Raw genomic sequence first — 288358 nt, 5'->3', positions numbered from 1 at the left:
CAATTGTAATGTGCTCTAGGCAATCAGAAACAATGACAAAGCTCATACGCTCAGTTTTTCTTCCTGTTTGTAATGTATAATAAAGCTATGTACAGTAATCTCTGAGTTTCATCCTGCAGAATTATGCTATAATTTTGTTAAAAATCACATGCAACTACAAATTCCGATTCGTTAAGGTTTTCTTTTGTGGAGTTAAGGAATGCTCTTTGTTGCTTGGCATTGAAGTCAAGCAGAACCATGGAGGAAATCTTACTGCAGAATTAATCTGTAAAATCTTTGGAAGTTTTCTGTCCGATTTGCAGATTACAGCGGTCAACTGACACCCACCGGCCGAACTGAACGCGTTCGATTACATTTTCATCAAGAGAGTCTTGCAAAAATTTACATATTACGGTTTCTTTTGGGCAATATTCTCAGTTTCCCATGTTGCAATCAATTGATGATGGGTTGCAAATCATTTTTGTAATGCATTTTTTGTGAATGTTTGTTGCCACTTGTTACTGTATTTAGTTTGGCATTTTCAATATTAATTTTTCGTTTTGGTGACTTGTGCACACACTAACGGAGTCTGTGCCACTCTATTCAGCTAATATACAATCTTTCGTTCTCAACCCAGCAAATTTAGAAACCTATTTTTATGTTAGAAAATTTGTCTTTGAAATTTTTTAAGCTTCTTTAAGGTTACACAAAATAAGCCTTTTTGATTTTTTTTTACTTCCATTTGGGTTTGTAACCGCCAAGCAATCTTTAATGCTTGGCACTGTCCGGCTACCTTCATAGTTTTCCTGAAATGATTGTACAATTTTGACAGTTTCTAATGGTAAATATTTCCTTGATTTTGGGTTTCGACCTTCCATAAAACCTTTCCCTTCAAAAATTTTTGAATTACCAGGAAATGCAATTAGGAGCATTAAATTCTCTCATTATCTTCCTGATACTCTATTTTTCAGGTGAACCTGTAAGACTCAGTAGTTTTTTGAGTCCCACTTACAGAATTTTAAAAGTTAGCTTTGAGGGTTTGGAGAACAACTTCGTCAGTATAGGTATCATTATCTCACGAAGAAGTTTCAGGAGCAACAAAACGTTTACTTTTAATTGATGAGGGCATATTTTCACTTTTGATTTGCATAGAGCTTCGACGTTACTTCTTTCTTTTCAATTGGGGATGCGCCTAGTTCTTGAAATGACGTGTTAAGTGTTTGAGCAACCATTGAAGTTGTAGTGAAGCCTGGGTGTTTGCCTGGGATGATTGCCTCCGATCTCTATCTACATCTACATGATTATTACTCTGAAATTCACAATTCAGTGCCTTTCAGAGTGTTGATCGAACTACCTTCAAGCTACTTCTCTACCGTACCCCTCTCAAAGAGCGCGTGGGAGAAACGAACACTTAAATATTTCCGTGTGAGCTCTGATTTCTCTTATTTTATTATGATGGTCATTTCTCCCTATGTAGGTGGGCACCAACAAAATACTTTCACACTCTAAGGAGAAGGTTGGCGATTGAAATTTCATGAGAAGGTCCTGCCGCAGCGAAAAACGCATTTCTTTTCATGACTACAACTGAGGATCAAGAATGCAATTTGATTAGTAGTCGCTTGTGAGGAACGGCATCTAAAGCCTTCTAAAAAACTAAAAATATGGAACCAATTTGACGTCCCCTGTCGATAGCATTGTCGTGAGAATAAAGAGCTAGTTTTAATTCAGAAGAACGTTATTTTCTGAATCCATGTTGACTATTTGTCAACAAATCATTTTCTTAAATGTAATTCATAATGCTCGAGCACAGTAGATGTTCCAAAATCCTTCTACAATCAATGTTAGTGACACAGGTCTATAATTTAGCGGATTACTCCTATTTCCTTTCTTGGGTACTGGCGCGACGAGTGAAACTTTCCAATCTTTGGGTACGGATCTTCCAACGAGCGAGCAGCTTTATATGGAGCTATCGTATCAGCACACTGTGAAAGGAACGTGAATGGTACACAGTATTGACCAGAAGGCTTACCCTTTTTAAGCTACTTCGCTACACCAAGGATATCTACTTCCAAGTTTCTCATGTTGGTTCAAATTCTGGAATATTTACTTCGTCTTATTTTGTGAAGGATTTTCGGAAAATCGTGTTTAGTAACTCTGCTTTAGTGACACTATCATCAATAACATCACCATTGTTATCGCGCAGGTACTGATTGTGTCTTGAAACTAGTATACTTTACATACGACCAGTATCTCCTTGGGTTTTCTGCCAGATTTCGAGACAGAGTTTTTAAAAGCATCTCGCATTGAAGTCGCACTAAATTTCGAGCTTCAGTAAAACTACGCCAATCTTGGAGATTTTGCGTTTTCTTTAATTTGGCATGTTTTTCTTGGTGCTTCTGCAACAATGTTCTGCCCTGTTTTGTGTACCATGTGGGATCAGTACCATGTCTTATTAATTTATTTCATATGTATCTCTATCTATTTCTTTGAATTAAACCGCATCTCGTCTACGCATTCATAGTCACATTGGAAGGAATGAAGACTATCTCTTCGGAAGGAGTCATGCAAATTTTTATGTGCTTTTTAAATTGATTTATTTTCCGTTTATTTTTGGTGTGTTTGGTTATTACGGTATCCAGCCTAGCTATAACAACATTGTGGTCACCAATCCCTGTCTCCATCATGATGCTCCCTATTTCCAAAGGATTATTTGTTGCTGTCAAGTATGTTTTCGCAACCACTTACACTTCGACTTGGTTCCAGAACTAACTGTTCTAAATCATTTTTTTTTTCTAGCACAGCTACGATAATTTACAACTACGATATCCTGTGTTCCTATGTCTACCCTCTTCCTGTGTTCGTCTTGCACCCTTTGGAACTGAAGCCCTTTCTGCACTTTCCCGAGACCCTCTAACCCAAAAAGCCGCCCTGCCCCTCCACACAGCCTCCGCTACCCGTGTAGCCGCTTCCTGTGTGTAGAGGACTCTTGACCTATTCAATGGAACCCGGAAATCCACCATACTACAACACAAGTCGAGGACTCTGCAACTGCAAGGTCGCAAGCCTGGCTGAGTCTTTGATTCAGACCCTGCACTGGGCTCTGTACCAAAGAACCACAGTCGTTTCTGTCGACAGTGCTGAAGATGTAGAGCTCCGCCTTCACCTTGCAAGCAAGACTGGCCGTCTGTGCTACTTCAGCAAGCCACCCAAAACGAGAGAGAGAATCTCCTCCAATCCAAAGCGACACACATCATTAGTACCAATTGGGCCACCACCTGCAGCTGGCTGCAACCTGTGCTCTTCATGGCATCCCTGTGCTCTTCATGGCATACGGAAGCACCCGTTTCACATCTGGAATGACTCCTCCCAGAATGCACACAGAGTGAAACTGGATTCCTTCCCCTTCTTCGCAGCGACCTCCCTAAGGGGCCCCATTAGGCGGAAAAGTTGAAGCTCCCAAATACCATTAATTTCACCCTCTGTAAATGCCTAAACATTGTGGTCCAAAAGGCTTTCTATAAAACAGAGCATGCGACTCCATCTCGCTCAGGGACTTCGTCAGCCACAGCCAGCGTGTGGGGCGGCGGGTGGAATAATTGTATTATATGTTTTGTTTTTCCCGGCCGATTAGCAACATATGTGGGGCGGCGGGTGGAATAATTGTTATAATATGTTCCTACTATTTATTTAATCCTGTTGTTTGCCGTTCTCAACACTGGCTCTCTAACTACAATATTGGCAACCAGAAAGTGATTAGCAAAACGTGAAGCCTGTAATTAGAATTCCTAGTGCCCACTTCATCTGAGAAATATATTTATAGCTACAGCTTATAGCTCTGAGGAATTAGGAGATTGTCTGGGATTTATAACCAAAAACCATTTTCTCTAAAATGTTCACTATATTCTGAAAGTCACAGACCAAAAAGAATCCACATAATCCAACAACCAGAGCAGTTCAGAGCCTAAGGCACTGATGCAATTATAACTGTTCAAATTAAATGTTTAAGTGAATGCTCGCCATAATTTGATGATAATGTTGATCAAACGCCACACTAAATCATGGTAGAATGTATGTCCCGCGGCGACACGTGAAAATACGACATATGCAAACTGAAGATAGATCATTAAAGTCATCCCAGAATTAACACTTTACTCGAAAACGATTTCATGGTTATGCGTATCCCGAGTAACTTATTACGGAATCCGAGGCTGTTTATACCAATGATACCGACGCGACACGACTCCCGGCACAGGTGGTGCGCTAATCAGCGTCTGGAGAGAACTGGGGCCTTTCTTCCTCATGCAGAGTTCTTACATATAAAGCCACGGTGCGGATGGCTAAGGGAACGCCTGATCAAATCCGCTTTCCCGACTAGCCGCTGGGCTAGTAATGCACCACTTTAAGTTATTGAATAAATCATTGCTTCCTTTTCTGATGGCCGATGAAGCTCTCAATTTAAATGTGCAATCAACACACAGGTAAGTAATCATAATAAAAGTCTGACGTGGCTAAGTCAAATATTTTGGGCGAGAGAATTAATTTAATTACTCTACACGCAGTAGACGAGCTGTGAACTTGCCCTTTAGAGATACGCTATCGCTATAGTTTTATAGTTATTCAGTTGAAACTTCTCACATCTTTATGATTATAGCGGATCTCCCTTCTACTTAAATTTAAACATCCTAGCTTTATTTATTCGCTTACTTAATCTATCTTGCTTCCTTAACTTTTAAGACAAAAACCAGAAAATCATGAATTTCAACTAAAATTTTAATTTGTGAGATCCAGAATACTGTTTCTACTAAATTATTATGCAAAAGGAATCTAAATATAAATTTTTAAGTTCCAAGCTCTTTTCTGTTGCGCTAATGATTTTTACAGAAAAACGTCCAAATTTCGAAAATGGTTAAAGTTATTGAACTGATATTCAACACATATTGATTTAGTATTACTCCTGACATGCTAGAAACGTTTCAGGTTATTTACTTGATTTTTAAAGTATTGCGCAACATTTATGACGTCAGAGCTAGTTACAGCGGACTAGGCTGGCACACAATGGAAAGACTGATGTGAATTTTATACGGCGAGAGTAGGCTGCTTCCCTACAAGCGCTCGAAACCTGTTCGTCAGTCTAACAGGGGAGGCCCTCCAGTTGGTCCGTCGGGAAGTGTCTCATTCCCGACCACACCTTGGAATGACCTCCCACTGAACAACAGGTGAGGTATCAACCTACATGCGAGCAGTACCCAGGGCAGCCACAGTAGTGGACCGATCGGGGGACACGTGGGGCGTGCTGGACGTCCCTCAGATCGCACCGTCCGATCCCCTGACCCCCCCCCCCCATACCCTCACCACCACCATCACTGAGTACCGATAGGCAACAGCCTCAAGCTGCGTGATTGAAGCCAAAACCACCTCGAGCTGCGAGTGGAGGGCCACCAACTCGACACACGTCAGAACACAGAAACCACAATTCCTTTACATATTAAAGATGGCCTGATAAATACACCAAAATCCACGAAATACAGGAGTTGAAGCTAAACAACACTGAAGAAATTTAAAACAAGTCACTTTTTATGAGAAACTGTTAACTCACAGTACGCTGATGGGCTGTTGCTACAACTCGACTCAATCCAGAAGAATCTTCATCTTCAGCATTTTTATCACTGATTAACTCGGCGTTCTTCAACTTGGCTATATTTTCCTACGTTTATCTAAAATCATGGAGCTGTTAGGTATTTGTAGAAATAAAGCAGGCACGCTCGCTGAGACGTCTCTGTTTCTTCCTTTTTTCTTTGTATCTAACAAATGATATGATTTTTTTAATGAATTACAACACTACACCCTTATAGCACTGGACTTTTTACTAGGTTCTACGTTGATACAAAAATTACTTGAAAACATTCCATCACTTTATAGTTTTATTTGCAAATGAAGTATAAAAAGATTGTTTAATGTAAGGGTAATAACTGCTTTACGCTAATACCATGGTGCACTATAATGGCTTAGGAACACCAATACAAACAAATTTAACTATCCACCTTACAGGGAAACGATACAGAACACATCCTCTCAGCAAAGGCACTAGTCACTGAATGACTGTACCGACAGCAAGTGCATGGTTTGAAGCAGACTGTGCTTGTTTCACCTTGTTCATAGCCAGTGAACGTAGACAGGAACCAACTTCTTCACCCGGCAAACACTCACCCAAGTCACTGGAAATGGCATCTACATTTTGATTAATCCTTTTAGACCATAACAATGCATCAATACTTATATTTTTTATACCTTATTTACCAATCAATAGCATATTTAAATTGTATAAAATTAAAGTAAGCAATCAACTAAATCTAATTACAGAATATGCAGATTGGTTTTGTTTTAAGGTGATCATATTTTGATATTTCTGACCCTTAACAGTTACCTTTCTGTACATTTTAATTAAGTTCCTATTTCTTAAAGATTGGTTTGGTCAAAATGGGCTATTAGTAAAAAATAAGAACCAGAAATATTTTTTTGTCAGTGAACTCATCATCGTCCCATATTTATATTTTAGCATGTGATTTACAACAGTACTAAATATTTATGGGAATATTTTGAAAATTTTAAATATATACTTTTTGGAGAAGAATTAAATCCAAATTTCAGTTTGTATTCTGAAAGAAATCTGCACTAAAACATGTGTTGTGTTTTATGTCAGTGGAAAGAACATAAACATGATGCAAAATTACACATTTCCCAGCTCTGTAACTCTATTAGGGCAGCTCCTAGAGCGATTTAAAAAAAGTCTTTCGGCCAGTTTTTGAAAATTTTACGTAACCATACCTCAGACCGTTTGGAACAAAAAATTGAAATTCTTTATTTTTCTTAGTCTCAACACTCACTATGAGCATACCAAATTTTAGCAAAATCTGCTCTCATATGCAGATCATTTTATTTCCTACATATCATTCTAATGTCGTCATCATTCATCATAAAGACCGTGTCTTTTTCTTTTAATACTGAGATACTCCCCCACCACCACCACCTCCACCACCCATGCACCATGTACCTTGCCGTTGGTGGGCAGGCTTGCCTGCCTCAGCGATACAGATAGCCGTACCGTAGGTGCAACCACAACGGAGGGGTATCTGTTGAGAGGCCAGACAAACGTGTCGTTCATGAAGAAGGGCAGCAGCCTTTTCAGTAGTTGCGGGGGCAACGGTCTGGATGATTGACTGATCTGGCCTTGTAACACTATGTAACACTAACCAAAACGGCCTTGCTCTGCTGGTACTGCGAACGGCTGAAAGCAAGGGGAAACTACAGCCGTAATTTTTCCCTAGGGCATGCAGTTTTACTGTATGGTTAAATGATGATAGCGTCATCTTGGGTAAAATATTCTGGAGGTAAAATAGTCCCCCAATCCGATCTCCGGGCGGGGACTGCTAGAGAGGACGTCGTTATCAGGAGAATAAAAACTGCCGTTCTACGGATCGGAACGTGGAATGTCAGATCCCTTAATCGGGCATGTAGGTTAGAAAATTTAAAAAGGGAAATGGATAGGTTAAAGTTAGATACAGTGGGAAATAGTGAAGTTGGGTGGTAGGAGGAACAAGACTTTTGGTCAGGTGAATACAGGGTTATAAATACAAAATCACATAGGGGTAATGCAGGAGTAGGTTTAATAATGAATAAAAAAAATAGGGGTGCGGGTAAGCTACTACAAACAGCATAGTGAATGCATTAGTGTGGCCAAGATAGACACGAAGCCCACGCCTACTACAGTAGTACGAGTTTATATGCCAACTAGCTCTGCAGATGACGAAGAAATTGATGAAATGTGTGATGAGATAAAAGAAGTTATTCAGATAGTGAACGGAGACAAAAATTTAATAGTCATGGGTGGCTGGAATTCGACAGTAGGAAAAGGGGGAGAAGGAAACGTAGTGGGGTGAATATGGATTGGGGCTAAGAAATGAAAGAGGAAGCCGCCTGCTAGACTATTGCACAGAGCATAACTTAATCATAGCTAACACCTGGTTCAAGAATCATGAAAGAAGGTTGTATAAATGGAAGAAGCCTGGAGATACTAGAAGGTATCAGATAGATTATATAATGGTAAGACAGAGATTTAGTAACCAGGTTTTAAATTGTAAGACATTTCCAGGGGCTGATGTGGACTCTGACCACTATCTATTGGTTATGAGCTGTAGATTAAAACTGAAGAAACTGCAAAAAGGTGGGAATTTAAGGAGATGGGACCTGGATAAACTGACTAAACCAGAAGTTGTACAGAGTTTCAGGGAGAGCATAAGGGAACAATTGATAGGAATGGAGAAAAGAATTGCAGTAGAAGAAGAATGGGTAGCTTTCAGGGATGACGTAGTGAAGATAGCTGACGATCAGGTATGTAAAAAGACGAGGGCTAGTAGAAATCCTTGGGTAACAGAAGAAATATTGAATTTCATTGATGAAAGGAGAAAATATAAAAATGAAGTAAATGAAGCAGGCAAAAACGAATACAAACGTCTCAAAAATGAGATCGACAGGAATTGCAAAATGGCTAAACAGGGATGGCTAGAGGTCATATGTAAGGATGTAGAGGCTTATCTCACTAGGGGTAAGATTGATACTGCCTACAGGAAAATTAAAGAGACCATTAGAGAAAAGAGAACCACTTGTATGAATATCAAGAGTTCAGATGGAAACCCAGTTCTAAGCAAAGAAGGGAAAGCGGAAAGGTGTAAGGTATATACACTCCTGGAAATGGAAAAGAGAACACATTGACACCCGTGTGTCAGACCCGCCATACTTGCTCCGGACACTGCGAGAGGGCTGTACAAGCAATGATCACACGCACGGCACAGCGGACACACCAGGAACCGCGGTGTTGGCCGTCGAATGGCGCTAGCTGCGCAGCATTTGTGCACCGCCGCCGTCAGTGTCAGCCGGTTTGCCGTGGCATACGGAGCTCCATCGCAGTCTTTAACACTGGTAGCATGCCGCGACAGCGTGGACGTGAACCGTATGTGCAGTTGACGGACTTTGAGCGAGGGCGTATAGTGGGCATGCGGGAGGCCGGGTGGACGTACCGCCGAATTGCTCAACACGTGGGGCGTGAGGTCTCCACAGTACATCGATGTTGTCGCCAGTGGTCGGCGGAAGGTGCACGTGCCCGTCGACCTGGGACCGGACCGCAGCGACGCACGGATGCACGCCAAGACCGTAGGATCCTACGCAGTGCCGTAGGGGACCGCACCGCCACTTCCCAGCAAATTAGGGACACTGTTGCTCCTGGGGTATCGGCGAGGACCATTCGCAACCGTCTCCATGAAGCTGGGCTACGGTCCCGTACACCGTTAGGCCGTCTTCCGCTCACGCCCCAACATCGTGCAGCCCGCCTCCAGTGGTGTCGCGACAGGCGTGAATGGAGGGACGAATGGAGACGTGTCGTCTTCAGCGATGAGAGTCGCTTCTGCCTTGGTGCCAATGATGGTCGTATGCGTGTTTGGCGCCGTGCAGGTGAGCTCCACAATCAGGACTGCATACGACCGAGGCACACAGGGCCAACACCCGGCATCATGGTGTGGGGAGCGATCTCCTACACTGGCCGTACACCACTGGTGATCGTCGAGGGGACACTGAATAGTGCACGGTACATCCAAACCGTCATCGAACCCATCGTTCTACCATTCCTAGACCGGCAAGGGAACTTGCTGTTCCAACAGGACAATGCACGTCCGCATGTATCCCGTGCCACCCAACGTGCTCTAGAAGGTGTAAGTCAACTACCCTGGCCAGCAAGATCTCCGGATCTGTCCCCCATTGAGCATGTTTGGGACTGGATGAAGCGTCGTCTCACGCGGTCTGCACGTCCAGCACGAACGCTGGTCCAACTGAGGCGCCAGGTGGAAATGGCATGGCCGTCGCCATGGGAGAATAGCAGCCTGCATTGCTGCGGAAGGTGGATATACACTGTACTAGTGCCGACATTGTGCATGCTCTGTTGCCTGTGTCTATGTGCCTGTGGTTCTGTCAGTGTGATCATGTGATGTATCTGACCCCAGGAATGTGTCAATAAAGTTTCCCCTTCCTGGGACAATGAATTCACGGTGTTCTTATTTCAATTTCCAGGAGTGTATAAAGAGTCTATACAAGGGCGATGTACTTGAGGACAATATTATGGAAATGGAGGAGGATGTAGATGAAGATGAAATGGGAGATATGATACTGCGTGAAGAGTTTGACAGAGCAGTGAAAGACCTGAGTCGAAACAAGGCCCTGGGAGTAGACAACATTCCATTAGAACTACTGACGGCCTTGGGAGAGCCAGTCCTGACAAAACTCTACCATCTGGTGAGCAAGATGTATGAGACAGGCGAAATACCCTCAGACTTCAAGAAGAATATAATAATTCCTATCCCAAAGAAAGCAGGTGTTGACAGATGTGAAAATTACCGAACTATCAGTTTAATAAGTCACGGCTGCAAAATACTAACACGAATTCTTTACAGACGAATGGAAAAACTAGTAGTAGCCGACCTCGGGGAAGATCAGTTTGGATTCCGTAGAAATATTGGAACGCGTGAGGCAATACTGACCCTACGACTTATCTTAGAAAATAGATTAAGGAAAGACGAACCTACATTTCTAGCATTTGTAGACTTAGAGAAAGCTTTTCACAATGTTGACTGGAATACTCTCTTTCAAATTGTAAAGGTGGTAGGGGTAAAATACAGGGAGCGAAAGGCTATTTACAATTTGTACAGAAAGCAGATGGCAGTTATAAGAGTCGAGGGGCATGAAAGGGAAGCAGCGGTTGGGAAGGGAGTGAGACAGGATTGTGGCCTCTCCCCGATGTTATTCAATCTGTATATTGAGCAAGCAGTAACGGAGACAAAAGAAAAATTTGGAGTAGGTATTAAAATCCATGGAGAAGAAGTAAAAACGTTGAGGTTCGCCGATAACATTGTAATTCTGTCAGAGACAGCAAAGGACTTGGAAGAGCAGTTGAACGGAATGGACAGTGTCTTGAAAGGAGGATATAAGATGAACATCAACAAAAGCAAAACGAGCATAATGGAATGTAGTCGAATTAAACCAGATGATGCTGAGGGAATTAGGTTAGGAAATGAGACACTTAAAGTAGTAGATGAGTTTTGCTATTTGGGGAGCAAAATAACTGATGATGGTCGAAGTAGAGAGGATATAAAATGTAGACTGGCAAAGGCAAGGAACGCGTTTCTGAAGAAGCGAAATTTGTTAATATCGAATATAGATTTAAGTTTCAGGAAGTCATTTCTGAAAGTATTTGTATGGAGTGTAGCCATGTGTGGAAGTGAAACATGGACGATAAATAGTTTGGACAAGAAGAGAATAGAAGCTTTCGAAATGTGGTGCTACAGAAGAATGCTGAAGATTAGATGGGTAGATCACATAACTAATGAGGAGGTATTGAATAGGATTGGGGAGAAGAGGAGTTTGTGGCACAACTTGACTAGAAGAAGGGATCGGTTGGTAGGACATGTTCTGAGGCATCAAAGGATCACCAATTTAGTATTGGAGGGCAGCGTGGGAGGGGGTAAAAATCGTAGAGGGAGACCAAGAGATGAATACACTAAGCAGATTCAGAAGGATGTAGGTTGCAGTAGGTACTGGGAGATGAAGAAGCTTGCACAGGATAGAGTAGCATGAAGAGCTGCATCAAACCAGTCTCAGGACTGAAGACCACAATAACAACATCAACTGTGATACTATTCAGCTGTCCGCCTACTTCGCTAAGTAGTAACGTGTTTGTCTAACATGCAGCGGGCCCGTGTTCGATTCACGGCCGGATTGGAGATTTTCTCCACTCGTAGGTGTTATGCTGTCCTCATCATCACCGGTACCAAGTCGCCCAACGCAGCGTCTCCTGAGATAAGACTTGCATCCTGGTTGGCGAACTTCCCCGGATGGGACCTCCTGGTCATTAATGCCACGCAATCATTTGATTTTACCGTTCAGCTGTACCTCTGTTCAAATGGTTCAAATGGCTCTGAGCACGATGGGACTTAACTTCTGAGGTCATCAGTCCCCTAGAACTACTTAAACCTAACTAACCCAAGGACACCACACACATCCATGCCCGCGGCAGGATTCGAACCTGTGATCGTAGCGGTCGCGCGGTTCCAGACTGTAGCGCCTAGAACCGCTCGGCCACCCCGGACGGCTGTACCTCTGTGATTTCCTTAAAACCTCATCTGCAGATTATATGCACAGTGTAGATGCTAATTAGGATAGTAGGTAAATATGAATTGCTGATATCATAATACTTCATTATACTATAGTTCTTGTCTAAAAACTTTGTAGAAGACTTTCTCAAAATTTATAAATAAGTTTATTTCGCAAAAACGATGTTTCACGCTACGACACTGTTGAATAAAACACTCTCGTGTTTCTTACCACGTCAGTAAAATCTCAAGCTTTAGATGATTACAAATTGTAAAAATTGGAAGATGGTTACCATCATCTTGACGTGGCAATAAGCCCGAGAGTGCTTAATCCATCAGGAACTCCTACTCCCGACGATGACGGCTGTAGTCAGCGAAAACTTGAGGGTTTAGTCAGAGCTAACGTGACGAGAAGTCGGAGAATGTTTCATTCAGGTTTGTGTAACGGCTGTATTTTGTGCCTCTTATATCTCAATTGAAAAAATCGTAGAAAAGTGTTAATTCCTGAGGAAGTATCTGTTTTACTAATTACTCCAGTTACTAAGGCTGTCCACAGAAAATAACGTAGCACGTCATTGCACATACGGACATCTGGAGAGACCATGCCTTCATCCTCTACCTGGATCACAGTTAGTGATCAGAGACAGTTTTCTGGACATCCAGTGCAGGAACGGGTTTTGTTGTTGCACAGCGTTAGACCACCTGTCTCAGCTGCCTTCTTCAGATCTTGTGGGCAATACTGTTGGCTAGAAGCCAGTCGGCGAGCGCAAGCTACCTTACTTCAAGTGTCTAAAGGAGACGGCTTGTGCAGTTACCGAGATTTTGCGCAGAAATGAAATCAATGATCGTACAGGGTGCCAGAATTTTTTTCTCTTTTTTGTTGGGAAACTACATCAGTATTGCATGAAGAACCAAACAGTATTCTGCAGTGACTATCGTAAACGCCTCTGCTCAACAATAGAAACCCCCATTTAATTGTGCGCTCTCGATTGAGTGGTTCAAGAACGGACACCACGTATATACAGGGTGAACCGAAATTCGCGCACTCCGGATTCGCAGCGCAACACCTCGCATGCCAGCGATAAAAAAATGTGTCTCCCAAAATTTTTCCGGCGAGTAGATCCGGCAGAAAAAGGACGTTAAAGAGTGATAATCTGACAACATTGTAACCACATGTACGGTGACTACCTCTGTCAACACATATTGCTTCTACTGTGTAGTTTGTGCAGTGTATGAAGTGTTGGGTTAGCATGCAGGAGGCCGAGGGTTCGATCCAGGGTTCAGGCAAACTTTTTTATTTGATGTATTCAAGGCGGTACAGTATCTGGCATCATAATAGTCAACAACGATTGCAGCGGGTCCTCTATAAAACATTTTCACTTACAACAATCGTAGAAATGGAAGACTGGTCAGCTTTGGAAGAAGCCCTTTCCACATCGTGGCCGTGAATTTATTTGCACCGCATCATCTACTAGATGCGAAACCTGTTTTCTTTGTACCTTCCTCCAATGGTCCCATAAATTAGTGCCAACAGATATTCTTGCCTCGTTCAGGTCCATTATACTTCGTTTGGGTCTTACGTCAACAGGAAGACTATCAACGTGCTTTGTAAATAATGTCCAAATTCGGTTACTATTTTTATGTGTTATCACCATGGTCCCACTAATTATGCCTTTCAACATTGAGTCTGGTAACCGCATGCTGTTTAGTACTTATCTCAATGCATTATTATCATTATTATTATTACTATTCTATCAAAAGGACTGTGGAAACATCACGTCTATTACCGTTAGGGAAACAGTGTAATTAGAAACCGAACATTTCACAATTAGCAGTGTCGGGATGAATCATGCAGAACAATATCTGTCAGAAGGGTAATGTGCATTAGGTGGAACAGCGCACAGGACTGACGGCGTGTTTATACTGCATGCGCTGTCCACCAGACAGGGACTAGTTGAGAGCGGAGTAACGCGCTCGTGACAGACTCCAAAGTACATGCGTTCACGTATCGAATTTTCTCATTGCAAATCTCTAAATCAGTGTGGCAGACATCTGACGTAGACAAACGATGTGTATGTAGATATGCTTCTGGTCCTTGGTGCATCTGATAACCGGGCTGGCTGTGATGCTCGTGAATATGCTGCTAGATATCCTTGTAGACGCCATCCAGAAAAAATGTGTTTGGTTATCTGGAGCTGCGCCTTCGGGAGTCAGGTTGTCTCTTTCCACCATCGTGTGACAGAGGTCGTCCATGGATTCGCTGTACGCCAGCTACTAAGGACACAATTCTGGAGGTCGTACACCAAGAACCTCAGCAAAGTAAACCTATCGTAGCAAGGCAGCTGCGTGTCTTGCAAAGCACGGTCGTTCACGAGCATGGGCTGCACCCCTATCACTATGCTTTCACGCAACACCTACATCCTGCACATCGCCATCAGAGAATGCAGTTCTGTGAATGGTTCCAACAGCAGGAAGCCAACGATGACTTTGTGAACACCGTAATTTGGTCAGATGAACCAGCATTCACTAGTGAAGGTGTCTTCGATATGCACAATGCCCACAATTGGTGTGAGGTTAACCCACACATCACCCATGACCCTGGATACCGAGTTCGCTTTGGTATCAACGTCTGGGCTGGGATATTGGGCGACAGGTGGTTGGGCCCTACATGTTGCCTGACCAGTTGACTGCACGAAGTATCATGCATTCCTCTCGAATTACCTGCCTGATGAACTGGAAGATTTTCCACTACATCTTCGGCAGAGGATATGGTTCCAACGTGATGGTGCAACTCCACACTCTCGAATTAACGTGCGACAGTATTTGGACAGAATATTTCCAGAGAAATGGCTCAGACGTGGAGGTATGGCCACCGCTTTCATCTGACCTAAATCCCCTGGATTTCTTCCTGTGTGGACACCTGAAGGAGAACATGTACTCTACTTCGCCGACGAATGTGGAAGAATTGGTAGCGCGTGTTCATGCTGTTCTTGTTAACTGTAGATGCAGTTTTGGTGCGAAGGGACCAGAGCTGTATGATCCAGCGAGCTGTGCAATGTCTGGACGTGGAGGGAGGTCGCTTTGAGCATCTGTTGTTCTGAGGACGATGTATTCTGTTGTGAAGGTCATGTGGTCATTAGTATGGACATTATTATTGTCACTGGTTGCTAATGTGCGACGTCTGAGCGCTCATATTACATGTAGTATAAATGCAAGTAGATGTTGTGTTATTGTACTGTGCTGTTATCTTTAGCATTTGGAAACTGATATTGTTTTTGTAGTTATTCTGTCCTATGACAGCCCATTTGTTTCAACTGTCTATTTCTTAATTGTCTAACCACGTATTTGTTATATGTTCAGTGTTACAAAATGTTGTAAATTTAGGATGCACGTGACCTAAGAAATGGTGTATATTACAGAATAAAATGTCAGAATGAAATTAGCAAATAAAAAAAAATGTGCCCCAACTTAGGCTCTAAACCTCGACCTCCTGCCTGCTAACCCAAAACTTTATACACTGCACAACGCAGGGCATCTGTGTTGACAGAGGTAGTCACCACACATGTGGTTACAGTGTTGCCAGATTGCGACTCTTTAACGTACTTTTCCTGCTAGATGTACTCGCCAGACGAAATTTTGGTAAAGACATTTTCTTATCGCTGACATGTGAGGAGTCGCGCTGCAAAGCCCGAGTGCGCGAATTTCGCCTCACCCTGTATATACAGAGTGTTTCAGAAGTGATGGTCAATATTCAAGGATATGACAGGAATAATCATTCGAAACAAAAAAGTCAAGTAAACATGGGGTCATGCTTGTTCATCTTCGCTATTTTTAAACACAACTCTTCTTATGAACATAACTTTTAAGGTATGCATTTTCGAGCACAAGTTTACTTGACATTTTTTTCTTGTTTTGGTCCCTACTACCCTTTCCCAAAACATGGAAAGCAAAGAGCTTGCAGTAGAAGAGATTTGTTTCGCAGTATCGAAGATCAAGAATTGCTCATAGCTCTTAAAGTATGCGTTTTAGACTCCATGCTTACCTGACATTTTTTTTCGAATGATCAATCTTGTTATATCCCTGAATATTGACCACCACTTCTGAAACAGCCTGTATATAAAGGCTGAGTCAGGAGGAAAGGTACATGCTTTGAGGGGTGATAGTGTTAGTGATTCTGAACGAAAAACATCATATGGACGTATGCCCTATTCCGAATGGTTTCCGAGGTAGAAAACATTTAACATAACTTTTGTACGTTTTTCTTGAATAGCTCGAAAACAATTTGAGGTTTACAATGTACCGCAGTATTATAGAGCCAGTTGAGACGAACAGTTTTATATAGGACACTTGTGGTTTATCAAGTCGGCAAACTACCTCAAATTGGCCTACAAAAACTACGTAAGCTACAACGCATGCGCGTCGAGCGAGTTTTTCACCATTCTCGCGCTCTCTGCGCACAAACCATTAGTTCTCGAGAAAAGAATAGGACCTTTTTTGTAGGAAATGTAATATAGTTTAATTTTGTACTGCGACACATTTTCGCTGTATGGTGCGGTTTTCGAGTTATTCAAGAAAAACGTACAATAGTTATATTAAATGTTTTCTTCCTGGGAAGCCATTCGGAATAGGGCATGCGTCCATATGAAGTTTTTTGTTCAGAATCAATAATACTATCACCCATCAAAGCATGTACCTTTCCTCCTGACTCACCCAGTTCCACACACACACACATGTACAGTATATTACAGATGTACATCAGGCTCGAACGCCTATGGGCATGTGGCACCACATCAGTAATGTGAGAATATGGGTTGCGTGCACTTGCGATAACCACTGTGTCCGGATGGTATAGTGGTCAGCACCTCTACCTTAGTAAGCAGGAGACTTGAGTTCGCATCCTGCTCCGGCATAAATTTTCAACTTTCCCCATTGATTTAAATTAATGCCTGCTAGTAGCTAATGTAATTAATTTTTGTGTGTCTCAGATACTATTGCTCGACTTCAGAACTGTAACGCTTCTGCTGTCTGTTTGGAAGTTAGTCCAGAAACTCCTTTTTTTCTGATGAAGCAGAGATCGCGAACTTGCAAAACAGTCTACACTATAATTCTGAAGATCCCCATCACTTACATCAAGAGCACCTGCGCTATTTGTTAACAGGAGTTTGGTGTACAACAAACACGAATTACGGTACCCATCTTTTCCACCAAACACTAACTTCTACTAGGTATGTGAACAGTGTAATGCAAACTATTTCTTTTTAACACAGAGGAATAACAACGAATGAAGATATGTACGGTTATTTTATATAGGACAGTGCCAGAGCACATGACGCATGACTATGACAGTTTTTTTTATATGAAAATTTTTGTCTTAATCAAATGTTCGAGCGGAGCGAAAACGAGATTCCATATAAATCATGAAATGTATCTTTGTCTGGATTTTTATAGCCAAACGAAGAGTGAGAAATCGACAAATGGGATGTCAGATTGAACACCTTAAGGTCATGTTCTGCAAAAAAATGTTTTAATTGCTTTAAAGTAATCAGGGAAATTAAGAAAAGGCTAATTAGTTATCAAAGGAAAACTGAAATATTTCACCGAAAGTTGATGCTAGCTATGAAACTTCCTGGCAGATTAAAACAGTGTGCCCGAACCGAGACTCAAACTCGGGACCTTTGCCTTCGCGGGCAAGTCTCAGTTTGTTCGCTTTTGTTCGTTGAATCTGATCGGGGCGGACGTCGTAAGACATCCTTTTGAGTTCGTTGTTGATCTATTAACTCAGTTTTTTTTATTACAGAGGGCAGCTAACCCTCTGACCGAACACGCTGAGCTACCGTACCGACTGTAAATTTTTCACCCAAGGGAAGACTTGAACCAAGGACCTCTCGTTCCGCAGTTGCTCACGCTAACCACCGGACCACGGCAGTCCTAAAAATTAAACTTTTCACACGATGGAAGATTTGAACCAAGGACCTTTCGTTCCGCAGCTGCTCACGTTACCACGAGACCATAGCGCTCCCTATCCATCTGAGCTACCGAAGCACGACTCACGCCCGGTCCTCACAGCTGTACTTCTGCCAGTATCTCGTCTCCTACCTTCCAAACTTTACAGAAGCTCAGATGGTAGAGCACTTGCACGCGAAAGGCAAAGGTCCCGAGTTCGAGTCTCGGTTCGGGCACACAGTTTTAATCTGCCAGGAAGTTTCATATCAGCGCACACTCCGCTGCAGAGTGAAAATCTCATTCTGGAAACATCCCCCAGGCTGTGGCTAAGCCATGTCTCCGCAATATACTTTCTTTCAGGAGTGCTAGTTCTGCAAGGTTCGCAGGAGAGCTTCTGTAAAGTTTGGAAGGTAGGAGACGAGATACTGGCAGAAGTAAAGCTGTGAGTAGCGGCCGTGAGTCGTGCTTCGGTAGCTCAGATGGTAGAGCACTTGCCCGCGAAAGGCAAAGGTCCCGAGTTCGAGTCTCGGATCGGGCACACAGTTTTAATCTGCCAGGAAGTTTCATATCAGCGCACACTCCGCTGCAGAGTGAAAATCTCATTCTGGATGCTAGCTATGTTTACAAAGTGTCAAAAAATCACAGCACACATTGAAAGTTCTCTGCTTTCTCTTGATCTATATAATCTAAATAATAACATAATACCGATAGATATGTAAATAAATTAAGTTTCACTGTTTTATTATTGTATTTCAAGTGCAGCAGCCAGCCACTTTTTTTTGTAGTTTCACTTATGCCTTTATGTGTCTCGCTCTTTCTCTTATTTTCAGTTGCCGTAACACATATCCAATCTTCAGTTATTCATCCTTTAAACAACGCTAACAGTTCGGACACTGCAGCTAGATTGCGCAAATTAACAGTCTTGTTTAGTTGCTATACTACGCGAGTTGTATGTTTACTACATATTACTGGTTACAAGTACTTACTATCTTCTCTGATTATTGTTATTCCGATTTTAACTTTTATAACACACACACTTTTTCACTTGTATTCTGCACAAAAATAGCGCAGTATCCGACATGTTGCAGACCGACATATTTGCTTACAGCGGAAAATGACATCTATTGTCAAAGTTATATTTTACTTACACGTTCTCAAAGCATTGTTTCTAGTTTGGATTCCTGTAGGACTAAAAAACTCCGACTGCTTAACATGAATGAGCTGTGTACTTATAAGGTTATTTAATAAGTGTAGTAGTGAGTGGTAAATTAAACTTCGTTGATTATTGTGAAAACAAAATCTTACATTTTACATAAAAGAATTAATATTACATACTTTACTCTCTTCTGAAGAGGCATTTGACAAACAATAAAGACAGAACAACTGACGTACTTGATGTGGGATTACTATATGCACTTGATGGTCTCACACTGCATTACCTTTTTGCGCAACTGTACTTAGTGTGTGGCTGTATAAGTAAACCATGGAAATTGCTTAGAAAAGATTTGATGCGTAGTTCAGTTTGGTCATTTATGATGTCTTTTGAGAATCTGAATTTGTGAGAATAAATTTCAGTTTCTTCTAGTAAGTTCATTCTTTTTCAATTTTTAGCCAGCTGGAGTATGTGTTTCTTGTCATCTACGTTTGACACTAGATGTAGTCTTCAGCCTCTTGTAAGGCAAATGTGGTATTACTTATGTTTTTAAACGAAGAGTAAAACATTATATTTTATGATAATCAACACAATTTAAATAACACACAGAAGCTTAAACTAGAAACAGTGCTTTCGGAACCTGTCGATGTAAAGAAAGGTGTCAGTCGGCAGGGTGGCGGATGCTGCTCTGTTTTTGTGCAAAATACAACTGAAAAAGTGTGTGTGTCACGATTGCAAAGACTAAAGTAAGAATAGCAGTAAAGTAAAAAGTGATGCATGATGCATCTAGCCGGTAATCTATCGTAAATACACAGCACGCGAAATAACAGTAGCGGTACAAAACTGTTAATTTGCAAAGGTCAGCTGCAGCATCCAAATTGCTGGAGATGTTTTAACGATGTTCAACAGAAGACTGAATATGTATTACACTAATCGAAGACGGGTGAAAGCCCGAAATGCGAGTTGACATAAACGAAAATACATAAAAAAGCGGTTGGTTCTGTATTTCTTAAAATAAAATGAAATAAAATAAAATAATAAAGTATCATAAACCACGAGCACGGAGCTCAACAACCATAAAATGGATAAATTATTATTATATTTCGTGCCTTTAGAACAAATCTCGAAAATAGAAATAATGGGTGGAAAACAGTCAAATGTTTGGCAAAATGTATTGTCCACAAGTAAGACATATTATAGGGCCTATATTACAGAAAAAATTGACACGGCTGTGAATGAGGCTCCAAATCATTTACAGCAAATGATGTGCATATTGTGAATTTAATGTTCAATACTTAGAAGTTGAGAATTTCAGAGTTCTGGAGGACATTTGTCTGGTGGAAATTCACTCAGTGGTCTCTTGACGTAGCCAGCCATGAGCACCTCAGATGCTGTACACGATTTCGAACATCATTAAAAGCCGCCTAGCTGATTCTCAGATCTCTTTCATTTCTTACTGTCAAACAAATCATTTCGTAGAACGTTAAACCATTTATTTTTCATTTTTTCAATTATTTTATTCTACGCACCTACGTGTTTCATAATTTGTGCCACAATCAAGAACAGAAATATTAGAAAATACTTGGACTAAGTATGTATAAAAATTCATAAACAATTTGTATAAATCAATCAAGACCTTTGAACACATAAAAGATTATGACTTTACTTTTGACGCGCATCTAGTGGCTAGAAAATGTGCACCGCAAACTGGCTCAATGGGAAACACTGATTAGTAATGCAGAATAAAATAAAAATACTTAATCCAAATGAACAGCCTTTACGAAACTTTGTTATCTTTCTTGTGAAGTTTCTCGCACTGCTGCTGTTTATTTTCCTTTTTCCCCTGAGCCGTAGCGGTTTCCTGTGGAATACTCGTATATGGTTGGTAATGTTATTTATCGTTGCCCAGGCATCAGGGTTCCTTAAAGCATAGTGAAGTACTATATCTGAAGGATTGGTGTCCCTAATAACACAGCGTGGAGGAGGCTGTAACACGGTACGATCTGCTGTAGCTACCTCGCCACATTCTTGTCCGCTTTCTTACCCAATACAGGGTGAAACAGAACGCCATCTAGAAAATTTCTGCGATTGTTCAGGGATTGATTATCTTGGAATAAGTTCGTGGTCTCCGGTGGCTCGTCTCAGAGTAGTAGTGTAATTACGATTTCTGCGATACAAAAAATAGCTTGTCAAAATCCCTTCACAACAGTGAAAGGGCTTGTAATATCTATCACCAGATGCAGAAATACTGGGAACAGTACAACATAGAATCGCTGAGCGCTCTTCCACTGCATTCAGCGAACCTATATACCTGGTGCTTATCAACCAATGCTTCATCAGTAAACATATCCATATCGCTGCATACCACTGTTAAAACACGACCAGCATTGGCGGGAAAAGAAACCCGGACCAGTCCCGAATGCAGCCTTCAGGACGAAGAGTAAGGTGGGGCCTTTCTCTTGTCAACAGCAAGTACCGTGAGTGAATGGGACTAGTTTGTTTCCCAAGAAGACACGTAGTTCCTTTCATCAACATTTGTACCAGGGCGCTGAGTGCTCTTATGTTCGACAGGTAACGATTCGTCCGCTGAAGGGTGGACCAAGCCGTTAGTGGCCGGTCCCACTTGACTCTGCTGGATCACTTAATCACCGCAGGCCTGTCTTCTGGATTACGGATACGCGGCTAACCGAGTGTGAACATTCTTCCTTGGCGCTTAACTCCGTCTAGAGTCGCCACACTACACAAATCCGGCGACGCCTCTCTCTCCACTCCCTTCTTGTCTCTCTCACCTCCCGCTCTCTTTCTTTCTTCCTGTCTTTCTCTCCTTTCTAACACAAAACTAACGTTTCCGATAACACTCACATCTAATATTTAACGTCATACAGATGTGAAAAATAATTTGATACTTCAGAAGAATCATGGAAGAGAGATAAGACTCATTTCAAACGGAATATTTATTCTGCCTGCCATGAATAGGTAACTACGGGCACATTAAATAAGTATTTCTTTGAAATGCAGGACACCATTGTCTTTGTAAACAAAACATATGAGGAACATTATGTATTTACAGCTGTAATTTTTCAGTTTTCTCTTATTTGCAAGAAAAGAAAATTTACAGTTGCTGTTGATGAGCAGTAGATCACTGACGCGTTTTGGATTTAATTGGCTGTGGCGATTTATTGATAACATTATTAAAACACTTGTCACTAGGTGCGCTTGTTACTTATATAAATAAAATACGTTTTGCAACTGCAGCCAGGCGTGGTAGATCCTTTTCATGTCTACTCCATCACTTTGACATCATTGCCGGCCGGAGTGGCCGAGCGGTTCTAGGCGCTACGGTCTTGCCTCGGGCATGGATGTGTGTGATGTCCTTAGGTTAGTTAGGTTTAAGAAGTTCTAAGTTCTAGGGGACTGATGACCTCAGAAGTTAAGTCCCACAGTGCTCAGAGCCATTTGAACCATTTTGACATCATTATCGACGGGCTACTTTAAGATATAAAGATCTACTCTGCCCGCTGCTTCCAGTCCTTGAAACGATATCTTTCTGAGTGCTGATCACACTACACACGCGGGCTCTCTGTGTGGAAATCATTATCGCATACATGGAAAATATGTTTTTCGCTTTGATGAAATATTGCACAAATTGCCGGCCGCTGTGGTCGAGCGGTTCTAGGCTCTTCGGACCGGAATCGCGCTGCTGCTACGGTCGAAGGTTCGAATCCTGCCTCGGGCATGGATGTGCCTCAGATGTTTAAGTCCCATAGTGCTCAGAGCCATTTTTTATTGCACAAATTATAATAGGCCCACTTACGTTTAGCTACAATACACTATGCATTAACCATACAAAACAATTACGTTAATGGTTTCATGTTTCAACTGCATAAAACAAGCGCATTTGTCGCATACTGCCAAGAATTCCTTCCTTTCATTTATATCAAGCATATAGAATCACGGAAAGACGGCCAAAGGAATGTATCAATTATATGCTTGTAAATAATTACAGCCTTCTCACGCAGAAAAGACGGGTTAGATTTTTTAAACCATTGTAACTCACGTTAAAAATACATATCTGTTAGCATACCTCAGCAACAGTATTTCACCACTATCATAATGTAAAAGTGGTTATGAGTGCGCTAATTAAACTCACCTTACTGACATTGTCACTGACATTGCAGATTTGTTTAAGTTTGTGAAACCAAAGATTAACTGTCTCTTCCGCCTTGTAATTCACCTGTCATCTCGTTAAACGGTTTCAAGAAATAAACAATTCTTCCTGCAACCTCATTATCATATCCCTGTAATCTGTAAGCGGAATCCTTGTCTGTCAGTAAAGCAACAGCCTCGTTGTACACAGTGTGTCAGAAATTCAGCTGTTCTGACGTCTGCTCATTTCTTGTTTCAAATAGGAGCAGAGGCCGCTCCATTTTGCTATATTCATTGTTGCTGCGATGTTCGGGTCATGGTTTAACAAGGTGCTGTCTTCATCTAAAGTGTGGCTAAATGTTATACAATGAGCAGCACAAGGAAGCCCTTCGCGACTTTCCATGGCTTTTATTACTCGTGTATTGGAACTGTCGCCGGAGACAAAAACAAAATCGTGCAATATGTCGGGCGAAACGTTCCACTGAGCCATCCATTCCTCTATTTCTTTCTAAGTGTTTACTCCCTTAACGTACGGGAATTTACTTATAAATAAAACGTTCATCAGAGACAAATCTATAAAGTAATCGTCAAATAATGCACCCAGCTGTGCGAGTCAGTCCACTATCAGCTGTAGTATTTCCGTTAGTAACAGTTGCATGATTACACACAAAGACAAACCACGATTGAGAAGCCTGTATTCGCTGTAAACGTACTCGGATAAAGACACATTACGTAGTATTACGTCTTGACTACTGCGCTCGGCCACAGTAACCGCTGCAGGCAACCTATCCAGTTAGTGCTCGCTTACTCGGTTGTGCAGGACATTTATTTGCACTATTCTCCATGATTTTTCATTACAATACAGATGAAAGAGGGTGAGAAATACAGTAAAACTAACTGCCGTTACTGTGTAATGAGTCACTGGAGACCACGAGTCCCGTATAGAGAAGTACTCAGAAAATACCCTGAACCGTCTCCGAAATTTTGTGTGTGGAGTTCGGCTTTACCCTGTGTAATGGCGAATATTTACAGTGAAACCATGGAGCTTCAGTTGTTCGATTGCAAGAAGGAAGTGAGCTTCTGAGCGTGATGCAGGGGGGCAGGCAACGCAGTCGCTTGCGTCGGAACAGAAGGAACTAGCGAGGAGGCGGCAGTCGGCGTCGGCGTCTGGGAGGCATTTGAATTTCAAATGGCGGCGGTCTGTCTGGGTCTGGCGGGCAGGCAGTGCGTTCTGCGGCAGCAGAGATTCGCCGCCGCGAAATATTGTTTCTTTCATTGCGCGCAAGTGGCTGCTCTTGCGCTGCCCCCTGCTGGGGTATGGGAGGGCGATGCACAGCCGGCTGAGGCGCTGTCGCCAGCCCTGCGCTACACGCTCGCGTACCAGATTAACGCAGAAAGCCGTCTGCACCGCACATCCTACACGTCATTTAGAGCTAGCTGTTTTTTACCCTGCTGTTCTTTCCAACTCATCTGTTCTTCTTCCTCGTCTCTTACAGACAATTACATCACAGATTTTAATCTGTTTCCCCACGAAAATTAAAAGAACTGTGGAGTACAGCATCTCGTTCAAGTGGAGATCGTTAGAGACGGGATGGAGCACTAGCTGGTGTTCTGGCTTGAGAGCTATACCATCGAGTGACTAAGGCGATTATTTCAAGACAACCACGAAGTGTATGAGAAAAGTAATAATACTGACAACACTGAGATCGATATAGAAACATTGTGTTGTTCTACTTCTGCAGGTAGGTGTGTTGACCCCTACCAGATGCTCAGTCCGAGTTTCGGCTCCGTGCAGCCATCACGCGATTTTTGAGAGAGCCATCAGTGAAATTACGTATTCGTTGTGTGTTACGAAAAGGGAAAGCGAAATGTAGAGCACCGTTATGCCACCAATTTTTGTGTCAAATTTGGGTAATCCGCGAGTGTGTCCTTTGAAACGTTGAAACAGACCTATGGGGAACATTCCTGATCCAGAACACAAGTTTTTCGCTAGCACATCATTTTTGGAAGGCCGAGAACACGTTGAAAATGAACCACGCTCAGGGCGACCAAAAACCGACGAATATGTCGAATGTGACCTTGCTCTTATGAGATCAAACCGACGTTTAACAATAAGGATGATGGGTGGCCTGTTAAGCGCTTTCACCGTACATCAAATTTTGACCGAATTTTTGTACTTACGAAAGGTTTGTGCCAAAATGCTGCCGACAAACCTCGCAACTGAGCAGAAGGACTATCGAAGAAACGTGTGTGTTGATCTTCTTGAAAGGACCGCCAATGACCGTGAATGGTTCAGTCGTGTGATCGCAGGTGATGAATCCTGGACTTTTGAGAACGATCCTGGGACAAAGCGGCAAAGTGAGCAGTGGAACACTGAGACATCTCCTCGACCGAAGAAAGCTGGCATGAGTTAATCAAAGATCAAAACAATGCTGATTTGCCTTTTTGACAGTATTGATATCGTGCATAAAGACAACCTATCAACCAAGTGTTTTACAAAGATGTGCTTGAAAGGCTCAGGAAAAGGGTGAATCGAGCGAGCCCGGACATCGCAGATAAGTGGATGCTGTATCATGACAACACCTCTTGTCACACGACCACTTCCATCACGGATTTTCTGACCTCAAAAGGCATTCCTATTCATTCCTATTGTTATACAATGAAGGCTTTCACGACCGGATGTTTCAGTTGCCGAAAATTCTTCCGGGTTGTATGGCCGTGGTCCATTGAACTTTTCTATCCCTGACGTTTCGTCCAAAGCTACGTTAGACATCTTCGCAGGTGCTCCTGGTTGTGCTGAGTCGAAGAACGGCCTTAATACCTAGGAAAGTGGGCGTGATCTGGAATTCACGTGATAGTAGAGATAACTCTTGTCAAGGATAAAATATAACTATCGATATAGTACGTCAAAAATAGAAACTTATCGATTCTGTAGCGTCACTGTCCATACATCGCTGACTTTCATACCTTCTTCTTTTCGGTTAAAATTATCCTCATGTTTATATATTTCGATGGCTTCTCTATATAGCCGTGGATAATAGTTCGTCCTAGTACATAAAACTTAGTTTCCGAAAATTTTACTACGTGATCACCCGACTGCAGAGCATGTTCCGCCACGGCTGAATTGTCTGTTTTCCCATGTCGGCAAAGACCTTTATGTTCCTTCAATCGTGTATTCACACTTCCCTTTGTAGTTCCAATGTAGACCTGGACGCCGAGTTAAAAGATCGAAAGCAGGCTTTTGAGAAGAATGGGTACTCTAGTAAGGAAATAAATAGTTTTGCGACCGAATAACAGGAGACCTGATGACAACGATAGGACACAGCGATGGAAGAACACGGTTTCTCTACCCATCATCAAAAAAGTAACGGATCAAATCGTCAAGATTTTAAGGAAACATAACGTTCGACCAATTTTCAGACCAACTAAGAAAATAGGCCAAGCACTTCGTTCCCTTAAGGATAAACGTCTGTCTGCAAGTGGTGTATACAAGATTCCGTGTACATGTGGTAGGGTCTACATTGAAACTACAAAGAGAAGTGTGAATACACGGTTGAAGGAACATAAAGGTCTTTGCCGACTAGGGAAAACAGACAATTCAGCCGTGGCGGAACAGGCTCTGTAGTCGGGTGATCACGTAGTGAAATTTTCGGAAACTGAAGTTTTATGTACTATGACGTAAACTGAAGTTTTATGTATTATGACGAACTATTATCCACGGCTATATAGAGAATCCATTCAAATATATGAACATGGGTATAATTTTAACAGAAAAGAAGCAGCTATGAAACTAAGCGATATATGGATAGTGGCGCTACAGAATCTATGAGAAGTTTTTATCTTTGACGTACTATGATCGATAGTTACATTTTATCCTTGACAAGGGTTATCTCTGCTATCACGTGATTTCCGGACCACAACCATTTTCCACTGTATTTAGGCCGTTCTTCGATGTCCGACTCGTCAGTCGGCAAGACTCAGCACAACCAGGAGCACCTCCGTAGATGTCCAACCTGGCTTTGGACGAATCTTCAGGGATAGAAGAGTTCCATGGACCACGGCCATACAACCTGGAAGAATTCTCGGCAGCATTCCTATTGTTCCACAGCCTCTCTGTTCATCTGATCTGTGTCTTCGTGGCTTTTATTTTCCCGAAATTGACAACTGTCCTAAAAAGACGTCATTTTGGGACTCTGGAAAACATTCAAAAGAAAGTGACCGACATGTTAAAATTCTACCAGTTGAACACTTTCAGCGCTGCTACCAAGACTGAGAACAACGACTCGGCTGCTGTAAACCTGCAGAAGGGAACTACTTAGAAGGGATAATATTGTTTGAAAAAAATTGAAACTTGGGTAGATAAAAGATCAGTCTCATTACTTTTCTCACATATCTCGTAAATGAAGACTGCCGAATGTTGGCTTATATCTATGTCAGTATCATCATTACTAGAACATTTCTTTGTCTAGTTTACTGATCTGCTTCAAATTAGCATTCTAGAACGCGTAGTGCAAATTACCTGCGCCATGTGGCGCTGCAGACGCCGGAATGACTGTCGCCTGTTAGCGAGAGATTATTGTAATTTTATAAACAAAGCAGAGATTTAGAAATTTTACTGCTATGACTGGTGTCGGCCGAATCAAGATGTCACCCTGCCTGGCTTGACCGCTTTAATATTTAACCTGTAAACCTTCGATTTTTTAAATAATCTATCTCCCATGTACAAATGAGTTAAGGTGTTAAATATTTTGCTTTAGGCATGTAAGCGAGGGAAAATTTAGGGACTGTTTAAAGCTGCGTTCGTTAGATCTCGGTACGTCCTCTCGTTACAAAATGCTGGATGAACAGAAATTGCGTAATTTGCACTGTATTTTAAGCAATATTTATGACATCATATCTCCTGAACGATGTCTCGTACATTGATATAATTTTACAGATACATACAGTAATATATGTAGATACTTTACGCAAAGTGTACTGGGAATACAGTTTGAGGTAAAGAAGTAATAAATTAAAACGTCAAGCTTGATGTTGAAATTTTACTACGAGCCATTTGGTTCAAATGGCTCTGAGCACTATGGGACTTAACATCTATGGTCATCAGTCCCCTAGAACTTAGAACTACTTAAACCTAACTAGCCTAAGGACATCACACAACACCCAGCCATCACGAGGCAGAGAAAATCCCTGACCCCGCCGGGAATCGAACCCGGGAATACGAGCCATTTCAAGCAACGGCTAGTTCATCAGGCATCTAGATGTTTATGACGTCATGTGTCCTGAAATATGTGTCTTTTAATTATATAATTTTTGAGATACAGTCAGTTGAACATATAGATACTGCCTGCAAAGTGTCTTATCAATAGAGTTTGTAGTAAAGAAGTAACAATTTAAAACATCGTGCGTGATGTTGAAGATTCACTACTCGAAATTTCAAGCAAACGCTATGAAACATCCCCTTTTAACAATTTATACAGGACTGTGCTTAAACTGACACACAATATTTTTTAGCGCAACGCAATCTGACTTTCAATAATCTCTACAAGAGAATGGCCCTGACTAACATTAACCTGTACTTTTCACAAATCACTTACCTCACAAAAATCTTGGTTACTCCCACTACTGCAATACAGCGGGCGCCATTACTGCCAGCTAAATAAAAGATCCAAACTATGGAAGGCGCTAACTACTGATAGGGATAGTTAGCAAATGAAAGATATTAATAGAGAACAAACGTTGTATTTACCTTAACAGTCATCATATATATATATATATATATATATATATATATATATATATATATATATATATATATAGCAGTTCATGACAAATTTCAAAACTCCGCCATCTCTCTCCCCACATCCACCACTGCTGGCGGCTCACCTCCAACTGCGCAACGCTACGCGCTGTTCACAGCCAGCTGCCTAACACTACAATGGCGAGTATTACAACAATGCAAAGCAGCCACAGACTGCACACAGCACAGCCAGTGATTTTCATACAGAGGTGGTGTTACCAATAAAGAAACCTCAACAGCCTACTTACAACTAGTTCTTCACGCATCTAAAAGTTTACGATTTCATATCTCCTGAACTATAAGTCGTCGTTGTTGTTGTTGTTGTTGTTGTCTTCAGTCCAGAGACTGGTTTGATGCATCTCTCCATGCTACTCTATCCTGTGCAAGCTTCTTCATCTCCATGTACCTATTGCAACCTACATCCTTCTGAATTGCTTATTGTATTCATCTCTTGGTCTTCCTCTACGATTTTTACCCTCCACGCTTCTCTCCTAAACTAAAATGGTGATCCCTTGATGCCTCAGAATATGTCCTACCAACCGATCCCTTCTTCTAGTCAAATTGTGCCACAGATTCCCCTTCTCCCCAATTCTATTCGGTGCCTCCTCATTAGTTCAGCCTTCATCTGTAGAACCACATTTCCAAAGCTTCTATTCTCTTATAGTCTAAACTATTTATCGTCCACGTTTCACTTCCATACATGGCTACACTCCATACAAATCCTTTCAGAAAAGATTTCCTGACACTTAAATCTGTACTAGTTGTTAACAAATTTCTCTTCCTCACAAATGCTTTCCTTGTCATAGCCAGTCTACATTTTATATCCTCTCTACTTGGACCATCATCAGTTATTTTGCTCCCCAAATAGCAAAACTCATCTACTACTTTAAGGGTCACATTTCCTAACCTAATTCCCTCAGCATCATCTGGTTTAATTCGACTACATTCCATTATGCTCGTTTTGCTTTTGTTGATGTTCATCTTATATCCTCCTTTCAAGACACTGTCCATTCCGTTCAACTGCTCTTCCAAGTCCTTTGCTGTCTCTGACAGAATTACAATGTCATCGGCGAACCTCAACGTTTTTATTTCTTCTCCATGGATTTTAATACCTACTCCAAATTTTTCTTTTGTCTCCTTTACTGCTTGCTCAATATACAGATTGAATAGCATCGGGGAGAGGCTACAATTCTGTCTCACTCCCTTCCCAACCGCTGCTTCCCTTTCATTCCCCTCAACTCTTATAACTGCCATCTGGTTTCTGTACAAATTCTAAATAGCCTTTCGCTCCACCTTTAGAATTTGAAAGAGAGTATTCCAGTCAACATTGTGAAAAGCTTTCTCTAAGTCTACAAATGCTAGAAATGTAGGTTCGTCTTTCCTTAATCTATTTTCTAAGATAAGTCGTAGGGTCAGTATTGCCTCAAGTGTTCCAATATTTCTACGGAATCCAAACTGATCTTCCCCGAGGTCGGCTACTACTAGATTTTCCATTCGTCTGTAAAGAATTCGTGTTAGTATTTTGCAGCCGTGACTTATTAAACTGATAGTTCGGTAATTTTCACATCTGTCAACACCTGCTTTCTTTGGGATTGGAATTATTATATTCTTCTTGAAGTCTGAGGGTATTTCGCCTGTCTCATACATCTTGCTCACCAGATGGTAGAGTTTTGTCAGGACTGGCTCTCCCAAGGTCGTCAGTAGTTCTAATGGAATGTTGTCTACTCCCGGGGCCTTGTTTCGACTCAGGTCTTTCAATGCTCTGTCAAACTCTTCACGCAGTATCATATCTCCCACTTCATCTTCATCTACATCCTCCTCCATTTCCATAATATTGTCCTCAAGTGCATCGCCTTTGTATAGACCCTCTATATACTCCTTCCACCTTTCTGCTTTCCCTTCTCTGCTTAGAACTGGGTTTCCATCTGAGCTCTTGATTTTCATACAAGTGGCTCTCTTTTCTCCAAAGGTCTCTTTAATTTTCCTGTAGGCAGTATCTATCTTACCCCTAGTGAGATAAGCCTCTACATCCTTACATTTGTCCTCTAGCCATCCCTGCTTAGCCATTTTGCACTTCCCGTCGATCTCATTTTTGAGACGTTTGCATTCCTTTTTGCCTGTTTCATTTACTTCATTTTTATATTTTCTCCTTTCATCAATTAAATTAAATATTTCTTCTGTTACCCAAGGATTTCTACTAGACCTCGTGTTTTTACCTACTTGATCCTCTGTTGCCTTCACTACTTCATCCCTCAGAGCTACCCATTCTTCTTCTACTGTATTTCATTTCCCCATTCCTGTCAATTGTTGCCTTATGCTCTCCTTGAAACTCTGTACAACCTCTGGTTTAGTCAGTTTATCCAGGTCCCATCTCCTTAAATTCCCACCTTTTTGCAGTTTCTTCAGTTTTAATCTACAGTTCATAACCAATAAATTGTGGTCAGAGTCCACATCTGCCCCTTGAAATGCCTTACAATTTAAAATCTGGTTCCTAAATCACTGTCTTACCATTATATAATCTATCTGATACCTTCTAGTATCTCCAGGATTCTTCCATGTATACAACATTCTTTTATGATTCTTGAACCAAGTGTTAGCTGTGATCAAGTTATGCTCTGTGCAAAATTCTAGCAGGCGGCTTCCTCTTTCATTTCTCTCCCCCAATACATATTCATCCACTGTGTTTCCTTCTCTCCCTTTTCCTAAATTCCAGTCACCCATGACTATTTTATTTTCGTCTCCCTTCACTACCTGAATAATTTCTTTCATCTCATCACTCGTCATACATTTCATCAATTTCTTCATCATCTGCAGAGCTAGTTGGCATATAAACTTGTACTACTGTAGTAGGCATGGGCTTCGTGTCTATCTTGGCCACGATAACGCGTTCACTATGCTGTTGGTAGTAGCTTACCCGCACGCCTATTTTTTTATTCATTATTAAACCTACTCCTGCATTACCCCTATGTGATTTTGTATTTATAACCCTGTATTCACCTGACCAAAAGTCTTGTTCCTCCTGCCACCGAACTTCACTAATTCCCACTATATCTAACTTCAACCTGTAGTTTCCTCTTGCTTTCAGCCGTTCGCAGTACCAGCACAGCAAGGTCGTTTTGGTTAGTGTTGCAAGGCCAGATCAGTCAATCATCCAGACTGTTGCCCCTGCAACTACTGAAAAGGCTGCTGCCCCTCTTCAGGAACCACACGTTTGTCTGGCCTCTCAACAGATACCCCTCCGTTGTGGTTGCACCTACGGAACGGCCATATGTATCGCTGAGGCACGCAAGCCTCCCCACCAACGGCAAGGTCCATGGTTCATGGGGGTTTCTGTACAAATTTTAAATAGCCTTACGCTCCCTATATTTTACCCCTGCCACCTTCAGAATTTGAAAGAGAGTATTCCAGTCAACATTGTCAAAAGCTTTCTCTAAGTCTACAAACGCTAGAAACGTACGTTTGCTTTTCCTTAATCTACCTTCTAAGATAAGTCGTAGGACCAGTATTGCCTCACGTATTTCCACATTTGTACGGAATCCAAACTGATCTTCCCCGAGGTCGGCTTCCACCAGTTTTTCCATTCGTCTGTAAAGAATTCGTGTAAGTATTTTGCAGCTGTGACTTATTAAACTGATAGTTCGGTAATTTTCACATCTGTCAACACCTGCTTTCTTTGGGATTGGAATTACCATATTCTTCTTGAAGTCTGAGGGTATTTCGCCTGTCATATACATCTTGCTCACCAGATGGTAGAGTTTTGTCATGACTGGCTCTCCCAAGGCTGTCATTAGTTCTACTGGGATGTTGTCTACTCCAGGGGTCTTGTTTCGATTTAGGTCTTTCAGTGCTCTGTCAAACTCTTCACGGAGTGTCATATCTCCCATTTCATCTTCATTTACGTCCTCTTCCATTTCCATAATCCCCATAATCATCCTTGTATAGACCCTCTATAAACTCCTTCCACCTTTCTGCTTTCCCTTCTTCGTTTAGAACTGATTTTCCATCTGAGCTCTTGATATTCATACAAGTGGTTCTCTTTTTTCCAAAGGTCTCTTTAATTTTCCTGTAGGCAGTATCTATCTTACCCCCAGTGGTATATGAATCTACATCCTTACATTTGTCCTCTAGCCATCCCTGCTTAGCCATTTTGCCTTCCTGTCGATCGCATTATTGAGACGTTTTCATTCCTTTTTGCCTGCTTCATTTACATCTTTGTTATATTTTCTCCTTTGATTAATTAAATTAAATATTTCTTCTGTTACCCAAGGATTTCTACTAGCCCTCGTCTTTTTGCCTACTTGGTCGTCTGCCATCTCTCAAAGTTACCCATTCTTCTTCTACTGTATTTCTTTCCCCCGTTCTTGTCTATCGTTCCCCAATGCTCTCCCTGAAACTCTCTACAACCGTTAGTTCTTCCAGTTTATCTAAGCCCCATCTCCTTAAATTCCTACTTTTTTGCAGTTTCTTCAGTTTTAATCTACCGTTCATAACCAGTAGATTGTGGTCAGAGTCCACATCTGCCCCTGAAAATGTATTACAATTTAAAACCTGGCTCCTAAATATCTGTCTTACCATTATATAATCTATCTGAAACCTTGGAGTGTGTCCAGTCCTCTCCCACTTACAAGTCGTACATTCATATAATTTTGCATGTACATTCAATGATATATACGTATAATGTCTGCTAACTATGATGCTAAGACAATTAGTGATAAAGAAGTAATAGACTAAAACGTCATGCCTGATGCTGCTATTTCACTGCACGAATAGCAGAAATGTAGTAAGCGACATACTTTTATTCTTTCGTCATTTTGTAGGTGGTGTCGCCGATAAAAGGTTTAAAAATGATTTGAAATTATGTATGAAGTTTGTTGGAAGTCGCTAAGTGCTCTCATTCTCAAATAAACTGAATGAATAAATTGCGGGTATTCGTGTGTCATTTGTTACTTTGCCTCGAGTCAAACACACTATTTTTATCTGTAATATTTTTCTTACTGTGTCAAATTTTTGATCTACGATTATATTTCTTAATGAGTAGATTATGACAGCAGCTTAAATTTTTAAATTCGGTCAATAATCACGCGAAATGCTGCAAATGAAATTTTTGTTTGGCACTGGAAGCTGTGGTGTAGGCAACCTGAAAGTAGTCTTGGTAACTCGCCCAACTTCCAGGATAGTCGTTTATTACGAAGAGCGTTCAATAAGTAATTCAACACTTTTTTCCCAGGACGATTTTGCTTGAAAAAAATGCAGAATTTATTGTAGGACATCGTGGTGGATCCCTGCTTCAGCCCCTAAAGTTTCATGAACTTCTGATAGTGGCGGCGCTACACGTAACCTTCAAAATGACGTCTGTAAGACAGGTGCGTCATTGAGTTTCTTTTGGCGGAAAACCAAAGCATCGCAAATATTCAAAGACTCTTGCAGAATTTTTACGGATACCTGGCAGTGAACAGAAAACATGGTGAATCGTTAGGCGAGGTGTCTTTCATCATAGCAACAAGGTCACGCAGACCTGTTAGATCTCCCGCGTGCTGGCTGGCCGTACACAGCTGAGACACCTGCAATGTTGGTACGTGCCACCACTCTCATTCGAGGTGATCCACGTATCACAATGAGACACCCGTTGCACAACTGGACGTGTCTAATGATACTGTTCACACACTTGTCCACCAGATGGGGCACTCAAAGGTATGTGCCGGCAGGGCTCCTTGTCGCCTAACGGAAGACCATAAAGAGCAACGAAGGACCATCTGGGCCAAACTGCTTGCGCTTTACGAGGTTGATCGTGACAAATTTATGTCGAACATCATCAGAGACGATGAAACATGGGTTTATTGCTTCGAACCGGAAACCTCCGCCAATCCATGGAATGGCGCCACACCACCTCTCCTCCGAAGAAAATGTTCAAAGCCCCACCCTCATACGGTAAAGTTGTGGCGTCATCTTTTGGGACTCTGAAGTAGTTCTGTTTGATGCCCTCCATCACGGCGCAACAATCAACTTTGAAGCGTATGTGCTACCTCCAGGAAACTGAACAAACGACTTCATTGTGTTCGTCGCCACAAAAATGCAAACGAACTCTTCATTCTTCACGACAACGCAAGGCCTCACACAAGTCTGCGCACACGAGAGGAGCTCACGGAACTTCATTGGACTGCTCTTCCTCATCCACCCTACAGCCCGCATCTCGCACCTTTCGACCTCAATGTGTTTAGCCTAATAAAGAATGCACTCCACTGGCAGCAGTGCGTGGATAATGGAGAGATTATTGATGTGTAAGTAGGCTGTTTAGGTTTTTTTGTTGGTAACGCCACGTAGCGCTCTGTATGAAAATCACTGACTGTGCTGTGTGCAGTCTGTGGCTGGTTGGCATTGTTGGAATATTCGCTATTGTAGTGTTGGGCAGTTGGATGTGAACAGCGCGTAGCGTTGGGCAGTTGGACGTGAGCCGCCAGCAGTAGTTAGAATCTTTTATTTATCTGGCAGTACTGGCGCCCACTGTATTGCAGTAGTTCGAGTAACGTAGATTTTTGTGAGGTAAGTGATTCATGAAAGGTATAGGTTATTGTTAATCAGGTCCATTCTTTTGTGGGGATTATTGAGAGTCAGATTGCGTTGCGCTAAAAATATTGTCTGTCAGTAATGATGATCATAATAAGTAAAGAGAGAAATGTCAGTACATTCAGTTTTTCTCAGCTCTTTGAAAATCAAATAACGTAGAAGTCATTTATAATTCCTCAAAGGGGACGTTTCAGATCCAGCAAGCCGTTGTCTTCGACGTCGACCAGTACACTGGCACCATGTGGGCACACAGGCCCTGCCAGTAAGGTGGCGTACGGCCGTCGCATTGAACGCAGGTTATGTTGAAAAATTGGAGTTCGTAGCCAAAATTGTGTTGAATAATATGGTGTACTGAACTCCTTAATAAAACCAACTCGATTTCAAGAAAAATTTGTTGCATTACTTACTGAACGACCCTCGTAGTAACATAGATTGTAGTTTTACCTAAGAGCAAGTCTTAACAATGCTTCATTCAAGTATATCAAGAGAAGCAGTGGAGCATAAGCAGCACATATACTCTGCATTGTTCTTTTACTAAATGTAAGTGTTCGAGCCAAAATATGGACAATTATTAACAATATTAATATAAGTAACTGTAACCAAATTATACGTACATCATTTAAGTTGACTGACAATAGGACTGAGGTATTAGCAAAAAGTTTTAGAGGATCAGAATATTTGGGAGACGTGCACAGTTTTGCAGTTGAAACGCTGTTATTAAACCTAAGATTCTAACCAGTCCAATCCAATTGCAGTGGTTTTATAAATGGTGATATAAACCTTTCTCTAAGATAAAAAATGTTTGAATGAAGACGCAAAATACTTGAACTATTAATTGCGGCGTAAACGCAGCAAAGTGTCTCCTAGTGGGAACTTCAAAGGCTCTCCCAGCGAATGGCTAAACATTACAACAAGTCGAAGAACAACATTCTGTAAAGGAATTCTTACAACATTTTGTAAAGGAATTTTCCTATCATTTACTGGTATTGCAAACTTTTCGGATCTTAGTTCCTTTTTACACTCCTGGAAATGGAAAAAAGAACACATTGACACCGGTGTGTCAGACCCACCATACTTGCTCCGGACACTGCGAGAGAGCTGTACAAGCAATGATCACACGCACGGCACAGCGGACACACCAGGAACCGCGGTGTTGGCCGTCGATTGGCGCTAGCTGCGCAGCATTTGTGCACCGCCGCCGTCAGTGTCAGCCAGTTTGCCGTGGCATACGGAGCTCCATCGCAGTCTTTAACACTGGTAGCATGCCGCGACAGCGTGGACGTGAACCGTATGTGCAGTTGACGGACTTTGAGCGAGGGCGTATAGTGGGCATGCGGGAGGCCGGGTGGACGTACCGCCGAATTGCTCAACACGTGGGGCGTGAGGTCTCCACAGTACATCGATGTTGTCGCCAGTGGTCGGCGGAAGGTGCACGTGCCCGTCGACCTGGGACCGGACCGCAGCGACGCACGGATGCACGCCAAGACCGTAGGATCCTACGCAGTGCCGTAGGGGACCGCACCGCCACTTCCCAGCAAATTAGGGACACTGTTGCTCCTGGGGTATCGGCGAGGACCATTCGCAACCGTCTCCATGAAGCTGGGCTACGGTCCCGCACACCGTTAGGCCGTCTTCCGCTCACGCCCCAACATCGTGCAGCCCGCCTCCAGTGGTGTCGCGACAGGCGTGAATGGAGGGACGAATGGAGACGTGTCGTCTTCAGCGATGAGAGTCGCTTCTGCCTTGGTGCCAATGATGGTCGTATGCGTGTTTGGCGCCGTGCAGGTGAGCGCCACAATCAGGACTGCATACGACCGAGGCACACAGGGCCAACACCCAGCATCATGGTGCGGGGAGCGATCTCCTACACTGGCCGTACACCACTGGTGATCGTCGAGGGGACACTGAATAGTGCACGGTACATCCAAACCGTCATCGAACCCATCGTTCTACCATTCCTAGACCGGCAAGGGAACTTGCTGTTCCAACAGGACAATGCACGTCCGCATGTATCCCGTGCCACCCAACGTGCTCTAGAAGGTGTAAGTCAACTACCCTGGCCAGCAAGATCTCCGGATCCGTCCCCCATTGAGCATGTTTGGGACTGGGTGAAGCGTCGTCTCACGCGGTCTGCACGTCCAGCACGAACGCTGGTCCAACTGAGGCGCCCGGTGGAAATGGCATGGCAAGCCGTTCCACAGGACTACATCCAGCATCTCTACGATCGTCTCCATGGGAGAATAGCAGCCTGCATTGCTGCGAAAGGTGGATATACACTGTACTAGTGCCGACATTGTGCATGCTCTGTTGCCTGTGTCTATGTGCCTGTGGTTCTGTCAGTGTGATCATGTGATGTATCTGACCCCAGGAATGTGTCAATAAAGTTTCCCCTTCCTGGGACAATGAATTCACGGTGTTCTTATTTCAATTTCCAGGAGTGTATATTAGAATATATCTCAAGATACTATCCGACAGCTATACGTACGCTGTGGAGTAATCCAGTAAACTTTTTGCCGATGTTGAAGTTATCTGTAATGAAGTACTGCTTGAAATGAGCTGCACAACTATTCTGTGAGATCGTGGTAAGGTTTCGAAGTGATGCAAATATTGAAAACTTGTTTGAACGGTTCATAAATGTTAAATTGTGCACTTCACAAAACGAAAAAGAATATAGTATCCTTCACCACAGAAAGAATACAGCTGGGTCCTGTCAACTCATTCAAACACATGGGTGTAAAAATTTGGAGTGATATGAAATGGAGTGCTCACGTAGGCTTAGTCATAGGTAAATCAGTTGGAAGAGTTCGATTGATTTTTCGGATACTAGAAAATATCACTCGTCGATCCACCTTAGAACAGTGTGTAGGACTCATATCAAATAGGACTAGCAGGGTATATTGAACATGTACAAAGAGAGGCAGCAAGAATGGTCACAGGTTTGTCTGCTCCGTGGGAGAGTGTCACGGAGATACTAAAGAAACGGAACTGGCGGGCGTTCAAAGGACACAAATTATCTGTGCAAGTCCACTTATAAAGTTTCAAGGATCAGCTTTAAATGGGTATTCTAGAAATATGCTTTCCCCTGTAGGATAATGTTAGACTAATTTTAGAGTGCACAAAGACTTCTTCCTGTACTTCATACACGAATGCCTTAATAAGTGATACAATGAGAAGTATTCTCTGCCATGTACTTATTTATAGATGTGCCTCACACGAGGCCTGTGTCTTGAGCCGACCCTATTTCTCGTTGCGGTGACGCCACAAGGATGTCTTTTCGAGGTTTTACATTTCGCCTCTGGTGTAGTACGTCATTCTGATACGGTTGACAGAGACTATCTCCAAGTGGATGCAAAAATTTCCATATAAATAAGCACATCTTTTTCGACGTACGGATGTGTGGTAAAGGTCGCAGTTTCACGACCAGGCATCTACAGCAAGGGATCTGCGGAACCGGAAACCGGGTCGCGAGCTGCACTGCGGACGCATCAGGTGGGTAACAATAGTTGTGTGGGCGCGCCGGCTGGCGAACGTCGGACCGCCGGTTGCTGCGAGGCCTCGCTGAGAGCTTTCGCTTGTGACGCTGCAGACCGACGGCGCAGATCGATCTCGCCACGACACGCTGCTTTGCTTTGCTTCTCGGCTCGTATCCGTGACTCGCTTACGGAAATCTGTCTGAATTCTGGAGCAGCTTGGCTGCGACTCTCTCTCCGAAAATGTGGAAGCAGCGCTATTTTCTTACCTTTCGTCTTTGCGGCAGCATCGTCAGCACAACGCCAAATTACGTACCTTTCCTTTATTTTCTTCATTCGCCTGCGTATTTTATATTTAGCTGAGCAAAGGTTTCTCCGAGAAATGCTAAATGTAACAGCGTTGACGTAAGAACGCGGGTGGTGGGGCGATAAGCAGCAGCAACAATGGGCTGTTTACCAAGTAGCACTCCAACAAGTAGCGTCTATTACCGAGAACTTTGATATTCATTTAGATAATAGTGTTTCTTATGAATGGCAACAAGCAAATACGTCAACAGTACATTAACAAGCAGCAGGCATAATTGTCCGACTATATTAATTTTTCCACGGAGAGTCAAAAGCAGAAACTGAGATATTGTGGCCTTAATCCCAGCGTGGTCGCTTATCAAGATAGGCATATACTGAGATGACAAACGTCGTGGGATAGTGACATGTACATTTACAGATGGCGGTATAAAAGGACAGTGCATTGGCGGAGATGTCATTTGTACTCAGGTGATACGTGTGAAAAGGTTTCCGACGTGATTATGGCCACACGACAGCAATTAACAGACTCTGAACGCGGAATGGCGGTTGGAGCTAGACGCTTTGTACATTCCATTTCGGAAATCGTTAGGGAATTCAATATTCCGAGATCCACAGTGTCAAGAGTGCGCCGAGAATTTTCAGGCATTGCCTCTCATAACGGACAATGCAGTCGCCGGCGGCTTCCACTCAATGACAGCAGCAGCATTTAAGTAGAGTTGTTAGTGAGAACGGACAGACAACACTGCATGAAATAACCGAAGAAACCAGTGTGGGACGTGCGACGAACGTATCCGTCAGGACAGTCCAGCGAAATTTGGTGTTAATGGGCTATGGCAGCAGACGACCGACGCGAGTACCTTTGCTAACAGCACGACATCGCCTGCAACGCCTCTCTTCGGTTCGTGACCATATCGGTTGGAGCTTAGACAACTAGAAAACCGTAGCCAGATCACATGAGTTCCTGTTTCGGTTGGTAAGAGCTGATGGCAGGTTTCGAATCTGGCGGAGACTCCACGAAGCCCTAGACCCAAGTTGTCAACAAGGTACTGTGCAGGATGGTGGTTGCTCCATAATGGTGTGGGCTGTGTCTACGTGGAACGGACTGAGTCCTCTGGTGCAACCGAACCGATCACTGACTGGAAATAGTTATGATCGGCTACTTAGAGATCATTTGCAGCCATTCATGGACTTCATGCTCCCAAACAACGATGGAATTGTAACTTCCTGGCAGATTAAAACTGTTTGCCCGACCGAGACTCGAACTCGGGACCTTTGCCTTTCGCGGGCAAGTGCTCTACCAACTGAGCTACCGAAGCACGACTCACGCCCGGTACTCACAGCTTTACTTCTGCCAGTACCTCGTCTCCTACCTTCCAAACTTTACAGAAGCTCTCCTGCGAGTTCGAGTCTCGGTCGGGCACACAGTTTTAATCTGCCAGGAAGTTTCATATCAGCGCACACTCCGCTGCAGAGTGAAAATCTCATTCTGGGAACGATGGAATTTTTATGACGACAATGCGCCACGTCACAGCGTCACAACTGTTCGCAACTGATTGGAAAAAACAATCTGGACAATTCGAGCGAGTGATTTGGACACGTCCGCAGCTCGTGGTCGGGAGGTAGCATTCTCGCTTCCCGCGCCCGGGTTCCCGGGCTCGATTCCCGGCGGGGTCAGGGATTTTCTCTGCCTCGTGATGACTGGGTCTTGTGTGATGTCCTTAGGTTAGTTGGGTTTAAGTATTTCTAAGTTCTAGGGGACTGATGACCATAGATGTTAAGTCCCATAGTGCTCAGAGCCATTTGAACCAATTGATTTGGACACACAGGTTCCCCGACATGAATCCCATCTTACGTTTATAGGACATAATCGAGAGGTCAGTTCGTGCACAATATCTTGCACCGGCAACACTTGCCCAATTATGGACGGCTATAGAGGCAGCATGGCTCAGTATTTCCGTTGAATCGATGCCATGTCGAGCTGCTGCACTACGCTGGGCAAAAGGAGGTCCAACACGATATTAAGAGGTAGCTGTCCGTCCCCGGTAGCTGAGTGATGCCGGCACGGTAACTCAGCGTGTTCGGTCAGAGGGTTAGCTGCCCTCTGTAATAAAAAAACTGAGTTCATGGATCAACAACGAACTGAAACGGGTGTCTTGCGACGTCCACCCCGAGCAGATGCAACGATCAAAAACGAACAAAATGAGATTAAAAAAAAAAAAAAAAAGAAGTGGTCAGCGCGACAGAATGTCAGTCTTAAGGGCCCGGGTTCGATTCCCGGCTGGGTCGAAGATTTTTTCCGCTCAGGGACTGGGCGTTGTGTTGTCCTAATCATCATCATTTCATCCCCATCGACGCGCAAGTCGCCGAAGTCAAATCGAATGACTTGCAGTTGGCGAACGGTCTACCCGACGGGAGGCCCTAGTGACAAGTAGGAGAAGGAGGTAGCTCGTAACTTTAGTCACCTTAGTGTACGCTGCAGCGTGTGGCGTGGGACACACACAGAGCACGCTGGCGTCGCTGTAAAGTATTCTCCGGCTCTCTCTCAATGCGGAACGCATCTTGCAGGCTCCTTCTTACTTGAACATCAGCACAGCAACCGCGTAATTTAGAATTACACTGGATTTGTTTCACCTATTTGTTTGTATTTCTCAAACAAGGACGACACAGACTAACTTTATAATAGCATAATCTTACAGAAAGAAAAGCTCCCGCTGACACTCGTCATAAACGTCCTGGAGGTCTATTAGACACTTACCTGTCGTGGGTGAGGTAGTTGATTCAAAGACCTTTGAATATACTTTCTTAAAGTGTTGCAAAATTCTTACTTATGGAGCAGAGGTTTGTCAATCTGAAGCTGCTGTTTGTACGAACTGGAGATAATTTAGAGAGACTTAGTGACAGGCCCTGCATCAGCAGGTACTGTATCAATTACTGGATTTCATTTCTTCGTTGTGGCCCCTGAGAGGAAACACCTAGGCCCTATTAACTTGAACAATTAAAGTGAGCAGACGCCGAGATTGTGTGTTCAGGATGAGTCGGAATACGTGTCAGTGGTCTACTAGAGGCAAGGTGGTTATAAGAATCCAGATTATTTATTAATTGAAGTGTAGGAGTAATAGTGCACTTTGGGGTTGAAAGGTGCAATATTTTTCAAACGCTGCAGGCCGATCAGAAACGGCCACGACCCTCAAATGGAACAAGGTATCTCGCAGAGAGGGGCCTCCTCCACGACAGCCAGCATGGCTTCCGAAAACATTGATCATCTGAAACCCAACTCGCTCTTTTTTCACATGACATCCTGAAAGCCATGGATCAAGTTGTAACCCCAACACGGCTCGTCACGTGTGTGAACGCTCACGTGTACGTTCACGAGAAGGCATTAATAAAGAGAGAAACCCCAGATAAGTGAAAATCAGTACATATCTTTGCATATTCCTGAATCATTTTTAATGATTGACTCACTAATGATAATGAACGTATCACGTTACCTATTTTATTTCGAGCTTCTCCAAACACTGAGTGCCAATTTGCCTCTTATTAAATATTCAGAGACAAGAGAGTCCATAACACTTAGGTTCTTGACATACTGAGATACAGTATGCCAAAATCTAAACTTGGGTCCGATAATTTTCAGAGGATTTCGTTATTTTCTCAAGATGGAGGCAACCTTTAAATTCAGACACAAACTCGTTCTCCAAGTCCCAGCAGGCTGTCCACTGTTCCTTCTTGCCCTTGGTAATCGCCCTATTTCTTGAGGTCGGAAGCTGACCGGTTTCAGAGAATTCTGAAGTCAAAAAACGTCAGGACGTAGCCGCTCCTACTCCGATTTACCAGCTTCTCTTCGGGCCACAGTTTTCAGCAAGACGACTTCCACGTGCTTACCGCCTTGAGTCAGATGAGTTAGCCAGCTAGTTATCTTGAGCAGATGACATAAATGTCGATCGTATACAGACGCTACTGTTTGGAATCGGCGAACACGACTACGTCGTGCTATTGCGTTGAGACGACCCCTCCACCACTTAGTAAGCTCTCATTGGAACCACAATAATTATCTATGCTCATTCGTACATACATTGATTACTATCTCTGTATGTCTGTACTTGATCTTGTCAGTGAAGACTGTCCTCGTCTGTAGTTTTATGAATTGCGAGAGAATACATCCATACTAACATTTTGAAAGCGAAAATAATCCTGTTAATTTTTTACTACTAAACCGCTGAACCAGTTTCGGTGAAATTTAGTATGGAGATAATCTGAACCATGAGGAAGAACATAGGCTACTTTATATTTCAAAAAAAGGAAAACAATGCCTAAGAGGGCGAAGTGTGGAATGGAACATCTTTTTTTACATCAGTGAACATAAACCGCGTTCAAAATTATTAAATTTGTTGCTTGATGTACACTTTGCGTAATATATAGCTACTTCAACAGCAGGAGGCATAGCTGCGCCGTCTGCATACACCACTCGGCAGTGATGCTGCGCATGCCGTGCCATCGCATCGTCGAGTGTTGAGGCAGTTGAAGAAGGGGAGAAAGCAATGAACCGCTGTTTTCTTGTCTTGAGTCTAATTCACCGTATAATCATACAAACTGTCAACAGATGTCTGCACAATCGTGTTCTGAACGCAAAATAGCATTCCGGTCAACGCACAACCACGTCAACGATGACGTCAGGGCACCTATTAAACGGGGTTGTGTTTGCTGGGTAGTCCCACATCCACAATCACTGTGTATACGGTTACCGACGGTGCAGTGTGCACAGATAAGACGCCTACCAGACTCCCTTCGATGGAAGGTCGTAAGAAGAATGGAAGCAGGACAGTCGCAAACTGATAAGAACCGGTGGCCAAATGTGAATCGTTCTGTTGTTTCTCAGATGTGGCAACATTTTATAGAGACCCTAACAGTACTCCAAAGGCCAGGGCAGGGCCGACTACGTGTGACTTCATAAGAGAGGCTAGTCATTTGGCTGAAAGTGCACGCCAGTGCCACCTTAGTATTGCACGGCAACTGGCAAGTGAGCTCGCAGCATCCACTGGACGTGTTGTATCGAGGCAAACGGTGTGCAGAAGGCTTCGGCAGAATGGCCTTTATTGTCGCAGACCTTACAGAAGGGAACCTCTAGAGTGGAGTGGTCAAGATGCCACCTGGGCGGTCAAACAGTGGGCCAGTGTTCTTTTCACAGATGAGTCCCGACTTGCCCTGGAGAGCGATTCTCAACGCATTCGCATCTGGAGGGTACGTGGTACGCGATTTTGGGACCCAAACATTATGGAAAGAGACCGAAATCGAGGAGGATCCCTAATGTTGCGAGCGGGGGTTATGCTGATCACATGAGCACCTCTTCATGAACTTGTGTGAATGGATCGGCAAGGTTTAACTACTGTCAGGTATGGTGACGACATATTGGGACTTCGTGTGAGGTTGTTGCGAGATGGTATGAGCCCAGACTTAAGTACTGATGGACGATAATGATTGACCTCATAGAGCAAGAGCGATGGAAACGGAAGATATTGCACGCATGGCCTGGCCTGCTCGCTCTCCCGATTCAAATCCCATGGAGTATGTCTGGGATGCACCAGGGAGACGGCTTACATCACGTCAGCATCCACCAACCACTCTCAAAGACTGCGAACAGCTCTCCAGGAAGAATAGCCATTATTGCCTCAACATGAGATTAATGATATCATTCATGGCATGCCCCGTCGTTGTCAGGTCTATATTACTGCCAGAGGTGGTAACACCCCACACTGAGCACATCAGCCAGTTGTCGGAATGTATGCAGATGCGTATTGCAGATGTTTACATTCTGTAGACCTTACTTTGTTTCTACTTTACTATCACCTGTTTAGACTGTTTTGTGGCAAAATAAACACAACTTTGTCAAATTTCCGTTTTTTGGTTTAATTTTGGCCACCTGTGTGTATAAACTGTAGTTTGTCTTAATAAGAGCTATATGCTCTGTGCAGTTAACCTCAGTCTCCTGATTAATCTGGACTCCCTGCAAGTAGCAGTCGCGACTGAGTTAGATCCCTATTGCAAATCTTCGCCTCAACAATCATAGCCAGTTGCTATTGTCAGAGAACTCTATGGCGAGCCGGTTACGACTTACGACAGACTGCGTGAAGGGGGGGGGGGGGGGGGGAAGGGGGTAGGAGGGGTTACAAAGACATTCACGTGGACAGATGGATGCAGTATATATTTATTTCCGATAAGGATTTGGTGGCTGGGTATCACATATACTCGTACGCTTATTATCGGAAGTACTATCGTGTGAGAGATCAAGCGATATTCTTTACTGGATAATTTATTGTTAAGGATGACGTGACACTTTATCTTAGTTGAAGAATCATCGACAGATGTGGAAGTAACTTCAGGTGTGCTCCAGGGCAGCGTGCTGGGGCCCATGCTGTTCATGTTATACATTAACGGTCCAGCAGAAAATGTTATGTCACACTTTTTGTAGATGTTGCGGTTATTTGTAGTGAATTACTATCTCAGAAACCTGTCCAAATATCCAGGCAGATCCTGTTAAGATTGGAAAGCGCGGCAAAGATTGGCAGCTTGCTTTAAATGCATAGAAATGTAAAATTGTACACTACGCACAACACAGGAAAGTAGTACCCTATAACTATTACACCAATAAATCGTAATTGAACTTACTCAAACAGTCAAACACATGTATGTAACAATATTCTTGGATGTGCAATAGAATGATCGCACAGGCTCAATCACAGGTAAAGCAGGTGGCGGATCTCGATTCAATGGAGGGATACTATGAACATTAAGTCAGTCTACAAAGGACACTGTTTACAGAACACTTGTGCAATCCATCTTTGAATGTACCTCAACTGTGTGGGACCCTTACCAAATAGGACCAACAGGAAAGGGTAGCACCAATGGTCACTGCTTTGCTTGACCCATAGGAGAGCGCCACAAAAGACGCTGAAAAACTTAATCCGCCGACGCCTGAAGAAAAAAGCCAGTAACTCCATGAAGGCCTACTTGTAAATTTTCAAGAACCAATATTAAGTGGAAAATCTACAAATATTCTTCAGTCACCTATGTAACTTTCGTATGGATCACAAGGACAAGATAACACTGCTGTAAAGCACGCACAGAAGCATTTAAGTGTTCTTTCCGTATGCGACTGGACCAGCAAGAAACTATAACATGTAATGAAATATATAAAAAAGGACCTTCACTGAAGCTGAGAAAATGATATTTTATAAATTTCTTGATACAGTCATATACCTCAACAACTCCTATGCGACAAAAACAGAATGTTTGGGTCCAGAAATCGTGTTCCACTTTCCCTCCAGATGCGAATCCGTTGAGATTCACTATGCAGACCAAATCGGGATTCATTTGTGGATAGAGCATTGGCCCACTGTTAGACCATCCAGGTTTCATATTGACGACTCCATTCTAGACGTATCCTTCTGTGAAGGCGCGTCAGAGGTTCAAAAACAGCAGGTCTCCGACAATAACTGCCACTCTGTCGAAGCCTTCTATACGCTGTTTGCCTCGATACAACACGTCCAGTGAATGCTGCGGGGTCAGATGCCAGTTGCCGTGCAGTACTACGGTGGTAATATCGTGACCTTACAGCCAAATAACGATTTTCTCTTTGTGACGCCGGAAATGCATATCCTCCTATTTACATCTATTGTACTGTAAATTTTTTTTCCTTATTTTGTTACCTGAAGATATGATACTTCTGTCTTTATATATTGTAATTGTTTTACTATTTATATATATATATATATATATATATATATATATATATATATATATATATATATATATATATATGCATTTATGTCGATGTATAATTGGTTTGTTTTGTAAATATTATTTGTATTTTTACGCTGGGTCTTGCCTAGGGAAAACTCCGCTATCGAACGATTACATCAATAGGTCGTGTGGAGAACCAAAGTGTTTAGGATCTTTGGTAGTGTTAACTCTGCCGCGTGGAGCGCGGGCGGAGCGGGGTATGGCTGCAGTAGGGCGGTGGAGCAGGTGTGTTGAGTGACGCTCCCGCGAGTTTCCGCGCGTTCGGGGTTTGGCAGGATGTAATTGCGCTCGACTTGCTATGATAGTTTCTGGCACGGTGTCGCGGACGGGAAACATTAGCTGGCACGCATCAAGAGCCCGTTTCGCCTGGTGACCTTGTCGAGAAGAAGGCGCGCCAACAACCAGCTTCTGCAACAGCGACGGCCGACAATGAGTGATTGTCGCCACCTCCTCGATCGACGACTTCAAACCTTCAATCAACCAACAAGGAAGACTGAAAGCACGTTAAGTTTTAGAACTGTATGGCAGACCTCAGCTTTTCAAACTATTCCATTAGCATCACTAAAATACAGCAACTTAGCATGAACCTTTGTTGCTCATTGTCCCAGTTGCATTACCAAGCAGGGTCCCTTCCTTTTTCGAACTGAACTCGAGTGTCGTTGTAATTCAAACGCCATAACATAATATCATTCGATTTCACTTCTTTAATTTCCAAGTTCAGTCAAGGTATTTATAGCTGGCTACAATATTTAGATTACGCAAGCACAAATTAAGAGTGCGAGTTTTGTTACCATATTTAGCTTACCTGTAACTGCAGCTCAGCTTGGTACATACTAAATTTTACTATTGTTAATTGTTCAGAATCATTTAATTCAAGTTCGAAGTTAAATCTCTTATTTCTAAATTGCGTAGATTCAAGTAGCTTTTGAAATGATTGTTGAGGTAGCCTAAGACTAACTGTATTTTACTGAATTTCAATATGCTTCAGAAACAAAGTTCACTATTAATTTCAGTCACTAAATTAACTTTCAATTTTCTGGTTTTATTAATTCTTTTGCTAAATTAAGTCAGAGTGTAGCGAAATTTATTACTTCTGACAAACTTTCAGTTTTCACACTACACGTGTCAACCTTCAGTTGCCACGCTTCTAGTGCTAATTATATGTGTAATAACCTTTCTTTTTCAGTTACTATAGTAATTGTCCTTAGGACTGGCGACCGTAATTTCCCCCAAATCTCAAATATCTAATTACTGCTGGTTAATTGTTGACGTAACGGCCGCACATTTACTTTCTTTATTAACTTTACCCTTTTTCAAAATTAATTTCCACCAGTTTCATTTGCATTTTTTTTTTCATTTAGATGTAACCCTTTCCTCCCTCTTTACCGACAGATTAACTTCGGTGACGATTGCTTTTCCCAAATTTCCATTAGGTACACGCGGTTTAATTTTTACTGTCATTAAGGTCGATAAGTGAGGGGGAGGTTACATCTTTCTGATTTTACACGTGGTTGGCTCCGCCCTGGTCTTCGGGATACAGTTTCGATCTCTATAAACTGACGCCACGTCCGAGAAACAACACAACGATTCACATTAGACCATCAGACCACATCAGTTTGCGACTTTCCTGCTTCCACTCTTCCCATGGCCCTCCGCCGCAGAGAACCTGGTAGGCGTCTTCTCTGTGCCATACTGCATCGTCTGTGACTGTGCACACGGCGATTGTAGACGTGGGACTACCCGGCAAACATTATGCCCTTGAAAGTTGCCCTGATGTCGTAGTTGGTGTGGTCGTCCGTTGACCAGATTGCTATCTTCCGTATGGACATCTGTTGACATTTTGTATGATTATATCGTGTCTTAGACTCAGGTCGAGGAAACAGTAGTTTGTTGCTTTAATTTTGGATACCAGTGTATGAAGATGTACTGGCATCTGTTACCTGAGGCATAAACTATCACTAAAAAAAATGGCTCTGAGCACTATGGGACTTAACTTCTGAGGCCATCAGTCCCCTATAACTTAGAACTACTTAAACCTAACTAACCTAACGACATCACACACATCCACGCCCGAGGTAGGATTCGAACCTGCGGCCGTAGCAGTCGTGCGGTTCCGGACTGAAGCGCCTAGAACCGCTCGGTCACCGCGGCTATACTATCACTACATGCTGGCCATTTACAGATTTATTTTTGTTCAATAGTTCTTCTCCAGTACAAAAGGAGTTGTTAAGGGGAAACTACTTTACATACTAAAACACTTCTGCTGTCTGTCGGACATTTATTTCGATGGGGAGATTATCAGGGAAGGCAGTTTTATAGCTGAATATTCCACTACTTTCTGTGCCAAAGTTAGATCACCAATAAGGGGGTGCAGATCATTTTCCTTCTAGTACTGTACAAGTAAATATCTCTCTTACTGTCAAACAGTAATGGATTGTTGACAACAACTTTCATGAGAGAATAACTGTACTGCGGGGCTGTGGTTAATAATACCAGTTGTTTAAAACGATGATTGTAAGATGTAGTCCGTGAACACCATACACAATTATAATTCAATACTTTCTTCGTAAAATGAATGGTCTCTCTCTTTGAGAAATTACCCCAGAGCATTATCCCGTAGGACATCATTGAATAAACATATGCAAAATATATTAACTTATGTGTCCCAAAAGTTAGCAATTATTCTTAGACGAAACTAGCGGAACTTCAATGTTTTAGCAGGTCTTAATTTTCTTTTTTTTTCAATTTATGTTTTACTCAATTTGCACACCTAAGAACTTAGAAGTTACTACCCTGTTTATTATTTTTTGTGCTAAACTACGTTCATAGCAGAGGCAGTATTTTTGAAATACAAAATTGAGTTTTTTGAAAGGCTAAAGCAAGTCCCTTTGTGTAAAACTTTAACGGCTATATCACGTACTATTTCTTTGAGGCTGCTACTTTGATCGGCTTGACAGTAACGTTTGTATCATCTGCAGAAAGAACTTATTTGGCCTCGTGCTTAAAATAAAATGATAATCTTTAACAGAGAACAAGAACAGTAAAGGGCGGAACGTCCAGGGCGAAAGAGCGTCCCTGGATTTATCACTCACACGTCCTAGTGTAACTTGCTGTATTCTGTGTCTTAAATACGAAGTAAACCAAGCACGTGCTAAACAATGTATGTCATAAAAAATTAATTTCTTTGATCGAACATTTTGACTGACACAATTACATGTTTTTGACAAGTAATAGAAGATCTCAAATGTTAATATTTCGTCATTGTTTCATTATTGAGCAATTTTATTATCCTCTCAGAGTAAGCATAAACTGCTTCCTCGCTAGAGCAACTCTTTCGAAATCCAAACTGGTGATTGACTAAGTATGCCATTACTACTCAGGAAGGTGGGAGCCCCTAAGTATACCACGTAGTCTCTAAAATTTTGGAAACTGGAGTAAGAAGTGAGAATGGCTGGCTGTTATAGATATCTGTGGAGTCACCTTTCTGATAGAGAGGCGTAACAAAGCCGTATTTCAATGTTTGTGAAAATATCCTGAATGTGCCACATTTTCATTTCACTAGCCCCCTCTGTGTTGAATCTTCATTGTGCTATTTTGATTTCACTCCTGTCATTCTTGAATCGATTTTCTCATGTGCTTTTGATAAGAAGTTATTTAAAATATTTGCTTCACATGAACTTCCTTTTGTAATGCTCCCAAGCTCTTCTACGGCTTCTTTCCTTATGACTCACTTAATAATATTTCGTATTCATTTGGTTTTACGGACTGATTCCCAATTTCTGGTAAGACGTGGGTACCTCTGGATTTCTTACAACTTCTCTTAAGGTATGCAGTGCTGTTTATGATATGAAAGTACTTCGAGATGCACACTTATTCTGGCTATTTTGTAGATTTCCTTTTTTCTTTCTGAAAGATCTTTAATACTTGCAGTGATTTAAGATTTTCTTGAAAACTTCCTAGTATTGCATTTAACTATTCTCTTAGAAAAATTACTTTCAAAAATGTTTACAAGCTCATTAAGAAATATGTTCAGCTTTCTTGGCGCACACTGCTTCGCTCGAGTAGACTGTATGGCCTGCAAAGACTTGTTTTTGCTTTTATTTAATCGAATTTTTATGTTGTTCACAATTTGCAACACTTTCTAAGCTATTCACGCTAATTAAGCCTATATAAGAATGGTGCTTTCCGAATCTTTTGACCAAAAAGCGATTCTGGTATTTGGAGTTCAGAGTTCTTGTTAATCATGCCTTATGGTTTTTTGTGGAGATATTTCCATAGCTGCTTTCACCCTCTAACAAACATTTCTTTATATCTAACCGCGAAGTGAGGTACCAGTTTTCATAAAGTTAGCTTTAAGATTTTTTTATGTAACGAAATACTTTCTCAAGAATTTTCATCCCCTAATGCACTCCCTTAGAAGTTGGATTTCTAGGAACACTGAGTCACGTATTTTTTATTTGTAACCGAGAAATCATACTCAAATTGTTGCAGATGTAGCCTTAAAATTCTTTAGTAATTACTTATTTTCAAATAATCTTTCATCCACCATTTTACCCCTTTAGTGGTTGAATTTAAAAAAATGATGAAACATGTGCCTTTCTCATTTTCTGACTGAGAAACCAAACACTAGTTTTCGTAATTGTAGCTTCAAAATTTCCCTAATTGCGACATACTTTCAAAAAGCCTTTCATCCCCTGTTTCACCCCCTCAGGAGTAGAATTTCGAAAACCCCCATCGTAAGCGACGCCTACAGTATAAGATACACACCTTCCCCAAATTTCAAGTTTGAGCTTGGCGAAAATGAGTCAGTCAGTCAGTCAGTCAGGACGTTGCTTTTTATACATACAGATTTAGAGCTAGCATTGGACTGTAAGTGGGCTGCTTCTGTGTTGGCAGCGCTGTGTAGCTCTTTGCATTGGATCTCTGACTGCGCTTTCTTTGTGAGAGACTCTGTGACTGGTTGGACTCGTTGGAAGTTAGTCGCCAGCAATGTTGGAAGCACTGTTGGGCAGTTGGAGGTGAACAGCCAGCAGTGATGGATGTTAGATGTGAGAAGTTAGCATTGATGGGGGGTAAATGTCTCAAGTGTTAGCGTAGGCTAACGATCTGTACATGTTCGACTTGCAGACTGAATATTATTCATGATTATATACCTTTTCACTAGATGTCAATGATGATTTATACTCGTGTTTGAAATGGATGTCACATTATTAAGGTAAAAAATACATTATTTGTGTGCAACAAAATCTTTCCATTGCTAACCACATGCCTATCAGTAGTTAGTGGCTTTAGTAATTAGAATCTTTTGTTTAGCTGGCAGTTTTGAAGGTCGCTGTATTGCAGTAGTTCGCATAATGAAGATTTTTGTGAGGTAAGTGCTTAATGAAATGTATAGGTTATTGTTAAGACTTCTTTTTAGTCAGGGCTATTCTCCTGAATTAATTATTTGAAGTCAGGTTGTAATATTTTTGAGTAGTCAGATTGCGTTGCGCTAGAATATTGTGGGTCAGTGTTGACATGATAAGAAAAAGTAAAGAGAAAGTAGGGTTAGTACATTCAGTTTTACTCAGCTGTTTCAGAATCAAATAACGTAGAGGTTAGAGTACTTGCCCGCGAATGGCAAAGGTCCCGAGTTCGAGTCTCGGTCCGGCAGACAGTTTTAATCTGTCAGGAAGTTCCATATGAGCGCACACTCCGCTGCAGAGTGAAAATCTCATTCTGGAAACATCCCCCAGGCTGTGGCTAAGCCAAGTCTCCGCAATATCCTTTCTTTCAGGAGTGCTAGTTCTGCAGGTTCGCAGGAGAGCTTCTGTAAAGTTTGGAAGGTAGGAGACGAGGTACTGGCAGAAGTAAAGCTGTGATGACGGGCCGTGAGTCGTGCTTGGGTAGCTCAGTTGGTAGAGCACTTGCCCGCGAAAGGCAAAGATCCCGAGTTCGAGTCTCGGTGCGACATACAGTTTTAATCTGTCAGGAAGTTTCAAATAACGTAGAGGTTTCATCCTCTCAGTCATTCTGCAATTTAAGTACAGACACACTCGTTATAATAAAAAAGTTTCAGTACTTACCCAGTCAATGATGTTTTAAAGTTTTCTTTAAAGGATTCCACTATTTTCTCATTAATCCCCCTCACTGTTTTCGTTGAGTTTTTTTGGACTGTAGCAGTTACGTAACGTAATGACACTCACCGGGCATCACGACCTGCCATTCCATTTACCACAGTGTAGGCAAATCAGTGTCATTTGTCGTCACTTCCGCCTGATGTCATTCACGAAACACAGATGTCAAGCTCTGTACTGTCAGTGCGAATAAATTAGGAATAAAAGCAAAGGGAATGGATTCCATTAAAGAGAATGTCCGATCTGACGCGTGGCAGAGAGCGCGTCCGTGGCGGATCAAAGGCGGGAACAGCGGCAATCTCGCAGGCGAGCAACACGTGTCGACGAGTGATCGGGTTCCACATTAGCTGATTGGCTGCCGCTGATCCGTCCGGACGCCTCGTCATTCGGGCAGCCAATCTGTCGGCGGTCGCGTCGCCTCGCGTCTCCCGCACCCACTTTGCATAGACGGCTCAGAGATTAGTTCCTCCTGTGGGGTAAGCCTCACGTTACCAGTAGGTTCACGTGCAGCCATATCGCAGAAATAGCGCGTCGCCTTATTACAGGAACTGCACTTTCACCAGAATCAACTAAATAGGACACACAACGACGCGTAATTTTCTGTATTGCAGGCGATTTACATTTGTATTACGCGAGCTCCATATGGCGCGTACTGGACACCTACGGGCACTGGACTGAAACGTGGAAACACTCCGAGAAAAACATACTTGAACATAAATGCAGATGCAAGCCAAACCTATAAGTCGCGCTGTTGTATTTTACCACAAACGACACATGTGCAGTGTCCTCAACACGTTGCAGGTGTTAATCGTGGCCAGAACAGTGTTCTGTGTAGTTGTGAGTATATTATGTAGGAGCTGAGTAACTTCGAACACAAGCAAATTATTGGTGCTCATGTGGTGGTCGCTTCCGTAACCGAGGTAGCCAAAGTGTTTGGCATTTCAAGAAGCACCGTAGCGAAGATATACAGGGTGATTCACGAGGATATGCAAATATTTTATTTTTTTATATTTTACAAGTAAAACTAAAGAAATATGTTCATATAAACATAGGTCCGCAAATGTTTAGTTACGGAGTTACGACTAATAAAAGATTCTGCATGAAATTTAGCAACTTCGCTAATATGAAGCCATCGCAAAACTGTACGACGTTAAAGTAAAGCGTGACTTGTAAGTTTGGCTTGCATCTGCATTTATGTTTAAGTATGTTTTTCTCGGAGTGTTTCCACGTTATTTTGTTGTTATTTATCTGGTCAATCTAATAAAACATGCCCCAGATGTGTATCTGCAGTACTTTTCCAGAACATCCAGAGAAGCAAAGAAGTAATTTCGTAAAAATTTTAATTTTTTAGTTGCTTGGCCCAATTTTTTTTTTTAATTCCAGACAATTGATATGGGCCTATGGGAGTGGGAGGGATATATATATATATATATATATATATATATATATATATATATATATATATATATATATAAACTACAACTATGTAATCAACCAAGTCACAAGCACAGAGTACAACTGCTAGTGGCTGTAAAACATTTAGTAATAATAGTGTTTTCAACTGTACGCTGATTGAACATTCAACGGCGCTCCGTCGAAAGGCTCTTCTTGTTGCTTGCCGTTAAACAAAGTGTCATTCAACAGTGTACGTTAACAACAACAGGAATATCAACGGCGCTCTGTCGAAAGGTAGTAATCTTGCCAACAGTCTTTAATAATCCCAGAGCAACGACGTATTTGGTAATAACATTAATTTCAACTGTACGCTCATTGCACACTCAAAATCGCACTGTCGAAAGGCTCCTCTTGTTGCTTGCCATTCAACAAATTGCCATTCAACGGTGCACGTCAACAACAGGAAAATTTGAGTAACACTACAAGAAAGCCCTGACATGAATTCGCAAGATGCGAACTTTCAGATGAAGTTGACAATATACCATTTAACGGTGAACACACACACGCGACCACAGGCAGATTCAAACTGTGAAACGGTGAGGCCGTCCACGCCGGTCTCCTGCCACCAACTGCCTGTACGCTAGCACGTCCTCTCTCTCCGAAAGCCGCCAGCGATCGCACGCTAAGCACCGTGACCCCCTCTGGCGATGCGCCAGAGGAAAGAGAGCACGGCTCAACAACTGCACAAAGTTTTCAACTGAAGTTGTAGAGAATTTAATTTTGGAAAAATGATGGTAATAACGTCAACTCAACTTGCATAAATGAGTTAGATAATCTGCTTGGACCGTGGAGCAATGGAAGAAAGTGATTTGGTCGGATTAGTCATGTTGTACACTGTTTACAATTTCTGGCGGAGTTTACATCTCAAGAGTGAAACATGGCGTGGGTCCGGTGATGATTTAGGCAGCCATAACGTGGTCCCCATGGTTACTCTGCAAGGTTGAATGACTGCCAAGGATTACGTGACCTTTCTGACCGATCAGGTCCATCCCATGGTACAATGTTCGTTCCCCATATGTGATGATGTGTTCTAGGACGACATGACTCCCCGCTCACGAAGCTCACTTCATTCAGGACTGATTTTTTGAACACGTTGATGAATTGTCGCGTTTTCACTGGTCACCAGACAATTGATCCCGATACTATTGAGCCTCTGTAGTTCTGGTCTACTTTGGAGAGAAAGGCGTCTGATCGCTATCCACATTTATCATCATTACCCGAACTTGCCACTGTTTTGCAGGAAGAACGGTATAAGTTTCCCTTGAAAACGATACGGGACCTTTTGTTGATCCACGACTGGAGGCTGTTTTGAATGCCAACGGTTTTTCTACACCGTATTAAGTGTGGTAATGTGTCGTGTTTTTGGTGTTTCCATATTTTTGTTCATCCCCTGTACATCCACATCTACATGTACACTCTGCAAGTTACCTTACAGTGTGTGCGGAGGGAACTTCTAGTACCACTACAGTTTGCCCCTTTCCCTGTTCCATTCGCGAATCGTGCGTGGACGAAAGACTGTCGATAGCCTCCGTATGTGTTATGATTTCTCTGATTCCCTCGCTTTGGTCGTTTTGCGAGTTTTATATGGGAGGAAGTAATAAGTTTCGCGACTGCTCTTGGAACGTACGGTCTCGGAATTTCAACAGTAAACCTCTCCTTGTTGCTCAATGCCTCTCTTGCAGCATCTACCACTGGAGTTTGTTGGGTATCTCCGTAACGTTCTCGCGGATGCGTGACGATCCCTGGAGGAAACGTTCCGTTCTGCGTTGACCTTTCTCCATCAGTTCTGTTAACCCAACATGATGTGTCCAAGACTAATGAACAGTACTCAAGAATCGGTCTTAGAAGCGTTTTATGATCCACTTCTTTCGTGGACGAATTACAGTTCCTTAAGATTCTTCCAATGAATCTCAGTCTGGTATCTGCTTTCCCTGCTGTTTGTTTTATGTGGTAATTCCGTTTTATGTTGGCCGGGTGCGTACTCCTTGGTATTTTATGGTAATTACTGGTCCCAGTGATTTGTCGTCACGAGCGTAATCACACAGTAATGGATCTCTTCGCCTGTCTATTCGCACACGTATGATATTTATTAACATTCAGAGTCAACTGTCATTCCCTACACCAGCCATTGAGCCTCTGCATGCCTGCCTGAGTTTCGCTACAGTTTTCTGGAACTGCAACTTTCCTATAGACAGCATTACCGTCTGCAAACAGCCTTATCAAGCTTCCGACGGTGTCCACTGAATCCGCTATGTACTGTTCAAAAACTAAAAAATAAAAGTCAGTAGGCTTAGATGAAGTATCAACGTGTGTACTGAAACAATGCATAGGGATTATACAAGGCCCCTTAACAAATATGATAAATGAATCCTTCACATCAGGGACATTTCCAGAGCAGTTAAAACAGGCAAGAGTTGTACCTTTGCTTAAGAAAGGTAATGCAGAAGACATAGAAAATTAACGGCCCATTTCCCTGCTGTCACCATTCTCAAAAATAATAGAAGCAATTATGAAAGACAGATTAATTAATTACCTGAATAAACATAATCTTTTAAGCGAATCACAGTTTGGTTTCCGAAGTGGCAAAAATGCGGAGTCAGCCATAATAGAATTCACAAAAGTTGTACTTGATGCTCTTGATAAAGATGAGTGTGTCACAGGCATATTTTTGGATCTTTCTAAGGCGTTTGATACAGTCGACCACAAGATTCTATTAAATAAATTAGAAGCATTAGGAGTAAGAGGGGTAGCTAATGATTGGTTTCGATCATGCCTAACAGATAGGGCACAAAGAGTAGAGATAACACATACTTCAAATAGATATAAACATTTAGTAAAACACTTATCAGAACCAAAATACATCAATATGGGGGTTCCGCAAGGTAGCAAATTAGGACCAGTACTGTTCCTGATGTACATCAATCACTTTCCCAGTTCTGTTACTCATGGTGAAAAAATTCTCTTTGCTGATAGCAATTTTATAATCAGTGAGAAAACAAGAGAACTCCTTGCGAGAAAGCAAATGAAACTCTCAAGGAAGCTTATGATTAGTCAATAAGTAATTAGGTAACATTGAACATAAAGAAAACTAATGCCTTGAATTTCAGTTTGAAGAGGAAAAATGACAATTTCACCTCTATAGACTGTGTAACAAATGCAAAATTTCTAGGAATGAATATGGATTCTCAGTTCAAAAAAAATGGTTCAAATGGCTCTGAGCACTATGGGACTTAACTGCTGAGGTCATTAGTCCCCTAGAACTTAGAACTACTTAAACCTAACTAACCTAAGGACATCACACACATCCATGCCCGAGGCAGGATTCGAACCTGCGACCGTAGCGGCCACGCGGTTCCAGACTGTAGCGCCTTAACCGCTTGGCCACTCCGGCCGGCGATTCTCAGTTGAAGTGGTGTGAACACATAAAGGTACTTGCAGACAGAATGACATCAGCATGTTTGCCCTTAGAATCCTATCATCAGTGTGTAACATTCAGTGTCTTTTAGTTACATATTATTCATATGTACACTCAGTTCTTAGCTATGGCATTATTTTTTGGGGAAAAAATGCACAAAATATGAACACTATTTTCAAACTCCAGAAAAGAGCCATAAGAATAATAACCAAAAATACTAGTCGAGCTCATTGCAAAGATCTGTTCAAAACACTGGAGATTTTAACTTCTCCATGTGAATATATTTACCAGTCAGTTGTACACATCAAAAATAACATTGGTAATTACTGCACAAACAGCTCTGTCCATGGCCATGCAACAAGAGATAGACTCAACTTACATAAAACTGAAAACAGCATTTTCTACCAAGGAATAAAACTGTACAATAAATTATCAAAAGATATTAAAGAAATTGCAAAAATACACTTATTTAAAAAGTCAGCTAAAAAGTACCTGTTATGCAATACATTTTATACATTGAAGGATTATTTAGCTAAAACTGAGTAGGGGTTTGATAAAAAAATGTTATACAAATAAATAGTAATAATAATGATTATAAAATATCCAACATTCCACATAACACCTTCACTTTATGCTTCTTTCCTTCTAATTTCCTTTCTAGAAATAGTTACCCCCAAGCTATGCATAGCACAATACTAACATCTCTTCCTCTTTCTGAGCTCAACATCTCTCTCATTATGGAGGGATGCTGACTCAGTTTTTCAGATTAGTAAATGGGAAGTTGCGGTACAGAAATGGCCCAGAGATCACCAGTGAGTGTGTGAGTGTGTGTGTGTGTGTGTGTGTGTGTGTGTGTGTGTGTGTGTGTGCGTGTAGTATTATGAAACAATGTGTGTATAGTGTGTGCAGTGACTGATAGTGAGATATGAGTGAACAGTGTGGCATTACATTATTTAATAAGTTATTTGTAAAAAAAGTATTGTATACCAGCAGTAAATCTAATGAAATGAGGTGATCGTATGGCTTTGTTGGCCGGGAGGCCCCATGCGGGGTAGTTCGGCCGCCATATTGCAACTCATTTTTAGTTGGCGCCACTTCGGCGACTTGGGAGTCAAAGATGACGAAGAACACACAACACCCAGTCATCACGAGGCAGAGAAAATCCCTGACCCCGCCGGGAATCGAACCTGGGACCCCGTGCGCGGAAAGCGAGAACGCTACCGCAAGGCCACGAGCTGCGGACAGCAAATCTAATGATGTCTCTAACTAGAATTCTGTAAATATATGTGTATACGATTAGTTTATTTTAAATTGATCTAAATTTGTAAATACTTTGACATGTTCTAGATCCTTGTAAAAAGAGATCTATGGATGAATAAAGCTACTACTACTACTTTGTAAACAGTAACGGTTCTATATCATTCTTTTGAGTTACTCCCAAAATTAGTTTTAAATTTGTCGAGTTCCTCAGGTTAAGAACGATTGCTTCTCTTCTGTCCGCTAGGACGCCCTGAATCCACTCAGAAATCTTGTCCGATACTCATATTTTGTTCACTGAACGACAGTGCTGAATTGCGTGGAATGCATTCCTTGAGTCGAGGTATAGGGCATCTAGGCTGACTCCGTCTACGATACACTAGATTTCATGAACGAACACAGTGAGTTGTGCTTCGCAAGATCTCTTTTGCGCAATCTATGTTGATTATAACCACAGTTTAATACAAACAGTCGCGACACTCTCTGATGCGAAAGTTGTTACAGTTTGACAGCTAGAGCGACACTAGCGCTCCAAGCAGTGAGAAGGTAGGCAGTCACTTGTATCGTAAGGGTAATGTTCGTTTTTAGTTATTTTCTATTTAATTAACGAAGCATTCCATGCGTTAGTAAATTACTCAGGGACATGAATTATCCTTAATCATATGCAAAAACAGTTGAATCGTACTGATTCAATGACAAAAGCTACAACTTATGCAACAAAGTAATACTTTCGAATATGTGTATATTTGCAGTTTTCTCCACTGAAAGCAAGAGAATGAAAACATTATTTCATGCCTGAGAACGAAGTACTTTTGTTATTTCTGTTATCATCATAAGCACTTTCCTTGCCACTTAAAAAGATTTATGGAGACTAATGATTCGCCTATTCTTGCACTTCACTCGACTCTCTAATTCACGAATAATTTCGTAAATGTAATGACCTTTACTTCAAAAGCAAGTGTGCTGAATATTCTGGTCGTTTGTGCCTTAGATTCAGCAAGAATTGTAGAGCTAGCTTCTTCTATGTTGTGAACCAGTTTTATTGCTTTTGACGATTTATTATCGCGTCTGTGTGGTTTTGCCTTGAGCTACAAGTGTAGTGGATTATTTGCCACTTTAAATAAAGTTGGTATTATATTCTATATAAGTTTCCTATGCTTCACATTCACTGATTTGACTTAAAGTGTAGCGAACATATCTTCGCTTTGTTAGGTAGACATGCAACGTCTTTCCGCAAGAGGTTACGTCTTCTGGTGTTTACTAGCAATTTTTTGTTATCAAAAGAAAACAAAATAATTCAGTAAATATGTGAACGTTACGAGCGAATCTTAAATAAACTGTCCTGTGATGTACCGTTTCGTACTTCCCAGGGTTCTTAGCAAACTAAAGAATGACAAATTTGTTAATATTTTATGGCCATTGGCGATTTTTATGGCACTATATACACTTACAATTGTGAAAACTGTTACAATATCGATGTAAACGTTGGTTTTCGCACTCATCAGTAGATATCGTATTCAGAAGTGTCGCTTGCTGGCCGCTTGGGGCGTTGTTATTGTTGTGGGTAACAGAAACGAGACGGAGTGTCGTGACTGTTATGGTAGATAGTGATTATAGCAGAAGATTTTCGTTCTCCAAAGATATCGTACTGCGTAAGCATAACACATCCTCCATAATTCTACAGCAAATTGACTTCAGCGAAATAGACCAACAAATTTGTGCATCTGTCGGACGACTTTTCTTGAAAACGAGAATTATCTGTGACATTTCCAGTTGCTTGATACCCTTCTTTACTCCAGCGACCTACAATAAACTGCCAGTAGATGGGGAGCAAATTTTTTCGCGTAATATTTGTAGAATCTGGCAGCCGTTTCAACTGGTCCGGACGCCACAAGGTATTACATCAAAATTTACTTCCATTCCTGTTCCATTCGCCGATGGTGCGCAACGAATTTCGTATGTCTCCACTCAGTCCAGAGATACTCATTCATTTTTACCCATGCGTTTATGCAGTATATCTTGACTCAGAAAATTCCCTATCTGAATTTTAAAAGATCTTCCGTCACACGGAACGCCTCTCTTGCAGTGTCTCCCATCGCAATTTTTTGAGGATTTCTTTGTAGTTCCCGTTCTCATTAAAGAAACCGTTGTGAAAGCATGTAACTTTTCGGTGAAGCTTCACTGCTTCTTCGGTTAGCTGTAATTTTCTCAGACTGGTGTATACTAAGTCTTCTGGAGTAGGATTTTGTACTATATTTGCTTCATAGGTACAATAAACTTCCACAAGTTACTTCCGATTATGCTCGTCCTAGAGTCTCCACTCCCCATAGCTCTTCTCAGCTGAGTAATTCCACTTAAATATATTAACGTTGTCACTAATTCCAGTGATTGGGTGTCGCAAGTGCAGTCAGAATATAGGATCTTTTTATTTATTACTAGTTGAGGAACTCGGCGTTGCCCGGATATTCATTTATTCCAGTCTTCTCTTAGTCCATCTCCTCCTACCCCGTCCTTCTGTCCATCTGTTCCTCCCCCCTTCTCTGTCCGTCACCATGGCATCACACCCTTCCTCACTACAATGGAAGGTTGGTGATTTTCACCCCCACAGTATTTCTTTCCAATTAGTAAGTATTTACGTACCAGGTCTGGTTGTAATGTTGAACGTATTGACAGATATCACTCACATATATATCTGATTTTCTGCTGTTTTACACCATACTACTTAAGAGCGAATGTGGTATTCACCCATGATTCTTGATATTAGATCCAGAAACACGTTGGAAAAGTTATTGGTTCGCTGCAGTGTTTATTCTGGAGACATTATTGGCACGCTGAACAGCACAAATAAGAGACAAATCATACTTTATACTTTTAAAAGTATTCCAAGCCAACAAAATAAAGGAAGCAATTCCCAGCAGATGTTTTCGAAGATTTCTACGTCATCCCTTCTCGTCCACAAACTCACTCCTAGAAGTAGCGTGAAATCTTACTTCTTCAGTGTTTTTATATCAATAACGATTTATGTGCCTAACAAATTTGGTTGAAATGTTCCAGGAGTTCCTGAGTTATGTTTCAGTGTCACCCCTTTTCGTTCCCACTCCTATGGAATGTAGACAGTTTTTAGCCGCACTGTGCTTCTTTCTAGATATTAAGTAACAAGTAAGTCCCCTACCCCGTAAAGAGTCTAGCTTCCATGTATAAAAAGCCTTCAAACTTCTGATTACTTTACAAATGATTTAACGTGTTAAGTATTATGACACTAAGCTTGTAATTAGAAAAAGTTTACAAAAGGTTTGAAATTATGTTTAAGGTTCGTTGGAGGATGCTAAGTGCTCTAATTTTCAAACACTGGATGAGTATACTCTGAGTAATTTCCTCTCCATTTTTGCGAAATCTAATTTTTCACCCATCCTAGTGTTTCTGGCGTCTTATTTACTGGGTTATGGGTCGAATAATGATACAGTTTTGTAGGGACATTCAGTATGCAAGGTGCCTCAGTCCTTTTGGGTGAGACTGAAACACGTGGTAGTGGGTCCACAACTGATTATAATGGGTGGTTCTGATAAAAGTAGGCAGTGCAAGTATAAAGGAAAATGCAGTGAAATTATGGAAACGAAGAGATGAAATTGACTTAACCAGTTAATTCTAATGAAAAATGCAGTGAAAAATACATTTATGGAAGATGTTGAAAGTGACTCGCTGCAACATCACTACACAGTTGTGCATGTCTAAGCATATTTAGATACAATCGACGTAAACTTCGGATAGCGATGGTGGCAACTTAACGGCTGTTTTTGTCTTCCAGTTCCTACACCGTGAGTGAATTTGTTTCGTGGACCTCGCTCTTTTCCCTGCAGGAAACATCAGTTGTTGTTAGACCCGGCAAACGAGGTGGTCATAAATGTTTGCTGACAGTTCGATTCTCAGTGAAGACATCATAGACTCGATCCAGGAATACCTTAGATGCATAACACGTTGCCCCTATCTTTCACTGACTGAACACCAAATGTATCAAAAATTTCCAGACATTCAACTGTGTTGTGGGTAGTGTCAAAAAATATCAATCCAATGATACACGTTTCTATTACGTCGCACCAAACGCCGATGTTTTCATTATGATGCGGTTGCTAACACACAATGTTTGGGTTCTCCGTTGCCCAGTACCTCGTGTCCTGTGACCTCACATGACCAGAGAGATGAAACCGTGCTTCGTCCCTCATGATTTAATGTAAGGGGTCTAACAAACCATCGTTGATGTTATTCAAAAGCAACGTGCACTAATCTACACGTTTCTGTCATCCCCACGCAATTGCTGCACAACCGTCACGGGGTATAGCTTCATATAAAGACTTTTTCAATATCTACTGACAACTCCTCCTACTTACGTGCGTCTGTTGGGCCAATTTACGGCGATTGTCTGCAACAACTTCTGGTTTGCGAGCTGAAGGATTTCTTTGTTGTTTTACATTTAGCACGGTCCATTGGTGCGCAAATTTTTGTACAGACTCTGTATTGCTCTCTTCGCTGGTAGTCCTCCATCCTAATACTTGACGCCGAAATTTTCACGAATTTCCTTAACTGAACCTATTTTGACATATCCTTCTAGAATTTCAGTTCTTTCTTCTATCGAGAAAGTCATTTTGGAGACGGCAAAGAGAAACGTCTAATTTCACTAGTGAAATAAAGTGAAATGCTGACAGAAGAATGCTAACAATTTTTTACTGCATAAAACTGCCCATTGTTGTAGCTGTTTACTCTTTCAGAAGTCGAAATATTGGATTCGCATTCAAAGGGGAGGCGGGCTACTTTTAACTGCGCTACCCCGTATTAAGATAGAGAACAGAAAGTCGTAAATACACAGTCTGTGTTATGGACATACACAGCGTACACCGCAAAACAACAACGTAGCTAATAGCAGCTGTTCAAAGTGATTCGTGATGGTGTTTTCAACAGTCGCAACAGACATGTCTGGAGTGAGGACAATCCTCACGCCACCCACATCGGTGGCCAGCAGCAACGAGTCTCTGTCAACGTATGGGTGGGCATTGCCGAAGTTACGTGCTGCCTCCCCGTTTGACTGATCCACGTTAGCCTATGATCCTGCGAGATGTGCTGCCACAGTTCTTGCAGACCGTACCTCTTGGACTGAAAGGGGAGGAGCTGTCCCATGGCTAGCGCGATCGCCGCATCTCACACATCTGGACTTTTTCCTCTGAGGTTACGTCAAGACCTCGGAGTATGAAACTCCCTTAGAAACGGATGAAGACCTGTTTGCTAGGGACGAAACTGCCTGTCTCGTGTTACAACAGACACCAGGGATCTTTGAGAGAGTGCAGCAGAGTTTCATGCGCCGTTCCAATGCATACATAGAGGCAGTAGTCACTTTGAACAATTACTAAGAGCTATGTTGTTGTTATACGTTTACGATGGGTACGTCCATAACACAATAAATCTGTTGTGGACCCACTTCACTTGTTACGATTTGATCCAAAAGATCTGAGCCATCCTGTTACATGGATATTGTTAGCAAACTGTGTTGCGACTGGAGTTAATAGTAAAGAAATAATAAATCAGACTGTCATGCATGATGTGGTAGATTTTCACGTATTCCAGTGTTCATGACGTGGTACCTCCTAAAGTATGTATCGTACAATGATACAACTTTGCAATCACATTTAGTGGTATATATGGATACTGTCTGAAAAAACGTTGCGAATGGAGCTAGTTGGATAGAAGGAATAAATGAAACGTCATGCATGATGCCGCAGTTCTACTGCATGAACATCGAAAATGTGGTAAGCAATAAACTTTTTTCCTTTCATCATTTTTCGGGGGTTCCCATTGAGAAAAAGGTTCTTATAGGCTTGAAATAATGTGTAAAGTTTATTGCAAGTCGCTAAGGTCTCACATTCTTAATTACTGGATGAATACAGTCTGGCTGTTCGCGACCAGTACGTCACGCTCCTTTTTGACTCCCATCCCCCCTCCCTCCCCCCACTCCCCCCCCCCCCCCCCCCCCCGCATGCCCCCTCTTTGAGAGATATGTTGTTTTTACCACCACAGCGCTTCTTTCCAGACAGCAAGTGATAAATGTACCTAGTTTTTAAGATTGTTTGAAATCGATCCAGTAGTTTAGGAGGAGATGTTGAACATAAAAACATCCGTACATACACACACGCGTATGTACATCCATTTCTGTAAGATATAAGGATTTACCATTCTCAGTTATTGTTGAAATTCTGCGGACGCTCTAGTAGATTCAAAAACTATATTACATTCTTCCACACACATCATGAAAAATGAACACGACAGTAAAAATTCAAATGGCTTGAAGCTCTATGAGACATACATCTGGACTTTTTCCTCTGGGGTTACGTTAAGACCTCGAGGTATGAAACCCCCATAGAAACGGACTTAGAACTATTTAAACCTAACTAACCTAAGGACATCACACACACATCCATGCCAGAGGCAGGATTCGAACCTGCGACCGTAGCAGCAGCGCGGTTCCGGACTGAAGCGCCTAAAGCCGCTCGTCCACAGCGGGTGGCTTGAACATGACAGTAAAATCTAGATTAAACAAACTGTAACGTTTATTTCTATATCTACATCTACGTATATACTCCTCAAGCATCTTCACAGTGTGTGACGCACGGTTTCAAATGCACAATTGTCACTTCACCCTTTTCCTGTTCCACTCCCATATGGTTGACGGGAAGAACAATTTTTGGCTCAGTGTGGACAAGAATCTCTCTAATTTTATCTTTATAGTCTTTTGGCGAGATGTATGTAGGATGAGGCAGTATATTGGTCGACTCTTCTAGGAACTTACGCTCTCGGAACTTTAGACTGTACTGTGATGCAGGAAGCCTCTCTTGCAGTGTCTGCCACTGGGGCTGGCTGATAGCATCACATACAGTATGGGTTCTTCGTTGCTGATAAAATAAGAAAATTGAACGATGTAAAATATAGACCAAATTTACGGTAGTTTCTTTTTACGTGTTAATTATAATATACAAGTTCATAGCTGTGTTAGTATAATGCATACCATGCACAAATACAGTCGTTTAGTGTAGTCTCATGAGCAAATGAACGCTACCTTGACGTCTGATTGATTTAATATTCTTGTAGGTATATATACTATACTATTCAATATGATATTACAAAACATGAAACGAGCATCAGGAAACTATGGTACACCATATAAGAGCTTAATGTTTTCACAGAGAAGGAGACGGACCTCTAAAGCAAACTTTTATCTGTATGTACATCTACATCTACATTTATACTCCGCAAGCCACCCAACGGTGTGTGGCAGAGGGCTCTTTACGTGCCACTGTCATTACCTCCCTTTCCTGTTCAAGTCGCGTACGGTTCGCGGGAAGAACGATTGCCGCAAAGCCTCCGTGCGCGCTCTAATCTCTCTAATTTTACATTCGTGATCTCCTCGGGAGGTATAAGTAGGGGGAAGCAATATATTCGATACCTCATCCAGAAACTCACCCTCTCGAAACCTGGACAGCAAGCTACACCGCGATGCAGAGCGCCTTTCTTGCAGAGTCTGCCACTTGAGTTTGCTAAACATCTCCGTACCGCTATCATGCTTACCAAATAACCCTGTGACAAAACGCGCCGCTCTTCTTTGGATCTTCTCTGTCTCCTCAGTCAACCCGACCTGGTACGGATCCCACACTGATGAGCAATACTCAAGTATAGGTCGAACAAGTGTTTTGTAAGCCACCTCCTTTGTTGATGGACTACATTTTCTAAGGACTCTCCCAATGAATCTCAACCTGGTACCCGCCTTACCAACAATTAATTTTATATGATCATTCCACTTCAAATCGTTCCGTACGCATACTCCCAGATATTTTACAAAAGTAACTGCTACCAGTGTTTGTTCCGCTATCATATAATCATACAATAAAGGATCCTTGTTTCTATGTATTCGCAATACATTACATTTGTCTGTGTTAAGGGTCAGTTGCCACTCCCTGCACCTAGTGCCTATCCGCTGCAGATCTTCCTGCATTTCGCTGCAATTTTCTAATGCATAAGGATAAAAGCTAATTACTCCGTTATTGATAGGACTCTTAACAAATTCCTACATATGTCACATTCATTCAGTCTGAGACCAAACATACATTTGTATGTTGATGGAAAAATTTATTCCATCAATAAAATGTTTTAAACGTCATAGTAGCAAAATTGAAGAAAGTAATGAAAATCTTAAAAATTGTGCTACAAAAACTGAAAGCCTTACAAGAACGCTTAACGTAAATTCTGAGAGAGCTGATAAGCATTCTAATGCAAATTACATGAAGACTGAGCAGCTGTTAAATTTAAGATTCAAGATCATTTGGAAGACAATCAATATGGTAGCTGCAAGGACTGTGGCACTCAAACAAGATGTGAAAAAACTTGGTCCTGAAAATGTTTGCAGAAGTATCACGAATATCAATGCTAGAGAATAAAGCACCTGCAAAAGTATCCAGGATATTCATGTCTGAGAAGCAACCATGAGCAGAAATATCAGGGATATAAATGCTCAAGAATAAAGCATCGGTAAAAGTATAAATTCTCAAGAAGAAAGCATTATCAAAAGAGTTAAGGATACAAATGCTCAAGAAAAAAAGCATTGAAAATATATCAGGGATATGAAAGCTGAGCACGCGGACAATATTACGCCCATTTTGATGTTCCTTGATAGGACAACTGTAAATGTTGGTGAGACTTGAAAAACATCCCCTACAACAAATCCAGGAGAATATAAGTTATGTACCATCTCAAAGCCTGTTCAGTAAGCAACAGCATGTTGATAAAACGTGAAGTTATCGAGACATGGAAGGCTACTGACAGAAATTGGTATTGCTAAAATTAGGACAGTTGCGACAAGATAATTCTCTTTCAGAAACGTTTAAACTTTAAAGTGATACTCCTAAATAACTCTTTCAAACAACGAAGCAGCCAGATGTAGGTGAAGAAGAAGGTATATCATTACCAGTTACATTAACCATCACAGAGGTACTGAGATCGATGGAAGATAAGGAATCAGCAGGGGAACAACTGTTTGTACTGACTATGCAACCTATAAATTTCACCAAGGCAGCAAATAGACAATCTGAAAGAATGCCAGGTTTAGTGAATATAATATTCTTAAAAACTTCAAACCTCAACAAGTATTTAGCAGAAGAGATACAAACATATGCTGAAATACTACATATGACTAACATACATGGAAAAAATAACGCCCAAAATGGACAAATAAAAGGCCTGCAGATTAGGAAGTACATAAATACTGTCAAAAGCCTTGTTAGCTGGTAAACATAACACTGCCACAGGTATTGATATTCGGCTTAAAAAAATAAACAAGCGGTTTCAGCAATATACATATCATGACAATCTCAGTGAAATAATGAAATGGTTACAACTGCTCACAGCATCAGCTGTTGACAGGAACACAGCTCAGATGAGTTAAATAACATAAATCATTTCAGAGCTTCTAGAGAGATCCATCATTCAACACCTATGGCGAGAGTACTTCAAGAACTTCACAAATGGGCACACAAAACATTACAGCATAGAAGTGTTATAATATGAGGTTTGCATGACTTTTGGCGTGGAGATCTTGTAGATATGAAGCAATATTCCAGATCAAATGAAGGTTTCACATATATTTTAATGATCATTGGCACATCTTTCAAATTTGCTTGGGTCCTACCTGTGAAAACAAAGACAGGACAGAAAGTTGTATGAATGATATAGAAATTGCTGTGGACAGGAATGAATTTGTGTCCTGTAAACCATCAAACTGACCATGGTGGCGATTTTTATTACAAATATTTCAAAACTGTACTGGAGTGGAATGTAGAACACCACTATTCGCCATCCACCCACATGAAAGCAAGTATCATGGAACATTTGAAAAGAATGATAAAGATCCATATTACTATCATCATCATCATCATCATCATCATCTATGAACAGTTTCCAGCCCAAGGCTGGAACACTAGCAGAACTGTGCATCGTGCTACATTTACCCACCCGAGCCCGGCTGTGGCCAACCCCTCGGTCCTGTTGCCCACACCGCAGGCAGTCGAGCCCAAGTGTACCAACAACGGAGTACACCATCCAGGGTGCCTATTCTGTATCTTTCCGCCATTGAGCCGATCGTTTCGGTACTCAAGAGCACCGAACGGTCTAGTACTCGAATTAGAGTCCCTGCGTTATTCAGTATGCATTTCGGTAGCGATACCATTCGGGTCTAGAGAACCGAAGTGCTGTTGTCGGTTCGTGTTGCGCAAGCTACTCAAAAGCAAGCGGCCACGGAACCGCGCATGCGCACTGCAGCGCGCACAGCGCCACGAACACAAAGCGGCTAGCAGACGACACAGGAGCGCTATTCTTCCAAGTACCGAAAACTGCGTTTACGTTGCCATAACGCATGACGCCGCATTCCATCGAGCTGACGTGCCCGTCTTCATCGCCCTTGCCTCCTCCTTAACAGTATCAGGCGCAGTATATCCATTTCCATGACTCTCAGCTGAAACGCAAAAAATTTTTACAGTTTCTCTGACCGCATGTGCCGGCCGGAGTGGCCGTGCGGTTCTAGGCGCTACAGTCTGGAACCGAGCGACCGCTACGGTCGCTGGTTCTAATCCTGCCTCGGGCATGGATGTGTGTGATGTCCTTAGGTTAGTTAGGTTTAATTAGTTCTAAGTTCTAGGCGACTGATGACCTCAGAAGTTAAGTCGCATAGTGCTCAGAGCCATATGAACCATTTTTTGACCGCATGTCAGAATAACACAGAGAAATCACGAAATCATTACTGAGGAAGTGCGCTCTTTCATGTAAGTAATAACGGATATTGCAGAAAAATCTTAACTTACACGGATAACAATGTCTCAGAGCGTGTTGCATAGATGAAAAGGAGAAAAAAATTATGCATGCACCCATGTGAGAATCCTTTCATATCACATTCCCGCACGCTAACCACTTGGCCACGCCAAACAACAGACATGCAATGCTCAATTCTTGTAGTATTGTGTACAGGACCGTAGGCTGACTTCGTTGCCAAACGGTGCTGTGTAAGTCATAAACGCGTGATAGTTTGAAAGGTTTCCAATATCAGGATTCACATAATTGCTTTCCATTGTTACTTGAAAGTTGTAAACACGCTTCGATGATTACTAACTAACCCATTTGTGGGAAAAAGTACACAAAGGCACTAGTAACGTCAGTTCACACTCATGTAATATACGTAAGCAGAGCCGATATCTTGATATTTAATGATCTTTAAACTCTTGTTTGCATAAAAATAACACGTATTTTGAGAGAATATTGACCGAAAACTTTTTTTTATGTAATCATTCACAGTAATAACCTAACCTAACCATATTTCTAACAAAGGAAAATAGTCTATTATGAACTCACTTTCCAACCGGATGCGTCCTCTGGTGATTCTTTAGTAACCCAATCGCTAAATCCAAAGCTAAAACCGCTAAATATGTTTAAAATAACAAATTACAGGTGTACATAAACCACAGCTCACCGATTGACAGGGCCATACCGAAATCCAAAAGCTCTCGGTACAATTGTCGTAAAATCGGTGGGAGGACCGTTGGGTAACAAGTCTCAGAAGCTTACTGATTAGGATATTTCGATAAAGAACCGAAAATGACGTCACTACCGAGACTAACCTACTACACCGGTCAGTATGAACGCTACAGAATAGGGCCCCAGGATGCGCCGTCAAGGCCCGAGGGTCGTTCGGGTACCCGGCCGGGCCCGGATGTCAAGACGGCTCGGTGCAACTGGGGAACAGACAGTGCGGGGAAGGCGGGATTGACCGGCCACACACGTGCGGAATTGCTCTCTGACTCATCTGCACTCCTTTGATAATCGTCAGGATTTGCTGTGCTAGGAACAGAGGTTCTTGATCCTTTATAGAGGAAAATAACACTTAATGTAAAATGATGGATGTGCCACAAAAAAGTACTTCCTGTAATGTGAAAGTAACTGAATTCAAAGCAAATGGTTTAATAGCCCTAATGTTTTTTTTATAATGCTCTACACTGCACCTGTACCACATCAAAAGCCGGCCAGCGTGGCCGAGCGGTTCTAGGCGCTTCAGTCTGGAACCACGCGACCGCTACGGTCGCAGGTTCGAATCCTGCCTCGGGCATGGATGTGTGTGATGTCCTTAGGTTAGTTAGGTTTAAGTAGTTCTAAGTTCTAGGGGACTGATGACCTCAGATGTTAAGTCCCATAGTGCTCAGAGCCATTTGAACCACATCAAAATGGCTAATGCAGCTTTCGCAGAATGGGTAGGTCTAGTATGCAACGTTGAAGTATTTTACACTTTTCTGTTAATCTAAAAGTTTTCATTACCGAACTGACTGGCTCAATCCTTCCTCGGAGTTCGTTGAGGATGATCCACCTGCTTTGAAATCAGGAAACACGGAAGGTAAAGTCAGTTTCAAATTGCTTTCACTGTGAAGCTTATTTCTGGATTTATTTTTAGATACGTGTAAAAAGTAAATATTGTATCAAACAGGCATTTTCACTGCCAAACACAACGCATTCACACCCCGCAAATGCCGGAAAAAACACCTTGGTATTGTCCCTCCCCCCCTCCCCCCCTCCCCCACTCCCCACCCCCCCCCACCCCCCTCTGTTCCGGGATATTTTCGACTCGAATGGCGGGTCGTATGCTTACCTTGCAGCAGCTGATGCTGGTAAATGATGGATAGTGCTGAATTTTGCGGAATGTAGACAAGCGTTGCTACGTGACAGTTGCTTATTATGACCCACTCTACCAGCCTTCTAGTTTTTATACCTTCATTTTAGAAACACCCTTTATAATACCTCTTTTCTTAATATTGTTTTGTAAAATTGAGGAAAATAACTGTATTAGTCAGATTTGATTCGCCAATACACAGGATTTAGTTTTATTCACTTTTCCTCCACACCACTGGAACTATATGCAAGGGTTGGAACTTAAAGAGTGGCAACTATTTATTCATAACCGATGCAAAAGAGTTACATGTTTGCACCTATTACTGTCCTTCAAAGCAGTCGCCAGCGTAGTGTAGAACCCGTTGCCAGCTATGTGGAAGGCGTAGTATACCGTTAGCAGAGCCTGTTCTGTTGATGGTGCGTCTACAAGACGCTAGGACGACCTGCCCGATGCATGTCTGCCACAGTTTGCCGACCTTCGTTGAAGGCTTTTACCCAACGTGCCACTGTCCTGAACGGCAAGGCCGACTCCCCGCACGCCTCTTGGAGACCTTGATGACACTGTCGTGCTGTACGACCTCTCTCACATTCAATCTTGGATCCAACTCCATTGTTCCTGTTTCGGAAACATGGTGATGCCGTTACGTTAGACCGCTCGCTCACAGGTGACTCAAGTGACAGTATTGCCCTCGATTGTGCGCACGCCGGTGACGTGGGACGAGCCCATTTGCTCGGAGGTAAGGCAGGTATGTCAACAACGTGTGCTATCAGCGACAATAGTAGATTCCATTGCGTAGTGTCTCCACGGCAGTCATAGTACTTATTACGTAATTTGTGACTTTAGTGAAAACTTTTTATTTAAGTTTGAATATAGAAAAATGGTTCAAATGGCTCTGAGCACTATGGGACTTAACATCTATGGTCATCAGTCCCCTAGAACTTAGAACTACTTAAACCTAACTAACCTAAGGACAGCACACAACACCCAGCCATCACGAGGCAGAGAAAATCCCTGACCCCGCCGGGAATCGAACCCGGGAACCCGGGCATGGGAAGCGAGAACGCTACCGCACGACCACGAGATGCGGGCTTTGAATATAGAAAAATACATAACAATACGACATTTCTTAAGCAATTTAGAATCTACTTTCCATTTATGAAGTTTGTAAATAATTCGTATTGGGGTACCGCTGAAATACTTGGCCTAAGATTGCCGTCATCTTGGTTTCTGTGTTGTGGTCTGATGTATTGTAGATGGTCTTGGTTGGAAGTACATCGCCATTCTGTCATGCAGTGAAACATCTTGTAGTAACATCGGTAGAACATTACGTAGGAAATCAGCATACATTTCACCATTTATATTGCCATCGATAAAATGGGGGCCAATTATCCTTCCTCCCATAATGCCGCACCATACGTTAACCCGCCAAGGTCGCTGATGTTCCACTTGTCGCAGCCATCGTGGATTTTCCGTTACCCAATAGTGCATATTATCCCGGTTTGCCGGCCGAAGTGGCCGTGCGGTTAAAGGCGCTGCAGTCTGGAACCGCAAGACCGCTACGGTCGCAGGTTCGAATCCTGCCTCGGGCATGGATGTTTGTGATGTCCTTAGGTTAGTTAGGTTTAACTAGTTCTAAGTTCTAGGGGACTAATGACCTCAGCAGTTGAGTCCCATAGTGCTCAGAGCCATTATCCCGGTTTACGTTACCACTGTTGGTGAATGACGCTTCGTCGCTAAATAGAACACGTGCAAAAAATCTGTCATGGTCCCGTAATTTCTCTTGTGCACAGTGGCAGAACTGTACACGACGTTCAAAGTCGTCGCCATGCAATTCCTGGTGCATAGAAATATGGTACGGGTGCAATCGATGTTGATGTAGCATTCTCAACACCGACGTTTTTGAGATTCCCGATTCTCGCGCAATTTGTCTGCTACTGATGTGCGGATTAGCCGCGACAGCAGCTAAAACACCTACTTGGTCATCATCATCTGTTGCAGGTCGTGGTTGACGTTTCAGATGTGGCTGGACACTTCCAGTTTCTTTAAATAACGTAACTATCCGGCGAACGGTCCGGACACTTGGATTATGTCATCCAGGATACCGAGCAGCATACATAGCACACGCCCGTTGGGCATTTTGATCACAATAGCCATACGTAACACGATATCGACCTTTTCCGCAATTGGTAAACGGTCCATTTTAACACGGGTAACGTGTCACGAAGCAAATACCGTCCGCACTGGCGGAATGTTACGTGATACCTCATACTTACACGTTTGTGACTATTACAGCGCCATCTATCACAAAGCGAAAAAAGTGATCCAACTACAACATTCATATTTCTTTACGTACTACAGGAATATGTAATAAAAATGGGGGTTCCTATTTTAAAAAACGCAGTTGATGTCCGTTTGACCTATGGCAACGCCATCTAACGGGCCAACCATAGCGCCATCTGGTTTCCCCCTTCAAGCTAGACGAGTTTCGTTCTTTGTAGCTTTTTCGTTTGATGCTTATTTCGTTTGATATTTGGCCCGGTCACTTTCAATGGACCACCCTATGTGTGTGTGTGTGTGTGTGTGTGTATGTGTTTGTGTTTGTACGGTTGATACCTATGTTTATTTTCCTAAGCTTTATGAACCCCCATGGTCCTGCAAAGGTGTGTATGAATGACTCCAGTCAGCTGACTGTAGATCAATGTAAGAAGCGTGATCCTCTACATACTCATGGATATATATTTGCAATTAATGAAAAAATGAAATGAGGGTATGGCCTCATTGCTCGGGAGGCCTCATCCGGGGAAGTTCGGTTGCCAAGTCTTATTTCAGTCGACACCACACTGGGCGACTTGTGCCCCACTGATGAGGATGAAATGATGATGAGGACAACACAACACCCAATCCCAGAGCGGAGAAAATCTCCAACTTGGCCGGGAATCGAACCCGGGCTCGCTTGCATGGGTGGCGAACACGTTACCACCGAACTAAGCAGGCAGACATTCGCAATCAATCCTTATATGCCATTATCGTCTTATGTTTTAGCTCAGGCAAAAGACGTCAATTTCAGGGACCTCAGCTGGAAGTATGAGTTAATTAATAAAACTGTGTCAATAATTTACACTTGCATTGAATGCTTATGAAATATTGTTTCTGTTTTCTAGGTGATTTGGATGAGAACGCTGAGAGGTCAGAATGCATTGAGGGTGCAGCTAACTATGTTAGACATGAAAACATCGTTTCAATACCATTCTTGACCCAGACCTCATGGGGAATAAATGCAATTGCCTATGGAAGAATTCGTAACCACTATTACCCGTAAAAAAGCGTTAATCATCAAAGTTTGCGTACAGTACTTATTATATGCTGTTTTGTTTTCTGGGGCTTTAGGATAACGACATTCAAATGAATGACATGGATACCAGAGTCGAGCTGAGGGATGTAGTTAGCACTATTTCGAAATTCAAAGCACTTGATGATGATATGAGATTGGAATGGATGTTGATGACGCTTTATGTAACTATCAGAAGGAATAATTTTCGCTTTCAAATACCTATCATGTCTTTTTGGAATCGTTACACACTAGATATTAATCTCTTTTGTTATTTTTTCACAGGAATTTGAGCTATTTGGATGGGGGACTGGGACTAGAGCAACACGTCCACTGTCGCAGTCACCATGGCCTATACCACTGTTCTCACCATGGCACTGGCCGTCACCTCAAAGCAGTAAGGCTATTGGCCTAATGTAAGATGGGGCGAGTGAGTGGCAGACTGTGTCCCTTATGTCAAAACTGTACACATATCGTACACAAAAGGTTGCCACCCAAGGACGGGTGACAGGAGCACGTCATGTGGTGTCAATGGCTCCCACAATTGATGTTTACAAAAAGTGCCTGCTTCGTGGTGCTGGCGATACTCCACCTCCTCGTCCACACTTGGTGCACCTAGAAACGATTCGATAGTGAGACCATGTGGTGCACATTGTACTGCAAGTGAAAAATGGTTCATTTGTGAGGATGGGATCGAGATCCACCCATGCTCACACTATTGACTGAGATGATGGAAAGAAAGAGTGGATGTACTTATTTGTGAGTAGTTGAAATGCAGGTGTGCATGCTAAATAGAATGAACTGTTTGTCATTGTGTAAACAGGTGTATATATGCTTTTGTGTATGCGCCAATTGCACACCATATGTGTGTCCTGTCATTTCCTGCTATAAGCATAGGACCTCAACCGCAGCGACAAGCGGAGAAAGTCTTTCGGAATGTAGAAGCTGGCGGAAGAGGCACCCTTTTTCTTTGGGTACAAAAAGAGTACGGGACAATGAAGGAAGGAAAGATTAGGATTGGAACATGGAATGCGACCACACTACTGCAAGCAGGAAAGCTAGAGAACGCAAAACAGGAGACGAAAAGGAACAGATTAAATGCCCTTGGTCTCTGTGAAATGAGATGGGGAAAGAATGGGCAAAAGCTGAAAAATAAGGTAATGAAAGTACAACATATTGATGGAAGAATGATGATTATACGACTGCAGGGTAGTTCAAAAGGTTTGCTGTTAATACATGTATGTATGCCAACCAGCCGGCATAGAGATGAGGAAGTGGGAGAATATTTTGAGAAAATACAAGAACGCATCGAGAAAGAAAATAGAAATACCTGCATCATCATCATGGGGGACTGGAATGCAGTGGTGAGTGAAGGAAGAGGTGAAGATACAGTAGGAAAATTTGGATTAGGAATGAGAAATGAGAGAGGTGAACGACTAATTAGTTTCTGTGAAGAAAATTCATTAGCAGTGGGTAAACCATTATTTGAACCCCACAAAAGGAGACATTACACATGGATATCAAATTTGAATAGGGAAAGATATCAGCTGGACTACATCTTGATACAAAAAGGTTTAGGAACTGTTTGAAGAATGCCAGAGCTTATCCAGGAGCGGATATAAATTCAGACCACAACATAGTAATGGGAAAAATAAAAGTGAAGTTGATAAAAGTCTGGAGAGGTGAAACAAAAGAAAGACTAAACGCAGAAAGACTCAAAGAGGTAGGAAAGGCATCATATTTGGAAAACAGATTTATAGAAAAATGGGAAACAGGTAGTGTTGGTGAAAGTGTTAATGACAAATGAATAAAAATGAGGGAAGGACTCATGGACTCTGTCAAAGAAGTACTAGGAATTAGGGTATCCCAAAGTATCAGGAAAGAATGGATAACAGAAAACATGTTGAAAAACATGGAAAGTGGAGAAGGTGGAAAAATGTAGAAACTGAAGAAGGCCAAAAGAGGTACAAGAAACTGAATAATGAATTAAGAAGAGAAACTGAAGAAGCAAGGGAAAAATGGATGAAACAGAAATGTGATGTAATAGAGAAAATGGAGAAAGAGGGGAAAGTATGGAATGATGTATAGACTGGCTAAGGAGCCAGTTTTTGAACGTAAAAGAGAGAGAAATAACATGGAAATAGAAAGAGCGGATGGTACTCTAGCAGAAGAACCACAGGATGTGTTGGACAGATGGCAAGAAAATACTGAATTAAGGTTGATGTGCCGGAAGATGGACAGGGATTCGCCATCATGGAAACATAAGTAGAAAATGCGCTGAAGGAGATGAAGAATAGGAAGGTATGTAGAATTGATCATTTGGCAGCAGAACTGTTGAAGAATCTGGGAGACAAGGCTAGAAAAGAAATAGCCTACCTCGTAATGAGATATATGACAAAGGGGAATGGCCTGAGGAGTTCCTTACAACGCCAGCCGGCGTGGCCGAGCGGTTCTAGGCGCTTCAGTCTGGAACCGCGCGACCGCTACGGTTGCAGGTTCGAATCCTGCCTCGGGCATGGATGTCCGTGATGTCCTTAGGTTAGGTAGGTTTAAGTAGTTCTAAGTTCTAGGGGACTGATGACCTCAGATGTTAAGTCCCATAGTGCTCAGAGCCATTTGAACCATTTTTCTTCCTTGCAACAGTTATGATACGAATAGAGAAAAAAAGAAACACTAAAAAATGTGAAAAGCATAGGACCATCAGTCTAATTTTTCCTGCAGCTAAAGTGTTGCTGAGAGTGTTCAATAAAAGGTTATATGGCAAGCTGGATAGAGGGATTGCAGAAGAGTAGTTTGGATTTAGAAGAGGAAAAGGAACAAGAGACGCTATTGGATTGTTAAGAACTATAGGGGAAAGATATATCGAACAAGGTAGAGAAATCGTTGCTGTTTTTTATAGATTTAAAAAAGGCTTTTGACAGAGTTCAGTGGAACAAGCTGATGGATATTTTGAAGAAGAAAGGAGTAGAATGGAAAGAGAGACGACTGATACAGAATCTATATTTACACCAGAAAGTAAGGATAAGGAATGGAAATGAAATGTCAGAAGGAAGCAGCACTGGACGAGGTGTTAGACAAGGTTGTTGCCTTTCCCCACTGTTGTTTAACGCATACCTTGAAGACATTATTGCGAAAGGCTTAGATGAGAAAAGAGGAATATGTGTTGGTGGAAAGAGAATAGAATGTATAAAATTTGCTGATGACATGGTATTAGTGGCAGAAAGTGAGCGGACAGTGAATAACATGCTGAAAGATCTGAATGAAACTTGTGTGGAATATGGGATGTAAATAAACACAGCAAAAACAACTAATATGGTCATCAGTACAAGAAGCAGGCTGTTCAATATTAAAATAGCACAAGCTACCATTAGCCAAGTAAGTGCATTTAAATATCTTGGGAGCACAATAACTGAAGACTTAAGATGTCACCAGAAGTTGAAAACTCGAATTGCCATAGCGAAGGAGGCACTCAACAGAAAGAGGAGACTGTTATGTGGCAAATTAGACGAAGGTCTAAGGAAAATACTTGGCAAATGTTTTGTCTGGAGTGTGGTACCGTATGGGACAAAAACATGGATGCTGAGGCGGATAAAAAAAGGTTAGAAGCATTTGAGATGTGGATGTGGAGGAGAATGGAGAGAGCAAGCTGGATGGAAAGAGTGAGTACTGAAAGAGTATTGGAAAGGGTGGTGAGAGAAGATATCTGCTGAAGGTTATAAGAGAAAGGAAAAAGTGCTGGTTGGGACATTCATTGAGAAGGGAGTGCTTGCTATCAGATGCTTTTGAAGGACTGGTTTGTGAGAGAGGACTGAGAGGAAGAAGGAGATACAAGATGATAGACAACATAAAGGGAACAGGTAATTATGCGAACCTGAAGAGGATGGCAGAAGACCGGACAGCCTGGAGAACTACCATCTGAAAACCTGCCTTTTGGCAGAACACTAATGATGATTATAATGTGCGTGTATACATTGAGGTGACAAAAGTCATGGGATAGCAATACACACATGTGCAGATGACAGTAATATCATGTACACAAGGTATAAAAGGGCAATTCATTGGCAGAGCAGTCATCTATATTCACGGGAATCACATGAAATTGTTTTCAACGGGATTATGCCCGCATAGCGGGGAATTAACGTTGAATGGCAGTTGGAGTTAGAGGCAGAGGACATTCCCTTTCGGTAATCATTAGTAAATACAATATTCCCTGATCCACAGCGTCAAGACTATGCCTAGAATACCTCTCACCGTGGACAACACAATGGCCAACGGCCTTCACTTAACAACCGTGAGCAGCGGCCTTGTAGTAGAGTTGTAAATGCTAACAGACAAGAAACATTGCGCGAAATAATTGCATAAATCAATGTTGACATACGCCGAACTTATCCGTTACGACAGTGGGCGAAATTTGGCGTTAAAGGGCAGCAGAGGCCTGCCATGAGTGTCTTTGCTAACTGCACGACATCGTCTGTTGCTCATCTGCTGGGCTTATGACCATATCGGTTGAATCCTAAACGACTGGAGAACTGTAGCCTGGTCAGATGAGTCCCGAGTTCAGTTGTTAACAGCTGATGGTAGAATTCGACTGTGGTGCAGACCCAATAAGTTTTCAACAAGGCACTGAGCAAACCAGTGGTGGCTTCATAATGATGTGGACCATGTTTAAATGGAATGGAGTAGGTCCTCTGATCCAGCTGACTCAATCACTGACTAGAAATGGTTATTCATGGACTTCATGCTCCCAAACAATTGTGGAATTTTTGTGGATGACAATGCGCTATATCACTAGAACACAATTGTTCGCGACTGGTTTGAAGAACATTCTGGGCAACTCGAGCGAATGACTTAGTCATCCAGATTGCCCGCAATGAATTCCATAGAACATTCACGGGACATAATCGCGAGGTCAGTTCGTGCACAAAACCCTGCACCGGTAACACTTCAGCAATTATGGACGGCTGTAGAAACAGCATGGCCCAATATTTCTACAGGGCAATTCCAACGCCTTGTTGATTCTATGCCACGTCGAGTTGCTGCACTATGGTGGGCAGAAGGAGGTCCAACACGATATTAGGAGGCTCTCATGACTTTTGTATGTATTGAATGTGTGTCTAAGTTGGTTGCAGACTGTGTGTGTGTGTGTGTGTGTCTCCCTCTCTCTGTCTCTCCCTCTCTCTGTCTCTCCCTCTCTCTGTCTCTCCCTCTCTCTGTCTCTCCCTCTCTCTGTCTCTCTCTGTCTCCCTCTCTGCCTTTCTCTCTCTCTCTCTCTCTCTCTCTCTCTCTCTCTCTCTCTATCTGTCTCTGTTGTTTCGACTTAGAACTGTAACATACCGCCATGAGAAATTTACTATATTTAGATTTCTTTTTAGTGTATGTATTAGTTTTATTCTAACGCTGCTAGTCTTTATTATTAGTATAAAAAAGGAAAATGTATCTCTGGACTATTACAAAAAATCTTGCTAGCAAAAAAAGAAAACGTGCACAGGGTGACTCAGGAGGAAAGGTACATGCTTTTAGGGGTGAATAGTAGTGATTTTAAACAAAAAAATTCATATCGACTACGCCCTATTCAGAATGGTTTCTGCGACAGAACACATTTAATATCAGATTTGTTCGTTAAATAACTCGAAAATCACACTCTCCAGCAAAAATGTGTTGTGGTACAGATTCAAATTACTGTAATACAAGAAAGATCCTCTTCACTTTTTCTATAGGTCCAACAGATTGCGCGAAGAGAGCGGCGGAGCGGGTGATATAAAAAATCTCGCGCGATGTGCATCCGCGTAGCTCAGGTAGTTTTCATAGGCCAGTTTGTGGTAGTTTCCAGATTTGATAGACCACAAGCGTCCTGTATCAAACTGTTTCTATTAAATTTCTGTACTCTTCTGTGGTACATTGTAAACAATAGGCCGGCCGGAGTGGCCGTGCGGTTCTAGGCGCTGCAGTCTGGAACCGAGCGACCGCTACGGTCGCAGGTTCGAATCCTGCCTCGGGCATGGATGTGTGTGATGTCCTTAGGGTAGTTAGGTTTAATTAGTTCTAAGCTCTAGGCGACTGAGGACCTCAGACGTTAAGTCGCATAGTGCTCAGAGCCATTTGAACCATTTTGTAAACAATAACGATGTTTGAAAATAAAGAAAACAAATAACAATGTACATTAAATGTATTGTAACTCGGAAACAATTCGGAACAGAACATACATCCACATGAAACTTTTTGCTCACACTCACTAATTTTATCACTCCTCAACGCATGTATTTTTTCTCCTGACTCGCCGTGTATGTACTGTACAAAAGAAATTGTCGCCAAAGAAAAATATATATTTTTGTTTTGAATAAAACAAAAATTATTTTGTTATCATATGTACATTCCTATGTTATGCATATTTACAAAGAAAAGTGCATACCTTCATTTCCCAAATCTAGTCACTGACTTTTGACAGATCGAAAGTCAGTTATTTTTCTTAATTACAGTTAACATGGTAGGGTACAGAAGTACGTGCAATTATGCACGTATTTCTTTAGCTGATAGATGCATCATATGTACCGCACACGTATATCGCTGGTACACTGCTGTGGAGCAGACTCAGCTTCGGACGATGAACCAGGTAAGGCTTTTCTTTGCATTATGTCTGGGGATGGCTGCTATCTCTGACGACGTTTCATGATGCTGGTCCTTCAACTACATCGAACGAAACACGGCTGACGAGACTTAGACAATTGTCCTAGAGAGAAAAGAGTCAGGAAGGGAGGTGAATAAATCTGGTTGACCTCATTTCCCCAGCCAATAGGAAGGATTTCCAGCTATTCTTAAGCCACACATTTTATCTAGAGATGTGGGAGAGGGGAAGTGGGGGAAGGAATGATCCTGACACATGTCATAGTGAGACCTTGACACATGTCATGACAGGTGACCTTGACAAGTATGATGATGTGCGACCTTGAGTTTATCACACACAGTTGCCCTAGAGGTGTGTGTGGGTTATCTGGTTACATTGTCACCTCGTCTTTGAACCGACACTAATTCACTACTTCTCGCTATGCTTTTAAAGTAATTTTCTTATTGAACCACAGCAGGTCTTTCCCCGGTTCTAGGCGCGCAGTCCGGAACCGCGCGACTGCTACGGTCGCAGGTTCGAATCCTGCCTCGGGCATGGATGTGTGTGATGTCCTTAGGTTAGTTAGGTTTAAGTAGTTCTCAGTTCTAGGAGACTGATGACCACAGATGTTAAGTCCCATAGTGCTCAGAGCCAGCCAGGTCTTTCCCTGTTATCAATGTCTTGTGCGACACACATCAAAGTACCATTTGTTCTACATTGCCCTTGACCTTTTGCCATGGATCAACGAGCATAAACACGTGCCTTCACTCTGTAACCAACTGACGTCAAATAGCCTGTAGATCTAAGCATCTGTCCAGCTACCATTCTTAAAAATTGGAACGACCTATGTAAAAGACCATTAGCGCTCTACGTCGGCGGTGTTTTTATTCGGAAACGTAGAGAATTTTGAATGCTCGAATTGCTAAGTAGCGCACAGGATAGCAGTATCTCCAGCCGCGACACGTAGCCGCATTGCGACGTGAATTACCATTGTTATCGAAAGATTGGGGTGATTCGGCAAATCATGAGGGTGACTGTACTTTGCAGTGAAGATAGTGATATTGTAGTAATGGCGTAGGTATTTATAGATGTACAAAGTACAGCTACTACAGTACAGTACTAGATACCTACAGTATCTGATCAAAAGTATCCGAACACCTCTGTGTAATGTGGAATTGACCACTAGGTGTCACGAGAAGCGAACCAGCCAATCCAAAACGACGCGGGGATAGTGTTTTGTCAACAAAAAATGGTTCAAATGGCTCTGAGCACTATGGGACTTAACATCTATGGTCATCAGTCCCCTAGAACTTAGAACTACTTAAACCTAACTAACCTAAGGACATCACACAACACCCAGTCATCACGAGGCAGAAAAAATCCCTGACCCCGCCGGGAATCGAACCCGGGAACACGGGCGCGAGAACGCTACCACACGACCACGAGCTGCGGACTATTATCAACAGAGAAAAATGGGTTGGTCAACAGAGTGCAGTGACTTCGAGCATAGACTGATCAGTGCATGTCACCCGAGTAACAAATCCATCAGAGACATTTCAGCCTTTCCTAAAGCTGATCAAGTCGGCTGTTGGTGATACGATTGTGAAGTGGAAATGTGAAGGAATAAATACAGCCAAACGTAAACCAGGCAGACCTCAAGTACGAGGGTCACTCCAAAAAGAAATGCACACTATTTTTGTAAAAATACAGTTTTCATTCTGCATGTGTGAAAGTCTTACAGTGTGTAGATACATCCTTCCCGCTTGTTTTCAAACTTAGTTCAACCTGTTCCCGTGAGTGGCGCCGTCACAGTATGTCTTCAAGATGGCTGCTACACTTGACGTTCGTCAGAAGCAACGTGCTGTGAAAACCAGACAATGGGAAACATTTACAAAAGGTTGAAAAAGGTGTATGGAGATGCTGCTGTCGATCGCAGTACAGTTAGTCGGTGGGCAAACAGGTTACGTGATGAAAGCGGGCACGGCAATATTGAGCATTGTCCTCGCAGCGGCAGGCCTCGTACTGCACACACTCCAGACAATGTGCATAGAGTTAACGAACTGGTGACTGCTGACAGACACATCACAGTGAACGAATTGTCACGCTACGTTGAGATAGGGGAAGGAAGTGTTTGCAGAATACTGAAAGTGTTGGCGTTAAAAAAGGTTTGTGCCAGGTGGGTTCCCAGGATGTTGACAGTGGCTCACAAAGAAACAAGAAAAACGGTATGCAGCGAACTTTTGGAATAGTACGAGAATGGTGGCGATGAAATTCTTTCAGGAATTGTGACAGGTGATGAAACACGGCTCCATCATTTTTCACCAGAGACGAAGAGGCAATCAGTGGACTGGCATCATGCAAATTCATCCAGGAAAAAAATAAATTCAAAACCACACCTTCTGCTGGAAAAGTTATGGCTACGGTGTTTTTCGATTCCGAAAGAATCTTGCTTGTGGACATAATGCCTAGTGGAATCACCATAAATTCTGATGCATATGTGATGACACTGAAGAAACTTCAAGCTCGACTGAGTCGTGTTCGACCACATCGGCAAAAGCAGGATGTTTTTCTCTTACACGACAATGCACGGCCACATGTCAGTCAAAAAACCATGGAAGCGATCACACAACTCGGATGGACTACACTGAAACACCCGCCTTACAGTCCTGACCTGGCTGCATGTGACTATCATCTCTCTGGGAAACTGAAAGACTCTCTTCTTGGAACAAGGTTTTAAGATGATGACTCCCTTGTGCACGCTGCCAAACAGCGAGTGGCTCCAGCAGGTTGGTCCAGAATTTTACCGTGTGGGTATACAGGCGCTGGTTCCAAGATGGTGTAAGGCAGTTGAGAGGAATGGAAATTACGTGGAGAAATGAAAATATTGTTCCTAAAGGATGTATCTAAGCACGATAAAACATTCAAACATAAAGAATAAAAGATGGATTTTAAAAAATCCTGTGCATTTCTTTTGGAGTGTCCCTCGTACTAACGCACAGGGACTGTCGCATGAAATCAGTGGGAGGAATCTCTCGTGAGTTCAATAGTGCTACCAGCAGTCCAGTCCGCAGCTCGTGGTCGTGCGGTAGCGTTCTCGCTTCCCACGCCCGGGTTTCCGGGTTCGATTCCCGGCGGGATCAGGGATTTTCTCTGCCTCGTGATGACTGGGTGTTGTGTGATGTCCTTAGGTTAGTTAGGCTTAAGTAGTTCTAAGTTCTAGGGGACTGATGACCATAGATGTCAAGTCCCATAGTGCTCAGAGCTATTTTTTGAACCAGCAGTCCAGCTAGCACATTGACTGTGCGTATGGAGTTGAGAAGAATGGGTTACAGTGACCTAAAAGCCCCTCGTAAGCCACACTTTTCTGCAGTCAATGCTAAGCGACGCTTGATGTGGTATTAAGAGGCGCCGCTAGATGACTGGAGACGTCTTATTTAGACTGATGTATCAAGCTATAACCTGTGGCAGCCATGTGTAGTGCCATCATGTGAATGGCCCCCAGTGAAGTGAGGAGAAAGTGGTGTTAAAGGTACGAGGTCGTTTCCCGTGGTTAGTGTGTGTTTCAATGACGTTTCGTAGAAAATCAGCTGAGGTGCAGTTCCAGATAATTTTTAGCCTTTGTTTTGAAATCGTGTAAAAGTGTAAAAACACGTAAAAAATAATTTATTCAGTTTCTTTAATCTTAAAACAACAAAATCATATATTGTTCACTTACTTTGACCTACGTTGTTACAGTCTACCTGTTCAGTTAGAAAAGAAAGCCATTCTTCTTCTTGCAATTTGCATAAAAATGTCGGTTATTTTCTACTTGATCTCCGGATGACACCTAAGGAAATTTTTCTCTGTTGAAACCACTGCCAGCAGCTTATGACTTCCCGAATTCATAGTGCATTTTAGAAAAGTTTTTATTCTTTTCTGTGTTGAAAAGCAGCTTTCTGCTCTAATGTAGTTATGCAAATTGTCAAGAAGATTTTTGACGGTTTGGTAATTTCACTAAGGAACTTGGCTAGATTTTTTTCCAAGATAAATTTCAGTAGTTCATTTAATTTGCAATTTTCAAGAATATCAGATTCTTCAACACACTTTTAGTTCAGTTTAAAGCTTTTCCTTGCCAGTCATGGGATACGCCCCAGCGATCAGTACTGTTTTGTATGTAGCGTATTCATTCTTAAAACTAGCGAATCATTTCTTCGTGAACAATTTAATAGCTACTTAAGCATTTAGTGAAAGAATGTCTGACCATTATATCGACAAATATACAGTCACACACTTCCTTAGGTTCTACCACGAGTGTCTTTGAAGGATTCTCACGGTACTTTGAGTTTCTTTATTTTAAAACAACAGTTCTGACTACTATTACATATTCATTAACTTTAAACACACAAAATTCTCGAGATGGCTTTGGTTGTAAATAATTTCAAAGTGAGGCATAATCTAATGAGGAAGTTCTACCCAAAACTTGGTCCTCATTCAGGTATTTTAAAATTTCTTTTGGTTCTGTGATGGTTTGATCTGCGTTTTATGTTCACTGAATTTTGGTAAGGCTATTTCTTGAAGGTTACAAATTTTATCGAATTTTGTTTATGTTCATTATGTTGAAAATTTATGTCTTATTATTCTAAAGCATGTTTTGATATGCGTTCTGCAGTTTGATTTTCTGGGAACAAAATCCCCAAAAATGCTTAAATATTTCTCCATTCAGTACTTACCATGGAACAAGAACCATGTAAATGTGTTCCAAAGTATCTGCTGTATCACAACCATGAGAGCTACGAAGGAAGCTTTTCTAATTTCCTTTATTGTCTCCTTTGTAGCCGGAGCACCTCATTTTCAATCGTCTTAGAACCAACTTTGAAGACTGGCGTGGTTTCTAAGTGATTCTTCAAAATGGAATGTAACTTAGATACAAAACTTAGTAATCCCATAAAAACTCCTGACTTTACGAATCATCTTCTTCATCATGTCCACGTAAAGGAGTTTCAAAGTTTCCCTACTAGAAAATGTAGTTTATTATTTTGGACAAATTTGCACAGTTCTTTTTAATCTTTATGCTTTACATTATACTCATTGATTGAAAGTCTGTATGCTTCACCAGTTTTCTCGTTAATACTAACTGTTCCTAAAAGAGATAGTGAACCTACATTATCAACGTACTGCTTTCACATCTCACGCTTTTCAGTTTTTCCGTTTTGCCTATATTTGCAAAACCATCTTTTGTCTACGTTCCATCCCGTCCTAACACCAAACACGGAAAGCAAAAATTGCAATTTTTCTTCTCAGCCACAAAGCCAACTTTTCCGTTCAAACCATTCAGAATTAAAGCTATGTTTGTATTTCTTGTTGTTGCCTATGTCTGACTGAGATATTAGAATATCAGGTGTTGGACCTCTGCTGTGTTGAAACTTTAGCTCTTGAAGCTATTTCTTCGGGATGCAAGGGAATAGTTAAGGTTATATGTAAGATAGAAAACATAAAAAGTCGATCAAATAGATTAGTTGGAGGCAGGATAATAGCCTAATTTCACAGTTTATGTCATTCAAGAAAATGGCAAAGCATAACACACACGGAGTAAAGAAAAGCCCTTCTTTTATCACTGCTAAAGCGGCTGTACTCCATCTCCCTTACAGCGTCGTGTGCAGGCCCGTATGTGTGCACACGCACAACAGCGAAATAACCACTGGAACTGAGAAGCGCACAATTCCATACAAAGATTTTTTTTTTGCTCATTGAACAAGGGTATTGCATATTGTATAAGTACAAAGAAACAATGTAAAAAAGGCTCGTTGTGTTAAATGTTATCGATAAATAGGGGGTGCTGCAGTTCCGCAGTGCATACACCCGAGCTGCCACTGTATGAGGTTCTTTATTGCGCTTAAATAGCTTTGCTATTTGGGCAGCAAAATAATTGATGATGGCCAAAGTAGAGACGACATAAAATGCAAGCTTGCTATGACAAGAAAATCGTTTCTGAATAAGATAAATTTATTGACCTCGAAAGTAAATTTTTGTGTTAGGAGTTGTTTTCTGAACGTATTTCTCTGGAGTGTGGTCTTGTACAGAAGTGAAACGTGGACGATAAACGAATTCAGACAAGAACAAAATATAAGGTTGTGTAATACAGTACTACAGTAAAATACTGAAGCTTAGTGGGGTAGATCGGATAACTAATTAGGAGTACTGAATTGAAATGCAAAGAAAAGAAATTTAAGGTATGACTTGACTAAAAGAAACGATAGGTTGAAAGGACAACTCCTGAGACATCAAGGAAGCGCGAGTTTGCTAAGTAGTGGAAGGACGTCTGCAGAGCAAAAACTGTAGAGGAAAACCAAGGCTTAACTACAGCAAGCGCGTTAAATGGTTGTAGTTCGTTAATACGTGGTTAAGCAGAGGTGAAAAGGCGTTCACAGAGTAGACTAGAATGTAAACACGCATCAAACAGTCTTCGGACTGAATACTACAGCAATAAACAGTAACCGATGCCTGTGTTCCATTACTCAACTTGTTGTGGGCATTTTCATTCTGTGTATCAAATACTTCAACTAATACCGGCCCTCTTTTAACCATGTAATGCAGTTTGCCTGCATAAACTCTTCCAGATTTACTCCTGGTGTTTTAGTGCCGGCATAATGATAAGGTTACAACACAGGTAGAAAGATTCTAGGACAACCTTCTTCTTATGCACTTAAATACGCTCAGATTAGTTGCAATATGTAAAAATATGAAAGTGCTGTACTTCGACGTAGTTTGTAGAACTGGTGTCTCAGTGGGCCAACAATCTCTCAGAAAAGCAAGATAATTTTATTACATAGCTATATATAGGGGCTATGATTAGTTCTCTTAGACTCACTCAGTCGATTGATGTGTTCTGATAGTTCACCGAATCGTGACTTGAATTTGGTACAGATAAACATTTACGTTACTTCACTGGTTATTGAAACAAAAGAATACCTCACAGAAATATTATCTCTGACATTTTGTGTCGATGCCTAAATTAAGTGATGTTGTAACATTACCAAGTACATGAAAATACGAGTTATTCGTTAAAATAAGTACAAAATTACACCAGTTCAATTCCTTCAGGAGACTAGACGTGGCAGCGCGAGAACATGGAGCAAGCTTCTGAGGTTCCAACAACTGTAAGTAAAACGAAATGTTTTTGACATTTATCACCCCTCTTACGTTTCAAATGGGGTAGAATTTTTTTCGATAACGTATTTAGAAATTTCAGTCCCTACGGAGAAATTATAGTATTATATGTAAAATACAGCAAAACTTTTGCATTAGCTATTGATCACATTATCTATGTATATAGAGAGCATTGTTGGTTACTATACACGGCAATTACGGTGCGTCAAGCAGCCAGATACTACAGGTCTCGCAAAAATACGAAATATTTCAAAATACGAAATATTTGCTAACGTGAAGACTTGTTTCTTACGCAGTTCTCACTAAATACAAATTTTATAACACAGTTTATGAGTTTCAAACAGAAGGATCATATTGTGTGCATTTACCTTGTACCAAAAAATAATTTCCACTTTGTTAATGTGCCAACTCCACAGTAAAATTTTTATAGATTATTTTATTGCACACTCGGCTGATTAATCTACATCAACGTATTGCTATACTTTACAGACAAAAGTTTACATGAAGCAAAGAGCACGCATCATTTGGCTATTTGTACGTATTAGTTATACGCGGCAAAATTCCGTCCCCTGCCCATTTATAACAGAAAGTACTCACGAAAAAAGATGGTTTCGCAGTACACTGAGACTCAGAACAAAATCTTTAACCTGCATATTTCTGCAGTAATAAAAGCAGCAGCAGCTGCTGCTATGCGGCACGTGCAAGTATTCATGTAAACAGTGTTCAGACAAAGGGCTTCAACAAAACAATATGAATAGATGTTTAGGCACCTTTTGGAATGAAAAAGTCTTAATTCTCATTAGGATAGATGCATATAAATTTAGAATGTTGGTCAATTTTATGCCAGAATTTGCTTAGAAACTATAAGAGATTCTTTGAGAAATACTTGAAGAGAATCTTTGACACTCAGTTTTTGTTTTCTGTAGAGTGCACAACGGTCGGATGATATTAGAACCTGGAAAATGTGAAGGCCAGAGAATATGGTATTTCTTTTTCACTCTCATCGTACCAATCTTTGTCATTTAGAATCACCTGGGTGGGGAAATAACGCTAGTAATTGTGACCACATATTTCAGTTAACGTATTTAAAACAGAGGTGAAAAATCTGGTAAAGATCAACATCGGCTGTCAAAACAGAATTGACTCTTATAGCACCACAAGCGATGACTGAGGCACTAATTGTAAGGTTTATTTTTTGCTTGCTTGTTTTCGAGTACGATACTATATGCTTTCCTGCTGGCTGACACTGGCAGGTTTTATTTATAAAGAATAATGAAAAAGGTTAGTATCAGGCAAGGCGGTTTTCTTTACCGGATTTCTATTTCAGTTTATGAACTGCTACGGCATCAGCAAATCTGAATAGATTTTTCATAACCAAAATTGCTTCATAGATTTTTCCTTTTGGTATTCTACGATCAACAGGCAACCGTGGTATAAGAACTCAAACCCTTATACAACTTACATAATTGTTCGTATTTGGAAGAAAGTAGAATGGCCTAGCTTCTCTTCGTGGTCACAAATAAAGACGTCCTCCGTTAGGAGAAAGCGCTAGAAGTAGACACGTCGGATAACATTACGGGTCCAGACGTCATGCTCATCATGACTCTCAGATGTCTTCATTCACGGATTTGGAACACATTCGAAAATGACAGTTCTACAGTGAATGTTTTGTTTCTAACTCACTGGTTCGTGTAGGCTGTGCTTTCTACGATTACACTTAGCCACCGCGCCTTTTCGTGTCAGTGCTAAACAGAAGTACACATCTCCTCCACTAGTGTTTTCCTTTTAACCATTAATATGTCAAGAATTTGAATTTTTCCACGAACTTTGTATACTGTCGTAAAACTATGAGTAGGCATAGTACTCAAGGTACCCTCAGAAGATATGGGACGGATCTTGCAGATACACAATATAAGATAGTACTGACAAATTTTCCGTCATTGCGCGTCTGTGGAGTGTGGCACGATGATAAAGCAACATAATAACTGGCGGCTCTGATGTCTTCGGAGATGTGTTAGTACAAAGCAAAAACAAAAGATGAAGACAGCTTACAACGTATGCTTTCACGTTGCATAACTCGACGACGACGCATCCTTATCTTCCGTCGAATTCGTGGTATTCACAATGCTGTCCTCGTCCCTCTCCTCCAACGACTTTATATTTTCCGTTTTTAGTACGGAACAATGGTGAATAGGACAGCGAGTACTACATTCACTTGGATACTACATTCAGTTGGATCGAAAATGTCTCATCACCTATATACATTTCATTTGATACGAATACAACAATTCTGTGGTGCGTAATGGTTAATCTTGGTTTGTTCTTAACGTAACAATCACAGGCCTACCTTCCTCTAAGCGTTTTAAAATGTAGGCTCATTGTTTCCAAAAGTTTCAATCAAATTCCTCAAACAGAATAACTCTATGCAAACGTGAATTATACTGCATAACACGATTAAAGCATCACTTTTCGAAAAGTGGGAATTTTTCTCCTACTCTCACGTAGAAATTTGAAATCTGGGTCAGAAGTGCTTACAACCTTCCTCTGTTCGAGTCCCAGTCAGGCTACACATTTTCAACTGTTCCCGTTGCTATTTATCAACGCCTGTAAGCAGCTGATGGTCTGGATTTCATCGTAAATTCATAGTACTTCTTTCGTCCAACTTAGTCAAAGTCACGAGTTTCCATACATGCTTTTGGTACGATTCAAAATACGTGTACTTCCCATCAAACTGTATACGATTCCAGTTGTTAGCAAGAAACAGATTGACAGAACTCTTTCTCTCACTTCTTATCCTCATCGACCGATATGAACTCGTTATCCGATATCCCACCTCTCTTAACCTATCCCTCCCCACTCGCAGAGCTGCGTCCAACATCAATACAATACCACCACTCTTCCAGCAACATACCGTTAAATTTACATTACTGGTGCTGTCGCTCCACGATAATTTGTTTCCAAAGCATTACCAGTCAAAGTCATCTCATTAATGGCAACCATCATAACATAAAGCAGCACAACATCAAAAATGAATCACCAATATTGTTGCCTCAGCCTGTGATACACTATATACCATAGCAATTATCTCCCAGGTGACAGGTATTTGGGAAAATACCGCTATCACCTGTACCGACCTACATGCGTGAAAGTCGGGCCATAAGCCTATTCACAAATGAAAGCATATGCAATCATATCTGTGACAACCCACAACTCTGTTACAGTCTACATGTGTTGTGTATTTCCTTCCTCTCTCTCTCTCTCTCTCTCTCTCTCTCTCTCTCTCTCTCCCTCCCACCCTTCCTTCCATCCTCCCCTTCCCCCGCTTTCACAGACACACACACACACACACACACACACACACACACACACAGAGAGAGAGGGAGACAAATGGCATGATGGTGGAATTACTATTTTACACGTTCTTCGCACATGTTTGCACATAACACGCCATATTTGCTTAAATAAGTTAACAGAATGTATATGTGATGCAGATTGACCTCAAAAGGAGCGTAAGATTACTGAAAGGTATTTACATTTAAATTAATGTTCTCTGATGCGATCGATGTATCCACATGAATTTGAACCTTGTAGCAAAATAGTTTTTATCTTCTGCTGCTAGATAGCGTCACAGTTTCGCTTTGTATATACGAATTTTTGTGAGCAGAGTGTTTTATTAGTGTATTAAATCCATGATGTTAATCCTCCGAAACGCATGGTGGGGAAAACAATAAATGTGACGTGTTAACAGTAATTAATATTTTCATACTGATACTCGTAACAGTCACTGTCGAGGTTAAACTAAAATGATTACATTTAAAGTTAGCAGTTTTTAATGGTTAGGCCTTTTGAGGATCAAATGAAATAACTGATGTCTTCTTTCTTTTCTCCTTCCTTTCTAGTAGTTTGTCATTCATTCACTATGTTATTCTCTTCTTTCTTATGTCGACATTACCCTCGTCTTTTACTTTGTTTTCACCTGGAAGCCCTTGAAACATTTCATTTTTGCTCTGAACTTTTTTCTTTTGAGTGTTTATTCCTCCATTATTTCCATTTCTCACAAGCGCGATTAAATATCTTTGATCCATGTCACAGTCCTTCTTGGTTCTTCGTCAAAAAAATCAAAAATTCTTTCTTTCTTATCTAGCTTTTTTAGATGTCCACAGAATACAACTCTTTCTTATTGTGTAAAATATTCGTTCTATTCTTCCATAAACTTCTTCATTTCTTCTAAATTTCCATTTCCCATTGTTATATTTTGCTCCAAGACTTTCCTTACTATTCCCCTTCCCTTATTTACTATTTCGCCTGATTGTCTGGCTGTATTTAACGAAAATCATTCTGAAACACAAGGGCGTTCTGGTGTGATTACAGTATTGTCGCGCCAGTGTTTTGCATTTATGGATAAGGATTCCATGTTATGCAGACTTTTCCACATAAAACCGGTACGCCTCACGTCCGAGATACAAGTAACAATGAACTAACTAAAAAGGAATAGATAATAGTAACGTTGAAAACATGTGGTTACCTGTTTATAAGAGATGCTGGAAGTGGTGGCCATGGGCGTCACAGCATTGCTGACTTCGTGTGATGATGTTACCAGCAACACGCTGTAATTCCGCAAGTGTGATATTCTTAATTTCTCTAGTAATGTTTCATTTAAGATTATCTATTGTGTGAGGATCTAAAGCATTGACTTTGCTTTTTAGCGTGCCCCGTAAATAAAAGTCACACGATGTTAAGTCTGGGGACCTTGGGGACGAGAGGGAACACGGTGATGTGGCTGGATGTGTGAGTCGTTACTGCATCTTGTTGGAATACTGCATACAGCTTCTCTGCATCTGTTAATTGTGCGTAGAAAGAGTCAAAGACATCTATCTGTAGTCGGAAAATGTGAGGCCAATAATGCACATGCCGGACAACGCACGCCAAACACCTATCTTCTCTGAGTGGAGAGGTTCTTCATGCAGAATATGTCGACCTTGCAGCAGAAGCCAACCCACAACAGACACCGATTCGAATCTCAGTTACGGTGACATCCTCAGCCGGCATAGACAGCAAGCTTTTATACACGGCAAGGCAAGTGTTGCTGTAGCTGAGGACATGTACGCAGTCTACCATGCGCCGCCATAATATCTCGAAACGCAAGTTTTTGCCCATTGCCCGGATTTGGACATTAGGCCCCAGCTTGAGAGTCTGGCTGACACACGGGAGCTGTTGCTTTTAAGGTTTACATTTTACAAACTCCCAATCAGAACACAAGCCCAGAGTACAAATTCCAAGTTAGCTGCTGTATGCCAACACTCTTCGTATTTATCTTGACACTATCTGCACCATTTCACATTCATGGACTAGGACAACGAGTCTTTGATTCTTAATTTCTGCAATACCTCACTTCAATACTCCAAGGCTCAGCCACTTCTACTCGTGTCGACACTATTAGCGTGGACCTGCAGATCAAAGGATGTGAGGGTGGGAGCTGGTAAACTCTACAAATTCTACACTTGTGGTAGCAATAAATAATGCTTACTATCACCAATATTGTGAAGCGACCAAAGTTTTAGCTCCAATTTTCGGTATGGTGTTTCTTCTTATGCCCTAGAAGCTACTCTGAGCAGCCAGAATCTAGTCCAGGCCAGCTGGAAGTCAGGGCTACGGTGCCATTTAGACAGGTTGTTTTCCTTAGATACAATTTGGATGGGAAGGTCTGGTAAGTATAATAGCGAGGAGATGATTCTCAGTGTTGTTCCGAATATGATGGTGGGGAAATCAGAAGGTGGGTTCAGAAATATTGCAGCTGGTACCACTGATCAGCAACCCTTGCCCTCGTAGTTCTAAACTCTGTATGTTACTGAGATGTCATCGGTCATAATAGGTACAGATGATGATTAAATGATCTGTTACTGGAAGGGACCAGTATGTCCCGACTTTTTGGAAGAACTCATTATCACTAGCAATTGCCTCACTAGGACACTCAAAAAGGTTTCCCGGCATGGAACAGTTTGAACTCGCATGAGCCTGGTACCGTATGTATTAGCTTTGTGGGGCAGATGGTAACTGGCGGATCATTAAGGCCCAGGAGCCATTTCAGTGGTGCATTATCTGTTAAAGCTTTCAAATGTCAACGCACAATTAGTAACGGAAACAAGCGATTCCATAGATCCAAGTGAGTATTTCTTTTTCAGCAATCAAATAACTTTTTTCCACTTTAGTAGCTGCCGAGAAGCATTCAATTTCCTGGCTCAGGGCAACCTCCAAGGCGTGACAGCTCTTTTCTGTGTGTGTGTGTGTGTGTGTGTGTGCAAGTATGTGTGCTTGTGGGAAAGAATGTGGTAAAATTGGCTAAAAATGTCGTCAAACAAAGAGGATTAAATCTACAGAATTGCATTGACGCTCTCCCAACCTCACTCACAGTCACCCACACAATCACACCATCTCACATACCTGAACATAAAGTAAAATCGTTTGAAATGCGATGAAAATGTAACTAAAACAAAAGTAACATAAGAGAAGAGCTAAAATAATTACACAAGGATATGTGACTGGCTGGACGCTTACAAAAAACGTGGATGAGCCAGCACCTTGACAACACATTAAAAACTTTTCTCTAAAATTTTAGGAGACATACGAGGTGCATTCTAGTTCTAAGGCCTCCGATTTTTTTTTTTTTTTTTTTTTTTTTTTTGTAATTAACTACTCACACGAAATCGATGAAACTGGCGTTACTTCTCGACGTAATCGCCCTGCAGACGTACACATTTTTCACAACGCTGACCCCATGATTCCATGGCAGCGGGGAAGGCTTCTAGGAGTCTGTTTTGACCACTGGAAAATCGCTGAGGCAATAGCAGCATGGCTGGTGAATGTGCGGCCACGGAGAGTGTCTTTCAATGTTGGAAAAAGCCAAAAGTCACTAGGAGACAGGTCAGGTGAGTAGGGAGCATGGGGAATCACTTCAAAGTTGTTATCACGAAGAAACTGTTGCGTAACGTTAGCTCGATGTGCGGGTGCGTTGTCTTGGTGAAACAGCACACGCGCAGCCCTTCCCGGACGTTTTTGTTGCCGTGCAGGAAGGAATTTGTTCTTCAAAACATTTTCGTAGGATGCACCTGTTAGCGTAGTGCCCTTTGGAACGCAATGGGTAAGGATTACGCCCTCGCTGTCCCAGAACATGGACACCATCATTTTTTCAGCACTGGCGGTTACCCGAAATTGTGCTGACTGGCGCTTTGTTTCTGGATTGAAAAATGGCATACACGTCTCATCCATTGTCACAACCGACGAAAAGAAAGTCCCATTCATGCTGTCGTTGCGCGTCAACATTTCTTGGCAACATGCCACACGGGAAGGCATGTGGTCGTCCGTCAGCATTCGTGGCACCCACCTGGATGACACTTTTCGCATTTTCAGGTCGTCATGCAGGATTGTGTGCACAGAACCCACAGAAATGCCAACTCTGGAGGCGATCTGTTCAACAGTCATTCGGCGATCCCCCAAAACAATTCTCTCCACTTTCTCGATCATGTCGTCAGACCGGCTTGTGGGAGCCCGAGGTTGTTTCGGTTTGTTGTCACACGATGTTCTGCCTTCATTAAACTGTCGCACCCACGAACGCACTTTCGACACATCCATAACTCCATCACCACATGTCTCCTTCAACTGTCGATGAATTTCAATTGGTTTCACACCACGCAAATTCAGAAAACGAATGATTGCACGCTGTTCAAGTAAGGAAAACGTCGCCATTTTAAGTATTTAAAACAGTTCTCATTCTCGCCGCTAGCGGTAAAATTCCATCTGCCGTACGGTGCTGCCATCTCTGGGACGTATTGACAATGAACGCGGCCTCATTTTAAAACAATGCGCATGTTTCTATCTCTTTCCAGTCCGGAGAAAAAAAATCGGAGGCCTTAGAACTTGAATGCGCCTCGTATCAGAACATTCAGAAAGCCTTGAAAGTCGTCCCTCATTCCTTTGATAGTCAAGTAAAGTAGAGGGCAAATCTGTCAGCAGATGATCTGCTGTGCTCTGATCTTAAAATAAAACACAGTCCAGTAAAATGTGGCGCTATGTGATCTGTGCGCCACAAACACCACACATTAGTGGATCCTCGTCGGAGGAAGAAGCCGTTTGCCTTATAGGGCTGTGTCCTATGCAGGACCTCAATCCGCCTGTGTAGCTGGAAGGACGTACGTCACAGCCATGTTGTGGACTTTATCGGACGCAGCTTATTGTCTGTCCCTTCCAACCTTCCTTCTTCCCATCGACGCATAACTCTTTGTACCTTAACAGCGATGTGACAGCATGTAGAGGGTTGGCTCATTGCTTATCTGATGATTGTGGCATGCCTCCTTGGCTGCTACAGCTGAAATTTCGTTCACCTTAGTACCCATTCCGGAGTTCTGCAGTGACTAGAGCGGCAGTCGGCTAAAGCACTGCCTTGGGGTTGTGCTTGCTCCATACAAGTTACTCCAGCACGCGCTTCATGCAGATCAAATGGCTCGAAGCACTATGGGACTTAACATCTGAGGTCATCAGGCCCCTAGACTTAGAACTACTCAAACCTAACTAACCTAAGGACATCACACACATCCATGCCCGATGCAGGATTCGAACCTGCGACCGTAGCAGCAGCGCGGTCACGCAGATCCCAGACGGCCTTAATGTTCGTGGACGACTGGAGGAAAAGCTTTCCGTAGATGTCTGGGCAACAGTATGTTATACGGTGGATTAGGAACAGTGAGAATCCTACATGTCTGATGTACTACGAGGACTTGCCGCAGATTGCGTGTGGCAGTTCCGCAGCATCAGCACAGAGACTGGGTATGGGGCTGGTCCTTTAACAAGCCGTAGCTAGCCTGATTCCCTCATGGTGGTCTTTTATGATTTCAACTGATTTGTTGTCAGCTCCATATTTTTGTAAGGTGTTGAATAATGTTTCTCTGTTAACACATTTTATTATTCTTATTTTTGTATGTTCGTATCAACAGACGAGAGAGTAGATGTACTTAAGTCTCACTGTAAGATTCTTATTTTGTATAACACTGTACTACGTGAAATTTCTGAATTAACAGTGCATGTGGACCGGAAAAAAAGCTTACGGCCTGAAAATATAGCTTGTGCCTGAACTAACTTGCACCAAAATTGTGAAGATGAACTTTAAGTGACAGACAACATAGTGTGTTATAACAAGCTGAGCAGCTTTTTTCCAGAAAGTGGAATTGGGCTGAGCATTTGTTTTCTACTTCGTACGACTGCAGCCAAAAGTTGAAAAGGCGATTAACAATTTTGATAGGCTCGTCCTAAGAGCAGGCCTTGCTATAATTTAATTCTATAACTCTTTGTACATTTCTGAGCTCATTTTTGTGCATATATATCCCATCGTAATTTTCTTTTCTTTATTTTTAATTGTTGTATTAGCTGACTATTCTCTGCAATTTATTGACCGACAAGCTTCCCACGTTATCAATTGAATAACATCTTTGTCCTCTTGCGATGTTACGACTAGTGTCCTACTCGTCTTTTAAGCCGTCAAAAGGCTGCATGTGGTCGAAGCTGTTACTTGGCTGACGACTTGGGAACTTTAGCGAAATGTAAGATACAGGCCTAACTAAATTCCCTTTATGAAGTTTGAGGACTTGTAGTGGGATCAAGAAGGTAAAGTTTGCCATACGAACTCAAGTTTCTCGCTTACTCCTGCTGCTTGTCGTCTGGATCCACTCACATGTAGCATTCGATCCGACGAACACCGACGTCCAAACATTTACGGTATCTCCGCACCATGTTCCGTCACACACGATCACCAATTCCTGATCCTCCAACATCAAAAGTGTCGGTTAGACCATCAGTGACAGAGCCGCTCGAGTTCCTGCTGCTAGTAAGGTGAGTACACCGTTTCGTTTATTACATACATTTACGAGCTTCAAACAGGAGCGGCCTATTTTCGGTTACCTGAGCAGTTACTAGTATATTTTTCTAATTTCTTGAGTGTTTGAGTGCTTACTAGGAACAACCGCTTATTTTAATAACAGTGTTGCGTAGAGCACCGCCGTTGCTATCAACCCTTGTATCGACCCTCGTATCGTAAAGGCTTTTGTTTGTTTTGCTTAGAACAGCTCAGCGTCGGTTAGACCGTAAGTGACAGAGCCGCTCGAGATCCTGCTGCTAATAAGGCGAGTATAGCGTTTCGTTTATTACATATTTTTACGAGTTTCAAACAGGAGTGGTTTCATAAATGGATAGGCACTGAGATTGCTATGTACAGATGCGAGCTGAGTTGGTGACCCTTCGCTCACAGCTCTAGGCAGTTTTTTGCTTCGGTCACACAGCTTGAGGCTGCTGCCAAGGGGCATCACTGTGTGAGGGTGGGGGAGGCGGGAGGGGGGGGGGAGGGGGGAGGGTCGGACGCAGGGATGCGAGAGACTTCGAGCACGACTCACGTGTCCCCCGATTGGTCGATTGCTGTGGCCGCCCCGGGTACTGCCTACACTGAGGTTGACCACTCACCCGTGGTCGAGTGAGAGATCATTCCAAAGTCTGGCAGACAGCGAAATACTTTCCGTGGGATCGATCGTAGGACTTCCCCAGTTCGTTTGACGAACAGGTTTCTGGCGTTATCTGCGGCTGACGAAGTCTCTCAGCCGGACGCAGTCGTCCACCCAGATGCAGTTGGAAGGATCGATTGGATGACTACAGGGTGGACAGAGTATCGTTAGCAATTTGAAGCAGGCGCACAGTAAGGGCTGGTTTAGGTAAGTCGGCTGTGTAAACGAGCAGTGACGTGTCGTATCCTTGCGTCACACCGACTGTTGTTAACGTGAGCCTGTCGTTTGGTTAAATAGAAGTGTTATGTTCGCTGCCCTTGGTTTCTCAACTCGGCGTTCACGATAAGAGAAATTGTTACCACTAACAGACTTATTCATTTATTTAGTTAATCGTATGGTGATCGTTTACAATATACAGTTGATATAAGACAAGTGATTTTATACGATATACATATGTTATAAGACAAGATTAAACCATAAAGTCTGTGCTTTTCAACCAATTAATTAAGCTGGGTGTGAGAGTGAACAAGTCGTCGGGAATTCCAGGATATGAATGAAGTGGACAGCGTTGGACTAGATGTTCAATTGTCTGCTCTTCTTAATTACATTCACACATTGGTGAACTGACCCAGCCCCATTTGTACCTGAAATAGTTACAATAACCATGTCGAGTCCTTAACCTGTTGAGGTGGCACCAGAGGTTCCTCGGTAGGTCAAAACTTTTTGGCTTCTTTGTGGGACCGAGGTGATGGGCTCTTGTTCCCAATGTTTTTGTTGACCATTCATGCTTCTAGCTTTCATTTAGATCAGAACCATCCGCGATGAGTTGTCCTGCAGTAACACTTGCTGGTCTTCTTGATCGCAATCGTTGCTGTGGCGGATGACAGAATTCCTGGTGCAGTGGTAGAGAGGGTGATGCAGAGATTTTCTTGGTCTCCCTCAGTAGAAATGAATATATGTAAGCAACTCAAGAATTGTTACCAAATTACAGTCATGAATTTCGATTTAGAATGTCGTCATACTATAGCGTTGAAGAACAGCGCGTCTCCTGCAAAACTGCTTCACTTTAACAGTGTCAGCTTTAAAACTCAAATCACGTACAGCAGCGATATGAATAATCAAATAGCACTACGTTACTTCTTTAATAATACACTCATTTGTTTCATTAATTTAAGTTGCATTTGTGAATCGCAGCGTAAAAACGTTCAAAACGTAATAACCCTGGCACCAGCCCCAAGTTAGAAACCTTGCTCTTTAATACAGTGGACAAACTATGTTACCAGTGTGAAAACAGTATTTCACAAGTCTCCTGGTCTCTCCAGTGCATCGTAATTCGCGCTGGGGTATTATGCGGCTGCAGTGGAGCGTAATTTCAGAACTACGGCCGAAATTTTCGCTCGGTATCGAGTGCTGGGGCTGATGTCTTGCAAGTGAGCTTTCTTCTCCTTAAAATATGAGGTCAAGTTGTTGATGGTTCCAGGTTAGAATAGCTCTTAGTTCTATGAGTAGGTTCGTTGCCAAATGTATTTGCAAATTCCACCCGCCATTATAAAAGGACACTTTAAAATTTGGTGATCTTTTCTTATGTTTCGTTATGTGTGTATGTACTGTCCAGCCACATTAACGTGACCACATGTCCAAAGCCTGAAAAACCACTTTTTTTCAGCAAGGAGCTCTGCGAGACCTACAAGAAGAGCGTCAGTGAGATTCTGGAAGGTACCGAAAGGGATGTAGAGCCATGCCGACTCCAGTGCCGTAGCCAGATGCGCTATGTTTCTCTGTTGAGGATCCAGGCGCGAATAGCCCGGTCGAGGTGGTCCCACAGATGCTCGATTGGGTTTTAATCTGGGAAAATTGGAAATTTATGGTAACGACTATGGGAACAAACTGCTGAGGTCATCGTTCCTAGGCTTACACACTACTTAACCTAATTTACACTATCTTACGCTAAGGACAACACACACACCCATTCCCGAGGGAGGACTCGACCCTCCGACGGGGAGAGCCGCGCGAACCGGTGCAAAGCTCCTGAGACCGGACGGCTACCCCATGCGGCTAAATCCGGGAAGTTTGGTGGCCAGAGGAGTACGGCAAACTCATCCTGGAGCTCTTCGAATCACACACATACATTGCTAGCTGTGTCACATGTTGTTTTGTCTTGCTGGTAGATGCCATAGTGTTGAGAAAAAACAAGCTGTGATTCTTGAAGTTTTCCCGGTGTACTGAATATTCGATGAGAATTCGGGATTGCAGCTGGATCACGTTGATTTCTTGCCACGGTATTTCGGCTGGCAATCGTCCAGCTATCTTCAGGTGAGTGTCCGTCACTGGAGACTGCAAGTTCCCGGAGTCAACTTTATAGCAAAACATTGGCGCGAAAACGCATGCGCATTGGCCTCCGTCACAGGAGTGTCCTCTATTGAAATCTGCGCCCTCTGGAGGTACTGCTCTATTTGTGGTGCGCAGGCGCATGCGTAAAGGTGAAAACTACATGTCCGACCTTTCTCGGAATGCGCGCCCACGTCGCTAGAAACAGACGTCAGATGTCGCCAGACGTGTCATTATGAATAAACTGTTTCTCTCAGAGGAAATTAGAGAGATCACCGGTTCCCAAGCCTTGTCCAGTTGAAAACCGCCATCACGATTTATAAGATTTTGCGCTAAGCGTATCTCCACAGATTCTTTAATTACGTGTCGTCTGACTGATGTGAGCTTTACCACATGTTGTTTCTGATGGAGACAGCCTTACAAAGGAGCTGGAACATTTAAGAGTCGGTGTCTGCGCTATAACGCACACCCAACAGCCGAATGCCACGAGGCACCCACCTGCCCGCATTGTAGGCAAGCGCACTTCCTCCGGCAGTGCCCTAACCTTCAATCCCCTCCCTCCTGTAATACCTGCAATCTCCCCCATCCCACCTACTCCCAAAAGTGTAAAACCCGACCCCCTCCGACCACTCCTGAACTCACTGTCCCTGTCCGTCCTCTGGACGCCCCCACCCCTCCTGGCAATTCCCTTTGTCCCCCCCCCCCCCACCGCTGAAGACATCATCAGGTTCCTCACCATTGTCCTACAAAACGTCCACCCTTTCCAGCGCCCTCACACCCTCCAACAGGTCTCCCTTGCTGCCCGTTCCATTTTCCACTTAAAAATGTATGCCACCTACTCCAACGACCAGGCCCAATTCACCTTCTCCCGTCTTGACACCCTTGTCTAAATCCCTGTCATGGCGCGACAGCACCGTATTCTTTTCAACAACATTCACTCCCTTCCCGCCAACAAAAACCCCTTCCTGCACACCCTTGCCACCCACCGCGTGGATGCCTTCCTCCTCAATGAAACCTACCTCCAACCCCACCACACCGTCCACACATCGCCCTACCTCCTTCACCGCTCCGATAATCCCCTCCCAATTGCGCGTGGCGGAGTTGCCATTGGTCACCACCACCAGATCCCAGTTCGGCTCCAACCTCTCCTTCCCGACCCCACCGAACACCTGATCCTTAGTCTCTTCTTCCCCAGCCTTACTGTCACCTGCGCCACCATCTACATCCGCCCTAACGCCCCTATTCCCTTCGACTTTCTCTCCCACATTGGCCGTACCTTCTCCTCCTACGTGATCGCCGCCGACCTCAACATCCATAGTCGTTCCGCCGCCCAGTTACGGCGGTGGCATCGGTTCCTCTCCTCCCTTCAAGGTGACATCATTCACATCCCCCAGCACACCCATCCCGAATCCAACTCCACTCCCGATGTTATCCTTTCCTCCCCTAACCTCCTTGGCCGCATAATGCTGGATGTCCTGGAGCCTATTGGTAGCGACCATCTCCCTGTCCTCCTCACCATTTCAGACGGTCGTCGCCCCCACCCCGACCCTCCTAATGACCCTCCCCCAAAGTACGTCCATGACTATTCCCGTGCCAACTGGAATGCCTACCGGGATACCCTCTCCACCCAGGTCTATAGCCACCCCTTCACCTACCGCCACCCTGACGATGTTACCCATGACGCCTCCTTTCTCCAGCAGACCTTGTATGAGGCCTTGGAGGCCCACCACCCTACTGTCGCCATCCAACCCCACCGTCCTACCTTACCCCCACAGGCCATCCTCCTCCTCCGTGAAACCCGCCGTCTCTACCGTGCCTTCCTCCACATGCGTGACCCGGGCACACTCCGACGCCACCGGCAACTCCAGCGACACATTCGAAATTTGCTCGCAGCTAAGAAACGCCGGGACTGGCGACAGACATGCACCCGTTTACACGCTACCCTACCTATAAACTCGTCCAAGTTCCGCTCAGCCTACCGTCGCCTTACCGGAACTAAACCCTCCCCCTACTATCCTCTTCTCCATGATGATCACCCCTTCCCTGATACCCTTAGTAAGGCCAATCACTTTGCCTCTTACCTCTCCGATGTCTTTTCCATTCCCGATGATCCCCAGTTCGATTACTCCCTCTTCCCAGATGTCCGCAATCAAACTTACACCTCTGTCCCTCCCCTCGCACCTGGTTTCCAGTACTTAGACAACATTGCACATACGGAACTCAATGCCCCTATCACTACACGGGATCTCATTGCTACACTCCGCACGAAACGCAACAGCGCTCCTGGTCACGATCGTGTCACCTACCGTCACCTTCGTGAAGCTCCTGTCTCTTTCCTCTCCACCCTGGCCAGGCTCTACAATGTCGTCCTGTCTACCGGTTACTAGCCCGACCTGTGGAAAACCTCCCGTATCCTGATGTTCCTTAAACTTGGTAAACCACCGTCCGCCATCTCCTCCTACCGTCCCATCAACCTTACCTCGGTCTTCAGCAAGGTCCTGGAATCTATCCTCACCCGCCGCATCCACCAGCTTCTCTGCCAGCACCGCCTCCTTCCCGTTACCCAGTGTGGCTTTCGGCCGTCCTTCTCTTCCGACGACCTTCTCCTTCACCGCACTCATCTCCTTTCCGAACAGCTTAATTCCCATCGCTCTGCAATCTTCCTCTCCCTGGACCTCGAACGTGCTTATGACCGCGTATGGCATTCCGGTCTCCTCTTCAAGCTCCAAACCTTCGCCCTTCCCATTAACTACGTCCGTCTGATCAGCTCCTTTCTCTCCCACCGTCCTTCCTACGTCACCATCCATAACACGGATTCCTACACCTTTTTTCCCTCAGCCGGTGTGCCGCAAGGCTCCATCCTCTCCCCCCTTCTGTACCTTTTGTATACAGCGGACATGCCGCTGCCGTCACCTTCTCCAGTTTGCTGATGACACCGCCTTCCTTGCCCTTGCCCCACCCTGCAGCGCTCCCAACACCTTCTCCAATCCCATTTTGACTGGTTCACCGCTTGGTGCAACCAGTGGTTGCTCAAGGTCAATCCCTCCAAGACCCAGGCGATCATTGTAGGCAAAACCACCCCTTCCTTCCGCCTTCTTGATTTCTATCTCACCATCTATGGCCGTCCTATCGCCCTCACCCCCACCCTTAAGTACCTTGGCGTCACCCTCGACCGTCGACTCTCCTGGACCCCCCATCTACGGACAATCCAAGCCAAGGCACGCTCCCAACTCCGTCTCCTCAAGCTCCTTTCCAGCCGTACGTGGGGTCTGGACCCCTCCACCATACTCCACACCTATAAATCCCTCATCCGCCCTATCCTTTGTTACGCCCATCCGGCCTGGATCTCCGCCCCCCTACCATTTATAAATCCCTTCACATCCTCGAACGCCATGCTCTCCGCCTCGGCTATCGCATCTGTCTCCCCTCCCCCACGTGGATCCTGTATGATCTCATTCTGTTCCCCCGCCTCCTCCTTTTCCTTGAAAGGATACAGATCCTGTACACCTCCTGCAAACTCAATCCTTCTCACCTGCTTGTCTCACCCATCCTGTCCCGCCCCTGCCTGCTGCTGCACCTATATTCCCACATCCCACCCGATCTCCACCTCTCCACCCTCCTTACCCTCTCCCAAGGTGGCTTCCGCCAGCTCCCTCTCCCTGATGATGCCCTCCTCCCCTCCATCTACCCCTCCTACCAACTTTGATCCTTCTTCCCTCTTCCTGTGTTTGCTCCTTTGGGCACCCTCCCACCCTTCTCTCCCTCTTCCCTCCCTCCTCCATTTCTCCCCACTCCTCCCCCAGGCTTCCCCTCCCCTGTCCCTCTCCTCCTCCCCCATCTCCTCAGCCATTGGCATCCTTTTTCTCCCCTCTCCCCCACCTCACCCTTCTTCCCCTCTTGGCAGGTCCCCGGACTCGCACACGCTAAGTGGACATTCACACGCCGGAGATCATCGCCATCAGTGTCTCGTGTGTGCTGTCATGTTTAGTGTTCAGTGTTCACCGTCACACTCCATCGTTCACCAGTGCCATCGACATCTTCAGTGTTTCTGCTTCGTGTCAACAGTTAGTAGTGTGTATTGTCATCAAGTGTGAACGGCTTCATGTTTTCTTTTGTTTTGTTCATGTGTCTACTGTTTTTTCCCCGCCGTTTTGTTCCAACCCATGTGTCTTCTCTGTTTTCTCATTGTACTATCTTTGGCTGAAGAGCGGCGTATTGTGCTGCTGCCAGCCTACCTGTTACACTGGTATTAAAATCACAATAAAGAAAAAAAAACAAAAAAAATTTAGAGTCAGTGTTCAGAGGTAATGGTTACTCTCTACATCAGATTAGAACAGCGCTAAGAAGGAAGAAACGTGACCACCTACAACACAAAAACATAAGGAGCTATTCAAGTCCAGAGCGTTCCTTCCATATGCCGGCAACCTTTCATCTAAAATAGGTAGGATCCTAAGGAGACACCAAGTTAAAGTAATCTTCCGGCCACCGGCGAAGATTAGTGCCCTTCTCGATTTAGTAAAGGACGATCTGGGTCTGCGGAAGGCCGGGATCTATTAAATTCCTTGCCAGTGTGGCAAAGCTTACATCGGTCAGACGACACGCACAGCACATGAAAGGTGCATTGAACATGAACGCCACACTCGCCTTTCGCAGCCCAGTAAGTCGGCCGTAGCTGGGCTCTTCAGCTTATAGAATTTTTAAAACATAAGAAGATAAGAAACAAGAAAAGCAGGCGATAAAACGGTGACGTAAATTGTAAAACGGCGGAAAATTGTGGAAAGTTAAATTATAAAACAAATGGTGGGTGATGATAATAAAATACACAGGAAGCAGACAGGGAAAATAGTAGACAGACAATTAAAAAACACAGCAACAGTCTGGTTTCTGTTCGCAAGAGATGTAAAAAATGACACCCAGCGACAGTATGATGTCCGTTCGCAACACTTCGGAAAAGACGCGCAACACTTAACAATCACTGGAAACACTGCACTAAAAAGTCGGCGTGAAGATGACACACCACAGGCAAGGGCTGATCGGGGGGGGGGGGGGGGTAGGGACCTGGACAGATGAGGGGGAAAAGGGGAGGAGGAGAGGAAAAACAATGGGGGGGGGCGAGGAGGGAGAGGACTCAGAAGGGGGGAGCAGGGCAGACGCGAGGGGGAATGGGGAAAGGCAGAGGAAGGAAATGCAAAAGGACTTGGGAGAGAAGGGAGGCAGAGTGAGGGTAGGTGGGGTAAAAACAGGATGGAAGGAGGAGGGAGAGGGAGCCTGGAAAAAAGACAGAGTAAAGGAGGTGGAGATGAGGATCAGAGTTGATAGGAGAGAAATGGAGAGAGTACATCACTCAGGAGGGGGAGTTGACGGAAGCCACCTTGGGAAAGGAGATGAAGGGTGTAGAGATAGAGGGTAGGGGGGACACAACAGTGAAGGCGCGGCAGAGGGCGTGGGTTGGAGAGGAGAGCATTGTATTGCCACAGGACGTGCTATGGATTTTTCTGCGACGAAAATTTTGGCCTCAGCGAAAACTTTTTGGGATTCAATAATTAAAGAATCTGTGGAGATACGCCTAGCGCAAAATCTTATAAATCGTTATGGCCGTTTTCAACTGGACAAGGCTTGGGAACCGGTGATCTCTCTAATTTCCTCTGAGAGAAGACAGTTTATTCATAATGACACGTCTGGCGATATCTGACGTCTGTTTTTAGCGACGCGGGCGCGCATTCCGACAGAGGGCAGACATGTAGTTTTCACCTTTACGAATGCACCTGCGCTCCACAGATAGAACAGTAAATTCAGAGGGCACGGATTTCAAAAGAGGACGCTCCTGTGACGGAGGCCAATGCGCATGCGTTTTCGCGCCAATTTTTGGCTATAAAGTTGACTCCAGGAACTTGCAATCTCCAGTGACGGACACTCGCCTGAAAATGGCTGGCCGATTGCCAGCCGATATACCGTGCCAAGAAATCAACGTGATCCAGCTGCAATCCCGAAATCTCATCGAACAAAAAACAAGCTGCTTGTAGAGGCAGAAATGATCCCCAAGGATATGTTCATACTGGTGTTGCACCTCTGTGCCTTCCAGAATGACAAGTTCACCCAGTGACTGCCCTCCTGCCTGCACCCAATTGACGATTGTTGCATGGCATTTGCTTTCAGACGTACGCACCCCAACGGGCGTCTGTCCGATGGAGCATGAAACGTGATACATCTGAACAGGCCTCCTGTCACCAGTCAGTGAACGTCCATTTGCGGTAATGGTGTGCAAATTCCAGCATTCGTTGCCAATGAACAGCAGTCAGCGCCGGCCGAAGTGGCCGTGCGGTTAAAGGCGCTGCAGTCTGGAACCGTGAGACCGCTACGGTCGCAGGTTCGAATCCTGCCTCGGGCATGGATGTTTGTGATATCCTTAGGTTAGTTAGGTTTAACTAGTTCTAAGTTCTAGGGGACTAATGACCTCAGCAGTTGAGTCCCATAGTGCTCAGAGCCATTTGAACCATTTTTTGAACAGCAGTCAGCATCGGTGCACGAATCATTCGCCTTCTGCGGCGGCCCATTCGTTGCAAATTTCGCTGAACTGTAATTGAGTAGCCCCTTCGTTTATATGGGCAGTCAATTACCCAACTGTAGATCGTCTATTCTCCTGACACATCTCCACATCCATCGCTCAACCCTGTCATTTATGACAAGCGGCGCATCACAGTTGCCTCGGCGCAGGTTTTGCATAACGCTATTTCGCCCTCCACAGTATACCGGGTGATCAAAAAGTCAGTATAAATTTGAAAACTTAATAAACCACGGAATAATGTAGATAGAGAGGTAAAAATTGACACACATGCTTGGAATGACATGGGGTTTTATTAGCACAAAAAAAGTTCACAAAATGTCCGACAGATGGCGCTGGACAGCAAAACTGCTACCGTGACGGTGAGAGGTACGCCGATATGTTACAGAATCGCATCATCCCCAGCCTGGCTGATAAACACCTGCTGGAAGGTACCATGTTTATGCAGAATGGCGCTCCACCCCATATTGCTAGACGCGTGAAAGATCTCTTGCGCGCGTCGATTGGTGATGATCGTGTGCTCAGCCGCTACTTTCGTCATGCTTGGCCTCCCAGGTCCCCAGACCTCAGTCCGTGCGATTATTGGCTTTGGGGTTACCTGAAGTCGCAAGTGTATCGTGATCGCCTGACATCTCTAGGGATGCTGAAAGACGACATCCGACGCCAATGCCTCACCATAACGCTGGACATGCTTTACAGTGCTGTTCATAACATTATTCCTCGACTACAGCTTTTGTTGAGGAATGATGGTGGACATATTGAGCTTTTCCTGTAAAGAACATCATCTTTGCTTTGTCTTACTTTGTTATGCTAATTATTGCTATTCTGATCGGATGAAGCGCCACCTGTCGGACATTTTTTGAACTTTTGTATTTTTTTGGTTCTAATAAAACCCCATGTCATTCCAAGCATGTGTGTCAATTTGTACCTCTCTATATACATTATTCCGTGATTTATTCAGTTTTCAAATTTATACTGACTTTTTGATCACCCGGTATATTAACCACGGCGGCACACGAACAGTTGATGAACTTAGCCGTTTCGGAAATGCTTCCACTCTTGGCTAGGAAGGCAATGATCATGCCCATTTGGACGTCAGATAAATCGCTCCGTTTCCGCATTACGACAGCGACTGCGCTGTTTTCTGTGCCCCCATGAAACGCTTTATATATCCACCACTGCTAGTGCTGCCACCCACTGTCTGTGACTGGTTATTGCACATTTATAATTCGATTTTATGTTAAAATTTCGTGGCTTTTCTTGCAGTTGTGCTGTCAGATTAACATACTTTATGGGTTACTTATCCATGTCAGTTATGTTTTATGTTCTGTAATGAACTCAAACATGTCCTGTTTATATTATTATGTAAAATAATTTGTATCTGGAGAAATGAGTTCTGCTTGAAGCCAAATAAAAGAAAATAATAAATCAATAAAAAAGAAAAGTTGAGTTTTGGTGACAGGAGCGTGGGCGCGTGTTGCAGTCGCTGGCGGAGACGTTCCGGTGCTTCATCTGCATGGAGCGGCTGCGCGACGCGCACCTGTGCCCGCACTGCTCCAAGCTGTGCTGCTACCCGTGCATGCGCCGCTGGCTGACGGAGCAGCGCGCACAGTGCCCGCACTGCCGCGCCGCGCTGCGCCCGCACGAGCTGGTCAACTGCCGCTGGGTCGAGGACGTGACGCGACACATCGACGCGCTCGCCGCCAACGCGGGCGCCGGCGACCCGGCACACGCCGACAGGTACAGACACCGACTCGAAACACCGCGGCCGGCCTGTCACTGGAATCCAGCTACTCCCGCATGCGGGTCCGTTGCCTCGAACGCTGTTTCACTTTTGACGGTCGTCCTATTCTGTTACGGGGTACATACACTTGTGTGTACAACTTGCAAATAAAAGTACACTACTGGCCATTAAAATTCCTACACCAAGAAGAAATGCAGACGATAAACGGTATTCATTGGACAAATATATTATACTAGAACTGATAAGTGATTACATTTTCACGCAATTTGGATGCATACATCCTGAGAAATCAGTACCCAGAACAACCAACTCTGGCCGTAATAACGGCCTTGATACGTCTGGGCATTGAGTCAAACAGAGCTCGGATGGAGTGTACAGGTACAGCTGCCCATGCAGCTTCAACACGATACCACAGTTCATCAAGAGTAGTGACTAGCGTATTGTGACGAGCCAGCTGCTCGGCCACTATTGACCAGACGTTTTCAATTGGTGAGAGCTCTGGAGAATGTGCTGGCCAGGGCAGCAGTCGAACGTTTTCTGTATCCAGAAAGGGCCGTACAGGACCAGCAACATGCGGTCGTGCATTATCCTGCTGAAATGTAGGTTTTCGCAGGGATCGTATAAAGGGTAGAGCGGCGGGTCGTAACACATCTGAAATGTAACGTCCACTGTTCAAAGTGCCATCAAAGAGAACAAGAGCTGACCGAGACGTATAACCAATGGCACCCCATACCATCACGCCGGGTGATACGCCAGTATGGCAATGACGAATACACGCTTCCAATGTGCGTTCACCGTGATGTCGCCAAACACGGATGCGACCATCATAATGCTGTAAACAGAATATGGATTCATACGAAACAATGACGTATTGCCATTCGTGCACCCAGGTTCGTCGTTGAGTACACCATCGCAGGCGCTCCTGTCTGTGATGTAGCGTCAAGGGTAACCGCAGCTACGGTCTCCGAGCTGATAGTCCATGCTGCTGCAAACGTCGCCGAACTGTTCGTGCAGATGGTTGTTGTCTTGCAAAGGCCTCCATTTGTTGACTCAGGGATCGAGACGTGGCTGCACGATCCGTTACAGCTATGCAGATAAGATGCCTGTCATCTCGACTGCTAGTGATACGAGGCCGTTGGGATACAGCACGGCGTTCCGTATTACCCTCCTGAACCCACCAATTCCATATTCCGCTAACAGTCATTGGATCTCGACCAAAGCGAGCAGCAAATTCGCGATACGATAAACCGCAATCGCGATAGGCTACAATCCGACCTTTATCAAAGTCGGAAACGTGATGGTACGCGTTTCTCTTCCTTACACGAGGCATCACAACAACGTTTCACCAGACAACGCCGGTCAACTGCTGTTTGTGTATGAGAAATCGGTTCGAAACTTTCCTCATGTCAGCACGTTGTAGGTGTCGCCACCGGCGCCAACCTTGTGTGAATGCTCTCAAAAGCTAATCATTTGCATATCACTGCATCTTCTTCCTGTCGGTTAAATTTCGCGTCTGTAGCACGTCATCTTCGTGGTGTAGCAATTTTAATGGCCAGTAGTGTAACTTTCGCATGATGTGTCACTGCCAAGTAACGCAGCACGATGAAACCTGGACCATACATATAACGAACTGCTACAGTATTGTACAGAAAGTAACTGAAACAAATACAATATGTTACGAACAAAAATGACACTTTTGTTCAAATACAATAATTACACTGAAGTCACTACGATTTATGATGGTCCCCTGTACATTACAGAAGGTGGGACGCAGTTCTTAACATGGTGTGTTATCACCACAGACGACTGAAATGTGTTCCCACGTTGGCCACAGAGTTGGTAAGGAGTTATTGTGGCAGGGAGTTCCATTTCTGCTGCTGGATGGTTGTTTTGCACATTGACGTGCAGCAGTACGCCTCCCCAACGTATCTCAAACATGGACGCTAGTATTTAAGATGGGGAAACGGGCTGGCCAGTTCATTCGCCGAATATCCCCTAGTTGCACGAGCCACTCCACCTACGCTATTCAATGCGGTCGTGCACTGTTATCCATAAAAATGAAGACAGGACCCTATGCACCCCTGAAAGGACGCACATTGGGAAGGAATAAACTGTCACAACGAGTGTGAACCGGTGGGTGTACTGTCTTCGAAGGTTTGGAGGGCATTACGCCTTCCTACATCATAGCATCTGGATCATAAAGCGACCATGTTCGGCAACCCTGGACCTATCCTCATTTGGCGAGAGGTGACAACATGTAATTCATCCAGGAACACTGATCGTTTTTGTGGTCCAAGTGTTATGATAGGGAGAGGCATTGTGTTGCCCATGTGTACTGCCCTCCAAATCTCTGATGACGGTACACTAAATGGTCAACGTTATTGTAACACTGTCCTTCCCCATGCGCGTCTTTTCAGTTCATTCGGCACTGACTTCATTTTTGTATATGACAATGTGAAACAGCATCGTACAGCACAGATGGAGGAACTTTTGGAATGGTATTCGGCGAATGGACTGGTCTGCCCGTCCCCCCTACTTAAATCCGATCAAGCATGTGTGAGATGCCTTGGGGATGTATACTGCAGCACGACCACATGCACCAGCCACAATCCAGCAGCTCTCAACAGCGCTGGTGGAGGAATGGAAAGCTCCACCTTAAGTTCTCCTTACTAACCTTGTGGCCAGCGTGGGAGCACGTTGCAGAGCATGCATTGCCGTCCGTGGTGATCACACACCCTGTTAAGAACCAGTATCATACATTTTGTTCAAAAAATATTCAAATGTGTGTGAAATCTTATGGGACTTAACTGCTAAGGTCATCAGTCCCTAAGCTTACACACTGCTAACCTAAATTATCCTAAGGACAAACACACACACCCATGCCCGAGGGAGGACTCGAACCTCCTCTGGGACCAGCCGCACAGTCCATGACTGCAGCGCCTTAGACCTCATTTTTTTAAAAAAAATCTCATTTTCTTCGTTTTATCTGCTCGTGGCGGATGTCGCTAGACATGCATTTCAGGTCGTCGTTGATCCATTAACTATTTTTTTTTTTTTATTACAGAGGGCAGCTAACTGTCTGACCGAACACGCTGAGTTACCGTACCGGCGTAATTATCCTAAGGACAAACACGTACACCCATGCCCAAGGGAGGACTCGAACCTCCGTACCGCTCGGCCAACCCAGCGCGGCATACATTTTGTAATGTCTGGGAGCCATCTTGAACCGCTGTGACAAGTGTAATTATTGTCTTTGAATAAAAGTGTCATTTTTGTTTTTCTTATTGTGTATTTCTTTCAGTTACTTTCTGCACTATAGTGTAGCAGTTTTATCTGTGTATGGTCCGAGTTTTATCGAGCTATGTTACCTAGCAGTGACACATCCTGCGAAAGCTGCTTTCATCTTTAAGTTTTGCATACGAGTCTATGAACACTCCAGCGGCTCGTGCCAAACAAAATCGGTCATGGAACGTCTCTGATGCGTACTTCTTGTTTCTGTTTGAATAAAACGAAATCGCAGTTTAAGTAGTCTTGGGCGGAATGAAACCACACGATAAACTTTGCCAATCTTCCTTAACCCTTCTATGTCTAGAGAAGACGTAGTAAAATGTATAGCATACAGCATACGACGTTGACAAAATTAGTAGTTATGCCACGATTTTTGAGTCCACAAGAAGTTCTAATTGCAGTGACGAAAGTAAGTGGTCGGGAACGTTACAAACTGAAGCGACAAAGAAACTGGTACAGGCACGCGTATTCAAATTCCGAGATATATAAACAGGCAGAATGCGGCGCTGCGGTCGGCAACGCCTATGCAGGGTGTAAATTTTTAATTCACAAACCAGAATAACTCGAAAAATAAGCTTCACACGAAAAAATGTGTAGAATCCAAAGCTGACTGTTTTCGAAGGAAACATCTACTGGTGCTAAAATTAGCCCGCCACCCCATCCCCGCTGGGGGTGGAGCGGGATGCAACTTAAAAATTTCAAATGGGAACCCCTATTTTTTATATCAGAATCAGATTCTACATAAAAAAATACGTACATTTTGTCTTAAACAGTTGTTTTGGTCCTTGGTTGTTGGCGCTGTAATTCAAGAAAATCCATGTTCTCATTTCTGCGTGGAAAATGGTTACACATAAATAAAATACACGTATTTACTTCGTAAATTTTGATTCGCTAAAATTAAAACTCTCTCTCTCTCTCTCTCTCTCTCTCTCTCTCTCTAACCATAGGGTGGGGTTTGAGAGAGAGGAATTAGAGTTTTACAAATGTTAACCCAAATATTTTTTCCGCAGATTCGGAAAAGTTTTGTTTGTTTCGTGGTCATGAGGCCACACAACTTTTAATTATCAAACAAATCATCTGACTATCTAACTAACTAACCAAACAGTCTACTAACTAACGAGTTAACTCATTAACTAAAAAACTATCTGACTCACGAACCTAATTTTTTATTAGATTCGGAGTAATCACTCTTGTTTGTCGAGAAGTCTCACAGCTGGGGTGCTTGCTTAATTTGAGTCTTTTAGTTTCGGGTGGAAAAACATAGGAAACTACATTCATAAATTTATTGACTTAAATCCATTGTTCACACCTTTATTTTATTTCGGAATATCGCGGCTGTTACGTCGTTTATATTTTTATAATTATGTACGATCGATAATCGATACTCTTATCCAGCCCTTGCTGATGAGCTGCGTAATGTTTCGAAGTGCCGCCGATAGGTAGCGCAGGGACGAGAAATTCGCCCTTTCTCGTCATAAGACTGGACTTTAGAGATTATAAGAATTAATGTAATAAACGCACTGCATCTTTTAGCGGTCTGAGCATTCAGACAGCAATACATCGTTCATAACGATTGTCTTTTGGGCGACTTATGTTTGATTACCGTGTGTGACTGCGTTCGCGGCTTTTGCTTGATACCAGTCGCGTTTGACGCGGAGTTAGTATTGCTAGGCGGAATTACGCCGAGCTAGCCGCTTCTAGCTCATAGAAATTCTAACCCTGCTTTTCTCCACGCCCCTTATCTTCCCTCTCATGAAATTAATAGGTGGCATATGTCATTATGAATTATCTTTCTATGGAAAACCAAATTGAGATGGTGTACATTTATGGAGAAAGTGGGAGAAATTTTGACGATGCAGTCGCGCTTTATGCGCAGCGTTTTCCTGGCCAAGTACGATCACTGTCCTCTTTTGTTCACGTTATTAAACAATTTACTGCGGAAGGTAGTGTGAACTAGAAAAAAGGAACCCGTGCAGCAACTGGAGAAAACAATCAAGTGGCAGTCCAGCTGTTGTGGCTCATAATCCACATGCGAAATATCAAGGCAATCAGGAATTTCACACATGAATATTTGGAAAATCCTGAAGCTCCACAAATGTCATCTATACCATGTATCCATGCATCAGGAACTACATGGCGATGACTTATAAAACCGTCTAACGTTTTGTCACTGGGCAGTTTAGCGGGTGAAAACAAACCAAAACTTTTTTGCCAGGGTACTTTTCTCCGATGAGGCAACGTTCACAAACCACGGCGAAGTTAATAGCCATAACATGCATTACTGGAGTGAACAGAACCCACACTCGATTCGAAAAGTCGACCATCAGCGACCTTGGTCAGTTAATGTTTGATGTGGTATAATTGCCGATAAACTGATTGGTCCATATTTTATCGACGGTAATTTGAAAGGCAACAAATATCGAAACCTACTTGAAAATGAACTGCCAGATCTGCTTGAAGACCTGAGCATCGAACTTCGACAAAGCATGTGGTTTCAACATGATGGTTGTCCAACGCATTATTCATTAGTAGCGCGATGTACTAGATCGACTTTACCATGGTGGTTGGATCGGCAGGGCAGGTCCTGTGAATTGGCCAGCCAGATCGCCTGATCTTACCTCGCCAGATTTTTTCTTATGGGGTTATCTAAAAGATATCGTTTATCATGAAACGCCTACCACTCGCGAAAACATGATGCAAAGAATAAGAGATGCTTGCGCTGCAATTACACCAGACTTGTCATCAAGATGTGTGCAGGGATTTACAGCACGAGTCAATAAATGCATCGAAGTTGGAGGTCATCACTTTGAACATTTGATTTCATAAAACGGTGAGATGCAAGGGATTTACGGATAACAAGCAGGCCGAAAGTGAGACGCGATGGGACTCACTGTAAACAAGCATCCCAAAATTGATTTACTTGCAAGTATTTGCAAATAATCAACAATAAAACGAAGGGGAATACTTTCATCTTTAGTTAGCGAGTGGGTTAGTCTTTTCCTCAGTTAGTCTTTTACATTCTTTACTCTGTTAGTTAATGAGTTCACTAGTTAGTAAGTAGGATGTTTGATTAGTTAGTTAGTTAGTCAGATGATATGTTTGATAATTAAAAGTTGTGTGGCCCCATGACCACGAAACAAACAAAATTTATCCGAACCTGCGGAAAAAATTAATATGGGGGTTCTAATTTGTAAAACTCTACTTCCTCTCTCTCAAACCCCACCCTATAAGGAGAGACAGAGAGAGAGTTTTAGTTTTAGCGAATCAAAATTTACGAAGTAAATAAGTATTTTTTATTTATCTGTAACCATTTTCAACGCAAAAATGAGAACATGGATTTCCTTGAATTACAGCGACAACTACCAAGAATCAAACAACTATTTAAGACAAAATGTACGTAGTGTTTATGTAGAATCTTATTCTGCAATAAAAAATGGGGGTTTTCACTTGAAATTTTAAAGTTGCCTCCCGTTCCACCCCCAGGGGGCTGGGGTGACCGGCTAATTTTAGCACCAGAAGATGTCTCCCTCGAAAATCATCAACTTTGGATTCTACACATTTTTTCGTGTGAAGCTTATTTTTCGAGTTATTCTGGTTTGTCAACTTAAAGTTTACACCCTGAGTGAGACAAGCGTCTGGCGCAGTTCTTAGACCGGTTACTGTTGTAAATGGCAGGTTATCAAGATTTAAGTGAGTTTGAGTTTATAGTCGGAAAAAGATCGGTGAGACACAGCATCTCCGAGGTAGCAATGAAGTGGGGATTTTCCCGTACGATCATTTCACGAGTGTGCCGTTAATATCACAAATCCGGTAAAACATCAAATCTCCGACTCCGCTGTGGCCGGAAAAAGATCCTGTAATATCGAGACCAACGACGGCTGGAGAGAATCGTTTAACGTGACAGATGTGCAACCCTTCCCCAAATTGCTGCAGATTTCAATCCTGGGCCATAAAGTGTCAGCGTGCGAACCATTCAAGGACACATAATCGATATGGGCTTTCGGAGCCGAAGGTCCACTCGTGTACTTTTGATGACTGCACGACACAAAGCTCCGTAATGGTGTTGGGTGTGTGCAGTTGGATTGATATGGGACCCCTAATACGTCTAGACACGACTCTGACAGGTGACACGTACGGAAACATCCTGTCTGATCACCTGCATCCATTCATGTCCATTTTGCATTCCGACGGACTTGGGAAATTCCGGCAGGTCAATGCGACAACCCACACGTCCAGAATTGTTGCGGAGTGGCTCTGAGATTAAACACACTTCCCAGACCTGAACATTATTGAGCATATCTGGAATGCCTTGCAACGTGCTGTTCAAATGAGATGTCCACCCCCCGTACTCTTACGGATTTATGAACAACCCTGCAGGATTCATGGCGTTAGTTCCCTCCAGCTTTACTTCAGACATTAGTCGAGTCCGTGCCATGTCGTGTTGCGGCACTTTTGCGTGCTTGCGGGGACCCTACACGATATTATGCAGGTGTACCAGTTTCTTTGGCCCTTCAATGTATGTTTCCATTGCTCTTTAGTCCAGTTTTTGTTCTCATTTTTGGTATTCGTCTAATTTACATGAGGCTTGTCAATAATAGCCCTAACATTTTTGTGACCTTGGCCACATTTTTTTCATTGTCAGTGTGTTTTCTAGACGTGTAGTTTCCTCGGTATTCATTTTTTTTCTTTTTTTACAGCTGTCTTCTTACAAGAGGCAACAGTTACGAGCAGTTCCCTCGTGTCTGTGATAACAACTTCAGCTTTTATTGTGATAAGAGGCAAAATTTATTAATTAATTTTGTATGTTTTTAATACGCTAGAAGGAGCAGCGCTACATGTCCGTAATAAAATTACCACTATTGTCACTGATGCGCCAACGAAGCAGTTACCGACAATTTGGCCGCTTTAGAAGTCTCTAACGGTCTGAGATGAACGTAGATGAGTACATCACCACAATTATTAAAGGTTTGTTGCTGGCTCAAACCAGTCCAGAGACATTATAGTAGAACAAGAAAGTTGTTACGGTATGACCGAAACATCAGTCTACCACGCGGGGAATGTTGCGTTAGCGCCACGATCTTTATACTTTCCCTCCAATCAAGTTCTCAAAGAGATCAAGCATTCGAAAATCGATTTGCATTCAACTGCTGGCGTTAGTCATGTACGTTCTTCTCCTTTTACCTTCTCAAGCCAGTCCTTGCGTTGCACAAATGAAGTACGATGGAAACGTTCAGTCATACATGTGGTTCCAAACACGTATAAGGCAAAGGCATCCAAGGAGCGGAATGAAAACCATATGACCAAACCAAAGAACATTTTTTCCTACTGTCAAGCGCCCGAACGGCATTTTCGTAGAATCAGGAATCTCGTTTTCGCTGATAAACTAGCGACTTGCTTTTGTTACCGGTTGTGAATCTGCTGCTGTTCTGCACAAATGACATTGCATCAAGCATGGGGGAGAAGTATAGTTGAATGGCGATGCGGAAGACCGCTACTGTTTGTCAAGAAGTCTGGCCGGACCGCCTATAGCTGTAAAGCTCCGTTTGTGAGGAACATTTAATTAATGAGCTTGGTTCTCCTCTTAGTTGGCCAAAACTGGCTTCAGACAAGTTTCCAGTATCCAGAAAGTTCTGTTGTAGGAGTTACAATTTTGGTCTGTTTCTCTGTGGTTTTTCCATTACGGCAGAGCAATTTTTCTGTGGACAGGGATGGTTAGATTACTAGTAGCTCGAGAGAGAGTGCAATGAGGCAACACCCTTTAGAGAGCTGTTGTTAGTAAAAGACGGATAGAACCAATGGGAATACCTATTACTGAAGCAAGAGGAAACAAAACTGTGGCTACTACATTGATTGTCTGAAAGGCCGACACGTTTAACAAATTCCTGCAGTCAATCTGTTCTGGACATTGTATAGCAGTCGAGTACAGGTACTCAAGTACAGTCGAGTACTCTGCAGAGTAAAGTGGTGAGTTTTTGTGACACCCAGCATGGCGTAGACGTGATAGATATCGTTTCGACAGTCTTGTAGTGTCTTCAGGTTATAGTCGTGGTCAAGAGATACCTGGAAACTTAGGGGTCGAAGAAGTTATAGTTGCCATTCTTACGACGACAGGCTAACGAGAAAGGGAGCATACAGAGGTACATGATTGCGGTTCGATTAAAAATTATTTTCCTGAGTTTTTTTTCAGACGTGGGACACCTTAAGAGGGCGAAGTGGAGACGCCACGTAGTTTTCTTCTGGTCCAGTCGTCGCACATGTAAAATTTACTGAGTACCAGAGTTTTTGTTAGTGGAACTGAATTTATAATTAGTTAACTTCGACTCACAGATGAAAAAGAGGCTAATCTTCTAAAAACATTTCATAACTTCGGAAATAAAGGACCTTCATCCCGTGAATTCCTCTCTATCTCTGCATAATTAGTACAACATACATCTATTCAAACCTGTTTACTGTGCTCAAGCCTTGGTCTCCCTCCACACTTCCTTCCATTGTCAAACTGATGCTTCATTATATCCCATGATATGTCCTGTCAACGTGACACGTCTTTTAGTCAAGTTCTGCCATAAAATTCTTTTCTCCATAATTTTATCCAGTGTCTCCAATCTTCAGCATTCTCCTGAAGCCCAAGTCTCACTTCCGTACATCGTTACACTCTGGACTTCTTAACATCTATGTTTATACAGGGTGTTACAAAAAGGTACGGCCAAACTTTCAGGAAACATTCCTCACACACAAAGAAAGAAAATATGTTATGTGGGCATATGTCCGGAAACGCTTACTTTCCATGTTAGAGCTCATTTTATTACTTCTCTTCAAATCACATTAATCATGGAATGGAAACACGCAGCAAACAGAACGTACCAGCGTGATTTCAAACACTTTGTTACAGGAAATGTTCAAAATGTCCTCCATTAGCGAGGATACATGTATCCACCCTCCGTTGCATGGAATCCCTGATGCGCTGATGTAGCCCTGGAGAATGGCGTATTGTATCACAGCCGTCCACAATACGAGCACGAATAGTCTCTACATTTGGTACCGAGGTTGCGTAGACAAGAGCTTTCAAATGCCCCCATAAATGAAAGTCAAGAGGGTTGAGGTCAGGAGAGCGTGGAGGCCATGGAATTTGTCCGCCTCTACCAATCCATCCGTTACCGAATCTGTTGTTGAGAAGAAGCGTACGAACACTTCGACTGAAATGTGCAGGAGCTCCATCGTGCATGAACCACATGTCGTGTCGTACTTGTAAAGGCACATGTTCTAGCAGCACAGGTAGAGTATCCCGTATGAAATCATGTTAACGTGCTCCAATGAGCGTAGGTGGAAGAACATGGGGCCCAAACAAGACATCACCAACAATGCCTGCCCAAACGTTCACAGAAAATCTGTGTTGATGACGTGATTGCACAATTGCGTGCGGATTCTCGTCAGCCCACACATGTTGATTGTGAAAATTTACAATTTGATCACGTTGGAATGAAGCCTCATCCGTAAAGAGAACATTTGCACTGAAATGAGGATTGACACATTGTTGGATGAACCATTCGCTGTACCCGTGGAGGCCAATCAGCTGCTGATAGTGCCTGCACACCCTGTACATGGTACGGAAACAACTGGTTCTCCCGTAGCACTCTCCATACAGTGACGTGGTCAACGTTACCTTGTACAGCAGCAACTTCTCTGACGCTGACATTAGGGTTATCGTCAACTGCACGAAGAATTGCCTCGTCCATTGCAGGTGTCCTCGTCGTTCTAGGTCTTCCCCAGTCGCGAGTCATAGGCTGGAATGTTCCGTGCTCCCTAAGACGCCGATCATTTGCTTCGAACGTCTTCCTGTCGGGACACCATCGTTCCGGAAATCTGTCTCGATACAAACGTACCGCGCCACGGCTATTGCCCCGTGCTAATTCATACATCAAATGGGCATCTGCCAACTCCGCATTTGTAAACATTGCACTGACTGCAAAACCACGTTCGTGATGAACACTAACCTGTTGATGCTACGTACTGATGTGCTTGATGCTAGTACTGTAGAGCAATGAGTCGCATGTCAACACAAGCACCGAAGTCAACATTATCTTCCTTCAATTGGGCCAACTGGCGGTGAATCGAGGAAGTACAGTACATACTGACGAAACTAAAATGAGCTCTAACATGGAAATTAAGCGTTTCCGGACACATGTCCACATAACATATTTTCTTTATTTGTGTGTGAGGAATGTTAACTGAAAGTTTGGCCGTCCCTTTTTGTAACACCCTGTATATTGAAGACAATATTGTGTCTCTGTACAGAAATGCTTTTCTTGCTGTTTGTCGTGTCTGCATGTTATATCCCCTGTACTTTAGTCGTTGTCACTTGTTTTGCGATTCAAATAGTAAAGTTTATCTACTGTTTTCAGTATCTCATTTCCTGATCTAATTCCGTCAGCCCCGTCTGACTTAATTCGACTACATTCCATTACCCTGTTTCTTTTGTTGGTATTCATTTTAAAATGTTTTCTCAACACGTTTTCCATTTCGTTCAACTGCTCTTCCAAGTCCTTCGCAATCTATTGTACAATTACAACGTCATGGAAAAACCTTTCAGTTTTTGTTTCTTCTCCATGAACTTTAATGCAATTTCCAAATTCCTCCTTTGTTTCCTTGACAGATTTCTCATTGTTAAAAAATTGAATAACATCTGAGGTATGCTACAGACATGTCTCACTTCTTTTTCAATTACTGCTTGTCTTTCATGTCTTGCAGTCTGGTTTTTGTACAGGCTGTAGATAATGTCCTGACCTCCAGATTTTATGCATGCTACCTTAGAATTTCAAAGATAGCATTCCATTCTCATTTCTCAAAAGTTTTCTCTAAATCTACAAATAGTATGAACGACGGTCTGCCTTTCTTTAATCTACCTTGAAACGTCCCCTTAGAAAAATTATACATGACTGTGCTTAAACTGACACACAGTATTTTTAGCGCAACGCAATCTGACTTTCAAAAATTCCTACAAAAGAATGGCCCTGACTAACATTAACCTACACCTTTCACAAATCACTTACCGCACCAAAAATCTTCGTTACTCGAACTACTGCAATACAGCGAGCGCCACTACTGCCAGCTAAATAAAAGATTCAAACTACGGAAGGCACTAACTACTGATAGGCATAGTTAGCAAATGAAAGATTTTAATAGAGAACAAACAATGCATTTACCTTAATAGTGTTCAAGCCATAATATATATAGTAGTTCATGACATCCAGTCTTACAAATTTCAAAACTCCGCCATTTCTCTCCCCACATCCACCACTGCTGGCGGCTCACCTTCAACTGCGCAACGCTACACGCTGTTGACAGCCAACTGCCCAACAGTACAATGGCCAACAACAATGCAAACCAGCCACAGACTGCACACAGCACAGCCAGTGATTTTCATACAGAGCGCTACGTGGCGTTACCAATATAAAAACCTGAACAGCCTACTTACATGCTCCCCGCAAAATATTTTACAAATTGTTTTGGGCAGTGGCCAATACAGATTTGAAACAAATTTTCATAATTACAATAACAAAGAAATCAAATGCACACACTTATTGATACAATGTTGGTCAAAAGCTAAAATTTTATCACAGTCCATAAAGACAGTCCTGATCATTCATCACAGTAAAATTGCAGTTTTATTTTTTTTCTCAACGTCTGAGCAGTAAAAGACAATGCACACAGAAGTAGTGGATTTCCATGCAGTCTTGAAGAAGTAGTGTTGTCCTTCCAACAGAAAGACAGTGCTGACTCTTGAAATGGAGACAGGTAATGGTCCACAACAGAGCAAACCCACAGCAGAGTCAGTCGAAGTTTTGAAGAATATTGGTAGGTAGGTCATCACAGAGCAGACCACTGTAGTCTTGTTAGAGATTCCGGTATTGGTGGGCCACCAGAGGTGCAGACCCACTGCAGTCCTTGTAGAAATAATGGTGTTGGTGAGTCATCAAAAGTGTAGACCCACCGTAGTCCTTGTAGAGATGGCTAGCAGCCATATGTTGCGACTGTACAGGTGCACAATCACCATCGAAGAGTCTTGTACTATATAGAAAGTCTATAAACCACCACTTGTGCACTCACAAGGTTTTTTTAATTGTCCTTAGAACCAGCAATGCTGTTATCCAATCCCTTGCTGAATTATTAACACATGTGCAAACACTATCAGTCCCGCCCGCAGCTCGTGGTCGTGCGGTAGCGTTCTTGCTTCCCATGCCCGGGTTCCCGGGTTCGATTCCCGGCGGGGTCAGGGATTTTCTCTGCCTCGTGATGGCTGGGTGTTGTGTGATGTCCTTAGGTTAGTTAGGTTTAAGTAGTTCTAAGTTCTAGGGGACTGATGACCATAGATGTTAAGTCCCATAGTGCTCAGAACCATTTTGAACTATCAGTCCCTACTTCTCACATATTGTCCATATACTATGACCAACAGAAACGTGTGCAGTGAAATGTAACTTACAAGTTACTTAATTTGATGAACTGGTGTCAATTACAATTTGATAACATAAGAATACAATAACAAAGGTACAAAATACATCATTAAAGAACATAACAATACAGATAACATTTGTAGTAAAACAGGCTTTACAAAAGAATAGAAATAAACAGATACATCAGTGTTACATACATCGTATTAGCTAAACACATAAAGACAGGAAAAACACAAATACACAAGAGTACACAAACACATAGCAGAATAATACAAAAGGAATGACAGGGTTCATTTTCAGTGTAACATTTGGTACTGCAGTCCAACCCAAAACTTCATTCCATTGATCTTTCCTCTTATTTCAACATTTGTTTCCACGAAAAAAATCCTATCCAAGCATGCTTTCTGTATTTATATGTTCACATATTTCTTACCTTATTATTTATTTTCCATTATCTTACCTCATCATTTATTTCCAAGAAAATCCTACCTAAACCTGTTGTCCTTAAACCCTACTTTTTTGTTCATGTCCTCTTTCAAAATTCTTTTTTGGCCAACCCATTTTCTTATAGCTTCTCAATTCATTTCTTCCAATTCATCACAACTCTTTCTCTCATATAACCTACCCCATCTTAAGCTAACTTAAATCTATTGAGCTCAGATGCTAAACTAAGGGACGAGGCAATGCAGCAGCACAAAACAATTAACGCAAACAGCAATGACAAAAAAATGCAAATTGGCAAAGCAAGCAGCAGTATTACAACTAATATAAGTCAATGAGCAGCAAACAAGAAAAATAAATCAGTAGTAAACTGGCTTAGCAGAGTAACACAAATTAAAATTCAGTAGCACTATGCCTGGCAAACAGCAGCAGCAAATGCAATAACTTATGCCTAAACATGACAAAGCTCAAGCACAAAAAATATTACAGTAAAAATGGACATGTTTAATACCTGTGTCACATCTTAACACTAGAGTGATGCATCACAACAACTTACTCTACCAAAAAAATTACCAAGTAGTTGAAAACAAAATTATGTATGCAGTTACTGTTATTAATCCCTTCTTATTGTTCTTTCCATTCCAAGTGCTCCTTTTTCGAAGAATGTGGATCATAAAATTATTATTTAATAGATCTGTTGGCAGAAAGTGTTCACTTTAGCAAATGCATTTAATTTTATTTTATAAAACAAATGTTGCAACACAGCTGGAAACCAGATATCAAATGAAATAAGCAACTATGTACAGAGTAAAGCATAAAAATATCATTCAATAGTCATGTGGCATTTCATAAGTTAGTAGAAATTCTCTCAACTCTCGTAGACAGACGCTTGTTGTAATCAGGTGTGCAGATGTAAGAATATTTCCCATCAATTCATAAGCATTTCAGTAAGTAGCACAAAGTACGAGTAATCATATGTTTTCAAGTAATGAGCATGTCATATTTGCGATGCTTTCTACAAAGGAACGTCAGTAGCGAGGTTAATGGTCTCTTTTTTCTTTCTCCACCTGTGCCTCTGAAAGGCACACACTAATGGCTTTTTTCCAGGCGACTGTCGCACAGCTGGGTGCCCACGATGCTTTACGTGAAGGTCACTTAACTTTCCTACCGAAATATTTGCAACACCAGTTTGCACTACAGTGACAGTCTCATATAAAAAATTTCACAGGTCGAGAATTTGCGTTGCAAATGTGTAGAAACAAAATCCTATGAATATAACAGTGTCCAAAAAATTTTCGCCGGCATTGTGATACATTCACGCATTTACACACATTTCAAAACTCTTAAAGTACGATTCTCAGTTTCCAACATCCTTTTTCACAAACCAGAGTCCCTAACCACTACTCATTATTCCTTGCTTTATTACACATATAAATATTCGTAGACACTTCTTCAATATTTCATCATGATAAATACGTAGCATAATCAAATTCCTCATATAGCATCAGCTTATTGATCATAAACATACCGCAACAGCATAATACACATCGTCATCATAACATCATAAAACCTCAGCCAAATCTCAAAATCGTCGTAGCTTCCTCCAATAATTTCAAAACCTAAAAAAAATTCTCTGCTCATGTCAAAAGTTTCATCTACCTCAAACGTACTTTAAAAATCATGATCCCATACCAAATACATCATTCAAAGCTCTCATAGTATCACAATGGTTCCGAAAAAATATGAACATTTCACAAAGTACAGACAAAACACAATTTCATAAGTGCGAAGTTATGCAACTGTGTAATTACGTAAACATCTGTCACTGATGTAGTAAAATAAATATTTGTCTCTCTCAGTTAAATGATAAGATAGCTGTGTAATTCTGTGTTAGAGAAATATGGTACCGATGTGTAAAGTTGTATAAGCAAATACCATATTAGCTAGGGCTCCTTGTGCTTGCCAAACACATGGTACACAAAATAGGCGTGTACCCCCTTGAGGATTAATGTAATTATACCCTCAGGTGTTACAGATTACAGCAATGGAATGAAATCTATCACGGAAAACCTTTGTATCATCGTACTTCAAATATCTTTAAAAATAAATGTTTTAAGTACAAAATTAATCACTCAAATACGTGTACTGTAGCGCTAAACTGTGCGTCTTGTTGTAAGATAATCTCTGTGGAAGTGTCGTAGTTATCGTCCACCGAAAGCTAAGTTCTGCAGAAGTCAATGTACTTACCTCATGATAAACAAAAGTGAAATGCTTTGCGTATAGATATCTTAGTTATTACGCTTATTGCCGTGATGAAGAAAGTACTGTGCTGTAACGTATTGTTGTGCTACGGAAAAGGCTGTCTCACTGTAGATATACCACAAAAGTTACTACTAAAACATGTTTTACTTTCCAGAATAATTTAGAAAAACTGTGCAGATATAAAACAGAGACACCGCAAAAGCAACATTGTAAATTGTCACTCATTAGTAGCGTCGTGATAAAATCGTGTAGCTGTCACATAATCTAACCACTGTGTCATCTGGTATCTCACAGAAAGTACTTTAAATCCAGAATGTATTTTCAAGTAAACCAAAATGTTGCATTAAAATCTCATTAGCAGTACTGGTAAATGTTCTAAGTATGTGAGCCTTATAGTCGTTACATAATCGTGCAACTAACAAGCAAGAATGTACAACTAACAACACTGTGTCGTCTGTTCACTAAACAATGCATTCGTAATTGAAATAAGTTCTCTTGGTTCTTGACTGGATATTTAACTTCAAACATTGTTGCATGTTAACAGATTCTACGTCTATCAAAGCATACTAGTAATGTAAAGTGAAAAGTTATAAAGCAAAGACAAAAATAAAAAGCAGATTATCTTTCAATAAGCGGTTTTACATGTGAAATGTGGTGCAAGCCTTTATTCTTAATACTATGCAGAGCTCCAGCTTCAACGGAATCATCGTGTGGTATATGTCGGTAAAGAATACTGGAATTTTTCTCAAGGTTAGCATCTATGTTATTTTTCTCTGAGCCAGCTGGCGCACGCAGCTGCCTGCTGTGCGAGTCATTGTCTGTCTCTTTGTTGGCGCGCGTCGTTATTATGATTAGGAGACCTAACTTCTACAAATTCACCTTGTCGAGAGTGCCCTGCTCTGTTTGAATCCCGCCAGTTCTGATAAATTTAAATTTATCGTTATGATTATATCGTCTGTCGTCATGTCGGTAGATTCCACAGTTTCTTTCTTGTCGGTCACGTGGTGGAGAATTTCTCCCTGAATCGTAACTGTGCGCTGAACTGTTGCGCCTGAAATTATTCTGTCTCCCTTTATAATAATAGTTCAGGTTACCATATTGTCTGTTTCTTTGATTGTCTCTGTCATATTCATTACTACGGAAATGCGAACTTTCTCTGTAACTATTACTCTGCCAGTGGTTGTCATACGGGTGGTGACTGTTTTGGTCACGATTTGTGTTGTGAGAATAGCCTCGTCGTGTCCATTATTTCTTTCATCGCGGAATTGCGACGAATGTGACCTGTAATTGTTGTGTTTCTGTTTTCGCGTTCCGCGATTGTCAGTGTCAATTTCTAATTCTTGTAAGAGTCCATGAAAAGCTTCAATGTCGTCTTTGCAACGTCCTGCCAAAATAATATGTCGTAAATGTTCAGGTAATTTGATTAAGCAAATGTGGATGAGTTCTGAGGGGCTGTATGGGTTTGACAGGTATTGATTCTTGTGCAACATGTCTTCAAAATATTTCAAAAGACTGGAAAATTCAGATTGTTCGAAATGTTTCATCATTATGATGCTATGTTTTACTCGGTCTTGTGTAGCTTGAGACCAATATGCTGAGAGGAAGGCATGATAAAATTCTCCTTCACTGTGACAATCGTGAATGACCGATCGCATTCTTTCAGCTGGTTCATTCTCTAAGTAGCCACACATAAATTCTAATCTGTGCTCTAATGACCAGTTGGGAGGAAAACAATGAGAGAATTGATGGAGGCACGCTTGTGGATGAATGTCGTTGCCAGAATTCTTAAATGTTTTGAATTTACGTGTAGTAATGAACAGCTTATAGTCAAAATCATCATGTCGGCGAGTAGTATATCGGTCATTGTTACGTCGTGTCGGCGGTTCCATCTCAAAATTCGGTGCACCTTGCCAATTTCTTTCATAATTTCCGAAATGCCCTGTGTTATTATTTTGTGGCTTTTCCGTATTTCTAAGTCCCTCTTCCCGTGTTTGAGCGCGAGTGTCCTCTGAAATATGTAATTTTTGTATTACTTGTGCCAACTGATCTTGTACTTCCCGGATTTCTCTTTTGTGTTGCGTATTAATTTGATTCTGATTTTGTTTGAATTTCTTAATTTGTTCATACTCTTCTGTGTCAGTGACGGCTACAGGTCTTGTGTCATTCAGATCATCATCTACCTTTGCAGATAAGTTAGTGAACTGATCCGAAAGTTCGGCTACTTTCTCCGATAGTGTACTTATTTCCCCAGTGTGTTTTTCTGAACCAAGTTTCAGAGTGTCCATTTGTGTTGAAATCGTATCTACTGTGTCCTTTAAGTTTTCCTAAGTTTTTGCAAGTAGTGTAACCGAATCGGTAGATGCAACTGAGTCAACTTTAGCCCACAAGGTCTCATGATTTTCATGAACAATGGTTTGCAGTTCTTTTATTGCTGCTACGTGATTCTGTAATGCATTTTCATGCCGCGAAAAAATAGGTTGAAAATGCTCACAAATTTGTGTTTTTACGTCATTACAGACTTTTTGACATTTCGATTCAATGTTATGTAACTCAGTAGTTAAATCTTCACATGTTTGTTCAAGTGTGGTGTCTAACTTTTGAAGCTTTTGCTGTGTTTGTCTCTGGTGTTGTTCCATTGTGTCTAACTTTTGAAGATTTTGTTCCATTGTGTCTAACTGTTGCTGTGTTTGTCTCTGGTGTTGTTCCCTTGTGTCTAAGTTTTGAAGATTTTGTTCCATTGTGTCTAACTTTTGAAGCTTTTGTCCCATTTGTTGCATTAACTGTAATAACAATGCACTGGTGTCTGAAACATGTTCCTCAGTGCTATTCAGCAATGCATTTGAACCGGCAATATTCGCATTTTGAAAAGCAGGAAATGTGTCTTGACTTATTTGAGAAAACGGCGAGGACGCAAAACCTGAATCTACAGTATTTGCAAGATTGTGTCCTGTCATTTCGGATTCCTGAGGCAAGCTGTTGCCGACCGATCGATCGATAATGCTTCCCTGTTCACAAATTGTTTCACTGCCTACACCATTATTTGCAGCCCGCTCCATTTCCCTATGCACAATTACCAAATTACTACTTTGAAGATTAGTTAATTCATTACACGGTGGCGCTAACACACTGCTTTCGTCTTCACTGTCATTTCTCAGTTTACTTTGGAGCCTAGTATTACGTTTTTCACACGCCATTATTGTCACAATATTTCACACGACAACACAGAAAAGCACAATTTGAAGAGCAAAATTAGAAAACACATTAACATAGCATTGAAAATAATATCTCGTTAATTGCAAGCGCAGCTGCGAAATACTTGGTGCAAATCTACATGCATGCCACAACTGTTTTACTGTACAAGAATGAAAAACTACAACTGCAAAGGAACTTCTCTCTACAATTACGCGCTAGCAATAAATAAAAGGCTGCACTAATTGCACAGACTACAAGAAAAAAATCAGAAGATTCCAGTGAGGTATCCTCGGCTAAGGGTCGACATATGAAACGTCCCCTTAGAAAAATTATACATGACTGTGCTTAAACTGACACACACTATTTTTAGCGCAACGCAATCTGACTTTCAAAAATCCTTACAAAAGAATGGCCCTGACTAACATTAACCTATACCTTTCACAAATCACTTACCTTACCAAAAATCTTCGTTACTCGAACTACTGCAATACAGCGAGCGCCACTACTGCCAGCTAAATAAAAGATTCAAACTACGGAAGGCACTAACTACTGATAGGCATAGTTAGCAAATGAAAGATTTTAATAGAGAACAAACAATGTATTTACCTTAATAGTGTTCAAGTCATAATATATATAGCAGTTCATGACATCCAGTCTTACAAATTTCAAAACTCCGCCATTTCTCTCCCCACATCCACCACTGCTGGCGGCTCACCTTCAACTGCGCAACGCTACGCGCTGTTAACAGCCAACTGCCCAACAGTACAATGGCCAACAACAATGCAAACCAGCCACAGACTGCACACAGCACAGCCAGTGATTTTCATACAGAGCGCTACGTGGCGTTACCAACATAAAAACCTAAACAGCCTACTTACAACCTTCCAGGTTAAGTCGTAGTGTCAGTATTGCCCTGCGTGTCCCTACATTTCTCCATAACCCAAGCTGATCCTACTCAAGCCAGTTCCAAACAGTTTTTCCATTATTCCTTCAAAATTATAGTTTTTATTTACGACAATAACTTATTGAACTGATGGTTCTGTCGTATTCACATCTGTCAGCACCAGCCAGGGATTATTACATTCTTCCCGAAGTCTGAAGGTATATCGACTGTGTCAAGTGCCTTGCATGCCAGGTGGAATAGTTAGGCTCTTCCAAGTAAGAGGAAGAATCAGAAAGTTTTTGCCCCTATATAGTTGTACTATTCTACATACCTTACACTACATAGTCTACATAGTCCCCATGATTCAATAAATTTATCCCATCACAGCACTAAATCTGATATGCACCTGTGTTAGAATTCGTCCGGTTGAATGTGTAACAACCAACGGACTGCTGTCCTGGCTTCGTCATTGGATGTAATTGTTGTTTCACTGGGAGTGAGATTCGGGCTACTTGGTGGGAGGTCCAGACTCTCCCAGTGAAATGACCCAAGCTTATAGGCGGCTCTCATTGCTTCATCAGACCTCGAATTGTCGTGGAAGATGACCACGTTGTCCACATCGGGATTCCCTTGGCGCTTCTTCCTGATGGCAGCCTGCAGACGAGACAGTGTGGAACATAACTCTGTTGACGTTGATCGTTGCACATAGTGGCATCAAATCCAGCAGGAGCGGTTCCTCAGCGATGCTAGAAGACCGTTAATATTACAATCTCAGCAGATGGCTCTTAACGTTTTTTTTTTTTTTTTTTTTTTTTTTTTTCCCTCCCACAGGCGAGCCCGGTGAAATTCCACACCATGCTCTGCTGCTTCGATTCCGGCGTGAACTGCAGTGTCCACATTTCATAGCCAGTAAAAGTGTGGTCCAGGAAACTGTCACTTTCGTCGGTATACAGTTGCATATGATTCAGTGAATCAATCATTCGCTTGCCTTACGTCAGTTCATTCAACTGCTTAGGCACCCATCAACATGAAACCTTCCGGTACCTTAAGGACCCGTAAGCGATGCCGTAAACACTCCCATACGAAATTCCAAGCTCCTGGGAAATGTCCTTGATATCCACACGACGATCCACTTTCACGATTGCATTCACGCAGGAAATGTTGTCGTCAGTCAGCGGCGAATGCATCCTCCCCGATCGCCCATTGTCATGCAAGTCTTCACGGCCTTTCATGAACTCAAAACACCACCATCTGACATTTCTCAAAGTGTGACACTTTCTTCCATTCGTGGGCTACACTTCCTTGTGGATTTCGATGGACGTTCGTCCCTCGCTCCATAGAAAACGAATCACATTTCATTGCTCGTACGCCGTGGACGTGTGAGCCACAACCGCCATCTTCAACAAGTGACAGCAGCCTCGTTGTCGCGGAGCTACCGCCATATAAGGCCGGGCCGGTCTAAGAAAGGTCCACCGCTGGGAATGGATATGTTTACTTTATATTTACAGAGGTAATTTAACTAAAAGAATAGGGGCAACGATTTTCTGACGGAATGTTGTCTACTCCAGGTGCTTGTTAAGACGCAAATCTTTCAGATATCTATTCCTTTTTTTTTTTTTTTTCCCTCGAAGTACCATATCTCAGATCTCATCTTCAAATACTTCCTCATCTCTTTCCGTAATATTGTCTTCAAGTTTGTTTCCTTTGTGCATTCGTTTTTTTTTTATTTCTTCCATTTTCACCCTTCCCTTCTTTACTTAGCTTATCATCCACGTTCTCAATATTCATACAGATACTTCTCTTTCCTCCGCAGGCGTCTGTAATTTTCCTATAGGCGGCCACAATCTTTCTCATTGTGATGCATGCATCCACAGCTTTTCATTGTTTCTCTGAACATCGTAGCTTTGTGATTTTGCATTTTGCTGATCTCATTTCTTAAACGTTTGTATTCCATTTGTCTGTATTTTTATATTTTCTTCTTTCATGCCTTAAATTCCGTATCTAGTGTAACTCCAGACTTTCTAATAGGAATTGTCTTTTTGCCTATTTGATCGTCTGTTCTTTACTATTTCATCCCTCAAAGTTACCCACTCGTCTTTTATTGTATTCCTTTCCCCTGTTTCATTCAATCGTTGCCCAATGTTCAACTTGAAATACTTGGCAGCCTCTGGCTCTTTCCATTTATCTAGGACCAGTCTCCTCAATTTCCTCCTCATCATCATCTCAGCCTTTTTCCACGACATGTGGGGTGGCGTTGCTTGTTGGATCCTTCTCTTCCATAAATGCCTATCCAGTGCTTCTTCTGTGAGCCATCCTTTTTCCCGTAGGTCCCCTGCTACCTTGTCCTTCCATCTCAGTTTCGGTCTTCCTCTTCACCTCGGTCCTTCGATCTCTAGGTCCTCAATTCTTCTCCCCGCGTAGTACTCTCCTCTTCTCTGCACATGTCCATACCATCTTAGCCTACTTTCTTGGATCTTCTTCCCTATGGGCCCCACTTTCGCTGTTCCCCTGATACACTCATTCCTTAGTCTATCCTTTCGTGCCGCCCCACTCATCCACTTTAACTTTCTCATTTCTGCCACTTCCATCTTTTTCTATTGGGCTTTTGTAATTGGCCAAGTTTCTGCGCTATACACCATCGCAGGCCTCACCACAGACTTTAAAGCTTTCCTTTCATTCTGAAGCTAACCTTCTTATCACACAGTACTCCGCTCAGTTTCCTCCAGTTCATCCATCCACTATTTATCCTGTGCTGTATTTCGGCCTCCGGCCCTCCAGTACTTTGCATGAAAGAGTCTACGTATTTAAATTTCTTGGCCAGCGTCAGATTTAATCTGTTGATCGTAATCAATAAGTTATGATCAGAGTCCACATCTTGCTCTGGAAATGTTTTGCATTTTAAAATAGTTTAAAATCTGGTTTCGAAATTTCTCTGTTACCGTTGTGTGCTCTATCTTAAACCATTCGGTTTCTCAGGTTTCTTTCATATATACATCAATCTTTCATGATTTTTAAACCAGCTATTCGCAAAAGCTATGTTATGCTCTGTTCAAAAGCCTACAATGCTTTCCTTTTAATTGCCTTCGTCTGTTCCATGTTCTCCTGCTATTTTTCCTTCTCCCCCTTTCCCCATATTTGAATTCCAGTTCCCCATCACAATTCAGTTTTCGTTTCCCTTGATTATCGTCTTAAATTTTCAGCGCCGTTGACTAACTCAATAATTTATTTTATCAGCTCACACATTCCTTCAATATATTCATGATCTACATTACTGGTAGGCTTATAAATGTATACTCTGTGTAGAGTCTTGACCAAGTGTCCACCTTAGCTTCAATAATGCGTCTGCTATGCTGTTCGTAGTAGCGCACCAGCATTCCTATTTTCTTATTCATTAGTAAACTTACTCCTGCGTCATCCATGTTTGATTTTCTGTGGATAAATCTGTTCTTACATGACCGGTCGTCCTGTTCTTCCTGCCACTGCATTTCATTTATTCGCACTGTGTCTTTCAACCAATCCATTTCTCTTCTGAAATTCTCTAACTTACCTATCCGATAAAAGATATAACATTTAACGCTCTGATCAGTAGAATGGCAGTTTCTTTTCTTTTTTTGCTGCTGACAACATCCTCCTAAGCAATCCCTTCCCGTAGATTTGAATGGCGGAAATCTTTACTTCAAAAATATTTTATCCATACAGTAGACCTGCATGTCCTCGGCAAATATACTGGCAGTAGTTTCCCCTTGATATCAGCCGTTCGAAGTTCCAATTTAGCAAGGCCACACTGGCTAATGTTACAAGGCTAGGTCAGCCATCACACACACTGTTAGCCCTGCAACTACTGAAAAGACTACTGCCCCTCTTCAGTAATCACAGGTTTGTCCGACCACTTCAGTGTGGTCGCACCTATGATACGCCTATCTGTATCGCTGAGGTACTCAAACCACCTTACCACGTCAGGGTTCATTGTTTGTACGGTGTCAACATTACATAACAAACGTGAAGACATAGCAGACGTCAAAAAAAGCTTGAAAGCTGAGTTGAGACCGGCACCTGAGAGTATTTAGGTTACGTTGAAATGGAATGCTGTAAGATACCCATAAGCTCTGTACAGAAGATATCCAAGGGCTACTATACACTGAGGCTGCTTCTAGATCTACATCTACATGTATACTCTGTAACTTTCTGTGGAGTGCATGGCCGAAGGTACATCCCATTGTACTAGTCATAAGGGATTTTTCCCTTCCTCTCACTTATAAATCACTGGAAGAATAATTGTTTAAATGCCTCTGTGTTTTTTGTAATTAACCTAATCTTGTCCTCGCGATCCTTATGGGAGTTATGTGTACGGGGTTGTATTATATTCCTAGAGTTATTATTTAAGGCCAGTTCTTGAAACTTTGTAAGTTGGCTTTCTCAGGATAGTTTACATCTGCCTTCAAATTTGTTCCAGTTCAGCTCTTTCAACATTACCATCAAACCCCCCGCGGTGAAACAAACCTCTGACCTTTAATGGTGCTCTTCTGTGTATGTGTTCCATGTCCCCTCTTAGTCCTATCTGGAAGGAGCACCACAGGATTGAGCAATATTCTAGAATGGGTTTACACGAGTGATTTGTAAGAAATCTCCTTTATAGACTGATTGTATTTCCCTTGTATTCTACGCATAAACTGAAGTTCGCTATATGCTTTACCCATGACTGAACCTACGTAATTGTTCCTACAAAGCGTTACACCCATGTATCTGTAACAGTTTATCGATTCAAACAGTGACTCGTTGATATTATAGTCATACGATACTGCATTTTTTTCATTTTACGACGTGTCCAGTTTTAGATTTCTGACCGTTTAAAGCAAGTTGCCAATACGAGGACCACATTGACCTTATCCCACGCGACTGAATTTCATGCAGCTTCGTCCAAACCGCACTTCATTGTAGATAACCACATCGTCTATGAAAAATTTAAGGTTGCTATTAATATTGTCTGCAAGGTCACTGATATACAACATGAACGACAAGGGATCCAATACACTTCCCTGGAGCACACTGAATTTACGTCTACATCTTTCAATTACTCTCCATCCAAGATAGCTTGCTGCGTCCTCCCTACCAAAAAATCCTCAATGCAGTCACAGATCTCTTTTCATACCCCATACGAACGTACTTTTGATAATAAGTGTAGTGTAAAACTGAGTCAAATGCTTTTCAGAAATCGAGAAATACTGTATCTACTTAACTGCCTTGATCGATGGCTTTCTGTATGTCATGTGAGAAAAAATGCGAGTTGTGTTTCACATGATCGATTTTTTCGAAATACATTCTGTTTGACATAAAGAAGGGCATTCTGTTCGAGATACCGCATTATGTTTGAACTCAGAATATGTTCTAAGATTCTACAAAAAATTTATGTCAAGAATATTAGACAGTAGTTTTGTGCATTTCTTCTACCACCCCTCTCGTAGACAGCTGTGATTTGTGCTTTGTTCCAACTACTGGGCTTGATATTTTGTTCGATCGATCGACGATATAATTAGAAGAGGGGCTAACTCAGCCGAAAATTCAGTATAGAATGTCATAGGGACTCCTTCGATATTAATGATTTTAGCTATTTCTCAACACCGCTGAGACTTATACTTACTTCATTCATTTTTTCGGTGATTCGAGGATTTAATTCGGCCAATTCTCCTGGATTTTATTGCGTAGAAGAACAATTGAAAACGGAGTTGAACAATTCCGCTTTTGCTTTGCTACTCTTAATTTCGGTTTCTGTTTCGTCCATGAGTGACTGGACAATAACTTTGGTGCCACTAACACTCTCTACATATGACCAGGAATCCTTTGGGTTTTGTGAAAGATCTTTCGACAATATTCTGCTGCAATATCATTGAAGGATTGATGTGTTACTGCTCAAGCTACGAGTTGTAACCGATTCAACAACTTCACTAAACATCTGTCTCCCTGATAGCCCTCTGATAACTTTTACTGTATTTGCTTACGGTCGCCATCTCGCATTTTCTTGAAGCTATGCAGTATCACTCCTTGTACCGTCGGATTTCTTCTCCGTCTGCCTTTTAAAAAACTCTTCTGTATTTTGCAACTCCAATACAAAAATTAAAACGTTGGGTGAACACTCTCAGTAGTCGGTACATCAAAGCAATCTCTGCATACAGATTCGAATAGAACGAATTATGATGACATTTATCTTCAATTTCTTTCAACTGTTCCCGGGCGTTGACACTGTAGGCAGCGCCTCTTGTTCTCTGCTTTTAAATACACCGCCAAGCTGTGACGCCAAAGAATAAGCGAGTCCTTCACAGCAGGTGGAGTCGCTCAGTCGGTGTCGCGCCTTAGTGACGTTCTGTGCTCATGTGTCTCGCTCGAACTATGTACGCTGATCAGACCAGCGAGCGCACAGTGGATAATTCCCCATATGCTAACTACCTAAACAACGTTTTTACTCGAACATCTTTCACCTGATTGCGAGGAAGAGGTGAAGCAACCTGTTACACCACAGTATTCACGCACTTCTCTCTTGACAGCCAGAAGCTTCTCATTCAGCAGCGCTCTGTCTATAGCCCTATGCTTTGTTTTGTATCTGTTCTGCAGTATTCTCTGTTTCTCAAGAAGTTTATTTCCAATGATTGCATACCATGTAGGGTCCCTCCCATTATGAACTGCTATTCTGAGAACGTGTATATCCAGTGCAAAGTCAACTGTTCTTTTAAACTTGAACCACAGTCCCTCTACATACGCTTGTCCGGAGCTGTAAGTTTCAATTTCCTCATTGAAATATGACACTACTGCTTCTTTGTCTAGGTTTCTCAAGATATAAATCTTTCTACTGGTTTTAGTTGCCGTTTGTACTTTGGTATTCATTATACTATAACTGCCTCATTGTCACTGGCACGCGTTTCGATGTGGACATCCTCAAAGAGGTCAGATCTGTTTCTTGCCATTACATCAAATACTTTTCCATCATTAGTGGGCTTCCGAACTATCTGTTCTAGGTACACTATTGGCCATTAAAATTGCTACACCAAGAAGAAATGCAGATGACAAACGGGTATTCACTGGACAAATATATTATACTAGAACTGACATTTGGTTACATTTTCACGCAATTTGGGTGCATAGATCCTGAGAAATCAGTACCCAGAACAACCACCTCTGGCCATAATAACGGCCTTCATACGCCTGGGCACTGAGTCAAACAGAGCTTGGATGGCGTGTACAGGTACAGCTGCCCATGCAGCTACAACATGATACCACAGTTCGTCAAGAGTAGTGACTGGCGTATTGTGACGAGCCAGTTGCTCGGCCACCATTGACCAGACGTTTTCAGTTGGTGAGAGATCTGGAGAATGTGCTGGCCAGGACAGCAGTCGAACATTTTCTGTATCTAGAAAGGCCCGTACAGGACCTGCAACATGCGGTCGTGCATGATCCTGCTGAAATGTAGTGTTTCGTAGGGATCGAATGAAGGGTAGAGCCACCGATCGTAACACATCTGAAATGTAATGTCCACTGTTCAAAGTGCCATCATTGCGAACTGGACTGATTTTAGCTATGTTTGAACTACCGAGCTACCGAGGTACTGTTTGAGCTACCGAGACGTGTAACCAATCGCACCCCATACCATCACGCCGGGTGATACGCCAGTATGGCGATGACGAATACACGCTTCAATTTTGCGTTCACCGCGATGTCGCCAGACACGGATGCGACCATCATGATGCTGTAAAGAGAACCTGGATTCATCAGAAAAAAATGACGTTTTGCCATTCGTCACACAGGTTCGTCGTTGAGTACACCATCGTAGGCGCTCCTGTCTGTGATGCAGCGTCAAGGGTAACAGCAGCCATGGTCTCCGAGCTGATAGTCCATGCTGCTGCAAACGTCGTCGAACTGTTCGTGCAGATGGTTGTTGTCTTGCAAACGTCCCCATCTGTTGACTCAGGGATCGAGACGTGGTTGCACGATCCGTTACAGCCATGCGGATAAGATGCCTGACATCTCGACTGCTAGTGATACGAGGCCGTTGGGATCCAGCACGGCGTTCCGTATTACCCTCCTGAAACCACCGGTTCCATATTCTGCAAACAGTCATTGGATCTCGACCAACGCGAGCAGCAGCGTCGGGATACGATAAACCGCAATTGCGATAGGCTACAATTCGACCTTTAACAAAGTCGGAAACGTGATGGTACGCATTTCTTCTCTTTACACGAGGCATTACAACAACGTTTCAGCAGGCAACGCCGGTCAACTGCTGTTTGTGTAGAGAAATCAGTTGGAAACTTTCCTCGTGTCAGCACGTTGTAGGTGTCGCCACCGGCGCCAACCTTGTGTGAATGCTCTGAAAAGGTAATGCATATCACACCATCTTCTTCATGTCGGTTAAATTTGGCGTCTGTAGCACGTCATCTTCGTGGTTTAACCATTTTAATGGCCAGTAGTGTAGTTTTAGGAGAATGTTCCATAGGATATCTTGTCACGCCCACCATTAATAAAACTGTATTCATCCGACTTCATCGTTGGGTGGTTAAGTCTCCTCCGATGATTACAGTACGGTTAGAGTGCTTACGTACAAGCGAAATGAGGTTTTCTCTAAGGTTTTTAGTTACATCAGGAGGCGATTCTGGTGGACGATAAAAGGATCCAATCCTAATTTTATGACCACCCTTGATAATTAGTCTTGCTCAAACAATCTTGCATGCAGCTTCGATTTCTATATTGTGGATTTGAGTTTTCTGCAGTGATAAATACACCACATCCTTTTTTGCATTAGCCTATCCTTTCGGCATACGCTTAAATTTTCCCAAAGATCTAACTACAGTCAACTCCAGGTTTCAACTAGTTTTCTGTGCCTAATAACACGCGATCATCACTCGTTTTTAGAAACACTTCGAACTCTGGCAGATTGTTGTGACTACTTCAGTAGTCAATCACTGGGATTTTAATACTCTCACCTATGTGAGGTTCTACTCTGGCTCTTACTCTGATACTTCTCGGCTTCGTACAGCTGTCGTTGTCCATACTGGATACAGGAATCATCTAATCTTTAAAAAAAAAAAAAAAAAAAAAAAACTTGTGTGCATCCCACATACAGTCAGCTACCTGTGTAGCTGCTCTGATGTTTAATGCACATTTGACTCAGTCCTATGGGACAGGATTAGGAAGTCGCAGCTAGCTTGTCACAGAACTTTTGCACGTGCTGGTTTAAGCCTTGCACTAGACTCAGAACCAGGGGACCACGACCTGTTCTAGGAACAATGCTGCAGATTATGAGCTTCGTTGAAACTCAGTGAGCAAGTCCGATATTCTCAACTTTCTCTGCTAGTCTTTGGAATGATCCAAGTATGACCTCAGAGCCCAGACAACAGTCATAGTTTGTTCCAACATGTGCTTCAATCCGCAGTTGATTGCACCTTGTTGCCCCATTGGCTGCCAGAACAGTCGCTTCAAGGTGCTCCCCCCTGCATACACAGTGAGTGCACCCGGTGTTCCTTCTAGTCCTTGCTGCCATTTCCCTAAGGGTACCACTTTTCACCATACATTTTAAGTGCCGACTACTGAAATGCCCTACCTATTTGCGTTGGCGACAGAGGGAGGAATAAGAGAATTTCAGAAGAGGCCCTCTACTTCTGGCAACAAAGTAGACCGTGACAAAATGTATTTCCATATTGTTATTGTTTCATTTCGATCATCTCACTATCCAGATGTCTATCATAATTAGAGTAAACTTGTGTTTGGGATTGTAGCTGTGAAGAGCACCAAGAAAAACTGACAGTTTACTGCTGGACGTGCCGCCAATGCATATGCCACCAGTGTGCACTGTTTGGTGGCGAGCACTCTGGTCATGATTTCAAGCCTCTGGAAGATGTTTACAAGCAGCACGCTGTCCAGATTGGGGACGAGGTCTCCCAGCTGCGCCGCAGATTGCTAGAGCTCATTAGCCTCGTCCAGGAAGTGGTAAGCATTCTTCATTATCAGCCACGATGATTATTTGTTACAGTTGATTTTGATACCGTCAGCATTACTACTTCTTGATTACTTATTCCCCACTTGCAGTAATTAACGGTGTTTATACCAATACTTACTCGTCATGAACTGTGGAACACACCTGCTCTTCGTGTGGAATCTTATCTGCAAGCTCGTTTTGAATCAATTTTATTGTCTCTCTCTTCTGTAAAGTAAAGAGGGGAAGGAGCGAGAGTTTGCTCAGTTAAAATTTAGTTGTCGATATACGGAAAGAAACTTAACAACTTATAATAATATTTTAACTGCCATTTCGTCTAACCTTTGGTCATTATAACAAACTCCGAAATGGAAATCTAAAGTACAGGGTGATTCAAAAAGAATACCACAACTTTAAAAATGTGTATTTAATGAAAGAAACATAATATAACCTTCTGTTATACATCATTACAATGAGTATTTAAAAAGGTTTTTTTTTCACTCAAAAACAAGTTCAGAGATGTTCAATATGGCCCCCTCCAGACACACGAGCAATATCAACCCGATACTCCAACTCGTTCCACACTCTCTGTAGCATATCAGGCGTAACAGTTTGGATAGCTGCTGTTATTTCTCGTTTCAAATCATCAATGGTGGCTGGGAGAGGTGGCCGAAACACCATATCCTTAACATACCCCCATAAGAAAAAATCGCAGGGGGTAAGATCAGGGCTTCTTGGAGGCCAGTGATGAAGTGCTCTGTCACGGGCTGCCTGGCAGCCGATCCATCGCCTCGGGTAATTGACGTACAGGTTTCATAACTAACCTTTTTCGTAGGACTCTCCATACAGTTGATTGTGGAATTTGCAGCTCTCTGCTAGCTCTACGAGTCCATTTTCCTGGGCTGCGAACAAATGCTTGCTGGATGCGTGCTACATTTTCATCACTCGTTCTCGGCCGTCCAGAACTTTTCCCTTTGCACAAACACCCATTCTCTATAAACTGTTTATACCAACGTTTAATACACCACCTATCAGGAGGTTTAACACCATACTTCGTTCGAAATGCACGCTGAACAACTGTCGTCGATTCACTTCTGCCGTACTCAATAACACAAAAAGCTTTCTGTTGAGCGGTCGCCATCTTAGTATCAACTGACGCTGACGCCTAGTCATCAGCGCCTCAAGCGAACAAATGTACAACTAAATGAAACTTTATAGCTCCCTTAATTCGCCGACAGATAGTGCTTAGCTCTGCCTTTTGTCGTTGCAGAGTTTTAAATTCCTAAAGTTGTGGTATTCTTTTTGAATCACCCTGTATAAAAGATAACGCTCAATTACTAAAAAAAAAAGTAATGCAAGTGCGCAGTCTTACCAGACAATGGGGTAAAGCTGGGATAGGCAAAATAATATGAACAGTGGTAGTAATGGGACGGTTATGTTTGACGGCCAGTAACGCAGGTAAGGCACGTGTCGCGCTGGACTGTGTTCAGTACGGACTGGCCATCAGTGCAGATTGTTTGCGAGTAGTGCACACTTGGTATTTTCATGCAGAGGCCGAGGTCGACGTGCAATGAAAGACCTAACAGAGTTCCAAAGAGGGCAGATTGTGGAGGCACGATTAGCTGGAGCATCAGTAACCAAGACAGCCAACTCATTGAATGTTTCAAGAGCAACTGTTTCAACAGTCATGACAGCCCACACAAAACATGGAAAGACATTATCGTTTAAACGTAATAGTGGGCAAAATCAAAACTAAATGGCAGAGGTCGTCGTACGCTAACACCATGTCTTGATATTCTGCTGGCCCCATCATTACTCTCAAAGGCCGTTTTGCAGCCAACAATTATGTGAACGTTTTAGGTGATCAGGTACACTTCATGACTGAAATGTTGTTCCCCAACAGTGATGGCATATTTCAGAACGATAATGGACACATTCACACAGCCTGGACAGTACAATCACGGTATGGGGAGCATGCAATTGAACTGCAGCGTATTCCCTGGCCAGCACAGTCCCCCGACTTGAACGTCATCGAATCCTTGTGGGCGGTATTGGAGTGCAATTTCCGGAGCAGATTTACGCCTCCCTCGTCACTACAGGAGTTAGAAGAGGTTATGATCGAAGAGTGGCATAACATTACACTGGAGACTATACAATCAGTATATGCCAGTATTTCAAGAAGAATCAGAGCTGTATTACGGGCAAATGGGGGTCCAACACCTTATTAATAAACCATTCCCAAGTAAGCACAGGTGTTCACATCATTTTGCCTACCTCCTGTAGTGGGGTAAATTTGCACATTATTATTGAAATGAGGAAAAACAATGTCCCGTTCATTTTTCCTTCTTTTTTTGAGTATAGAATTTATAATGTACCTTCTTCTTCAGCAGCTAATGCTAACACAAAATGTGATTTAATTAACAATTTTGTGGCTTATGAACAAGACAGAGCCAAAAATTATAAAATCCTGCGAAAGTATTCCAATCAAAGGAAGTGCTATGCAGCGGAGACCATAAATGTGTGTCCAGAACTTAAATAACAAGAGAAGGATTCTTGTCACATTCCTCGTACTTTTGGAGTTTCATTACATCTATACAGTAAAAAGTTTGTAATATGCTTTTCTTTTGTTTGTTTTATCTGAAAAAAACAGTTTGTCTTATGTTTCTTTCTTTCTTGTCTTAACTGCAATTCGAGTTGCTTTTTGAATGGGATCCCAGATACTGTTTCTGACTTCTTCTCTCTTTCTTTCTCTTTGCGATTTTTCTTGTTGATGAAGAAACGAAGACGCTTGGTTTCTGACTCTGGTTCATTGTAGATACCTGTGAACTTTATTCTGGAGAGATTCAGATATGACTGCAGATTATCCCAATTGCAACATGTAAACTTCGTCAGTATTTATACTCCGTTAGCCTGTTTACAGTATGTCACACCACTTTTAAGACTCACTACAATTTTCAGATGCCTCCTTCCGGAGTTTCGAATCGTAATTATGTCCGATCAATCGTTTACTGCTAACAGACAATGATGCACGTGCAATGCTCTTTTGACTGAAAGTTACTGCAAATTTTGGTGATAAATCCATCAGTAAATCAGCCTAATACGCATATTTTCATTCACTGCTTTCATATGGCATCATATTTTGGATAAATTCGTCATTAAGAGCGAAAGTATTCATAGCACAAAAGCGTGTAATCAGAATAATAGCTGGAGCCCACCCAAGATCACCTTCCAGACATTTATTTAACGAGTTTGGGATATTCAAAGTACCTTCGCAATACATATTTCCCTTATGAAATTTGGTATTAATGACCCATCCCAATTCAAAAATAGTAGCGCAGTGCACAGCTACAATACTGGAAGAAACGATGATCTTCACTATTCTGGATTAAATCTCATTTTGGCACAGAACGCGGTGAATTGTGCTGCCACAAAAATCTTTTCTCATTTGCCAAATAGCATTAAAGGTCTGACAGATAGCCAACCAATATTTAAAGGCGAATTAATAGAATTTATAAATGACAAGTCCTTCTACTCGATGGATGAATTTTTAGATATGAAGTAGTAACTCTAAAAAAATTAATTAATTACTTTGTGTAAAGAAAACTTATGTTAACATAACATGTTCCGCATCATTACGAAATGTCATATTCATGATCTATGGAACAAGTATTTATGTATGTATGTATGTATGCATAGATACTTTTTCTTCAGAGCATAGTGCATTCGTCCAACACGTCCAATCAAGCGATTCTTTCTACTGCGAAATTTCATATGTGATCTAAATATTTATTAATTCTTCGCTTATACAAAAGGAGATTATATGTTATTTTCGCTAACTCTTTTTTGATACAGTCACTTTTACTGGTAACTACAACATCTGGAACTGTTTTTTGCAATCTATCATATTTTTCTTTAGGAGGACAATGTTGATTCCGTGCGGACAGCTAAAGAGGAACGTGTGAACGAACTGCATAATGCCATGGAAGCTATGGCCCAGAATCTGGACATACAGTTGACAGTAAAATTAATCAAACTAGAGAAACAGAAAAATGCTCTACTGCAGGTATTGTCTTACATGATAAGACTAGTGATTTGAAACATATTTTTGCATATAACACGTCAGGCATGATAGAAAACGTATATTGTATATTTGTTGGTCAATATTACATATTTTGATGTACAGGTAGCATGTTAAATACGTTGTGCATGTATTAGAGCAATGGCAAAATCTCTCGGCTTGTTTAGCGAAACATTTTTTGTTATGTTGTGCAATAATATACAGGGTTATTCAGCTGCCCCTACCAATGTCGTTTTATGCAACCCTCAATGATATATCTGTCCTTCAAAAACCACACACGAGATGAGCAAACTGACTGTCCTACAGAAAAAAGGAAGAAGACCTTTAGGTAGGAAATTTAATGTAGTTAAATTTTGTACTGGCATACATTTTCCGTGGAGGCCACAGTTTCCAAGTCATTAAATAAAAGCTACCAAAAGTAACCCTGAAACGCACCTCCACCCACACGCTCACCCCTCATCAGTCAGGATCTCTAATATGTTGTCCGTGGCACTCGCTCTTACTTCCTTTCTTTCTTTCTTTGTCCCGCATTACGCGGGGTCGGCCGTGTTACTGTCGATTTGGCTGTGTTAGGTGCAGAGGGTGGCCGGCTGCCATTCCTGCCGCCACCCCAAACCCTCCGGGACAGAAGTAGTGTACCCCAGCTGTTTGCGTCAAGTGTAAGCCATGGAATAGTGCGAACGTTTTCGAATGTCTGCGAGTTGTGTAACTGAAGCAGAACGTGGGGACCAGCCCAGTATTCACCTAGCGGGATGGGGAAAACCGCCTAAAAATCACATGCAGGCTGACTGACATACTGGCCCTCGTCGTTAATCCGCCGGGCGGATTCGATCCGGGACCGGCGCGCCTACCTGAGTCCAGGAAGCAGTGCATTAGCGCTCTTGGCTACCCTGGCAGGTCACACTCGCTCTTACCACTGTACACAAATTTGCAACCAAACGAACAATTCCCGATATTCGGCCTTTTTTGGTGTCTAATGACTGGGCTAATACACCACCAGTAAAGTCATCTATTTAGTTAACATTATTAATTTAAATGTGTCCATGAGGGTAATTAAACAAAAACTTTTGTAACATTACTGGGATACGTTTACACTAGAGACCGTCGTTTTCGAGTTATTCCAGAAAAACGTACAAAAGTGATCTTCAAATGAATCCCCACACCTAGACTGAGCTACCACTGGTCAGGATTTGTGTGTTGTTCATGGCTCTCCCTCCTATTACTGTACAAAAATATGCGCTTAGAAATTGTAAAACTTACGTTTGTGTAAATTTTACCCAAGAGTTTTGTGGATTTTAACAGCATAAAACAAACAATAACATCGTTAACTACAATAAATTTCCTGCAAAAAGATCCTGTTTTTCCGTAGGAATGACATTTTGCGCGTAGCGAACGAGAGAATGTTAAAATCTGGCGAGTGGTTTTTGATAGACAGATATGACATTGCTGGTTGCATAAAGCGACATCGATAGGAGCACTGAATCACCTTGTGTATCAAGTGTCAGCTGTGCTGTAGTACTATATAGCTTTTTTTAAAAAAGACGTTTTGTATATATTTCGTTCAAATAGATAAGCGGCAACGCAATGCCTAAAATGTTTTTCTTTTCGACCGTGTATCCCCAACGTGAAATTACTAAAGCAGATAACTATTTACACGTAACCTGATCCTCCATTTTCAACTGCAATAAAACTTAGCGAAAGGTGGATGGTACGTGATAACGAATTTCTTGTCAGTGGAATCTTTCAAGGAACCTATTATAAGTAAGCAGATAATCTGACAATGGTCTCACTCTTGTCCCCCTTGTTAGCAGGAACGTTCTTGGACAAGAAGGGGACAGATTTTCTTAAGAGTGAACCATTGGCAAAACATGTTGTGTATTGGTTAAGATATGTCGATGTTCTTTATGTGCAAGCGTTCGGCCAGACAACTCCAGAAGCCGTTGAAAAATAAGAACCAGTGGCGCAGGGTAGACTGGGTACGATTGTGACAGGACTCTTACTAGCGAAATTATCGGGGGAGCAGGGAGAGCACAAGGGCATATACGGGCAGCTTGCCCGTCAGAACGTGTTTCACAGTACTGCGCCAGCCGCCTCCCGCGCTTAATGCTTGCAGGAATCCATGTTGCATTTCGGAGACCAAAAGAAGGTGTTGGTAGTTGAATTATTTTGTTAATCGTGTTTTCATTTCTATTGATAGAACAAAGAGTACTTTTCTCTTTATGAAACCTTAGTAACAGTACGGTATTGCAGTGCCTGTGTTATTCTGATTACGATGCAAAGTAGGCACTGCAAAGACTACAGCCGTTATGAAATACATTAAGTGTATGCGAATAATGACAACCATCAGCTGTAGAATGGAATGACGATACTGAAAATTTGTACCGGACTGAGAACCCGCATTTCCCCCTTATCACGAGCGGTCTCCTTACCATTTGGCTATCCGTGCATGACTTACGGCCAGACCCAAGCCTCCATATGTCATCAACCACACGTCAACGACCTGGACCCGTACATCTATTGCATATTCCCGTATAGGTCAGACATACTTGTGAGTCGCTTGGCCGGTACCGGCAGAGAAATACGATATTGCACTGCCTGTGTTATTCTGGTTACAATACAAATTTCCTTTGGACATGCGTGCATGCTCAAAGGAGTAGACTGTAGTCGTCGCAGTGCCTATTTTGCATCGTAATCAGAATAACACAGCCACTGTAATATCGTATTTCTCTTCCGATGCCAAGCGAGCGACTTTCAAGTACAATGTCTGACCTATACGGGAATATACATGATGAATGTACGAGTGTAGATTGTAGACACATGGCTGACGAAATATGGAGGTCTGGATCTGGCCGTGAGTCGTGCACGGATAGTCAAATGGTAAGGCGACCGTTCTCGATAAGCGGAAACTCCGAGTTCGACTCCCGGTAGGCTGGCCGGTGTGGCCGTGCGGTTGTAAACGCTTCAGTCTGGAACTGCGTGACCGCTACGGTCGCAACTTCGAATCCTGCCTCGGGCATGGATGTGTGTGATGTCCTTAGGTTAGTTAGGTTTAAGTAGTTCTAAGTTCTAGGGGGCTGATAACCACAGCAGTTGAGTCCCATAGTGCTCAGAGCCATTTGAACCATTTTTTGACTCCCAGTAAGGCGCAAATTTTCACTGTCATCATTCTATTCTACAGCTGATGGCTGTCATTATTCGCAATTGCGAATACATTTAGTTGCTTTTTCAATTACTTGGTATTATTATGATAGACGTTATCCCCCACACCGACCTATTAGGCTATGTAGAGGCTTATGAAGACAGGAAAAATTGTACTTTTCAACGTGTAGCTTTCGATCGACATAGACTGGATCACATGTCTTTACAGCTATACTTACGGAAACGAAATAAGGCCAGTGTACATGAAGATAGTCTTAACATTACCATCGGGTACACTGCCCATAACAAAGTGTTTACCGATGATCGGGAATTTGAACTGTTAAAATATTTAATCCGTTGTGCTTACATATATTTTGGACTGCCTCTAAAACAGGTAATAAATTCGTTTGAGCTTACCATTCAATACAATGTGAAGCTACTGCCTACTTGGGATGAAAATGAGATTGCTGGTGAAGAGTGATATGTCTTGTTTATGAAGAGGAATCGTCAACTGTCTGTTCGTGCAGCTCAAGTAACAAGTCTCTCGATGGTAGCAAGGGGCCGGCTGAGGTGGCCGAGCGGTTCTAGGCGCTACAGTCTGGAACCGCGCGACCGCTACGGTCGCAGGTTCGAATCCTGCTTCGGGCATTGATGTGTGTGATGTCTTTAGGTTAGTTAGGTTTAAGTAGTTGTAAGTTCTAGGGGACTGATGACCTTAGAAGTTTAGTCCCATAGTGCACAGAGCCATTTGAACCATTTTTGATGGTAGCAAGCTTCAACAAAACAAATGTAGGCGCTTTCTGTGATAACTTACAAGTTATTATTGACAGCCATTATTACAAGCTACAAAACATGTATAACATTGACGAAACTGGTGTCACATCGGTCTAAAAAGCCTGATAAAGTCGTGGCAAATCATGGCACGAGGGAAGTATGTGCTTTTGCTTCACATGAACGAGGAACCTTCATTATTGTTGGCTTCGCAGGAAATGCCTTAGGAAATGTCATTCCATCCTTATTTATATTTCCTACAGTTCGGTATTACGATCATTTTGCTACGGATGGGCCCAGAGGATCCACTGGGACAGCAAATCCATCAGGATGGACGCAAGTTGACGCATTTGTTGTACTTCTTAAACATTTGAAGAAACGTACCAATGCTTCTCCAAATCGTAGTATTACTTGTACTGGATAATCACTCCTCATACATGTTCATATACTGCAGAGCTAAATAAACTGGTACACCTGCCTAATATCGTATAGGGATCCCGCGAGCACGCAGAAGTGCCGCAACACGACGTGGCATGAACTCTACTAATGTCTGAAGTAGTGCTAGAGGCAACTGACACCATGAATCCTGCAGGGCTGTCCATAAATCCGTACGAGTTCGAGGGTGTGGATATCTCTTCTGAACAGCATGGTGCAAGGCATCCCAGATATGCTCGATGTTCATATATGGGGAGTTTAAACTGAGAAGAATGTTCCTGGAGCCATTCTGGACCAGTTCTGGACGTGTGAGGTGTCTTTGTCCTGCTGGAATCGCCAAAGTCCGTCGGAATGCGCAATGGACATGGATGCAGGTGATCAGACAGGATGCTTACGTCCGTGTCACCTGTCAGAGTCGTATCTAGACATATTAGTGGTCCCATATCATTCAAACTGCACACGCCCCACACAATTACAGAGCCTCCACCAGCTTGAACAGTCCCCTGTTGACATTCAAGGTTCACGGATTCACGAGGTTTTCTCTATATCCGTACACATCCATCCGCTCGGCACAATTTGAAACGAGACTCGTTCAACCACGCAATATGTTTCCAGTCATCAACAGTCGATTGTGGGTGTTGACGGGCCCAGGCGAAGCGTAAAGCTTTGCGTCATGCAGTCATCAAGGGTATACGAGTGGGCCTTCGGCTCCGAAAGCCCATATCGATGATGTTTCATTGAATGGTTCGCACGCTGACACTTGTTGATGGCTCAACATTGAAATCTGCAGCAGTTTGCGGAAGATATGCGCTTCTATCATGTTGAACAATTCTCTTCAGTCGTCGTTGGTTCCGTTCTTGCGGGATCTTTTTTCGGCCGCAGCGATGTGGGAGATTTGATGTTTTACCGGATTCCTAATATTCACGGTACACTCGTGAAATGGTCCTACGGGAAAATCCCCACTTCATCGCTACTTGGGAGATGCTGTGACCCATCGCTCGTGAGCCGAATATAACACCACGTTTAAATTCACTTAAATCTTGATAACTTGCCATTGTGGCAGCTGTAACCGATCTAACAACTGTGCCAGACACTTATTATCTGTGTTTGAATAAACATGCCTGTACCAGTTGCTTTGACGCTTCAGTGAATTAGTACTATGGATTTCTGTGAAGACAACGAAAGAACTTAGCTGTCGTTTCCCCCTCGCTATTCGCATAGATTCCAGTTGTTAGATCGTTCTCTATTTGGACCTTTAAAAAAAGATATAAATAGTGCCTATGATGGGTAAATGCGGAGTCTTCGAGGAAAACCGATGAGTATGTATGATATTCCAGGGATCATAAAAACTGCTACGCTGCTGGCTTTAACAGAAAAGGATATTCAAGCTTTTTCTTTTTTAAAATGGGAATTTACCCGTTCAATTGCAGTCTATTCCGAGAATTTCACTTCGCACCCTCCTTCGTAACTGACAGACCAAACTCCTACGATGAAACACGAACCCTCTCTCCTTCATAACTGAATGATGCTTTGACTACTCGTCCCTGTTTATATTCAGCCAACAACATCGACCTCTAAGCTTCCACTACCAAATTTTTCGCCTGACGAAGTACGGTCTTTCCTAAGGGCTCCTCGCAGAGAAATGGAGAATCGAGGTCTCAAAACTAAAAATATCCACAATTTACATAGGCACGCGTGAAATAGAAGTTATCAGGCAAGAATCTGAAGAGAAACAAAGACGAGAGGAGGTCAAGCAGATGAAGAAAAAAACCATTAAAGATTTCACTGCAGGAAAAAGGCAAAGGAAAAATAACGAAAAGAAAAACAGCTACGCTATCATCAGAATATGTGGATTTTTTCTGCCTTTCTTGTCTGCACAAACAGACCTGGGGAAACATGAGTGCAATGTCAAAGAAAATGTGACTCTGGTCTTGATTAATATTTGCTATATATGTGATGAGTGTGATTAGAGATGTGATTACATTTAATTGTTAATTTTGAGTTCGTAAAGTGGAGAAACGGACAGTTTCATTTTCTGCTATATTAAATTCTTATTTTGTGTGAAAACATTTTTTCCTATATTATGGAATCATGTCCGTAATGAGGTTGTATTTGACCTTCAGTTAGTTTTGACATGAAGATATTTTCTGTTTTTATTTCTGTTTGTTATTGATTGCGAATAGTTTGTGTTGCTGAATCTTAAAATAAGTACTATCTGTCACAACCACCCTGGAAGTGGGAGCGGATCCTGTGAAACACCTATCGTCTAGGATAAACTTTTCGTATTCACTTGAAGAAAGATGTACACACCAAGATAATCAGCTTCTTTCTTCCTCCCATCACCATAGAAGTGAGACCAGAGACGTACAAATCAAAATTGTTGCAGTCGTACCGTATACTCCACTAACATAAAGGTCAGTATGGAGTTAGGGTGTTTCACCATTAATTTTCTAGCCATTAATTCATAGATAGAATTAGCAATCACAATTTAAAATTTACCGGAAAGGCTACTACAGCGACACCTTCGTCCCAGTTTACTCTCAACATCCAACAGCCTACAAATATGCATATTCCAGATCATGACCCACGGTCTCCTTTCCATCCCGGTCCCAAAAACACTATTACCACGAACTTAATACAATAAAAACAATAGCTACAAATAATGAGTTTTAATCCAACATTATTGACAACTTTCTCAATAAAAAAAACCTGACGAAGCAAGCCAGATCCCTACTATACCCACTGAAGAAAAATGTATGGCATAAATTGCAGAACACGTCCTTCACACGTAAACGAAGAAATTATTTTATATGAACATAGGTCTGGAAACACTTCGATCCCATGTTACAACTCATTTTCTCCAACCCATTAATCGTCAACGCACTCGAACACAATGCAACTATTTCTTCAGGAGATGTTCAATGTGCCCTATGTGGGCATTGATATAGGCATCAACTTCCCGTCGCAGCGAATCTTGGATGCGCTGATGTATCCCTGGAGTATTCGGTACGGTTTCGCAGCCTTCCATAATATGGGCACAGAGACTCTGAACATCTTGAACAGGGGTTCCATACATAAGAGCTTTCAAATGGCCCCACAAATAAACGTCCAGTGGCTTTAGGTCCTGATAGCGAGCAGGCCAGGCAAAGTTCCATATCTACCTATCCATCTGTCACCGAATCTGTTATTCAGAAGCTGAGGGATATTAACATTAAAATGAGGACGTGCTCCATCGCGCATGAAGTATGTGTTTTGTGACACAGCTAAAGGCTCATCTGCTAACGGATCACGTACAATATTCTCTACGAAATTACGAGAACTTTGTCCGTTGAGCCTGAGTGGAAGAAAGTGAGGCCATACCAAACAGTCACCAACAATGCTGGCCCAAACATTGATAGAAAATGACTTGTTTCAATAGCTGCGTGAGGTTTGACATCTGCCTGTAACCTCCCCCTCACTTATCGACCTTAATGACAGTGAAAAATTAAACCGCGTGTACCTAATGGAAATTTGGGAAAAGCAATCGTCACCGAAGTTAATCTGTCGGTAAAGAGGGAGGAAAGGGTTACATCTAAATGAAAGGAAAAATGCAAATGAAATTGGTGGGAATTAATTTTGAGAAAAGGGTAAAATTAATAAAGAAAGTAAATGTGCGGTCGTCACGTTAACACTTAATTGGCGTTAATTAGATATTTGAGATTTGGGGAAAATTACAGTCGCCAGTCCTATGGACAAGTACTATAATAACTGAAAAAGAAAGGTTATTGCACATATAATTAGCACTAAAAGCGTGGCAACTGAAGGTTGACACGTGTTGTGTGAAAACTGAAAGTTTGTCAGAAGTAATAAATTTCGCTACACTCTGAGTTAATTTAGCAAAAGAATTAATAAAACCGGAAAATTGAAAGTTAATTTAGTGACTGAAATTAATAGTGAGCTTTGTTTCTGAAGCACATCGAAATTAAATAAAATAAGGTTAGTCTTGGGCTACCTCAACAATCACTTCAAAAGCTACTTGAATCTACGCAATTAATAAATAAGAGATGTAACTTTGAACTTGAATTAAATGATTCTGAACAATTAACAATAGTAAAATTTAGTACGTACCAAGGTGAGCTGCAGTCACAGGTAAGATAAAATATGGTAACAAAACTCGCACTCATAATTTGTGCTTGTGTAATCTAAATATTGTAGCCAGCTATGAATACTTTAACTGAACTTTGAAATTAAAGCAGTGAAATGGAATAATATTACTTTAATGCTGGCGTTTGAATTTCAACGACACTCGGGTTCATTCCGGAAAAGGAAGGGACCCTGCTTGGTAATGCAATTGGGACAATGAGCAACAAATGTTCATGGTTCAAATGGCTCTGAGCACTATGGGACTCAACTGCTGAGGTCATTAGTCCCCTAGAACTTAGAACTAGTTAAACCTAACTAACCTAAGGACATCACAAACATCCATGCCCGAGGCAGGATTCGAACCTGCGACCGTAGCGGTCTTGCGGTTCCAGACTGCAGCGCCTTTAACCGCACGGCCACTTCGGCCGGCAAATGTTCATGCTAAGTTGCTGTAATTATAGTTACGAAAATGGAACAGTTTGAAAAGCTGAGGTCTGCCATACAGTTCTAAAACTTTACGTGCTTCCAGTCTTCCTTGTTGGTTGATTGAAGGTTCGAAGCCATCGATCGAGGAGGTGGCGACAGTCACTCATTGTCGGCCGTCGCTGTTGCAGAAGCTGGATGTTGGCGCGCCTTCTTCTCGACACGGTCACCAGGCGAAACGGGCTCTTGATGTGCGCCAGCTAATGCTTCCCGTCCGCGACACCGTGTCAGAAACTATCATAGCAAGTCGAGCGCAATTACATGCTGCCCAACCCCGAAAGCGCGGCAACTCGCGGGAGCGTCACACAACACACCTGCTCCACTGCCCTACTCCAGCCAGACCCCCTCTGCCCGCACTCCACGCGGCAGAGTTAACACTACCAAAGATCCTAAACACTTTGCTTCTCCACACGACCTATCGATGTAGTCGTTCGATAGCATAGTTTTCCCTAGGCCAGACCCAGCGTAAAAATACAAATAATATTTACAAAACAAACCAATTATACATCGACATGCATATATATATATATATATATATATATATATATATATACAAATAGTAAAACAATTACAATATATAAAGACACGGAAATGTCATATCTTCAGGTAACAAAATAAAGAAAAAAATTTATAGTACTATAGATGTAAATAGGAGGATATGCATTTCCGGCGTTACATGCCCGTACATGCCGACTATGAAAATTTATAATATGAGCTCGTTGAAACGACACCTCATCTGTGAACAGCACCGTTGCACCAAAATTATGTCTGACACTTTGTTGAATAAACCATTCGCAGAACAGTACCCGCGCAGGAACATCAGCTGCTGATATTGTCCACACACGCTGTAAATGGTATGGATAAAGCTGGTCATCGTGTAACACTCGCCAGACAGTCATGGTGTCAGCATTCAGTGTGTAGCGACAAAGTTCACTTTCCGTCACTGCAGTGAAGTGTCGCGTGTATGGTGCGCGAGCGTGATGTTTACATTCTGGCTGTCAGTTGTCTTTCCATGCCAGCCGCCAGAGGCGCCGCAGTTGGCACTGAATATTTCGCAGCTGTCACGGAGCGTGCATATTGTTTTGAGATGTAATAGTTCTGTTGTTACTTCTCGTCGATAATTATTCTCTTGTAGCGCGCCTAGTAAAAGTAACGTTCTTCTCGGAGATACATTTATCTTTGTGAGTTTTTGTATCTATCCGATCTGTATGCGCTAATTCTTGTGCTCCGCCTCGTCCCTTCAGCGAACGTAAATAAAGTTTTGTTCTGCATGTCCACAATGATAGCCGGCCGGGTTGGCCGAGCGGTTCTGGGCGCTACAGTCTGGAACCGCGTGATCACTACGGTCGCAGGTTCGAATCCTGCCTCGGGCATGGATGTGTGTGATGTCCTTAGGTTAGTTAGGTTTAAGTAGTTTCTAAGTTCTAGAGGACTGATGACCTCAGAAGTTAAGTCCCATAGTGCTCAGAGCCATTTGAACCACAATGATAATTTCTTGCGCCCTCAGGCTATCAGCAAACTGCTCGTCATTGATATGTCAGTAACGGCCAAAGTGGTGACCTCGACGTAATTGCCGCCTGAAAACACCAATAGTTGCAATTACACTTGATACGATGTGACAGAATCGTCAGAAGAAATAATTCTGGCAGTCGCGAGCCTCACCTCCGTTCTGGCCGCACAATCCGCCGCTTTGGTTTGCGCAAGTTGAAGCTAGCTTCCTGTGTGGCAGTATTACTACGGACTCCTCAAAATTTACACTGATCATCAGTCCATTAGACCATCGTTACGCCGCGGAAATACAAGATGTAATCACTACACCGCCGGCAGTCAACGCATGTCAGAGATTGAAGGCAGAGCTGACACGGCGAGTTTCCGCATCAGAAGAGCAGCGTATACGACATGTGTTAACTCAAGAGGACATGGGAGACCGCAAACTATGGCACTTTTAGCGTCACTAGCGCAGCGAGGTCCGTTGTGCAGTTTCCGTCTGCCGCCACACATACAAGCCATCATAGCGTCGCAAACTGGTAGACCCTTGGACGCAGTGGCCGACTTGACCGACCGTATAGTGGATGCCACAGGCCAGGTTACAATTAGTACGTCGGTAGCAATATGCAATGGTGCCCCGGCGTGTCGAACAATCTTAACTCGTGCCGTGCTATCCGCAACTCCGGCTAGTACACTGGCAGCAACACATATGACTGTGAACCTACCCCGGCAACAGCCACGAGTGCGGATCATGATAATCTGGCTGCGAAAGTCGACCACCTCACCAAAGGAAACTCTCTCGACAAGACAACAGTAGCGACATACACTGATACCGCAGGGGGTCCAGAAGCCGTTCCTCAACTGCATCTTCCACCACAGGACAAGAACAACCCTCCATCTGTTGTTACCATAAGAAATTCGGAAACCGGGCCCATAAGAGTACACCTCTTTGCAAATACACCAACGCTAACTGATGTCACACGTCGAATGCTGTCTCCGATTGCGAAACTTCGTCCCAATGCCTTTTCGTCAGCGACAGAAAGACAGGCTACAAACATGTAGCAGAAACCAACATGGATTATGTATTCCTCCCCGTAGACAACTACGTTGTTGTAGATCCGCAACGTTGTTCTACGGTCTCTGCCAAAAATTTGTCGATCAAAACCCATGGCATCCAGGGCATGGAACTGGACCTGGGAACACGCCGAGCATTCACGTAAGACTTCAGCGTCGCAGTCGTCACCGAGCCTACCATCGCCGCCGATCTGTTGCCGCACTAAAACTTACTACCCGACAACAGGAACGCGCGGTAGGTTGATAAGGTTACCGGGCTGTCGACTTCTGGGTTAGCTATCGTGAAATCACAATTCGATGTTGTGCTGAGAGATGGGATCATACGACCACCTAGTAGTCCTTAGTCTTCTGCCTTACTCCTCGTGTCTAGGGAAAGCGGCGCCTGGCGCCCGTGTGGTGGCTACCGCGCTTTCAAAGCCCGGACAGTACCAGACAGATATCCTGTGCCTCTACTGCACGATTACAATTACGCGCTACAATGCGCGATGATTTTTTCTGTATTGGACTGCGTCAAGGCATATACACAGATAACAGTTGCAGAGGAAGACATTCCGAAACGGCAATTGTCATCCCTTTTGGCTTATTTGAAGTACATGACATTCGGCTGGAGGATCACTACAAAAACTTGGCAACGTTTTGTCGCCTCAGTACTGCAAGGACTGTCAGGCTGTTTCGCGTATCTATATGACGTTTTAACTTTTTCGTCGACAGCAGAACAACACGAACATCATCTGTTACAAGTTTTAGAGCGGCTTAACAAACACGGGGTAGTGTTAAATACAGCTAAATGTGTGTCTGGGTAGTCGAAAACTGATTTTTTAGGACGCAGAATCTCGCCGAAAGACTCAATTCCTCTACCACAAAAAGTGGAATCCGTATTTCAGATCACTTCCCCTTGCACAGCTCGTGAGTTACGTCGGTTTCTTGGTATGCTTTACCGTCGACATCTGTCACACTCTGCTGAAGTGCAACAACCACCCACTGCAGCACTGGCCGGTCCTAAAATCAAGAGAATTTCACCGGTTCAGTGGACCAACGACATGAATTCAGCCTCTGAGGCGGCGAAACGCAGCAAAGCAGACGCAACGCTCCTCGGTCACCCTGTACGAGGTGCATTCAAGTTCTAAGGCCTCCGATTTTTTTTCTAATCAACTACTCACACGAAATCGATGAAACTGGCGTTACTTCTCGACGTAATCGCCCTGCAGACGTACACATTTTTCACAACGCTGACGCCATGTTCCATGGCAGCGGCGAAGGCTTCTTTAGGAGTCTGTTTTGACCACTGAAAATCGCTGAGGCAATAGCAGCACGGCTGGTGAATGTGCGGCCACGGAGAGTGTCTTTCATTGTTGGAAAAAGCCAAAAGTCACTAGGAGCCAGGTCAGGTGAGTAGGGAGCATGAGGAATCACTTCAAAGTTGTTATCACGAAGAAACTGTTGCGTAACGTTAGCTCGATGTGCGGGTGCGTTGTCTTGATGAAACAGCACATGGGCAGCCTTTCCCGGACGTTTTTGTTGCAGTGCAGGAAGGAATTTGTTCTTCAAAACATTTTCGTAGGATGCACCTGTTACCGTAGTGCCCCTTGGAACTCAATGGGTAAGAATTACGCCATCGCTGTCCCAGAACATGGACACCATCATTTTTTCAGCACTGGCGGTTACCCGAAACTTTTTGGTGGCTGTGAATCTGTGTGCTTCCATTGAGCAGACTGGCGCTTTGTTTCTGGATTGAAAAATGGCATCCACGTCTCATCCATTGTCACAACCGACGAAAAGAAAGTCCCATTCGTGCTGTCGTTGCACATCAACATTGCTTGGCAACATGCCACACGGGCAGCCATGTGGTCGTCCGTCGGCATTCGTGGCACCCACCTGGATGACACTTTTCGAATTTTCAGGTCGTCATGCAGGATTGTGTGCACAGAACCCACAGAAATGCCAACTCTGGAGGCGATCTGTTCAACAGTCATTCGGCGATCCCCCAAAACAATTCTCTCCACTTTCTCGATTATGTCGTTAGACTGGCTTGTACGAGCCCGAGGTTGTTTCAGTTTGTTGTCACACGATGTTCTGCCTTCATTAAACTGTCGCACCCACGAACGCACTTTCGACACATCCATAACTCCATCACCACATGTCTCCTTCAACTGTCAATGAATTTCAATTGGTTTCACACCACGCAAATTCAGAAAACGAATGATTGCACGCTGTTCAAGTAAGGAAAACGTCGCCATTTTAAGTATTTAAAACAGTTCTCATTGTCGCAGCTGGCGATAAAATTCCATCTGCCATACGGTGCTGCCATCTCTGGGACGTATTGACAATGAACGCAGCCTCATCTTAAGACAATGTGCATGTTTCTATCTCTTTCGAGTCCGAGAAAAAAAATCGGAGGCCTTAGAACTTGAATGCACCTCGTATTAGAGGCTCCGCTTGCATTACTAGTGGACGTGAACCAGACAGCGCTCGGAACCGCGCTGCAACAATTACACAACGCAATCTTTAACAATTTACTCACACAAGTTGTCGGCACCTCAACGTTTGTGGAGTGCATACGATCGTGAACTTCTCGCGATATACGAGGCAGGAAAATATTTTCGATCTCAGCTGGAAGCGAGAGAATTCACTATCTTCAATGAGCATAAGCCATTGACATATGCTTCCAGGCGGAATAACAACTATTCATCGCGCCAGCACAACCAAAAATGGTTCAAATGGCTCTAGCACTATGGGACTTAACATCTGAGGTCATCAGTCCCCTAGAACTTAGAACTACTTAAACCTAACTAACCTAAGGACATCACACATATCTATGCCCGAGGCAGGATTAGAATCTACGACTGTGGCGGTTGCGCTTCCAGACTGAAGCGCCTAGAACCGCTCGGCCACAGTGGCCGGCCCAGCACAACCAACTAGAGTTTATTGCACAGTTCAGTACCGACATCAGACATGTATCCGGAATCGACAACGTGGTAGCGGATTGCCTGCCCCGTGTTTCTGCCATTACGAACGACTAGAGCGTAATAGACTTCACGGAACTCGCCGAGGCATAAAAAACAGTTCGAGAACTTTCCAGCTGTCTCAACAATCCAGTGACAACAATCGATCTAAAGTTAGTAGACGTACCAAGTATCGTCAAGCTTTATTGCGATCTCTCGACCGGAAGACCAAGACTATTCTTGACGACAGGGTTTCGTAAACCAGCTTTCGATTTACACAATTTAAGTCATCGTGATGTCAGGACAACAGTTCGCTTTCTCTCACACCTATTTGGGTGGCCCAGAGTGCAAAAATGTATCCGAGAATGGGCACGTATTCCCATAAAATGTCAACAAAGCAAGATTGGAAACTTTCCAGTGACCTACGCGAGAACGCACACATCCACAACGACGTCGTAGGCCCACTGCCTCCTTCCAACGGACAGAGATACATTCTAAAAATCACTGATCACCTGACACGCCGGCCCGAGGCAACTCCGATACGCAACATAACAGCAGAAACAACAGCTTCAGTGTTTAGCTCAAGCTCTGTATCTCGCTGTGGCTGCCCACTACATGTGACCACAGATCGCGTCCGCCAATTCGAGTCGACTCTGTTCTTTCGGTTATCCAAGCTCTGCGGCACAGTGCACCACCGCACTGCTAGTTACATCCAGCCACTAATAGTTTAGTCGACCACCGGCATTGCACAGTCAATGTGGTGATAATGTGTCATGGATCACAATGGACTACCGCGTTACCACCAATTTTACTGGGTCTCCAGGCGGCGTACAAACCCGACTTAGACGCTTCACCCGCAGAACTAGTGTTCGGCAAGACACTGCGCCTTCCTGGAGAATTCATCGAAGCACCACCGTCATAGACGCTTGGCCAGGATCACAGCGACTTCATAGTTAAGCTCAGGGAACATGTCGCTCGATTTCGCCCTCTCCAAGCTTCGAGCCATGGCATTCCTGCTACGAACGTTCATCGTGACTTAGCGTCCTGCAGTCACGTCATGCTTCGAATAGACAGCCCTAGACCTGCGCGACAACCGCCGTACACTGGCCCGCACAAGGCAACGAGTAAAACACACCTTTGAAATAGTGCTAAATGGAAAACCGTCTACAGTGTCAATTGATAGAGTGAAACCAGATTACGCAACGCACAAGGATCCTGATTACAACCGTTCACAACCGCAACTTCCTGCTCAAGCACCGGCACGCCTACTTCTGTCACAGAACCGCCTCCGACGGTCGCAGAACCGTCTCCTACTGACGCAGTAACACCATTACCTCGCACAACGAAATCGGGACACTTCCCTGCTCGTTACCTGGACGGCGCTCTGTTCCGCCAACGGGGCTGCTGTAGCGACGAAGTTCACTGTCTGTCAGTGCAGTGAAATGTCGTGTGTTCTGTGTACGAGCGTTTTTTTGTTTACGTAGTGGCTGTCACAGCTGGCTTTCCGTACCAGCCGCCAGGGGCGCTGCAGTCGGCATTGAATATTTTACAGCCGCCATGGAGCGTACATTTTGTTTTGAAATGCAATAGTGGTGTTGTTATTTCTAGTCAATTATTAATCTATTCTACTTACGCCTAGTAAAAGTAATATTCTTTTCGGAGATTATGTATTTATCCAATCTGTATTCGCTAGCCGGCCAGTGTGGCCGAGAGGTTCTACGCCGGCACGGTAGCTCAGCGTGTTCGGTCAGAGGGTTAGCAGCCCTCTGTAATAAAAAAAACTGAGTTAACCAATCAAAGACGAGCTTAAACGGATGTCTTACGACATCCGCCCCGAGCACACACAACGAACGAAAACGAACAAACTGAGAATTAAAAAAAAAAAAAGCCAGTTCTAGGCGCTACAATCTGGAACCGCGGTTCGAATCCTGCCTCGGGCATGGGTGTGTGTGATGTCCTTAGGTTAGTTAGGTTTAAGTAGTTCTAAGTTCTAGGGGACTGATGACCTCAGAAGTTAAGTCCCATAGTGCTCAGAGCCATTTGAACAATTTTTTTGTATTCCCTAATTCTTGTGCGCCGCCTCAGTCCTTCACCGGACGCAAATAAAGTTTTGTTCTGCAAGTCCACAGTGATAATTTCTTGCGTCCTCAGGCTATTAAGAAACCGGTTGTCATTGATACGTCAGTAGCGGCCAAAAATGTTTCAGCTACATGGCTTGTACTGACACTAGAGTCGTCGTCAACTGCATGAATAATTGCCGCCTCCCGTTGCGGTGTCCTTGTCCTTCTAGGCCTCCCCTGGTCGCGAGTATCAGGATTAAATGCTCTGTGTTTCCTAGACGACGGTCTATGTCTTCAAACGTTTTCCTGTCCTGGTACAATCTTCCTGGAAATCTCTCCCGATACAAATGTTGAAGGCTAGCGCCATTGCCGTCAGCTAATCCATACATCAATTGGGCATCTGCCATTTCTACATTTGTGTACACCGCCACTGCACGAGCCAAGTCTGTGATAAACTCTACGTAGTAACCGTGTGCGTACTGATCTCTGAAACAGTTGATGTTACCTGTAAACAAGCTATGGTGTATGTCGCATGGCAACAGGGTCATGTAAAACAAACCACTGGCGGTGCACGTCACCTGACGCCACCAAGAGCGCATGTTCCCCTGACTGACTTTCTGTTCCTGTGTGTTTTCGTGGTTAAGGAGTTAGAGAAACTGATTCGTAACAGGGAAACAGAGCTTTTCCAGACCCATGTTCATATAACATAATTTCTTCTTCAGTGAGAAGATGGCGTAATGTGATGTGAGGTACCGATGACATATCATTTGTTCGGTACGGGTATCGTAAGAAAGACCACCTAAATTTTGCTCTGTCTCCGCGACTGGTTGCTGCATTCGGTAGTAGCGCGCGCCAAAATGATAATCTTCTGTTATTAATATTAAACTAAACACCGTATTTACTTGCATTTAAAATTAAAGCATCTCTCAAAGCGTGCTATCATTCCATTATTTAACAAGTATTAATAACCAGCAGACTAATAAACAACTGCTAAACGAAAAGCCAGACGAATCACTTCGCGGATCAGATTGCGCCTAACTTGGATGGCGGGCGAAATGGATCGGCTGTAAGATAAGATCTGGTTCGGGAGCCTCGGAGGACAGACATGTCGTCTGCCGCGGTCAGTGTCAGTTAAGAGTTTATTAGCAATTTCTGGTTAATTGGACGTGTAGTTGAGAACAATGTGATAGTAATTATGGAAATAGGCAGTTCATTATTTTGTTGAAAAATGGAAATTATTTGTGACTCCAAAGTGGATGCAACTGTACAGTTTCTCGTGTTCTACTAATAAAAAACCGGTGCCATCCCGTGTAAACAAACTAATAGGAACGGTCAATAAAATTTTTCTGGGCTTGCCGCATTGCCAATATGTATAACTACCGACGTTTCGGTCACTGTTGCAAGTGCCCTTCTTCAGAGTGTTTTTGTTTATTGCTAGATGAGAAAACTTTGTTTCTTATATACCTGCATACGTGGCTGTTAATTAATTCTGATAGGCTGTTAAGGATGAAGGGGAGGGATGTTAGAAGTTCTTTATTAGTGTTTTTATTATTCCTTTTCATTACATTAGTGGAAACCTGGCATTTTGATTGGTGTTCGCATTACTGCTTGTGATTGGTGGAAATGAGCGAATGGAAAACCAGGCGGCAGCTGTGACTTGGCGTTGTTTTCCTGCTTTCTAGCGCCGGCTGAGGCGCGCCATTACGTACCTGCTGGTGCAGCGGTCTCCCGCGCACCTGTGTGCATTGCTTCACGTGAGCTATCGTCCCGTAACGCTGTTATTGCTGACAGCCAAGACATCGAAAGTCGGTATCCGTCTTCCCTGTTCATGTTAGCAGGTCGTTTGACTATTTCTATTGCCTCTTTAATCTTCCTCCTGAAAGTAAGAGGCCGTTTCACCAATACCCGAGCTTCACTAAAATCATCTTGGTGTTCTGCCACCGCTGTATTGGTGTGTTGTCTTAGTCGGATGGTGTTCAGATATCCTTGTGCTGATGGGTGGCCCCGTCTCGCCCACATACACTACTAACCCGCATTCGCATCTGATTTCGATAACTCCAGCAGCATGTAGTTTGTCAACTGCATTTTTCGGTGTGTGAACACCATCTTTTACTCTGTTGCTGCTTCAGAAAATCGGCTTGATGCCTGCTCGGCGGAAAATTTTACCAACCCGTTTAGTGACATCTTGATCGTATGGTAATAGAGCGATATATTGTACTTCCTTCTTCTCTCCTCTGTTGCCTTCATTTTTTGTCGCCACAGTTTTTTCTGTTAGTTTCGTCCTACAACCATTGGCACCAAAATTGGACTTGAGGTTTTGTAGTTCATCCTTTAGATGTTCCTTATCGCTGATCCTGTGAGCTAGAGATGGGCAAAACTGTTCTTTTCAGAGATTGGATCAGAACTGTTCAATCCCTGAAATGAATTAGCTCTTTTTCATGACTCACCACTCATTTACAATAGAAAATAAATGGAAGGCACATTGCCCTTTAAACTTGGTTTATTCCAGTACTATACCTGTATTTTGATCTTATTTGATCCTATTTTGAAGTAACACAGATAATGAGTAAGAATTTTGTATTGTTTATTGAAATTTCCACGATATGACAAAGTTTTTGATTATTGATTTATTTTGCACTATCGTGGTTTTTTGGGTGATCGGAAAATGTTGTAACTTGAGATTTACATTAACAATATATTTGGCTATAATGTATTAAAATTTCATTAACCTCATACAAATACATCGCAAGCCATATATTTTTAAAGTGAACGTTTCCTTCCGAAGACGCCTAAAATCGCAAAATCCGTACCAGAATAAGAAAAAAATATATAAATTTGACTGTAAAACGAAAGTGCTGCATATAGCCTTACGCAGAATAAAACAAGGAAAATATTGGTGTATCACATTTTGCGATACGTTTATCGGTTCGCTCGTAATTAAAGCGTAAATTCGAGTGTCCATAATAAAAATCCTATGGTAAGAGGAGTCATCAGGAACCTAATCCAATCAGTTTAAACAAATAAAAATAAAATAGAAACGATTGATGTATACATAACATAATAATGTAATATACATAGCGGTATTACTACGAAGAACAATATCCAGCAGAGAGGAACTCCGATGCAGAGGCGCTGAGTCGAGCAGGTCGAGCCGCGAGCTGTATTACTGCATGAGCTGAGACCGCAGAGACCAGAGTGACACCTGAGTCGCTTTGCTCAATGCTCTGGCTAGAGTCGAGACGGTGGGGTGAGCGTTGAGCGGGCGAGTTCCGAGGGTGGGGGGAGCGGTGAACTCACCCACTCCGAGACAAATCGTCCGTTCCCTTGCGAGCAGGTTTTTGCAAGTAGTTCCTATGTTATCCGCTAGGTGGCTCTCTGTCCTGTTGCTCGCATCAACTGCCCAGAGGGCAGGACGTGCGACTGAAACGATCGCCGACAGAGTGCGATGCGAAGTTAAGCTGCGCCAGACACTGCACACGGCAGACGACGCATAGAGACGGCACGGCATATGTGAAACACAAAATCCAATGGGGCACTGCACAATGCAGGCAGCCAAGGTAGAAGCAGGGCAGAGGCCGGCGCTGGCTGTGTTGTGTGGCGTGCACTGTGCTCTGACCAGCAGAGGCCCCGCTGATATGCTCCATCTCTCTCTCTCTCTCTCTCTCTCTCTCTCTCTCTCTCTCTCTCTGCCGTGGGAAACGTTTGGAGCTACCGTTCTTTTTTTCTGAATCACTGATTGATCACTCCTTTGAAAGATTCAACTCTATGAATTAGTTCAAGAGCGGATCCCCCATCTCTAGTCAATACTGGTTGGCTTCCTATATACTCTATGGCCCAGTTTACCTCAGGCTTTCTGTAAACGTCCACGTCGAGAAAAGGCAGCACCCAATTCTTTTTTATCTTTCTCTGCAGGTATATAAGAAACAAAGTTTTCTCATTCAGCAGTAAACAAAAACACCCTGAAGAAGGTCACTGGCAACGGTGACGGAAACGCCGGTAGTTTTACGTACTGTCAATGCGGTCACCAACCCAGAAAATTTTTATTGATTGTGACAATTGCCGCGGAAGCCTACATTTATATTTATAAACTAAATGGAAATTTAATTATTTCTAAAATATTTGTTTCTCGCTAAGAGTTTATTACAGCCCCAAGATAACGGATTCACTACCAACGTGCTCTTTTCTGCGCAGGGGACAATAACTATACAAGACCACAGGTTCGTGAACATTTATTAGAACTTGTGCATTCCACTCAGACACCTCATGTGTACTGAAATCTTAGTAAAAATGAGATCACTGTCACGTCATCTGTGATAACACAGGGGAGGTATGAAGGAGAGAAATTTTCGAGGGAAGGGGTTTATCATACGCACGTCCTTCAACTTGCCGCACATGGCATTCCTTGCGAGGATAATCTTTGACGTCAAAGTGCTTTGGAGTTATGATGCTAGATTTTATCAGCGAGAAAGGTGAACTGTAATCGACCTGCAAAACTGTGTAAGGTCTGTGATAAGGGCGAACTGTGAATGACAAGAGAACTGGATGAGAACTGTGATAAGCAGATTTTTCACTGTGTTTGAACTGTTTTTGAACTTCATTTGAACTACCGTAAAATCTGATGCCGCGAAATCAAATTTTCCGTTACAATGAAAGTAGTATCGGTAACTGAGGAATAGGAAGTGGTTTGAGAATGAAAGTTAACGTTGTGTGCGCGGTCCATGGGATTACGTTAAAATTCATCACTTCAAGATTCTTCATGCTACGAGTCGACGCAGTGTGCAGAGCAGCGTGGGGCAGCCACAGGCAACAGGTGCGGCGCGGCGCGGCGGTACAAGCAGCGGCCGGCACAGCTAGCGGTACAGAACGCGTTTGAGGCCTCATCACACCACAACAGCAGAGTTGCAGCCAGCGGCGCAGCCAGTAACGACGAGAATCAGCAGTAGTACTTCGAGGAGGAAAACTAGTGTTCGTGTGGCGCTTGCACATAGCAGTCTATGATTTGCTTTTGGGACATTAGTAATAGTTAAATGTTTGGGGCAAAGGAAGTAAGTCATGGTACATCATCAGCTGACAATTTGCCAACTCAGGATGATGATCAGGATATAAGGTCCATGCTAAAATTAATTTTGCAAGAACAAAAAGTAGCAAGAAATTAGTCCAAGGAGGAATTAAGGGAAGCACAAAAAGAATACAAGGAGGAATTAAGAAAAACGTAAAAAGATTATAAGAAGGAATAGAGAAAAATTCAGATTAAAATAGATAAGGGGTCTTAAGAAGTCAATGAAGCAATAGCTCAAATTAACGGTAAGTTCAATGCTTTGGAACAAAAGGGTACAAATCTTGAAGCTAAAACTGAGGGATGTACCAAGAAAATAGATTATGAAACAAAAGAATGGAATAAAAAATAGAAGTTTGTAAGCAAGAAATAAATCGAAAGGTTGACCATGAAATCAAAAAATTAAATAAGAATTTGCAGGATCAAAATGGGATGACAGTAACAACAACTAAGCCGGCCGGAGTGGCCGAGCGGTTCTAGGCGCTTCAGTCTGGAACCGCGCGACCGCTACGGTCGCAGGTTCGAATCCTTCCTCGGGCATGGATGTGTGTGATGTCCTTAGGTTAGTTATGTTTAAGTAGTTCTAAGTTCTAGGGGACTGATGACCTCAGATATTAAGTCCCATAGTGTTCAGAGCCATTTTTTGAACAACTGATGTAGTTAGTAATGTAAGACAAGAAAAGCAAGGTTACCAAAGAATGTAAGGACAAGCATACAATTCAGTGGAATAATTTAGAAAGTATCAAAAAATGGCCATGAAATATTTAATTGTAATATTTCACACTTGGAATTCTCTTGTAAAGGCAACACAACTGCGATTCAGGGCTGATTGATAGGAATAGAGCAAAAAATACTTCCTGACTTGCAAGACAAAATAGAAAATGGAGTTAAAGAAAAAGTAAAAATTAGGTGCGTACGAGAAAGAAAGAAAGGTGTTGTCCATGTAAGTGACAGCAAATTACGCTAATGCATATAAATTCCATCTTTTCTCTAGTAAGGGAACTACCCTGTAGACTTCACTGGGCAGTTTGATGGCATCTTTCTTGTAAACTTGACATAATAACAAAAAATCAAATTCGTGGCAACTAAGTTAGAAGTAAAAGCAAAATCATGTAAAACATATAAAGAATTTGTTCAAGCCTTCTTGAATCACGACTGGTCTTGCATCACACAAAACAGAGCGACAGGTGAAGTATTAATGAACAGAATGTTTGACGGTTATATCACAAATTGATAGGAGTAAGGTACTTGAAGGTCCGTACCGAAGCTCAGTGGTGTCAAGATATCAATAAACATAGGCTCGACAACCAGCTTCTGCCAGAGGCTGATAGCAAAAAATTGGTCAATGGATACTGCATTCTTCTATGGGAGACTAAGTTATCGGTTCAGTTCTAAGATGAATCGTATGTGGGTAGACTACGTGGTTGAATCTGAAAATGTTGTGAACGAAGTGCCTCATTCTACGACGGAAATACCGGCACAACAATTATTAGATAAAATGTCAATCAGCGACATGAAAAAATTTATGAGGACTAACCTCGGTGGGCAATAACGTTCTTTTTATTGCTAGGTAGTTGACGATTACCAGGTGCCCGAGTTAACTGATAGCATACTCATTTTCTTTTCCTGCTGTTAGTTCTTCCCCTTCTTTCATTCAGAACTGTACCTGTCTTTTTTATCATCATTTGATATCAAGGTGAAGATGAGGAATTTACTTACACCGATTGCGGCAATGAAACAAGCTATGACAAAAACAAAGTAACCAAGCAGAATACACATCTGCATAGCATAGATGAAAAACATGTACTGGAATTATGTGGACAGGCCCGAGTATACGAAGTCTAGGATTACAGATACACCAGCAAGAGAACACAGCATATTTTTACAACATGACACGCGTACCCAATTAATAGACATAACAAATAACATATTGTAAAATATGTAGTGGAACAATTTTTAAACAGTTACAACAACGTTAAACAAACCTTTATCTTTCAAAATATTTTAAGAACAGGAAGCAAGAAGAGGGCTATTATATTTAAGACAGATGAAATAACGCATAAAAATAAGCTGAAGACTGCAGAAGAACTGGACGACGCTAAACGAGATAAGTTAATATGACGATGTACAATAGAAGCAATCTGATGGAAAAAATAATGGAAATAACTAAATTCTCTCTTGAGATTGTGTCAGCATAGACATATCGTTAGTCTTTAGAATGAACTGTAGCAGCGAAGTGATTTCCGCTGTAATGAATTCTGACACACCGATAGACTAGGAATAGTCCTCCCAAAGAGGCTTGTGATAAATGGAGAGTTGTGGTCATTAGGCGACCGAAAAGTTTGGCAATTATTTACGAAGAGAGAAATAAGGTAAATGCATAGTTACAGATTAGGCGACAGAAAAGTCGGCCAGTTATTTACATAGAGAATGAAGAAGTATGGTTTCTAGGCGACAGGAAAGTCAGTCAATCGATAATGAAGACTGAGGGGGGAAAGGCAAAAGGCGACGTGTAATTCGGCCGTTAAGTAATATGTAATATTTATGGGCGAAGTGGTTTCCGCCAGCTGTTTTATGAAGTACAAGGGAGTAGATTTTTCTCGACCTAAGACACAACCCTGACATGGAAATGTCATAAAAGTCATAAATGTACCAAATAAGGTTTAAATAGAACGTCACGTAATAAGAAGTACAGAAAGTAATGACATATACTGGTTTTAAATATGAAAGGAATTTGGAATAAAGGTTTAGCTCAGAATAAAATATTAGGCCTTACATATTACAAAATCATACAATGCTCATATATGAAAGTCAGTAGAAAATAGGCAGTTTTTACATGAACAGAATTCTACTAGTACTTTTTGTGGCAAAGATGACACTCAAATATAGAAGGAATGATACCTCATGCTGTGGAATTAAGCAACGCTTTAATAACTGGGTGTTTGTGCGTTATGTTCGAAGCAAGATTCTAAAAGGTTCTCTCGATATATCGGTCGATCGCAATTGTAAGCCTACGTAGGTAAGATTTAAAGAGTATAGCAGATGACGTCGGCTAGCGGAGTGACTCATTACGAAAGCGATGGTGCGAGCAAGCACAGAGCTCTTTAACGAGTGCGAAGGGCAATGCCCCATCTGTATGTCGCTACAGCTGTGACCAAAAGAAAAACACTGATGAACCGCTGTCGTAGTATGGTGTAAACAGTGGCACTGTTTATAAATATCCAAAATCAAAACAAAACATTATGTATTATATATTTATATTCTAATAGTGTATGAAAAGATGTTTATGGTTCAAATGGCTCTGAGCACTATGGGACTCAACTGCTGAGGTCATAAGTCCCCTAGAACTTAGAACTACTTAAACCTAACTAACCTAAGGACAACACACACATCCATGCCCGAGGCAGGATTCGAACCTGCGACCGTAGCGGTCGCGCGGTTCCAGACTGTAGCGCCAGAACCGCTCGGCCACCAGCGGCCGGCGAAAAGATGTTTATTTGAAATATTTTTAAAATTATTAGGAAACGAATTTAAGGCATTTTGCATTGTTTCATGTAATTGTACTGGAGCTATATTCTGAGGTTGGAGATGAGAGAATGGACTGACAGTCGTTGAATTCGACATCAGTTGGGGAAAGTCTGGAGTTTCACAGTGCAAGAAAGACCACATCTTAGACAACAAAAATCATCAATATGGGTTGCTGTTGTGCGCTGTTTGCGTATGTTCTGGTAAAGGGTGTGGATGTAGAGTTCTTCTGTCTCCATGCGTTTGTGAAATGTATAGATGTTGTGTTTGAGATATTAGTAAACATGTGAAGTGGACATCTTTATGACGCATTCAAATATAATTAAGTACAGAACGGCATGGTGAGGAAAAGAGCAAATCGAAAAGAATGTTACATCGAACCGATAGTAGTGGTATAGTAGTCGCTTAGTTTCACAATAAATATTTTCTTGAACTTAATAGACAGCAGTACGCTGATAGGAGCTTAACAGCAATATAAAATATTGTGAATGAAACTTGCCTACGAGATAATGGACTGCTATAGAGTATTCTTGCAGAAAGTTAGATTGTAAATTAACAAAAGACTACTAGCAACTAAAGATGCAGAGTAATGGAGTAATAGGGTAATGTGGCTCTGACCTCAGTTTTGATATCAAATTGATATGAAAATTAATTAAATTGATCAATTAATTCCTAACCCCCCAACCACAGCCCCCCACCCCTGCATTACTTCATGTGTTTTTCTCAGCCTGCACGTGAGTCCCAGCCCCCTCACCCAACCCACCACCTTTCCCTACCCAATCTGCTCTATTGGTCGGAGTTTCGAAATTTGGCGGGAATTTCTTTGTCCCAAGGCTGTGCTGACATCCCACGCCACCCGCACCTGGAAACTAGTGGGAAGTCAAAAATGGCGGCGCCCTTTCCAGGATTCTAACACTAGCCTTCCTGGACAGAAAGCCCAAGTGCAACCCCCCTAACACAATTATACCACCAGAGGTGTTTGGAACAGGCGGGAAATTAAAAATGGCGGTGCCCTTTCAGGGACTTGAACCCTGGTCCTTCTGGACAGAAAGCCCAAGTGCATCCCCCAACACATGAAAACTGCCCTGATGCAGGAGAGGAAGGTTAAGTTAGTGTACTTTATTTATTGTGGTTGGGAAACTGAAGTAAAGATTGGTCCTACTTACATAATTTATCACACAAACTATTCCTAATTGCACAACCATATGCATAGCACTACACAAGGACTGCCTAAAATCGCAATACAGCTCAATAACTGACGGTACCATACAACTGGTGTTATCCTTCTGAGAAAAAATTTCACAATACCACTCAAAACTAGTGACAGACACATTCAAACTCTACCCTTACCCTTCACCTACAAGCTAGTGGGAAAAGGTGTAAGGTACTATCTTTATTCTTTTTGATGGGAAATATGTTCAACTGACAAGATGGTGGTGTTGGACATAGTTTAATAAGTGTATCACATGTAAGCACACATGTAAGGCTAACTTGGTCTATTACACTACTTGCCATTAAAATTGCTACACCACGAAGATGACGTGCTACAGACATGAAATTTAACCTACAGGAACAAGATGCTGTGATATGCAAATGATTAGCTTATCAGAGCATTCACACAAGGTTGGCTCCGGCGGGCCGCGCGGGATTAGCCGAGCGGTCTGAGGCGCTGTAGTCATGGACTGTGCGGCTGGTCCCGGCGGAGTTCGAGTCCTCCCTCGGGCATGGGCGTGTGTGTGTTCGTCCTTAGGATAATTTAGGTTAAGTAGTGTGTAAGCTTAGGGACTGATGACCTTAGCAGTTAAGTCCCAAAGATTTCACACACATTTGAACATTTTTTTGGCGCCGGTGGAGACACCTACAACGTGCTGACATGAGGAAAGTTTCTAACCGATTTCTCATACACAAACAGCAGTTGACCGGCGTTGCCTGGTGAAACGTTGTTGTGATGCCTCGTGTAAGGAGGAGAAATGCGTACCATCACGTTTCCGACTTTTATAAAGGTCGGATTGTAGCCTATCGCGATTGCGGTTTATCGTATCGCGACATTGCTGCTCGCGTTGGTCGAGATCCAATGACTGTTAGCAGAATATGGAATCGGTGGGTTCAGGAGGATAATACGGAACGCCGTACTGGATCCCAACGGCCTCGTATCACTAGCAGTCGAGACGACAGGCATCTTATCCGCATAGCTGTAACGGATCGTGCAACCACGTCTCGATCCCTGAGTCAACAAATGGGCACGTTTGCAAGACAACAACCATCTGTACGAACAGTTCGACGTGTGCAGCAGCATGGACTATCAGCTCGGAGACCATGGCTGCTGTTACCCTTGACGCTTTATCACAGACAGGAGCGTCTGCGATGGTGTACTCAACGACGAACCTGGGTGCACCAATGGCAAAACGCTATTTTTTCGTATGAATCCAGGTTCTGTTTATAGCATCATGATAGTCGCATCCGTGTTTGGCGACATCGCGCTGAGCGCACATTGGAAGCGTGTATTCGTCATCGCCATACTGGCGTATCACCCGGCATGATGGTATGGGGTGCCACTGGTTACATGTCTCGATCACCTCTTGTTCGCATTGACGGCACTTTGAACATTGGACGTTACATTTCAGATGTGTTACGACCTGTGGCTCTACCCTTCATTTGATCCCTGCGAAACCCTACATTTCAGCAGGATAATGCACGACCGCATGTTGCAGGTCCTGTACGGGCCTTTCTGGATACAGAAAATGTCCGACTGCTGCCCTGGCCAGCACATTCTCCAGATCTCTCACCAATTGTTAACGTCTGGTCAATGGTGGCCGAGCAACTGGCTCGTCACAATACGCCATTCACTAACCGTGATGAACTGTGGTATCGTTTTGAAGCTGCATGGGCAGCTGTACCTGTACACGCCATCCACACTCTGACTCAATGCCTAGGCGTATCAAGGCCGTTATTACGGCCAGAGGTGGTTGTTCTGGGTACTGATTTCTCAGGATCTATGCACCCAAATTGCGTGAAAATGTAATCACGTCAGTTGTACGAGGGTTGTTTTTTAAGTAAGGGCCGTTCGCGCGTATAGTCCCGTAGTTCGCGCGGACGCCGCAACAAGCCACCGCGCCACTTGCCGGCATCCTTCCCGTTCACACTGATGCAAGTTGCAGCTCTGTAGCTGACGTGTACGCATCGCTGTGCTACTTTATAATGTTTACGATTATTGAATCGCCCGCCGCGTGTGAGATACGGTCAGTGATACGTTTTTTGACCGCGAGAAGCCTATCAGCTGCAGAAATTCATCGTCAGCTAACAGAAGTTTATGGCTTGAAGGCAATGAATGAAGGTAAAGTGCGTCAATGGGTTAGAGAGTTTAAAAATGGCCGTCAAAACGTCCATGACGAAGAACGCTCAGGCCGGCCCTCTGATGATTTGGTGGCTGCAGTCGAAACAAAGATTCGTGAGGACAGAAGATTCACAATTTCCACTCTTTCTTTGGAATTTCCACAAGTTTCAAGATCGGTTTTGTACAAAATTGTGTCTGAAAACCTAAACTTTAAGAAACTGTGTTCTCGGTGGGTACCCAGACTCCTCACAGAGGACCACAAAGGGAAGAGGTTTGCCACTTCACTGGACTTTTTGATTCGTTACGAGGAAGAGGGGATGACATGTTGAGTCAAATTGTCACTGGAGATGAAACATGGGTATCCCATATCACTCCCGAAATCAAGCGACAATCGATGGAATGGCGACACACAACCTCACCCGTCAAGGTCAAAGCCAGACAGACGCTGTCAAAGCGCAAGATTATGGCAACTGTGTTCTGGGACCGGCGCGGTGTTTTGCTAGTGGACTTTATGCCACGAGGAACGACAATCAACTCAGATGCCTACTGTGCAACTCTAAAGAAGCTCCGCAGAGCAATTCAAAACAAAAGGCGCGGCATGCTGACAAAAGGAGTTCTGCTCCTGTGCGATAACGCTAGGCCTCACACCTCTCAAAAGACTCGGGATTTGATTGATTCTTTCGGCTGGGAAGTTTTGGACCATGCACCGTACAGCCCCGACCTTGCTCCTAGCGATTTTCACCTATTCCGGTACCTGAAACACCATCTTGGCGGGCAGCGCTTCAATGACGACGATGAAGTGAAAGTGGCCGTGAACTCTGCTGTCGGAGTAGGCGGCCGAATTCTTTGAAGAGAGAATTAAAAACTTAGTTGTACGGTATGACAAGTGCTTAAATAAACAAGGCAACTATGTAGAAAAATAGGTAAAAGTGTGTAGAATGAGAAAATAAAAGTTTTTTTACAAAAGTATTTGTATCTTTTTTAAAAAATAAAAACGGGCCTTACTTAAAAAACAATCCTCTTAGTATAATATATTTGTCCACTGAATACCCGTTTATCCTCTGCACTTCTTCTTGGTGTAGCAATTTTAATGGCCAGTAGTGTACAAACATTTCAGACGCATGAAATAACATTAGAGAATACAATCTTTCATGCCATTGACTCACATGATGGAAAAAAACACAATCATTTTACTTTCGACAACAATTTCCTATAACTCAAGAGAACGTTGCTGTTTTGTACACTATGGCAACTCCCGTTTTACCTGTGCGAAGCTTTATGACGCCTGTGTTTACGAAACAAATCGCGATAGCCTGTCTTGTAATGGAACCTCCTATAAGATTTTACCGTCTCTCTCTCTTTCTCTCTCTCTCTTTCGTTACATCACAATAGTTACCATGTGCGGATTTAGATTTGACGTTTTTGCTGCATAACTCCTCTCTACCAACATGTCCGTGAAGTTTCTAATCATACAGCAGATTCTTGAATTCTAGTTTTGTAAACAATTTGATCACAGCCTGTTTCATACATGTACGAAAAGTGTGTTACTATACTTTCAACAACCCAGTTTCAACTACTTTTCGAGATCACCCGACTACCCACTTTCCATCTGAAATACATGCACATGGATCATTGTATATAGGAAATGTCTTAGGATTTTTTGAGAGATTAGCGAATAAGACAAGCAAATATTCTAGTACTAAATCTTTATTAACTTTTGCATATACATTTACATGCAGAAAACAACTCTTTCCTTATTTTTGTTAGGTGTAATTTTAATAATGTCCAGTTTTTAGTTTTAACTTCTAACTCAAGTCCCTTCTGAATCATCTATTTATTTCTCCAGGCAGTAATTTGACAAATACAGAGAAGGTATGTTCTCGAATTCCAGTATATGTCTTTTGTTTTTTTTTTGCTTTAAACTAACTCTTTTATGCCTTTAACAATTAGTTCAGTTCCTTCCAGCAGATCTTCTAGACGAGAGCATTCGGGGATTTTAATTTTCCCTCTTATTTTCTGGATAATGCTGTTGTTATAACACTCCAAATCTTTCTGGATCTAGGCTGCCAGTTCTTCCGCTGCACATTCTTGTAGAATTTGGGTATAGAACTTTAACTTTACAAACTGTTGCAAACGATTTGCCATTAAAGGTTGTTATTATGTTAGCTTTAAGCTCTGCAAATGGCTGTTCTGTTGCTAAGTGTATGACATCAAGCCCACCACATTTCGATATGATGTATCTATCCAGAGTAAAGTGGAGCACATTGTCAGAACCTTTTGTTTGTGTCTAATACATGTAAATACTCGTGCACAGGGTCGAATACACTATCCATTCTGGTAGCAAGCTGCTTAACCCAGGAAGACCTAAAAGTTTCTCGTAGTAGCACGTCTGGACACTTTATACATTCTATAATGTGGTTACCAATACCTTTATTCACTCCTGGACTTGTGATCTGACATATAAATTAGTTATATATCCTTACTCTACAGTTGGAGCTTAACCACGTTAGATAGTTTATTCCAACTGTCTTATCATTGTCCACAATCACATTGCTGTTTCCCTGATGATCTCCTTCCATGCAGAAGTCGGGAGTTGATATTAAGTAGTCGCACATCTCCAATTTGTTAAAAATTCCGGCAAATTCGCGCGTTATGTGCAAATCCAAAAGATAATAGCCGTCTACACGTAACCGTTGCAATATTCCAGGCAGCTCTTCCATTATAACACCCATTTTAATGTCAGCTAATTCCACTTTATATGGTATAACCACAGGATTTTTATACACGCTGTATCAAAAAGAATTATCAGATTTGACATGTCTATATTTCTGAACCTAATAAACATATACAATGAACTTTGTTTTTTGATGAACGGAAACTCAAGAACTTTTTTCATAACTTTCCATAGGTGTTCAATATGCCCCCCTTGAGACGCACGGCATATGTCAATGCAGTATGCAAACAGTTCCCATACTGCAGCGAGCATGTCTTGAGTTACAGCTTCCACAACTGCTGTTATACGATGTGTCAGTTCATTCATTGTTGTTGGTAACGGAGACACATAAACAGAGTATTTTATAAACCCCCACAAGAAATAATTACATATAGTCAGGTCCAGTCACCTCAGAGACCACTAATGTAACGCTGAATCATGTAGTCCAGTGCGACCGATCCATCGTTCAGTAACCCTTCGATTTAAAAATTCCTGCACTTCCAGATGCCAGTGTGGCGGTGTCCCATCCTGTTGGTAAATGAAAGTCGTTCAGATCAGTCTTCAACTATGGGAAAAGAAAGTTCTCGAGCATATCGAGATATGTGCTCCGTGTAACAGTGTTCTTGGCATAGAAAAACGGACCACACACATTTTCCTGTGAAGCTGCACAAAATACATTAAGTTTTGGAGAGTCTCTCTCATGTTGTACAACTTCATGTGGTTGTTCCGTACCTCATATTCTCGCATTATGACGGTTCACCTTTCCATTTAAATGGAATGTTTCCTCGTCGCTAAACACTAAGAGTGGAAGAAAACCGTCATCCTCCATCTTGCCAAGAACGAAATTACAGAACTCCACACATTATTGTTTCTCATCTTCACGAAGAGCTTAGAGTAGCTGAATTTTGTAGGGTTTCATTTGTAAACTTCGACGCAACACAACGCCAGACGGACATCGGGGGCATGTTGAATTGTCGAGCTGCACGGCGAATGGATTTCTGCGGACTTCATGTGAAACTATGGCGGATGCGTTCGATATCTGTGCCAGACCCTCAGAGACGGCCCGGCAATTTGCCTTTAGACAAACAGCCTGTTCCTCGGAATTGTTCTTGTCATCGTCTAATGCTCCGTGCTGTAGGAGGATTCACACCATAAATAGTATGAAAGTCACACTGAACAGTTATTACTGGCCCTGCACTGCTCAAAACGTAGGACACAAAACGCTTCCTATTGCCCTGACCCCATTTTTACTAGAACTGAAGTGGGAGCACACTCCTGCTACCTAGCAGGAATCATGCAAAACTCGGGAGTTTGCTTTTCCAACAGTATATTGTTCGCGCACCTATCTCAAATAACATAACAGTTATGATTTTTTTTAAATCGATTATTCTTTTTGATAGCTCCGTATTTCCTCGAAATAGTTTCCAATGCTCCCTTGTCGATTTTTTCCAGTATTCCTCTCGTTGTCACACTCTTGTTCCCGTGTAGGAGAAAAGGCAACTTCACCTTGACAGTGACGAAATTGTAAAATTTACTACGTAGATAATAGTTAAATGAGCCACACATCTCCTTCTTTGACATTGCAGACCGTCGTCTTCCTAACTGTTCTTGTAAGTCCACTTGTCCACAGTGGGTGTAAGCGCATTTACATTCTTCTCGCTAAGCAGTATACCATTTTCAGGGTAATTTTGGTTGCCAATGCCAGTAACCAGATTATCCAGATTATGCTGTAATAACCACAAATCGAAGCGTTCGTCTGTTGGTCTTCTCTTCCTCCCTAATAGCTGAGAGATGTTTAGCACTTTGGAGGAATCCATGTTGATACTTTCAACTGCCACGGAAGACTGACACAGTTGCGGCTCTCAGGCCTCCTTTTATACTCTAAAGATCCAAGATGGCGTCACTTTCGATAACGTGATTTCCAGTCATACACTCTAGATAACTCCTAACCCACTTGCGCTATTTTGTGTGCAAGGTGTCCGTGGCTAGGAGGGAGACAGGTGTACAAGTAAGTCTTACAGATGCTCCAGACCGAGAAAACTTTATCAGCTATATTCTGCCTACGTGCAGCTTTAATTATCTACCTATAAACTACGTGGATATACGTGACTCTTACTCCAGTATAGACAATGTAAGTATTATACGGAAGTGTTATGTTAAAGAGGGAGAAACTTATTTTTCTCAGACTAGAACATTGTTCTCCACAATACCGACCGATGTAGATATTGCAGAATTGGGACTTGCTGACACGACCAACGTTATTCCACAAGTCCTAAGAAAAAGAGTAAATGTATCACACAGACTTAAACCATTTCCCATTAAATAAATTACATCTTTAAGTACAGTTAATGTGTTACATGAACGAGAAAGGAAACTGTAAGTGGAGTACATTGAAGTAAAGAAAAGAAAACTGGAGTATACTGAGAAAACAACTGCTGTAAAGGAAGAATATAACCTGCAACTCAAAAAGGGAAGAGCTATTGCGGATGTGCAGGCCAGGATTACATATAGTTTCAAACACAGTGTATGGATAAATCTGGCTACGATTTGTAAATACAAGATAATAGTATTTACTGTAAAGAGCAGTGGTAAGTGGCCACATGTTAGAATCCTGGCAGCAAACGGCGAATTGGAGCACGTTTACTGTGGTAAAAGATACACGAAAAATCTGTTTATCAAGCTCTATTCCTCCTTGGAGCTGCTTAAAAGGATGGATGCATTATGTCGAAATGTCGTGGGCTTCGTGTCACACGCTTAGCAACAGAACAACCGTTTGCTGACTTAAAACCAACGGAATAACCTGGCACTGCAAACAACGTCTCCAATCAGCAACCGAAGATTACGCCATCAGAGCTGACACTACAAATAAAATCAAGAGCTGAGAAGGTCCCTGTAGACACAAACATGAAATAAAAAGTAAAGAACTAACTGAAGCAGTCAGTAGGCACCTCCATGATAACACCACACTATCAGACCCCTTTTCTGAAATAGATATAAATGAGGCCATCAAAACATTGAAAATGAGAAAATCCACAGTAGTCGATGGCATATTTCCTGAATTTATAAAACACACAGGGGAACATGGAATAATTTGGCTGAAGAAGTTCTACAATGATTTGCTCAAGACCAGAAGGGTGCCTGAACAGTTCAAGATCACACCCACATTAACAATCCTCAAATCTGAAAAGTCAGTACATGACCCCTCAAGTTACCGGCCAATTGCACTGCTGAGCGCGTGCTTCAAACTACTGGAACGACTCACCCATAACAGAATGCAAGGAATAATAAACAACATAACCCCAACATATCAGGCTGGATTCAGAAACAAGAGGAGCTGCTGTGAGCAGGTCCTAGCCTTGACATCCTACACTGAGGCTGGATTCCAAAAGAAACTAAAGACACCAGTGGCCTTTGTTGATGTGTCAGCAGCATATGACACTGTGTGGCTAGATGGACTCCTGCTGAAGTTAAAAAAGCACGTCCCAAGTAAGAAACTGAAGACACTTGTGGGAAATATGACAACCAACCGCTACTTCAAGGTTAGCATTGCACAAAAACAGAGCAAGTCATTTACCTTTAAAAATGGGCTCCCCCAAGGGCCCGTCCTAGCACCCCTACTTTTCAGTCTGTACACCAGTGACATGCCAAACACTGCTAGCGCAAAGTTTAGCTCTGCCGACGACCTTGCCATAGCTGTACAAACCAGCACGCTTGAGGAAGAAGAAGCTATACTATCTAGAGACTTAGAAATTCACAACACATACTACAAAGCATGGAGACTCCATCCAAATGCAACAAAGACAGAAGTCTGCACATTCCATCTAAACAACAGAATTGCAAAACCAGCAGTTGAAAGTCAGCTTCTGCCAACAAAAGGTTAGACATAATTTCCAGCCTAAATACCTTGGTGTCACACTAGATCGGTCTCTGATATATAAAAAAAAGCACTTAGAAAAAACAAGCCTAAAACTAAAGACCCGAAACAACATCGTAAAGAACCTGTCTGGTAGAACATGGAGTGCCGACGCATCGACTGTAAGTACTACAGTACTTACGTTGGTGTACCCAGTTGCCGAACACCGTGCTCCAGTGTGGCAACATAGTGCCCACACGAGGAAGCTAGACGTACGTCTGAACGAGTGAATGAGGATTATTACGGGCAAATTAAAATCCACCCCGATCCCCTGGCTGCACACCATCAGCAACATCCCACCACCTGAATTACGACGCCAAGAAGCTGTCGATCGAGAATGGAGGAAACTACACCACCTCGACTACCCACAAGACCTCCCAATTCATACAGTCTTAAACAACCGTCCCCCAGACCCCTTAAAATGCCGCAATCCACTGTGACATAATGGAAGAAACGATAGGAAGTTCGACATTAAAGAAGAATGGCACAAGAGGTGGAATGCTGACAACAGCACATCGAGGTATCCAAGACCCAACTGCCAGCCTACCAGGATCTCATCTGCAGAGAAGGGAGTGGACAAGGCTGAACATAATAAGAACTGGCCACGCCAGGTGCGACGCTATGATGCACAAGTGGGGACTCCGAGATTCTCCAGCCTGTGATTGTGGGGCCCAAGAACAAACTGTTCAACATATTGTTAGAGACTGTCCTCAGAGGAAGTATCCTCGACCATATAGTGACTTTATTAATGCTATTCCCTCTGCTGTTAGTTGGCTTCAATCATTAGACACTGAACTATGATTGAATGTATCTGCCCTTTCTAACTTGCAATTATACCAGTCAAAATAGTCAGTAATATTAAATCAGTAATTGTCACAATTTAAAAATGTTTATACAATTTGTGCCAAAAAATAAAACTAAAGTATATGTAAATACTTAACTATATATACGTGTAAAATTAAACTTTATGTACTTGTCAGTGTTTGCTTTTGTTGCCATACGATGAATAAAATAAAAAATAATAATAAACGGAAAAACAACGTTTAATGGCAATTCGTTTGCAACAGTTTGTAAAGTTAGAGTTCTATACCGAAATTCCACAAGAATATGCAGCAGAAGAATTGGCTGCCTGTAGCCAGGAAAATGTGGAACGTTGTTACAACAGCATCATCCAGAAAATAAGAGGAAAAATTAAAATCCCTGAATGCTGTCGTCTAGAAGACCCGCTGGAAAGAACTGAACTAATTGTTAAAGCCATAAAAGCGGTAGTTTACAGGAACAAAATAGATATATACTGGAATCCGAGAACATACCTTCTCTGTATTTGTCAAATTACTGGCTGGAGAAATAAATAGGTGATTCAGATGTGGATTTAAGTTATAATTTAAAACTTAAATTGAACATGTTAAAATTACACCTAATAAATATAAGAAATGAGTTGTATTCTTTATGTCAAAGTATATGCAAAAGTTGATAAAGATTTGGTACTAGAATATTTGCTTGTCTTATTCGCTAATCTCCCAAAAATCCTAAGACATTTCCTGTATACAATGATCCATGTGCATGTATTTCAGATGCGGAAAGTGGGTAGTCGGGCGACCTTGAAAAGTAGTTAAAACTAGGTAGTTGAAAGTACAGTAACCCCCTTTTCCTTGCGTCGGACAAACAAAATAGCGTAATTAGGATGATTATGTGCTGTCATCGTGTATCGTTAAGAGAATGAAAGGAAGTGTTATAAGCGCAGCACGATGCGATGGTTTGTTGTGATTACTGGAGAATCTATACGACATTGCTACGAAATATCGGTAGTATAACTTGCATTGAAGATGTTATGCTCATTAGCAGGATGAATTTAAATGTGTTTACGTCCCCTACGGAATCATATTTATATGGAGTTTTTCGCTCTTTGCGGGGCTATTCGGCTGTCGAAAATACCGTACAAGTGATTGAAACCGAGACTTCGCGATCGGTAATATGTGTGTAGAGCTATCAGCGGCAGACGGTTGCAGTTCACAAGCATAACTTGCTAACTATTCATCTCTAAATTACGTTGCCGGGGGGGGGGGGGGGGTGCTATCTTTAGGTATAGGAAGGGTAAACTTTAACGGTCCAGGATGCTAAATCAGGAGACACACTGACAACTAACGAAAAACTTATTACTAACAAGGGAACCTCCCCATCGCATCCCCCTCAGATTTAGTTATAAGTTGGCACAGTGGATAGGCCTTGAAAAACTGAACACAGATCAATCGAGAAAACAGGAAGAAGTTGTGTGGAACTATGAAAAAATAAGCAAAATATACAAACTGAGTTGTCCATGCGCAAGATAGGCAACACGAAGGCTAATATTTGCACAGAAGCGCTGTGGTCCCGTGGTTAGCGTGAGCAGCTGCGGAACGAAAAGTCCTTGGTTCAAATCCCACCTCGAGTGAAAAGTTAACATTCTTTATTTTCGCAAAGTTATGATCTGTCAGTTCGAGCATTGATGTCTCTGTTCACTGTAATAAGTTTAGTGTCTGTGTTTCGCGACCGCACCGCAAAACCGTGCCATTAGTAGACGAAAGGACGTGCCTCTCCAATGGGAACCGAAAACATTTGATCGCAAGGTCTTAGGTCAAACGATTCCTCCACAGGAAAACACGTCTGATATATTCTATACGACACTGGTGACGGCATGTGCGTCACATGACAGGAATATGTTGTCGACCCACCTAACTTGTACACTTGGCGAATGGGTAAAAAGATTCTTCTACTTTGCCCGATTGAGGTTTTCTTGTGGATGTGATAATCACTCCCAAAAAAGTGATGAAAACATAAGAGTTTGTCACGTAAACTGAAAATAAAAAAATTAAAATTTTCATGCGATGGGAGATTTGAACCAAGGACTCCTCGTGCCGCAGCTGTTCACGCTAACCACGGGACCACGGCACTCCGGAGCTGACCTTATCCTTGATGTTGCTTATGATTCGCATGGACTACTCAGTGTGTATATTTTGCTTATTTTTTCATAGTTCTACACAACTTCTTCCTGTTTTCTCGATTGATCTGTGTTCAGTTTTTCAAGGCCTATCCACTGTGCCAACTTACAATTAAATCTGGGGGGGGGGGGGGGGTGCGATGGGGAGGTTCCCTTGTAAGATAAAATATACCAGAAACCTACAGTTTGTAGATGTTCTCGGATGGTTGTGGGGATGTATCACAGTTGGAAGGTGTAAACAAAAGTAGCGAAGCTAATCTGGTAAGCAATTAAGAACATATACTTATGGCAAAAAAAAAAATCATAGCATCAGCAGAAATCAACTCTGTACACATGTCAACTCCCTGTTGCAGATCCCTACACGGTAGAGTGGAAGTGTGATGAATGTGTAGAACTGTGCCAGACTTTGAGGTTCCATCAGGTGCATCGCTACATGAGTCTGCAGACAAGCTCTCTGATGTACTACAGCAACACAGATTTGTTTCCATACTAAGAGTTTCCAATCTGCACCACTCGTTGAGTCTCATCTGGGTACAAGGCAAGTGTTACTGTATTTTTCATGATATTACTATCCAAAATGCATGCATGTAGATCATTGGGAAGAGGGGAATTCTTACGATTTTTAGTTGGCTGTTATACAGGGAACGCAAATGTCCTCGTATAAAATCAAACCACCCTTGGATATGTACATATGGAAAAATATCAAAAAAATATGAAAAAATGACATAAACTCGATAAAAATCGAGAAAAACCTGGTATAATTACGACAAATTGATAGTAAATGCGTAACATTGATGGAAATACGATGAAATATGTAAAATCGCGAAACAACTTGCAAAATTACTTAAATTGACTGAGAATACATGCAATTCGAGAAAAAGTTCCACGAAATGTGTAGAACTGAGGTGCATTGGGGGTACCAAGACACTCAAGACCGAGAAAAGCTTAAAAATTATGCTCTGGCATAATTTTTAACCTCCTCCTCCCCATGTAAACTATGTGGGTTTTTGTAACACACACTCCAACAAAGCTGATATAAGTATTACACTGATGACCCATATCAAAGCAGGCAAATCATACGTATCCCAATCCATAACTGTGTTCTCACACATCCAGTTGAACATGTATGTTACTGATTTATGGCTGGATGGCTGGTTCCCACAAACAATGGTTTTCCTTAAGTATTAAGAAGAAGAATCAGTGCATTTATTGGACTTCAGCCATTCCCTAGAGTGTTTTATAGGAGAGTGGACCGATGTATTACCTTTAATAGTGTGAAAGGGGGGTGGGGGGTACTTGAGAAGAGATGTGGTGTTAGGACGAAATTACTATAATATCCCGCACATGAGCAAGACTACCTAACATCAGACCACGACTTTCTTGTGCAGGAGCTGCGGTGAAGCTGTAAACAACAATGAGACTGCGATATCACCTTTGGCTACTGACCGTGGTGCTTACTCCCTTGTAGGAAGTTGCTGCTTCTTCGTGTGCATTTTCGTGCAGCAGGGTGTGGGTGACACCTTAATATATCAGCTATCCAGAATATTCACGTCGGTTTTTCTTCGCTCTATTTACTAATGGCACATAGCTGCGTCCATCAAAATCAATACTACAACTACTATTAATGATTTGCACGACGGACGTCGGTTGGTTGGTTGATTTGAGGGAGGGGACCAAACAACGAGGTCATCGGTCCCATCAGATTAGGGAAGTAAGTCGGCCGTGCTTTTTCAAAGGAACCATCCTGGCATTTGCCTGAAGCGACTTAGGGAATTCACAGAAAACTTAAATCAGGATGGCCGGATGCGTGTTTGACCGTCGTCCTCCAGAATGCGATTCCAGCGTGATTGAGGGTACGTATGATTCGAACTTTAAAAGGCGTATAAAATCCATTAATTTCCTAAGAGACAGAACAACAGTCTTCGTTCTAGTTGGTCTATAAGCAGCTCGAATAGTGTAGAAGGAATTAGTTTTAGCATTTTAAAGTTTGTCATCATATTAATTGGGGTAGGAAACTTGTTAGGTGGTTGTATGTCTGATGCTGGACTAATATATTCTGCATTAGAATATTACGAGCGTTGCATTCCGCATGACTAATACTTCGGAAACCTTATGGCTTTAAGGATACAGGATACTTATAAATGGTGGAAAAATCGAAATTTTTTATGACTTTATTAAATTCTATTGTCTTTCCTGATTATATTGTTATATACATATAGGGTTTCAAATGAAAAATGACCTATATAATTTTAAAGTTATGGTAATGTATGCCGTCATGCCCCCTTTATTTCTGTTACAGAAACCGTTGTTATTTCGAAAGGAAATGTGAACTTTCTGTTTCCAGCGATTATACGTATGATACATTGTATATGTTGATAACAGTGCAGGTTTCTAGTGTCTGTAAATGATTATCTTCGCTAGTATTTAATTTTGTTTCGCTGAAGCGGTTTGTTCACGTTTTACTGAATGATTGTTGCCCAAGTGCTACATATGTTTGTGGAAGTGCATATCGTTTGGTGTGCAGTAAATACGAACTATGCCACGCATCAAGAAATTCAATAAAAGGAAATTCCGTGGTAACCAGTTCACAAACAAAGCAAGCCACACTGTTGAAAGTAACCTATGTATTAATTCTTCGGGGAAGAAACTCCCACATGACACGCCTCCTGGTTTGATGGACCTTCCTTCTCCTCCCAGTAGGTTCAGCAAGTACATAAAAATACTTTTAGGTGCCTTGATGGTTGTGTTTAAAGCATCTATGAAACGTGCAGTAGAAGAAACTGTAAATATTAGTGGAACCAGGGACATTGCTGTTGCACTTGATGGGACATGGCAACATCGAGGACATCATTCCTTGAATGGTGTTGTAAGTGCTACTTTTCTGGAGAATGGAGAAGTTGTTGATGTTGAGTGCTTATCTAAGTACTCTCACACCTGCCATGGTAACACTGAAGGACATATTGAACCTCTTGTGTTCTAAGAATTATGATAGTTACAGTGGAGGTATGTAGTGTGATGGAGCTCTAAAAATATTTCAGAGGTCAGTACCTGTTTATAAAGTTAGATATACGAAGTACCTAGGCTTCCAATAAAATTAATGAGTTCAATGTTTATGGTGATACCTTGGTAACAAAACTGGAGTTTTGTGGATATGTGCAAAAGAAGATGGGTGCTAGATTGAGGAAGCTACGAAGAGAAATGAAAGGAAAGTTGCTATCTGATGGAAAATCACTGTCTGGCCAAGGCAGATTGACTGAAACTGAAATAAATCTTCTTCAGAGTTATTATGGACTGGCCATTAGACAAAATGCAACTCTGAATGATGTTACAGCAATGAGAAAACTTGTATGGGTCACCTACTTTGATAAGTTGTGCACAGATGACCATCCTGTTCACGGACTTTGCCCTAAAGGAGCAGATTCTTGGTGTGGTTACCAAAAAGCAAAACAAAGTTGTCAAATATACCATCATAAGCATTCTCTTACTGAGCCTGTATGAATGAAATAAAACCAATGTTTAGAGACCTGAGTGATCCTTTTTTGCTTAGTAAATGTCTTCATGGGGGCACTCGGAATACAAATGAAAGTTTCAACCATTGCATATGGGAAAGATTACCCAAGAATGTTTTTGGGGGACTATATACATTAAAAGTTGGTTACTAGATGCAGTGACATCTTTCAATGATGGAGTGATAGGAAGGTTGGAAGTCCTGAGAAATTTAGGCATAAAATGTGACTCTAATATGAAATATAAATTGCTAGTGTGTGACAGGCAATGGGTGCATGAAGCTGAAACATTCACTCTTCAAGTTACCAAAGTAGGAAGAAGTGCTAAACGGAATGCCAAGAGAAAACTTGAAGATGAAGAAATTCTGCAGGATGAAGACTATGCTTCAGGAATGTTCTGAGGCACAGTTTAATTGGACTCATATCTTCATTTGCAATTTCCCGCAAGTTGTATTTTTCAGAATTCAGGTACATATATTTCCTAAAGTTTACAAAGTATAGCTCTAATTTTTTCCTGTAACTTGCAATAGTCCATGCTTTTGTAGTAGACCTAAGCTTTATTACAGAATGGACTAAATTATAGAAAAAAAACATTTTTATCAGGAAAAAAATATAAAAATTAAAATGTAAGATGAGATATTTTTTATCCTTGTAATACACATAATGCATATCTGGTAAAAATTTGGTCTCCTTCAGATATACAACATTGGATTAAATGGTACCTCAATTTGAGGAAGGATTTTGGAAACAACAGTGCATCAATTTCTTTGTAATTTTTTTAATAACCCTAAGCAGGTTCAAAAATATTCAAAATACTTCTAATTTGTTTAAAAAGTGTGCTTCATTACCTCATATCAACCAAAAATTTGTAAAACATATACATTATAAACAGTGCCTGATAGAGATAAGTGTTGATTTTTACATAATATTGAGCCAAAAAAGTACCCTGTATCCTTAAAAATGTAGCAATATTAGGTGCAGAACTGTGTAACCATTGGCGTGTGTTTATGCTCCATGATCATTTCTCTCATGCCAGTACCTTACTGGTACTGGCTCCAGACAGTGGAATTTATGTGAAATTTCAAACTCCACCTGTCTGGAGCTCCATCGTGTATAAACGGCACGTTTCTTCTTAACCATCAGTCACACCATCGCAACACTCTCATGTCTGCTATACACTGATAAGATGGACTACCCTCCTCGACATGCACGCACCGGCACAGATTTTGTGCTTTTGGATGGGTGCTATGGCTAAGATTAGTGTTGCAGAGAGGATCTGCATTCACAGTCTAGTGTATGGTACTTGCAAAATAGTGGAGGGGTGTTTTAGCGATGATGCAGAAACTGGGATGCATTCTGCTGTGTCATTGTCTGGCTTTGAAGTTATGAAACAACTGGTAAAATTGCTATAACTGAATGTGCTGTCAATTAGGGTGTGTATTACCATACATCGCCCCATATCAACAGTGTCTTTGCCATTCCATCCTTCCACTGGTATGCTGTTGATTACTGAATAACGATTGACTGACACACTACTTGGATGAGATGGAGGGAGCCTTCGCAGAACATTGGATATCTGCTACTTGTCACTTTGGAGCATGGGATTAAATGTGGAGGTCATCACCTTCAGACAGTTGTTTAGAAGCATTCCTCAATGCTGCAGACTCGTCCTGTTTCCATATGCTGCGATTACCTCCACATGTTTTATTTTTTTCACCTATTAGATATCAGTACCTCTTTTTATTTTTACCACCTTGTGCATGTTGTGAACAGCACCTTCCAACAATGGTCAACACCGGACAGTAATCATGCACATGACTGCAAAATTACGAAACAATGCTCATCGAAATGGAACACCGAGACATCTGCTACCCGTCACTGTGGAATACGGGATTATCTGTGTAGGTCATCACCGTCGGATAGCTCTTGGAAAATCTCTACAATGCCACAAATGCTCCCAGTTTCCATCTGTTGCGTTGTCTTCCACATTTTTGTCAATGAGAAACGTTGCCGCAGTGTTTTATTCCTACCAACCTGTGTGTTGTGGGAGCTGCATAGTTTGTACCATGCAATGTTCAGCTTTCTGTGAGAGCCAAAGGATTGAAACATGTTAATGTTGTTTTAGTACCTGACTCAGACATTGAAGTCATGGTAGAAAAAAACAGTGTATGGCAGTGTACAAAACTGTACTAATACACTGGTTGGATGTGCTACAGCCAAAAAAAAAAAATGTATTACTCTGCTTGTGAAGGAACAATACAGGAACCCTATCATGTGACTGATAGTCTGTTGGATATGATGGTCTTCCTCCAGTACAGTCGATAAAACTTCATGCAGATCTGTGGAAGCGACTTCGAGTACTGGCCACATGTATGTGTGTATATGTAATATGCTCGATGTCAGCAAGAATACGACATTTGTTTTTCGATATATCAGAAGAGAGAGATTCTATTACAAGTGGTGGCATAAGTGGTTAAAGTTTGGATGCAGGTAATTCCCTCAAAACTACACGATTTTGCTCATAAAACTAATAGAAATCGGTTGTATCTATTCTCGTGATATCATGACTGTTTTTATTATTATCATCACAACTGTATGTTAAAAAAAAAGGAGTTGCCGCAAGTCTTGTGCTATTTCATACTTCATAACCTCTAATTATAGAGTAGACACCACATGAGTTACAGCTCACCGTGGAACCTAGAAATGATCGTGCTTTTTCTTCCAACATGTCAGTAGATTACATGAAATAGGCTGTGGTGAACAAATTATTTACAAAACTAGAATGCAAGAATCTGTTGTATGATCAGAAACTTTATAGAGATGTCGGTACAGGGAAGTTATGGAGCAAAGTTGTAAAATCTAAGCACGCAGGCGGTAATTGGTTTCGATGTAACGGAAGAAAGAGAGAGAGGCAGTAAATTCTTATAAGAGCTTCTATTACAAGACGGGCTCTCACGATTTGTTTCGTAAATGCTGATGTGATATAGCTTCGCACTGGTAAAACGGGACTTGCCATAGTGTACAAAACAGCAACATTCCCTTGACTTACAGCATGTTGTTGTCTAACGTAAAATTATTGTGTTTTTTCCGTCATGTGAGGCAATGGCGTGAAAGATTGTATTCTCTAATGTTATTTCACGGGTCTGAAATGTTTATAATACAAATATGCATGACAGGTTATTTACAGACACCGATTTGAACACTAGAGACGCTCTCAGGTCGTGTAATTTGTCCAGCAAGCTGAAAGAAATTGCTTAACATAGATGATTTTTCTTTGGAGTTTAAATTCTCGCTCTTTCTTTACCCCAATGATGATCCCGACTGTGTTTTCCTTTTTAAAAGATGCTTGATTATAAGAGATGTCACCAGGGGACGACGTGTAGGAGCGGGGCTGTGTCACTATACTAGGTGGTTATTATTAAACTTTCCCTATTTAACGTGTTATGTGGAAACTAATTACCAAACTTGGTAGCATAGACGTCAAGGACATGGGGAAGAGAAATAATGCATAATCGATTCAAATGGCACGCTTTTAATGTGCTGCTAAGGTACATCATACCAACACATACCGGTAGCATTACTGCTGCAAAAGGGGCTCAATACGGCGCCCATCAGATGCAGGAGAGTCTGAAAGGGCAGGATTGCATTCAGCACAGCAGAATGAATCATGTCCATAGGTATGCTGACTATCTCTCTTGATACAGTACACTTCACATCAGCACCTGTGTGAATGTTCTCCTGATAAACCCTGTCCTTCAGGTAGCCCCACGACCAGAAATCACAGGGAGTGAGATCAGATGATGGTACTGGCCACGCGTTTGGAAACCATCACCTCATAATTCAGATGTTTCCAAATATGTTTCGTAGAAGAAGGTGAACTTCATGAGCGATGTGTGCTGGGGCCCCATCTTCCAAGAAAGCTGTTGAGTCAATGCATCTCTCTCCTGTAGGTTGGGTAAGACATGTTGGTGAAGCATATCGTAATGGCGCTGCATGTCCTAGGTCTTTGAGCGCCAACCTGTTCAAAAAATAAAGGGCCTATGATGAATGTAGCTGCAAAGCCACGCCATATGATGACACGTTCACCATACAGAGAAACTTCACGCACACTGACTGGAGGTGAAGATCTCCATACTCGGCAGTTCTATGCGGTCACCTCATGCATCAGAGAAAAATGAGCTTTGTCTCTCCATATGATGGTCCAGGGCCAGCTCTCATCATCTTCAATCCTTGCGAGAAAGTGGAGAGCCAAGTCAACATGTCGTTGTGCATCCTATGGTACAATCTGCTGTACAATACGGATCTTGTACAGGAGGGGGCTGGAATCCATGTGCAGGCTTAGAAAAACACATGACATCATGTGGAGAGTGGGGATGGTTGTGGTTGCATGGTCGGGGGGATTAATTGATCAATTTATTTAATTTGCATATCAATTTTATTTCAAAATTTGGGTTGGAGCCCTATTACCCTTCTACTTAAAATGCTACTTTTAAAATCTGTACTACTAAAAGAATCACATAATTAGTACATAAGTGTTTCCAAGATTAATGATTTTGGGATATAAGGTTACACGCGAATTGATTGAGGATAACAATCATTTTTTTTTCTAAACACAAAACAATGCTATGATTACATAAGTAAATTAATTACTGAGAATGAACAAATGTAAATTAGGTTCACATTTAAGTGCTTAGCAGAGGGTTCATTGAACCACCTTCACAATTCTCTATCGTTTCACAAGGATCAATAACCAGCAGAATAATAAGCAACTGCTAAACGAAAAGGCAGACGTAGTACTTAAGCGATCTTCAGATCGCACCAACTTGGATAGCTGGCAAAGTGGTTCGGCTGTAAGATGAGAGCCGGTTGGCATTCTCGGAGGACAGTCATGTTGTCTACTGCGGTCAGTGTCAATTAAGAGTTTCTTAGCAATTTCTGGTTAATTGGACATGTAGTTGAGAACAGTCTAATAGTAATTAAGGAAATACCCAGCTCACTATTTTGTTGAAGAACGAAAATTATTTGTGACTCTAAAGTGGAATGTTATTGTGCATTTTCTAGTGTTCTGCTAAGAAAAGGCGAGTAGCATCTCGTATAAACGAACTAATTGGAAATTTTATTATTTCTAAAATATTTGTTCCTCGCTAAGAGTTTATCACAACCTCAACACAATGAATTCACTACCTACGTGCTGTTTTCTGCGCAGGGGACAACAGCTATAGAAGACTTCAGGTTAGTGAACATTTATTAGAACTTGTTCTTTCCACTTAGGGCTATGGAAGCAAATAGGCACCTTTCGTGTACTGCAATCTCAGTACAATGGGACCAGTGACGCGTCATCTGTGGTAACACAGGGGAGGTTATGAACGAGAGAAATTTTCGAGGGAAGGGGTCTGTCATATGCATGTATATATATCTCTCTCAATTTGTCGTATTTGTTAGTGTTTTTTTATGATTGCCGCTGAATTGTTGTTAGCTCCCAACTCTTTTAAGGTGTTGAATAATGTTTTCTTGCCAATTCTCGAATCATATGCTTTTTTGAAGTCTACAAATATTATATAAATGCTTTAGATCTCATTCTTCTAAACCTGATTATGAATTTCAGATTTAAAATTGGTTCCACACAGGATCGCCCTTTTCTAAACCTTCCTTGGTACTCTCCCAACTGCTGATCCAATTGGCTTTTCAGACTTGAAGTGCTTTTTAAAGGAGGAGAGATATTCCTTTATAGTTGATGGGGTCAGTTTTATCTCCTTTTATGTGGATTGGGTGAATTAATGCTGTTTTCCAATCTTCTAGTATAACTTCTGTTTGACAAATTTTTTGAAAGACTCGATGTAGCTTCTTGACTGTCCTACACCTGCAATTTTCCACATGTCAGCAGTTACTGAATCTTCCCTGGGGGCCTTGTCATACTTCAGATCTTCAATGATATTTCAGATTTCATCCATGCTGGGTGGTTCTGACTTTGTGTGAGTGTATCATGGATTTTGTTCTGGAACGTTTGCTCTGGTTCCTCACTATTTAACAAGTTATTGAAATAGCTTGCTAAAATTTCACAGTTTACTTTGTATTTTAGGGCTAATTTTCCGTCTTCATTCTTGGAGGCTTTGTTCAAAAGTTGTATAAGAGTTCCTAGTATTGTTCCTTAGCAAGTCTTCTTCAGTTAGTGGTAGCTTGTTTTTTTCAAACTTCCTTTTGATTGCTGTTATCGTTTTTTTATGTTTGAGATCTCTGTTTTTTAAAGATGATAAAGCCTTTACTTATTTTTGTGGAGTACACAAGTCTCAAAACACATTCTTGATTAAGTTAGTCGACATTTTATTTTTCTATAAACACCACAGAGGCATTAACAAGGCTACAAGAGCCTCCATGGGATCTGTTGTTTCTATAAAATCTACTAGTAAACATAAAATTTTCAATTTTGTTTACCGCTTCTATGCAATACTGTTGTACCCAATGTTCACCTATGCAAATAATATTGATATTTTCACATTCTGAAAATATAACATAAACTTTATGGAATTTACGGTATATAACATTTGGGAACAGTGTAAAAATTAACAACAGAGTCAGAGAATTGGTTTTGAAGATCTATATTTCAGGCAGTTTCAGACAACTATCCGGTAGGCAGCAATGGAAATAAATAGAAGAGTTAATATGGCCTGTAAGACGGAAGATTGGGCTTTTATTGTCCTGTCGACATCGATGACATTAGAGACAGGGCACAAGTCGGATTGTGTCAAGGACAGGGAAGAAAATTGGCAGTGCCCTTTCAAATGCACCATCTCGGCATGTGCCTGGAGCGATTTAGGGAAATCATGGAAAACCTAAATCTGGATGGCTGGATGCAAATTTGAACCATCGACCTTCCAAACGCGAGTCCAGTGTGCTAACCACTATGCCACTTCACTCGGTAAAATGGCCTGGAGTGATTTTCGTAAACTAAATAGGGTTTTCAAAACTAAGCTTCTGGTATATCTGAAAATGATAGTTTTATACCTGTGACCAGCACCAGTTATGGGTCCGTTTTCGTGGCTGAACTAGACACGTGGCCAAAAGCCAGAAGCACTTGAGTGTACAGCAGTAAACCAAGGACCCCAATGTAGTATGCTGCATCACAATGGGGGAACAGTGGTGGAAGGAGCCACCGTAAGTGCCACCTATTTCAGCTATGCATTGTCTGTCACCACCTGCAGCCATGACGGTTATCGACCTGAAAGGATCATCTAGCTGCTGTCACTAGACGCCATATCCACTAGCTGCAGAATTAAAGGCTGCACCTATGTACGATGCCGCTGGGAGCTGTACCATTCATAATGTAGACCAAGGCAGTGGCTCAGTGATGGGCCCAGACACTTGGTAATCCAGGTCATCATTGCTACCGTCTGGCTTCTGTACATTTGCCGTTTCAGTGGTGGTGCAGAACTGACAGCAGCGCCAATGCTGAATATGTCATAACTTGTTCTACTGTGAGGCTCGGCCAGTAATTATGTGTCAACACAGCCTGCCTGATGCTTCTTATTACATCTGTTGGCATCTCTCTGCTGCACCTTGCTGAGGCTTCCTACATCATCTCATGGTGACAATTGTCCATTTGCTCAGTCGTGGGTTACAAATGCGAAGTTATGGAGCAGTGGCACAACCCAAGGATGTAACCAAGGAGCGGGAGGGAGGGGGGGGGGGCTGTCCGGGGGTCCGGAACTTCCTCTCCCTCCCATCACCTAACTGAAATTACGCACCACCCAGTTGCCATGTAGTGAATGACATTTTGCTTTTCAGTCCTATGACGTAGAAGGGATATATACTATCGATACTCAACAAGGTCATAGACAGATTTAAGATATCGATATATCAGTAGCATTATGGGCTATCGCCCAGTCCTACTTTAGCTAAGACCAACTACAGTACATTGTTGGCCTTACCTGAGCTCAGTTGTTGTTTTGTTCATCATTTCAGATCTTACTTTCAGTTGAATTTAATTGTTTCTGTACGGTATGCTGCTGAGATAGTTTGTATTTATGCATAAGTTTACGACAAGAAAGAAGACGAAAACCTGTTTTGATTCGTTCTCTAGCATTACCGTCAGTTAAAAATTCGCACTACCATAATAGCCTAGTTACCTATCTATAGCGGTTGAATGTTATCGTTATTGGCATCGTTATTTGGAGACTGGTAGAACAATGGGGTCGCAATATTTCAGTATGTCAGAACGCAGTGGAGCCGAAGCATCATTACCGATAAAATTAAATTAAAATCAGCGTGAATTCCTCTGCGTCACACAAATACTGCGATGATCAATAATAATATCAATAATATCGCCCAAACGATGATGGTAGTATTTCTTTTAAAAAAGTTGCTCAAAGTTCTATCATTAGTAGCCCAAGTGGCAAATTATTGGCCAGTCTGATCACTCGGGCGGCACTAAATTATGAAAACCGGTTGCGATACAGAACGATCAGGATGAGTTTGTGGAGATCTAAATGTGTATGTGATGAAAGCACATTGTATAGTTCGTTTCTAAAACTTTTTTTGGGGCGGGCTGCTCGAATTTGTCCTAGCCTAGCAACACTCTCCTCCCACCAACTCCCCATCCTTTCGTACAAAATCTGTTTATGCTCTTTTAATACTACAATACAATAACTTAAATTTTTGAGCACTTAAGGAAATTGAAGAATTTTAATGATATGGAAAATACTTTAATAAAATCTGAGATTGAATTGAGGGACTTGGGATATTTTGATGTGCTTAAGGACTTCTAGCTTGGTTTTCGGGAAACCATAAATTTAAATACAAGACTGTAGTGGGAGGAGATAGTTATTGTCAAAAGAGATTTGAACACGATTTACTTTATAAGTAATTCAGCCAAAGGTTAAGCTTTTTCTGCTCTATGATAGTGAACCCTAAATAAAAAAAACTGAGCTGTCAGCCAATGCATTATATTAGAATTTTATTTCATTTGGCAATAGAGTGAAGTTATCATATTGCCAAAAAAAGAAATATTTATTTTGCATTTGGATGAATGTTATTCATCGTTAAGAAAAGCTTTTCTTGCTTAGTTGTATAGGTCAAATATTATTTCGACAAAGGCTCCCAAAAGCCAATTATGTACATAAAATTAAAAAATAAATAAATATGTTTTCAAAATAAATGAGAAACATGAGCCTTTTTAAAGTCCTCAAGTCCTCTTTAACAAATCGTACCCCCCCTTGGGAAAATTTTGCCTGCGTTCTTGAACAACTGAATAGAGTCTGTCAGGTCACTATGAAGAAACTGCATAATAGCCATCAATGTATTGTCACATTGGTTGATGTAAATCTGAGTGTCAAGCAAATGACAAAGCAGACTCATGTTTTTGGACATTAATTTTTACCTTCTGATTTAGCCTACAATAGTTTATTGAAGTTCTGAACACTGCATCATGATGATACATGTAACTGTTTGCATATCTATCCTCCTACTTATTCCTTTTATCATGACTATTGAAATGTGTAGAAATAATGTCCATAATTATCGACACGTTTCCTTAGCGCCTTTGTTAGTGCAGTAGAATGGTCATGTACTTAATTAACTGAGGTAAGGTTTCATCTGCAGGACGCCGAACAGCTGGAAGCCATCCTGCAAGAAGTGGAGGGCCAAATGCAGACATGTTCTCACGCGGAGTTAATACGGAGAAGCCACGAGCTGTCATCTATGATTCACGCTTTGCGTAAGAAGCCAATGGCGAGCTTTGTCACTGCGCCAGTTCCTGCCGACTTCGTAAGGTGAGGTAAAATTTTAAGGGTAAGTGTTTAAAAAAAGAAGAGATTAGTCGATGTAAACATATCACCCAAAATAATGTCACAATGTTCTGATTATATCAAATCTAGAACGCCACTACCACAACAACCGAAGGTAGGAAGTGTGCACCCTGTCTCACAAATTAAATGTCAGTATTGTGTAGTTGAGGGCTTAACAACTTAGCTTTCATATTGGTTTCGTTCTATTTTCAGACTCATAATGGTGTGCGATAAGCGGCTTAAACTTTTTTGATTATCTACCCAGCAACACAAAATGTCTGACACTAGCAAAGTAAATTTTAGAGGAAGACTACATTCGTTTCTTCTAGATGATTCCTTCTAATCTGTAGACGAATGTTTGACTAGAAACTAGTAACACACATAACGCAGAAGTCATATGTATTTACTTTTGTCGTTAATTTTAAGTGTCAGTTACGGGTAAGAGCATCTATAACATGAAAAGGACTAAAAAGTTTTCTATTGTTGGTCAGTTTAAATATCTTTAAGTAATAGCCAAACTCTGGTATGTATTAAATTTAACCAGTTAGCTTATGGTATTTAGTACCCATTGCCATACAAGCAAACACAACTATACATAGCCTGTAAACAGACTTGTTTCCCATTATTTCGAAAAAAAAGTGTAAATAATTTGTTGAATATGGAACTTATTCAATCTGTATATTGAGCAAGCAGTAAAGGAAACAAAAGGAAAATTCGGAGTATGTATTAAAATCCATGGAGAAGAAATAAAAACTTTGAGGTTCGCCGATGACATTGTAATTCTGTCAGCGACAGCAAAGGACTTGGAAGAGCAGTTGAACGGAATGGATGGTGTCTTGAAGGGAGGATATAAGATGAACATCAACAAAAGCAAAACGAGGATAATGGAATGTAGTCGAATTAAGTCGGGTGATGTTGAGGGTATTAGATTAGGAAATGAGACACTTAAAGTAGTAAAGGAGTTTTGCTATTTGGGGAGCAAAATAACAGATGATGGTCGAAGTAGAGAGGATATAAAATGTAGACTGGCAATGGCAAGGAAAGCGTTTCTGAAGAAGAGGAATTTGTTAACATCGAGTATAGATTTAAGTGTCAGGAAGTCATTTCTGAAAGTATTTGTATGGAGTGTAGCCATGTATGGAAGTGAAATATGGACGGTAAATAGTTTGGACAAGAAGAGAATAGAAGCTTTCGAAATGTGGTGCTACAGAAGAATGCTGAAGATTAGATGGGTAGATCACATAACTAATGAAGAGGTACGGAATAGGATTGGGGAGAAGAGGAGTTTGTGGCACAACTTGACCAGAAGAAGGGATCGGTTGGTAGGACATGTTCTGAGGCATCAAGGGATCACCAATTTAGTATTGGAGGGCAGCATGTAGGGTAAAAATCGTAGGGGGAGACCAAGAGATGGATACACTAAGCAGATTCAGAAGGATGTAGGTTGCAGTAGGTACTGGGAGATGAAGAAGCTTGCACAGGATAGACTAGCATGGAGAGCTGCATCAAACCAGTCTCAGGACTGAAGACCACAACAACAACATGGAACTTACTAATCAACTAAGTAAATAACTGATTAACTCTTTATGTCAGGTCCACATACGTGACAAAATGAGCCGTTTGGCAGCTAAAATATGACAACCATAGGCGTCCACAAACGGGGGTGGGGAAGGAAGGGAGGCAAGAGGAGGCCGTTGCCCCATCCTGGAATGATTTTTAATTAATTTCAAAATTCTCATGTATTTCTAAAAACGATTGTCTCTTATTCTGCTCATCTGCATGCAAGAGGTAACACAGTGACTTTAGTAAATAATACCTTGTTTCGTTGTCACGTTGTTCTTGGGAAATTATACCGTTTTCTTGTTGTGGCAGCGGTTTCGGTCTTCTTTTGCAAGCTTGGGGGATGTGAAGCTTTACATTTCCAAAACAAAGCACCCGATATTATCTCTTTTTCTTTCTTGTACAGCGCTTCCTGAGCTACAGGTAGGTACAGTTCCAACACATAGCACAGTATAAAAATGGCTGCATATCTGCCCAATACCCATCCCCAAGTACCACAAGAACAACCCTTTACTTGCACACATCTTAATCTCAACAGTAAGTTTCCGGCAAGGCTTGCTGACACTTCATTCAATTTTATGTGGTAGAGTGATTGTTACAGAGTATGAAGAACATGGTGACGCTATACCGGTACTGTACGTGTATTCACCTGTACTTCATCTGCAGGCCCAAATATAGGAAAAGCACAAGTTTCAGCAATCGACAAAAGGAAGAAAAATTATGAAATATCAAGGTCGAAAAGGTATTTGGACTGCCTCAAAGTTTATGGTTCCTGAACTATTTGAGGTGTAACCTTATGCGACATCCACCCATAGAGTTATCAGTGGAAAAACGCTCATATCAGAGCACAAAAAAGGCGAATATGCTCCTATTTAAAAGATTCTGATTGAAAAGTGGAGTACCAGTTGCCACATTCTTCCTTCCTAAGCACCTTCAAAAATTTTTACAAAAATTTGGGCATATGAACATGTTCGCACTCTTTTTAACATGCAGATCACCTCTCACTCCCACAAACTCTCCCAACAATAACTCGCTCAACCCCACTAGTCCACCGCTGTAAGTCATTCATACCATCTCAGTCACTCTGTGAGCTCAAGTTGTTGTCATTAATTATTTGTGTCTCTCTTTCCCCTACTACTACTATCTCCTCTCGCTGTCACTGTCTCCCTCTTGCTCTCTCTTACTGTCTGTCATTCCTTCCCACTGCTGCTCTCTCTTCTCACTGTCAGTATCTCTCTCTTCCTCGTTGTCATTGTTATATACTCTCTCTCTCTCATTATCACTGACTCGCCCATTTCCAGTTTCTCCTTCTCTTTATTCCTGTTCCACTGGCACTGTCTCCTTCATTCATTTCCTACCATTTTCTGTCACTGTCAAGTATTTTTCTGTACCACTGTCTGTCTCTCTCTCTCTCTCTCTCTCTCTCTCACACACACACACACACGGCCATTGTCTCTTTCGTTCTTTCTGTACCACAACAGCTGTCTATCTTCCAGGATTTGCTACTTATCCTTTTCTTTCCTACTGCCACTGTCTCCTTCTCTCTGAACATAAAAAAAAACGCGAATATGTTCGCGTTCCAAAATTTTTAAAGGTGCCGAGTAAGGTAGAATGAGGCAGCTGGTACCCTCTTTTCAGTCAAAAGGTTTTAAACTGGAGCATATTCACCCGCTCTGTGCTCCGTCTGGATCATTTTCCCGCTGGTTCCCTTGTTTTCCCTGTTACAGGGCATGTCACACACATGAAAAGATCATTATGGATGAGTAACTAACGTGAAACTAACGTTAATCTTAGACTGGATTTTACGTTCACATTAATTTTGCTTTCGCTTCAGTACTGCAACATGGGGTTCCCAGAACCTTATAATGATAAAACAAACACTTTACAGCGTATTTATCCGTGATACGTCACCTTATTAACTACATTTTCGCCTCGCACCACATTTTACGCGTACAAGTAAGGTAACTTTCCACCTCTGTATCTCGGAAACGCATAAAGATATGAAGAAAATTTTCAAGATTTTTCGAGATCGGGGACTTAGGAATATATCGTAAAACTTACAGTCGTTTGCTATGCATAGACGTCTTGGAATCCGCGGCTCGGATTTGGTACCCAAAAACCATGATTTTGGGATGTTTCTTGATAAGAGAATATATAGTTAAAACGTGAACAATCTTCTGCAGTAATTACTTAGATATCCGCTGCTGACGACGAAAAAACTTCGAAAAACGCTTTTTTCAGGTTTTTCTCAGGAACTGCCCAAGCACTAAAAGGTGCCCCCATAAGCCCCTCTAGGCGCACCGCAGACTACATCTAATGAAAAAAAAAAAAAAAAAACCAACCGATTTGCCTAAGCTTGAGGGAGTCTGTAATATTCAAACTTTGACCTTGTACTGTAGGAGAATTACAGTAAGAGGAATCTTCTATTGGGTGTACAAATGGTCGCTAGCCCAAGGGCTATCCAAAACACTTGACCATACCATTCTATCACCAATAGAACCCGAGGTATGAGACCCGGAAAAATTCCGTTTCTATGCGCGGCGTTTGGACCATATTAGTAGCTCATATTGTCGCATGCGTACCTATGAGTGAGTAATCAGGTTCGAGGTCTTTGCCAAGAAATCAGATTTGTCAAATCATAGTGATCTTCATCCCAGTAACGGTTAAATTAATAGCCAACAGACCTACAACCATGCAAGGTTTTTGTCAAGAACTCAGCAGATTGTGAAATCATAGCGATCTTCGTCGCAGCCATTGTGAGTTTAATCGATGGACCTACAACCAAGCGAAATCTTTGCTAAAAACTCAGCAGATTGTGAAATCAGCGATCTTCGTCGCAGCGATGATGAGTGTAATCGACGGGCTTACAACCATGCGAGATCTTTGCCAAAAACTCAGCAGATTTGTCAAATCATAGCGATCCTGATCGCAGACATGGTGAGTGGTAATCAACGGACCTACTTTATACGATATCTTTGCCAGGAACTCAGTAGATTGCCAGATCATAGTGAATTTCATCACATTCATGGTGAGTGTAATCAACAGAACTATAACAATGCGAGATCTTCTGCAAGAGGGACAGAGATGTACAAGATGCAAAGTAAGTGGACAGAACTTTTGTGCCAAGTGCCTGAAGTGTGCCTGTCAAGCTCCATCGCTCACGAGAATTGTCTGGCTGTTACAACCAGTCCGCAAAAAATGGTTCAAATGGCTCTGAGCACTATGGGACTCAACTGCTGAGGTCATTAGTCCCCTAGAACTTAGAACTAGTTAAACCTAACTAACCTAAGGACATCACAAACATCCATGCCCGAGGCAGGATGCGAACCTGCGACCGTAGCGGTCTTGCGGTTCCAGACTGCAGTGCCTTTAACCGCACGGCCACTTCGGCCGGCACCAGTCCGCATCATCACGTTTTTGGTGGTTATGTTGAGTGGAGATGTTATAATATCTATAGGCTGACCTGGTCTATTAGATGTCATCGGAGTACAGATATCTGAATCAGTCTGCCTTGTGTTGTCTTCCGACCTCGGATAGGTTTGTTGCTTTTCTTCCTGGATGTACGAGTGCGAGGTAATATGGCTCTGAGCACTATGGGACTCAACTTCTGAGGTCATTAGTCCCCTAGAACTTAGAACTAGTTAAACCTAACTAACCTAAGGACATCACAAACATCCATGCCCGAGGCAGGATGCGAACCTGCGACCGTAGCGGTCTTGCGGTTCCAGACTGCAGCGCCTTTAACCGCACGGCCACTTCGGCCGGCTGCGAGGTAATACGCGTTGCCATTCCTGTGTTTATGTTTCCATTGGAATCTTTAAACTGCTCTTGGGATTAGTTTGACTACATTCCCGGACACCGCAAAAGGTTGGAGGAAAATGTTTTGGTAAGACCTGTTTCGTCCTGTTGCTGTCTTTGTGACTGATGTGCAGTAAACTCAGGTTCGTTATGAGGTGGAATTTTGCCATATGCTATGTGGTAACGCTTCCAGTCTCAGCAAGTACATGCCATCTGAAAATAAATATTAGGTGTCTGGAGAAGTGGGGTTTGTTGTTTCTAACCATCGCCGTCATGCTATAAACGCTCTTAAACTAAAATTGGTGGGCCTAATTTTAAATTTGACAGAGTCAATAAGGTTTCTGATGCTTAGTTTGGGATAAAGGGGAATGTTCAACATGAGTCGTCGGCTATGGCCAGTGACGTAGGAAACATGCGACAAATGTAAATAATATACCGCCTGTGACGTCATATCAGTGGCGACTTCGTGAACGTAATAAACAGAAAATTTATCTCATTGCGAAATAAATGCTTCGAATTACGAATACTGTAAAGCATAACAAAAAAATTGTCAGAAGTAAACAGGAATCAAGTATCGTAAAAACACTCCCTGCCGCTATAAAGGACAGCAGAACATACAGCATGCAGTGGAAATAAATGTTTCTGATAAAATTGTAAACTTTTCGTAAATATAAGAACAGCAGATTTCAATACGCTTTTATAAGTACCGTGGATGAAGTGTTGGGCGTTAAACCGAATCCCAACTGTCACTGTCTGTTGAAAACGACATAAAGAACCTGATTAAGAAAAACATATGAACCGTAAGGAAACTGGAGGAAATTTCGGGAAATACGCTCCATTCAACTGGGAAAAAAAAATCACAAAAAGAAGTAGACTAAAAGTGCACTGTTAATTAATTACAGTTCCCGCACACGACATAGCCAAAGCTGTCCGAATCCCCCTATCACCTAAATGAAATTTCACGGGCCCTAGTTGCCATGTACTGAAACTGAAAGATATTTTGATTTACAGTCAAACGACGAAAAATGGATATGCACTACCTACAATAAACAAAACCATCTATAGAGCGAACTGTCGATATATCGATTACACTATCAGCTGTCGCCCATCCCTGCTTCAGCAAAATGAACTTCTCCTGTATATTGTTGGCTTTACTTGAGCTCCGTTGTATTGTTCATCATTTCAGTTCTTACTTTCACTTCAATTTAATTGTTTCTGTGTTGCGCGCTGCTGAGATAGTTTGCAATCATGGATAAGTTTATAACAAGTTCGAGGAGGAAAACCGATTTTGATTCGTCCATCAGTGTTACGGTAAGTTAGAAATACATACACACTATTATACTAGCCTGATTACTGTAGCGACCCTTTTTTCTATCCCGACTTCCGTATCTTGCATGAAAGTAGGAATGTTAATTTATCTATACATTTATCTATACATTTACTGTTATTGAGGGGTTTTGTTTTATTCCAGCTAGTTCTTAAATTGAACCCAGTGAGTCACTACACGTATTGTCTTCCCAGTTTTGAAGGAAAAAAATCATAAGTAAATTAATACTAGTGTTTTCAATAGATTCTCGTTCACTTGTTTCAGTTACTAGTCAGCAGTTTATTCTTGGTGAAAATCACGTAACCTAATTATTTATGAACCTAAATCGAAGTAAAGTTCAAGACGAATAGTCAGTTTCAAATTAACGTTATTTTATTTAACAATAATTATTAATAAATCAGTTCATTCACACGATCGCATTCAAAGGGGTTCTTTGAGTAAGTATCTAATCTGGAATCCCGTGAATATCAGAGATACTAAACAATGTTCTGTCACTTTCGATAAAAGGATTGTTCCTGTTTAATATCCATAAACTGTCACGAACTATGATTACTAGTCGCGTGAAGTAAAGCTTTTCCACTAACACAATACAAAATTCGAATCTGTCCAAAAATCTTTAATTTCGTAAAATATTTAAATCTTCACACGAAGTGACGTTAAAGTCAGAGAGATTATTGATTACCTCCCCGTACCTCTAATATGACAAAAGTTCTAATTCTGATCTTCCCAAAAAACAATCTCGTCGCGATTTATTCTTGCGCCCTGGTTTAATAAAGCTCCTCTTGTTGCTTCCTAAAGCTGTACGTCCTAATTGACTTTGAACAGACTAGAGGATAGAGACTGGAGTATCATAATTGCATTGTATGTCTTTTTTATACTTTAGTAAACGCTATCTTTGGTGTTCAAGACCTACGTTCTGTGACTATAATATTGATTTTCTCGTATATAAGAATAACTAATAATTTCACCATTTCTATCGTTTATCCCCTCTCCCATGTTTCCAAAATTTATGATTAAAATTCTATTATTTTTCTACTGCAGATTTCCCTCTATTTGTCTCTTATTTCTACTTCGTAAATTACTACTTGTGGAGGGGCTTGGGACATTTTCTGAATTTATATTTCGAGGGCATGGGAGCTAATTTGGGAGCTATTTTGGTTTATTAACACCGAGAGGCGTTGTAGGTGTTAGATTACCTATCTGTAGCAATTTAATGTTAGCTCTGGAGTCGTTATTTGGAGACTGGTAGAACTTTGGAGTTGCAATATTTCATAATGCAGCGGTGCAGTATACATCATTATAGTTAACATTAGATTAAAATTCATATAAATAAAAATGTAAACGTTCGTTTGTACAAAATCAGTTCTTCACAGACTGCTTTGAAATTTCGACACAATGTTACATTCAAATACATGCGTGTTGTTACAAGAGCCTGCTGAAAAGTAATGCGTCCGAATGTTTTACTCTGTTCTCAATATCAGTTGAAGTGTTTACATGGCACGCTAATTTCTGGGTCTACTTTTCCGCTTCGCTGACGCAAGTTGCAAAGCTCTACGGTAGAGGGCTCTGAATTCAAGACTTTAACATGGCGGTGTGTATCATAACAATGTCAATGCGTGAGAAACAGAATGCTGTGATGTAGTTTCTAACTAGAGAATATTTTATCCTCACATGGAGCATACTCTCCTTCAGCATCGTAATGCCATCACACACAAAAGCTGTGACAACTGGAAACATGCAACACCTTTGGTTCACTGTCATATGTCATCCTCCATACATTTCCGACTTGGCGCCATCCGATTTTCGTCTTTTCCAAACCTTAAAGAGCATCTTCGAGGACTTTTGTTTGACAGTGATGAATTGGTGCAAGAAGAAGTGAGGTCATGGCTCCGTCAAACATTCTACAGTGACTGTACCGACAAACTGGTCTCTCGTTTCAGAAATGTGTTCATCGCCAGGGTGACTACATTGAGAACAAATGTATGGACATGTAGAATGTTAACAAAGTTTGTTTTATCTAAACAGATTTCAGAATTTTTCATAAAATATTTGGAAGCATTACTTTTCAGAATGCCGCCATTTATACCTACTGGAGCGCCATATGGTTTGTAAATATATATATATATATATATATATATATATATATAATAAATAAAAATGTAATATATATAATATTAATTTATGTTACTCCAGTAGCTATATAAAGATATGCATATATTCAAATGCAAATTCAAGGGAATCGGTGAAGAAATTTTGGAGATTTTAAGATTTGGCTCAAACATACGTATACATCTATATAATCACAAGAGTAAATGTTCGTTTGTTCACATTCATAAATCTATGGAAGTTCTTCACCAATTGCTTTGAAATTTGGGCACAACATTGCATTCAAATATATGCATTTTAATATATCAATCTTTTAATGTTTCTAATATATAAATAAATATGTAATGTATAAAGTGGAAACATTATTACCAGAAATACCGAAAAGTTATTAACTGGTTTACTTCAAATTTTTATTCAGTACTCTAATTAACAATCAGGTGGACATATGCTATCTATTTTAATATATATTCTGAGGTGACAAAAGTCATGAGCTAGCGAAGGTATAAAAGGGCAGCACATTGGATTGGTGGATCTGCCATTTGTACTCAGGTGACCCATGTGAAAAGATTTCCAATGTGATAATGGCCGCACGGTGGGAATTAACAGGCTTTGAACATGGAGTTGTAGTTAGAGCTAGACACATCAGACATTCCATTTTTGAGTTCAGCATTATTTGGTGAGGGTGTGCCGAAAAAAACCAAACATCAGGCATTACCTCGCAGCACAGACAATGCTGTGGCCAACAACCTTCACTTGATGACTGAGAGCAGCGGTGTTTGCATGAAGCTGTCACTGCTAAGACAAGCAACACTGTACGAAATAACTGCAGATAATGCCATGACCAATGACCTTCACTTAAAAACTGAGAGCATCAGTGTTTGCCTGAAGCAGTCACTGCTGATAGCATGAAATCACCGCAGAAATCAATATGGGACACACAGTGAACGTATCTGTTAGGACATTGCAGAGAAATTTGGCTTTAATAGGCTATTGCAGCAGACAAACAATGCGAGTGCCTTTGCTAATAGCATGACATCACTTGCTGTGGCTCTCCTGGGCTCTTGACCGTATTGGGTGGACCCCAGACAACAGGAAAAATGTGGCCTCGAGTCCCAATTTCAGCTGCTAAGAGCTGACGGCAGGGTTCAACAGTGGCGCAGATCCCACAACGCCATGGACCCAAGACTTTTTGCAGTGCCACAGTTACCTATAATGAAGCACTATCTGAAATAAGCTGCATAAATATTCAGTCAGATCTTGATAAGATTGCAATGTAGTCCAGAGATACCCAGCTTGCTCTACATGTTCACAAAAATCTATTTTTGCACTTCACAAAACGATGAAACTTAGTGTCCTATGACTATAATATAAACGAGTCATTGTTGGAATATCGGCCAACGCACAAATACCTGGGTGTAGCACTTTGTAGGGATAAGAAATGATCACACAGATTCAGTTGTGGGTAAAGTAGGTGGTAGACTTCGGTTTATTTGTAGAATCCTGGGGACGTGCAATCAGTTTACAAAGGAAGCTACTTAAAAATTACTCTTTCGACCGTTTGTAGAATATTGTTCAAGTATGTGGGACCCGTACCACATAAGACTAACATGGGATACTGGACAGATACAGAGAAGGGCAGTGTGAATGATCACAGGTTTGTTTAGTCAATGGGAGAGTGTCCCAGAGATACTGAAGGAACTGAACTGGAAGACTCTTGAAAATAGATGTAAACTATCCTGAGAAAGTCTATTAACAAAATTTCAAGAAACAGCTTTAAATGATTACATGTATCGCTCACATTGGGATCATGAAGATAAGATTAGAATAGTTACTGCATGCACAGAGGCATTCGAATAACCATTCTTCCCACATTGCATACTTGAATGGAACAGGGAGAAACCCTGATACAATGAGACATACCCTCTGCTGTGCACCTCACAGTGGTTTGCAGTGTGTAGATGTACATGTCAATAAGGCACTGTGAAACCTGGTGGTGGCTACTAAATGGTATGGATGTGTTTACGCGGAATTTACTTATTTCTGAGGTCCAACTAAACCAATCATATTGGAAATGGTTATGTTTGGCTTCTTGGAGACTATTTGCAGCCATTCGTGGACTTTATGTTCTCAAACAACAATGAAATTTTTAAGGATGACAATGTGCATTGTCACCTGGTCACAAATGGCGCAATTGGTTTGAAGAACATCCTGGGCAATTTGAGCTACTGATTTGGCCATACAGACCTTCCGACAAGAATCTCATTGAACAATTGTGGGATATAATTGGGAGGTTTGTTCTTGCACAAAATCCTGCATTGGCAACACTTTTGCAATTATGGATGGCTATAGAGGCAGCATGACTCATTATTTCTGTAGGGTAATTGTAATGACTTGTTGAGTCGACGCCACATTGATTTGCTGCTCTACGCCAGGCAAAAGGAGGCCCGCCATGATATTAGGAGATATGCTATGACTTTTGTCACCTTAGTGTATCTAAATATAAATGTAAAATATATAATAGTGAAAGGTTATTAGCAAACAAGAAAGTTGTTTTTATAGATTATCAGCTTATGATTTGAATATTACTACAGAAACGAATTTGTAGTGGCAATGAACAATGCTCAAGGTCAGTGAGTGGGGGAAAGGGGAGATTGACAGATGGGTGGGAGGAAATGGACTTCGAAGGTGGAAAAGAGGAGCTGGAAAGGGAGAGGGAACAGGAGGGGATGGAAAGAGAGGAGGAGGAGAAGATGGACAGAGAAAAAGGAGGGTGTAGATGATGGACAGAGAGAGGGGGAAGGAAGAGGAGATGTGCGAAGTGAGAGAGAGGCAGAGACGGGCAGAGGTGGGGAGAAAGAGACTAGAACTTGTATCCAATTCCCATGCATATCACAAATTTATGCTTTCTCTTTTCTTTCTTTTACATATAGGCCTAACCATACTGAGTCACAGCAACACTTAGACGGGAACAGCTGGTCAGTTCATAAATGTTCACTTGGATATGCCTCTGTTGTCTAAAAATCGCATTGATCAATCAAAATGTCACCCAAACTGGGATGGTTACATATATTTAAAAAAATTGCTCAAAATTCCACCATTAGTAGCCCATTTGGTAAAATACCACCCACTATGGTCACCCAGATGGAACTCGGTTATGGAAACCAGTTTCGATACAGAAACTTGGGAGGTTTAAGGAGAGCAGGAGTATATGATGACAGCACATGCTATTATTTGTTTCTAAAAGGAAATAAATTTTGTGTACACAACCAAGTATGTTGTACATCGTGCAAGATTTTATAAGTGTCAGATACTGTATAACCATATCACGATGGATAAATACAAACTTATTTATGAGGTTGCATGCATTAGAAGTCTATCTGAAATCAATATGTGGATTAGTGTTAAGATAGCTCATAGTATATGTGTATTCTGTTATATTTTATTAATAAATTTGACTACTATAGTTTCAAGCTGACTGTTGAAATAATATTTTTAAAAAGTTCTTGATCATTTGAGGAAACTGAAGAATTTTAATGAAATGAGAGGTAATTTCATAAAATTTGAAATTTAATTGAGAAATTTGGGATGCTTCAAAGTGCTGAAGGAATTTTGACGTGGTTTCAGATAAGTTGTAAATTTAAATACAAGAATAATAGCTATTATCAAAAGAGATTTGAACTCGTTTTTCTAGATAAGTCATTCAACCCAGCATTAAGACTCTTCTGCTCAGTGACAGTTAACCTTATATTACAAGACTGAGATGAGATTTTTTTTGTTAGCAGAGAGGTAATACAGTATATTAGAAATATACGAGGGTAAGTCAATTATTATCTGCAGTTTAGTTATATTTTTATTTATTTTGGTAGTACTGTCGTTTTGGCAACGGCCTTGCCACAGTGGATACACCGGTTCCCGTGAGATCACCGAAGTTAAGCGCTGTCGGGCGTGGCCGGCGCTTGGATGGGTCACCATCCCGCCGCCACGTGCTGTTGCCATTTTTCGGGGTGCACTCAGCCTCGTGATGCCAATTGAGGAGCTACTCGACCGAATAGTAGCGGCTCCGGTCAAAGAAAACCGTCATAACGACCGGGAGAGCGGTGTGCTGACCCCATGCCCCTCCTATCCGCATCCTCACCTGAGGATGATACGGCGGTCGGATGGTCCCGATGGGTCGCTTGCGGCCTGTAGACGGAGTTAGTTAGTTAGTACTGTCGTTTTACATTGATGACGCCTACTTGGTTTATTTGTTGTTATATCTTTGCAATTTTTAAGCTGCTAGGTTAGTTTCGTTATGTCTGTCGTGCTGTTAATCATGGCTGCTCCGCTGTCTATTTGCACCAAAGAAGAGCAACCTTCAGTGATCCATTTTTTGTGGTCGGAAGGCGTATCAGGGGTCAAAAGTCACCGAAGACTTTTGGTACGGTACGGAAACAGTGTTTTGCCACAATGGAGTGTCTATGAAAGGATTGAAAAATTCGGAAATGTGCGCACAAGTGTTAAGCATGATAAAGGAGCTGGACGACTGTTTACCGCCGCAAATGAAGAAACCATTGAGCATTCACATGAAATAATTGTCTTAAATAGACGATTAACTATTGACAAAGTGGCACATCATCTGAAAATTAGTCACGGTTCTGCCTACAAAATCATCCACAACAGACTTGGGTTTCATAAAGGTTGTGCAGGATGGGCCCCAAAACAACTCGCACAGTTGCATAAACAAACACGCTTGGACATCTGCAAAAAACATTTGGATCGTTATGGTAACTTCTTAGACAGTATCATTACTGGTGACGAAACATGGATCCATCATTACGAGCCGGAGAGTAAATGGCAGAGTATGGAATGGAAACATCCAAATTCGCTGTGCAAGAAAATGTTCAAGACCCAACCATCCATAGGAAAGCTGATGCTTACAGTTTTTTGCGACGCACAAGGTCCAGTACTGGAACATGATGGGGAAAGGCGCTCAACAATGAACAGTGTACATGACAGTGAGATGCTTACTGCCAGGCTAAAGTCTGCAATTCGAAGCAAATGCCGAGGATTGCTGTCAAAAAGTGTTGTGTTGTTTCACAACAATGCTCTTCTGCATACTGCTGCCCACACTGCTGACATTCTCTAGAAACTCAAATTTGAAGTACTGGATCATCCTCTATATTGTCCTGATCTTGCCCTTCTGACTATCACTTGTTTGGTCCACTCAAACAGGCATTAAGGGGCTGTCGACTTGCCTAAGACAGTGAGAGAAGCGGTGCATTCCTGGTTTGCAGCTCAACTGAGAACCTTCTTTTATGAAGGCATCAGGAAGCTTGTACAACGACGGACCAAGTGAGTTGAAACGCAAGGAGACTGTGTCGAAAAATGATGTTCGTGTAAGTTTCCTATTTGATTACAATAAAATTTTATAACCACTTTGCAGGTAATAATTGACTTACCCTCGTAATTCATTTGGCAACAAAGTGAAATTGTCATATTGACAAAAAAAGAAATTTTTAATTGTGTGTGTGTGTTTAATGACACTGAAAGACATTGAAATGTATCAAAAACTACACATCAGATCAAATATGCTTTATTATTCCAATTGGTTCGTCTTGTATGGAGACATCCAGCTATACCGCAGTCGACCTGTCACCCCACCAATGCGTGGGTAGTAGGGCAGATATTCAGTTGGAAACCCCATTTTTTTAATATCAGATTGCGATTCTATGGGACACTCTACGAGGGTGAGTCTAATGAAAACCTTACATTTGTAATAACAAATCGAAATTTCGCGCTGTTATCCTGTAAGTCAGTAAGCATGCTACTAACAGTGTGCAGAATGGCCAGTAAGTGGCAGCATAGTGCAGATGCACACATACCGTCGCAGTGTCAGTATAAAGATGACTGCCCCACTTGCGACTTGCACCAGGGAAGAGCAGCGTTCTGTTATTCCATTTTTTGGCAGTGAAGGTGTGAAACCTATTGAAATTCATCGACGAAGGTTCAGTACAGTGATGCATGTTAGTCACGGCAGCAAGTCTGCGAATGGAGTAGGACGTTCGCAAATGGTGGTGACTTCAGTGGAAGATGCTCCTCGTCCAGGTCAGGCACAACGAGTTGTGACTCCACAGAACATTGCAGCAGTTGAAACCATAGTGAAGGGCCGGCCGCTGTGGCCGAGCGGTTCTAGGCCTCTCAGTCTGGAACCACGCGACCGCTACAGTCGCAGGTTCGAATCCTGCTTTGAGCATTGATGTGTGATGTCCTTAGGTTAGTTAGGTTTAAGTAGTTCTAAGTTCTAGGGGACTGATGACCTCAGATGCTAAGTGCCATAGTACTCAGAGACATTAGCCATAGTGAAGGAAAACTGCCGAGTGACACTGAATGACATTCCAGCATGTTTACAGATTAGTCATGGGTCAGCACACCACATTGTGCATGACGTGCTCCAGTTTCACAAAGTGTCTGCAAGATGGTTGCCACGGCAGCTGACTCCTGAAATGAGAGAACGACGTGTTGCTTGTGAAGAACTTCTGCGGTGCTTTGAACGATAAGGTGATGGCTTCCTTGCAAGAATCATTACTGGGGACGAAACCTGTGTTCACTTCCACCAACCAGAAACTAAGAGAGCGATCAAGGAATGGCACTATTCCTCGTCACTAAAACCAAAGAAGTTTCGATAAGAACCATCAGCAGGGAAGGTTATGCTGACTCTCTTTTGGGACAAAAAAGGCGTCATTTTAGAGCATTACATGCCTAGAGGGACCTCTGACACCAGTGCATCATACACAGATCTCCTAAAAAATCATTTATGGCCTGCAATCAAATCAAAGTGACGTGGATTGCTGTCAACAGGTGTTCATTTGCAACATGACAATTCAAGGCCCCACACTGCCTGTACAACAGTTGCAACAATCACAGACCTGCATTTTGAGTGTCTTCCTCGTCCACCATACTCACCAGACCTTGCCCCAAGTGATTTCCATATATTTGGACCACGCGGTGCATAAGTGGTTGTGCAGACTACCAAAAGAATTTTTTTCTGAAGGAATTTATGCACTTTGTAAGTGCTGGAGGACTTGCATTGAGTGTGGGGGAGATTATGTTGAAAAGTGATACAGTTATGTACCACTTCTGCACAATAAATAATATTTAAAAAAATATTTAAGGTTTTCATTATTATTTTGGAGAACAGATGTGCAAATGGACGATGATTGTTGCAACCATAGAAGAAAAAGATTTGAATGATCCTTATTTACGGAGAATGTAGGAGAAATCTTGAGGCTGCTGTTGCCTTGTAACCCAAGAGTTTTCCAGAGAAAGCTCCCTTTCAATTGTTCTTTTACAGGGTTGTGGATGATTTTATATCTGATGGCAACAGGAAACAAACATGTTGCAGGAGAAGCTAATGAAATAGTTGTACTAGCAGGAGTGCACCACAAGCCACAGATAAGAGCCTGGCAATTACACTGCAATTCTGGTATGTCTGTAAGTAGTTATTGCCGTAGTACTGCATCATTATAAGTATCTTCTGTACCATGTGTCACTGCATCACTAACTTAATATTGCAGATTTCCATAATAGGGTAGTGTTTTGTTTATGGGCAGTCAACAAATCCAAACAACCTCCATGTTCTTTGGTGAGGTACTATTTTCTGATAAGCCTACATTCACAAACTGACCATCAACATCCTTGGTCAGTTAACATATGGTATGGCATCATGGGGAACAAACTCAGTGGTCGGTATTTTATTGATGGCACATTGAATGGATGCAAAAATAAAACGTTTTTGGAATAGAAACTACCGGTACTCAACATCCTTGATCGGTTAACATATGGTATGGCATCACGGGGAACAAACTCAGCTGTCAGTACTTTATTGATGGCACATTGAATGGATGTAAATATAAAACGTTTTTGGAATAGGAACTACCGGTACTACTGCTGAATGTTGCTGTGGCCATTTGAGAACATACATAGTTTGAGCATGACGACTGCCCAGCGCATTATGCTAATGAAGCACAGGAAGTATTATACCATGTTTACATTGGTTGGTGGATCAGCAGAGGTTGCCTTATTAAGCTGGCCCATTAGGTAGCCAGATTTCTTTCTGTGAGGATATATAAAAGATAAGGTGTACCAGCAGGCCTTGAAGACATTGTCGACCACATCAGAAATGCCTACGCTGACATTCCCACAGATATGCTTGTGCCCTGTGTACAGTCATAGACCACTAATTGTATTGAAGTTGACAGTATTACGTTTGAACACTTACCCTAATTGGAAAAGTAGAGTAACATTTGCCTCAAGCCACGGCCGTAGTGGCATGTCCAGTACTCCCCTATTTGAAATGTTGGAGGAATACAATGTTACAAATGGGGTTTCCAATTACAAGTTACAAAATATTGGCCTGCCCTACCCTCGCAGCATGGAGGTGGGGTCCCACACGACATTGGTCATTCAAGGGCCATTGAGTAGCATGTCGTAAATTACAATCGTGTACCCATTTCTATTCCTTCAATTACAGTTCCACCAGTGGCGAAATGAAGAAAATGCTTCAGACAAAACATTTGTAGATTGTTCTGTTGAATTATAATCTGCAATTAAAAAAGTTGCCCTCTCATGGGATGGATTGTGGGTCAAGTCTGGTTTCATTAGATGTCCCCCCGCTGTACCCCTCCAATACAAACAAGACGAACAAATTGGAGTTATAACATTTTTTTTAATCCGATGTGTAGTTTTTTAGATTTTTCAATGTTTCCAGTTAAAATGAACACCTTGTGTATCTCTCTCCCTCCCTGTATCTCTCTCTCTCTGGGAAGAATATGTGCTATACTTCCTTAAGAAAACCTTTTCTTGCTTAATTTTGTAGGCTGAATACTATATGTATGAAGGCCTCCGGAAAAGCAAAATTAAAAAATAAAGGTGTTTTCAGAATAAATGAAAACCATGAGTCCTTTTAAAGTCTTCTATAACGAATCGAATCCCCCCCTTTGACAAAATCCTGGCTATGTCCTTGCTCGCACAATTAATGATGGGAAGTCAACACAGCAAATCATAGAATTTTCCTCAGAAATATTATTTGGCTTGTAAATAAATTTACCTTTTACAGTGTATCTGAAATGGGACAATATTTTTGATAATGAAAATCTTGTAAATTGATACATTCAAAAGTGATAGCCAAATAAGCATTACAACCAACAACCTGAATACAATAAATTGTCAGTATATTGTCCTTAATCAAAGACAATACTCATTTGTAAATAATATCAGCTGGTATTTGCTTCTATTAAGTCATAGCTGAACCACTTTGTAGTAATTTTCAGCAAAATAAGAAGTACAAGAGGGTTATTGCAAAGACAAATATGTATCTCAACATATGCTTCAGGTCAGTATATTATGCCAATCATATTATTGCGTTGTCATTTGTTTCCTTCGACAACTCTCAAATTTTCACATTTCAGCTAACATACGCATCAGGTTATGCTGCAGGTGGCACCTTAAGCACACATAGTTTTCTTGCCTTTCATGACCAACTAGTGCCTTTCAACCTAACCCAGACCTCGGACTATGCTTTAAAATAGTCTGTCACCGTAGACATGTATTTCACTGTAATATTCATTGACTTTGGCAACTCACAACCAGATCATACATTCCTACCTAACGTAGACCTTGAGCTACTGTTCAGATCGGTCTGTCACCACAGGCACGTTTTTTGCTGTCACATTCATTGGCTTCACCAACTCATAACCAAACCTTTTCATTCCAACCTAACTTAGACATCAAAGACAGACTTCCGTTTACAATAACCATAAAAGGTTGAGAAATTGGTTTCTCCATAAAACAATGAGATTATGATCAGTATAATGTAATGCCATACAGAAATTTAATTCAAAATACACACCAAAACGTGATGTCGCAGCAGCATTATGTCATTGGTCAAAGCTAACAACTCATATCAAACCTTCCTCTTGACCCTCACTTTGGAACAGAAGCTTAAATGACTGCTACATATAAGGGACTAAACAACTCTAATCGTCAAAGTTCTTAATATTTTCAAATGTACTGCTCATAGGACATGAGGAGTTGACCAAGCTTGCCTGTTCCAATTCTGCAGTTTCTGCTTAGTGCTGGTTATTGATCATGGATCTTTGGGACTGTAATACATGAAGACAATGGATACAGTCCAGCGTGAGTGAATTTATGTTGACCATGGACATGTTTAGAGTGGTTCATTAGCTGCCACATCGTATCAGGTGACAATGGTGACAATTTCTCATAGTGTGATAAGTATATAAAATCTCTTCAGTAGTTCAGGCACTTGTATGCACCCATGGAGTGACTTTTTCAATAATAATTCATGAGCAAAGAGATAATTTTGGACCTTTGCAGAGAACCATATTTTACAAACAGATGTGATAACATTAATATTTTATGCCAAAGTTGAATTAAATTGCTGCCTTGGCATCTGAAGAAGCCCAGAATTGCTTATACGAGGGCCGTTCAGAAAGTAACCTCCAGTTGATTTAAAAAAATACACCAAGTTAAATGAAAATATTTTAATATATACATCTTACAACTACATCTTTGCACTATTTTTCTACATAGTCTCCATAGCAATTGAGGCACTTATCGTATCTCTTTGAAATTCCTTCTGCATAAAAATCACCCGCTTGTGCCTGGAGCCAGCCTGTGACCGCATCTTTGAGCTCTTCGTCGTCATCAAACCGCTGTGACCCGAGCCATTTCTTCAAATGCATGAAGAGGTGATAATCACTTGGCGCCAGGTCTGGGCTGTAAGGTGGATGGTTGATAACGTCCCACTTGAAGGACTCAAGAAGGGCCGTTGTTCTGCGAGCAGAGTGAGGACGGGCGTTATCGTGCAAAAAAACGATACCGGAAGTCAGCATACCACGGCGTTTGTTCTGTATAGCCCGTCGTAACTTTTTTATTGTTTCACAGTACACGTCTTGATTAATGGTCGTACCACGTTCCATGAATTCAACCAACAACACCCCTTTGGCATCCCAAAACACCGTTGCCATCAGTTTTCTGGCAGAAAAATCTTGCGAGGCTTTTCTTGGTTTGGTAGGCGAATTTGAATGTGCCCACATCTTTGATTGTTCTTTTGTCTCAGGGTTCACGTACTTAATCCAGGTTTCGTCACCGGTCACGATTCTGTTTAACAATGGTTCTCCTTCGTCCTCATAACATGACAGAAAGTCTAATGCAGAGGCCATTCTTTGAGTTTTGTGGTGGACGGTAAGAATTTTGGGCACCCATCGTGCACAGAACTTACGTTAACCCAATCTTGCTGTCACTATCTCGTACAAGAGAGTCTTAGAAATCTGTGGAAAACCAGTAGACAACTCCGACATTGAGAAACGTCGATTTTCACGAACTTTTGCATCAACTGTCTGAACGAGTTCGTCAGTCACCAATGATGGTCTACCACTCCTCTCTTCATCATGAACGTTTTCTCGTCCACTTTTAAATAAACGTACCCATTCATGGACAACTCCTTCACTCATAACTCTTGGTCCGTACACGGCACAAAGCTCACGATGAATAGCTGCTGCAGAATATCCTTTGGCTGTAAAAAACCTTATGACAGCACGCACTTCACATTTGGCGGGGTTTTCTATTACAGCACACATTTCAAACTGCCACAAAAACTAAACTAGCACAGGTACGACGTTCACTCGACCACGGCTTGATGCCGACTGACCTGTTGAGTGCGTGAACGCACAGATGGCGTCGCTACTCCCCCCACAACCCGCACTGTGACCAATCAGAGGTTACTTTCTGAACCGCCCTCGTAATTCAACTAATTTTATGAAAGAGTGCTTTCCAAATGTAATTTTCAGATTTTGCTTTGACAGTACACTGTCTGAAAAAAAAGAAAAGAAAGAAGAAGCACTCAGAAGACATGGTAGGAAGTCAGTGTAACTTCATACACCATCAGCGAGTATATAAATTCATTTAGAGTTGCAGTTCTCTATGACAGGAAGAATGACCACCAAAGCGCATTAGAGTTGGTACCTGTTCACGTTTACTTTTGGTCCCAGACTTGGTAGTCTATATGAAAGCCATGAACATGTCCCAATTTAAGTATGATAGCAGTGTAGTATGTAGAGACGTAATGTACTTGTGTGAGGCAGCTTTATTAGCACCTGACAGAGTTTGAAAGAGGCCTCATTGTACATTTTCATTTGACTGGCCAGTCAAATTGTGTAATATCCAGACTTGGTGGATACTTGGGTGTGACAGTAGCTTGATGTTGGACTATGTGGGAACATAAAGCCAATCATAAGCATTATCAAGATTCCACTCGAACCTGTGTGACCGACACAAGGGTGGATCTCTGTATTGTGCACCAAGTATATATTGTAACCTTTTCACATCTCTGCCTGCCGTACAACTGCAAGTAATGACCTCCCTTCAACATCCTGCGTCATCCCGCACCATTGGTTGAAGACCAGCAGTACCCAGACTAGGGAATTACAACTAGGGAATTATCATTCCATGAGTAGGCTGCCAATAACATAACAAGAGAAATGGCTGCATTTGGTGTGTAATGCCATGACGGAAAAACATGGACTGCCCTGGTGACCATCATCAACAAATATGGTGGCAACCTTTAGTGAGAACCCATCCTCCAGTGCTTTGGAGAGATAATGTTGGTACTCCTAGCATCGTGGGTGGAACTCATCAGGTATGACTTCAGGTCATGGCTGGTAGTGATTGAGGGAACTCTGACATCACAGACATCTTGCATCCTCATTTGACAGTACTGTGGTGTCATTTTTCAGAAGAAAAATACTTGTCCACATACAGCAATTGTCTCTGTGAACCATATTCATGATGTTGAGATACTCCCATGGCCATCAAGATCCACATATCTATCCCCCATAAATCATTTTTGGGATCAACTCAGAGTCAACTATGTCCCAGTGCCAATATTCCACGTATCAAGGACCAGTTACAACAGTTGTGGGTGACATTGCCTCAGGAGAGGATACAATGGCTTCAAGAACACTCTTCCCAACTGATTCAGGCATGCATCCTTCCAGAAGGAGGTGCAACATCATTATGATAAATGGGCCCATACTGCAAAGTTCTTTGTAAATTTGAATTGCTATTATAATTATTGAAATAACATCACATACCCTCTCAACACTTGAAGTTTCATTTTTTTTCAGTGTGCTTTAGGTGAGCATCACAACTTTAAGATTACAGATTAGATTAGATTATTACTTGTTCCACAGATTATGGATATGACACTTCTTAGTGATGTAGAATGTGTCAGTTAAACAAAAGGTTTCCTTAGATGAGATAATGCAAGTATTTTTTTAATAATTGTAAAATTTTAATGTATAATTAAAAAGTCATCAGTTGAGTAGGAGAAGTTGTTATGCCCTTTACTGTATAGAACTGTATATCCTGTTTTTTTTTTATTATTATTAAAATTGAATTATAGTCTGTTCACAGAGAACCATTTAATAATTTTCTGAAAGATTATTTACAGTTTCCTCAGCTAATTCTTGTTTGTTGTTTTTATTTATTTGTCCATATAAATCTCTTTTTAAGTACATATATTGTACACAGGATATTGGACAGAAAACATTTTTTGGCTATTGGATTTTCTAATATCAAACATAAATTTTATAGATTTTTATGACAAATTGGATCTATACAGTTAATAATTACAAATTTTTGAAATACTGTATATTTATAACTTATTTCTACAATTAAAGATACAAATTACATTTTTTCTTGCATAAGATACTGTGAGACTGAATAGTAGCAGTTTTTCAGAAGGTAGGATGTCACAGACTTTTTAAAGCTTTGTAGTTCAGTAAGAGATTTTATATGTCTTGGTAATCTGTTGTAAAGTTTTGTTCCTGCATGATATACACCTTTTTGGCATAATGTGGTGTTACAATGATTGACATGTATGTCACTGTCTGACCTGGTACTGTAATCATGGACACTTTTGTTTTGAGGAAAAAGGTTTTCTTTTCTCAGTATGCTTTTTTTGACATGCGTGACTATTTCCAGTATATAAATGCAGGGAAGGGGTAGGATCTTTAGATCTTTAAAGAAAGGTTTGCATGATTTTCTGCTGCTCACTTGTTTCATTATTCTTATAATTGCCTTTTGTTTCCTGAAAACTGTTATGGCCTGATGTACATTTCCTCAGAAAATGATACCGTATTTCAGTATTGAATGTACACGAGCAAAGTATACAGCCCTAACTGTTTCTGCACTAGTACTGTTGCACAGAATTCTTACCACATAGCTCATTTTTGCTAGTTTTGAATTTAGGGCTGTGATATGAGTGTTCCATTTAAGATTTTCCTGGATATGAATGCCAAGAAATTTAGTTTCATTGACAGAACTAATGTTTTGGTTATCTATACATATTACAGGTTGTGCCGGATTTTTATTTTGATCAGTGTGGAAATTCATTAGTACAGTTTTTTGGGGATTAACTATTAGCCTGTTTCTGGTAAACCATTCAGACACTGCTTTTGTAATATCTTTTGCAGATGCAGTAAGATTTTCTTCATTATTTCCTTCAATCAATAGACTGGTGTCATCTGCAAACAGTACTGGTTCAGAATCCCTAACGTGTGATGGGAAATCATTAATGTAGACCAAAAAAAGAAAGGGACCTAAAATGGAGCCCTGTGGAACACCATGAGTTAGTCCACATGGTTCTGAAACGTGTACCTGGAGTTCATTTCCTTCTGTGTACTTAATTTCAGTTACCTGAGAACGATATTCCAAATATGATTTGATCCACTGATTTGGCACACCTCTTACACCATACCATTTGAGCTTCCTCAGGAGTATAGAATGATCAATCACATCAAAAGCTTTTGTTAGGTCCAAGAATAAACCTGAGATATTTCTGTGGTTGTCCACTGCATTTACGACATGGTTTATCAGATTGAAAGTGGCAGTTTCAATTGATCTCTGTGGTCTGAAGCCATGTTGACATCCAGAAATAATATTATTCTTGTCGAAGAATGTAATTAGTTTTGAAAGGAACACTTTTTCAATAATTTTCGAAAACCCTGACAATAGAGACACAGGCCTATAGTTACCCATACATTGATGATCACCTTTTTTATATAGGGGTATTACTTTTGCCATTTTCAGTTGCTGAGGGAAGACACCACATGATAAGGATGAATTGCATATGTCCAATAAAGGTGAAACTATTTGTCTTGCAATTATTTTTATAATATAATCTGGAATATCATCAATACCAGTTGAGTACTTACTCTTCAGTGAATAAATGGTATTTAGGAGCTCTGTTGGGCTTACTGGACTGAGGAACATGGATATATTATTTATTTCAGTAGATGAAAGTTCTTTCCATGTTGTATTAGGTGGATTTCCAAATTTTTCCTTCACTAATTTCCCAGCAACAGTTGCATAGTAAGAATTGAAACTATTTGCAACTTCCCTAGGGTCAGTGACATTCTTGCCATCATGTGATATCACAATATTTTTGTGAGTTGTCTTCTTCCCAGTAAGATCCTGCACAGCTTTCCACATGGACTTAGTTTTATTGGATGACTTCATAATATATTTGTCATTTTCCTTAATTTTTGCCTCCTTAATGATGCGTTTCAAAACTAGCTTGTATTTTTTGAAATAATTAACAAATTCTGGACTGCTGTTAGTTTTTGACTGCAGAAAAAGTTCCCGCTTCCTTTTACAATATACTATACGTGTATCATCAGCAAAAGAACTAACATTGCGTCTTCCTGAATAGGGAGTGGCAAGGTATTAATATGTATTGCAAACAATAATGGATTCAAGACTGAACACTGTGGGACCCCAAACTTGATATCCCACAGTTTGAGGAATCTGCAGATTTTTGTGTCGTATGTGAACACTTTATTTGAACCTTCTCCCCTCTTCCAGTTAAGTACGAATTAAACCTGTGCACTTTTCCACTCATGCCACAGTACCTAAACTTATTTAGAAGAATTTCATTATTTTCACAATCAAAAGCCTGTGAGAGATCACAAAAAATCTCCATGGGTGGTATTCAGTTATTCAGAGCATTTAATATTTGATCATTGAAGCATATACGGCATTTTTTGTTGAAATGTTTTTTGAAATCCAAATTGACATTTTGTTGGTTACACTCAGGATTTTAAGAAAAAAAAGCACCTTGAAGGAATTATCTGAATGAGACAGGAATTAATATGTGTGATGTACATGTAAAGGTTAACAAATGATTCCAATTGCAGAAAAAGTAGATGATATATCCAAGAGAAAGAGCTTCACAAATTGGGCAAGGCAATAACACATGGGTCCACCTTATGCAAGCAGTTGTTCAGCTTGACATTGATTGATAGAGTAGTTGTATGTTCTCCTGAGAGATATTGTGCCAGATTCTGTCCAATTGGCACATTAGATCAGCAAAATCTCTAGCTGGTTGTAGGGCCCTGCCCGTAATGCTACAAATATTCTCAGCTTGGGAAAGATCGGTGACCTTACTGTCCAGAGTAGGATTTGGAAAGCACAAAGTTTTTTTTTCTTTTTTTAGTCCTCATTCTTCTGACTGGTTTGATGCAGCCTGCAACGGATTCCTCTGCTCTGCCAACCTTTTCAACTCAGAGCTCAGAGTAGCACTTGCTATCTATATTGTTAATTATTTGCTTGTTGTATTCCCATCTACTTCATCCTGTACAGTTCCCTCTCATACCACGGAAGTTATTCAGTGATGTCTTAACAGATGCCCTACCATCCTGCTCCTTCTTGTCAGCTTTTTCCATATATTCCTTTCCTTGTCAATTCTCTGGAGAGCATCCATATTCCTTATCTTATTGGTGCATGTGATTTTCAACATTCTGCTGTAGCACCACATTGCAAATTCTTTGATTCACTTTCCTGTTCCAGTTTTCCCACAGTCCATGTTTCACACATTCTCACGTTTCTTCCTCAAATGAAGGCTTATGTTTGATACTAGTAGACTTCACTTGGGCAGGAATGTTCTTTTTACAGTCCTAGTCTGCTTTTTGTGTCCTCCTTGCTCCATCCATCATGGGTTATAGTGCTGCCTAAGTAGTGGAATTCCTTAACTTCATCTACTTCATGACAATCAGTTCAGATGTTAAGGTTCTCGCTGTTCACATTTCTGCTACTTCTCATTACTTTCATCTTTCTCCAATTTGCTCTTAATCCATATTCTGCGCTCATTAGACTTTTCATTCCATTCAGCAGATCATGTGATTCTTCTTCACTTTCACAGAGGATAGAAAAGTGAATCTTATCATTGATATCTTTCACCTTGAATTTTAATTTCACTCTCACATCTTTCTTTTATTTTCGTCACCGCTTCTTCGATGTATAGGCCGAGCAGTAGGGGTGAAAGACTATATTTCTGTCTTATATCCTTTTTAATCCAAGTACTTATTCTTGGCCTTCCAGTCATATTGATTACCCATCTTTTCCTATATCTTATGCCTGTTTTTCCTAGAATTTTGGACATCTTGCACATTTGTCTTTGTTGAATGCTTTTTCCAGGTCAACAAATCTTATGAATATGTTTTGATTTTGCTTTAGTCTCCTTCCATTATCAACAGCAACATTAGAATTGCCTCTCTGGTGCCTTTACCTTTCCTAAAGCCAAACTTATTGTCATCTATAACATCTTCAATTTTCTTTTCCATTTTTCTATGGATTATTCTTGTCAGCAACTTGGATGCATGAGCTATGAAGCTGACTGTGCAGTAATTCTCGTACTTGTTGGCTCTTGCTGTCTTTGGAATTGTGTGGATGATATTTTTCTGAAAGACAGATGGTATATCACCAGACTCATACATTCTACACGCCAACATGAATAGTTGTTTTGTTGCCACTTCACCCAATGGTTTTAGAAAACCTGATGTAATATTATCTATTCTTTCTGTCCTATTTGATCTTAAGTCTTCCAAAGCTCTTTTAAATTCTGATTCTAATACTGGATCCCCTATGTTTTCTATATCCACTCCTGTTTCTTGTTCCATCGCGTCGTCAGGAAAGTCTTCCTCCTCATATAGGCCTTCAATGTACCCTTTAATTTCACCAGAGGTGAATCAGTCCTTCCAGCAATCATTCATTTCTTTTTAGAGTTCTTATCATTTTTCATGCAACCATTTCGTCTTAGCTTCCCTGCACTTCCTGTTTATTTGATTCCTAAGTGACTTGTACCTCTGTATTCCTGAATTTCTTTCAGCATTTTTGTACTTATTTCTTTCATTGATGAACTGAATAATTTCTTCCGTTACCCATGGTTTCTTCACAGTTAACTTCTTTGTACCTATATCTTTCTTTCCAATTTCTGTTATTGCCATTTTTAGAGATACCCATTCCTCTTTAACTGAACTGCGTATTGAGCTATTCCTTATTGCAGTATCTATCGCCTCAGAATACTTCAAACATATCTCTTCATTCCGCAGTACTTCTGTATCCCACTTCTTTGTGCATTGATTCTTCCTTACTAGTTTCTTAAACTTCAACTTACTCTGTATCATAACTAAATTTTGTGCTGAGTCTATATCTGCTCCTGAGTATGCCTTACAGTCCAGTATCTGACTTCTGAATCTCTACCTGATCATGACGTTATCTAACTGAAATCTTCCCATATCTCATGGCCTTTTCCAAATATGCCTCCTCCTCTTGTGATTCTTGAACAGAGTATTTGCTATTACTGGTTGGAGTTTATTGCATAAATCAGTCAGTCATTTTCCTCTCTCATTGCTACTACAAAGCCCATATTCTTGTACTCCTTCCCCTATAACCACATTCCAATCTCCCTCAGATTTTCATCTCGCTTTACGTACATTATCCTCATATACTTTCTCTTCATCTTCAGCTTTCAACATAAGCATGTAATCCTGAACTATCATTATTGGTGTTGCCTTGCTATCGATTCTGATGAGAATAACCCTATGATTGAACTGTTCTCAGTAGTTCACTCTCTGCCCTGCCTTCCTATTCATAAAAAATCCTACTCCTGTTATGCCATTTTCTGCTGCTGCTGGTATTACCCTATACTCAGCCGACCAGAAATACGTCTTCTCTCCGTTTCTCTTCACTGATTCCCACTATACCTAGATTGAGCATTATCATTTCCCTTTTCATATTTTCTAGCTTCCCTACCATGTTCAAACTTCAGACATTTCATACCCTGACTGACAGAACATTATCCTTTCATTTGTTATTTAATCTTATTCTCATGTTCCCTCCCCCTTGGCAGACCCCCCCCCCCCCCCCCCCTAAAGATCCAAATGCGGGAATTGTACTGAATCTTTTGCCAATGGAGAAATCAGCATGACACTATTTCAATTACAGGACACATATCATGTGTATACACATTATGTGTCTTTAATGCAGTGGTTTCCATTGCCTTTTGCATCCTCATGCCATTCATCACTGCTGATTCTTCTGCCTTTACTGGCAGTTTCCCACCCCAAGGGCAATAGCGTGCCCTAAAGCTCTGTCTGCTCCTCCACCTCCTTTGACAAGCCTGTTGGCTGAATGAGGGTGTCTTCCTATGCCAGAAGTCATCGGCCACCATTGCTAATGATTTTCATTCAAAATTTAAGTGGGTGCAGCGTTTGAACCCAAGACCGAGAACTTTTCAATTATTATTCAAAGACGTTACCCCTAGACCACGGGCATTACCTTGCTAAAATATACCTGTAAGCCCTGGATGGTTTGCCATGAAGGGCAACAAAACATGGCATAGAAAGTCTTTGCTGTACTGCTGTGCTGTAAGGGTGCCATGGATGATAACCAAAGGGGTCCTGCTTTGAAAACAGCTGGTATCCCAGACCATCACTCTTGGTTGTCGGGCTATATGGTAGACAACAGTGGGGTTGGTATCCCACTGCTGCCCAGTCAAGTTGGTACCCCACCAGTGCCCAGTCAGGTTCGTATCCCCAACGTGAGTGCATCCTTAGTCCAATCTTTTGAAAGAATCATGTTAAATGCTGCAAGTAAGGACAGTCAGGAGCTATAGCAGTAGTGTGTGACAAGTTGAGAATTTGGGTTCGATGTGAAGTGTGCTCGCATAGCTGAAGTGGTTAAAGTGACTGCATGTGTATAGCGGGAAATCTGTGTTGTAGTCCTGATTCCGGCAAGAATTTTTACTTGTCACCATTGAATTATTTCAATGTCTGTATGTGTCTGACATCTATATTTCTCTTCCATCATGGTTGATATTGATTTAGATTCAATAGTATCTATGCCATTGGGTAATAATGGTTGTTGTTTTGAGGCCATGGGGCCTACACCATATGTACAGGGGAGCACATATGCCACTGATTTCTGGGCTGTGCTGGGTGGGACTGCAGAAGTGATTTACGGTAGTTACTATGGAGAATGCTCTGGAAACTACTGACAATGTTAGTTATATTGTAAATGTTGTGGATAATGAAGTAGTGTGGATGCGTTTATTTCCAAAGAATGCAGGTTCATCACCACTTGTGGTGGTGGTGGTGGTGGTGGTGTTGGTGGTGGTGGTGCTGCTGCTGCTGCCTTCACTGGATGGGGAAGGGAGGAAGAGAAGAAGTTGGCATAATTTTGTGATGCTAACGATTGTGCCGACAAGACAATCTTTTCAGAAATGTGTGCCTATGTATGAGGGTAAATTTGATGATACGTCCAATGTTACAGGTAATGATTGCAAGAAGAAATGTCATTTAACTGTTCTTAAACACACAAACACAGGAAGGCATTGTTTCAGCCAAAGCAGACATCTTCAATTGTCACATCATTGCAAGGATCTGTTGTTATGAAAGCAGGACTACTTAAACTGCGTATGACATCACTAAGATTCAGTGCACATGGAAAACTGCCAATGAGCAAAAAGAGGTTGGTTGTGAACGGGAAAAGGGTAAAAAAAGTATGACATTGTAAGGCATGGCTGTAAGAGTAACTGTAAGATAAGAGTGGTAGTGGGAGCTAACGACCAGTACATTTCCTATTGTAGTACTGTAAGTTGTTTTGTGCAAGTAGTTTTAAGGATGTGTATACTGCAGAAACATAAGGGAAACTTTTGTTTTGAAATCAAAGTTCCAGATGATCTACTGAAACAGCAGGTTAAGAAACGACCTGAAAAGCAAAGGAAGATGCAGAAAATAAGACATAACTAAATGGACCCATCTGTTATGGAATGACTTGCTGAGGAGGAAGAGTTCTTATATGACAGTTTAATTGGATAGTCTGTGTGGGAAAACTTGAGAAATTGATTGGTTTATCAGTAGAAGTAAGAATTAATTAAGCAAGAATTAATTGAGTGACACTGACAGTAATAGATTATAAATGAAGTGAGGTGAAAGTGAGATTGTGTGTGAGCTGTGCTATAGGAAAAGCTTTATGCTAGTTTGTAAGTAATGACTTAGAATATTTGAGTAATATAAGTACTTATTAGATATGCTGCTCAGCAGACTAAAGCCTGATTGATGATGCTGAGATGGAGACTGAGCCTAGGAACTTTGAGGCTTGAGCTCAATTAGAAAAAGGAAAACCACAATGTACAATGTAAATTTCTGATTTGTTAACATTTTTCAAGACTTTTTCCAGGGATACCTTGAGTCAAATCTGAGGCGGATTTGTCCAAGGAAGGGTGTGAGAGGCAGCATGGGGTATTAGACTTAGTGAAGTGGAGTAAAATTTTGAAGTCATCCCCTGGAAGCACAAGAGGTGAGAAAAGCAGGTCAGTATGCAACAGCCAGACAGAATGCCAACAAGGAAGGATCACTGATATTGCATGTAATACAGCCACAAGATAGTTAATTGCTACACTCCATAAGAACTAGGTGTCCAAAGGGCCAATGCAGCAGAGTTACAACACAGGGAAAGAGTGATGCTGTCATCACAATGACTACCCAAGATGGAGTAAGAACGTTTAAGTTGGACACAAGAATAACTATTGAGTACACTGAAATTGCAAATTACATGCGTCACTGTCTTGAAACATGAAGTTGAGACATCTTTCAGCTGCATCAAGGCAACCAGAGAAGCTGACCAGACAAGTAAAGCAGGACGAGTAGTATCATTGCTGCCTCACAGTAGCAAAGGACACATGCCAGTCCTTTATAAATATTACTCCCATTCCAGTGGAGGTATCTACTCAGTTTGCAGTTGCCCAGCTTGGATGTTTGATATACGTCCTACTCCTCTACTATCTGTGATGGAGCAGCTAGTCCTGCCTGCAGGACATCGCTACTGTGAGCTGCAGTGCCATCAGCTGAGTCAAGACTGTGGGGAAGCTGTGGGCACCATCATCGAGCAGGCCTTCTGGTGGCCTAACCAGCAGGTTCAGTTAGCAGACGAACATCTGTAATCGTGGGCAGACTTTGGCACTACTGGCCATTCTCCTTTCATCTGGCTGCAGCATGACTCCACACAACTGCACACACTTTGTGCAGACCTAGTAGTGCCTTTCTGGCATGCAGTGCATGATATGATCCTGCATGCCCTGGCTACCCGCTTTCCAAAGCTGCTGGTAGCCACGGCTGGAGCAGACAACGCAGCCCACACAGTGCAGCCAGTGGCCTCCACCACTGTGCATCTGAAGTTGCTGTCACTGCCTCCTGTGCAGATTGAGACTGCATGCCACACGCCAGTGTCGGCACATTCCTGGTGCAATGCACACCACTCCTACTCCGCCACTGGAGGCAGCCCGAGAATCAAGATTTTTTACCAATAAAGGTTTACTTTGTTAGTAATGATTCACTATAGTTCGCTTCGTGTAGGAAGGTAGCACAGTTTTCAGCCATTCTGAGTATCGCCATCCACTGACTGCAAGCATCCAGTAAGACTCATTCGCTTTCCTAAGTGCTAGCCATGATTTACAACCACATTGTGAGAATCACTCTCCCACATAATGCACTGTTGCTGTACTTCAAGACAATGCAGTTTCATTAACAGAGCAACCAAATTATTGAATTATTCATCCAGTTTTTGATGTTACTTTCTTGTGCCAGTATAGTTGTGAATGAATCTCTGTAAATTTTTAGTGTGATTGCCAGATAAATGTGTCAAATGATGGCAATAAATGTAAAGTGCTTCACAAGCAGGTGAGTAGGTTTATTTATCACATTAACAACTTTTTCAAATATGGATTTTAAAGCAGGACTCCTATTTCTGACATTTCAAAGACACAAGAACAAACTGCAGGAGCATGTGTCAGCAGGAGATCTGTACAGAGAAAAGTAAACAAAAGTGTTAGAGCTGGAGAAATGTCAGGAAAATTTTGTTTTGTGCACCCTGGAAAGTGTCGAAATCACAGGAAACCTGTAACATGAATGGATGGTTTTGACAATAATAAATTTTAAAGTACTCTGTGTTTCAAATGTATGCATGCAGTGAATATCGGACATCAGAAAAACTTGTTACAATTATGCATGAGAAAATTGGCTTCAGAGGTAGCACCTTATAAGCACAAATAATTTAAAAAGACATTGAAGAGAGTTTTTGATTGAAAGAGGTGACACATGTGGAGCACGAACCACATCCCTTATAAAGTTTCATGATGCAAGAGAAGGAGGTAGTTCAAAATGTCTTACCTTGTTGAAACATGGGTGAATCAGAATCATTCCATGAATACCTGCTGGGAAATGAACGATGGTACTGTCAGTTTTAAAGTTCCAACAGGAATAGACTCTTGTATAATTATTCTGCATGCTGGCTTTTCATCTGGTTTTGTTCCAGAAAGTAAACTTGTACATAGGTGTAAAAAAGCAGCAGTATCATTTGGAAGTGAACAGTCAGTTTCAAGAAATGGTTAATTGAACTATTCTTGCCATACCTTGCTTCCAAGTCGGTCATTGTGATTACCAAGCCAGTTATCATTCAGCTGTTATAGAGAAAATGCTAAATACAAACACTAGGAAAGTGGATATAGTGCTCTGGTTTAAATAAAAATATTCCCCACATTACAAAGCAGACTTGTGCTGAACTTCTGCAGTTTTTTAATTTATACAAGTCATGCCACAGAATGTACAAATTTGACTTTCATGTATGTGAATGTGGACACAAAGATTTATGTTTACCCACATATCACTGTCAGTATAATCCGATAGAATCCATTTGAGCACAGGTTAAAAGATATGTGGGGGAAACAAAACATTCAGCATAAGAGACACTGAATCTCTTATGCATGAAGCAATAGACAACAGCATGGATACATTGTGTGCGGCACACTGAAAACCTTTAGAAAGAAGACTTTGGTAGGGAGGCGAAGATGGATATAAGCTTTGAACCCATCATCCTAAGTTTACAATTTGGTGATTCAGACACAGACTCAGATAATAGTGATGATTGTATTGCTATGTAGACTATGGAACAAAGTAAACCTGACTTAGTTTCCACCCATAATGCCTGTTGACAGCAAAAGATATGTTAACATACTGACAGCTTTTGTGATAGTCATTTGCACTAGTCTTTGCTACCAGTCATTCTTTTTTACTTACAGTAATTTACATTTAACTACAGTGAGACATGTGCACACATACACACACTCAAAACAAAAATATGTGGTGTAGAAACAAACTAGGCATGGCCTTCACCTCAACAGGAAAGGGAAGAGAAATCTGTCTAAGTTAATAGCAAATAACTTAATGGGGGGGGGGGGCACTGTCACAAGTGGTAAAGTACCACTGGTTACAATGACAGATCTGCAGTTTTTTAAGGGTAGGGAGGACCCGAAACAAAAGATGTTCAGAGACCGACTGAAAACTACATTCACATTTCTAAAACAGGCAGTCAGAAAGCAAATTTTAATGTACACAATTCATGTAGACAGCCTCTGTTTGAAACTAGAGATATTCAAAAATTGACAGGAAAATTAGGTTCATCCAGTTGTAAGTCAGCCAGTGCACAAAATCAGTTATCCTTATTGCATCAGAATATCCAAGGACTAAAGGGTGAGCTTAATGAGTTGCTTATTTGTGTTGAAGAATTACAGTTGAGCAAACCAGTTGATATAATCTGCCTCCTGAACATCACATGACCACTGGTATAGGTATGTTAATTGTTACAGGGTTCAAGTTAGCTTCTAACTTCTGTAGAGAAAATATGGAGAAAGGAGGAGTTGCCACATTTGTCAGAAACTGTTTTGATTTCAAGAATATTGATATTAATAAATTTTGCTCAGAACAGCACTTAGAAGCTTGTGCAACAGAAGCAGTATTTCATAATAAGTCCTTTTTATAATAGTAGGTATATACAGATCACCTTCAGGAAATTTTAACCTCTTGGCAAAAAATCTGGAAGCTCTGTTATCCCATCTCAAGGAAAAAAAATTGAGGAAATAGTGGTGGCTGGTGATTTTAATGTAGATTTATTGATAATCTCTGTCAGTGAACAATTATTGCAGTCAGTTGCACTATCTTTCAATTTAGTTCCTACTGTGAACTTTGAAAGTAGGACATGTGAGTGCCCTGAAAACGCTATTGATAATATCTTTACAAATCTAGGGAAAAAAAGTCATATCACAAAACCAGTAGTAAATTGGCTATCTGATCATGACATGCAGCATCTTGTGTTAAATGTTGAAACTTGTCAGAACAAAAAAAATCTATTAAATCTGAGTACAGGTTGGTAATAAATAAGTCAAAAATTGAGAAATTCTGGAAAGACATGAACTAGATAGATGTTTACAACACTTCTGACTCAAATGGAAAATACAAATTGTTCATTAATAAAGTTACCTCCTCCTTTGAAAATAGTTTTCACCTAGAGGTAAGTCAAATCACACAGAACTTAAAAAGTCAACCTAGATTATACAAGGAATAAAGATATTGTATGGGACAGGAAGGAGACTGTATGTGCTATCTAGGAACAGCTCTGATGTTAGAATTGTAATGCATTACAAAGAATGCTGCAGAATATTGAAGCAAGTAATCGAGAAATCAAAGCAGCTTTATTATGAGAAAAAGGTAATTACATCAGGCAACAAAATAAAAATTGTATGGGATATAGTGAAGATAGAGACAGATGGGGTCAAAAAGGAAGAGGAACATATAGCTCTAAAAATAAATAAGACTTTGGTAACAAATGCATGTAGTGTTGCAAACCTCTAAACAAGTACTTCATTTCTGTTATTGACAGCTTGGAATTATCAGGTTCGGTGAACAGCCCAATGAAGTATCTAATCTAATCCAAACAGTTGTGAAGCATATATAATGATTTCAATTTGAGTTTGAAGTTAATTTTGTTGTGTATTACATTTACACTTATAATACAGGCCAAATCAAAATAAATGACAATTGTCACAACCAGTTTCAATTACCTTGTGTTATACAATTGTCGTTTTGAGAAAAATTGTACTTGACGTCTTCACAAAGCCTGCATCAGCTGTTCTTGCTTTCTGACATCACACGGAATAATGCTGTGGAGCACTGGACACAATGTCAAGGTGTGAAGTAAGATTTCTCTCATTGAACTATTGATCGAAATTGTTATTAAAATGAATTATTCCCCTCATAGATTTGAACATATAATACGCTGTACCATAGGCAAATCAACCAGACTGTTGACCGCAGCAACAAGTTGCAATCTCTGTTTTCCCATTCTCTGTCGCCACACATATGCAGACCTCATCCCCTCCACCTCTATGCGTGGAAGCACCGTCCTATGTGACGAGAGCTGTGGTGCCTTTGGTGCGTCTTTTGGGCATCAACCCACTTGGCACTGAAAATCTGAGGTTGCAAGATTAGGTGCATAAGGTGGGTGCAGAATGACTTCCCAACCCAACACCTGTATAGAGTTTTTGTCAATGTAGCAGAATGTGGGCAGATGTTATCGTAGAGTAGCATCACTTCACACAGTCCTCCTGGTCATCTTCTTGGTTTGCAGCTGCAAGACATCTCACCTATTGCTAATAAATGTCAGCAGTGATAGTTACCCCTCAAAGAAGCAATTCACAATACACCACACCATCACTGTTCCACTAGTTGCGTAACATTATCTTTTGTGGATACATGCAGGTCTTTGTATAGGCAGTTGCTGCTTTGTTTGGGGTCAACCATTCCTATCTTTCCCTTATGTTAGCTAAAAACCCCATTTCTCATCACCAGTAATGATACAGGATAGGAATGGTTGGTGTTGTTCTTGGTCAATTGACAAAGAACAGGCAGAGATGCATACATGGTAACCCACTGATTTTTATAATTTTTGCATAGAGCACACATCCGATTTTTGAACCTTCCTTATTGCATGCCGATGTCACATGATAGTGTAATGATCACAGTTCATCACATTTTCCATTTCTCAAGTACACTGACATGGATCACTGTGGATTAATGTGTTTGAATGAGCTTCATCAAACGCGGAAGGTCTTCTTGAATGTGAGAGTCACTAATGTCAATACAATTCTCATTAAAATAAGAAAACCATTTTCTTGCCTTGCTCTGTCCATTGGCACTATCCCCAGAGATGGTGTAAATGTTTTCGGCTGCCCCTGCTGCTGTTTCCTCTATACTTAACTCTTGGCTTTCCATTTTCTAGTGTCCGCAGCTCCGCTCACTATCTCAAAATGAGAAAATGATAATATTTAATCTCATATAGCAACAATGAACTACAAATAAAAAATGACAGTTGATAAATAAATCTATTGCAACCAAAGTACCAGCATGCAGAACAGAAACACTGCCAACTTACACTCTAGCCTAATTGAAGTGTCCCGGTTTGATGAACTTTCACAGTAAGTCAAAAATGAATTTATTGACACTGTCAGTCTATGTTCACAGATATAAGTTCTTTGAACTGTTGCAGTTCAAAACAAATAAGAAAAATCCTTCTGGAAAATAAAGGAATAACTTCTTCAACAACTTAAAGTTCTTGGAAAACAACAGAAGTAAATCTCTGTGTGAGACCCAAATGAAACAGACTATCTTCTTAGACATCAACAGTAGACAGAAAATTGAAGTCCCATCTCACGAGTAGTATGAGGAGTTCCAGCATCAGAGTCCATGGCCAGAGCAGGGGGTCGCAATGCATGGTGGTCCTAGGTAGCAAGGTCAGCATTGAGTCAGGATGGCAGCATGCTGACGATCTAAGTCTGCTGCCAGAGATGGAACTGCCAGCTACTTTCCTGGCAAGGGCAATTATACCTGTATGGTGGATAACTACCTGATAGTAATTGGTCTAGCCATGTGGACTGAGACTGGATGAGGAAAATGGCACGGTGGATGCAGGAAAAGGCCCGTATATGTGGCAGCCTCTACTGCTCTTGCGTGTGCTTTCTGAACTAGCCTGCTTGCTGCACGTCAGGCAAGTTCAACTGACTTCAGAAGGTGCACTTACAGAGGTGGAGATATGACCTGCATAGCGGTGCTATGTTATGGGTGGGCGGCATTGCAGGAGACCCCAGAAACATGGCACTAATATTTCTGAATGACAGGATAGTGTCAAATATTTGATATTTGTCCACCAGCAATACAAAATATTTCACCTCCTGGAGATAAGTATTAGCAGCAATTCTGTCTTTTAAAATTAGTATGGTGCCTGAAATTGTTAGCTGCATTGATGGTTGAGTTCCATATTTATGCCTTCAAAATAATGGAACTTTGAAACTTTCTTACTTTTATTATGTCATTCTAAAAATACATTTGGGTATTCTAACTAAAAGCCAACTAAGTTTTTGTATATTGGTTAATGAGTCACATTAGAGTGCTGCCTACTGTATGTAACATGATAACAACCCTGAGATTTGCTAGCAGACACAGCAGAGGTTCGTGCCTGACACTGTGTGCCCTCCAGCTGGCACACTCCACTCTGCTTAGTACAATAAATATTCAAATGGTGTTAAAGGTGCAAAAACAAAATTGAACAGGATAGTGTGCCTGGTTTCCTGTACACTGGCATCAACTTAATCAAAACGTACAACTTAACGCAAAATACTGAATTACATATTGCAACGGACTTAGTGGAATGTGTGACCTCCAATGGGCACACAGCGTCAGGTATGAATTCCTGCTGTGTTCACTTTCAACATCATGGCAGTCAATGCTAAGAGAATGTCTTACAACAAACTTATGTATCTCAGTTTGGATTCTAACACTGTCCTATGTATGTATTCTATTAATGCACATTTAAAACTTTCAACATCTTCAGTACCTGTGTATAAGAAGTGAAAAATTTCTGATCAGGGAATTTAAATTGGGCCCTGGCATGTTGTTCAGTTTTCGTTATTTCAGGTGTCTCTCAACATTACCAAAACTAATATCTATATCGTTCATCTTTTCACATGTTCTATTCTGTTTTCACTATTCAGTAGAGACATGTGTAACACAACAACATGACAAAGTTAACAATGCATAGCTGATTATCTATTAGCACTGATTTCCTTTAGTTAACCTGGAAATCATTTCCATAGTTATAAGTGTAAGTAATAAGCACTGATCATAACTGATGTTGCTGTACATTACACAAGGAGCCTGAAACGGCTATTTCTGTCTGCTTATGCATAACTCAATAATTCTAAATTTCTGAAGGTTCTCCTTCATGATGGCATTTACAATATGTGTTTTGTAAATATATATCTTAATAAATAATGGCAATCATTATTCTAACCACCATAAAGCATAATTTAGCAGAAAGTAGAGAATTACATGTAAATAGTCCACTAACTACTCACCACAACACTAATAACAAGGTGAACTCTTGTTTTTGCCTGCATCAGAATTCGTCCTTGGGCTGCTTTTATACAACTTTTGTAGCAGGCATCTGTTATTTATGAGGGTACAGGACTTTTCATTACTAAATTCTGGACTTTTCTCTTTGAAGACAGAAGTGCAGAGTTTTCTGTGCCCTTGTTGACTTATGTAAATGAGTAAAAGGAGGAGGTGATTAGTGTTTAACATCCCGTTGACAATGATGTCATTAGAGGCACAGCACAAGCTCGGATTAGGGAGAGAGGGGAAGGAAATTGGCCATGCCCTTTCAAAGGAACCATCAAGGCATTTGCCTGAAATGATTTAGGGAAATCATGAAAAACCTAAATCAGGATGGCTGGACACAGGTTTGAACCGTCGTTCTCCTGAATGCAAGTCCAGTGTGCTAACCACTGTGCCAACCTGGTCAGTATGTAAATGACTAATCATGCCATTTATTGATAAATGTATGGGCACACAGGCTCATGTTTTGCATATAGCATTATTTATTAGTACATATTGTTTGATTATGTCATAATTTTATCTGTTTGTAGTACTCTTTGAGTGGCATGTGGCATTTGAAGTTAGTCAACGGATGTCCGTTCCATCACATCAACATGGCATAATGAGCATATATGTCCATATAAGTGTGAGCCTGACTGGTGCATTGTACCAGTGCTAGCAGCAGGTGGGAGTAAAATGTTGTCACTGCAATAATTCAACATGGGCAGCACAATGTTGCAAGGTAGTTTAGCATGCTGAAACAGCAAACTCAGCAATACTGCACAGTCTAGTGCAGAAAGGGGTAAGGCAGATTTCCGCACTGACAGTGGCAGTAGTGTTTTAGAATATGTGACTGGTAGTGGCACATATGCACAACAAGCACTACGACACCACTTGGATCTGTTAGCAGAAGTCACTGGTTTCAGGCCACAGTGGGGCAACGGCTCTATGCATTGAGCTCCTCCCCCATGGCACAGCTGGCCACACCTGGTCATCTCTAGCAGCACAGATGACTCATGCTTTGGGGCCAGTGAGTCACTCCCCATGCACAGCAGCCATAATCTGCCGTCACAGGATGGGCATCACCACATATTGAAGTAGACAGGCATTACCAGAGTCCATATTGGATGCAGCAACATTGAGTATGCACATCACTGGTGTGTGGATCATGCAGTGAGCTTCCATAATGAGGCCACTGGGGTGGTAGAGTGTGCAAATAGCCAACCCAGCAGGATTCAGCAACCAGCCAGCCACTGACCTGGTGGCACCTCTGATTCATCAGTAAAGTAATTTGTTACATTTGCAGCTCCTTTTCTCTGGGACCACCTGGGCACCCACCTCACCTCCCAACATCTACTCACACCATCCTGCCTCATAGCCATCCCAGCCTGCAGCAGGGGGCACTATAGTGTGGTGTCAGAATTTCTGGCATGGTGTGCATTCAGTACAGTGTCTGGACCATAACCTACAGTGTCAACACAGTGCAGTGAATGACAAACCATTTGGTTATTTTGGAGGGCACAGTAGAAATGGAAATGATGTGTGGCTGTCATCGTACCTTAAAGGTTATCTTGTTTATGCCAGAGGATTGGATTGGCTGTTAGCTGAGCTTAAGGGTAATGGAAGAGAGGATATTTCATGGCTGCAAGGTGTATCCAGTGTAAGTTGCATGGGCATTTTGCACCATGCATGGAGTTGGTACCTCTAACCTGTTATACATCTCATCAATATAGTCATATTGCAAGGTAGTGTACAGAGCCATGGCTCATGATTTGATGCAAAGACTAAATTTGTGATGATCTATGGGCATTGTGATTTCTTGTTACGTTATTGTATGTAGTAGAGACCAAGAGTGTGCAGTGGCAGGGTCAGAGGTGCAAGATGTGCTGCAGCTGAAAGCAGTATAGATATTGTTAGAAAAGGTAGCACAGCTGACAGCAGATAATATGCAGCTATGTGGACAGTTGACAGCTAGGGACAAATAGCATTGCTTCAGATACTGTAGAATGAGATGAATCTAGCTGCTGCAGGATTGATTGTTCCCTTTTCTGGAAAATCATCTGAGGAGTCACAGTCATGCTTAGAGGAACTTAGAACGTCAGCAGGGATGAATAGTTGTACTGATAGTCAGTTGTTGTGGGTAGCAAAATTGCGTCTGGTGGGAGAAGCAAAGGTGTATGTGAAGTATATGGAAGCATTAAAGAATGCAGCAAGCTTTGAATAGTTAGAGCATGGACTTTTGGAAAGGTATAAGAAACAGAATCATGCAAGGTATTTTTAGGAGCAGTTGAGCACCACTGTGAAGAGGCCTGGGGAAGCTCTGGAAGGTTTCACACACAGGATAATGAAATGTAATGAACAGATGTACAAGTTGGGACAGAGTGATGCTGCAAATGCAGTTTTGTTGCAAAAAGTGGAGGTTTGCTGTCAGACTTGACAAGAAGGGCAAACTCAGGTGCATCAAAGGATATCTGTATTTTGCTGTTAGGTTAGTGATGGCGTTCAAGAAAACTGACATGTTAACAGGGGTTAACATTAAGTGTTATAGGTGTAGACAGAAGGGGCATTTACAGAGACAGTGAGGAAATGAAAGATATTAGCAGTAAAAGTTTGGATGTGGACATTGGGGTTGATGAGGATGTGGTAAGTAGCCTTTAAACATGAGAGGGAAACCAAAGTCCACCTAGAAACATTTCAGTTAAAATTCAATGCAACAAATATGTATGCAGAGGTGGAGTGTGCAGTAAGAGGTGTTTGTAAGAGATAAAGAGTATAAATTTTTGTTGGACATAGGACACGTGTTGGATGCAAGTAGATATTGAGTGAGTCAAAGGCAGTGGAACCCACCATACTATAGGTTATGAGGGGTTGGGGATAAAGATGTGAGAGGGTTGGGGTCAGCAGACATAGATTTTTCATATTAGAACAGTTTGATTTAAGTAGTGTTTAGAGGTAGTACTGCATGTAAGCGATGGCTACTGCATGTTCTTGGTGTTATACTTTTTGTTACGACATTGTACTAAAATTGACCTTTGACAACATGCAGTAGAACTTAGTGGAATGACATTCCAACTAGGGGAAGCTGTTGTCATTGTACAGCTGTGGTGAGGGTTGGACAAACCAGTTGAACCACATACAATTCTCTAATTCTTCACATGATTGTGTGCCAGGTGACACTGGAAGGTGGAGCCAGTTCTACCTGTGGGTGCGATATGTGTTGTGGAACCTCTGGAGGAAAATTATATACTGAGAAAAGTGTTTTATGCATACAAGAGAGGTATAGTGGAAGTGTGGTACTCATAAATATAGATAATTTTGGCACCAAGGAAGTGGAGTTAAGGAAGGGGATGTTGACAGCGAGTTTAGACATTCCAGATGAAGATGACTGGTGCACAAGGAGGCTGAACCACAAGCAGTTGAGGGACACCATTGAGCTTGCATTACATAGGAAAATGGATCATGTAAAGGAAGTAGAGAGAGAGCAAATGGAAGAATTGTTGTTCAAATTTGAGCTATTTATTTTCTTCAAGGGGTCCATTGCCAGCAGCACTGTGACTCTACACTGAATACCAACAGAGAAAAAGCACCAGTGTGTTGGAAGTCATACTGCATTCTTAGGTATTTGAAGCTGATTATGGAAGATTTTATTAACCATCAGTTAGCTGATATGTTAATAGAAGAGAATAGTAGTCCATGGAGTGCAGGAATTGTAATACCAAAAAAGTCTGTGGATGGTTATAGATAATACAGTTTCTGCTGAGATTACTGCCACCTGAACAGCATGACCATTCCAGATGCACATCCCACCCCCACCATTACAGAGATAAACTGGCACAATGTCAGTGTTTCTCAACTATAGATTTGAGGAGTGGTTGCCTTCAGTTGGGAGTTGTACCTGAATACTGGCCAAAGATAGCATTTTCAGCACTGTGGGGGCACTTTTTTTGGATTGAAAAATACACCTGCATTTCAAAGCCATTATATGGTGTGTGGACGGGTTTGAAACCATGTTACTGTCTAGTTCACATGGATGATGGATGATATCATTGTATTCTCAGAAGACATGGAGCAGCACAGACAGTGTATGAAGTAAGTTTTGAAGAGATTTATGGCTGTGCATCTGATGTTGAGCACAGAGAAGTACCATTTCACACCAGAAGGGGAAGGATATTTAGGGAAATGTTATTAGTACGACTGTGTGATGACAGATCCCAGGCAAATACAAGCTTTACAGGAATTCCCAGTGCCAAAATCGACTAAGGAACTGTGATCTTTTTTTGGGATCTCAAATTACTACAGAAAATTTGTGAAAGATTTTACGGGCATAACACAACCACTCACACAGTAGCTAAGGAAAGGTGTGAAATTCATATTGCACAGAAGTATTTCCAGACTTTCAGAAGGAGCTAATCTTTTCATGTGATGCATCTAATCATGCTTTGTGATGTGTTTTAAGCCAGGAGATTAATGAAGAAGAACATCTTGTGGCCTATATGTCAAAACAGCTAAATGCAGCTGAGAAGAACTATTCAACAACAGGAAAGGAGATACTGAGCCTCATTTATGGTGTCACGTATATTAGATGTTATCTTTTTAGAGCAAAATCTCAAGTAGTGACCAATTGCACTGCTTTGAAGTGGTTATTGGGACTAAAGGACCCATCTAACAGGCTGACAAGAAGAGCCCTGAGACTTAGTGATTTGATTTGATTTATTTCGTGTTCCATAGGTCCAACTGTGTTGGATACACAAAGACGTGGAACGAGTCAGTTTTTTAAAAATACAATCTGATATTCTTATAGCATATACAGAAATTTGAGTACATAATTATATAAAAATTTATACAGTAAATTCTTTGGGCAGCAATACAGAAAAAGAAAATACATATTTTCTTAGAATCATTAAAACACTACAGAAAACAGATACGGAGCACACACAGATACAGAGCTCAGGTTAAATAAAATTCATAGTGGCATTATGTCAACTTGTATTATATAATATTAAAACATTACAATTTATTTAGTTAAAAATTCATCTAGACTGTAAAAAGCTTTTTCTAGCAGAAATATTTTTAGAGCTTTCTTAAACTCACTATTGTTATGAATCTTTGTCTTTATTTCGGGAGGAAGAGCATTGAAGAGTTTTGCTACAGTGTAGTGGACACCCTTGTGTGCCAAGCTCAAATTTCTGAGTTCACTGTGTATGTCATTCTTCCTCCGTGTGTTATGCTCATGATAATTACTGTTTGGTTGAAATATATCTATATTCTTACAAACAAAACACATGAGAGAAAAAATATATTGGCATGTAGTTGTGTATATTCTAAGATTACGAAAACTATTTCTACAAGAGTCTCTTGGGCGCAATCCACATATAATTCTTAAAGCTCGCTTCTGTGCAATGAACACTTTCCTTGCTAATGGCCGGTTGCCTCAAAAAATAATTCCGTACTCAATGAGACAATGAAAGTAGCCATAATATGCCACTTTTGCAGTGTTAGATTCAACACATGTAGTGACAACCCGTAAAGCATAGGTAGCAGAGCTAAGCCTCTTACAGAGATCAATAATATGTGAAGACCAGTTCATTTTCTTGTCAATGTGCACTCCAAGAAATTTTGTTGTTTCCATTCTAACTATTGGTTGATTACCACATGTCACACTTATCTCTCTCTCTTTTTCTGTTTTTGTACAGAATTGAATAAAGCTGGTCTTACTGGAATTTAATGAGAGACCATTCACCTTGAACCAATTAACCATATCTGAGAGTATGTGATTAATGAGTTCCTCAAGATTGTTGTCTGTTCTACTGCTCATAAAAATTGTGGTATCATCAGCAAATAATGTAAATTTACACAGCAGGCTTGTACATGATGGTAGATCATTTATAAAAATCAGGAATAATAGTGGCCCAAGAATTGAGCCCTGGGGCACTTCACATGTAATGGAACTCCATTCAGAATCTGAGGAAGTGTCACATACTCCACCCGAGCTATTCAACACAACTTTTTGTTTTCTGTCTTGGAGGTATGACTGTAGCCAATTGCCTGCAACACCACTTATTCCTACTAATTTTGCTTTTTGCAAGAGAATCTGGTGATCAACACAGTCAAACGCTTTGGATAAATCACAGAAGACACCAAGTGCTAGCATTTTTTCATTAAGAGTTTCTAGGACTTCATTTGCAAGTGCGTAGACTGTGAATTTGACTATGAAGTAGTCACAAGATGGGGAAGAAGAAGAGGAGTACAGATGCATTAAGCAGGAAGGTAGCAGTATTGAAAGTTCTAGGTCATGGTCATGTGGAATGGCAGTAACTGTAAACTGTACAGGACACAATCACATTTTATCACATATGAGGGACTGCTGTGCAAGGTAACAAGGCTAGGACCACAGGCAGTAGTAGCAGCAATGTTTAAAGAGGAAATTTTAATGAAATCACATGATTGCAAGTTATCTGATCATGAAGAGTGGAGATTAACAAACTGGAGAGTAACAGAGAGGTATGGGTGGAGGAGGAGGAAGTAAGATGTGCATCAATATGTGAGGAATTGCATACAGTGTGTACAGCAGGCTGACTTGAATCATAAATAAGTACCATTGCAGAGGCTACCAGAAACATCAAAACTGTTTGAAATGCTTGGGACAGACATATTAGGACTGTTTGATTGTATGCTAGGAGGAAAGCAACAATTAACAATAAAAGATCACTTTTCTCAGTACAAGAAGATGGATGCTATGCTGAACCAGCAGGCAGTGACAGTCACACAAGCAATGGTTAAAACTGGATGTCGAACTTTGGAGCACCAGATATGATAATTATGGACCAAGGTACAAATTTCATACTGGACTTACTGAAGGAGTTGTCAGTAACTGCATGTGAAGAAGATAAGAACTAGTCCTCTTCATCCATAGGCCAATGCTAGGATGGAACAGGTACATAAAACAATTGGCAACATGTTATGTTACTTTTTGATATCATTTAAACTGGGAGTCGTGTATAAGGTATGTCATGTCAATGTATAATTCAAAAGTGTACATTAATACTGGGTTGTCCCCTTATGAGGTGGTCTATGGTTGACAAATGCCATTACCATTCAATATGTTGGGTATCTACGACCTTTCTGAGGAAGTCCAGAGTTGGTTCCAGATGTATTGAGGATGGTGCCAGAGAAGAGCACAAGTAGGAGGAATCAGAGGAAGAAACAAGAAGATGCAATTGAGCCTCTGCATGGAGTACCATACATGCTAAGATCAACAGGATGAGGGGTGTTTGTCAGGGATTCCTTTGTTTTCTGTTTGTGTATTTATAGGATTGTAGTGAATAAAATATACTACTGAAGATATATTTTTGTAATTTTTATTGTTTGTGGGCTTGCTAGTGGCAGCAGTCTTTGGAGGAGGGAGGAAGGGTGATATCTTTCCCTGTTCAGGTTGATACAGCAAGGGCAAGAATGGAAGAAATGCAAGCCATAGTAGTGTTGCACTTTGTCACCTGAACAGTACATTTGGGGGTTGCAGAAAGCACAGAGTCTAATAACAGAACTTAGTAGACAAAACTTTCCCTTCTATTATCACATAGCATCAGCAGAAATTAAAACTAACCAAACACAATTGTATATGTCAATTTGATTCTTGGTAACAAGGCACTGTGCACAGTTTAAGTGTTGGTGTCACTCACTTGTACTTAGTCAACTGAAGAATTCTCGGAAGATTCATGCAGATGAGGATCCATGAGGTATTAATTTTGGAAGCTGGTGGCAGACATCCAGTAATGATGGAGGAGGTGCAGCATCATTGAAGCAGAAGGGTCATGGTGTGTCTGACCAGGATAATACAAATCAGCCAGAGCAAAGGCACAGTACAATTGTTTTTAGCCAAAAATAAAGGATTAGATTATCAGAGGGATATTTTGGACCCCAGATTACATTTCCAACAAGCAGGTCTTCATTGGATTTACTCCACATATGTCTTGGTAATGGTGGAAAGTTGTTTTTGTAACTGTTCTAAGTCTTGCAGCCCAACCAGGATGATGGGGCTGTGCTGGACAAGGAAACCACATGGACCTTCCAGTAGAAGTCACCAGTTCAAGGCCACAGCAGGGCAAGAGCTGTATGCACTGAGCCCCTCCCTGGACTTAATTCCACAGCACAGCTGGTCACACTGTTCATCTCCAGAAGTGTGGCAGCCATCCAGTGCGCAGTGGGTCACTTCCTGTGCACACCAGATGCCATCCACCACTGCCAGATGGGCATTCCAGCACGGTGGCCAACCCCTGCCATTAGACAGCCAGGCATCACCAGGGCCCATAGCGGATACTGCAACATTGAATACATGCATTGCTGGCATGGGGACTGTTCGGCCAGTTTACATTATGAAGCCACCAGCTTGGTGGAGTAGTGTGTCAGTATCATGGGATGAGCAGGCAGCCAGTCCAGCAGAATTCAGGGACCTGCTGGCCACTGACCAGTGTATAAAGTAGAGCAGACATGTCAATAAAAGAACTTGCTTCATTTGCACCTACTTTTCTCTGGAGCCACATGGGCTCCCACCTTGCCTCCAACACTCAATCACATCATCGTGATTCATAGTTGCCCCACTATACACCGGGGGTTGCTATAGCAAGTATGGGTCAGAGCTTCCAACTCCACGTGGATAACTAACATAAGGAGAACCTTGGAATAAAAGGTCAAAAACAGTCAAGGCAATCTACACACAAGAATGTTTATGATGTAACTTACACAAAAACAAATCTTCAAGTTTGTTTTAATATTGTAACTGTTACTGGATATCACACATACAATCTGTTGTATATATTCACATTGTAAAGGCACAGTGAAATTTATTCCTGTGGATGATCATTTCAAGATATTGTATGACAATAATAATAATAATAATAACAATACTAAGGAATATATTTAAAGGCAAGATACTACAAGACATACTATGATTTAGCTTGCTATAGCAAGTATGGGTCAGAGCTTCCAACTCTACATGGATAACTAACATAAGGAGAACCTCAGAGTAAAAGGTCAAAAACAGGCAAGGCAATCTACACACAAGAATGTATATGATGTAACTTATACAAAAACAAATCTTCAAGTTTGTTTTAGTATTGTAACTGTTACTGAACTACTACGCATACAGTCTGTTGTATATATTCACATTGTAAAGGCACAGTGAAATTTATTCCTGTGGATAATCATTTCAAGATATTGTATGACAATAATAATAATAATAATAATAATAATAATAACAATACTAAGGAGTATATTTAAAGGCAAGATACTACAAGACATACTATGATTTAGCCACCCAGTGAACACTTTCATTCTGAGATGAAGTCTTTAAATCATTTATTTATTTGTCAGTTATGTTGTGAAAAACCTTCAAGGATGAACAAATCAACTAAATGAACTATTATACAATATACTTAAACACACAAGATACAAATTAACATATTAAAATTATGATATAAAAGAAAAGAATATGCTGCTTCCTAAGTAACTGCTATTAACCTAATGCAACTTGAGTATTACATATCAGTACCTACATTTACCAGGACAATGAATGATGCTCATAAAGTAGAAGAAATGTAGCTATTAAATATTTGGGAAAGCACAAGTTTTTATGGTTTTGTTATTCATTTTTGGATGTAAGAAGTGTACTGAGTGACGCCATGTGTCAACAAGGTGAGATGGTGACAGTTGCAGTATTTCCATGAGATGAAGTATGGTACCTGAGGGGGTGTTTGTGCACAGTTTTCAGGATGGGGTAGCATGACAATCCCAGAGTAAATGCCTGCAGTGTAATAATACTACAAGAGGCTCTTGCAGAAACAGAAAAGGCACATAGAGCATTCATTCATCCATTAATGTAACTGTTGAACTGACATGGAATCTTGTAGATAATATTTCCTGTATTAAGAAGGCTTGTACAGAAGAAGTTATTACATATTTATCAACAATATTGAAGAGTTGCTATAGAATTACTCAAGACTGCAACAGTGACAAAGTCCAATAGAGCCTCACTAGCTTTATCAAAAGACAAATTCATTTTTGGTGCAGGCATTCAAAACTACAAGAAGTAGTTGTACTCAAATCTGAGAACATATACAGGGAATGTCGTATTCTGGCTTCCTGGTGACAAGACCCAGAATAATTTATGCTAGAACCCAAAAAATATTGAGAAATAAAGTAACAATAAATGGAAGGAAAGAGAAATTGATATTTTAATTGAAGACTTATTGAGAACTTTTCATTGCTGTTACTAACAACCAAGTAAACAACGGAGTATCATGAAGAAGTGCATAGATAAATATAAGCATAGAAGATCATGTTTTTAAGAATAAATAATTTCATCAATAAATAGAAATTAAACTTATCAGTACCTGTTACAGCACAGATTCTATAAAATCCAAGACTCAGAAAGCTGTTTATCAGTTCCTTAACAGTTATGCAGTAACTATTAGTCTCAATGACAGCTACTTGGCAAACCTGGGTCACCGAGTGCAGAGACCAGGCTCATCATCACCATCGTGATGTGGTGAATTATGCTACCAACTCCAAGGAGCTGTATTAAAACCAAGTTAAAATTTGTTTATATATTTATGATGTTGCAAGTGTATTATGGTGGAGCTTAATTTTTGTATCCTTGAGAGCTATTATAAGGAAGTTATTTGCAGTTTTGGCCACTGTTGGTCGAGAAAATTGATTATAAATTTATTACTGTTTTAAATATATGCTACTGTTGGTTAGGAAAACAGAAGAGGTATTGAAAGCTTTTGCTGACATAAGTGCTAAGTTATAAAAGACAAGTGATAGTAAAGTTCAGACATCTGAGTGAAAAGCAGATTTAAAGGCCCATTGTGGTAATGTGCATGAAAGTCTAGATACTACTAATGTAACTGTAGATGCTCAAGGGATTGGTTTCAGCTCTTGCTGAGACAAATACACAGACATTTACTGAACTAAATGACAAACTAGATATCACTAGTGGGATTTCAAGGCCGAAGTCAAACCAGTTTGACTGAGTGCAGGCAGCAGGTACATGTATCAGCAAAACTCACAACACCCGAAGAATACAGCTGGGTCAGTCATCAAAATATTATGCAGAAAATGTAAACAACAACTCGGCAGAACACTTGGAAGCACACTATTAATTAATCGTGTCAAGGAAAACTTGTCAGTTATTCAACAGAGAAAGTTTTTTACTACCTTCTGTTTCATTATTAAAATATACATTTATCCCATAACATAATATGATGTGCACTATGATCCACACATATTAGCGGAGTTCTATTGATATGGGGAACATTTAAACTTATAAACAAGGCCCTTATATATGTGGTTGAAATGAATGAGATAAGTGTACCAGGAGAGTAAAAGAAGAAAGCCCACCTGGTTAGCCATGTGGTCCAACGCACTGCTTTCTGGGCGGGAAGGCATGTTGGTTCCAGGCATGAATCCGCCCAGTGGATTAGTGTTGAGGTCTGTGGATGGTTTTTAAGGCAGTTTTCCATCTGCCTCAACGAATGTGGGCTGGTTCCCCTTATTCTGCCTCAGTTACACTATGTCGACGATTGCTGCGCCAACACTATCTCCACGTACACATACACGATAATTATTCTACCACACCAACATTGGGGTTACACTCATCTGATGTGAGACTTCCTGGGGGGTCCACTGGGGGCCAAACCGCACAATAACCCTGGGTTCTGTGTGGGCAGCAGTGGGGTGAGTGGAGTGCTGTAGCCTGTTGTGGAGTTGTGAACCAATGAGAGCTATGGTGGGGACGAAGCCTCTCCATCGTTTCTAGGTCCCCAGTTCCATACAATTCAATACAAAGGAAGAAATATACAGGGCACTGCAAAAGGTACATTACAACTTCAGTGTTACATCACTAAACTTGTAATTAACTTAGAGAAAAAATGTGAAGTTTGTCTGATGCACCAACTCAAAAAGTTTTATTCTGGTTCTTTAATCAAGTTCTATATATGTGCTCCCCATCTGGCATATACCTGGAATGCACACTATCCACTTGATATTCAAACTCTGCCCAAACCTCTTCTAACACGTCAGTGTCAACTGTCTCAGTAGCTGTTGTTGTTCTTCCTTAAAACTACAAATCATTGGTTGTCATCTGGTTTTATGTACTTTAACAATAGCTGTCTGCATGGAAACAGATGAGGCACTTTACAGTACTTGGTACACTGTCCTACAAGGGATTCACAGTTCTTTTCATGCCTTACAAGCAGACTTTGGGGGTGAACACTGGAAAACCTGTCAAATTCTCTTTTTATCTTCATCATTTGTCCTTGCCCTGCCTGCATGCTGCTTCAAATCTACACTTCCTGTTTCCATGAAGTTCCTATGCCATTTTTGCAATGATGGCCAAGAGGCTGGTGGTTTCCCATACTGCACTGTGAAAATTATCAGAATTTGGGTGTGTGATTTTCTTTGAATAAACCAAGCCACACACTGTACCTTTTCCTGTGTGACTCCATTTTTTTATTCATCCATGGTGCTCCTACCGCCCTGCAGCAACAAAGAAAATTTTTTTTTTCAGTATATTGATCTTGTCACCTGGAAAAGAGAAACAGTCATTCATTTCCCTACATAAAAACTTTTCGAGTTGGTGCATCAAACACACTTCACTTTGTGTCTCTAAGTTAATTACAAGTTGAATTATATGATACAGAATTTGTAGCATACCTTTTGGGACACTATAAAGGACACCATCACTTTTGAAAAGTGTTATATGAGTGTGAGAAGTCTTTCTGAGAAAAGGGTTGTCATATGTATAGTTTGTACAGATGTGAAAAACCATAAAAATTTTCAGGTTTATTCCAAGATTACAGGTTATAGGAACCTACCTTAGTTGTTGTGATATTTATCAGGAGTAGTGATATTTTATCAAGTTCGATATGATTCATGTGGAACAGGTGTGCTCAGCAGCAGTGTTTTTTTAAATTGAGAAATGTAGGTCAGTCAGTCACTAATAATCTATTTATTGCAGATCTAGCAAGGTTTCAGCTACTGTGCAGCTATCACCATTGTCAGAAACATTAAAGGTGTAAGTTTTGTATGAGAGTAGATGACAATGTAACATACCAGTGAGATGCCTATACAAAAGCCTCTACTACACTATCCACATCAGTATATCAGTTCACTGAGGCCACTGTTTACAATTATTACTAAGCTAACGTGGTTGTACATCATATTGGTGTGCAGAGCCCTCTTAGCTATTTTTATCAATATTTTTATCTATGGTGTTTGAAAGCTAACAATGTATGAACAAGGCCAGTAAATTCTGTAGATCAAAGGCAAAAAACATGAACATAGATTTTAAATTGCAGAAACGGGCCATAAGAATAATAATGGGAAGTAGTTGTCGGGTTCATACCCAGTGAGTACATCTATCGGTCTGTAGAGTACATCAGGGAAAGTATTACTAAATACTCCACTAATAGTTCTATACATAATCATGGAGCAATAGGCAATTTGGGGGTGCACTTACTCAGTAAAAGCAAACAAAAACCTCAAAATAGCATTTTATATCAGGGGATAAAATTGTATAACAAATTGCCAAAGAAAGTGAAAAGGATTATTAAATACCTCTGTTTAAAAATGCAGCTAAAACATTTTTCAGAAGTAATGCATATTAAACAATTAAAGGTTACTTAGATGACTTAGAGTAGTAGACAGTAATGTACCGTAAGGGGGTAATTCCAGCACCTTGTTGCATTTCAATACATGATTATGGTTTACAGCTTTTACAAGGAAATCATGCGTCAAGATGTAAAATGATTATAGTAATGTCTGTTGGCTTAGTTTTTCAAGTGGACAGTGGCACATATTCAAATATGGTTCTGTATTTGATGCAAGGGGCACACAACATCTTCACAGCCCAGGAGACATCAGTGGGTGTTTTAGTGTCATCAGCAGGTGTCCTCCAAGTGTGTGGCAATGAGGAACAAAACTATGTTTTATTTGCAAGTTAGCTGAAATAAATTGTGTGTAAATAAAAGAACATTGAACAATAGGGATGTACTGAAAGAGGTAATCAGCTGTTAGGACACTGACATCATATTTGGTAGGATGGAGTTTCTCTGTCTGGCCATACTGATTTAGGTTTTCGTGAGCCACTAAAGCAGATGCCAGGATGGCTCCTTAATCAAGGCCATGACCTGTCCCATCCCCATGGGCTACCAGTCCTATCCTCATAAAGCATGTCATGCATGCTTTGTGTTGTATAATTTGGCCTGTTGATTTGCATTGTATAACACTGACAAATCCTATATCATTGTGAGATGATCCTTGGATGAATGAATAAATAAATAGATAAATAATCTAAACTACATATGTGTAGAGGGTTCTGCACACTATTATAATGTACACTGAGATTAGCTGTGTAATAATTATAAACAGCAGCCTCAGTGTGAACTGAAATACTGACATGATAATCTAGTAGGGTCTGATGTTTCGACATGCCTCTTACTGGTATGTTACTTACCATCTACTCTTGTACAAACCTTATATAACTATGTTCTGATTCATGCATATGTCTTACTGTAATATGTTCTTAGTGTTTTTAGCACTGATGACAGTCACATAGTGCAATAACAGATTATTAGTGAAATCTGAGAACATATTCAGCAAACACTACAAACTTGCCTAATCTTGACATAATTATATTGACAAACTGTTAACTGTCAAAAAAATCTGTCTAAGGCCAACAAACTGTAAGAATATAGTGGAAAGTGCAACTTCATCAGACAGCTGACAGGAATATTCAGTCCTTGAATATAGACAGTGAAATGTTTTGTAAAAGGAGTGATGAACAAAATATGTTGCAATCATTTGTTCACTACCAGGTGTAAATATAGACAGGTTGTAGCTATGACAAAGCTGCAACAGTGACTGCGGCAACTGAGTCAAACATTTGATGTTACAGATGTAGGTACTGACTAATTTATGTTGTTGCTTTTGCTTTCCTCTCTTACTTTCACTCTTGCATGATGTGTTCATACACTTTCCAGATTAAAATACCCATGAAATTTGTTTGTTTCTTTTGCAGTGAAATAGTTCCTTCATATGATACTGGCACTTTTGAAATTCAGCACTATAGTCAACTTCAACAGAAAGCAGATCCAGTATATTCACAGCCACTGAATGTTAATGGCCTCTCTTGGCGCCTCAAGGTGTATCCTGATGGAAATGGTTTTGTTCGAGGGAGTTATCTCTCTGTTTTCTTAGAACTTACTGCTGGCCTTCCAGAAACGTGCAAGTATGCAGTAAATTACTAAACAAAACAACATTATTATGAACAAAATTGTTATTATTCTCACTAAATGCAAGTAAATCATTATTATTATTACTAAATAGGAGTATATTTCATTTTATACTACGTTACACAGATATGAATATCGAATGGAGATGGTCCACCGTGCAGCCCAAGATGAAAGCAAGAATATTGTCCGAGAGTTCGCTTCTGATTTTGAAGTTGGTGAGTGCTGGGGATACAATCGTTTCTTCCGCTTGGATTTACTTGCCAGTGAGGGATTCTTAAATGCTGAAGAGGATATGCTAACCCTGAGGTACTGGTACCAGTCAGTTAGTTATACTTCAGAAATAAACTCTGCATGTCATAAAATGCACTAGCAGATATCAAACTGCTCACAAAAATTGGTAGTCAAGGAACAAAAACAGAATAATAAATGAATGTTGAACAATTTTATCCAACTAATCTGGTTTATTTGCAGTGAATGTATCTCTTATGTGTATGAAAACCAGTCCAGGACAGTTTCCATGTTAAAGCAAAATGAAAATCACTTCCACATCTATATCTGTACTCCAACAATCATTTAAATCTGGTTTTTGAAACTTTGTAAATAGGCTTTCTCGGGATGCTTTGCATCTATCTTAAAGTGTCTTCCAGTTCAGTTTCTTCAGCATCTCTGTGATACACTACCATCAGTCAAAACAAATATGTGACCATTCATGCTTCCATTATCTGTATACATTCAATAGCCACTGTTGTTCCTATTCGACTGTTGTTCTTATTCGGTACAGCTCCCACACAATTGAACAATATTCTGTAATGAGTTACATGAGTGTTTTGTTTGCTGTCTTATTTGTACACGTTTTCAGTTCCCAAGCACTCTACTAATGAACTGAAGTCTACAAGACCATGTGATCATTTCATTCCATGTCCTGAAACATAGGTATTTGTATGAGTTGAGCAGTTCTAATTGTGACTCCTAGTATTGTAGTCATAAAATACCATGGTTTTTCAGTTTCTGAAATGCACAATTTCACATTTCTGAACATTTAAAACCACTTTAAAATGTCTTCATGATCTGACTGACTATTTGTGCACCTTGTTTCAGACAGCACTTCACTACAGATAACTGCATTATCTGAAAAAAATCTGAAGTTATTATGTATCAGTTTTATCTGTAGAGTTATTAATATGCATTATGAACAGTAAGGGTTCCAACATACAAGGGCGATGTACTTGAGGGCAGTACTATGGAAATAGAAGAGAACATAGGTGAAGATGAAGTGGGAGATATGATACTGCGTGAAGAGTTTGACAGAGCACTGAAAGACCTTAGTCAATACAAGGCCCTGAGAGCAGACAACATTGCATTAGCACTACTGATAGCCTTGGGAGAGCCAGCCATGACAAAACTCTACCATCTGGTGAGCAAGATGTATGAGACAGGTGAAATAACTTCAGACTTTAAGAAGAATATAATAATTCCAATCCCAAAGAAAGCAGATGTTGACAGGTGTGAAAATTACTGGACTATCAGTTTAATAAATCACAGCTGCAGAATACCAGAATACTAACATGAGTTCTTTAGAGACGAATGGTAAAACTGGTAGAAGCTGACCTTGGGGAAGATCTGTTTGGATTCCATAGAAATGTTGGAACACGTGAGGCAATACTGACCTCCTACGACTTATCTTAGAAGATAGATTAAGGAAAGGCAAACCTACATTTCTAACATTGTGTTGACTGGAATACTCTCTCTCAAATTCTGAAGGTTGCAGGGGTCAAATACACACAACGAAAGGCCATTTACAATTTGTACAGAAACCATATGGCAATTATAAGATTCGAGTGGCATGAAAGGGAAGCAGTGGTTGGGTGAGGAAGTGAGACAGGGTTGTAGCCTATCCCTGATGCTATTTAATCTATATATTGAGCAAGCAATAAAGGAAACGAAAGAAAAAAATAGTAGTAGGAATTAAACTCCATAGAGAAGAAGTAAAAAATTTGAGGTTTTGCTGATGATATTGTAATTCTGTCAGAGACAGCAAAGTACGAGGAAGAGCAGTTGAATGGAACGGATGGGGTCTTGAAAGGAGGATATAAGATGAACATCAACAGAAGCAAAATGAGGATAATGGAATGTAGTCGAATTAAATCAGGTGATGCTGAAGAAATTATACTAGATGAGTTTTGCTATTTGGGGAGGAAAATAACTGATGATGTTCGAAGTAGAGAGAACATAAAGTGTAGACCGGCAATGGCAAGAAAAGCATTTCTGAAGAAGAGAAATTTGTTAACATCGAATACCTATTTAAGTGTCAGGAAGTCTTTTCTTGAAAGTATTTGTATGAAGTGGAGATGAAGAAGCTTGTACAGGGAAGAATAGCATGGAGAGCTGCGTCAAACTAGTCTCTGGACTGAAGACCACAACAACAACGTACTGTGGAGTCTGTGCATATAAGTTTAAATGATGAGCAGGGAACACAAAATTATCTTTATGTTTGTACTACATGAGAAAACATAACAGTTTTCTGTGAAAAATTCCAGACTGCTTTGTAAGAAGATAACATTATCACAGTTAGATAGGGAGGGGGCTGTTAATAATTGCAAGTTTTTAAATAATATGTAATATGATATCCTTGGATTACAGCACACATTTCTAATGATTCATTTATCATGTTACGTATACCTGATATATTACTCGAATTTCCACTAGGGAATATATTATAACTGATTGGCAGTAGCTATAGTTTGCAGTTTTTCTTGTGTCCACATCAGTGGCACTAGCTAATGCTTGCACTGCAAATGCAAAGCTACATAATTTATTTATTAGATTCTCAGCATATTTATTCTGATTTAAATTCTTATCTAGATATAATCCCAAAAATTTTGCAGACTCCACTTCTAGATTTTGATTTTTATGACTTATTTTAATTGCCTGGGATTTTGACTATGTATTTTGTTCTGAACTGGGTCATATGAACCTATAGGATGTTCATGGTGAGTCTATTGTGGAGAAACCATGTTTTCAGATAATTTTTTGTAGTGATAATGCAGAGAAGGATGTTTTCTGAGTTATGGTCCTCAATTATTGCAACTGTATCATCTGAAAATGAAACTGATGGGGCACTGACATAGATGGACAGGTCATTAATGTGAAACAAAAACAAAATTGGTCCTAGAATAGAACTTTGAGAAACACCATGTGTTACTGTTTTCCTTGTGTCAGAATAATTTGTTTTCTGCTGGATGGTTATTAAGTAAGCCAATGTGGAATACTACTCCTACTCCTTTACCTGACAGTTTTATAGATAAGAATTGTATGATTTACTGAGTTAAAGGCTTTTGTGTGGTCACCAAAGATTCGTGCAACTTTATTCTCATTGTCTAATGATGTGCTGCCCTTGTCAACAAACTTGTTAATTGCATGTATTGTGCTTTTTCACACTGTAAGCTAAGCTGATTTTTTAAAAATAATCTCATATTTTTCAGTAAAATTTCATATCTGGATGACAGCAGCTTTATCAAATACTTTTGGCAGGATTCAAAGAAGAGAGATGGGATGATAATTGTCTCTATCTCTATTGATACTTTTTTGAACAGCAGTTTTACATCTGCATCTATATTCTGGAAACCACTGTGAAATACATGGCAGACAGTACATCTCACTCTTCTGGTTATTAGAGCTTTCTCCATCCCATTCTCATATGGAGCATGGGAATAATGATTGTGTAAATGCCTCTGTGCCTGCTGTAATTAATCATATTGTATCTTTATGGTCCCTATGGGAGTAATATGTAAGGGGGTTGTAGTATATTTTTAGAGTTATCACTTAAAGCCCATTCTTGAAATTTTGTCAGTAGACTTTCTCAGAATAGTTTATGTCTATCTTGGAGAGTCTGCCAATTTAGTTCTTTCAAAATGACAGTGACATTCTTGCATGTATCAAAATTTTATTTATAAATTCAAGGACTTTTGTGGGCATTCCATCACAACCTGTAAAATCAAACAATGGAAACTCCAGGCTGATGGTAGTCATGAGTGTGTGGTGTGCTTGCTTCTACAGATGTAGAAGCAAGCACACCACACACTCATGACCACCATCAGCCTGGAGTTTCTACATGTATACTCTGCAAACAACTGTGAGGTGCATGGCAGAGGGTATGTCTCATTGAGCCAGTTATTAAGGTTTCTTTCTGTTCCATTCACTTATGGAGTGCAGGAAGAATGAATGTTTGAATGCCTCTGTGCATGCAGTAATTATTCTGATCTTGTCTTCATGATCCCTATGTGAGAAATACATATGGGGTTGTATATTCCTAGAGCAATCATTTAAAGCTGGTTCTTGAAATTTTGTTAATAGACTGTCTCAGGATAGTTTACGTCTATCTTCAAGAGTCTTCCAGTTCAGTTCCTTCAGTATCTCTGTGACACACTCCCATGGGTTAAACAAACCTGTCACCATTCGTGCTGCATTTCTCTGTATATGTTCAATATCCTGTGTTAGTCCTATCTGGTACTAATCCCACACACTTGAGCAATACTCTAGAAACGGTCACACAAATGATTTGTAAGCAATATCCTTTGCAGATTGAGTGCACTTCCCCAGTATTCTACTAATAAACCGAAGCCTACCACCTGCTTTACCCATGACAGAACCTATGTGATCATTCCACTTCATATCCCTACAGAAAGTCACACCCAGGTATTTGTATGAGTTTGCCGATATTATAGTCATAGGATACTATGATTTTTCATTTTGTGAAATGCAAAATTTTACATTTCTGAACATTTCAAGCAAGTTGCCAATCTTTCACCTCTTTGAAATCTTATCAGGATCTGACTGAATATTAATGCAGCTTCTTTCAGATAGTACTTCATTATAGATAACTCCATCATCTGCAAAAAGCCTGATTTTACTATTAATATTGTCTGCGAGGTCATTAATATGCTTGTGTGAATGTGTGTGTTCAATTTTTTGAATAAGGCTTTGGCCAAAAGCAAAATGTGTAACAGTCTCTTCATTGTGGCTGTCTGCAACTCAACATGTCACCTTTGTAGTGAGTTTCCATCTATCCTTTTCCCAATATTGTTGCCACAACCTGCAGTGAGCAAGTGTGGTGGCACAGTGGTTACCACACTGGACTCGCATTTGGGAGGATGATGGTTCAAACCGGTGTCCAGCCATCCAGATTTAAGTTTCATGCGACTTCCCTAAGTCATCCCAGGCATCTACATCTACATGGATACGCTGCAAATCACATTTAAGTGCATGGCAGAGGGTTCATCGAAACACCTTCACAATTCTCTATTATTCCAATCTCATATAGTGCGTGGAAAGAATGAACACCAATGTCTTTCCATATGAGCTCTGATTTCCCTTATTTTTATCATGGTGATCATTCCTCCCTATGTAGGTCGGCGTCAACAAAATATTTTTGCATTCACAGGAGAAAGCTGGTGATTGGAATTTCGTGAGAAGATTTCATTGCAACAAAAAAACACCTATCTTTTAATGATGTGCAGCCCAAATCCTGTATCATTTCTGTGACACTCTCTCCCATATTTTGCAATTTCTTAGAACATTTTCAATGTACTCTGTCCGTCCTATCTGGTAAGGATCCCACACCACGCAGCAGTATTCTAAAAGAGGATGGACAAGCATAGTGTAGGCAGTCTCCTTAGTAGGTCAGTTTCATTTTCTAAGTGTCCTGCCTATAAAATGCAGCCTTTGGTTAGCCTTCCCCACAACACTTTCTATGTGTTCCTTCCAATTTCAGTTGTTTGTAATTGTAGTACCTAGGTATTTAGTTGAATTTACGGCTTTTAGATTAGACTGATTTATCGTGTAACCAAAGTTTAACGAGTTCCTTTTAGCACTCATGTGGATGACCTCACGCTTTTCATTATTTAGGGTCAACTGCCACTTTTTGCATCATTCAGATATCTTTTCTAAATTGTTTTGCAGTTTGTTTTCATCTTCTGATGATTTTATTAGTTGATAAACGACAGTGTCATCTGCAAACAACCAAAGATGGCTGCTCAGATTGTCTCCCAAATCATTTATATAGATAAGGAACAGCAAAGGGCCTGTAACACTACCTTGGGGAATGCCAGAAACCACTTCTGTTTTACTCAATGACTTTCCATCAGTTACTACTAACTGTGACCTCTCTGACAGGAAATCACAAATCCAGTCACATAACTGAGATGATATTCCATAAGCATGCAATTTTACTACGAGCCGCTTGTGTGGTACCATGTCAAAAAGCTTTCCAGAAATCCAGAAATATGGAATTTATCTGAAATCCCATGTCAGGAGCACTCAACACTTCATGTGAATAAAGAGCTAGTTGTGTTTCACAGGAATGATGTTTTCTAAATCCATGTTGACTGTATGTCAATAGGCCATTTTCTTTGAGGTAATTCATAATGTTCGAACACAATATATGTCCCAAAATCCTGCTGCATATCGACGTTAATGATATGGGCCTGTAATTTAGTGGATTACTCCTACTACCTTTCTTGAATATTGGTGTGACCTGTGCAACTTTCCAGTCTTTGGGTATGGATCTTTCGTCAAGCGAACGGTTGTATATGTTTGTTAAGTATGGAGCTAATGCATCAGCATACTCCAAAAGGAACCTAATTGGTATACAGTCTGGACCAGAAGACTTGCTTAGCAAGCCCGCACCAGCACAGGACAGTGAGCAACAGTACTGCACATGTCCCAACCTGCTGTCTCTTAAGGCAAGAGACAAGTTGCTGCAGGAGTGCACCCAGTCGAGAGTTACTGTATCTGGGAAGGTAAACTTGGTGCTAGAGGATGGTTAGATGGAGATGGAGGCCCACCTCCACCGTGGCTGCTTGCTGTCCCATACTACTGTGCTGCCTGGCATAGCGCTGCCAGACTGCTGATATCTATGCTAAAATAGACAGATATTTATGTAGGTATGCAGCTCATTTGTTACAGCAATGCACAGCTTCCATCCACATTCAGAATAACAAATCCATGAGCCAGCAATGAAGTAGCTGCCTAGCCCACCCTGCAAAACCCCCTTTCTTTCCACTGCATTGCCAGGATTGCAGTTCTTGATCTGGCCCATACTGCAATATATTGGTAGCCTCGCTGCTGCAACTGGCATGCTGACACCTTGGTGCCCGCCAACTGCATGTTTTATGTAACTGCTGTGCCTGAGCTGATAGTTACTGCAGTAATGTCTAGTTACTGCAGTAATGCCCAAAAAAATTGTGGTGGTGCTACAAAATTAACTTCCCTTGAAAGACCCAGCACCCTGTCTCCACCCTGGACTGGACAGCAGCAGAACTCAGCATACACAGATAATGACGTACCCATTTTTTTCTTAAGTACGAAGTGGCTTGGACCACAAGTTCCAGAGGCTGCAAAACTACTCTATAGATTATGGTACTCTGGCTCCACAATTCTCCTAAGTCTTCCTTTATAGCTAGTAGGTTACACTTTCTACTCTGACTTTCAACAGGCAGACTGCTCCTTATAAAATCTTACAGCTGCTACTGTCACCTTTTGCTAGACATGCCTCCATGGTATATTTCCATGTGTCTCTCAATATCTCATACATCTCTCAATTGCCTCATGTACCAGTCCTCAGTGTTTCACAACTTATGTATCAGGAAAAATACTTTTTACCATTTCTCATATTACTGTATATGAGACCTGTTCATTAAATCCAGTACTTTGTCCACAACATTTTTCTGCTCTTACCTTTTACTTATTGTGCATGGTCTCCTTTGCAGTACTCTCCTGGACAACTGATACACTGTTCCCAATGCATTTTCCACTTCCAGAAGCAGTCTTGGTCTGCTTCTTGCTGGATCGCGTGAAGCTTGCCAGTGAAGCTTGCCAGTACTAGCGGCAATCGAATCTGGAGCACCTTGAAATGGCTGTATGTGTTTGACATGGACTATTTTCATGATAGTTGGCAGCTGAAGCTCATTGTTGACTGGTGATTTTGTCTCTATCATTTGGTATGATCCCTGGCATCTTGTTAAAAATGTTTTTGTTTTACCCATAGGGGTATAAGGGCTTGAAACATTATCCATTGCTCTACCCTATACTGTGGTGATTTCCCTATGCATTTTGACACTACATCTTGCTATTTCATAGCTTTGGCATTTGCTTACTGTACATGGCTCCATGACTCCCTTAGTATCTTAGCAAAATTGCAAACTGGCTCCACATCCATAAGCAATTTTTGGTGTGATCACATCAAATGATGAAGGCATTTTTCTCCCCTACACAACCTCATAAGGAGGTAGCCCAATGCCAGAGTGAACCTCCAAGTTTAAGCTGTCATGACAAATGATAGATATTTATGCCAGTCATTATGGTGAGAGTTTATGTAATAGTTCAACATCCTACCACTATCACAATGCATACACTCTGTTCCACCATTAGTTTGTGGGTGCAGCAGACTAGTTCTTAATTTCTGAAAATATAGCAAATGACACGGTAGTTTCATCAGGTCTGACATAAAAAAAATTGTCGCTTGGCCAGTGATTACTGTTTTAGGCACACCTAACATGAGCATTCCATTGTTGATCGTGGCTTGCATCACCATGGCTGCCTGCTGATTTGGAATGGTGATCACTCCCATGAACCATGAAACATGGTCACTAATTGTTAAGATGAAATGATTTCCCATCAAAGCCTGGTTAAATAGACCTAAGACATCCATTCATATCACCACAAATGTCTTCATTGCCTCTGGGAAAATTTGTAAATGGTATTTGCGTATGGTTTATGTCTGCTCGCTGTGCACACTGCACACAGTTCTTCACATATTGGTCTTGTATTCCTGTATTCCCTTCCCAGTGGTACCATTATGCTACCCTTTGATTCATTACCCTCCAACCTCAATGCTCAGATAGCATGTGGTCATGTATTTCTTTCACCACTTGCTCCTTGAGCTCAGCTGGCATCACTATGCATGGCCCCAACATAGCCTACATAACAAGTTGTCACAAATGGTGAACTGTGGCTGCATACTTATAGCTTGCAGGCAGCATCAGCATCTTGTGCTGCTTGCCACTTGGCAAAGCCATGACTCAGTGCCTGTACTACTAATACCTTTCAGTTCAGCCCATCCACATTTCTGTGCTGCTTGCCTGGCTTACGCACAACTTCATAATCAAGCTCACTCAACTTCAATGCCCACCTTGTGAGCCTGCTAGAAGAGTCCTTCAACACTAATAACCATTTCATAGCTGCATGATCAGTCACCACTTTAATTTCTTTTTCTCCATACAGTTAAAATTGAAAATATGTAACTCCATATGTCAAACTGAACATGTTCTTCTCTTATATGAAAGAGAGAATGGGGAAACGAAGAGAAGTGGCGGGTGGGAATTTGTGACTTCCAGCCACACAGGGCATTGTGGTAACACAATAGCGAAAGTTGAAAATATTTGCTGAACTGGGACTCAAACCTGAATTTACTGCTTCTCATGAGCGGTTGCCTTAACCACTTTAGCCATCCGGTCATGGTCCCTGACTGACCCAAGTTTCCAATTTATCACACCTTGCAATGCAGTGTCCCTTGACCCTTCACCCCCCACTCAGAAATTATTGATTTCTGTAGGAGTTTCAACAACATTAGTCCACCCACACTGTAACAAATATCAAGGAGCTGTCACACTGTTACAGAAATGTGTATATTTGAGTGGTATGTGTTCTGTCAGACATTTCTGACAGAACAGACACCAGTCAAATATATACATTTCCTTCTCTGTTGTAGAATAGTTATTTTCTGCCTTATTTAGTTGTTGCAAAGTGGAGGCCACAGGATGTTCTTTGCTGTCCACCACCTGATGAAAATCTGGCCCCAATGCCTGATATCAGGCATCACACAAGAGCACAAACTCTCTTTGATAATCTGGGCTCAATGTCCAAGCTTTTTTTAATCCACCGAATGCGGTCTGGCACTCCTCCACTTTCTCAAATTTCAACAATTTTTCAGTAATTGCATGAATGTCCATGCAATGTCTGCAATCCTCTTTACAAATTTCATGTAATTAATTTGCCAATGCTATAAATGACTGTAGCTTTTTACTAGTCATAGGAACCAGAAAGTCCTGTTCTGGTTGCACAAACCTCAGGTCTCTCTTTATCCTCTCCTTACTAATTATATGCTCTAAGCAACACACACTTCCTACAAAAAAATAACACTCCTCCTTGCTCAATGTAAGCTGTGTGGCATGTATCATTTTAAAGTCATCTTTCAACCTTTGTGTTTGCTCCTCCCCCCTCCCTGCCCCCCCCCCCCCCCCAAATAAAACAATCATATCATTGAGGTACACTAAACATTGCTGAGGTTTCAGTCCTCTCTGTACTTCATCCAGTTAGCACTGAAAAGTTACTGGTGTGTTCTTCAATTTGAGTGGCATTCTCCGGTATTGACAATGACCTCAAGAGTTTGAAAATTCTGTCTCCAGTCAGTCCTCTGAAACCACTTCCAACTGATGGTACCTGCTCCTTACATCCATGGCAGAGAAATATCTACTCTGCATCAAGTTATTAGTGATCTCCATGACATTGGATATTGAGTATGTATCTGTTCTGATTTAATAGTAAGATGTCAGTAGTCGCAGCAGGATACTTATTTCTTGGAACTATCAGCTGATCTTTTTGAATGCGACCATAACAGTTGTCCACCATAGACTAGTACTCTTCTCTATTATTCCATCAGCTAGCTGTTGGTAAATGAAATCCTCCATAATTGGCTATAAATGCCAGGATGTTTGGTACAGTTTCCAATATATTAATGCTTCATTTGTTGCTGAAATTTGATGTTGAATTATGAGTGTCACTGGCAACAGAGCCTAAGGATAAAACAAATCCTCCAATTCTAACAGCAATTTCTCCATCTCTACTCTCTCTGTTCTTTCCAGATGCTCTACCTTCTTTCGTAATTCAGTCTTAACAGTAGCCTGTGTCTAACCATGGTTCACACTTGATGTGTTCCAATTATCCTTATTCAGGATATCCAAATTCGCTACTAACAGTCTAGAGATGTGCAAACTCATCTACCTCTGAGAACTAGTTCAGTGGTGATTGTTCCTTTTTGGGAAGATAACCAACTTTATTACCAATTAACAATTGAAAGGGGTCCCAAGGCAAATGTCTGTAATCAACCATCAGTTATTTGAGGAAAAGAACTTCTCAGCAAGCATAGACAGCCATTAACAGATGAGAGGGAAATGAATACCAAATTCAACAGTCCACTAAATACATATTAATATACTTAAAATATAAATTTTAGATACAGATCTATTTCAAAACAAAAGGAGAAAAGTTGACTACTTGCTGAATGCTGATAACACCTTGAATGACAAGAGATTGGACATTCATGTTCACAGGACACATACATTAGTATGTTCTGCAGAAATTATTAGCATTTGAACCATGTCGGCCCACGGGTTTGATGTCAACATTGATACTGCGGCACAGCACCACCAGTGTGCAGCTCTCGTTGTCACTGCAAACCAAAGGTAATGGATCAGTGTGACTTGATCAGACTTGTAGGATGCCTCCCAGATGTATGCATGAACTGTACCATCAAATCAGGGAGTTTGAAAGAGGGTGCGTTATTGGCATGAGAGAATTTGATGGATCCTGTGTGTGTGTGTGTGTGTGTGTGTGTGTGTGTGTGTGTGCAGAATGGTTCATGGAAGGGTGTGGAACATGACAATATGGGTCAGGTCACACCACTCAGACCAACCCCTGAGAAGATCAATGCTAATGGCACTGCAGGACAGATGTGTGTCCTTCTCAGCACTGGCATAACAGTGGAAGAGTGTAACGCATTGTACACTATCAGGTGTGACAGTCCACGTGTCATCCACTTCTCTGCCTATCTTTGACAAATGTGCAAAAATATGCTGAATGCCAATGGTGTATGGAATGACATCACTGTGGACAGGAATGGCATCAGATAGTGTTTTCAGATGAATCCAGGTTCTTTTTGTTTGAATTGATGGCCACATTTTGGTTCGCTGCAGACAGTGGGAGCAGCACTACAGTGACATCATTTGCACAAGCCAACTCAAGGACTTATGGTATAGGGTGCTATTGGGTATAACCACAAATCACAGTTGGTGCATGTCCAGAGCACTGTGAGGAGTGTGGCCTACCTGAATGGCATCCTGCTACCTGTAGCCATGCCCTTTCTGCACAATACCCCAGATGCCATTTTTCAGCAAGACAATGCATGACCACATGTTGCTCCATGAACACATGACTTCTTGGCGTCACAGGATGTCAGTCTTTTGCTGTGGGCCTCCAGATCACGAGACTTGTTGACAATCAAAAATGTGTGGGATATGGTGAAAAGATGGGTGCAGTGCTGTGACTCAATGCTGACCACCACAGATGAACCTCAGAACCATGTGAATGCAGCATGGATGGCTATACCACAGGACACCATTCATGCACTATACATGTTAACGCCATCATGCCTGGATGTCTAATGCTTTCTTATATGACAAGAGACAGTGCGGTGTTGGGTTGCACGACTCATATGTCTCATCCAGTTGACTTACCCATTGTGTGTGCAGCCGATCCTCTTCTTTGGGTTATTAGCTATGTCACTCTCGCCATTTAATTCTTCTCCATAGACTGTATCAGATTAAGGGGAATATTATTAACCAGCTCTAAATTCTTGAAATAAATTAAGTACTCATTGGCTCTTGTCAGTTAAACAACAATATATTTTTGACTCTTGTCCCAAAATAACAATTATTCTTCACAAACTCCAGCAAGCCAAGGAGCCGCTCACCTGACGCAGCTCCTGGCTCCTCGTGACAGCTGTCCTTCCTGCGGAGAACCAAGTGTTTCTAGACTTTACCCCAAAATTCTTGAAATACTACAGATGGAACAAGTTATCAGGACCCAGGCAGACCCTGTGCCTACCAGGCAACAGGACACATGCTGAACAAAGGTGACTGAAATGCTAATCGTTTCTGCAGAACATACTAATGTTCATGTCATGTGAATAAGAATGTCGTATCTCGAGTCATTCAAGGTGTTCTGCTTTTGCTGAACATTAGCGTATTTTGGATGTTTAAGTTGCTCCAGAAAAGGGCAAGAAAAATCTGTTAATGAAACTCATTCTGAGTGGCTTTTTAGTTACATCATTTGTTTCTGTCACAATAGCATAGAATATGACCACTTTTAGAGGTATATGTGTTTCAGCAGGAAACATTTTCATTAAAGATATATTGTATTTACAATTCTGGTTTAAGAGATACTGATAATAGTTTTTTTAATTAACTGTTTATAAATGGGACTGAACAGCCATCTCATGGAATATCTTTCCATGTTCCAATGGGGTCCCCCATGCATGATGGATGGCAAAAGTTTATGTTCTGTGATGAAGTTGAATTGTGTCCATGAGAAGGAACTGCAATTTGTTTTATTTTTATATTTTCCTTGCCAGTATAAGTGCTGCTTCAGAAGCCAAAGCTCTGTCTTTGGATTTCAGAATTCTTTCTAAACTTTCAATACTGGTATGTATATCATATAATCAGTAGTGATACCCCACATGTGGCCTTACAAAAACTTAAAATCATTTATGGTTCTTGTTCCCTGTTCCGTTGTCTTAATCTTCTGAATCAGAAATGAAGACAGTCATTATGCTGAAATGTGAAGCAGAACCAACAGATGAAAAGGATTCAAGTAGAACTTTGTGAGGCTCCATGTTTTACATTTCCTCGTTGTCACTATAGTATAATTCTTGTGGTTGAATCAAAATAGTTCCTTTATGTTCACAATTTTTCTTTTTTATATATTGTTATGTGCTCCTGATGGTGCCATAAACAGTCGATGAATGACAAAGAATATTGATTCATAGCACTTTGGCAAATAATGTAATTTTTAGTATTTTCATTATCTTGCAGAAAAAAATACTTTAATTAGTATTGCACTGTCTTTTTTTTTTTTTCTATTCGTATAAATAACAGACCATTAATGATAAAGGTACTTTCCATATAGATATCAACAGATACTAAGGGATCATTTTTTCATCTCTTGAAAGGTTTCAAGTACGTCCACCATCATATTATCAGAGGTGCAAGGATCAACAGTGGTATATTGGAAAATTAAATGAATCAAACATCAAATATGCAGCACAGATACAAGTGCTAAAAGAGGTAAATAACATTATGGGCAAATTTTTAATCTGATTTGATGTAACTACAATTACATACTTTGGATAGAAAATACTGCTCCTAAAGCACTAATATATTTATGATGAGATCCTCGGTTAATGTGTCATATTTAAAATTTTTATTTTTTTTTGGACCATGAAGAAACTACAGTATCATTGTAACTATAGGCAAGTTAACATCATAAAATCCTTAACACTGGGCAGTTCTGTTGCCAACTTTCAACAGTGAAGTGCAGAAAGCTGCAGGTGATACAATAGTCTTCTATAGAGCTGTGACAACACTGAGATGTTGATGCAGAGATGTTTACAAAATCATGTTACGTGACTGGTTGAGTTAGCCACACGAAGCTGCCGCTTCCAGTGCACTACAACTGTTGGAAATCTCCTTACACCACCTTGATTGTAGAAGGCCTCAGGTGTCCTAGAAAATTACTAAAATTTTCCTAAAAATGATAGTACTAAAGTAATTTGACTCTTATGTAGAGTAATAGAAAACAGATTTCAAAGAAATCACCACTAATAATTTTATAGGAGATAGCTCACACACAAAATTAAAATAGCATCTTCTGACTACTGAGGAGAAACGGTACTGAAGACTAAGGGGACTTGAAACATTCGTAAGATTTACAAACATAAATTTTTCATAACAAGAGTGCTAAATTCAAAAATGTTTTGCTGGGCAAATCTAGGTTGTTCTCTTCAATTACAAATTGCTTAAAAATTGTCATCAATTTATCTGTTAGTACCAGTCTCACAGAATTACAGTGGCAGAAAGACCACACATTAGTGCAAGCCACAGTACTATTATTCACTAATAGCCAGCAACCATCATACTGTATTTTGGAAAACGAAATACAATTTTCCCCAGACAGTGCTTGCTACAAAGCTGCAGACTCTGGTCCATAGACCACCTTCCAATAGACCGGAAAATACTTTTTTTGTGTTTTGATGGGCGTTGTAGTTCCGTTGCATAGTGTTTTGGTTTTCTTTTAATTGCAACGAATTATATAAGTGTGGTTATAATTTGTAAAATTATATAATGTATTTAGATTTAAGTATTTAAATATTATAAAATATTGTAAACAAATTGTGGCCATGTTGAGCAATTATTTTGACTACTGTGGTGTCATGTGACCCGACTCAGGACTGTGGATATGAGCAGGAAAATCGGGGTCTTTTGTGGTTGGCCGTTGTGGTGGCGAGTTGGGAGCGGCAAAGTGCCACGAGTGCAAGCATGGACGCCAGGGTATGCGAAGGAACAAGGTGAAAGTGTGTGGGTGCGAGACAAACAGTGTACAAATTGCACCGATTATTATTTGTGAACTTAAAAATGCATGGCCACAACGTTAAAGTGTTTCTTTTGAATAAATAAGTTTCAGTCTGAACATGTATAGTTCAGTTCACTGCTCTTCAAAAGCCAGCCAATATCTGACTCAATAATAGGGGCGCAAATGCAACCGGTTACTATCAACCCCCTTTACAGATGAGCCACGTGAAAAATAGGTAGTAAACGAGCCCGAGTTCAGTTGCATCATGTAATGACAACACTCTGTTTTCTGTCTATTAGTAATGACTTAAACCATTTTAAAATGTTAGCTCTTAATTCCATATTTTTCCAGTTTGTACAGAAGTAAAGAGAGATTTACTCTGTTGAACGCTTTTGGTAAGTCACAGAACATTCCTGCAGTGTTCTGAATGTAGCCTATAAATGAACTAATTTTCCATAAAATCATTAATAGCCCAAATTGTGTTTTTGACTGTTTGGAAACTAAATTGATTTTCTGAGATGACACTAAATTTTTCAATGAAATTTCCAGATAGTATTGCAACAAGTTCTTGAAAATTTTTAGAAAACACTTACACAAGGATTTTTTCTCAGCATATTTCACCATATTTGGAAGTACCCTTCTTCAAAGGATTATTTATGATCATGGATAATGGACCTTCTTTTATATTGGAAGCTGCTCAAACCCATCCATGGAGTTTTTATTTTTTAAGTGTAATATTGTTTTTTCCATCTCATTGTCTGCCATGTTATCAAATATACTAAAACAGATAAATGTTCATTTTCTAGGTAATTATCTTCACTAACATCATATTTTGCTACAGTTATAAGCAAATCATTGAAATATTTGGCTAGTTGAGCAGCATTTATCATTAAAGTATATTGGTTCAAAATTTTTGAAATGTCTTGATTTCTGGCTTTAATTTCAAGTTCTGATGTAACAACAGCACTGCCCCCCTAAAAAAAACAAAAAAAGTCTTTGATTTGTGTCTTTCCTTCTGGGGAAGGAAGATAATAGTTTAGAACATATACTGTATTTGAACATTATGAAGTACCTCAAAGAAAACGGTTTATTGACACATAGTCAGCATGGATTCAGAAAATATTGTTCTTGCAAAACACAACTAGCTCTTTATACTCATGAAGTACTGAGTGCTATCAACAGGGGATGTCAAATTGATTCCATATTTTTAGATTTCCAGAAGGCTTTCAATACCATTCCTCACAAGCATCTTCTAACCAAACTGTGTGCCTATGGAATATCGCCTCAGTTGTGTGACTGGATTTCTTGTCAGAAAGGTCACAGTTCATAGTAATAGATGGAATGTCATTGAGTAAAATAGAAGTAATATTTGGCATTCCCCAAGAAAGCGTTATGGGCCCTCTATTGTTCCTGATCTATATTAATGACACAAGAGACAATCTGAGTAGCCGTCTTAGATAGTTTGCAGATGATGCTGACATTTACTGTCTTGTAAAGTCATCAGATGACCAAAACGAATTGCAAAATGATTTAGATAAGACATCTTTATGGTGCAAAAAGTGGCAATTGATACTGAATAAAGAAAAGCGTGAAGTTATTCACATGAGTACTAAAAGAAATCCGCTAAATTTTGATTATGTGATAAGTTACACAAATCTAAAGGCTGTAGTAAATTCGACTAAATACTTAGGGATTACAATTACAAATAACCTAAATTGGAACGATCACATAGATAATGTTGTGGATAGAGCAAATCAAAGACTGTGATTCATTGGCATAATGCATAGCAGGTGCAACAGGTCTACTAAAGAGACTGCTTACACCACACTTGTCTGCCCTATTCTGGAGTATTGCTCTGCAGCATGGGATCCGCATCAGGTGGGACTGACGGATGACGAGGAAAAGTACAAAGAAGGGCAGCTCGTTTTGTATTATCACGAAATAGGGGAGATAGTGCCACAGACATGATATGTGAATTGGAGCAGCAATCATTAAAAAAAAGGCTTTTTCGTTGCTAAGGGGCCTCATGAAATTTCAATCACCAGTTTTCTCCTCTGATTAAAAAAACGTTCTGTTGGCACCCACCTACATAAGGAGATATGATCATCACAATACAATAATAGAAATCAGGGCTCGCACAGAAAAATTTAAGTGCTCATTTTTCCTGCGCGCCATTCGAGAGTGAAACGGTAGAGAGACAGCTTGAAGGTGGCCCATTTAACCCTCTGCCAGGTACTTTGTTCTGAATAGCAGAGTAATCTTGTAGATGTAGATGTAAACCTCATTGACAGTAAGACAGAGTATGAACTGAGAAAAAGGGAGCAGAAAATTGGGCCTGATCTATTCAAAGGATCAAACCCAGCATGTAAGTAAAGTGAATCGGGCAAACCATCTAAAATCTTAATCTGAATGGGTGAACAGGGATTTGATTCGCATTCCTGAATATGAGTCCAGTGTGATAAACCCTTCACTGCACCACAAACCCTTCACTGCACCACCTTCATAGTAGTAAATTATATGAAAGTAAAAGTTAAAATACCAGCTTTTGACAGTGTGCATTTAGTTTTAAACAAAGTTAAATTCAGTGTAGCATTTGGAGGTCACGTCGTCTTATTTCAGAAACAAATTTCATGAGAGATTAGGAAACCATGGAGTTGTTTTTTGTGAATCAAAGGACAATTTCGTATGCTCATAGGTTAAATAATACATGCATATAATAGCCACAATAGAGTGTACAAAATGTAGTCAGATAAGATATATAATAATATATAATACATAACAAATGCTAGTGAGGTAAGCAGTGATAAGAGAAGTACCACAGGACTGGAAAATACTGTACATTGACACCTATTATTATTCTTAATTGTAAATCAGTAACGACATAAACATTGTGTTTAAAGCCAGTATTCTTTATCCTAAGGTAACACATAAAATTCATTAGTCAAGATGTGAACAATTTAGCTTACTGTCCAAATACTCCACTATACTTTACATTTTTTATGTTGCATTTTTTTCCCGGCATTGCAGGGAAAGTATTTTCATTCTCAATGCTTTGTAGTTTACTCACCAGTATTTATATTAGTTTAATTCCAAAGTATTGAGATCCTTTCTATGCTGCTGAAATACACCAAAAATATCTCATCTGCTGGAAAATATAGTCAATACGACCAGATGAGTCAGGTGGCATAAGAAAGAGTATGTCAGAGATGGTACATTGGTAAACACTACACTAGGTTCTGTCTAGAGATAATAATAACAGAATTAACTGAGATTAGGTCCAGGAGGGTGTAAGGTTTGGTTTGGTTTGGTTGTTTGGGGAAGGAGACCAGACAGCGTGGTCATCGGTCTCATCGGATTAGGGAAGGATGGGGAAGGAAGTCGGCCGTCCCCTTTCAGAGGAACCATCCCGGCGAGGGTGTAAGGATACAGGGAAGTGTTGGAGAGCAAGTTTGTGTCTTTTGGCTCAGTTATCTCATTATGGCTCAGTTTTAGCTTTACCTTGTAGTTCCTGGTCTTTTGCGTACTCTCTGTTTGGGTTTATGTAGACTCTAGGAGCTGAAAGGATCTGCCACATACCAATTACTCATAGAAAGCAGCAGTGTGCCCTGTCTATCAACAGAATGGGGACTGAGTAATGTGACTACGAGGTGTGATTGGAAAGTTTTATGAATGGGCTTGTAATTGTACAGTGGTGGTCCTTCAAAATAGTCCCCTTCTGACTGAACACACTGACTCCAACGGTATTTCCACTTTTGGAAACATTCCTGGAAACATCTTTCCTGAAGTGTGTTAAGGACACTCTCCATATTTGCCTGGATGTCTTCAGTCGAGTCAAATCGCTTCCCTATCAGTGAAAATTTCAGTTCACAAACAGGCATAAGTCTGCAGGGGCCAAATCAGGGCAATATGGTGGTAGTGGAAGCACAGGAATTTTGAATTTGGTCAAAAATTCAACGATGGAGAAGGCACGATGAGCCAGAGAATTGTCATGGTGTAGCACCCAACTCCTGTATTTCGACAACGTAGGCCTTTTCTTCCACACCTTTTTGTTCAAATGCTCAAGGACACATTTTTAGTATTCCTGGTTAATTGTCTCTCCTAGAGGGGTAAATTCATGATGCATAATACTGGTAGATTAAAAAAAAATCACCAACATTGTCTTCACCTTCGACCGACTTTGCCATGCATTTTTGGTCGTGGTGAACTGCGAAAATTGCACTTTGGTTTCAGGATCATAACCATATACACACGATTTGTCACCCTATTTAACAAATCTGGGTAATTTGTAGTCTAATTAATCAGTTCTTGATACACTTCAAGTCGGTACTGTCTCTGTTCTCTTGACAACACTTTTGGAATGAATCTTGCAGACACTTGTTCAGATCTTCAGTTAAAATTGACTGAACTGCATAGAAACTTAAATTATGTTCATCATCCCTTTCCCTAATTGTAAGTCTACGATCAAAGTGAACTTTCACAACATTTTCGTACCTTTTTAAAATGGAAGGATGGTCAGACCGTGGTTCATCTTCAAATGATTAACGCCATTTTTAAATCTGTTGAACCAGACAAAAACATTTGACTGGCTCATACAATTATCACCAAAAGCTGTTTTTAATAGTTCGTAAGTCTCAGAAGCTGATTTCCTGGTCTTAAAACAAAATTTCACACAAACTCGTTGCTCTGTTTTTACGTCCATTTTCATGCAGACAGAATCCAGCAACAAGCCCTAACAGACCTGCACTCAACCAGCTGCCACAACAAATTGAATAAAGGAAACACAGTTTCCTGTCAGAGGGCGTTCAAGGACAAGACAATGACTCACTCCCCACCCTCCGCGTACCTGTCTGCCAAACCAGTAAGCAGTAGTGGATCCATTCCAATCACACCTCGTACAAGCTGCTCTGAGGTAAACATGTTGGATGGAGCACTTACCTGAGCAAACAAAAACTATAATAAAGTTCAAACTAATGAAAATAGTAATGATAAGACTGGCTTTTCATATGGTCTCTAATCTGGCTCTATTTGGGTTTATTTACACTCTAGGCCATTAACAGTGCTTGTAACATATGGTTGACTTTTGTCATGCACATCTGATATGGCATGCATGGAAGATGTGCTGCCTCTTAGCTTAACATGGAAATGTAGACTTTGTACCGGATTTTCCACTACTGGTAGGTTTTTCATAGGTCTTACTGTTCACCCACTAAGAGAAAGTTATGTCATTTGATGCCTAGCTAGGACATTGGGGCCTATTTTATTTATATTACTTTAAGATGGAAATGAGTAAAATGTATTGCAAATATAAAATTTAATAAGAGGTGTTTGGAACGTATGGTTATCCCAAAGTTTGTTATATGCCTACTTTGTTTTTCCCCAGATTACAAAACTGTATTGACACACAGTTTAGTGAGCAGGAGCTATGGTTTCCTTTGAACAGTAACATTCAATTTACAAAGAAAAATGTGGAGTGTCTCATAGCTGACACTATAGTGATATTAGAGCTCTGTAAGGGTGTACCGGTTCAAAAAAACAAGATTGTTTTAATGCTTAATAAAGCTATAGTGTCACATTATCAAGGTAGCATGGCAGGCAAAAAAGTAGGGAATCATAATACCATTAAAAGCATCAATAAAAAAATTAATCAATAATGAAGCTCTTGCAGAATAAGCAGATAAAGATAAAATGACCATTATTTTATCAGAAGCTGAATATTAACAAATAGTTGAAGATTTTACTGGTGGTAATATATTGAGTGGCCTAAGTTTGATCCTACTAACAAATTCCTATCAGAAATCAAAACTGTGTTTAAAAGTGTTAATCTAGCATTGAACCAAGAACAAAAAATGGAATTGTTGCCTATGATCCCATGCTTATGTAGATGCTGAAGATTGACAAACAATGTGACCCAATTAGGCCTGTTATTAATTTGATAGGCAGCCCAGGCCATGAACCACTTAATCTTAATGGTGTCCTTACCCAGCATTGCAGTTATCCTCACCATTCCATGTTTAAAAATCAAACTGAGGTTATAGTACATCACCAAGCAGCTGGGATTCCCAAGGTACCTCATTAGTTCCCTTTGATGTTGAAAGTATATTCACTAATATTCCCATAAATGAGGTCATGGGTTTGGTTGACAGTAATTTGTGTACATTTAGTAATTTGGAAATACATTAATGAGATTATGAAATTGTTTGCTGTTCTACTGAAATACAGTTATTTTAAGTTTAGTATATGGCAACAGAATGTAGGCTTAGCTATGAGTTCTTCTGTTGTCACTTCATTAGCAAATATATGTCACACTTAGAAGGAAGATTATTTGCTGGGAGTCCCCAGTTTAGAGACAAAATGGCGGTATATAGAAGAATATCGATGACACAGTTGTCATTTATGATGGGGACAAAGACAAGTTTGCCAAAATCCACAAGACATTGAATAGCCAAGCATCCAGCATTAATTTTACTATGTAGTTTTTTCAGATTGGTGCTTTACACTATCTGAATCTGTTACTTACTTTTCATGAATATGGTATTGTCTTCAGCATCTATTGTAAATCAGCCACATAGATGCACAACTCCTCCGCTGACCCTAGAGCTCACAAAATGGCAGTCTTCAGATCTATGATTCACAGGTTGCATGACATCCTACTTAACAAATAAGACACTAATAAGGAATGGGTCCATATAAAGTTTCTAGGATATATGAATGATTACACAGTTAAGGAAGTCAAGGATCTTCATAGGCAAAGAGTAGGAACAAAGTACGCTTGTTGTGCAAGGTCAGGTTAGAAGAAAAAGTCTGCTAGGATTCCTTACTATGGGAATATTTCAAATGAAATGGGTAGCTGGCTGAGGGACATAAATATTATTCTTGCATTATTTCTACAGGATAACAATGGACTGTAGCTGATACGGCATGAATATACGTCTCCTTGAGCATTTAACAAAGCAGGTATTGATTGTATTAATGCCCATAATGTGATTGTAAGTATAGGGGGCAGACTGCCAGAAGCTTTTACAGCAGGTTTAAAGAACACTGCAGTGTTACGTAAACCCAAATCTGCATTATCTTTGCATCTTGCACTTAACGATCACAGGCTGGTAATGTCAAGGATAATCTTCCTATATTACATGTATATCCTGGAAGCTTAACTCTGAACATGCTAGAAGAGAGAGAGAGATTTTCTAAGGTAGAATCAGTAGTCTTGACTTTGCCCTGAATGAACAGAAGAACGTAAACATAAAAATATTTTGAGTGATTTTTTTGCAGTGCATGCAATAACCAATTTTTTTTACCAAGTTTGCTCTTGTTGGCACTGTTCCATACTCCTGCCATGGTCCCTTTTCCTAGTGCTCTTTATCTGTTTTCATGTTTGTTGGCCATTTAATGGGTGGTTGCGTGGGTGCCAGTTTGGTTATTCATCACAGTTTTTTTATGTTTTTTGGGTTTTAGATTATGTCATTAGTACTTTTTGTGGCACCATCTTGGCAGTTTCCTTACTGGCATTTATTATTTTATGTATTTTAACTATTTCTCTAGTGGTTTATGCAGCATTATATGTATTTTTGTCAGTGTTTACATTTTTACACTTCTAGCTTGCCTTTTTATTGTGCTGTATTGTGGCAGTTATTTATTTGACTTCCTTATGCATCTTGCATACTGTACTGATTTGAAATTAGATGTGATCTGTGTAAGTTTTTATATTTGTTGATTTTATTGATTTTACCTCAGGTGTTTTCTTAATACTTTTTTCTACTCACTTATAAACTAGGTCCACTATGGTTTTTTGGGGGCAGTCATCTGTCATATATGTGCCAGTACCTTCAGCTGCTGATTACTATTTTTGTCACTTTGAACTTTATCTTAGTTTATCTGTTGCTCAGTTGGAGTACATCTTACATCATGTTCACTTTAGAGCAGCTTGTAGTCACATTACTTGATCCCTGTTCCATTGATAGATGGGATGCATTACCATTTTCTCTGAGTAATTGGTATGTGGCAGACCTTGTGGTCAGATCATTTTTCAGACCTTTAGCTGCTTATTTATGGATACTTTGAATAGTGTTTTCATTTGTTACAGTTATGTCAGTTTGCGTGCTGCCTGTCATGACAGTGATACACAAACTTGGCATCAGTTGACCTTCTGTAAGTGTAGTTATTTATGGCTCAGTTTTTGTCTTACTTTGTAGCTCCTGGCCTTTTGTATAGTCTCTAATCTGTCGCTGTTTGGGTTTATTTGACTCTAGGCCCTCGACGGTACTTGCAATGTACAGTTGACATACATTAGGCGCCTTTGAAAGGTGACTTTCGTGTGGTCACTTTTCCATATTCCCTCTGATGAGCCAGGCACTGCCTTTTACTGTAACTTGGGCATCTACACCTTGTACTGATTTTAGGTATGTTCATTGTCGTCTATATATTTTTTGACTTTGCCTGCTTTTATAATACTGGTAGCTTTTTCATGGGTCATACTGTTGAGATGTGCGGTTTCCTTTTCAATTTTCAGTTCCACCTGAAGATGATGCTGAGCTGCCAAGACTGGGTTGTGTAAGACTTCAGTAATTAAAATATTGTAGAACTGTAGCAGAAGTTTCAATTATGAGCAATTTACATAATGGTTGTGGATGTTCCACTAACAGAAATTCATGTACTGTCTGAAAAAGTAACAACATGTGTAGTATAGCATAAGACTTTTCTTTTTAGTCTGCCTGCAAGGAGTGGCTATAAAACAATGGTACTGCTGCTGTAAAACATTTTATTTAGAAAAAATTATATATTTAGTTATTGTCATCCTCAATATACTTCCCTCTTCTATCCATACAATGCTCCATGCAAATTATCCATTGACGGAAACTGTGCCGTAAGTCATTCTCTGTGATTTCCTTGATGATGCATGCCATATTTTCTTTCACTGCTTCAACAGACTGGAATCTTGTTCCTTTTAATGCAGATTTGACCTTGGGGAATAGATAAAAGTCACATGGTACTAGGTCAGCCAAATAAGGTGCGTGAAGTAACACTTGGGTGCTGTACATTGTTAGAAATCTCTTAACAGACACTGTGATATGATCCGGTGCATTGTCTTGATACAGAACCCATGACTTGTTCTTCCACAGTTGTAGTAGGTATTTTTTTCTTATTTTCTCATGGAATTGAACAAGAATGTCAAGGCAGTAATGTGATTAATAGTTTGACCTTTAGGAACACAATGAAGCAACGCAATACTGTGATCATTTTCAGTAGCGTTCAAAATGTCAGTACAAACATATGCAACTCCCCCTGAGCTCACTAGAGCCACAATCTTATTCCATGCACTTGCTATCTCTCCTTCCCAGACATCACCTATCCTTCCCTTCAACCCTCCCTCCCCTTCCATGCTTCCTTTCTCTTCTCACACTCTACACCCATACAACCACTGACTCTAATAAAGGTGTAGTTCCAGTACAAAGCAGTCATTCTATACCAATTAGCACTGAAGAACATTTTCCAAGAGCTTATCAGTATTTTCAGTCTTGTTTATATGCCCATCAATTGTTTTTGGCCTTCAGTTTCATTGACTGGAGTAGAATTATCCTTCAGTGATGAGTCCTGCTTCAAACTGGGTCCCACTGACCAGCAGAGATGTGTCTGGAAACACCACAGACAGCTGTAAAATACCAACCTGAATGTCACCCACCATACAACTGGACAACCAGGAGGATGGGCTTGGGTACCATTTCTTTTCATAGCAGGATCCATTTTGTTGCCATCTGTGGCACCCTTACAGCACGGCAGTAAATCAATGATATTTTGTGCCTCATTTTGTTGCTCTCCATGGCAAGCCATCGTGTGGTTACATTTCAGCAAGATAATGCCTACCCACACACAGTGAGAGTTTCTAGTGCTTGTTTTTGTGCTTGCCTAACCCTATTTTGGCCAGAAAGATCACTGGATCTCTCTGCAATTGAGTGTTTGGAGCATTATGGGCAAATCCCTCCAAGCATCTCAGTATTTTGGCAAACTAACATGTCAGTTGGACAGAATTTGGCATGGTATCCCCTCAGTAGGTCATCCGGCAACTCTATCGATCAGCACCAAGATGAATAACTGCTTACGTAAAAGACTGAAGTGGACCAGTGCATTAGTGACATGCTCAGTCTCTGAAGTTGTTTCTCCTAAATCAGTCACCCAATTTTTATGAAATTGGAATCATTTGTTTGTCTGTACATGTACATCACACATACCAATTTTTGTACAATTCAAATAATTCCTTCATGGTGCATTACTTCAGGACACAGAACGTCTTTTTATTCCTCTTTGCATTAGGTCCTGATATTTTTTAAAAAGCTAATCTTTTCATTGTTTTGTCATCCCTGTTGGAATTATTGCACCAGAAAACCCAGTGCATACACTTACTTCATGAAAGATGTGGTGCACAATTTAATTTCGATCAATGTCCAATTTGCAGTGTACATTACCTCTGTAGCTAACAATGAACTCAGAGCGGATATATTTAGTTATGTGGGGTGCTTTGTTAGCAATACAATTCTTCAAGAAATTGAGTCAGTCATATATATTTACAGCAACTTCATCTCCTTCATTTCTAGCAGCAACAGCAGAGTTAACATGTGTTGTAGTTGTAGGCTTTTATTGCTTCAGTAATGTCAGCTGGCATTTCAGGGTTGTAAGCAACAAATTGCTAATATCAATAGGCATTTAAAACTCTCAAATAAAAAGGTAGCACTTGTCGTGGTTGGCATTATTGTATTCACAAACCATTCTTCTTTTATACAAAGCTACCTTTAAAATCTAGAAGATATTGTTTTGAAGCATTGCATATGCAGGTGCAAGATTTAGAAAATGGGCCTTCCTTATAATAAGTAAATTATTACAATATACAAAAAAATGAAAATAGATATTTTAGACATTGTTGAATGTTTTTGCTTGCACTGAAAATTTTGCTTCTCTGACAAAAAGTCCCTTTTCACTTTCCATCTCACATATATGGTATATAAATACAGCATATGTTTAGTGTATAAATGGGAAATATTGTTACCTAAAATCTTGACAATGTCATATTCACTTTACTTCGGATTTTTACAAAATACTCTACTAAACCTCCAGACACACAGAGGCTACAATTATTTTAAAATATGTATGTTATACAAACATATATATTTAAAATCTGTACTACTATTAGAATGAAAAGTGTTCCTATCATAGCACAGAAAAGACAAATATGTCCTCGGCAGAGTAATGGAAGTAAAAAAAGGGAACTAGCTTTAGGAATATAAAAAATAGGAACTAGTTTTCCGACACATCTGGCAGCTTCAAAAACATTAAAATCAAAACATCTTGACTTACATGTGCTTTTTTACTCATTAATATTAGCACTCATGTCATGCAGTATAATGCATTGTGTCATGTGAAGTAACATAATACATTATGTCTTCCCCCAGGAAAAATCCACCCCCAGAACATCCTCTCACAACAACTTTTTTAGCTCTTTCATGCAAGCTCTTGAGCCATTTGATATCATGTATTTTTTACTACAGCTGGCAATTCTTCTGGATTTAGGGCACAGAATCAAGGACTTTAGCCTATAAATTGTAAGCCTCAGGTGTGCCAACACCTTCCAGCTAAGAGACCTCAATGAACTGAGGAAATTGAGTTAACTCGTAAAAAAGTGCGAAAATGTCAAGATGTCTTGATTTAAATGTCTTTAAAGCTACCAGATAAGCCGAAAAGCTAGTTCTCTTCTTTTACATCCGTAACTCTGCCCACAACATACTTGCCTTTTTTGTGCTATTATAGCAGCATTTTTCATTCTGGCTCCCAGCTTTTACTCTACCATAATGATGTAGGCTTTTGTTGGCTCAGGCAATGACTGTTCCAGGACAGGTTTGTTTATTGCCATTCAAACCATGTTGCTTATATTGTGACAATGCATAACACTTGCACAAAACAACAGCAAGGCCATTAAGTACATGTATATGAATTCCTTCTTACAAAATTTGAATTGATTTGCACAAGTTTGAAACATATAAGAAACATGTCTAAAAAAAACCTCATAAAACCATTTTTATGTAAGATCCAAATGACACTAGATTTTTGAGAGTCACTATTCAATTTTATTGTAAGAACTCTTTATTTATTTTTTAAATTTTTTATTTACTTATATTTCATTTAAGAATGAGTTTACATGCTGCCTTTAGGTTGAGTTTAAACCATTGTATCTCAACAATGGATAAAGATTATTGGATTTAAAAAAAAGATTCATTTTGAGTTTATCCATTTACCTAACTTTGTGCAAATAAAATCTGAATGCACATACAAATGGTGTCATTATCTGGGTATTAATATTAGCCTAATTAACATCTCTTGCAAAATGAATTAATCAATTTGCACATTTTGCCTGGGTGCCAGCACCGGTTCGTCATTAAAACCTTGCTAAATATACTGAAACAATTCATTTACATGGCCAAGTTTGCGAACACACAATTGTGCAATGGTGCTTGACCTGGGGGTAAGCTGGTTCAAATCATGGTTGTGGGAAAAATTTTCCTCACCAATATATGGCCAGCAAGGGGAGGAGATGTGGTGACATGTAGTTCTTGATCAACAGACTTTGAACCATTGTCCTGGTTTAAATACCAAACCTCTCCACGGTGTCTCACAAAGTGAGGGCATGTGACACTCAAGTTGGTTTGTGTGCCCATCCTCCACAGCAGGTACAGAAATATTTGTTTTGTAAATAAAATACAAGATGGTGCACAATGATGTATTCACAAACCATTCTTCTTTTATACAAAAGACAGGAAATAAACATAGAATACCCAACAGGCAATTCTATACAAACATACACCCCAAATGTGACAAAAAACAGAGACATATACCAGAAAGCGGGTATATATCAACTACAGTGTAACACTTGTCAAGGTAGATATGTAGGGCAAACAGGTAGAACATTTGATGTCAGATACAAAGAGCACATCAGAACCAGGAAATATGGGACAAACCACTCCACATTTGCAGAACACCTAAGAGAACATGACCACAAACCAACCACTAGAGAAGAAGATATTAAAATAATTAGAATCAACAATAAAAAACACCTGCAAACCCTGCAAGAAAATTACCACATACACAAAACCAAAGCAGAAAGGAAAACCCTGTTGAATGATCAAGTACACATGCCAAACAATTCATTGTTTACACTAATAGATAAAGTAATAGAATAACACTCCCAAAGAGGATTAATATAATATTACCACCCAACTTCTTTACTCTCACTTATCCATGAACCCCTCCACAGAACATTGAAACAAAAAGTCAAATCATCTGTCACTTCGTTACATTGGCAAAAAGTGGGTAAACACCCCAAATAGGTGGAAACACGTTATGAAGTGCTTGTTAAAAGCACAGTGTCTGAGGAAGTAGTTATATCGAGTGACAAAATAATAACAGTACACCACAAAAAAGGAGGAGGAACATGGTGAAAAGTGTGAAAAACGTCGCAACACAAAAGTGCGCTAATATGTCGGTAATAAAGTGGTAGTGCGACCTCTAGACCAGATGAGACGAAATGCAGATCACAGCAAATCTTAAGTAATTATTTTTTTTACATAAAAAATCATGATGTGAACTGTTTGATAATCATTATAGATCCAGTGGGATCTTGCCCACTCATCACTAATAGGGTGCTCACGGGATGCAGCATTCTCAGAATACTATACAACAATTCAAACAAATAACATTAGTAGTTTTATTTCTAGAAAGCAAAGTGACAGTATTTAATTTTGGATATTTACAAGTAGTAGTCGAAATCAGGTGCGACATGTAATATAATTTAGTGCCCTTGAGATGTGAAATGTTCAGGCAAGTTGACACACATCACTGATAACTAACGTCCATGATCCGGTGACGATTTGAGTGGCTGAGGTTAGCAGGAGAGGCATTTATATTCCCTTCTTCCAGGTGTTGCTCTTGGCGTGGCGCAATTCCATGCATCATTGGCCGCCGTTTTCTCACTGCCTCCTCTGCTCTTGCATTCTGCATCTTCTTTCCAGCAGAACATTCCTCCTCCCCCAAAGTGAAGTACCATCGTTGTGTATGGAGTGTGACCATGCCAGAGGTGCAGGAGCGAGGACGCTCTTATGGACTGGAAGCTGTGGCTGCACGGGACATCCATTGCAGCCGTACCCCACCATTCGGTATGCGCTCTGGCGGAAACATACACCGGATAAGACCAGAAGGGTACGTGTCCACCTCCTGCTGCCAGATGAAGACAGTGACTGCTGCGGTGTGGGCGGGTCCAGCTCCATCAGTAGGACGAGAGGAGGCAGAGGGAGCGAAGGTTCCGTCACCATAGAGTCGTCCTGTGGTGTCGTGATGACACCCTCTGGCAGCTGCTGCAGCCACACTGTCCTCTGGACCCCTGAATGTAGGGGAAGAGAGACTGAAAGATCATTGTGTACATGACAGATGTGAAGTTGATTTTGATGGCGGTGCTGCAAGCCATCTGGACTTAAAAGAAGATACATGCAAGCGCCAAGTCGACAGACGATCTTGCCTTGCACCTACTGTCTGCTGCTGCTAAAAACTCTGTAAAAGACAATATCATGCGGTGCGAAGCAATACCTGTAGCCTTCCTTGGGCGCCGGGTGCTGAGGAGGGCGGAGCAGGTGCAGCAGTGTGTGATAGCAGTGGCCGTGAAGCAATTCCACTAGTGATGGTCCATCTCGTGGTTGTGAACAATACAAGGCGAGAAACAGTTGCAATGCTTGATCCCTGGTGTGTGAGGAGTGAAGTTTGGCCACCTGCAACTTGAATGTTCTGACAAACCGTCCCACTTCACCGTTTGACTGTGGATGGAATGGTGCACTAATTTGATGCTGTATGCCACTGCATTCACAGAATGTTTGAAATGCATGGGACGTGAACTGAGGGCCGTTGTCTGATAATATTACTTCAGGTAAACCTTCTAGGCAAAAGATCAGATGACAACACCTGAATTGTCCTAAGGGACATTATCGGTTTCATTGCCACAGCAAAAGGAAACTCACTACATGAGTCAACCACAATTAGCCAGCGAGTGTTCCAAAAGGGTCCCGCAAAGTCTGTGTGCACACGTTGCCATGGCGATTGTGACTTAGGCTTAGCAGAGAACTTTTGTGGTGGAGCAGACTGATTTTCTGCACATACGTGACACTGTGACATCATCAATTCTATTTGGGTGTACTTACCCTGCCAAGTACAGTATCGACGCACTTACTGTTTCGTACGAACAATCCCCCAGTGTCCTTGGTGAAGTAACTGCAACTCTTCTTTTTGTAAAGCTTTAGTCATCAACACACGTGACTATCCATGTCAGTTTGAGCAAGAATTACACCTTTCTGTTCAGCGAGGCTGTGCCAATGTGCAAAGTACCAGCGCACATGAATATAGCACCACAAAAGTTGCTGTTCACGTATGCGAGCAATACATGGCAGGAAAAGTAGATGTTCCGAGAACTGGAATGTCGTGTCCCCTATAAGCCATCAGTTACCTGCTAGTTTTAGACAGGCATGGGGGACCTAACAGTTTATATTTGTGACGATTTAGCAATGTGACAGAGGCACCCATGTCCAACTGAAATTTCACGTTTCCCACAAATAAGTAAATGAACAAAAAGTTTATTTGACTGACAAATCATTGACGAAACTGCACACTTACTAGTGGCAGACTTAGAATACACTGCATTAATAACATGGGCCTTGTGACTAGATTTCTGTGAGCATGCTGAATTCTTATTTTTGTTCCATTGCAAACATATGGGTTGCACATGTCCTTTCCGTCCACAAGCGTAACACTGAGCTTGTCGGGAGGGGCAGTCTTGGTTTTTGTGCTGTGTATAACAGTGAGGGGAAGAATTAATTATCTTTGCCTGTTTAGCGAACTGCCTTTGTGATATGCCAGGTTGTTTACTCGGAGTGGTTACCGCACGCCACCAGTGTGGAATGGGGTGATCACAAAACTAAGGGACTCAACCCGGGGAGGGGGGGGGGTGGGGTGGGGGGGGGGATAGGACTGGTGGGCATGATGGAAGACACAAATGCAAAAAATATATAAGGCAAGCACTGTAAAGAATGACAAAATCAAAGAAATGTTGTTCTGCAACACCCACCTGAAAACACTGATTCGCAAAGAATGACAAGATACTGTTAAAGCAAAGCGCATGGCCATCGGCATGTAGTACATTTGAAGACTTGTCACCAGTTTGGGGGGTGGTGGGGGGGGTCTTGCCCACTCGTCGCTAATATGGTGCCCACAGGAAGCAGCATTCTTGGAATACTATACAATAATTCAAACAAATAATATTAGTAGTTTTATTTCTACTTAACTTTGGACATTTACAGGTACTAGTCGCAAACAAGGGACAACATGTAGTATAATTTAGAGTCCTTGATATGTGAAATGTTCAGGAAAGTTGATACACGTCACTGATAACTAACATCCGCGATCTGGTGCCGATCTGAGAGGCCGAGGCTACCAGGAGTGGCATTTATATTCCCTTCTTCCAGGTGTCACTCTTGGCATGGCACGGTCCAATTCTGCACACCATTGGCTGCCATTTTCTCACTGCCTTATCTGCTCTTGCATTCTGCATCTTTGTTCCAGCACTTGCAGTTACGCCAGTACAGATCTCACTGATAATGCGTCTGAGAGGCTCTGAGCACTATGGGACTTAACATCTATGGTCATTAGTCTAATGCGTCTGAGAAAAATAACTTAAGTGACAGCAGAAAAAGTGGTATTATTTACAAAAAAGAAATAATGCATGTGACACTGTCGATGGTGATCTGTCTTTCAGATGAGGATGTTAAGCTTGGCAGCCCCCTTGGTGGTTTTCACGAGACACACACGTACATACATGTAGTATTACAAATTTTGTAATGGAGCTTGTTGTAAATAGAGAAAAAAAAGGAAGAAGAATATACTGCAACATAGCTACAGTAAGACAGATTTTCAGATGGCTATCTATACAAATGACCACTTGTCCGGCCTAAATCAAAAACTTTTTACCCATGATCTTAGCTCAAATTGGAACCAGGTCAGACATAGCCTGAATATTTTTTAATAAATATGTATGTAGTAATGTATAAGGAGGAAACACTGTTAGCAAAAATCTCTCAAACTTGTTGACCAATTTACTTCCAATTTTTAGATGATATTCAAACAAACATTTGAACATAAGCTATATATTTTTAATACATATAATATATAAATAATACATAATAGGGAAAAGTTGTTAGCAAAAATATTGAAAAGTTCTTGGCTGATTTACTTCAAATTTAATGCAATATTCTAATGTATCTTTTTAAATATACACTAGTGGGAAACAAAGTTGCAACACCAACAAGGAGATGTGTGACACAAACAAAAGTTGTTAGGCATGTTTCTATGTCTAAAAGATGATATCTATTCAAATTTTGTGCCAGTCACATAAGTGAGGCAGTAGTAATGCAACAATGATGATGCCAATTAGATTTGGTTCAAATACATGCTTTAACTGTCATGAGCATTTGTTATGTTTGAGATTGGATGTGGTGAGTTGATGTAAATCAACAATTCCTTTAAGGTGACAAAGATACCATTATCAGCACCTTCCAGAGTTTGAACGAGGTTGTGTAATAAGGCTATGAGAAGCTGGATGTTCCTTCTGTGATATTATAGAAAGATGTAGCAGGAACATAGCCACTATACATGATTGCTGGTAGTGGTGGTTGCGAGAATATACAGTAGGAATGTAGCCACTGAACATCATTGCTGGCTGTGGTGGTCACGAAAATATACAGTCACAAGAAGACCGTGTTTGGATGGCCACATGGCACTACCAAGAGGGAAGACATATTAGGCATATGTCTCTGGTGCAACATACTACACCTGCAGCAGCAATCTGAACAGCGGTTAGCATAACAGTGACACAACAAACTGTTCCAAACCAGTTACTTTGAGGACAGCTTGGAAACAGACATCCTGTTGCATGAATTCTGAAGACCCCAAACCACCTGCATTTGCAGCTTTAGTGGTGTCAAGCAAGGGCTCACTGGAGGGTGGGGTGGAGGTCTAAAGTGTTTTCTGATGGAATATGTATCTGCCTCAGTGCCAGGGATGACTGTGTGTTGGTTAGGAGACCAGTTGAGAGCCTGCATGGACCTGCCTGTTTGTTAGACACACTAGACCTACACCTGGAGTTATCATCTGGAGTGTAATTTCGTATGGTAGCAGGAGCATTATTTTGGTTGTCCCATGCACCCTGACTGCAAAATTGTATGTCAGTCTAGTTTTTCGACTTGGTGTACTGTCATTCATGAACAGCATTTCAGGGGGCATTTTCCAACATGATAATGCTTGCCCACATGCTGCTGTTGTAACCCAACATGCTCTACAGAGAGTCAACATGTTGCCTAGGCCTGCTCGATCACTACATCTCTCTCTACAATTGAACACGTATGGGATATTATCAGATGACAACTCCTGTATCATCCGCAAATAGCATTAATCATCTCTATACTACCTGGCCAAGTGCAACAGTCGTGGAGCACCATACTACAAACTGACATCCAGAGCCTGTTTGCAACTCATGCACATTTTCAAGCTTGCATTCAATATTCTAGTGGTTACACCTGTTATTAATGTACCAGCATTTAACATTTGTAATGGCTTATCTCACACTTAGGTTAACCCGTGGCCTTGCAATGTTAATCACTCAAATGTATTACCTAGACAAATGTAGTCATGAAACTTCATTCTGTAATGATAAAAGACAAATTGATGATTAATGTAGTTACCAAAAAACAAGTTCTTGTCCAGTTTACTTAAAATTTTTACACGACTCTCTAATAAATGTTCAGACATACATAAATTAGGTATTTTTTCATATATATGGTATATAACATAATATATATGATATATTTTCATGACTGGTATTTGGCTGGCAGGGGGAGCACAGCTGAAAGCGTAAAGTTCCTGATCGACAGCTTTTGCACCAATGTCCAACCCTGAATAAGCAGTAAAGGAAACCAAAGAAAAATTTTGAGTAGAAATTTAAGTTCAGGGAAAAGAAATAAAAACTTTGAGGTTTGCCAATGATACTGCAGTTCTGTCTGAGACAGCAGAGGACTTGGAAGAGCAGTTGAACGGTATGCACAGTGTCTTGAAAGGAGGATATAAGATGAACAACAACAAAAGCAAAATGAGGATAATGGAATGTAGTCAGATTAAATCAGGTGATGCTGAGGGAATCAGATTAGGAAACAAAACACTTGAAGTAGTACATATATTCATTTTGTTATTTGGGCAGCAAAATAACTGATGATGGCAGTAGTAAAGAGGGTATAAAATGTAGATTGGCAATGCAAGAAAGTGTTTGTTAACATCAAAAATAGATCAAGTGTTGAGAAATCTTTTCTGAAGGTATTTGCCTGGAGTGTAGCCATGTATGGAAGTGAAACATGAACAATAAACAATTTAGACAAAAAGAGAATAGAAGCTTTCAAATGTGGTGCTACAGAAGAATGTTGAAGATTAGACGCATCAATCATGTAACAAATGAGGAGGTACTAAACAGAATTGGGGAGACAAGAAGTTTGTGGCACAACTTAACAAAAAGAAGGAATTTGTTGATAGGACACATTCTGACACATAAAGAGGTCATCAATTTAGTACTGGAGGGAAATATAGGGGGTAGAAATCAGAGAGGGAGACCAAGAGATGAATACAGTAAGAAGATTCAGAAGGATGTTGATTGCATCAGTTATTTGCAAGATGAAGAGGCTCTCACAGAATAAAGTAGCATTGTATATATGTCGATGTATAAAAGGCAGTGTCCTGCCTGACTGACTGACTCATCACCCAGCCCAAACCGCTGAAGTTAGAAACTTGAAACCTGGGGTAAGTGTGGAGCTTATACTGTAAGCATCGTTTAAGAAGGGATTTTTAAAAATTCCAACCCAATGGAGCAAAATAGGAGATGAAGGCATTTTTTAAAAAAATGCTGCTATCAAGGCAATTTTGAAGCTAGACCTACAAAAATTGGTATTTGGTTTTTTGGTCAAAAATAAAGAAATGTGTGTTTCAGCACTTTTAGAAATTTAACCCTATGGGGGTGAAATAGTGGGTGAAAGCTTTTCATGAAAATATATTGTTATTATACTAAAGTATTTTTAAAGCTACATCTATGAACATTGGTATTTGACTTCTTGGTTGCAAATAAAAAGATACATGTTTCAGTGTTTTTAGAAATTGAGCCCGTAAGGGGGTGAAATAGGGGATGACATTTTTTATGAAAATATTTTATTAAGAAAGCACTTTTAAACTAAATCTATGAAAATTTAAATTGGCTTCTCAATTAGAAATTTTAAAAAATGTGTTTCACATTTTTTGGAAATTCAACCTCTATGGGGGTGAAACGGAGGATGAAAGTTTTTATGCAAATATTTCATTGTATAAGTATTTTTGAAGCAAAGTCTATGAAAATTTGTATTCTTTGTTAGAAATAAAACATGCACATGCCACTGTTTTTGGAAGTTAAACTCCTAAGCAGTAAAATAGAGGATGAAGTATTTTATGAAAATATTTCACTGTGAAAGTATTTTTAAAGCTAAATCTTTGAAAATTGTTGTTTGGCTTCTCAGTTAGAGATGAAAAAATATATTTCACTCTTTTTGGAAATTCATCCCATAAGGGGGTGAAATAGGGTCAAACTGATTGACTGACTCATTATCGCCCAGCCCAAACTGCTAAGGGAGAGAAACTTGAAGTTTCAGCATGTTTGTAAATTCATCCACTAAGGCGGTAAATTAATTGAGGAAAGGTTTTCTGAAAATAAAGAACTACTAAAGGATTTTTAATGCTACATCTGTGACATTTGGTATTTGACGTTTCAGTTAGAAATAAAACAGTATGTGTTTCAGTGTTTCTGGAAATTCAACCCCCAAGGGAGTGCAACAGAGGATGAACATCTTTTTAAAAAATATTTCATTACATAAAAAAAATTTAAAAGCTAAATTTATGAAAATTCGTATTTCATTTTTCAGTTAGATATAAAGAAATATTGGTTATGGGACGAAAGTTGATATGGAAATGTCTCCACAATAGCGCGTAAAGTATGATTAACAAAACCTTTGGACTTCAGCTTCCAGAAATGACCATGCTTCTACATCCTTAATAAGTTTGAAAATCTTAGAATGTGTTGCCATTTGTGAACAACATAAAAATATTCGATTAAGTAAAAACAAAAAATATATGTGGACCATACAGTCTACGTGAGTGGAGAGAGAGAGAGAGAGAGAGAGTGTGTGTGTGTGTGTGTGTGTGTGTGTGTCAGTTTGTAGTATCACACACACACACACACACACAACAACTACTACTACTACTACTACAGAGTCTGTATCATCCGAAACTTTGTAATTCTACCCATTTGCAGATTACAACTATGTGAAATATTGTAATTGAAGTTACTATCCTCACAGATCCAGCAGCAGGAGAGACATTGTATACCAATGATTCTAGATATTTTACCCATCTATTGTAAGTGACTTCAATTCCCTATCAAATTCAAGTTTTCATTGGCTATAACAATAAACAAGGCTCAAAGGTCAGAGAGGGGTGGGGGGTGGACATATAGAGAGGGAAGAAGGTAATGAGCAGAGCAAGGAGGAAGTAAGAAGTGGACAGAGGTAGGAGGATGAAAGAAAGGGTGGGGAGGAGGTGATGGACACAGAGGGGGAGGGAGGGAAGAAGATCGGGATGTATATTCAATTACCTAGCATTGCCAGGTTAGTTAGTATTATGTAATTTTGCTTTTATAGCCATCTGTTCTATTCGTTAATATTTGAAGCAAACTATTAACTTATTTGTATCTCACACACTACATTATGTCTGTGGCACTTAGTTCGTGTCTGACATATGAAAACCAGTAGCTAACATTATGTACAAAATACAGTTGTTGAAAATGATGCAGTCAGCACAGGGTGATGACTCATTAACCAATGACTCAGAGAGCAAAATAACTGTGTCTTTCTCTTCTTTTTTTTTAAGTGTTTATGTGTAAATGGAATACAAATTTGCAGCTATGTAGTAATCACATACAAATAATTTTAATTAATTACTTGCCTTCCTTTCAGAGATTGAGAATTGAAATTTCAAGGAACAACATATCAGCTACAAGAGGTCATGATGATGCAGAAACTACAATACACAGCAAATCTATCATAACATCAAACTCTGATGGTGATAATGAACATTCAGTTGACAATGAGACAGAAAATGTGTAAGTTTTATAATTTATTTTCATTTGTTTTACATATATTTTAAATCAGTTAGCCCATACTTAATGATATTAACAATTAGCTAGTATTCCATAATTCCAGCCACCAAGATTTCTGATAATGGTATAGTACATCCTGGAAAATCACTATTGTCTTTCTTTGACATTTCATTACAAATCGACGTTCTTTAATTGTTGATAGGATATGTGACAGACAGCTCACTTCACTAAATTTCTCCATATTTCTCTCTAGTAGTACATGCATAGATAGCATGCTGCAGAAATAGATAATACTGTGCAGTCCAAGACAATTCTCATCCAGTTAAGTTTTAATTAATCCCCCTCACAATAATATATGACTATTTTGCCCTTAAATCAGATCAGTGTCCTAACATTCATCTGTTGCACGATTGTAAA

General features: G+C 41.2%; 1 protein-coding gene and 1 non-coding gene across 2 annotated transcripts; one reads left to right on the top strand and one right to left on the bottom strand.

The window, feature by feature from the left end:
* Positions 1-40791: 40791 nt before the first annotated feature.
* Trnas-cga (transfer RNA serine (anticodon CGA)) lies at positions 40792-40866 on the bottom strand. Its single transcript has one exon. It is a non-coding gene; the product is annotated as a tRNA-Ser (tRNA).
* Positions 40867-109913: 69047 nt separating this feature from the next.
* On the top strand, positions 109914-287948 carry LOC126253100 (E3 ubiquitin-protein ligase TRIM37-like; the record flags this gene model as incomplete). Its single annotated transcript, XM_049954248.1, has 10 exons — positions 109914-109928; positions 110318-110574; positions 138696-138707; positions 140854-141064; positions 144967-145113; positions 196260-196429; positions 249972-250181; positions 250312-250491; positions 264248-264362; positions 287799-287948. Coding segments are annotated over 10 exons (1467 nt in total), but the record flags the coding sequence as incomplete, so codon positions are not given.
* Between the last annotated feature and the right edge of the window lie 410 nt (positions 287949-288358).

The sequence above is a fragment of the Schistocerca nitens genome, chromosome 1 (assembly GCF_023898315.1).
Source record: "Schistocerca nitens isolate TAMUIC-IGC-003100 chromosome 1, iqSchNite1.1, whole genome shotgun sequence".
In the NCBI taxonomy this organism is placed as follows: Eukaryota; Metazoa; Arthropoda; class Insecta; order Orthoptera; family Acrididae; genus Schistocerca; species Schistocerca nitens.
Note: the sequence above shows the minus strand (reverse complement) of the source record. Positions and strands in the feature narration are given on the sequence as shown.